The sequence below is a fragment of the Nannobrachium achirus genome (genome assembly GCF_963921795.1).
Source record: "Nannobrachium achirus genome assembly, chromosome: 12".
NCBI lineage: Eukaryota > Metazoa > Chordata > Actinopteri > Myctophiformes > Myctophidae > Nannobrachium > Nannobrachium achirus.
In genome coordinates this window covers 1,719,829-1,952,089 of record NC_137832.1, presented here as the reverse complement: position 1 = coordinate 1,952,089, position 232,261 = coordinate 1,719,829, and the positions used below count along the sequence as shown (strand labels likewise).

General features: G+C 42.4%; 4 protein-coding genes across 4 annotated transcripts; 2 read left to right on the top strand and 2 right to left on the bottom strand.

Annotated features, from left to right (window-relative positions):
* Nucleotides 1-5,014: 5,014 nt before the first annotated feature.
* On the bottom strand, nucleotides 5,015-31,209 carry LOC308294969 (phosphatidylinositol 4-phosphate 5-kinase type-1 beta-like; the record flags this gene model as incomplete). Its single annotated transcript, XM_080737905.1, is given in 15 exon segments — nucleotides 5,015-5,085; nucleotides 7,095-7,236; nucleotides 10,144-10,249; nucleotides 12,114-12,272; nucleotides 13,418-13,502; nucleotides 14,333-14,381; nucleotides 14,946-15,029; nucleotides 16,386-16,490; nucleotides 16,492-16,568; nucleotides 24,462-24,617; nucleotides 25,175-25,318; nucleotides 26,654-26,806; nucleotides 27,376-27,493; nucleotides 29,298-29,428; nucleotides 31,141-31,209. Coding segments are annotated over 15 exon segments (1,581 nt in total). The 3' UTR covers nucleotides 5,015-5,082.
* A 49,414-nt stretch (nucleotides 31,210-80,623) lies between these two features.
* LOC308294968 (rano class II histocompatibility antigen, B alpha chain-like) lies at nucleotides 80,624-86,098 on the top strand (the record flags this gene model as incomplete). Its single annotated transcript, XM_080737904.1, has 4 exons — nucleotides 80,624-80,690; nucleotides 81,385-81,630; nucleotides 84,818-85,099; nucleotides 85,977-86,098. The coding sequence occupies 4 exons, from the start codon at nucleotides 80,624-80,626 to the stop codon at nucleotides 86,096-86,098; spliced, it is 717 nt and encodes a 238-aa protein (XP_080594030.1).
* Nucleotides 86,099-103,647: 17,549 nt separating this feature from the next.
* Nucleotides 103,648-197,571, top strand: LOC308294967 (H-2 class II histocompatibility antigen, E-Q beta chain-like; the record flags this gene model as incomplete). The annotated part of the gene is made up of 5 exons (XM_080737903.1): nucleotides 103,648-103,660; nucleotides 106,376-106,648; nucleotides 107,955-108,171; nucleotides 196,514-196,581; nucleotides 197,450-197,571. 5 exons carry the CDS (start codon nucleotides 103,648-103,650, stop codon nucleotides 197,569-197,571), a joined length of 693 nt encoding a protein of 230 aa, XP_080594029.1.
* Nucleotides 197,572-207,674: 10,103 nt separating this feature from the next.
* On the bottom strand, nucleotides 207,675-228,881 carry LOC308295857 (ras-related protein Rab-14-like). Its single transcript, XM_080738925.1, has 8 exons — nucleotides 228,762-228,881; nucleotides 224,689-224,747; nucleotides 219,426-219,479; nucleotides 218,595-218,772; nucleotides 215,191-215,257; nucleotides 212,344-212,431; nucleotides 211,422-211,452; nucleotides 207,675-208,190 (listed from the first exon to the last, which is right to left on the bottom strand). Exons 2-8 carry the CDS (start codon nucleotides 224,738-224,740, stop codon nucleotides 208,010-208,012), a joined length of 651 nt encoding a protein of 216 aa, XP_080595051.1. The 5' UTR covers nucleotides 224,741-224,747; nucleotides 228,762-228,881; the 3' UTR covers nucleotides 207,675-208,009.
* Nucleotides 228,882-232,261: the final 3,380 nt, after the last annotated feature.

Below are 232,261 nucleotides of genomic sequence, written 5' to 3'. Positions count from 1 at the left end.
AGAGGACGTACAGTATGTACAGTACGTACAGTATGTACAGTATGGACATACAGTGCGTACAGTATGGACATACAGTACTTTGTATATTTCTATATGTTGTACATCGGAAGTGTTATTATTTGCACTAAATGTAATGCAATTTGACAATGTTCTGTAAATTAAAAATTGCTACAAGAAACTGTAACCGTTTGTTTTTTTATACATCGTCTACGATTATTTTTGAATTACTGTGATTCTATGTAGATCCATTACACAGATCAATCTAAAAAGAAAGGGAATATTGTGGAAGAAAGCAGCCGACGCCATAGCATCCCAAATCATCACAGACTTCAAGCAACTCTGACTACAGAAGGTTGACATTTCTGTATCATAAATCCTTGGTCTCTTGTAATATTGTAATGTTTTGAGACATGGATTTTATATTTGCCATAAAATCAAAATTAAAACAAACTGTTTGCATATTTCACTGTGTGTGCTGTGCAATGTATCAAAAGTTCAAATGTTTAGTTAAATTAGAGAAAATAATTAACTTTTACACAATATTATTTTTTCCAGATGGATCTGTACAATGGATGACATTACATTATTCCATTATGTATCTCACAAGAACTGATGATATTAAAATATGGTTTATAGACGTTTAGAGGTGGTGATAAATGTATCTTTAGATGCAGATACTGTAAATGTATCATTAGATTCTCATATTATAAATGTATTATTAGATTCAGATATGAGTCCCAGCATGTGTTAAGCCTCTCCAAATGATCCAGAATGCAGCAGCACGACCGGTCTTCAACCAGCCTACATTCTCACATGTCTCCACTGGCTCCCGGTTGCTGCCCGCACTGAATACAAAACACTGATGCTGACCTTCAAAGCAGCCAAAGGTACGGCTCCTCCATACCTCCAAAACCTGATCAACCCCTACAATCCCTCACTCAGATCAGCTGACACAGGGATGCTGTCTAGCATAGTCTTTGCATTGTTTAATTTACCACAGCAGTCTTAAAGAAAATCACCTTGTGACTGCAAAATTGCAATGATCATTGAACTGTGCATGTATATGTATAGCATATATTCATATTTGTAATGGCTATCACATCCCAAGAGGGAACCTCAGTTACAGCTCAGTGCTGATGTCTTGCTCAGAGACACGTCGACACATCACAGAGAGCTGGAATCGTACCAGAGAGAGAGAGAGCTGTAATTTGTCTCTACCACATTTCTTTAGATAAATGATAAATGATACCAAAGTTAACACATCTGGTGCCAACCCCGAGTTTCCAGAGTTTGTATTGATACCAACGCTGTGCCAACCCCGAGTTTCCCGAGTTTGGGCCGTTTTTGAAAAAAAAAAATGTTTTTTTTTTTTTTTCAATTTTTTTTTTTCAAAATTTTTTTTTGGACCTCCAGAAATGTATTAGGCATGATCACGATCGCGAAATTGCATGTTTAACCCCCATACCAACCCATTCTTTCAAACATGGCAGCCATGTTTGTTTACATCTTAAGAAAACATAATGGCCCATAAATCATGAATGCCTGAACGGATTTCCAAGCGGATTTTTTTGTTTGAAAGCTGTGAACAGCATCTACACACGTGGTGCATCATCTAGGCATGGGCGTGCACTTTTTACACAATTGCACAATTACATGGAAGTCTATGGTAACCATGGCAACGCGAGACATTGAAGAGAAAAAATCATTGCAACATAAGTGTTGTTAATACAAATATTGTTTTGCTAATACAATGTAGCTTCGCTCATGTTTGATTTTGGCTTTAAGTTATTAAGAAGAACCTTTTTGTCAGATATGTCCTCAGTTCTGTCTGTGTAATAGTGGTTCTGTCTTTACTGCTTGTCTGCTTGTGTACAGGATTATGCCACAGTGAGGCGCTATAGTGCCACCGTTGCACTTGTCAGTCACACCACTCCTTATATGGGCTCACTTCCGGTAGAAACCAGCGTTGTGTTGGACATAATTGCTTCTCCCCAAACCCAAAAGGACAATCTTATTCCATCCTGAATGAATGTTGGCAGGCCTAAGTATTATTATTGCATTAATTTACAAAAATATATGATTTCAGAGTTTCATGTAATTGTGCATGACTATTAATAATCCATCAACTTTTTTGAACAAAATCATTAGCTTTCTTAATGGTGTTGACATTTTAAGAACTTTGCGGTAATGAGAATTACCAAAAAGCGGTTGAATTGTCGTTAAATGTTTTAAAATTAATATTCACAAACAGACCTTGTTGTTCATAATGCTCCAAAAAGTATTTTTAAATATTTCATGTTTGAAATCTTTGAAACCAAGTTTTTGTGAGAATGACCCAGATAGTTTAATTTATATAAATATATTTGTGAATTAATTCTCTCCATTGACTTTAATTAGAAATTAAACATTTCCAAATATGGAGATGGCTGACATCATAGACCACATGAGACTAACACCGTATGTCCATAGGCCTATATGGGCTTTCCAAGATATGTGCTTAATATTGATGACATCAGGGATCTCCATATTATGGGCATAAAAGGGACAGGGACTGACACAGAAATCTCTATATATGGCCATTAATGTATTAGTGAATTAATTTTCCCCATTGACTTGAATGGGGAAAATTAAAGTGGTAAGACAAAATTCATTCGCAAAATTCACGTCACGGCAACCACACTTGCAGTTTCCATCTTTCTGGTTCCTGTTGGGAGCGTGAAAGGAGATAGAGATGACGCTTTTCGCCCTTAGGCTTCTTACTGGTTGTACAACATCTAGTAACTAACTAAGTCAATTCTCCACATCTAAAGGTTATAATTGGACCAAACTGTTAACAAAGAGTAATTAATCAAATACTCATTCAATCTCACTTCCAGCTGAAACAGTATGACTTGAACATAAACCAAATAGGTGTAGAGCATTTTTTCAGCCAATTGATTTATATTATCAACAAATAAATACAAGTCACTCTGTTTCAGCTGTAAGTCAGATTCCCCATTCTAGAACCTCAGCAGTACCACAGGCTGACCACCTTCATGCCACGCCCCACTGACCAAGACATTTGTTCAAAAGTATTCCACACCAAGAACTCCATAAATTAAGATATCTTTCAGAAGGTTGACATTTCTGTATTGTAAATCCTTCGGAGCGGTCGCGTATAATATTCAAATATTTTGAGATATGGATTTTGGATTTTCATGAGCTGTGTATGCCATAAAAATAGGCTAGATAGATAGATAGATAGATAGATAGATCTATTGAAGCCACAAAGCAACACAATTCACAACAGGAACATTTGATTTCAGCAGTTTAATTATATGACTCTTTTCTATATATATATATATATTTATAAATACACATTGTCTTTACATTCAGTGATCAAACTACGCATGTCCTTCAGCAAACGGTTTAGTCGTTGACATGTTACTCCTATCATGGCATAAATGACGGCCTCCGAACTTGTGTGATGAAGAGCAGAGGGTCTCAAAGTGTGGTCCAGGGACCCTCAGGGGTCTTTGAGGGGTGTTTAAATGGACCCTTTACAGGTCTGGAATGACATGATAAAGGGAAGGGAAGGACATGGGGAAGGGACCCCATTCAAATGATATCAACGCACTGAATGGGAATTTGTCACGTCTTTTCAGACGATTGAAAGGTGCAGCAGGCGAGCTACTGAGCTACGTACCAGCAGCTCGTTGTCACACAATGGATTGGGAGATAAATTACCTACCGACAGGACTCTGTTGCTGCGCCGTCTCAGGCGACCTTGATCCACGTGAGACACCGCCGAGCGAGTCACCGCGTCGAGCGTTGCGGAGGTCGCATGAGCCGACTCAGCGCCGTTAGAAGTTGTAAACCAGGTGGGACAATAGTAGATCTTCATTTCTCAGAATTTCGTCAACCCACTGAATGCTGACAAAAACCTACTGCCATCAACGCATTGAAGGGTGACAACTACCTACTGGTGGCTCAGTATCTCATCTACTGCAGTGGTTCTCAACCCATGGGTCAGGACCCCCGGAGGGGTCCCCAAATTATTTCTCACTCAACAGTAAACAAACCAACATAACGTTTAAGTGTATAGAGGGTAACTGCACATTTCTAAAGTGACAATTTAAGGACTTTTTAACACCTCTAAAATTACAAATGAAACATTGGTCAAATTGCCAAATATTAGAGGCAGAAATTGTGAAAATAGCAGATCTACAAGCTCACAGTGAGCGTGTAGATCTGCTGTTTTCAGACGGCCTGGAGAAGGTGCTTCAAAGGGACATTCGTTCAGTAGCAAAAAAATAAAACAACATCCTGAGAATCAAATCATCAAATTAAGACAAAATGAAAGTCCTGTGGAGCCGAGCCAGGGTCTCTGTACACATCTGTAGCACTCCTTCATTGTCTCTGCGCACGTGTGTGTGTGTGTGTGTGTGTGTGTGTGTGTGTGTGTGTGTGTGTGTGTGTGTGTGTGTGTGTGTGTGGCCTCAGTCAACAATCAAAGAAGGATCCTGTTTGGAGTCTGAATTAAGCCCCTCCCTCCCGTTTTAAGCCCCTCCCCCTCTCACCACCACAACAATCATCATCAATTCACTGTAAACATTTCTCACCCAATCAGCTGTGAAATCGGTTTATGTCAGTATTCCTGTGTGGAAAAAAGTATGTGCTGTCATATGTATGAAGTTATTATCTTTGCCTATACAGTACACCAATAGGCCATGTACGTTAGTATATAGATAGATATAAATGAATGGCACTGTGTTGACATGTTTAACTGTGTTGACATGTTTAACTGTGTTGACATGTATACAACGTCTCCTGTTGGTCGCCGTGGTTACGGTGAGATGGAATGTCTTTGTTTACAACGTCTGCTCATAGAGTCTGTCAATCATCAGAGGAAGGTGGTGACATCACACGGCACGGGGAGGGAGGCGGGGCTTGGTTGTGACATCACACGGCGCGGGGAGGGAGGCGGGACCAATGGGAGCGCGGCGTGGGGTCGGGCCAATGGGAGTGCGGCGTCAGATGGTCCAATGGTTAGCGGAGAGGAGATCACATGGGGATAATGGAGGCAGCAGGACCACTGGAGCTTCACTAGGGGGCAGAAGAGAGCCATGGATATAATAACTGACCAGGTAGAAGAACAACTGAGTGACCAGTGTTGAAATCAACACTGGTCACTCAGTTGTCACTAAAACTCTTGTTGACTACCTTTCTTCACTGACTAAATAAGAGCCAATTTGTGTCGAAGAATAAAAAATAGACCAGTAGAACTAAAAGACAAGGCATTCTATGTTAGGTTGCGTCAAATGCAAACAACTGACAGGGAGACACTGAGAACAACTGACCAGGTAAACACTGAGAACAACTGACCAGGTAAACATAGAACAACTGACCAGGTAAACATAGAACAACTGACCAGGTAAACATAGAGAACAACTGACCAGGTAAACATAGAGAACAACTGACCAGGTAAACATAGAGAACAACTGACCAGGTAAACATAGAGAACAACTGACCAGGTAAACATAGAGAACAACTGACCAGGTAAACATAGAACAACTGACCAGGTAAACATAGAGAACAACTGACCAGGTAAACATAGAGAACAACTGACCAGGTAAACATAGAACAACTGACCAGGTAAACATAGAACAACTGACCAGGTAAACATAGAGAACAACTGACCAGGTAAACATAGAGAACAACTGACCAGGTATACATAGAACAACTGACCAGGTAAACATAGAGAACAACTGACCAGGTAAACATAGAGAACAACTGACCAGGTAAACATAGAACAACTGACCAGGTAAACATAGAACAACTGACCAGGTAAACATAGAGAACAACTGACCAGGTAAACATAGAGAACAACTGACCAGGTATACATAGAACAACTGACCAGGTAAACAATGAGAACAACTGACCAGGTAAACATAGAGAACAACTGACCAGGTATACATAGAACAACTGACCAGGTAAACATAGAGAACAACTGTCCAGGTAAACATAGAACAACTGACCAGGTAAACATAGAACAACTGACCAGGTAAACAATGAGAACAACTGACCAGGTAAACAATGAGAACAACTGACCAGGTAAACATAGAGAACAACTGACCAGGTAAACATAGAGAACAACTGACCAGGTAAACATAGAACAACTGACCAGGTATACATAGAACAACTGACCAGGTAAACAATGAGAACAACTGACCAGGTAAACATAGAACAACTGACCAGGTATACATAGAACAACTGACCAGGTAAACATAGAGAACAACTGACCAGGTAAACATAGAACAACTGACCAGGTATACATAGAGAACAACTGACCAGGTAAACATAGAACAACTGACCAGGTAAACATAGAACAACTGACCAGGTAAACATAGAACAACTGACCAGGTATACATAGAACAACTGACCAGGTAAACATAGAGAACAACTGACCAGGTAAACATAGAACAACTGACCAGGTATACATAGAACAACTGACCAGGTAAACATAGAGAACAACTGACCAGGTAAACATAGAACAACTGACCAGGTATACATAGAGAACAACTGACCAGGTAAACATAGAACAACTGACCAGGTATACATAGAACAACTGACCAGGTAAACATAGAGAACAACTGACCAGGTAAACATAGAACAACTGACCAGGTAAACATAGAGAACAACTGACCAGGTAAACATAGAGAACAACTGACCAGGTAAACATAGAACAACTGACCAGGTATACATAGAACAACTGACCAGGTAAACATAGAGAACAACTGACCAGGTAAACATAGAACAACTGACCAGGTAAACATAGAGAACAACTGACCAGGTAAACATAGAACAACTGACCAGGTATACATAGAACAACTGACCAGGTAAACATAGAACAACTGACCAGGTATACATAGAACAACTGACCAGGTAAACATAGAACAACTGACCAGGTAAACATAAAGAACAACTGACCAGGTAAACATAGAGAACAACTGACCAGGTAAACACAGAGAACAACTGACCAGGTAAACATGTAGAACAACTGACCAGGTAAACACTGAGAACAACTGACCAGGTAAACATAGAGAACAACTGACCAGGTAAACGTCCAGGATGGAGCCGTCGTCATCCTGCTCCATCAGCTGCTCCATCATGTCTGCGTCGGCGGTGCTTTGCTCCGACGTCAGACAGATGGCGCTGTCCTCCAGGGTGACGGTGGAGCCGGACGCCATGTCCTCTCTGGAGGAGAAGAAGAAGAAGAAGAAGAGTGTTCATAATCAAAGATGGTGCAGAGGCCTGCGCTCCTAAGATAACCTACCTGACCTGGTGGAGACTTGTTTTCAGATTTGCAATAGCTTTCTTCATGTTTCTATTTCCCTGTAGTATATTATTATACAATTAGTTTGTTATAAATAAATTAGATCTAAATAAATAAATTAGAACTAAAGAGATGTGAACTCAAGGTGTCTGTCTGTGTGTCTGTTTGTCTTGCCTACTGACAGTCAGTCACAAAAATAACAAAATAAAAACTAAAGACTAAAATGTCAGGGAGGGACTACAACTAGTGGAGAAGAGATCCAGTAGAACTAAAAGACATTTTATGACCGCCAGCAGAGTTATACTCTAGTCTAGACCAGGGGTTTTCAAAGTGGGTGACGGGGCACCCTGGGGTGCCGTGACGGCACTCCAGGGGTGCCACGAGATAATTTGATAATATTTGGAATTTATTTGGACACTTGAAAAAATATATATATATTTATATAAGTACAAAGTTATTTTCAGTCAGTTCTAACCAAAATGGCTATTATCTCAAAGTTTTCCTCGTAACATAATCACTAAAATATCGTCACTGTCAGGCAGAAACCTCGTATCTCCAAGTTTCAAATGTATACGTCTTTTGGTAAAGAAAGGCCCCGCTTCATCATACAAGATTGTCGCACAAAACTAGTGAAAACAGCCGATCTACAAGCACACGCCTCGCAATGCAAGGCGTTGTGTGCTTGTTGATCTGCTGTTTTCACTAGTTTAGTACATTTTATAGATGACAAATACAAAACGAACGGTTTCCACCCGACAGCGACGATATGCTATAAATATAAGGTGCTGGGAGTGAAAATTATAATGTAGGGGTGCCTCGGATTAAAAAAATATTCATGGGGTGCCCTGAGACAAAAAAGTTTGGGAACCCCTGCTCTAGACTATTCCATTTCCCTCACACAGTTTGTAAGTATGCAGCCACAGGGTGGCAGCAGAGGACCACGTGTGTTCTTAGGTCAGGTGACTGCAGGAGGAATGTGTCTGTCTGTCTGTCTGCCTGTCTGTCTATCTGCCTGTCTGTCTATCTGTTTGACCAAGGAAACCCTGTTGCCACCTGTTGTCAGCGGTCTCTTTCATGGTAACTAACAATGGTGCTGCTAAACACAGCCGTGTCTCATTGAAATATTGATTGAGGCAGTTACAAAGAACAATGTGACCGCAACCGGACAGGTGATCCAGGACACAATGACAGGGCAAGACCCGACACGCCTTAACAATACACACGCATCGCACGCACACATACACGCACGCATGCCACACACACGCACGCACTGAGACAGCGTAGTGTCTCAGTAAACTATAGGATCATAGAATGCAGAGAGACAGCGTAGCGTCTCAGTAAACTATAGGATCATAGAATGCAGAGAGACAGCGTAGCGTCTCAGTAAACTATAGGATCATAGAATGCAGAGAGACAGCGTAGCATCTCAGTAAACTATAGGATCATAGAATGCAGAGAGACATTGTAGCGTCTCAGTAAACTATAGGATCATAGAATGCAGAGAGACAGCGTAGTGACTCAGTAAACTATAGGATCATAGAATGCAGAGAGACATTGTAGCGTCTCAGTAAACTATAGGATCATAGAGAGACAGCGTAGTGTCTCAGTAAACTATAGGATCATAGAATGCAGAGAGACATTGTAGTGTCTCAGTAAACTATAGGATCATAGAATGCAGAGAGACATTGTAGTGTCTCAGTAAACTATAGGATCATAGAATGCAGAGAGACATTGTAGTGTCTCAGTAAACTATAGGATCATAGAATGCAGAGAGACATTGTAGCGTCTCAGTAAACTATAGGATCAAAGAATGCAGAGACAGCGTAGCGTCTCAGTAAACTATAGGATCATAGAATGCAGAGAGACAGCGTAGCGTCTCAGTAAACTATAGGATCAAAGAATGCAGAGAGACAGCGTAGTGTCTCAGTAAACTATAGGATCATAGGTAAACAATGAACCTACCATCAGTCTAAACAAGTGGTTTTCAGCCTTTTTCATATCAACCTCTCAGACACAAAACAGAATAGTTTGTTATCGTTTTATAAGATACTATAGTAGTTCGATAGTAACTAGTACTATCAGAACATAACACACTATAGTAACTAGTACTATCAGAACATAACACTCTATAATAACTAGTACTATCAGAACATAACACTCTATAGTAACTAGTACTATCAGAACATAACACTCTATAGTAACTAGTACAATCAGAACATTTATATGAGATACTTAAATGGTTTCCTGTGGAAATAAGCTTAGTCTTTTCATGGATCTCCTTTTAGTAGACCTTGTACCAGTGAACTGTACCGTCATGAAACTGTACCTTTTCCTATGCAAACTTCTAATAAAGTCTTCAATCAATCAAACATAACACACTATAGTAACTAGTACTATCAGAACATAACACTCTATAGTAACTAGTACTATCAGAACATAACACTCTATAGTAACTAGTGCTATCAGAACATTACACTCTATAGTAACTAGTACTATCAGAACATAACACTCTATAGTAACTAGTACTAACAGAGCAATGCTACTTTTTTTGCACTGTTTAAAAGAATCTGACAATATCTACTGCATAGTACTGTGTTCTATCCGTCTGTCATTTAATGTTATATGAGATACATAAAGGTTGACCATGACCTTGTATTGTCATGAAACTGTACCTTTTCCTATGCCAAGTCTTCAATCAATCAATCAATCAATCAATCAATATAGACAAATGTTGTTATTATTTGAATTAAGTGTCCCCCCCCCCCCCCCCCCCCCCGAGCTCAGACAGGAAGAGGAGGAGTCAGGTAGCAGGAAGTGGATGCTCTTACTGGTCTGTGTTGTGCGTTTCCATGGAAACCAGGATGGAGGCGGAGCTTATGGTTCCCATGGAGACCGTTAACCCCGAAGACACCGGAATCAGGTCTGGACGCAGCGCTGTGCACGCACACACACGCACGCACACACGCGCACACGCACACACACACACACACACACACACACACACACACACACACACACACACAAATTAGGTCCTCCATTAGGCCAGTGGTTCTCAACCTTTTCAGGCCGTGACCCCCGACATAATCATATTTTAACTCGGGGGTCCCCAGTTAAAATAGCACGTAGCACATGCAAAAAAGCAGTCCATCTGTAACCAGGTGTGGTTATTTCAATAAAACCATTGTTGGAAAATGGAATTAAGGCATTTAATGTCTTTATTCTATGTGTACTGTGCAGTGTGCATGCATGGATATGCTATTCATTATATCTGGGTTAGGCTGGCAGTTGACCTAAAGCAGAAAAAACATTACAAACTATATAATGCAATTGTTTTTACTAATATCGTGAGGGGGTCCGCGGGGATACTACAAGGGGTCCCTGAAATTGTTGGAGAAATAATATTATATTTAAATAAAACAATATGTTTTTAATGTTTATGTTTAAAATAAAGGCATGAATATATTAATCTATTATTTTAATAGCAGATGGCAGTATTGAATGCACAATAACATTGTGTGTTTGTACACATGAAACATAAATATAAAATATATGTTGTAGCCCCACCCCCACCCTACAAGGTAGGGGGTCCCTGCTCCATCTCTATATCAGTTTGGGGGTCCCTGGCCTGAAAACGTTGAAGACCCCTGGGTCTATACTACATAAATCTAAACACAATCTCTAGTCTACACTAGAAAAATAGTTGTTGTGTGAAAATCACACACAAGTGCAGACAGGCTATCTGTCATGTCAAGGTGAATAACAGGACAATCCCAGAGGTTACTGGCAGACACCGCCAAATAGTGCAAAAAGGACCAAATCAACACCCCAACTGGGCTGCTCACGGGGATTCCCGGGGACCACCGACTCCTGCTGCTCCAACAGTCCTTCACCTTCATTGGTTTAACTTTGCCCCGCCCCCTCCCCTCATTGGCCAGAACTTTATTTGGCTTTACTCATCAACCGTTTGTCATACTAACTTGTGGGTGGTGTCAATTGACTTGATTAAGAGTCCTTCAGCTTAATTGGTTTAACTTAGCCCCGCCCCCTCAAATGATTGGCCCAAACTTTATTTGGCTTTACTCATTAACTGTTTGTCGTACACACTTGTGGGTGTTGTCAATTAACTTCATTTAGAGTCCTTCACCTTAATTGGTTTAACTTTTCCCCGCCCCCTCCTCTGATTGGCCGAAATGTATTAATTTATAAAAAAAATATTTAAATTTATTTGGCTTTACTCATCAACCGTTTGTCGTACAAACTTGTGGGTGGAACCAATGCCACTTACAGGCCTCTTTGTGTATACTGTGACCTGACGGTCGCTTATCTCCCAATTAGGGAGTCTTACTGGTGATGATGATGATGATGATGAAACAGAGCCGGTCACATGGTTCAAGTAAACTCCAAATAGTGACAAACACTCATAGACTCTCATCATGCATTCTGTGAACTTCTGGTCTAGAGTTTTGTCAGATCCTCCAATAGAAGTCTATCAGTATCAGACAGTGAAACATCAGTGTTGTGTCCAATGTGTCTCCAGTGAGACCTCTTAAAGGAGTAGTTCCCCCCAAAATGATGTTAAACATGACATCATGGGCCGCTATGCTCCATAACAACCTTGATACATTAAAGTGAGACCTAGATTAAAGTGAGACCAACATTAAAATGAGACCTACTCTGTCTCAGTGAGACCTACATTAAAGTGAGACCTACATTAAAGTGAGACCCACATTAAAATGAGACCTACTCTGTCTCAGTGAGACCTACATTAAAGTGAGACCTACATTAAAGTGAGACCTACTCTGTCCGTCCAGGCTGGCCAGGCTGCGCGCGGCCGTCAGTCTGTCCCTCCGGCCCTCCGTCTGTCTGTCCTCCCGGTCCTGAGACAGGATCTCCTGAGACGAGGACTTCAGAGCCGGGATGGACGAACGAGTCCTCTTAGAGGGAGAGAAACGAATGGCTGGGGGGGGGGGGAGAGAGAGAGAGAGAGAGAGAGAGAGAGAGAGAGAGAGAGAGAGAGAGAGAGAGAGAGAGAGAGAGAGAGGGAGGGAGGGAGAATGAGTAACATAATGGACCCTCCGTCCCCCAACATTATCAGCTACAAAGATCACACAGTTACAGATGTTCCATTTCTAAACCTCACTCGTCCTGCCATTGGCAAGACAGTAGATTTCCAGTGGATCGGCAGAAGAATCACAGTCAATGGGAATGGAGTGGTTTCTCTGCAAATAAGCTCCATTCTCAATAAAAACATGGAAAGGCCAAACAGTGAGTGACAACCCACAGCCACACTCACAGAGGGAGCAACGTACGGCCAACTGCTATCACCCATATTTAGCACAAACATGGGCAAACGTTTATGCTAATCTATTCTATACTACTCTATCACCATAATGATCCATCATCCATTAACTCATTTTGTGCTATTAACTTTTACGGATTAAAATGTCCACGATGCCACCCTCAGGCTGCATTCACTCCCGTTGTCTTATTTTGAAGGCCAGAAGTCCACAGCGTAAACACTTCCGGTCTGACGTCATCGCGTCCTTCACCGGAATCGATCATTGTTTACGTGGTGTCATGGCGGCTCGGATCTGTGCTTTTCAACATGTGTTTTATAAGCGAGCATCTATTGCCATCTTCGCTTCTAAAGTGTAGTTTTGAGATAATGGACATTAAAGATGAGATCCCCCGTCTGCCTCAATGTTATGGGATTACTATTTTGTGTTCGTGGATCCGTGATGAAGATAAATCAGCGACGGAGATCGGCTCGGGACATTCCGCCATTGTATCCGGTAATATAACCGCCGTTACAGTAATATATTACTTTTCACGAGTATACTCGGGATCGGCACCATGTGATACTCGAGTATTTTTCACAAGTATTCTCGGGATCGGCGCAAAATGAGTTAAAAGATGTGAGTCTCTGGCTTCCTTCAAAACTGACCTGAAAAAACAGTCAGAAAACTACAAGTGGAGATGGATATGAAATCCCGTTTACATGAGGGCTCAGACTGACACGGATGAGTTGGAATGACACTGGTTGCTGTATGTGGGGACAGGATGTGACACGTTGACAGGAACAGGAAACAAGCAGGAACTCACTCTGTGTTTTCCTGAACACTGTGGTGCTCATGAACTTGAGGAAGCGGTTGGCATAGAAACCAGGCCTGTGTACGGACACTGAGTCCTGGAGAGAAAGAGAGACAGACACACAGACAGACATGAGAAAACTACTCAAACAATGAGTATTTTGTGTCTGATGGGCATAGAACTGTTGGTCCTCAACATGGCCGTTTAGGACTACAAATGCAACCCACACATTGGCACCCTTGCATTTGTTTCAAAAAAACAATCATCGTTATAGTGAAGGAACATCAAGGTCTCTGGAGATGGACTTGGAGCCTTCACATTGTCCATGTTTGGCTGCAATCTGACCTCTGACCTCCTGACAATTCTCTCCTTTTAGTTTTGTGTTTGGTCCATGCTCAGTGTGGGCCATGCAGTGACACTAAACAGCTTTACTCCATTTCAACTGGGTGATAAGTGATTATGATTAGTGATTAGTGATTAGTCATTAGTGATTAGTGATTAGTCATTAGTCATTATGATTAGTCATTAGTGATTAGTGATTAGTCATTAGTGATTAGTAATTATTCAATAGAGATTAGTCATTAGTGATTATGATTAGTGATTAGTGATTAGTCATTAGTCATTCGTGATTAGTGATTAGTGATTGCATCAAGGGATGCAAAATATGTTTTCATTTTCCATGCCTCAGGATGATCTTTTTTCTGTTTTACAAATGCAAGGAGACAATACTTTTGGCCACGACTAAAACTACTGTCACCGACCAAAGCGCTCTACAGGTTAAAAAACAAACAATACAACAAAACAATACAGTCAAACACGCAGCGATCAGGTTTAAATGAAGCTCAGGTTCAGTATGATAGAGAAACAAACATGGATCATATTGATCATTGATAGGATCATATTGACAGGTTATTGATAGGTCCTCACCCCGTCATAAACCAAGGCCTTCCACGAGTGCTCCAGCTTTTTGATCAACCTGAGACACACACACACACACACACACACACACACACACACACACACACACACACACACACACACACACACACACACACACACACACACACACACACACACAGGTTAGGTTTCACTGTGACTGATGGGTGTGAACTTCCAAAACAGTTACCTTTTTGTACCGTAATTGCTGGACTATAAGCCGCACCTGAATATAAGCCGCACCGGCTCAATTTAGGACAAAAAAAATGTTTACATACCGGTATATAAGCTGCACCTGACTATAAGCCGCAGGGGTCCTTCTTGCTTCCCGCTAGAGCGCCCCTGGTGGCCGTTAGATGTATAAATCTATATATAAATCCTTGTTAAAGACCATTGTAAAACGAACTAACTCGCCGTTAGCTGTAAAAAAATCTCTATATAAGCCGCAGGGTTCAAAACATGGGAAAAAAGCCTCGGCTTAATAGTCCGGCAATTACAGTAAGTATTTCTGGTTCTGGATCCCAATAATCATGATATTGTTATGATAGCTCATAGCTTTATGACTGTAGAAGATCAATACTTATTCTATGATAGGTTATGATACCTGTATGACTGTAGAATATCAATAATTCCAAGGAAAATTAGTAACTTCTCCTCTTTGTGCGTTTTGGCTGGAATTCCACCCATCCTGAAAGACAGAAAAAACACAATAGGCCTCTATATAAAATAATATTAATATGATATAGTAATGATGTGAATAAGAACATGTATCTATGTACAGTAGGCCTATGTGTAAGTAAATTAACTGCTAAAATGAAACTACATCGTATAACAATAACACATGAATGTGTCTACAGCAGAGAATAATAATCTCTTACTGGTTAAATGATGTGTATTTTGTTGTTTATCTCATAAAGCAGGAATGAGTTGAGAACGTGTGTGAGTGTGGGTTTTTCCGTGCGTGCCATGCGTGTGCACGTGTGCGTGCATGTGTGTTTTGCATGTGTGGGTCTGTACAAGCTAACCTGGTGTCACCAGTCTTTCCACCTGGGAGGAAAGCCTGCTATTGGTTTACAACAGACCATGTGATCAGGTCTGGGCGTGGCCTAAACCACCAACAAGCAGAAGAAGCGGCGTCGCTTTGTTTTGGTTCCTCCTGTTTGTTTCCCCAATCCATATTTAAATGCTAGAGCAGGGGCCTTCAACAGGTGGTCCTGGAACCCTATGGGTTCCTCAGAGTTTTCTCTACTTTTTTATATTAACCACTTGAACCCTAGTGTCCATATTCTGAGAACTTTAGCCAAAAATAGCAGATCTACAAGCTCACAACGAGGCGTTGTAGATTGGCTATTTTCAGCAAAAAGCTTTGGTGTAGAGGGGAAAAAGAGCAGACTAATTAATATAAGTATTGACGGTTCAAGTGGTTAAATATCTGAAATTGACATGAATCCAAAATACACTGATGATTGTGCTGTCAAACAATGAAACTATATGGAATCTATGAACAGGTTGTGGGGGTCCCTGCTTCATCTCTCTCTCAACTAAGGGTTCCTTGGCCTGAAAACGTTGAAGACCCCTGTTCTAGAGGAGTGTAGTCTTACCAGTCGCTGCGACTTGGACTAAAAGATGGATTCAAAACTACGCGCTTAATGAGAACCCAGTCTGCATTTGAGACCAGTGGTTGGTCACTTTTAGACGCCCACATCTCCCACAGCGAATCACAATCATTCATTTGCCAGATTGACAGTTCGACGACGAATCAGAACGCATTTATTTGCATTGCGGTTCGCAGATCCGGTTCTAGACCGGATCCAGACGAATATGGCAGGCATTTGCGGGAGCGGCCGGGATTTCCGGGAGGTTCAGTGCCACTCGCGGGTGTGCGGGAGGAGACGCTGATTTCCGGGAGACTCCCGCAACATCCGGGAGACTTGAGATGTCTGATGTGTGTAACCTCACGTGTCATCAGTGGCAGGTGCGACGTGCGTGCGCCCACAAGTGTGTGTGTGTGTGTGTGCGTGCGTGTGTGTGCGTGTATCCTCACGTGTCATCAGTGGGCGTGGCCTCGGCAGCCTTGCCGTCTCCCTGGATGGACTCCATGGGCGTGGAGTAGAGGACCCTCTGATTGACAGGTCGCCCCCCCGCCCCCCCCCTCCCTCTGCCGGTGGTCCAGGACGTGGACCCCCAGCAGGAGGGAGTAGTCCATGATCTTAAAGCTCTCCAGAACCTGTACACACACACACACACACACACACACACACACACACACAGACACACACGCACATGCACACGCACACACACGCACGCACACGCACACGCACACACACGCGCGCGCACACACACACACACACACACACGCACATATTAATTTTAATAATCATAGGGCGCTGCTCTCCCTCTGCCAACCTGGGGAGAACCCTGAACTGAGCTGATTGATTGATTGAAGTATTTATTAGAGGTGTTGCATGGGGAAAGGTACAGTTCACTGGTACAAGGTCAACTAAAAGGAAAACTCAGGTAAGCCAAGGCTTAGTTCCATTGAGATCCTTCTCTTTAACTCATATAATGAATGACAAACAGATAGAACACAGTACTATGATAGATATTTAACTCATTTAACATTGAATGACAGACAGATAGAACACAGTAGTGCTATGCAGTAGATATCAGGAAAATAAAAAAACAAGTTGTAAGCAACCAGTAAGACTCCCTCATGGTGGCGCTAGAAGAGGGCCATGTGAGAAATGCGGGGGTGGTGGTTGTGGTTTGGCAGCCAAGGAGTGTGTGTGCAAAGTTTGACATGGATAGGGGCAACGGTGGCGGAGATAAGGAGTACGGCAAAAGTGTGACATGACGTGTGATGACAGACAGACTGACTGACAGCCGGTGGAGGTTTTGATAGTAACCTGACGGTCGCAAAAAAAAAAAAAAACTGTTTAAAAAAACAAAACAAAAAAACAAAAAAACAACAACAACAGTATTTACAAAGAAAGGTGAGGGGGGAGGGTAAGGTTTAAAGGGTTTAAAGTCACCAGTTTGGAGTAGCAGCCGCCTGTAAGTGGTTTTTCAGAGTGGTTTTAAAGGATGTTAGGGATTTACACTCCTTTAAGGCCTTCGGTAAGGCGTTCCACATTTTAGCGGTATGGCAGGAGAACTAATTTGACCCTTTGTCTGAGTCAACTCCGGGTTGAATATGATTTGTGGCGCTGCCTCTGGTGTTTCCAAAATGTGGAAAGCCTTACCGAAGGTCATAAAGGAGTGTGGATCACTAGCATCCTTTAAAATTGCCCTGAAAAATCACTTACAGGCAGCAGCCGTTCGCAACTGGTAAAAAACTAACCTAGCCCAACCCTACCCTCCCCTCCCCTGCCCCTTCTTTGTATATACTGTTTGTTTAGACTTACTGTTTTCTTTTTTGTTTTTCTTTACATATCTACTGCATAGTACTGTGTTCTATTTGTCTGTCATTCAATGTTATATGAGATACTTCAATGGTTTCCAGTGGAAATAAGCTTAGTCTTTTCATGGATCTCTTTTTAGTAGACCTTGTACCAGTGAACTGTACCGTCATGAAACTGTACCTTTTCCTATGCAAACTTCTAATAAAGTCTTCAATCAATCAATCAATGGTAATTGTATTTTGTCAGGTACACAGGCATCTTAGTGGTGTAGCGTAGCTCATGCTTCCTTCAGCACATGAGGAGTGAGCAGGCCGCTTCTTATCATCTGACAGGGGGGAGCTTCCCCGGTTGGAAATAGCGTGTGGAGGCAGTATAGAGACCAGGATTACTGCAAGTTGTTTTTTGTGAGGGTACCTATCCTAGGGGACACGGGGAGAACATGCAAACTTGGACCTTTCAGCTGAGAGGTGGCTGTGCTACTGACTGACTGCGCCACCATGCCACCTACACAATATGAATACATTTGTGTGTGCGTGTGTGTGGGGGGCATTTGGAATAGAGCTGTTTTGACAGTCAAATGGCAGCATGCATGCGTGTTTGTGTGTGTGTGTGTGTGTGTGTGTGTGTGTGTGTGTGTGTGTGTGAGAGAGAGAGAGAGAGCGAGAGAGAGAGAGAGAGAGAGAAAGAGATACTATATAAAAAATAAAAAATAAATAGCTGATCTACAGCAAAACAAGCTTGTACATCAGCTATTTCAACTATTTAAAAATGTTTTTTTTTCCCTTACAGGGTAAGGCAAGATATAGAGCCCAGTGTCCTCTAGAATTCAGGGGTGACAAGGATGAACACTTGTTTATATAGGATACAAAGACCTACTGCTACAGGCAACAGTTCCAGACACCAGGAAGTGTAGGAGAAGGAGGAGAAGATGATCAGTGACCATGCACGGCTATGCTTCATGACACTTTCTGTGGCAAAACAAGTTCCATGAATAACATTGGAGTCTATGAGAGCCTGCTGGGACAGCTCATGAACAAAAAATAATAATAATTCTGAACGATTGTGACCTTTGTTATATAATCGCTCCAGGAATATAAAAGAAGACATATCACAGGTATTGTTTGATGTGCACGGTACATAATGTTATTGAGGCAGCTAAACAGCGGTAAGAATAGTTTCTGTCTCGGAGATATCGCGAGATTTGGATTCCAAACAGGGAACGGTGGAGAGTCTCGCGATACTAGCTAGTTCAGAAACGTACTTTGTGCTCTTTAGATGCCTCTATAAAGTTACACAGTGTACACACCCAAAAGCAACACAGCAGAAAACAATGTGTGACATCTTTTCTTTTATATTCCTGAGCTGAGCAGCGAAAAGATGACTTCTGAAGTAATAAATAAAATCAACCAACGAACTCGTTTCCTACAGAGGATCGCCCCAATGGTCAATGTCAACACACTGAAGACCATAGCTGGTGCAATAATCCAGCCCCTCTTTGACTACGGAGTTCAAGTATGGTATCGTGACGCCCCACAAGCCCTTAAAACTAAACTCCAAACAGCCCAAAATAAACTAATTAGGGTCCTGCTTAACCTTCCCTATCAGACTCACCTCACCGCTACTCACCAGTTAAGAGTGGGGTGGCTCAGAGTAGATCAGCTCAGAGTACAGCAACTTGCAATGGGCATGGTGTACAAGATACACTACACCACTATGATACCCAAGTACCTGTCAAAATACTTTATAAACATTAAGGATGTCCATAATTACAACACCAGAGGCAGCGCCACAGATCACTTCCAACCCAGAGTCAAAACCAATAAAGGGTCAAACTCCTTTTTCTGCTATACCACCAAAATGTGGAAAGCCTTACCGAAGGCCATAAAGGAGTGTGGATCACTAGCATCCTTTAAAATTGCCCTGAGAAACCACTTACAGGCAGCAGCCGTTCGCAACTGGTAAAAAAAAAACTAACCTAGCCCAACCCTACCCTCCCTGCCCCTTCCTTGTATATACTTACTGTTTGTTTGGACTTACTGTTTTCTTTTTTTGTTCTATCATTTTTTTTCCTTTACATATCTACTGCATAGTACTGTGTTCTATTCGTCTGTCATTCAATGTTATATGAGATACTTAAATGGTTTCCTGTGGAAATAAGCTTAGTCTTTTCATGGATCTCCTTTTAGTAGACCTTGTACCAGTGAACTGTACCGTCATGAAACTGTACCTTTTCCTATGCAAACTTCTAATAAAGTCTTCAATCAATCAATCAATGAGTATTTTATCAAGGTCTCTATCGTTCAGAATTATTATTTTTTGTCCAGCCGACTCTCATAGACTCCAATGATTGGAGTCTATGAGAGTCGGTCCAATGTTATTCGCTGAACTTCCGGTGTGAGTTTTGCCACAGAGAGTGTCATGGCGCTTAGCCGTGGTCACTGAGTGTCTACTCCTTATCTCTTTGTTCCTAGGCCAAGACGCCCCCTGGAGGCTGAACTACAACCTGCAGAAAACTGACCTACATTCTGATGTCACTGTGACATCATATACAAACTTTATATTCATGTTTAAATGTATGGAAACATTGTGACATTGAGATACAGTACAGTACAGTACAGTACAGTACAGTACAGTACAGTTCAGTACAGTACAGTACAGTACAGTATACAGTACAGCTATTCATTCACAATAACCACCCAAAGATATCACTTATCACTCAATAAGTTGTGAAACCTGCCAACATTGCAGCACTGCTTTCTTTTTTTTCTTTCTTTCTTTCTTTCTTTCTAGGAGACAACAAGGTTGATAGATGACTCCGGTCATTCATTGTCAAAGGATATTAAAATATGATATGAAACTTCTTCTGTGCGTGGCACCTCTCTCTCACTCTCACTCACACTCTCTCTCTCTCTCTCTCTCTCTCTCTCTCTCTCAACACATTGGGTGCCCCTAGATTGAGCCCCATTTATCCCCTCTCGCTGCCCAGGCCCACCACCATTCTATTGAATACGGCCCTGCTGCGTCAATGCATGCGTCATGACGTCACTTGGTCACATGACCGCAGACAGGATGTTGTTGTGTAACTTACTGTATGGGCCAGTGGTGATCATAGCTGTTCATTGCCGATCAAAAGTTCGTCATTTTGCCACAGCCGGCCACAGTTTTAGCCATAAAACAAACATCAGAGATAAAGGGCGTTAAAGATGGGGAAATGCATTGGATTATATGGAGAAAAACGGCCGTGCGATGCTCTCAGCGTTGATTCGAAGCAACCCGCGGTGAATGGGCTGCATCCAGGCGTAGCCCCGACCTTACGGTGAGATTTAAAGTTAATACTGTAAATACAGTACACGCGGCAAACACGTTGTGGGCCTCCAGCGACATCAAAAAGTTTGACGCGTGGGCACACGCTAAGTTACCCGCTAGTTTTTTACAACAATGGTTCATATTTTAGATTGTAATTAAAGAATATAAAAGATGACTGTTAAATTGATTTCATTTACTTCTTTCTATTGTTTTATTTCAGTGGTTTGGGGCATGCATACAAGGGGCAAAATATGTCATTTTACATAGAATAAGCCCATTCCCAAGATACAACCCAACCTTTCATGGTTGGATGTGACTTATGGGGGCTAGAAGTGTTACTGTAAATAGCAATAAAGAAACTGCTGGCTTATTGTGTCTAAAAATACATATTTAGCCACTTGTACGCATGCCCCCATGCGTACGCATGCCCCACATTTTAGCATGGTAAACGCAATAAAACAATAGAACGAAGCAAATGAAAACATTTTAACTTTTTCTTTTCTCTAATTACAATCTAAAATATGAACCCTTGTTGTAAAAACAAAGTTGTCCTTTAAATGGTAAATGGTGCATTTATATAGGGCCTTTGTCCAAGACGCTTTACATAGATTGTACATTACATTCACCCATTCACACACACATTCATACAGCGATGGCAGAGGAAACCATGCACAGCACCAACCTGCTCATCAGGAGCAGTTAGGGGTTCAGAGTCTTGCTCAAGGACTCTTCCACATTAACTCTGGGGGAGCCCAGGATCGAACTGGGAACCCTCTGTGTTCTATCCCTGAGCCACTGCCCATTTATTGGAAAAAAAAGTATTTGGCCCAGCTAGCATCTGACAAAACCAGACTAGACGAGACAACCACCCACATGAATAAACTATAACTGGGACTGAATCTAATCTTTATGCGATATCATGGAGGAATAAAGACACACACACACACACACACACACACACACACACACACACACACACACACACACACACACACACACACACACACACACACACACACACACACACACACACACACACACACACACACACACAGAGCTCAAACAAACAGCTCTATTGTTGGTGTCTGGTCTGCATTCATCACCATTTGCATGCCTTCATCCCCCCTCCCCCGGCCTGACAAACCACAGGCACGAGGAATACACACACATGCGTGGGCACACACACACACACACACACACACACACACACACACACACACACACACACACACACACACACACACACACACACACACACACACACACACACAGGGGCACATGCCCGCACGCACACACTCCACACAAACAAACAAACACACACACACACACACACACACACACACACACACACACACACACACACACACACACACACACACACACACACACACACACACACACACACACACACACACACACACACACACAATGCATAATGTCCAGTATGAATTTGCATCGGCTGAACGTGCACGCTTGCAGATCAGTGTGTGTGTGTGTGTGTGTGTGTGTGTGTGTGTGTGTGTGTGTGTGTGTGTGTGTGTGTGTGTGTGTGTGTGCGTGCGCGTGCATGGTCATTCTGGCTTCGAGCTGCTTCACAAAACATCCAAATAAACCATTGACCAGTCAGTTAATGATGACAGAGAGACCATGACTAACCATTAAGAGACTCTCTCTCTCTCTCTCTCTCTCTCTCTCTCTCTCTCTCTCTCTCTCTCTCTCTCTCTCTCTCAAACACACAGGCATGAATAAATACATCTAACTATAATCAAAGTGTAAACAGTGACTGTGTTTATAATTAACACAGGAATAGAGCTGACAGCGTGTTTTATTCACACCAACAGTCTGGTGTCAATCACACAGTACAACTGTTAATTTAACTGGGATTGTTTGATTTGCACACAGATGTTAGAGTTCAGTTTGTCATGTGATCTGATGTGTACAACATTTAGAGACATCATAAAGGTGAGGCTGTCACATGGTGAGAGAACAAGAAAACACAGTCTCTGTAAAGCACCTTGGATAAAGGCACCATTTACCATTTACTTCCTGTGCTCTGGTTAAATGGGACTCCCTCTTTCCTTGTTTGGGGTTTGACTTGATTGCACTTAAACCCTAACATTTAACTACTTTAAAACTATGCCTAACCCTAAAACCCTAAAATCCTAACCTCACAGAAACAATGACTAACCCTAACCTCAAAACCCTGTCCGCCTGGGCCAAACACCTGGGAAAGAAACACCTCCCCTGGTTAAATATAGTTTACTTATCATGTGACTCCTGTACCATATGTGACTCTTGTATCACGTGACTACTGTACCATGTGACTACTGTACCATGAAGCTGCTGTTTTGAAGGACGGCCTGCATGCTGAGTCATCATTTAATTACAAGAAATGACATGATTTGATTTAAAAAAAAAAAGAAAAAAAAACACAGCTGGACATTTGCAGCAATGATTAAGTTGAAGTGCTCACTGGTCAAACACACAAGTACACACACACACACACACACACACACACACACACACACACACACACACACACACACACACACACACACACACACACACACACACACACACACACACACACACACACACACACACACACACACGTTTCCCCCCTTCTCCGCTCCCTCCACTGGCTCCCGGTTTCTGCCCGTACAGAATACAAAACACTGATGCTGACCTTCAAAGCAGCCAAAGGTATGGCTCCTCCATACCTCCAAAACCTGATCAACCCCTACAACCCCACTGAGATCAGCCAACACAAGGATGCTGACAGAACCCTCGCTAAAAACCCCAGGGCAAAACTCCACTTGTCCCAGACAATTTGCCCTCCTGGCCTCTTCAGACTCCACCTTAACACTCCCCTTACCTCAATGACCATACATGAAGCTCGTTTTTTTTTAGTAATGCTTTTTACTGATTAGGTGCGTGGTCTACCTATGTTATTTTTTTCTAGATTGGTATTGGTATTCCTATTCCTATTTGTTATATTGTTGTTGATGTACTGACATATTATCTTGCTTACTATATTGATGTATTACCTGCTAATTGTAAGTCGCTTTGGATTAAAAGCATCTGCTAAATGCCTAAATTGTAAATTGTACCTACAGTCTCTCTGCAGGGTCTTCATCAGGTTATTAGGGTTAGGGTTAGGTTTGGGGGTACAGATAGAGACCTATCCTGCAGTTCCTCTGCAGGGTCTTCATCAGGTTAGTGTAGGGGTAGGGTTTAGGGTATAGGGTTATAGACCCTATACCCTAAAGCAGGGTCTTCATCAGGTTATTAGGGTTAGGGTTAGGTTTAAGGGTACAGATAGAGACCTACCCTACAGTCTCTCTGCAGGGTCTTCATCAGGTTGTTAGGGTAGGGGATAGGGGTTAGGTTTAAGGGTACAGATAGAGACCTACCCTACAGTCTCTCTGCAGGGTCTTCATCAGGTTATTGAAGGTCTCGGCATCGAAGTAGAGACCCTCCTCATGAAGCTCCTGGAAGTCCAGGTCCTTGAAGGTGGGGCCGTCCTTCTCTCGCTCCTTCCGCGACGCCCTCCTCTTATAGGTGGAGCCCTGAGGGGGAGGAGTCAAACATTAAGGTCTGAGGAGGAGGAGTCAAACATTAAGGTCTGAGGGGGAGGAGTCAAACATTAAGGTCTGAGGGGGAGGAGTCAAACATTATGGTCTGAGGAGGAGGAGTCAAACATTAAGTTCTGAGGGGGAGGAGTCAAACATTAAGGTCTGAGGGGGAGGAGCCATGTCAAACATTAACTCATTCACCGCCAAGCATATTTAACCAAACCACTAACCACTGCCAGATATCTTTAGTTTTTCCTTCCCTTTTCAAGAAGTCACAGAATATTATTCTCTTTTTCCATCGGCTGAATGCATTCGCTTAGTTATGGCCGATTGAAAATGCACTGTTTTGACACAGAGCGAGAACCAGGAAGCAAATGGAGATGTGGTTTTTCAATTACGTCATTTCATGTGTTCCGGTGGGGCTATGATAATTGTTTGGCTACTCGTCGGTGACCAATCACACTGTCGGGATTTACTCCTCAATAATGACCAGCGACACGACAATCATCCCCTGCATGAAGGATAATAAGCAGTTATAATCCCATCCCCACCTTCAGGTCATATTTGTAGTGCATGTTGACGGAGCGCGGCAGCACGTTGTTCATCACCACCAGCCTGATGTTGATGCCTCCTGACTGGATGCAGTACAGACCGTAGAACTTAGGCAGCAGGGTTCTGGGGTTCTGGTTCAGGTTCTGTTAGGGTACAGTACAGTACAGTACAGTCTGTTAGGATGCAGTACAGACTGTAGAACTTAGGAAGCAGGGTTCTGGGGTTCTGGTTCAGGTTCTGTTAGGAGGAAACAGAAAGTGCCATCCCGGCACAACAAATTGGGGGACACCTCTTGAATTATACTAGTGAGATTATATATAATAACTTATATCCAGGGTTAGGTTTATAGATATTATATATACTAGACACTCGGCCTACTCAGGAACAATGTAAATAGGGAATGAATGCCCCGCCCTTTAAAGCAAACCCCATTATACCTGTTGTCATAGGATCTGTTTTGACCATCTGTTTCCCTGCGTCCATTTTATGCCCATATATGGAGATCTCTGTATCTGTCTGTCTGTGTCCCTTTTATGCCCGTATATGGAGATATCTGTATCTGTCTGTCTGTGTCCCTTTTATGCCCGTATATGGAGATATCTGATCTCTGTATCTGTCTGTGCCTCTGACTGTGTCCCTTTTCTGCCCATGAGTCAGCTGACTCATATGGCGTAGTGATGCCCTTCGGGAGGCCGAGTGTCTAGTCGGGGACCGGCCTACTCGGGAACGATGTAAATAGGGAATGAATGCCTGAGAAAGTGACGCTTTTAGTTTGTTTCTTCATCTTGAGCAAGAATACGCAGCCTGCTTGCTTTGCCACCCATGGGGAATGATGCCCCTCCGGTTGTTAGGCAATACCCATCATACCTGTTGTACGGTTATTGCCTAGCGGACATCAGCTCTGCATACTTCACCTGGAGTGCAAAGTGAACGTTTGTGGAGGAATCGTCTATTTGCACAGGAGTGTCAGAATGTCAGAATGAGTTAGCATTTGTGCCGGTTCCGGAACAGCCTGATGTCAGACCGATCCGCATACAGAGATTCTGAACCTTTTGCGCCGGTTCCGGAAAACTGCGTATTGGGTTGGGTTGAGGTCGGGCACTGCACTCTGCACTGCGGCGGGGAACGCACATGCCGAATTTGAAGCCGGTGGGACAAACGCTTCTCGAGATACGCAGGCCTCATACTCACAGAGATTTCTCGCATTTATTGTAAGATATTATATAATAACTCACAATATAGTATCCAGGCAGCAGGGTTAGGTTATAGATATTATATATTTATAGATATACAGTATAATACAGTAACTCCCCATATAGTACCCAGGAAGCAGTCTCTCATAGATATACAGTATTATATCATAGAGTTATGGTTATAGATGTATTAATAACTCACCATATAGTATCCAGGCAGCAGTCTCTCATAGATATACAGTATTATATCATAGAGTTATGGTTATAGATATATTAATAACTCACCATGTAGTATCCAGGCAGCAGTCTCTGCAGGAACTTGGCCTCCTTGTGTTGGACGGTCTTGATGATGAACTCATCATCACTGGTCAGGTAGAACAGAGAGCCACTGGCCCCGGGGTTGGACAGCTCTATGAGGGGCTCGTTCACTAACGAGTACTGTAAACACATTCATTAAAGGTCAGCTCTATGAGAGGCTCGTTCACTAACGAGTACTGTAAACACATTCATTAGGGTCAGCTCTATGAGAGGCTTGTTAACTAACGAACGGTACCCATATATGGAGATCCATATACTGTATATGGAGATATGCTGTGAGAGCCCAATCATGAGAGCCCAACCATGCTTACCCAGTTATTTCGTTATGTGAAAGTCCTATGACGTCTATGACATCTGACATCATACATACAATCCCCTCTATGCCCATACATGGAGATCCCTGTCTGTAAAACCAGCCACAAAGATATGGGCTGTCTTGGCCATATATGGATTCTGTTAGTGTGGTATGTGGCCTCCAAATATGGGCATTCCCATATGAACTATTGCTAGATATGGGCTTAATATTGATTACATCAGGGAACTCCATATATGGGCATAAAAGGGATTCTGTTAGTGTGGTAAATAATAAATAATGTGGAATAAAAACAAGAACATCATCATCATCCTGGGAACCAATCAGTGCTCTTAATTATGTGTTGGTAATCACCATTAGCTCTATTGTATCTTACCAGGTAGTCGTCGGGTTTGATTCCGAACAGGTCTCTGAAGTAGCGGAAGGCCAGCGGGGCGTAGGTTTTGAACCTGAAGTCTGGGTAATGATGAGCAGGAGTCAGGTTGGATCCTTCACTGTGAGGAAATATTATTAATAATATTAATACTACTAATAATAATGATGATAATAATAATAATGATGCGCAGGGATGAGGTTGGACCCTTCACTGAGGAAAGAAAAAAACACAGCATATAAGTACTGAAATAACAGATCTACAAGCTCACAACACACAAGTAGTGAAACAACCGATCTACAAGCTCACAACGTAGTGAAACAACGTAGCGTACATATGTTTAAAGTGGTCTAACTGTGCCAATGGAATCACAAACAAAGATAAGGTTACCTCTGTGTCTGTCTGTGTGTGTGTGTGTGTGTGTGTGTGTGTGTGTGTGTGTGTGTGTGTGTGTGTGTGTGTGTGTGTGTGTGTGTGTGTGTGTGTAAATATAGACTTACAGTAACAGTAACACAATACAGGAAGCTGTCAGCTGGGGAACATGAGGCCTGTGATTACACCTGTGTGTGTGTGTGTGTGTGTGTGTGTGTGTGTGTGTGTGTGTGTGTGTGTGTGTGTGTGCACGTGCGTGCGTGCGCGCGTGCGTGCTGATGTCAAACAAAGGACTGCAGTCCTCTTAAAGGCCTGATTTACACTGCCAGCCAAATCCAGCCTGAATCAGATCTGCGTGACATCAAGATTGGAATCAGATTAGCTTACATTAGTCTAAATGCAGACAGGTCACATGAAATCCCATTTTTATAAACCACATCCAGAGGTGGTTTCAGATGTGTCTCAGTCTCAACGCAGTAACCTGATCTAACGAGCCAAGTCACACATGAAACTGTCCAAATCCTCACTCGCAGCGCGACCCCAGCGCCACTGATGTCATTACAGAGCAAGAGAATTGCATTTTGAGGCTACAATGAAATTAAAACAATAGTTCAGCATAATGTTTTACACTACTGAAGAAATACAGAGCAGCATTCAGTGGACAGAGGGAGAAACAGTAACGTCTCCCAGCACTTGGGGGGGATGCCTCAGTACATGGAAAACGTACAGGAACAATTAAGGCAAAATATGAAGACACAAGGTCCAATCTGCAATGTCAGATGATTTTTTTTAAATTGAAAAAAATAAAAGAGAGAGAAAAGTCATGATGCTTGTTGTTACCATGGCAACCAATGCAGGTATGTCGACGCAGGGCGGCTTTGGGTCGACGTCGTTTAAATCAGTCTGAACACACAGATCAGATCTGTGTCACGTGCAAATGCAGTGTGAACAGTCAGGCCAAAAGATTGGACTTGATTGGAAATAAATCAGATTTAGGCTAGATTTGACTGCAGTCTGAATCCAGCCTTAGACGTCTGTCTAAAATAATCAACGTCTGGAAATGAAAGTGTTATTGTTTTTTTCTACAGGTTTCTTTCCCTGTTTTGCCTTTCTAATTTTCATAGAGAATTGAGCGTATATTTTTGCAGAAACTCACAAATGTCAAGAAACCACTCCATTCCCATTGAAAAGCACAAACCACCTTCAGAGGTAGATTTAAACTTTGAAGTCAGAGAAGGTCATAAAAATAACAAAAATAGCTGATCTACAAGCTCAATGTTCTGATCTACAAGCTCAATGTTCTGATCTACAAGCTCAATGTTCTGGCAGGACGTGACACATCGGTAGGAGCGGTTAGTACAGCTAAAAAACAACAACAACTAAATCTGTCCACTAAAAAAACTAAACAACCAACAAACCAAACAAATTACTCGCTGACACTGATTCATAAGTCTCTAGTGTATTGTACAGTAGACACGGTAGTGTATTATAAGTCCCTAAGACCCTAACTCTTAGTCAAAGCGGTATAGCGAGAACTGCCCGTCCACACGTACCTTGGCAGGAACACACTCTCCACCACATAGAAGTCCTGCATCAGAACATCTCTCTCTGGCTTGGAGGTCAGGTTGCCCACCGTGTAGCCGATGCCCAGCTGGATGGCACCTTTCAGGGCAGAGGACGTGGTCTGCAACAAGCACACATTGAATGCTTTAGCTATAGAAAAATAGCAGATATACAAGCTCACAGCGCGGCACCGAGTGCCGCGCTGCGAGCTTGTAGATCTGCCATTTTTGAAAAATCGTGAAAATTAGAATTTTGACCTGATTCTAAGTGTCTTTTGAATCATTCTAAGATTTTTTGAAAAACCTATGTTTCTATGTCAGCAATCTGGCCAGCCATCGTCAAAGAAAAGGTCCTTTTCACTTAACTGGAGCTCAGTTAGTCTGTTCGTGAGAGACTACTATGTCAGTGGTTCTCAAACCTTTTCATGTGAAGGACCCCCAAAATTATATGTATTTGGCCACGGACCCGCATCTCAAAATATTTAGTTCCAGGGACCCCCCAGAAGCAAAATTTGAGTTGCAAACGTTCACTTTGAAAATACATATATTCAAAGATTTGCACGCATTTTCACGACTTTTTCAAAAAATAGCAGATCTACAAGCTCGCAGCTCTATACCGTCACTGTTGTGACTAAAGGCCTCTCTCCACCAGACTACTCCCTGCTACAAACTGCCTGTCTGTTGTAGTCTACTGGTATGTATTGGCAAACGTGGCATTTAAAAGTCAGGCGACAGAACATTGCATTCAGATTACATCTCAGTAGCCAGGTCTGCTTATTATAAGCAACCTTGGTCTTGTTTTACTGTAAAATTGCTTGTAAACATTCATAGTTGCGGGTTGCTTTCGTTTGGGCTTGTTTCTGAAGCGCAGTTGCTTATTTGGCCTTGCTTTCAAGATTCTTTTTGAAAATAGCTGATGTAATAGAGCTCAAGTGGTGAAAATGGTCGCTTCTTTTGGGCTTGTTTTCATAGACTTGGAGCTGAGCCAGAAGGCAAAGCTCACTATACCAAGCAATCTTCGTTCCTACTCTCACCTGTGGTCATGGAGTGTGGGTCATGACCCAAAGTATAAGGTTGTGTGTACAAGCGGATAAAATTAGTTTTCTCTGAAGGGAAGCTGGTGTCTCCTTTCCGACACTAACCCTATCTCTAACCCTTACCCTAAATGTAACCTCTATGGAAGTGTCGCCACTCCGACAATAAGAAGTCAATGTCGGAGTGGCGACATGTCGGAATGGAGAGCAGTCACCCTCCCTTAGAGATAGTGTGAGAAGTTCAGTCACCCGAGAGAGACTTGGAGTAGAACCGCTGCTCCTTCACTTGGATAGGAGTCAGCTTAGGTGGTTCGGGAATCTAGTATGGATGCCCCCCGAGCGCCTTCCTAGGAAGGTCCTCGATGCGCGTCCCACTGGGAGTAGACCCCGTGGCAGACCAAAGACCAGATGGGGGGATTAGATCTCCAAACTGACCTGGGAATGCCTGGGGATCCCCCAGGAGGAAGTGGCTAATGTTGCTCAGGAGAAGGAAGGTTGGAGCTCTCTGCTGGAGCTGTTGCCCCCGCGACCTGACTCCAGATACCGCGTCTCAATCCTTAAATAATTCCTATTTCCTTCACTTGTTTCCTATTTCCTTGTATGTTAGTCCCGCCCACTGGGAGTTGGCCTATCACCTGTGATGTTGTATAATACTCAATGGGAGGGACTAACTTACAAGCAAGGAAATAGGAAATAGGATTGATTTAAGGACTTGAGACGCAGCTCAGATAAGCGGTTGAAGATGGATGGACGCCATCTTGGCAGGCAAATAAAAACACAGATTAAAACAACAAGTTTACCTTTTTATATGTTTTCTCTGGGTTGGTGTTTCGAGGTCCTCCCATTCCATTCTCTGTCGTAGTCGACATCTAGTGGAGAAACAACGTCATGACTTAGCAGGAGTTAAAGGGATAGTTCACCCCCAAAATGACATTTTATTCTTACCAATAACTCACTCCATGGAGACTTGAATTCATGGATATTTCTTTAGTTTTTGTCACATTCCAAAAGCCAATCATTTGAGCAGACTCTTTGTGTCTCCATAGGGAACAAATCAGACTCTTTGTGTCTCTATAGGGAACAAATCAGACTCTTTGTGTCTCTATAGGGAACAAAGCAGACTCTTTGTGTCTCTATAGGGAACAAAGCAGACTCTTTGTGTCTCCATAGGGAACAAATCAGACTCTTTGTGTCTCTATAGGGAACAAAGCAGACTCTTTGTGTCTCCATAGGGAACAAAGCAGGCTCTTTGTGTCTCCATAGGGAACAAAGCAGGCTCTTTGTGTCTCCAAAGGGAACAAAGCAGGCTCGTTGTGTCTCCATAGGGAACAAAGCAGGCTCTTTGTGTCTCCATAGGGAACAAAGCAGGCTCTTTGTGTCTCCATAGGGAACAAAGCAGGCTCTTTGTGTCTCCAAAGGGAACAAAGCAGGCTCTTTGTGTCTCCATAGGGAACAAAGCAGGCTCTTTGCGTCTACATAGGGAACAAAGCAGACTCTCTGTGTTTCAATAGGGAACAAAGCAGGCTCTTTGTGTCTCCATAGGGAATAAAACAGACTCTTTGTGTCTCCATAGGGAACAAAGCATACTCTTTTTGTCTCCATAGGGAACAAAGCAGACTCTTTTGTGTCATGAAACTGTACCTTTTCCATGCAAATTTCTAATAAATTCTTCAATCAATCAATCAATCAATCAATCAATCAATCAACCGATCAATCAATCAATCAAACCACTGCTGGTCATCAAATTATTGTCTTGAGATAAAATGAGATAAAAAACCAAAACATATCCATGAATTCAAGTCTCCATGGAGAGAGTAATCGATGGGGGGGGGGGGAAATGAAATGTCCATATATGGATGTAAAGATGAACTATGCCTTTAACAGTGAGATATGAGTTAACAGTGAAATAAGGGATGTCCATATATGGATGTAAAGATGAACGTGCCTTGCTCAATGGCCCAGGGTTCAGGTGAACATCTCCTGGTCTTCATCTGCAGCTCTTCATCTGGCCTGGAGGGGGAGACAACAACACATCTATATATATCACAATTATATTTATAATATCAATATCACTCAATATGATCCAACCAATCAATTATATTTATATCAATATCACTCATATGATCCAACCAACTATGATCCAACCAACTAGCAGTGGTTCTGAAACATTTTCATATTAACTCATTGAGTGCCAATCCCGAACTAGTTCGGCTTTATTAGCGTATCGCAGAGTGCCGATCCCGAACTAGTTCGGCTTTAAAAAAAAAAAAAAAAAAAAAAAAAAAAATGTTTTTTTGTTTTTTTGGACCCCATCAAATCTGGTGAACATGATTTCAATCGCGATTTTGCATGTTCCACCCCATACAACCCCATCTAACATACAGGGCAGCCATTTTTGTTTACATAACATGTAAAACATAATGGCCATTATCTCAAGAATGCCTGAACGGATTTCCAATCGGATTTTTTTGTTTGAAAGCTGTGAACAAACTGCACAAATCCACTCCAATGCAATCCAGGATTGCATTGGATTTTTTAGAGCTCATTCTTCTCTGTTTTTTTCCCATGCATGAGGTGTGCAAGGTTTAATCGTGGCTAAATTGCAGAAAATAGATCTTCTAAAATGCTTGGTAGCCAATAGCTAACTTCAAGCTAACTTCATCCTCTTCCTGTACATGCACAAAGGAAAGTGTTCAGGCAAGTCATGGCTGCAGGGCTTCTGCATATACCAGCATATCTCTATGGGATTTTCTATGGCCACTGGGCGCCCTCTAGTGGTGAACGGGGTGGCACTCAAAGAGTTAAGAACCCTTGATTGATATGTAGCCTACTGTATTGATATGTATTGATGTATTGATATCGTCTGAAAACGTTTTGTGCCAGGGGCCCCCATGCAGGGTAGCCTAGTAAACTGACTCCTCCCATCTTCAGTTCGAATGAAGGCAGGAAGGGAGACTGGTTTACGAGGCTACATGCAGGGGCCCTCATTGTGTGTGTGTGTGTGTGTGTGTGTGTGTGTGTGTGTGTGTGTGTGTGTGTGTGTGTGTGTGTGTGTGTGTGTGTAAAAATATTCTATCAAAGCTGTACAATCACAGGCAGCCCATAGAGCCGCTTTAAAATAAAAAGCTGTGGGAATCTGCTAGAATATATTCTCTCCACAGTCATCAGCACTGATGAGACACGCAGCTAAATATGGTGAACTAGCTTTGAAACCCTCTTATCAAGTTGCATAGAAAAAGGCTTTCAAAACATGCAAAACAGACAGAACTTCTCACACCTCCTCGGCTGTGCAGCAGATGTGTGTGTAGAACAAAGTAACAAACCCTCTTAACTCTTATCATCCAGACTGCTTTTATCTGCATGTTGTATAACAGCTCCGTTTCTAGAATACATGCACGCAACAGATACGTGCACAGCACACGTGCACGCACAGACAGACAGACAGCGTTGTGTAGGAAACTAAATGAAATGTCAGGGAGATACGGAAACAGAGCAGTGACCTTCTAACTGCAGGAAGTAAGGAAGGAAAATAAAAGTCCTTTCACATCTCTGGCTCTATTACCAAGAAGAGGCAATTAACCTGACAGGATGTTCCCATGTGGGAGAGAGAGATAGAGACATGTCTGTCCTGCACAGCTTGGCATTGTGGCAATTTAACAATCTCTGCCTGCCTCAATCTGCCTTTCTCACGCACGCACGCACGCACGCACGCACGCACGCACGCACGCACGCACGCACGCGCGCACGCACGCACGCACACACACACACACACACACACAAACACACACACACACACACACACACACACACACATACAAGCAAGTAGTAAGTACATAAACTGGTGAGTATATTATGTAACGACCCCGCAAAAGAGCCGGACATGATTTGCTACTCTAGCGTTGCCTGTTGCCTGCCTGGTCTGCCGAGTTGGGGGCCGAGGTTCAACTCCATTCACGAAACGTTACAATGAATATACACTAAAGTAGGTATATGTGTCTGTTATGTTACAATGAATATACACTAAAGTAGGTATATGTGGCTGTTATGTTACAATGAATATACACTAAAGTAGGTATATGTGTCTGTTATGTTACAATGAGTATACACTAAAGTAGGTATATGTGTCTGTTATGTTACAATGAGTATACACTAAAGTAGGTATATGTGTCTGTTATGTTACAATGAGTATACACTAAAGTAGGTATATGTGTCTGTTATGTTACAATGAGTATACACTAAAGTAGGTATATGTGTCTGTTATGTTACAATGAGTATACACTAAAGTAGGTATATGTGTCTGTTATGTTACAATGAATATACACTAAAGTAGGTATATGTGTCTGTTATGTTACAATGAATATACACTAAAGTAGGTATATGTGTCTGTTATGTTACAATACACTTTTGCAGCAATGCAGAAGTCTGTAATCGAGAGACTAACTCTACTCTGGACAGACTAACAGACTCAAAGGCCATACTGTTCATTCTCTAAGCTTTACCCCAGTGATAGCAGCTAAAATGGAAAATGACACCGATGCTTTTTCCCGGGGTTAATGGTAACGTGGAGCTAAAACCAGGAAAGAACCAGAGCCAAGCAACGCTATTTTTTTTTTACCATGATTCAATCATACCAAAGTAACTATCAGAATATGAATCTATGATTCAATCATAGCAAACAACAATCTGTACATTTAAACTACAGCATAGGATAGCAGGTCAACAATGAACCTAGAATCTGTTTAAAGCAGGGGTCTTCAACGTTTTCTGGCCAAGGACCCCTTAGCTGAGAGAGAGATGAAGCAGGGACCCCCACAGTACATCGTATAAATGTATAAATGTGTGATGCAGATTTTCATCAATTTCATAGATAGATTCATAGACTTGTTTGACAGCACAGTCAGTCTATGTTGGATTCATATTAATGTGTATTTTCAGACATTTAACCACTTAAATTGTCGCTATTTTGTAAACTTGACCTTTCACTATGTACTTGGTCTGCTCTTTTTTACCCTACACCAAACCTATTTGCGGAAAATAGACGATCTATAAGCTCTCAACACCTCGCAGCGCGAGGCGCTGTATATATTTTTTTAGGCTACAGTTATCCTCGGAATAAGGATGCGAGGGTTCAAGTTGTTAAATTAAAATAATTATCCTATCACACAAGGATTTGGCGGCCCCCCCGTAGTAACTCTAAGGACCCCCTAGGGGTCCCGGACCCCCTGTTGAAGACCCCTGGTATAAAATAAAGCCCAAGTAAAAAACAAACATGAGAACAACATATGAAGGTTAAGTCTGGTCTTCATAAGTGGGTCAAGAGCTCCAGGCTGAGGTGGATTCTGAAGAGAAGAGGTGAGTAGAGTCAGATTACTGTGGAACATTCCATCACCTTGTTCTAATATTGACTTAAACAATGAACACTGAAATCTACACTGAAATATCATAGATCAGCTCCATGAATGAAACCCTCTGTTGTTGTACAAGGAAATATTCATTTATGAAAAACATGGTGAAGCAGGATTTTCTGCCTGGTGATATTATTGTACACTGTGCGGTTTAATCTTTGACCCGGTTTTATTTATTCTTGTAAAAACATTTTTAGAGCGATGAATCAACCTCTATTTTTACTAATGTACTTATTGCTCTGTGAATGTAAACAAACACGGTATTGTGTTTATGTGAGCATGTTGTACAGTGCACTGCCTGTCAGCCACACACAAACACAAATACACACACAGACACACACACACACACACACACACACACACACACACACACACACGATGAAATGTGCTGTAGCCCAGTAGTGTAGTTCTCAAACCTCTTCATGTCAAGGACCCCCATTTAAAGATATAAGCCAGGGACCCCCATAAGACAAGATTTTAAGAGCTCTAGCAGTGAATCTCAAATAAAGTACTATGGTAGCTGTTTCCATAGCAACAGTCTGTTATGGACACAGACACTGACCAGACCTTCGTCTGGACATTAACTGGACTGTGTGTGTGTGTGTGTGTGTGTGTGTGTGTGTGTGTGCGTGTGTGCGTGCGTGCGTGCGTGCGTGCGTGCGTGCGTGCGTGCGTGCGTGCGTGCGTGCGAGTGTGTCCTGTGAGAAGGAGCAAGTCACTTGAGAGAGAGAGAGAGTCTCTGATAGAGCAGTGGTTCTCAAAGTGGGAAGGGGTCCTTGAGGGGGTCCCCGGGGGTCCCCAGCTAAATGTGTTTATAAAGCATCACAGTGATTGGAACCACTTTATTCTATATTGTATAGGCTATTATATTCTATATTGTATATATACATAGCAGATCTACAAGCTCACAGCGCGCCAGATATTTATTTAAGTGATGAAAGTGTATTTTCAGAAGGGGGTCCACGGTCATGTTGGGGGTCCGAGACACAAAACACTTTGAGAACTGATTTATAAAACATCTGTAGCCTCAGGTCTGAATGGGTTAAAATAAAATGAACAAGTCACCAAGTCAGTCTTTGGCTCCATTACATTCAGCCCACACTTTGTTTGTGTGTGTGTGTGTGTGTGTGTGTGTGTGTGTGTGTGTCTGTGTGTGTGTGTGTGTGTGTGTGTGCACACGAGTGTGTGTGTGTGTGTGTGTGTGTGTGTGTGTGTGTGTGTGTGTGTGTGTGTGTGTGTGTGTGTGTGTGTGTGCGTGCGTGCGTGTGTGTGTGCGCGTGTGCGTGTGTGTGTGTGTGTGTGTGTGTGTGTGTGTGTGTGCGTGCGTGCGTGTACAGTACATAACAGACAGTGTACTGTACAACATCACATGACTGAGAGGAGAGAGAGAGAGAGAGAGAGAGAACAGAAAGGGGCGGGGCCAGACTGAGGGCTCAGCACCTCCCCTCCCTGAGCCCTGCAGGGTCAAAGGTCACACACTGAAACACACCCTCTTCATTCATTTACTCCCTGTAGCAGAACCAGGTGAAAACTAAAGGTGTCAAATAACACGTAAGTGAAAATTAATCAAAATTGACATTCTATACAGCAGCGCTTGTCCCCAATGTATCTATGTATGTATGTATGTATGTATGAAATGGGGACCACCCAAGATAATATTTGATACAATTATATTTAAACTGCTAGTAACCCTTATCCCAACATGTTTTAGGCATTGTTTTACAATTTTGAAATACATTTTAAAATAGTTACAAAATCTACAAGCTCACAGTAGATCGACTAGTTTCACTATAATTTGTATAATGTTTTTTTTTTTTGTAGTAAGGTAGGCTAGGACCTGAGGAGTTTGATGGAATGTACTGTAGTCAGAGAGAGAAGCCTGCTGGACCGGCTGACTGAATAAACATCATGTTTAAATGACTGCTGTCTTTGTTACATTGATCTGTAGAGGGAAATACAAGACATACACTATCACTGACACTTTTATATGATGTTACAAAATATGTAGAATTATTGTGTCCAGTACACTACAGTATACCGGCTTTAAATATATAGACCAGGGTTCCCCAATTAGTTTTCCCCAAGGGCCGAATTATGTCTAGGGTACCAAGCCGAGGGCCACAACATTGCAGGGGGCGACGGTGCCGTTCCCACTGCTCCCACGACAGTTTTCGTCGTTGTCAGGTGAAAATTGTGTACGTCCAAAACCGTTCGTTTTGAATTTATCATATTAAAAATGATTTAAACTAGTGAAAACAGCCGATCTACAAGCACACAACGCCTCGCGGTGCGAGGCGTTGTGTGCTTGTAGATCGGCTGTTTTCACTACTTTTGTGCGACGGCCTTGTATGATTTGCGAAAGAACGTACAAATTTGGAGATACGAGATTTCCACCCGACAACGACGATATACTAGTGTTGTTGCTTAGCCTGATTTCAGACTCAGCTGAAGCTTGAGTCTGACATTGTGCCCCGTTTGAGCGATTTCTGGAGGGGATGGACTTTGACGGCACGGATTGGTTATTTGTTAAACCCACCCCCACCCCCTGCGCTAATTGGAGAAGCCGTCATTTCGGCTCCAGAAATCACTTATTATGAACACAATTCCAGACCAGAGAAACAGTCCACTCTGAGAGTGGACGGGTCTTTGGGCTGGAACCAGGCTAGTTGTTGCTGCCCTTTACCACCATTATTACTGGGGTTGGTGGGGGCCAGACAGTAGCCCCCCGCGGGCCGCAAATGGCCCACGGGCCGCCTATTGGGGAACCCTGATATAGACCTCAGGACACGATTCTATAAATGTCTCCTAAATCCTTCTAGGGTTTATGAAACACATAATATGATCAGTGGTTCTCCAACGTTTTCATGCCAAGGACCCCAACAATGATATGCATTTGGCCATGGACCCTCATCTCAAAACATTATGTTCCAGGGACCCCCCCAGAAGCAAAGATTTGAGTTGCAAATGTCGCTTTAAAAAGATTTGCAAAACAAAATATGATTCTTTCAAAAAATAGCAGATCTACAAGCTCATGGCACAGCACTAACCAAAGTATAAAATAATGGTTAAAGTGGTTCAAATGTAAAGTGAAACATGCTTTCCAGGTCTAAACGGAATAAACTGCATGCTTTTATGAAATTATACCTGAGAGCGTTTGGTGTGTTATTGGAAGATGTGTCTGAACATGCATTCTATTGCTACTTAGTTTGGCCACTTCAAATTTTAAAATAACAAATAACTCCAAAATAGCAGATCTACAAGCTCACACCACGTTGCAGCTGCGACGTGTTGTGAGCTTGTGGATCGGCTATTTTCAATGCGGGACATAATATGCTTCCACATGACTGGAATCAGTCCTGGTGACTGAGACCTTTAGTCCATGTGTGTTCACCTTTAAAGACAACCATGCTACAAGGCAGTAGTCTGGTAACCCTGATGGGGAGGCTGCTACACCCTGATGGAGAGGCATACGGCTGCTACACCCAGAACACATGTGCGTTCATCTCCCCTCGTACAAGCCCACATACCCACAGTCCCTTACATTTATGTCAAATATGTATGTACTTGTTATACTTGGCGTTTAACTACTTAAAGGACAACTTTGTTTTTTTTACAACAAGGGTTCATATTTTAGATTGTAATTAGAGAAAAGAAAAAGTGAGTGTTAAAATGTTTTCATTTGCTTCGTTCTATTGTTTTATCGCGTTTACCATGCTAAAATGAGGGGCATGCGTTCAAGTGGCTAAATATGTCTATTTAGACACAATAAGCCAGCAGTTTCTTTATTGCTATTTACAGCAGTGGTGAAAGTGGTTTGAAATTCTTGCCGGAACTGTCATAAATTGGCGAAAAAAAATTGGGGGGCTCTAATCCCCCAAAACCCCTGAAATGCATAGAAAACTGCATTTTGGGAGGCCCACCTGCTGCCCTTCTATAATAAGCCTCTTCATATTGTTCATTGTTCCATACAGAAGGGTAAGCATATATATATATATATATTATTATTACACTTATTATATTATTACCCATATTATTATTAATATTATTATAACCAGTTATCTAAAGTAACTAAGTAGGCTACATTTACTAAAGTACTGTATTTAAGTACAGGTTTTAAGTATAGCCTAGCCTACTTTACTGGAGTATTTCCAATACTTTTAATTCTACTCCACTACATCTCCAATTCCCAGATGCAGAATTGAATCATTTTGGTCTATTCTGCATTTATGGCCGCATGCAGGCACAGACACGAGTCCTCCTAGAGATGGGATTTATGGCTCTTTGAAGTGAGCCGGATCTCTGGGATCCGTTCCTTTCAAAGAGCCGTTCAAAAGACGTAGGCCTACATTTTGATACTTCTACTCAAGTACATTAACATTCCAAACTTCTACTTGATTGCAGTATTGATATTTCTACTTAAGTAAAGAAATGGAGTACTTTTCCCACCACTGTTCATTAGAAAGGAACGGCTCCCTACTGTGAACCGAATCATATCGTTCATTTCAAAGAGCCGTTCAAAAGACTCGATTCGTTCGCGAACGTCCCACGTCTATCCGCTCCGTGTCAAACAAACACTGAAACGCAAACAGACTGGATCACACTGACCTACACAAACCCACGGGAATAATTTAGATGCACTTTATCAGAAAATATAACTAGTAACACTTGTGTACTGTATGTTAATCTGACTTTAGTATCTAGCTAATGTTTTCTTCCTGGACGTGCGTTTGTGGCAGGTTATTTAACATGGGATTTTGACAGCTGGCTTCTCCTCTTCTTAACGGAACCCCGTTCCGGCCCCAAATGTTTTAACGGAACGGGGGTTCCGGCCGTTCCGGCTCACTTTCACCACTGATTTACAGTAACACTTCTAGCCCCCATAAGTCACATCATATTCTTTTCTTTAATTACAATCTAAAATATGAACCCTTGTTGTAAAAAACTAACGTTGTCCTTTAAACCCCAGCATCCCTGGGGGGGAACACAAAAATCTACAAGCTCACAACGTCAGGACAGAATATCTATTTCCACCGGGACACTGAGGACAGATGGAGTTGTGAGCTTGTAGATCTGCTATTTTTGGTGAAGAGGCTTGGCGTAAAAGATCAGTGCAACTCAGGTTCGTTTTATTGCGACCGTCAGGTCACAGTTACTACCAAAACCTCCACCGGCTGTCTGTCAGTCAGTCTGTCAGTCAGTCTGTCAGTCTGTCCGTCACGTCACACTTTTCCCCAACTCATATCTCCGCCACCGTTGCCCCAAAACATGCCAAACCTTGCACACACACTCCTTGCCTGCCAATCCACAACCTCCACAACCTCCAGGGACCCCCGGAGCTCCAGGGACCCCCAGGGACCCCCTTCCGCCGCCACCAAAAAGTGCAAAAATGACCAAATGACCACCCTAACGGGGCTGTTCATGGGGAATTCCCGTGGACCACCGCGACTCCTGGTGCTCCAGAATGGATGCAAAAGTGGTCGTACCCCTAGTGGAGGACCCCCGCCACTGCAGCGCACACAAATTGCCGTAACACGGGCTAGGAGCGACCGGGAGAGCCGGAGCCGGTACCCACGCGTCCGCCTCGGCGGCGCCAAGAGAGCCGCCAACATGAATCTGTCCCATATAGTGCCACCATCAGTCCCATTTTTTCAAACACATTTTTGGACACTGCTCCAACAGATTTTGCCCAAATATCACGCAAATCGGTACACAGTATGTCCACACTGATGTCTTCAACATGGATATGTCCCATATAGCGCCACCATCAGGCCGATTTTTTCAAACACATGTTTGGACACTGCCCCAACAGATTTTGCCCTAAAATCACACAAATTGGTACACAGTATGTCTACACTCATGTCATCAACATGGATCTGTCCCATATAGCGCCACCATCAGGCAGAATTTTTCAAACACATTTTTGTACACTGCTCCTACACATTTTGCCCTAAAATCACGCTGCGACCTGACGGTCGCTTATCTCCCGATTAGGGAGTCTTACTGGTTAAGTATAAATGATTAAACGGAAGTGATATTGATGAATATCAAATATTATCAAAGTATTCTGAGGCATCCTGGACTGGCATCACGTCCCGCACCACGGAGCGATACGGAGCGAACAGGCTGGCACCCAGGCTACCACGACACCCACTTTGAGAACCCCTCCAGCACAGAAAGGCAGTATCTTATCCAGCACATACTGTACAGCAGGGTTTCCAATGGGTGCCTTGGCACCCTAGGGTGCCATCATAGCAGTCCAGGGGTGCCTCAGAATACTTTGATTGCGACCGGCAGTCTTGGTGTCTTTCACACGCGCAAGGGCGCACGTGAAAGACACCAGTCATGTTGCCATACCTTAGCTTTTTCTGAACTGACACCACTGCCGTGGATCTGCTGCTGCTGGTTGTGCGACCCCAGCCCCCGGAGCCCCGAGCCGTGGGGTGGAGGGGGATGGTCGCTTGCGCTTCAGCGGAGTGATACAAACAAGCTGAGGCTGAGCAGGGCCTACTACTTGTCCTAATACATCTCAATATTCTAGTACTGCTAAATACTAATTACTACCTACTACAATTACAATACTACTAATACTATAAAACAACTGATTTCCGACAAAATGATCGCTTTTACCTGTCTCTACTAACAGTCCGATGCAAAAAACAATATAATCCCTCAAGGCTAGCAGAGGCAGGCGGAGCCAGGACAGTCTGTTTACTTTTTTTTTATGACGCGGTTTCCGGCTGTCCTCAAAACGACCCGACGACCAATTATACATTGAAAAGTTGCGCAAGGACGTCTTTTATCATAATCCATAAAAAACATCAAACGAACGAACGGCCGTATTGGCGCAGAGGTCTCTGGAGGATTGGGGCGAACAGGAACGTTCAAAGCAGTATAAGAGTTAAGAGTCCTTCACCTTAAGTGGTTTAACTTAGCCCCGCCCCCTCCTCTGATTGGCCCACACTTTACTTGGCTTTACTCATTAACTTTTTGTCGTACACACTTGTGGGTGGTGTCAATTAACTTCATTAAGAGTCCTTCACCTTAATTGGTTTAACTTTGCCCCGCCCCCACCTCTGATTGGCTAAAACTTTATTTGGCTTTAATCATCAACGGTTTGTCCTACAAACTTGTGGGTGGAACCAATGCCACTGACAGGCCTCTTTGTGTATACTGTGACCTGACGGTCACTTATCTCCCGATTATGGAGTCTTACCATAGAGTATATATAAAATAGAGAGCGGACGGGCCCCGCCCCCACTATCATTTCAATGCAAGTGCTCAGTGGCGTTTTGAAGCAACGGCTACGTGCTAGCATGTAGCTAATCCAGGTGCATTCTGGGGGAAATTGGAACCAGCTCTGGTTCCAAAACGTCACGAATGACGTCATGAACGACGTCGACGTCCATTGAACCCTATTGTAGACCCCAGCGCCGCGCTCTTATGCTCGTGCATGTATGTTTCACCCCGCCTGAAATTCCAGCTTTGGCCAGTAGGGCGGCCGCTACAATATTTACAAGCCGTTCTGGGGGCTTGAGTCTTACTGGTGATATTTGGAATTCATCAATATCACTTCACTATGCTTAGTAAAACACGCCTGATTTGCACTGTACTCTGTGAGTTATTTTTCCATCTACCCCAGCTCTCTTCACCAAAAATAGCAGATCTACAAGCTCACAACCCGTCACGTTGTGACGCGTCATGAGCTTGTAGATCGGCTATTTTTGGTGAACTTTCCCCCCAGGACAGGGACGCTGGGGTTCAAGGGATACACGTCAAGTATAAAGTTATTTTCATAACTACAGTAGAGGAAAGGAAAGGCAGTATCTTATATTCATGACCTCCTGGCCAGCACATCATAGAGGTCATAGAGGTCGGTACAGTAGAGTTTTAGACGTCATACAGTGAGCTTATGTAACTGGACCCCACAAGGACGCGCCCAGCCTGGCTCCCAGGGGAGAGAGAGAGAGGTGACTCCCTGTGGGTGACACTCCTGACCCATTTAAACCAGGAAGGAAAGCATCCCTGGCACTTTTAGATTTATTTTTATCCCACGATTTTGTAACCCATTTTTTCACCCAGTGCCGGATTGCCTAAGCTGTAATCCTGGGCTCTGCTCTCCCTCTGCCAACCTGGGGAGTGCCCTGAACTGAGCTCATGCTTCCTTCAGTGCACGAGGAGTCCAATTCGCTTCTTATCACCTGACAGGGGGGGGGAGTTTCCCCGGTTGGACGTAGCGCGTGGAAGGAACACGTTATTCCAACCACTTCCTTTCCGCTCCATCAGGCGCCCCGGCTGGCCAGGGGGAGGCAGTATAGAGACCAGGATTACTGCATGTTTTTATGTGAGGGTATCTACCCTAGGAGACATGGGGAGAACATGCAAACTCCACACAGAAAGGCCCTTTTGCCAACCCCAACATGCCCACAGCGCCTACAGTGTTCCCCGGCGGGAATTGAACCCAGGACCTTCTAGCTGTAAGGCGACAGCACTACCGACTGCGCCACCGTGACCCCACATTTAGATTTTAACCACTTTAACAAGATTTATACTTTGGCTATTCAAATCATATTTACGTAGCGTAATATGACATAAGATTCTAAAAATGAACAGTGTAATTAACACTTTGACCGCCACGGAGGTCATATGACGTCAGGCTTTTACACCCCCCGCGCTGCCACCGGCGTCATATGACGCCGGAATGTCTTTTTTTTAATTAACACAAGATTAGGAGCATATGTATCACTGACGCTTGGATTCAGCCGTCCTGGGCCCTGGAATGACTAAAATCACCATGGTTACCATTGTGTGGCCAATCAGCTTGTGTTACCTTGTGTTACCATGGTGATTTGGTACATGACCGTCCTCCCCAGGCCTGGGATTGCTGGATGGACGGCAACTTTGGCAAGAAGCAGCAGCCATGGCATGTGTTTGGGGGGGGGGTTTAGTTTAGTGCTTTACTATACTACTGAGGACTACTTCTACAGCGTTACATGTGATCTGAAAAGTTTTACTGGATCGTCATGGTTCATCGACCAGGCCACCAGGGACCACCGAGCCGCGGCGTCGCAGCGAAAAGAAGCAGCAGCCATGTGTTTGGGGGGGGGGGGTTTAGTTTAGTGCTTTACTATACTACTGAGGACTACTTCTACAGCCGTTACATGTGATCTGAAAAGTTTTACTGGATCGTCATGGTTCATCGACCAGGCCACCAGGGACCACCGAGCCGCGGCGTCGCAGCGAAAAGAACTGCTATATAAAGTAAGTGGTTGTTGCTAGATTGATTGATTGATACATGGGTCAGTGACGTGACGCCCCAAAAAATGTGTTTTTAACTCATTCTGTGCCAATCACGTGTATACACGTGATATATTAGCGCATCCCACAGTGCCAATCACGTATATACACGTGATTCAAAAAAAAAAAAAAAAAAAAAAAAAATTTTTTTGAAAATTTTTTTTTGAAATTTTTTTTTTGGACCCCATCAAAACTAGTGAACATGATTTCAATCGCGATTTTGCATGTTTAACCCCCATACAACCCCCATACAACTCAGGTAGCAGACCTCCAAGCTCACAACAGTGTAAAACATAATGGCTATTATCTCAAGAATGCCTGAACGGATTTCCAATCGGATTTTTTTGTTTGAAAGCTGTGAACAAACTGCACAAACCCACAACAATGCAATCCAGGATTGCATTGGATTTTTTAGAGCTCATTCTTCTCTGTTTTTTTCCCATGCATGAGGTGTGCAAGGTTTAATCATGGCTAAGTTGACGAAAATAAGGCTTTTAAAATGCTTGGTAGCCAATAGCTAACTTCAAGCTAACTTCATCCTCTTCCTGTACATGCACAAAGGAAAGTGTTTAGGCAAGTCATGGCTGCAGGGCTTCTGCATATACCAGCATATCTCTATGGGATTGTCTGTGGCACACTGGGCCCCCTCTAGTGGTGAAAGGGTGGCATTAAATGAGTTAAAAAAACTTTAAATTGCAGGCATAAAAGTTATTTACTTTTGTTCTACTCACTCTCAACCTTATGGAAATACATTTTGTTTTTAGATATTTTATTGGAATCAGACTTTATTCAGCAGTTTGTTGTACTTGTGCCTAAAATCGTCATATGGTGTGACATGAAAATAATTGTTCATAAAATGAAAATGGAGTACATCTTTCTTAAGTTACTCACTTTATCAAAGTCCTTTATCATAACTAACCAGTGATCCACTATAGTTTTTTGAAAATTAATTATATCTGTATATTCTTTTCATAATCGACACTCTGTGTGAGGCCCATGTTCATGATCTTACAACATATTTTAAATGTATTCTGTCAAAACTTTCTCTAAAATTACACAAATATTTGTGACTCTTCCTGATAATATTCTCTATGTAATCCATAAACATTTTTTTGGTTTAATCATTAATAAAGGTATGATTTTTCACTATTTGGAATGTCACACCAAATGATTTAGTGTCACACCGTATGATCATATCTTCATGTGTCAAAGCAAACTGTGTTTTAACCTACCTATTAGTGAGTACTGAACTTTACTGATTGATTAAACAATTACCCAGGATAACATGGCCTTAATATTTCTGAAGAAAGAATTGTAGTAGTAGATGGATGATGAGGATGTGCACAGGAATGCTACGCACACCTAAGTCTTCTGCCGGCCCACGGCAGAAGGATCCTAAAGAGACAATAAGGCGCATAGCCACACTTGGAGCCAAGGCAACATTTTATTAACACCAATTAGTAGAAACAGAACTCAGCATTCAGGTAAATTGCTTTTTTCCGAAGTCTCCTGAACTTGAACACAGCATTTTGTGTTGAACAAATGTAATTAGGAATCATGACATTACACCACATCTCCACTAGCTAAAGAGTGCTGGGTTGCGCAACTCCGAAAATAGCTGATCTACAAGCTCTCGCAGCACAACGTGTTGTGAGCTTGTAGATCAGCTATTTTCGCTAGTTTTGTCTCGGGTCCTACCTTAACACTGTCCACTGTCCAGTCCAGTGAGTGAAAGTACAAAAGTATTAGATCAGATTAGATTATACATTTAGACTGTATTGTACATCAGCCAGTCGTATTTGGTGAGGGTAGCAAACCGGCTGCCTTGTTGCGGTTCTGCTATGCCACAGACAACCTCCTGCTCTTCGTAGAAAATGCAGTCTCGCCCCTTTGGCTCCTCTCTCCTTGCTGGGTCATTGTTTAGTTTCTCCCTGTACTTTCCCGTTCTCTCAGCACTTGTCATTTTCCAGCTGACAAAAGAAAATGGAATGTATAGTTTAAGACAAAGAGAAAATATTGTTTAGATTGAAACAATATGTTAAGGTTTCTGTGAAGGGGTTTCTGCTCTGTCTGATGAATTTTAAGTATCACTGAATGAAGCTAAATTACATTTTATGTAAAAATGTTTAAAACAAATGTTTAAATGTACAAAAGAAACATGGAACTTTGTTATTTATTGTTATATCTGTAGTTAAATACAGTATAAATCATATGGTGTGACAATCAAGTCATATGGCGTGACAAGCAGACATGTCACACCATTATGATTAAGTGTCACACCATATTACGTTTTCTGCATTTAGGTTTACCTTGAGGCTACTATGTACACATTAGCATGCTAACAGCATGCTAGCTATAACAAAGCAACCTAGATCTACATGGAAATATGACCAAAACTTCAAATAACTTAAGCTTTTTTTAATGAAAAGGTGTCACACCAACAGACATCCAAAGTGGTGAGTTTGTCAAAGTTTCAACAAGATGGCATTTCATGAAAATGTTAAAATCATAACTCACCTCAGACACCTGTCTTGCAGTTGTGCTGGGAGTGCTGAATAGCCTTACAGAAGAAGGACCTCTCTAGCCAATAGGTGTCCAAATAATTGCCTGTTTAATTTGTCCAAACTAGTGTCACACCAAATGATTTTGGTTTGGGGGACAAAATGTTTTTGATCAGAAATGACTGAAAACATTATGCTTTGACTTTGAAAAGATATAGGCTCACAAATAGACATTTTTTTTTGCCTAAATTCATTTTCAAATGATTTTTAGCAATTCTTTTTCTTAGTTTTATTCAAGTTCCCACTTTGAGAAACAAGGTCAGGACAGTCACACCATATGAGTTTTGCCATGTTTGGTTGAAAATTCTGAAGAAATGAGGAATGAAAGGTTTTAATCTTGAATAAGTTCACATAAAGCTTAATGTCCTGCACAATATTCAGAAGGTTTTTGACAAATATTTTATTTATTTATACATGTTTGACACCGAGGACAGCGAAAACGTTACGTCACGTCACCCACCCACATACAGTGGTGTATTGGCGTGTTTGGGGGGTCGCGACGTCGCTCCGAGAGCAAGCATGAGATGAGAGATGATTATGCTCATCTCGGATCACAACAGGTGGTCCGCGCGCGGACCACCGATCGAGCAGGGCGTTTAGCTCAGCGGCGTCAGTTCAGAAAAAGCTAAGTTATGGCAACTTGACTGGTGTCTTTCACGCGCGCGAGGCTCGCGTGCAAGACACCAGTCATGTTACATACCTTTACAACAGGCACGATTACAGTACATTTTATTATATTCCCCCTGTAGCCAAGGTATGGCAGCTGCCATAGCTTGCCATACCCAATTGACGCCTCTTTAGCTTAGCTTGGTGAGAAAGGAGGACAGATGCTCCATTTAGTGCAAAACAAACACATCCCAGCAAAACAACCACTATAAGTCACTCGCAAACGTCGCAGTCTGACCAATCCAGCGAGATAAAAGGAGATCATGAGATCCATGAAAAGACTAGGCTTATTTCCATAGTAAACCATTGCAGTATCTCATATAACATTGAATGACAGACGGATAGAACACAGTACTATGCAGTAGATCAGGGGTCTTCAACGTTTTCAGGCCGGGGACCCCCAAACTGATGGGGAGATGGAGCAGGGACCCCCTACCACCTCGTAGGGTGGGGGGGTCGGGGCTACGACATATTTTTTATTTTAAACATGTACAAGTTACATCGAGCAGGGTGGGCCGTACCACTACCATTTCTAAATACTACTTATTAACTGAGAACCAATGTCAATAATATCAACAATCTGTCAATTGCATAGTAATCATGTATTCAAGCTATTCAAAATGGATAGAATCATGATTTATTTTTTAACATAAATGTGAAAAAAGTAAAAAAAATAAAATAAAAAAAACATTTTTTGAAATCTTTTTTTTTTTTTTTTTTGCAATAATTTCGCGGACCCCCTGCAGTACCTCCGCGGACCCCCTAGGGGTCGCGGACCCCCTGTTGAAGACCCCTGCAGTAGATAGTCAGGAAAAAAGGGGGAAATAAAAAACAGTATAAAAACATACAGTAGGTAAATACAAAGAAGGGATTGATTGATTGATTGATTGATTGAAGACTTTATTAGAAGTTTGCATAGGAAAAGGTACAGTTTCATGACGGTACAGTTCACTGGTACAAGGTCTACTAAAAGGAGAGCCATGAAAATACTAAGCTCATAGTGCCTTGCTGGGCTATGAGCTTGTAGATCGGCTATTAGGCATCATATGTAAATGGCAGATCTACAAGCTCATAGCGCGGTGCCGGGCTATGAGCTTGTAGATCTGCTATTTTGGAAATATATGTACCTGTGTATATAAAATGTATAGCAAATAATTATATATACCTTATGGTAATTATGTTTTTTTTTTTTCATAATTACTCTTACTTGCAGTTGCCTGGTCTGGATTCTAACATGGTGAAGTTTGTCGCAGTTGGCTTGACTTTGTCAATACAAACATTTCCATATGAATGTACATCAATTTTTATTTAATTTTATGTATTATGACTTTGAATTGCTCAGGGTAGTTTGACCGTTTTAGTTTGAAGTGACTAAAATGATGATTGCAATGGAACACATCTACAACTATACTGAAGTGAAACAGCAATGTAAAGTTTTTTTTTGTTATCTTTATCAGAGTTTTTATCTTTATTTTTGAGATGTCTGATGTCTAACTGAAGGCTTGAATAAAAAATCCCAGGTCAAAACACAGTGGATTCTACTCTGTCTCTCCTTCATCCTGGGAAGATGAAAAAAGAGCCTCTGTCAGTCTCCTGGCTTCTTCCACTTTCCTGCCTTATAACTAGACCACGGTACAACTTTTTTTAACTTTTTTTTTTACATTATTATGGCCTGCACCCTGTTCTTCATTTAGAGGTACTGTGTGTTCTTGTACCATTTACCAATTTGTTTCTAGGGCTTCTGAAAGTTTTTTTCCTTTGACCTCAATTATCTCAGAAAGTAAATTTCTGATGCTCCTTTTTCATCTGTACAGCTTTCGCTCTCCCTCAGGTTTCTCCACAGCAGAACACCACAGCAGGACGAAATTTTTATGGTGAAAGCTAAGGTTCCGACTCTATATTCTCTGAAATTTTTGTCAATTTTCGTACATCCTACCATTTTCAATTTATTCCGTCAAAAATGAATGGCCGTCTATGGTGGCAAGGGTTTTACCCTTAAAACCCTTAACATTGTGGCAGTCAAAGTGTTAAGGGATGGCGTTGATGAAAACGTTATTTACAGGGGTGACCTGAGACAAACAAAGTTTGAGAAGCTCTGATGTAGAACAGACAGAACAGAATCCTCTTTTATCAAAGGTAGAAGACATGGACTGATGTGTTGATGCTGCATCTTCCTCAACACACCTAGAACTCCAACTCAGCTTGATTTTACCATCTAATCAATAATGGACAAAAACAACATCTCCACATTAATGGTGAAAAACTTCCTAACTCCATTGAGCTGTTTTTGGTTAAAGTGATGATAATATAAAAATCACACCCGTGTGAAGTGAGCGGTGGTTGTGGAGGCTGCGCAACAGCATTACTGGGTGCGTGCAGCGGGGGTTGCAGTACTTATGGGTCAAATAAATGCATTTCAAGATTGCTCAACAGAGGCACTTGAAGGTAGGTCAGCCAGATGTTGGAAGTAAATGGTGCTCCCTGTATGGGGCTCTACTCCCTGTGTGTGTGTGTGTGTGTGTGTGTGTGTGTGTGTGTGTGTGTGTGTGTGTGTGTGTGTGTGTGTGTGTGTGTGTGTGTGTGTGTGTGTGTGTGTGTGTGTGTGTGTGTGACCCCCCCTCCCCGTGTGTGTGTGTGTGTGTGTGTGTGTGTGTGTGTGTGTGTGTGTGTGTGTGTGTGTGTGTGTGACCCCCCCCCTCCATGTGTGTGTGTGTGTGTGTGTGTGTGTGTGTGTGTGTGTGTGTGTGTGTTGCAGTTGATTTTCAGGCTAGACGCAACAGCACCCTCTTTGGTCAACCAGTGCCACTCCAGGCTACAGACCGACATACATACATACATACATACATACATACATACACTGATACACACATGGCCGTGCGTGCGTGCGTGCGTGCGTGTGCGAGCGTGCGTGCGAGCGTGTTCGTTGCAATTGATGCTCAGGCTAGACTCAACATCAGGCTACAGACACATACGCGGATACACACTCCTGCATACACCTCAGGCTACAGACACACACACACGGCCATTCTAAGGAGCGGCGTCACCACCGCTCAAAAACCTCTTAACTCCATTGAGCTGTATTCTGGTAAAGTGATGATAATATAAAAACCTCATAACTTCATTGAGCTGTATGTGGGTAAAGTGATGATAATATAAAAACCTCCTAACTCCATTGAGCTGTATTCTGGTAAAGTGATGATAATATAAAAACCTCCTAACTAAATTGAACTGTATTCTGGTAAAGTGATGATAATATAAAAACCTCCTAACTCCATTGAGCTGTATTCTGGTAAAGTGATGATAATATAAAAACCTCCTAACTCCATTGAGCTGTATTCTGGTAAAGTGATGATAATATAAAAACCTCCTAACTCCATTGAGCTGTACCGTATGTGGGTAAAGTGATGATAATATAAAAACCTTCCAACTCCATTGAGCTGTATGTGGGTAAAGTGAGTGATGCGGTACACACTATTTCTAAAGTCATGTCATCAACATGGATCTGTCCCATTCGGCCATTCCCCATATTCCCTCCTGATTGGCTACCATTGCCTTCTAAAGTTTGTGTATGCGACGGTCGCTTATCTCCTGATTAGGGAGTCTTACTGGTGCTGTAATATAAGGACACATTCAAGTATCACACAATGAACAAAAGTCACTTGAAGGACAACTTTGTTTTTTTACAACAAGGGTTCATATTTTAGATTGTGATTAGAGAAAAGAAAAGATGAGTGTTAAAATGTTTTCATTTGCTTTGTTCTATCGTTTTATCGCATTTACCGTGCTAAAATGTAGGGCATGTGTACGCATGGGGGGCATGCGTACAAGTGGCTAAACATGTCTTTTTAGACACAATAAGCCAGCAGTTATTACTATTTACAGTAACACTACTAGCCCCATAAGTCACATCCAACCATGAAAGGTTGCGTTGTATCTTGGGAATGGGCTTATTCTGTGTAAAATGACATATTTAGCCACTTGTACGCATGCCCCCAACCACTGAAATAAGAATCTCTAAAACAATAGAAAGAAGTAAATGAAATCATTTTAACACTCATCTTCAATATTCTTTAATTACAATCTAAAATATGAACCCTTGTTGTAAAAAAAACAAAGTTGTCCTTTAAAAGTCATGTTATAGTGTAGTACAGTACAGATGGACCCTTACAGGGTGTATTTCATAGTGGTACAGTGTACAGATGGACCCTTACAGGGTGTATTTTATAGTGTAGTACAGTACAGATGGACCCTTACAGGGTGTATTTCATAGTGTAGTACAGTACAGATGGACCCTTACAGGGTGTATTTCATAGTGTAGTACAGTACAGATGGACCTTACAGGGTGTATTTCATAGTGTAGTACAGTACAGATGGACCCTTACAGGGTGTATTTCATAGTGTAGTACAGTACAGATGGACCCTTACAGGGTGTATTTCATAGTGTAGTACAGTACAGATGGACCCTTACAGGGTGTATTTCATAGTGTAGTACAGTACAGATGGACCCTTACAGGGTGTATTTCATAGTGTAGTACAGTACAGATGGACCCTTACAGGGTGTATTTCATAGTGTAGTGTAGTACAGTACAGATGGACCCTTACAGGGTGTATTTCATAGTGTAGTACAGTACAGATGGACCCTTACAGGGTGTATTTCATAGTGTAGTACAGTGTACAGATGGACCCTTACAGGGTGTATTTCATAGTGTAGTAGAGTACAGATGGACCTTACAGGGTGTATTTCATAGTGTAGTACAGTACAGATGGACCTTACAGGGTGTATTTCATAGTGTAGTACAGTACAGATGGACCCTTACAGGGTGTATTTCATAGTGTAGTACAGTACAGATGGACCCTTACAGGGTGTATTTCATAGTGTAGTACAGTACAGATGGACCCTTACAGGGTGTATTTCATAGTGGTACAGTGTACAGATGGACCCTTACAGGGTGTATTTCATAGTGTAGTACAGTACAGATGGACCCTTACAGGGTGTATTTCATAGTGGTACAGTGTACAGATGGACCTTACAGGGTGTATTTCATAGTGGTACAGTGTACAGATGGACCCTTACAGGGTGTATTTCATAGTGTAGTACAGTACAGATGGACCCTTACAGGGTGTATTTCATAGTGGTACAGTGCGGTTGCAGGTATGTGCTGACACGCACTCCAGCCAGTCCAGTGAATGAGCACAATGCAGCAGCAGACAACAACAGAGACAGAGTGGAGCGGAGTGGAGTGGACAGCGGTCATCAATATGTCTGTATGCAGACATATTGACTTGGTCTGGACCATGTTTTACACACTATTATAATAACATTCTCATTTTGACCATAAGACCCAATTACTGAATGTCAAGTCTCCAGGTTTTCTTCACAATTATGTATGACACTGATGTACTCACGATATATACAGTATGACACAGTATGGGTCCACTAGAGCTAAATGTTTTATTTGCACGGACTCCCATAACTCTGAGAGTGTACAAATGGAACCAAATGGACTCATAGGGTCCTTTTTTCTCCATTTGTTACCCTCAAAGCACCAAGGTTCCAAGATCCTACAACAGAACCAGTTCTAGAACCAAAGTTCTTCTGGTGGAAAAGAGGCCTCTTAGAGTTCTCAAATGAAAATGAAGGCTCGGCCCTAACTGGGATCTAACTGGGCTGGCCTGAGGGCACGGCCCGACCCGACTAGCAGGCACACATTTTAGGCCCTACCCTACCCTAAATGTCGGGTTGGGTTTGGTCGGGTTCGGGCAGAATTTGAGAACTCTACTGTGTATTAGTGGTAATACAGTGGTGCACAGTGGTTCTCAAACTTTTACAGGCCATATACAGCAGACACATGTCTTCTTCATAAAGAGCCTTCACACAGTAGTTACCCACTCAGCCTTTATGTGAAGAAGCAGCAGCTGATGAGATAAACACGTTGTGTCCTTGTGATTAAAGCAGGCTGTGAGGTTCAGGACGTCATAAACCATGCTTACTGTAGGACCACCTTATCTGTCATGTTATCTACACACACTGTAAGGTTAAATTGTTGCTTCTGCAGAAAGACGAGTGGAATCAGCAATCACACATTTCAATCATTTATTTATGTCCACATAAGAGATACAATACAAGGACACACATATTACAAGGTGCTGTAAATAATGTAGTCTGCAAGTCCTGGACAAATATCCAATGCACAGAACTTTGCAAGCCGTTTGGCTGCTTTTTTTGGCATCCCAAGTTGTTGGAAGCCTCAACCAACCTATGTACATGTCCTAGACTCTAACAACCAACCTATGTACATGTCCTAGACTCTAACAACCAACCTATGTACATGTCCTAGACTCTAACAACCAACCTATGTACATGTCTAGACTCTAACAACCAACCTATGTACATGTCCTAGACTCTAACAACCAACCTATGTACATGTCCTAGACTCTAACAACCAACCTATGTACATGTCCTTGACTCTAACAACCATATATGTACATGTCCTAGACTCTAACAACCAACCTATGTACATGTCCTAGACTCTAACAACCATATATGTACATGTCCTAGACTCTAACAACCAACCTATGTACATGTCCTTGACTCTAACAACCATATATGTACATGTCCTAGACTGTAACAACCAACCTATGTACATGTCCTAGACTCTAACAACCAACATATGTACATGTCCTAGACTCTAACAACCAACCTATGTACATGTGGCTACATAGGAGCGGCTGGTATTTAATGACTTTAGTCATAAAGGCTTTCTCTAAGCTAGAATCAAAGGTACAGGCCACACACACACATGCACACACACACACACACACACACACACACACACACACACACACACACACACACACACACACACACACACACACACACACAATGAGAGAGAGAGACCTTATGTAAGCGTATCATATGACAGTGCTACAGTGTGTGGTTGTATTGTGTCGTTAGGGTTTAACTTTAACAACATCACTGTACTGTAGCAGCGTGTGACCTTTGACACATGTAAGGTCATGAGCTACCGTATATCACCTAATAGCAGCCCAGGCGTTTCATATGTGAACTCTATTTGGACCCCTGGGCGTTCAGAAAGAAACCAGGTGTCTGTTTGCAGCGGACCATTATTTGGTTACAGTTCCAATTAGGCAGAAGAAACTGCAAATAACAGCCCAGGCTTTTCTTAGTTTTATTCACAAGACTGCGTCTGAAACTAAATCGAAATTTTCTGTCTAAATCAACAGTGCTGTGGACATAATCCCAGCTTGTTTACTATTTACAGAACCAGTAACAGAAGGAACTGCAGGGTAAATAAATACCTCTCAGCTCACAGATGATTCTAGAAGCAGACATACAGTAGATGTTCATCTGTCTGAACCACAGTGGTGCAATGGTGATTCAATGTTTGGGGGGTCGCGAACGTCGCTCAACACCTACTATACAGGTCTATTGATATGCATATAGGCTTGTTTCTTTGTTAAAACAGTTGTCGAGGTGTGAACCTGGGGGGGTGCGACTGCGAGACCCCGGCTCAGAAAAGATATGGGTCGTCGGGGCCGCGTGACCCAAGACTACGGCAACACTGCTGAACCAGTACAGGTTTTCATCCTTTTTCACATCAAGGTCCATTATTTATTCAGCATTGAGTCACAGAACCACCGTTTGATGTCTCTCACACCCAAAACCTATTTTGTCCACAATTCCATGCTGTATTGATGTTGGTGCCATAGCAGAGATAACAGGCAAACACTCATCAAAATAATAATTGACCTCAGCCTTCTGATTGGTCCCTGACTGGCCAACCAGAAAAATCATTCTCTTTTGCTACCGGGGGCGGAGTTATGCAGTGGGACAAAGTCCACATTCTACCATTAGTTTAGAGTGTAGTTTTAAATTGATATGTATTTATATTAGTATTTTATTTTTTGCTTTGTCATGATAAATAGGAACATTTTGGAACAAAATGGAGTGAATACACAGTGAATATTTGTTGAAATGATAAAAAACGCTATGTGCTTTACTAGTCTTGCATAGACATCTCCTGCTAGACACTGCATTGTGCGGTGATGCGCGGTACGGCCACGATGCGGTACGGCGCGGCGCAGTCATAGCGATTTCGATAAGTATAATGAATAAGCTTCAACAAACTAGTTCACATGAATAATATTGATGTAACCAACATATTCGATTGGGTACATATATTTTAAATGGGCAGAGTTACAATTTTATGTTGAGAGCGAGGCTATAGTTCCACAACTTCCTGGTCAGTGCGAGGTACCCAAGATGCACTGCTCTTAAACGAATTAAACTAATTAAAATATGTATTTTCGGGGGAAAACCCCTGTTTTGCAATGTAACTACTGTACTGTTTTGTTCCTTTTGTATTAATATCACGTAGATGCTTTTCTTTTGATACTTTAAATAGCAATAATGAGGCTATGAAAAACCTTTTTTTCCCCATTCACTTCCATTATAAAAATAGTCTTCCCTAGCTTTGTTGTCCCACCTAGTAACAGAGCGACATGGAGTAGGACTTGACAAAGAGTGAATTCTTCTACATTCTCTAGTTTATGGTGATTAACAATCATTTAGCTCTTGAGAGTGTAAAATGAAACCAAATGGACCCTTTTTTACACAAGTTAAAGATCTATAAGGGTCCATTTGGTTACCAACTCATCATCTAGCTGGGGGCCACCTGGAACCCCCTCAAGGACCACTGGTTGAAAATCACTGGTCTAAATGCAAAGGAAATCTCCAATCTATTCTATTATCTACAATCTATACTATAATTTTGCGAATGTCTGAGTGAGTGTCTGTCTGTCTCAGCGTTTCTCCTCGGTGGCTGGAGCAATTGATCTGAAATCGCATCACCATCAGCATATGAACACACCTGACATAACTGTGAAGCCCGTTTGTCACTTTCACAAATCGTATACTGTATAATAGCATTTTTATGGTGTCTCTATATCTATTTAGCCTACAGTACCTTTTGTGACCACACATGTTAAGGGAGGGGCGCTGTTGTTCAGGCCATGCACAATCACACACAAACCCACACACACACACACACACACACACACACACGGGGGGGGGGGGGGGAGTGTGTGTGTGTGCAGGCGGGCAGGCGGGCGGGCGGGCGGGCGGGGGGGGGGTTCTGGCCCTGTTACAGATGTTGTCCAAAATCATGCAGATTTGCATTTTTATGGTGTATCTACTATCTATTCTGCATCTAGCATGAGGCACATCTATTCTGCATCTAGCATGAGGCAACATGTTTAACCAGCGCTCTCTCTGTGTGTGTGTGTGTGTGTGTGTGTGTGTGCAGGCAGGCGGGTGTGTGCGCAGGCGGGTGGGCGGGCGGGCTGGGGGGGGGGGGGGGGGGGGGGGGTTAGCCATTAACCCAAACGGGTATTTCTTACATTGATGCTCCTACATATTATCATGCAAGCACCAGTTAAAGTTACTTTCCATCCCTCATATACTGTATGCACAGTGCACATACCATAACCCACACACTGCACATCATTTTGGAGCTCATATCTTTGAACGGGTAAGGGCTAGTTTACTGTAATTAAAGATTCAGCCTCTATTGATCACATCATGCTGACACACTGTATAATACACATGGTGGATGGTGACTTTATCCACCGCACTTTGTGCATGTGCATTACATTCACGCACGCACACGGCAGAGATGAGCGTGCATGGTTTCAAATCAATTCAATTCATTTTTCAATTCAAAGGAGCGTTAATTATTGGCATGAGAAAACATAAGTTTACGTTGCCAAAGCAATTTCAAAGCAGATTTCAATGCCCGCTCATCAGGATCAGTTCAGGGGTTTTCAATGTCTTGCTCAAGGACACTTCAACAGTCACACAACAGGGGGAGCCTGGGAATCCAACCGGGAACTTTCCACTTACAAAGCTCTTAAACATACATGTACTGTTAATGAGAAATCAATAAATCAATAAATCGATCAATCAATCAATCAATCAATCCAAACTGAACAGTTACAGGGCTGCTGAAGTACTGCCACGCAGAGAGACAGACATGGTATTTGCATGGCTCTGATTTGCCAGTCAAACCGATCATGTGACCAACACATTTCCATTTTAACCCCTTAATCCCTGTACACACAAGCACGCACCTCTCCATGTATATATATATCCATATATATATATATATATATATATTACTGAACATTTTCAACAGTGTTAAAGAGGTTAAGTCTATCTGTGTGTTTTATTAACACGTAACAAATGTAAAGTATTAACTAGAACTGGTGAATAATTAATAACTACATTGAGTTTTCAATTCCTAAAAGCAACAGCTTTGGACTATGTCAGGTTTACACCTGACATAGATGAGGTACTTGAACAGTGAAAACAGTCAAAATATCTGATCTACAAGCTCATACTGTACGTGTGCTGGTTTTGAAGCGTTTTGACAAGGACACCAGGTGTAAAGCGGTGAAGTTGACAAAGACACCAAGCCTATAAAACCATCTCCAAAACTGTTACTTTTCACGTTTCAAACTCAAGAGCATCCAGTGGCTTCTTTTCGAGCTTGTAGATCTGCTACGTGTGATGCTGTAGTATGAACATGTAGGGTGTTAATTTACCACCTCACAATAAACAGGGAAAACACAGAGGGTGTGACACAGCCTAACAGAAACAGCATCAGTCAGTCTGAAACATATAGAAGGGTCCAGTGCTTGTTAATCACCTGCATTACTTAAATCACACCACGTCTAGACTCTAGAGACTGTAGAAGAACTGTTATTTTGATCAGCGTTTGCCTGTTATCTTTCCTAATGGCACCAACATGTGTTGGGTGATGGATGGACTAGTGGGACAGATTAATTTACTTATAAAGCTGTTTACAGACAACTCAGCGCAGGGATCATATAACATAGTTGACATGTAAATAAATGGTGCATTTATATAGAGCCTTTATCCAAGGCACATAGATTGTGCATTATTCACCCATTCACACACACACACACACACACACACACACACACACACACACACACACACACACACACACACACACACACACACATTCATACACAGATGGCAGAGGAAACCATGCGCATCACCAACCTGCTCATCAGGAGCAGTTCACTAACTCTGGGGGAGCCCGGGATCGAACCGGGACCCATCCGGGTGCCAAGCGGCCGCTCTACCTCCTGAGCCACTGCCGTCCCATGTGAGACATTCCACCCAAACTCTCCCCAAATAAAAGTAATATTCCTCTGGAATCAATACTGTACATCATTGAGGTACAGTAGGAGTGATTGTATACTGTACGGTAGGCCGTACAGTATACAATCACTCCTACTACTCCTACAGTATGACCTATCAATCACCACACGTTGGACTGGAGTAATGAGTGTTTGTCAACACTGAAGGTGAAATAATCACAACCCTGAGTCATGTATGAAATAACTACATAAATAAGTGTAGCATCCAAGTGTCTGTTGAGTTGATCAATCATATCTTCTTCTCTGTAACAAGTCCTATACTTTGCATACATTAAATAAGTAAATGAACACGTTAGTCAGTGTACATAAGATAAGCAGCCTTCAAGAACAGTCAGAAAGCAGTTTGTCTCTCCATCAGCAACACCTGTTCCTCATGGAGACTGGTTAAATACCTGAGCAGTTTGGCCTTGACCGAGCCTTTCAGTTAAATGGCTCTTACAGTTACAATGGGATCATGCCTATGTTTCCTAGACCCTATGTTCCCTCAGCCCCATGGTAGGTTTTTGGGTTAGGTTTAGGCATAGTTTTACTGAGGTTAGGGTTTGTGTTAGGTTTAGGCATAGTAGTTAACATTCACCAGGTTAGCATTCACCAGCATCGGCAGGTTAGCATTTCACCAGGTTAGCATTTCACCAGGTTAGCATTCACCCGCGTTGCAAGGATCTCTTACAATAAGTAAATATTAGTCATGTGTGAAATGAATACATCTATAAGCCGGAGTCATTTATGAAATAAATACATAATAAAGCTTAGTCATGTGTGAAGTAAGTACAGTACATACATGAATAAAGCTGAGTCATGTATGAAATAAATAAATATTAAAAAGCTGAGTCATGTATGAAATAAATACATATAAAAAGCTGAGTCATGTATGAAAGGATGAAATGATGTCAGTAACAGATGCTCTCTGCTCTATGAAGATATCAATCAACACTAAAGATACTGTTCCTACAAAACAGTGTGTGCTCGCTTGTAAAAAAATGTTTTAAAAAGAAATAAAATAATATCATATCGACATATTAGGAATATGTGGCAAAAATATACGGCAGAACTCATTATATATTTCCCTCCAAAGGTGACGTGTTAATTGTCATGTGAAGCTCAACCAATACCCCAGCTAACACCACTCCCAGATTTTCCACCCCTCAATTACATATGGGTAACTGGTCCGATATACATCACTGGCCAGATGGCCAAGACATGGTGTGGTCGCTTGTCGCCCTGAGGCGTCTTACTAGTTAGATTTTGTGGGGGTCCTCCGTTCACATACGAATTGTTTTGGAGGGGTGGCGGCAGAGAACCACACATCACATCAGTCTTCTATGTCTAGGCACACAGAGAGTAGACTACAACTTCTATCTATCTATCCATCCATCCATCCATCCATCCATCCATCCATCCATCCACCCTAGTGGGTGTTTCAATGTGTCTGATTGGCCTAGAACTAATGTTCTACTACACCAATCAGAACATCTGTGTTGGTCCTCAACATGGCTGTGTAGGACTACAAACATGGTCGTTAGGACTACAATTGCTACCCATGAATGCCATAGCTATACAGCAGTAGTTATTAGTGAGCATGTGCGTGTTTCCCTGTAAATCTACTTTTACTGCTTATTGATGATATAGTATTGAATGTCTTTATTATTATGCCTTGATGAATTGAATACGCAGAACCACAGTGCAAACACGTCCTCTGTGTTTGTTTGTGTTATTCTTTTAGCATCATTGTATAACGGTGGGACTACACCAAAAAATGTGCACATACGCGCGTACTGTCCGTGAAGAGGCTCGCGTATGCGTAAACGCTCCAGGCTACACCAAGGAGGGAGTATATGTGAGGAAGACCAGATAGTCTATGTACAAAACGCATAGGCGTGCTTAAAAAATAGAACCGATCCCATTTTTAGGGAATGCGTATCCGTGGTTCGCGCTATCCGTACGCCTGGTGTAGCCGGCTGAATTGATATACATTGGATCTATCCAAAACGCACATACGCGCGCGCGCCCCGCATACGCACGCATACGCACTGACGCGCGCGAAACGGCTTGGTGTAGTCCCACCGTTACGGTGGGACCGGCTACACCAGGCGTACGGATAGCGCGAACCACGGATACGCATTCCCTAAAAATAGGATCGGTTCTATTTTTTAAGCACGCCTATGCGTTTTGTACACAGACTATCTGGTCTTCCTCACATATACTCCCTCCTTGGTGTAGCCTGGAGCGTTTACGCATACGCGAGCCTCTTCACGGACAGTATGCGCGTATGTGCACATTTTTTGGTGTAGTCCCACCGTAACTGTAGGCCTACCTCTGTAGCTTTATACAAACTGTTTAAAGTATTCAAACACACAAGCGCATACACACACGCACGCACGCACGCACAGCCACAGCCTGTAGAAACCACACAGCCTACAATAGACACTCAATAGACACAAGTCAGCCTATACTGTAGTTCACACCATCTACCTTACAATTGAATAGACATTACATTAAGTCCCCCCCCCCCCACCCCCCCACACACACACACACACACATTCTAAAGAAACATGTTCCAATCAGCCTCCTGAGAGCCAGCAGACAAACCTTCAAATGAAGCCAACATGTGGTTCTGCTGTTTCTGCTTTAAAGTGCGACACGTGTGGTATGTGTGAGCAGAAAAGCTGCTGCAAACTGTTTGGACTGGAATAAAAACAGTGTTTTCAGACAACCTGACCTGACATGTGTTCTGAACTATGAAGACTGAGAGAGGACATGTAACAATATGTATCCATGAGACAAGTTGTCGCAACAATACATAATAATTATGCACATTATCTATAGACAAAAATACAATAACCAATATGTATCTATTAGACAGCAAGACTTTAAACAATAGACAACAATACATCTAACAATATGTATCTACCAGATAACAAGACAATAAACAACATGTACTGTAGCCTATCTATGTATGTCTAGAGCAGTGTTTCTCACTCTGGCAGTGTACAAATGGAACCAAATGGACCCGTTAGGGTTCATTTGGTTCCATTTGTACACTGTCTCACACACACACACACACACACACACACACACACACACACACACACACACACACACACACACACACACACAGTCCCTGGAATACACTTTGAGAAACACTGGTCTAGACAACAAGATAACAAAGACTTTGTACAGACAATACTATTAATAAACAAGAAGAGGACATTAATCTGTCTCTACAGACATTAGACAACAATAAGAAATAATAGATAAGAAACCAATAATCCATAATAACCATCTCTCTATGAATTGAGTAGCCTAAAAAGGACCCCAATGTAAACAAGAAGCCACAGTGCTTTCTTCAGTTTTAAACTGAAGAAAGCACTGTGGCTTCTCATGGGAAATGCACTGCAGGACAGTTTATAGGATTTAATACATACATCTTATAAACTGTCCTGCAGTGCAATTCCCATGAGAATAACTGATAATAAATAAAGTATTCAATCAAAAAGAGAGGACATTTAACAGGTATCTCTCTAGACATCAGACAACAATAACAAACCATACACAGACTACAGTACAGACATATAACAGTCAGACATTAGACAACAATAATCAAGCAGCCAAAAACAGCAGCATAAAAAGGGTCCATGCTCAGAGGTTTTGAAGCAGCCTGTTTGTTTCTGTGACAGAATGACACCAACACAATCTGTGAAGAAATGACACCAAACAGAATCTTACCAGTGGTCGTGTTGTTGTTGTAGCAGCTGTTCTGATGTGACAGAGGAGATTATTATGGTTTCTGGTGCTTCAGGGAAGCCTGTCTTCCATCGCGGTATCAAAATATAGATCCACAACCACACAATATACCAATTATAATATCCTTTGATCCACCGACCCTCCCGGTGTATCGATCCACGATACAGAGAAACCAGTGCGTCTGTAATTCTCCACAGCTCTGACTGACTGTCTGCTGTATGTGCGTGTGTGTGTGCGTGTGTGTGTTCTTTTCCACATTCACACCCATACAAACATGCCAGTATTCCGTCCACGCACACACTGCCGGTTCCACGGTTTGCTGATGAATGCTGATTTTCGGCACCAACACACCCCCTGCTGGTCAACATGGGGTCATGTCCCAGCTGCGTGTTATTAATGGCACAATATCGACACCTTCTGGACTGGTCATGAAACCTCAGTAAGTTGAACATTTTCATTTCAACTTCAAGTGAAGAATTTTGTAAAGGCCCATTCCCACTGGGCCAGATAACAGATACAATCTCTTTCTCCAGATAAAAAAAATCTCTTTCTCCATTCAAGTGGATGGTAAGATACAATATATATATATATATATATATATATATATATATATATATATATATATATATATATGTTACAGTACGTTTGGGTAACTCAGTACTTCATTGTAAGAGCGCTTGTTTTGTCGTTCACCACACACCAATCACCACCAGATGGCGACCACAGCCATTCACTAGTGAAGGCGCTGACGTCACTCGTTTGCAACTCTCTTTCTTTATTTACTAGCCTAGCTCGGCAGTGTTTAGCCATTAGCCATTAGCTCCATTGTAGTCACTTGGACAGGGCGTTTATCGTGGGCTTAAATATAAGCCCACGATTGCATATAACGATATAACGATTGCATTCACCACGGCTTCGTAACTCGCGCGGCGCTCTGCGCCGCCGGCCGCGCGGCCCTGGCCCGCTCTTCGCGGCCACTCGCGCCTGCGGCGCTCGGGGTCGAAGAGCAGGACCAAGGTCCGCTGGCCTTCGCGCCGCTTGCAATGTCGTGGACAATCGAGCGGCTCCGCCTGGAGGACGTTGTTGTGGCGACCGCTTGTTCCGCCCCGTGCCGCACGGCGAGTGCTCCGTTTCTCGACCGTACTGTTTCTCTATCAAACCGTGACATATATATATATATATATATATATATATATCTGGTGTTGTGACCTTGACCTTCAGGAAGTAGTTAGTCAGGTACATGGGTATCTTGGAGGTGTAGTGTATCTTGTACACCAGGCCCATTGCAAGATGCTGTACTGTCAGCTACTGTAAGCCACCCCAAGCTTATGTAGTGATTAAGCGATGAGGTGGGCCCGAGACATCAGGGAGAGGAGGCTGTTCACAGTGGAGTCAGTACTGCTGTATGAGACGTGGACCCTCACAGTGGAGTCAGTACTGCTGTATGAGACATGGACCCTCACAGTGGAGTCAGTACTGCTGTATGAGACATGGACCCTCACAGTGGAGTCAGTACTGCTGTATGAGACATGGACCCTCACAGTGGAGTCAGTACTGCTGTATGAGACATGGACCCTCACAGTGGAGTCAGTACTGCTGTATGAGACGTGGACCCTCACAGTGGAGTCAGTACTGCTGTATGAGACGTGGACCCTCACAGTGGAGTCAGTACTGCTGTATGAGACATGGACCCTCACAGTGGAGTCAGTACTGCTGTATGAGACATGGACCCTCACAGTGGAGTCAGTAAATGGTAAATGGTAAATGGTGCATTTATACAGCGCTTTTAATCCAAAGCGCTTTACATAGATTGTGCATTACATTCACCCATTCACACACACATTCATACACCGGTGGTGGAGGAAGCCATGCAAGGCACCAACCTACTCACCGGAGGCAATTAGGGGTTCAGAGTCTTGCCCAAGGACCCTTCGACATTAACTCAGGGGGAGCCCGGATTCGAACTGGGAACCCTTCGGGATTTATACCCTTCGTGCTCTAATACCAGTTTCTCTACCCCTGAGCTATGCCGCCCCTAGTCAGTACTGCTGTATGAGACATGGACCCTCACAGTGGAGTCAGTACTGCTGTATGAGACATGGACCCTCACAGTGGAGTCAGTACTGCTGTATGAGACGTGGACCCTCACAGTGGAGTCAGTACTGCTGTATGAGACATGGACCCTCACAGTGGAGTCAGTACTGCTGTATGAGACGTGGACCCTCACAGTGGAGTCAGTGCTGCTGTATGAGACATGGACCCTCACAGTGGAGTCAGTACTGCTGTATGAGACATGGACCCTCACAGTGGAGTCAGTACTGCTGTATGAGACATGGACCCTCACAGTGGAGTCAGTGCTGCTGTATGAGACATGGACCCTCACAGTGGAGTCAGTACTGCTGTATGAGACATGGACCCTCACAGTGGAGTCAGTACTGCTGTATGAGACATGGACCCTCACAGTGGAGTCAGTACTGCTGTATGAGACATGGACCCTCACAGTGGAGTCAGTACTGCTGTATGAGACGTGGACCCTCACAGTGGAGTCAGTAGTGCTGTATGAGACATGGACACTCACAGTGGAGTCAGTACTGCTGTATGAGACGTGGACCCTCACAGTGGAGTCAGTACTGCTGTATGAGACATGGACCCTCACAGTGGAGTCAGTACTGCTGTATGAGACGTGGACCCTCACAGTGGAGTCAGTACTGCTGTATGAGACATGGACCCTCACAGTGGAGTCAGTACTGCTGTATGAGACGTGGACCCTCACAGTGGAGTCAGTACTGCTGTATGAGACGTGGACCCTCACAGTGGAGTCAGTGCTGCTGTATGAGACATGGACCCTCACAGTGGAGTCAGTACTGCTGTATGAGACATGGACCCTCACAGTGGAGTCAGTACTGCTGTATGAGACATGGACCCTCACAGTGGAGTCAGTGCTGCTGTATGAGACATGGACCCTCACAGTGGAGTCAGTACTGCTGTATGAGACATGGACCCTCACAGTGGAGTCAGTACTGCTGTATGAGACATGGACCCTCACAGTGGAGTCAGTACTGCTGTATGAGACATGGACCCTCACAGTGGAGTCAGTACTGCTGTATGAGACATGGACCCTCACAGTGGAGTCAGTACTGCTGTATGAGACATGGACCCTCACAGTGGAGTCAGTGCTGCTGTATGAGACATGGACCCTCACAGAGGAGTCAGTGCTGCTGTATGAGACATGGACCCTCACAGTGGAGTCAGTGCTGCTGTATGAGACATGGACCCTCACAGAGGAGTCAGTGCTGCTGTATGAGACATGGACCCTCACAGTGGAGTCAGTACTGCTGTATGAGACATGGACCCTCACAGTGGAGTCAGTACTGCTGTATGAGACATGGACCCTCACAGTGGAGTCAGTACTGCTGTATGAGACATGGACCCTCACAGTGGAGTCAGTACTGCTGTATGAGACATGGACCCTCACAGTGGAGTCAGTACTGCTGTAATTACACTTATCTCTGATTATTTTTTACCTGACATTAGATGAAGGAGAATGTGATGCTATGTGTACATCAGTCCAGTAAGTGGCAGTATTAGCCAGAGGGTGGTTTAAGTCCCAGCTCAATTCAAACTTTACAACGAACCAAAGGTCGACCAAAGTGCTGTAAGGGTTATTTTTAATAACAATGTGATAATTCAATATTGAATTCCAAATATTATCAAAGAGTCACCCCTGGACTGGCATCACAGCCCCCTAGGGGACACCCACTTTGAGAAACCCTGCAGTCGACTACAGTTCCCTCTCTCTCTCTCTCTCTCTCTCTCTCTCTCTCTCTCTCTCTCTCTCTCTCTCTCTCTCTCTCTATCTACCTGGGGCACACAGTCAGTCAGTCAGTCAGTCAGTCAGTCAGTCAGTCAGTAGACTACAGTTGTCTCTATCTATCTAGAGAAATCTGCAGATGGAAACCTCAGATGTCCAAACCTATATACTGTTCACCGCAAAAGTGGCAAAAGTAGCAGATCTACAAGCTCAAAATGTGTGGCTTCGCGGCACGCTTCGAGCTCAAAGGCCGGCTACAGACCTAAAGGCACAAAAACGAGTGCGTGTCGTGTGGGGGAGGCGGGGGGCAGGCACAGCGCAATGCATTCCGGATGGGAGTCGAGTGGTTTGAAGTCGAGTGCGAGTCGTGTGGTGTTGTGTGGTTGCGTCCAACTTGCTCACGACTCGCACTAGACTTCAAACCACTCGACTTCCATCCGCAATGCATTGTGCTGTCTCTGCCCCCCGCCTCCCCCACACAACTCTCACTCAACTTGTGCGTTCCAGTCTGATTGCAGCCATAGATCAACTTGTGATGCTTTTGTGACGCTGTATGAACGAGTAGAAGTAGAATGTTAATTTACAGAAAAGAATAACACAAAAGGGTTAGAATATGAAAACAAAAATGTACTATAATAGTAGTACAGTAGTTATTAGTTAGCTTATAAGATACTATAATAGCATAGTGCTATATAGGTAGCTGATGCCGTGACATCCAGTTTCGAAAAAAAGGAAGAAAAACAATCGTGTTCCGGTTGTTCTGTTCCTCAAATAATGCAAATCAATTAGTTTAGTCTCGCTAGTCAGGCTACGAGTTCTAGAACTAGAAAGAATTCAATTCTGGAAAAGTGGAGTGTGGCATTCTAGATAGCCTAGATAGCCATGTCATCATCATGTGAACCATGACCTAGTTAAGGTCAAGTTTACTAAGTATTGATGGTTTAAATGGTTAAATGTCTGATCATGAATCCATCATACTAATTAAAATCATTAATTAACAAAACACGACTGTTCTGTCAAACAAGTCTATAAATCTATCTGAAATCTGCAACATAATTCAGGCTTTTGCAAATCCCGCCCCATTCTGCCCTGTTACTATGGTGGGACATTTGACCCTGGGCAGATTGTTTTTATAGTGGCAGTGAATGGGGGAGAGGGTATTTTCATTGCCTCATTATTGCAATTTAAAGTACCAAAGGAAAAACATCTAGGTGATATTAATAAAAAGGGAAGACAAAGGTACAGTAGTTACATTGCAAAACAGGGGGTTTCCCCGAAAATATATGTTTTAATTTGTTTAATCCCAGTGGGACAGAATCACCATTGCAGATTATTTTATAGTGGAAGTGGATGGGATTTTTCTTTTTTTTCATAGCCTCATTACAGCTATATAAAGTACCAAAAAAAAAACACATCTACGTGATATTAATAAAAAGGGAAAAAAAAGGTACAGTAATTACATAGCAAAACAGTAGTTTTCCCCCAAAAATATATGTTTTAATTAGTTTAATCCTCTGGATCAGAGAGAGAATAGAAAGAGAAAGAGAAAGCGCAGTGCATCTTGGGTAGGAAGATGACAGCCAGATTATAGTTCTCCTCACATAATAGGCTGGCTTTTCCTAATTCTGCCCATTTAAAATATATGTACCCAATCGTAACTCTTAGTTACATTGATAAGGTCCATGTGAACTAGTTTGTTGAAGCTTATTCATTATGATGAGCGAGATCGCTATCACCTCCCGCGGCCGTACTGGACGAACGCCGTGTCGCACAGTGCCTACGGTGATGAAAGCCTAAAGCAACATTCTCCACTGCACAAACTCCACCCCCGATAGCAAAAAGTGAATGTTTTTTTGTCTGGTTGGCCAGTCAGGGAGTCTCAGGGACCAATCAGAAGGCTGACAAACGGTGAATTGTGCACAATATGTAATGGGGGTCCCTGCTTCATCTCTCTCTCAGCTAAGGGGTCCCTGCTTCATCTCTCTCTCTCTCTCTCTCTCTCTCTCTCTCTCTCTCTCTCTCTCTCTCTCTCTCTCTCTCTTTTTTTCTCACTAAGGCGCGCCTCACACATATGCGTGAAACATCTTTACCGTATCGTCTGAGAATGGCCACTGGGAACGCTGTACTAATGCATTGTCAATGAAGTTGTTTGGTTTTTTGTCGTTGCCGTGTATCTAGCTCAACCACAGCCTGTCTTTTGGCCAAGAGACACGGCAACGACTAAACACCAATTGATTGATTGATTGAAGAATTTATTAGAAGTTTGCAATAGAAAAAAGTACAGTTTCATGACAGTACAAATCACTGGTACAAGGTCAACTAAAAGGAGATCCTAGAAAGCCGAGGCTTATTTCCACAGGAACCACACTTTAAGTATCTCATATAACATTGAAAGACAGACGGATAGAACATAGTACTTTATCTAGGATAATATCAGTTTCAAAAGCATAACATCAAATACAAAAGGCAGAATACAAAGAAAAGGGGGGGGGGGGGGGAGCATGGGGGCTTAGTCTATTTACAAGTCACGGGTAGCTGCTGTCTGAAGGTGACTTTTCATACCAATTTTGAAGGAGGCTAGGGATTTGCTCTCCTTTAGGGCTTGTGGAAGGGCGTTCCACATGTTGATGGTATAGCAGGAGAACGAGTTAGCGCCTTGTTTAGTGTTAAATCTACGCTGATGATGATTAGTGGAGCTGCCTCTGGTGTTATGATCGTGAACATCCTTGACCTTTAAGAAGTAGTTTGTCAGGTACATGGGAATCTTGGAGGTGTAGTGTATCTTGTACACCAGGCCCATTGCAAGATGCTGTACTCTGTCAGCTACTTTGAGCCACCCCACGCTTTCGTGGTGATGCTCGGTAAGGTGGGTCAGAGGAGGGAGACCAAGCACAACCCTAATTAGTTTGTTTTGGGCTGTTTGGAGCTTTAGCTTTAAGGCAGCTGGGGCGTCGCGATACCAGACAAGGACTCCGTAATCAATGAGGGGCCCAATAAGAGCACCTCCTAGCGTCTTTCGGGATTTAATATTGATCAGCGGGGCAACTCTTTGCAAGAAGCGAATTCGTTGATTGACTTTATTGATTACCTTGGTGGTCATTTTTTCACTGGATAGGTTAGCCTCCAGGATGCAACCCAGGTAGCAGATGTGGTTTTTTCTTTCTATCACAGTGTCACCTACTTTAATTGTGAAGTTCTCAACTAGGCTAAGTTTCTGACTAGATCCAAAGAGGATACATTCAGTTTTGCCTAGGTGAATTGAGAGTCTGTTGTCATTGAGCCAGGTGCAGATCTTGTTGAGTTCACAGTTAAGGGCCTTTTCAACCTGCAATATGTCTCTGCCTGAGACTAGGAGAGCCGAGTCATCCGCGAACAGAAACAGATTGCAGTCACAAGCAGATGACATGTCGTTTACGTATATTAAGAACAACAGTGGTCCTAGTATACTCCCTTGAGGTACTCCACAGTTTACTGGGAGGGGGGGGGACAGGGTTCCGTTGACTTCCACCATCTGTTCCCTCCCCACCAAGTAAGAGTGCATCCATCTCACTGCTGTGCTATCAAGACCAATAGCTTTGAGTTTTTCAATCAGAATAGAATGATCGACAGTGTCAAATGCCTTCTGGAGGTCCAGCATGACCATGCCGCAATATTTGCCATCGTGAATTTCACGTTTGATGTAATCATTCAAATAGATGAGGCATGTATCTGTGGAATGGGACTCTCTGAAGCCAGACTGGAACTCGTAGATCAGTTTATTCTCTTCAAGATATTTAGCCACCTGTTCATAGACAATTTTTTCCATTACCTTAGAGATGGAACTAAGGATTGAGATTGGCCTGTAGTTGCCAGGGTCAAGTTTAATGCCTTTTTTGTGCAGGGGGGTTACCTTGGCTAATTTGAAGTCCTGGGGGACATAACCCTGCTTGATAGATAGATTAATAATATGGGTAATGATTGGGGCAATGGTGGCAGCTGAGTCTATGAGAAATTTGGGGGCGATTTTATCATGGCCAGCGGCCTTGAATTGAGGTAGGGTGCGTAGTTTTTTAAACACTTCATCAGTTGTCACCGTGGCAAGTTTAAAGTTGTCTTTGCATACCCCAAGGTTCCTGTAGAATTTCAAGATGTGCCTAACACCAAACAGCCCAGATGGAGCGGGCAGTTTATTGACCAGATTTTTGGCCATGGAGGTGAAGTAGATGTTGAGATTTTTGGCTACATCAAGACTATCAGTGAGGAGGGTTATGGGAGTTTGGATGGATATGTTGCTGGCTATGGATCTGAGTTTAGCACCACAGCCTAGCTGGGTTTTAAATAGCTTCCATAGGTCTCGTGGTTTGTGGATGTTTTCCTCAACTTTCTCATCCAAGTAGTTTTTTTTGGCAGAAAGGATTAAGGAGGTTGTCCGATTTCTCAGTTTATTAGCCTCTAAACTGACTATTTCTAATTTGGCTTCAAGGTGTTTATTGGGGCCTTTTTTGAGTTTGTGATTGTATTTGCGTTTCTCAGAGTATTTTTTGTCTCTGAGTTTCATTGATTCACAGATTTCCGAATTCCACCATGGCTGTGAGCGGGCTTTAACCCTGACCCTACGCAAAGGAGCCACTTCGTCTAGGGTAGTGTTGAAAATGGATTTAAAGCCTAGCCAGGCTTCATCGACCTGAGTGCTAGCTAGTACTGGGGACCAGTCAGATTTCTCCAGTTTGTGGTTAAAGGCTTCGCTAGAGTAGGTTTTGAGGTTTCTAGCTTCAACTGTTTTGTGGCCGTCAGCTTTGGACTTATGTATTTTGCGGGTGCAGTAAATGATATCATGGTCGCTTAGACAAACAACCTTCCATTGACAATGCATTAGTACGGCGCTCCCAGTGGCCATTCTCAGACGATACGGAGAAGATGTTTCACGCATGTGTCTGTGGCGCGCCTAAGGCGCCGTACTGAGAGTGTAACTGCTGCACATACCAGTGAAAGAGAACGCTAGAACATAATTAATTAATTAATAATAATCAATAAAAAGATTTCTTGTACTGTGTGTCTTAAGTCTTTAATATAAAATGTAAGTGGTAAAGCCCGTTCAGGCTTCAGACCGGGCTCGAACTGATTGCAGCACCAATCGGGCCTGGGGCCAGGCTGGGACCACATTTTCAGAGCAGGGCTCTATACTGAATGTATCTGTGATAGAAACCTATCACTGAATGTGATAGGTTTGCGCATGATCTTTGGACAAAATCTGTAGGAGTAGTGTACAGAAATGTGTTTTGCAAACATCGGCCTCATGGTGGCGCTAGAACAGGGCCATTTGAGAAATGTGGGGCAGAGGTTCTGAATTGGCATCCAGGGAGTGTGTGTGCTCATTTTGGCAGCGACCGGGCCAACGGCGCCGGAGATTAGCTGTACACAAACTCGGAGGACGGACGGACGGACGGACGGACGGACGCACGGACGGACAGGGGCGAAAACATACTCTCCCCCTGGCTTCGGCTGGTGAAGACAATAATTAAAGATTACTCCCACACAAGAAAGGAGACCACAACAGTGCAAGTCCGTTTTTCTCTTAGTTGTATTGAAAGAATAGTTCCAACGTACAGTACAGCAATTCACCCATAGTGCCTTCTGCCCATACAAAACATAATTTCACAGATATATGGAGTTACAGAATACATTAGTCACATTCTGATTGGACAATTTGGATATCAGATGTTTTCGTGTCTTGGGCCCAGTAGCCAGAAGGACAATGCCAATGTGTTATCCAGTGTCCTGGGCATTATGACATTATTGAGATATAATTTCTCTGGTCAACATCCTTTGTACAGACCTGGAGTGGAGCATATCTCATCACGTGCATTAATTAGTTGATCAAAACAAAATAACCTTGACACTTTTAACACTGAAGTTGGTGTTTTAAATATAATGGATATTAACATGTAATTTCACCCTAACAGTGTCCCTCTGTCCTCAACATGACATATAGTGTATAATATTTAAAGATATTTAATACCTTCAATCTGAAGTGATTCACTTTAACCTTTAAACTCCCATCATGTTTCACATTAAAGCTTTTAATTAATTAGGCTACAACATTTAGAGCGGTGCTAACCTGCTCCTACATCTGGCTTTGTCTGTTCGTAGAGCGCCTGTCCGGACTGTCATTGGTCAGTTGGAGTCTGTTTGTACGTACGCCCAGGGTCTCATTGGCCAAGCTTCACGGGACTCTTAATGAAATGAACTCATAAATAGCACCGCTCACTTCACACTGGGAGCAATCTGGCAAGCCGTCCACTTGGTCTGTCTGCGTAGCGACTCTGAGGCTGTCTCAATAGATTACACTGGGAGTGCAGGCCGGGGAGCAAGGAGAGAATAAAGATGAATACAAAACAAGATATTTACATATTACCAGTAAGACTCCCTAATCGGGAGATAAGCGACCGTCAGGGCAAAATCTGTAGGAGCAGTGTCCAAAAATGTGTTTGAAAAAATCGGCCTGATGGTGGCGCTATATGGGACAGATCCATGTTAATGGCATGAGTGTAGACATACTTGTTGTAATACAGTACTTTTACCAATACATGGCACTGTTACTCTAGGACACTACTGCCTCATGCCCTTACATGGTGAACCACTTCCGGTGTCACGTTGTTCTGTTCCTTTGTTGATCTGCGCGGCATGTGAACGCAACTGCTAATGAAACTCAGTCTCTTTATGCTACCAACTCAGTCTAATTCATTAGGTTATGGGCCCAGATCGTCGCTAAAAAGCTGTTAAACACTGAATATTGTGTGAAGATAAACAGTATTGTGGGAATTCACAATGGAGGACAAGCTGTTTATTGACAGGCTGAGCGGACCAGAGAATTGGGCAACATGGAAGTTTCAGTTGGAACACTTGCTAAAGGCTAAAGGACTATGGGGCATGGTAATGGAGACAGATGTGCTACCTGGAGATGCTAACGAAGCAGCACAGGCTGAGTTCACTAAAAGGAGAGAGAAGGCATTCTCTATGTTAGTGCTGAATGTAAGTACACCCCAGTTATATTTGATAACAAGCTGCCAGACTCCCAAAGAGGCGTGGACCACCCTGAAAGGCCATTTTGAGAGAGATACTTTGGCAAATAAATTGTTTCTGAAGAAAAAATATTTCAGATGTGAAATGAAAGAAGGAGATTCTATAACTGAGCACTTAAAACAAATGAAGGAGCTAACTGATCAGCTAACAGCAATAGGACCTGTAATTGAAGAGGAGGACCAAATTGTAACACTTTTGGGAAGCTTGCCAACAAGTTATGCTACAATTGTCACTGCACTAGAAACAAAGATTGACAAGCTGACACTGAAGTTTGTACAGCAAGCATTAATCAATGAAGAGCAAAAGCGATTGAATGCTAATGATAACTCCAGTGGTGCTATGTCAGGTGGGGCAGCAGCCATGTCATCACAGTTTAAAGGAAATGTGCAGGATGGCTCTAAATCAGTGGGAGCAGCAGGACCAAGCACATGGAGATGCTATAAATGTGGAAAAGAAGGTAATTTTAAGCGTGATTGTTCAAGCTTGAAAAATAAACCTAAAAAGAAAACACACAAAGCCAAAAATGTGATGTGTGAGGATGAAGAAGACTCATCTGAATGTGCTTTTGTGGTCGGAGGTGCAAACTCTGACAGACCACAACAAGTTGAATGGTTAATTGACTCTGGAGCATCAAAGCACATGACATGTGATAAAGGGATTCTCCAGGAATACCAGCAATTTTCAAAAACACAGTCTGTGAAACTCGGTGACGGCAGGGTGGTTGACGCCCTAGGAGTTGGGAATGTGAACATGAAAATGACTTTCAAGTTAAGTGATATAAAAAATGTTACAATGTATGATGTGCTGCATGTTCCAAAGCTGTCTGGGAATTTATTCTCAGTGGGAGCTGCTACCAAAAAGGGAAATACAGTGCAGTTCAAGAGGTCTCGCTGCTACATACGTGGAAAAAATGGAGCTCTGAGAGGAATGGGAACACAAAGAGCTGATGGACTATATCAGCTGGATGTGGAAGGAAGTGAATCTATCTGCCACAGTGCATCAGTAGCTGCCAGCCTGTGGCACCAGCGCCTTGGTCACACTACCAAGCTGAAGGAACTTAAAGGTCTGGTGAACGGAGTGGACTTCTCTGCAGAAAAAGAGATTCCCTTCTGTGAAGGATGTGTGGAAGGCAAACTGGCTAGAAAGCCATTCAAGCCGATTGGAGAAATCCGTTCCAAACGCAAGATGCAGCTGATTCATAGTGATGTCTGTGGTCCCATGCAGACTGAATCTATAAGTGGAGCAAAATATTTTGTGACTTTCATAGATGACTACTCAAGATGCTGCAAGGTATACTTCATGAAACAGAAGAATGAAGTACTATGCAAATTCAAGGAATTTGAGAGAACATTCTCAAATGAGTGTGGGCTGAGTGTCTCAAAGCTGAGAACAGACAATGGTGGTGAGTACACCTCAAAGGAGTTTCAAGAATATTTGAAGGCTCAAGGCATCCACCATGAAATGACTGTACCTCACTCGCCACAGCAAAATGGTGTTGCAGAAAGGAAAAACAGGACACTAGTTGAAGCAGCAAGGAGCATGCTGTCACATGCTAAGTTACCAAAGGTGTTCTGGGCAGAGGCTGTAGCCACCGCAGCCTACATACAGAACAGGCTGCCTACTTCTGTTCTGAAAGGAGAGACACCATACCAGAGATGGTGTGGGGAAAAAACCTGATGTGAGTCACATGAAGGTGTTTGGCTGTATTGCTTATGCACATATCCCAGATGAAGAGAGAAGGAAACTGGACAAAAAGGCTGTGAAGCTTCGTTTCGTGGGATATGCAAACAATGCCAAGGGCTATCGCCTGTATGATGAAGAGAAAAGGAGGATTCTAATCCGTCGTGATGTCATTTTTGATGAATCAAACTTCAACTGGAAGCAGGAAGTGAAAGTACCCTGCACAGAGAACGAGATAACCATGAAAACAGATGAGAGTGAAACACAAAATGAAGAGGTCACTGTCGAGAGCACTGCCAGAACAAGCGGCAGAATCAGAAATGCTCGAAGAAGATTTGGATATGATGAGTTTGCTGATGTAGTGACTGTTGATCATTATGCCAATATGTGTCGTGTGACAGAGCCACTGTCACTGAAGGAGGCAATGAAGAGTCCTAATGCAAAAGAATGGCAGGAGGCCGCTGACTTGGAATATGAGTCACTGCTGGAAAATGAGACATGGGACTTAGTGGATTTGCCAAGAGACAGAAAGGCAGTAGGATCAAGGTGGGTGTTCAAAGTCAAGCATCATAGTGATGGAAGATTGGAACGATACAAGTGCAGGCTCGTTGCCAAGGGCTACTCACAGTTGTATGGTGCTGACTATGATGAAACATTTTCACCAGTGGTACGATTCAGCTCTATTCGTACATTACTGTCCTTTGCTATTCAAAACAGTCTGCAGGTGCATCAGATGGATGTTGTAACTGCATTCCTTAATGGACACCTGGAAGAGGAAATCTACATGGAGCAACCAGAGGGCTACATACAGCCAGGGCAGGAACATCTGGTGTGCAAACTGAAGAGATCAATCTATGGACTGAAGCAGTCTCCTCGCTGTTGGAGCAAGGCTTTCACAGAGTTCATGATGGAAATTGGATTCAAACAGAGCACATCAGACCCGTGTGTGTTTGTCAGATCAAGACAAGAGCTTGAAATACTTGCTGTCTACGTGGATGATTTGATTCTGATAACGGAGTCAACTGAGAGCATGAACAAGCTCAAAATGGCACTCAAGGAGCGCTACAAGATGAAAGACATGGGTGAGCTGTCCTACATCCTGGGCATCTCTGTGATCCAAGATAAGGAAAAGAACTGTGTCATTCTTCATCAGAAGCATTACATTGAAGCCATACTTCAGAAATATGGAATGGATAATGCCAATCCTGTAGCAACCCCTGCAGATGCCAACGTCAAGTTGAGGAAAAGTGATGGTGTCAGTAAGCCAGTGCAGCAGCATACCTATCAGTCAATGGTGGGAAGTCTGCTGTATGCTGCTATGGCCACACGGCCAGACATAGCTCAAGCAGTGAGTGCTGTGTCAAAGTTCAACTCAAATCCGGATGCTTCACATCTGACTGCTGTGAAGAGGATACTTCGATACTTGAAAGGGACTGTGAACCTTGCTCTCAAGTATGAGCAGTCAGACTCAGGAGCTTTAATCGGATACTCAGATGCTGACTGGGCTGGAGATCAGGACGGTCGCCGCTCAACAACAGGCAACATCTTTCTACTGAGTGGAGGAGCAGTGAGCTGGCTCAGCAAGAAACAGGCAACAGTTGCACTTTCAACGGCAGAAGCTGAATACATGGGACTCAGTCAAGCAGCTCAAGAAGGAATCTGGCTGAGACGACTGAATACATGGCATTCAGTCAAGCAACTCAAGAAGGAATCTGGCTGAGACGACTACTGAGTGATCTTGGAGTGGAGGCTACGTCTACAGTGATCCTGGAGGATAACCAAGGAGCCATCGCAATCGCGAAGAATCCTGTGAATCACTCCAGAACCAAACACATAGACATTCGCTACCACTACATCCGCGAATGTGTGCAGAATGGACAAATAGAACTGCAATATTGTCCAACAGATGACATGAAAGCGGATATCTTTACCAAGCCACTGACCCGACAGAGGTTTGAATGTCTCAGGGGAGAGATTGGACTTTTCCCTGTTTAAATGAGTGACTGATTGTTTGTGCTTGACAGGTGTACGAAGAACGCTGCCTGATCAAAGCAATTCTAATAAAAAACAAAACAATGTGAAAAAGAGTTCCAGAGTAACCAATGTAAAAAAGATTTAAAAAAGGAAAAATCTTTGTGAAAAAGAGTTCCAGACAAACACAATGTAAAAACAAGTTTTTGAAAGAAAAGAAATGTTTGTTGTTTACAGATATATATATATATATTTTTTGGTCTTGACATTTGTTATAAAGGAGAGCACGGCTCTGACATATTATTTAAGGGGACTTATTTAAGGGACTTGATACTATTGAAAAAGTTAGTGGGAGTGTTGTAATACAGTACTTTTACCAATAGATGGCACTGTTACTCTAGGACACTACTGCCTCATGCCCTTACATGGTGAACCACTTCCGGTGTCACGTTGTTCTGTTCCTTTGTTGATCTGCGTGGCATGTGAACGCAACTGCTAATAAAACTCTCTACAAGTCTCTTTATGCTACCAACTCAGTCTAATTCATTAATACTGTGTACCGATTTGCGTGATTTTAAGGCAGAATCTGTAGGAGCAGTGTCCAAAAATGTGTTTGAAATAATCGGCCTGATGGTGGCGCTATATGGGACAGATCCATGTTGATGACATGAGTGTAGACATATTGTGTAGCGACTGGGTTGCTAAATCTACCAACTGGGTCGCTAAATTTACCGACTGGGTCGCTAAATCTACCGACTGGGTCGCTAAATTTACCGACTGAACCAGTCGGTGGATTTAGCGACCCAGTCGGTAGATTTAGCAACCCAGTCGGTGGATTTAGCGACCCAGTCGGTAGATTTAGCGACCCAGTCGGTAGATTTAGCAACCCAGTCGGTGGATTTAGCGACCCAGTCGGTGAAAACTACCGACTGGGTTGCAACCCAGTTGTAGGTCGCTAAATGATCTCGCTCCTACTGGAGAGATTTTAGGGCAACATCTGTAGGAGCAGTGTCCAAAAATGTGTTTTAAAAAATCGGCCTGAAGGTGGCGCTAAATGGGACAGATGCATGTTGATGACATGAGTGTAGAGCAAGTGTGTACCGATTTGCGTGATTTTAGGGCAAAATTTGTAGGTGCAGCGTCCAAAAATGTGTTTTGCAAGAATCAGCCTCATGGTGGGCTAGAAGAGGGTGATGTGAGAATTGGGCATGGATCGGGGCAACGGTTGCGGAGATATGAGCAGGGAAAAAGTGTGACGTGTGACAGACAGACTGACAGACTGACGGATAGCTGGTCGAGGTTTTGATAGTAACTGCGACCTGACGGTCGCAATAAACACATACTGTAGCTTATCTATCTGGTCCAGTATGTAGGCCTACATGAGGTTAGACATTAGGTGCATAAGGTACAGTATAAGGTCCATAAGGTACAGTATAAGGTAAGGTAAGTTAAAGTTAAGTTAGGACCCAGTTAGGGCCCAGTTAAAGTTAGGACCCAGTTAGGGCCCAGTTAGGACCCAGTTAAAGTTAAGTTAGGACCCAGTTAGGGCCCAGTTAAAGTTAGGGCCCAGTTAGGGCCCAGTTAAAGTTAGGGCCCAGTTAGGGCCCAGTTAGGACCCAGTTAAAGTTAAGTTAGGACCCAGTTAGGGCACAGTTAAAGTTAGGGCCCAGTTAAAGTTAGGGCCCAGTTAAAGTTAGGACCCAGTTAAAGTTAGGGCCCAGTTAAAGTTAGGACCCAGTTAAAGTTAGGACCCAGTTAAAGTTAGGGCCCAGTTAGGGCCCAGTTAAAGTTAGGACCCAGTTAAAGTTAGGGCCCAGTTAGGGCCCAGTTAAAGTTAGGACCCAGTTAAAGTTAGGACCCAGTTAAAGTTAGGACCCAGTTAAAGTTAGGGCCCAGTTAGGGCCCAGTTAAAGTTAGGGCCCAGTTAAAGTTAGGGCCCAGTTAGGGCCCAGTTAAAGTTAGGGCCCAGTTAAAGTTAGGGCCCAGTTAGGGCCCAGTTAAAGTTAGGGCCCAGTTAAAGTTTGGACCCAGTTAGGGCCAAGTTAGGGCCCAGTTAAAGTTAGGGCCCAGTTAGGGCCCAGTTAAAGTTAGGGCCCAGTTAGGGCCCAGTTAAAGTTAGGACCCAGTTAGGACCCAGTTAAAGTTAGGGCCCAGTTAGGCCCCAGTTAGGGCCCAGTTAGGGACCAGTTAAAGTTAGGGCCCAGTTAGGGCCCAGTTAGGGACCAGTTAAAGTTAGGGCCCAGTTAGGGCCCAGTTAAAGTTAGGACCCAGTTAGGACCCAGTTGAAGTTAGGACCCATTTAGGGCCCAGTTAGGGCCAGGCCTTCATTATCGGGCCCGTTGGGAACACTGAGCTGGTCGAGTCATCATTGTGATCTCAGAACAGTTCAGTGCAAATGATGGACGGACAGACAGGCATGAGCTGGAGGTTTTCATACTAAATATTGACCTACGGTCGGCGGTCGCAAATAATAAACCAATGCATGGCTCCTACCTACAGTATGTTCATAAGGTGAATAAGGTTAAGGTACAGTATGTTCATAAGGTGCAAAAGGTTCATACACAGCAGCTATATACTGTATTATGTGCAATAATCCTGAACATGGTCTTCTTGGAAACAGATGATGAAACACCATATCTTTAATCTGATTGGCTGATTCATCTAAACTACTGAACAAATCCTCCTTCCTTCTCTTCAGACTCGACAACGTCTCTTGAGGGTTAGGATTAACTTCTCTTGAGGTAAAAATCGGTTTATTATCATCAGTTAATTCTAATCAGTTTATTGTCATCTATTAAATTCAGTTGAGTTTTGATCAGTGATGATGAAGATTACAGCCACCCTCCTCATCCTCTCCTCTGTACTTCATGTCAAAGCCATCCCAGGAAGTAAGTATATTATATTTATATTATTTATACTATATAGTAAATACATTAATATCTACTGTTATGATATGCATTCATATGTCTAGGGTTTATAACATATTTATAACATTTTAAATATACATTATTCATGTTATTTATATAAAATATCATCTGATAAACGGTAGTGAAGCCTCAAGGCCTGAACATTTCTGTTACACCACAACAATACACACTAATAACACACGCACGCACACACACACACACACACACACGCACACCCACGCACATGCGCGCACGCACACGCACACACACGCACACACACGCACACACACACACACACACGCACACACACACACACACACACACACACACACACACACACACACACACACACACACACACACACTTTCATATCCAACCTTTCACTTTATATTCAACCTTAGGAGATGATTGTTTAATTATGATGATGATGTCAGTGTTACTTTAAATCAGTTTGTTGTTGAATTTAAAGGAGCTATAGTCAACTTTTTCTTGAAAAACGGATGCTAAAATAAAAATAATGTTTCGAAAATATTTTATAAAAAAATAAGCTTCATATATGTGTTTCTATTAAAAAATGACCACAAAAAGCGTACAATAATGATAAAATAATCATTTCGGCCCTACAATGAAAAAGTTGACTATAGCTCCTTTAATGTAATGTTTGTTTTATTTCCAGAGTTCCACGAGGAGATTAAAATCACTGCCTGTTCAGACACAGTTAAAGAGGTCATGGTAGGACTGGATGGTGAAGTGGAGGTCTACGTAGACTTCAACAAAGGGAAGGCGGTGGAGCCTCAGCCTCCGTTTGTAGATCATATCTCCTTCCCAGATGCTTATAAAAAAGCTTTGGGTCAGATGGAGAACTGCATATCCAACCTGGAGAACCTGCGCACTGCATATAAGAACACACCTGTGAAACAAGGTACAGAACACTAACTATTAACACAATACTTATTCTAAGTCAAACTCTGTGTGTGTGTGTGTGTGTGTGTGTGTGTGTGTGTGTGTGTGTGTGTGTGTGTGTGTGTGTGTATGTTACCATCCACATGGATGTTCTGTGGTGTGTAAACAGGGACGTGCTGGGCCCCTGATTCAGCCCAGGAAAAAGAGTTGTAGAGGCCCTCATTGCGCGCTATAGAGAGAGATCTCTCTCTATAGCGCTGCTGCTACTCAAAGATTTGCCATTTCAGATCATGACAAGTGACAAGCCAGTGGGCCGATTACATGAGTTATATTTCGTCGGGTGGAAACCTTGTATGTCCAAAACCGTTTGTTTGGTATTTATCATTTTAAAAATGATTTAAACTACAAGCACACAACGCCTCGCGGTGCGAGGCGTTGTGTGCTTGTAGATCGGCTGTTTTCATTACTTTTGTGCGACAGACTTCTATGATGAAGCAGAGCTTTGCTTTGCGAAAATATTTACAAATCTGAAACTTGGAGATGTGAGGTTTCTGCCCGACAGTGACAATTTACTTTGTTGGCCGCCCAGCACCCAAAATGGAACGAAGGCCGACGTTTTATTTCTTTCCTAATGGACCGGCCGGGAATTAACCGGCCGTTTGGGAGTTGTCCCGCTTTTCCCAATGGCCAGCACGTCCCTGTGTGTAACTGACCCTGGGTCTGTTGGATGATGTGTGTAATACATTATATAATATAGGCTAAATGTGTATCTTTGTATATGTGTGTCTTTCAGGTTCAGGTTCAGGTTTATTAGTCACATGCATATCCATACAGGTACAGACATACAATGAAATGCTTGTGCCAGGAGCACTCTCAGCCTTATTACACACAAAAACATCAACCCACAACAACAAGACAACAACAAGTCACCCAAGACAACCCAAAAACAACAAAAACCATACAGTGTAACAGTGTACAGTTTAAAAACTGCGTACAGTGCACATGACTACCTAGGTCTCGCTTTCATCTCTTCGTTAAGCAACCTGATTGCTTGAGCATAAAAACTATTACTGAGATGGGTGGTGTGCGATGAGATGCTCTGGTAACGTATTTTGGATGGGAGGAGATAGAACAGGGAATGGGCGGGATGACTGCTGTCCTTTAAGATGTTCTCTGTCTTTTTCTTACAGCGTGTGTTATAGATTGTGTGTAGCTGTGGTAATTCTGTGCCAATGATTTTGGCAGCTCTCTTCACAATTCTCTGTAACTGTTTACTGTCTTGAACAGTCACGTTACCAAACCACACTGTGATGCAACCTGTCAAAACACTTTCTATGGTACAGCGATAGAAATTTACAAGAGCCTTGGTGCTCAGGCCAAATCTCCTGAGGCGCCTCAGAAAGTACAATCGCTGCTGCGCTTTCTTAAGGATACCTTTGCTGTTTAGAGACCATGTGAGTGAGTTTGTTATGTGAACACCCAGGAATTTGTGAGGCTATCCCGTCAGGGCCGGCCGCCTTATGAGTCCCAACGCTTTTGAAAGTTTTACTCACATCTCGTTGTGTCACCTGCAGCTCCACCGCACCGGGTGTTCCCCGCACCGGGTGTTCCCCGCACCGGAGTAACTGGGTCCGTGTTGTGAGTTTCAAAGCGGGCGAAAAAGTTATTCAATTCGTCCGGTAGAGAGTCCGAGGTGTTAATAACAGCCGGCTTCGGTTTGTAATCCGTAATCGCCTGCAGCCCTCTCCACATACGCCGTGCGTCACAGCCACTGTAGTTGTTCTCCAGTTTTTCCCTATATTGTCTCTTAGCGTCTCTGATCGCCTTTCTCAGGTCGTATCTGGATTTTTTATAGCGTTCCTCGTCCCCAGATTGAAAGGCGGCTCGGCGCTCTCTCAACTTCAGACGAGTGTCATAGTTCATCCACGGCTTCTCGTTGGGATAGGAGCGAACGGTTCGCGCTGGGATGCAATTATCCACACAGAATTTAACATAGCTGGTGACAGTGTCAGTGTAGTCATCCAAACTTGTGGCTGAGTCTTTGAAGATGGACCATTCTGTCGATTCAAAGCAGCCCTGGAGTTTAGATACATTATCTGTGGACCAGCACTGAACAGACCTCACCTTGGGTTGCTCGGACTTCATTCTCTGCTTGTAGGCAGGTAGAAGTAACACAGCTCGATGGTCAGATTTCCCAAAGTGGGGCCGTTGGATCGCTCTGTAGGCAGCCTTGATGGTGGAATAACAATGATCGAGCGTCTTGTCGTTCCTTGTTGAGCACTTAACGTGCTGGTAGAAGTGTGGCAACACCGATTTCAAGTTGCAGTGATTAAAGTCCCCCGCCACGATTGATATGGCCTCCGGGTGCTTATTCTCCTGCTTGCCGATGACATCGCTCAGCTCGTCCATAGCCTCCGATGCATTCACTTCTGGTGGGATGTATACAGCCGTTAGCAACACACAAGGAAACTCCCTGGGTAGGTAGAACGGTCTACACCGTAGTGTTAGATGTTCCAACACCGGCGAGCAGTGTTGGGAGACTATATCCACATTAGTACACCAAGAGTCGTTGATGTGAAACAGAACACCGCCCGCTTTTGTCTTTCCTGTGTTTTCCATGGAACGGTCCGTGCGGAACACAGAGAAGCCATCTAGCTGTACCGCCCTGTCAGGGACGTCAGCTTTCAACCACGTCTCCGTGAAACAAAACACACAGCAGTTCCTTATATCCCTTTGAGAGCGCACCCGGTTTCGGAGGTCGTCCATTTTGTTGTCTATAGCTTGGACGTTGGCCAACAATATGCTGGGAATGGGTGGTCGAGAGGGACGTCCTCGTAGTTTCACTAGAGCGCCACCTCGCTTCCCCCTCTTCCTCCTGTGGCCACGCCATGGTGGAACCGGGTTGTTGTTGTTGTGTAGCTCTCTCGGCAAATCCCGAGGCATCAAAACGTCTGAAGCAACAAATCTCATGTCCAGTAAAGTCTGGCGATCATAGGTCATCGTACAAGACGCGTTTCGTGCAAAGACAGTGACATACAACATTAAGACAAGCAATAAGGCGAGAGCAGCTCTCAGCGTGTCGCCCTGGAACGGCGCCATCTTCGTCCCCCCGACTTTGTGTCTCCAGTTGAACCTGACAGCAGTTGGACAATGGAACATATTATAATGATATTCTGTGTATATGTTGTATGTCTGTGTGTCTCCAGTTGAACCTGACAGCCGGCTCTACACCAAGCACCATTTTGAAGTGGGCGTGTCCAACGTTCTGGTGTGTCATGTGACTGGTTTCTATCCTGCTCCAGTGAGCGTCACATGGACCAGGAACAACCTCAACCTGACTGATGACATCACAGACACCGTCCCACAGCTCAACCAGGATGGAACCTTCTACCAGTTCTCCAGACTGAAGTTCACTCCAGAGCAGGGAGACGTCTACAGCTGTACAGTCAACCACCAATCACTGAGCAGCCCTGAGACCAGATGGTGGGGTAAGAATTAACCTTGTGTATAGTAACTGTATCGAAATATCGTTTTTAACTTAAAAAATCGAAGTATATCGAAATGAAAACGTATCGAATCGGCAGTGCAAAGAATCGATTGTATCGATACTACCTACTTGTGCATTGTATTTAGCATTTTTAAGAAGAAAAAATTAAAAGGAGGGGTTTAATTACTTTTCCTTTCCAATACGAAGCAACTGAATTACAATGGTAGTGGATGGAGTGTCCCACCAAATGTCCCACCAAGACACAGCAACCAATGGGTGTGAAGAGGAGCGGGACAACGGGCGGGACTTGACAAAGGGTGAATTCCTCAGAGCTGCAGCGCAAATGCGACATCCAATGTGCTGTGAGCATATAGCTCCGCCAGCAGCTTCTGTCTGTATTTTCGAATGCTCCAGAATCACCTCGCTTCAGGACAGTTTTGAAACATGGTTATTGGCTTTGTTTGACAACAAAGCAAAAACAATCAAGTACTATCAAACTATCAAGTTGACACACTGTCCACAGACATGGTAGTCCATATCTTCTACAAGAGCAGCAGATTGGCTTGCAAGCATGTTCAGCAGTTACAATAAATGACATCCAAGATGTAAAATGATGATAATATAAGTAGGCCTACATATTCATGCAGGGACGTGCAGAGAATGTTAGAGTGGCAGGGGCTGAATAGTCTAAATTTTGCTGCGACTCGTGAGCTTGGAGGTCGGCTATTTCCTGAAATGTTTCGGACAAAAGCAGAGACGGGTGATCATGTATTTATTTAGGTTTGCGTGTGTGTGTGTGTGTGTGTGTGTGTGTGTGTGTGTGTGTGTGTGTGTGTGTGTGTGTGTGTGTGTGTGTGTGTGTGTGTGTTTCTCTCCAGATGTGGAACAGGACCAGCCCAGTGTGGGTCCAGATGTGTTCTGTGGGGTGGGGCTGACCCTGGGTCTGCTGGGGGTTGCCATGGGAACCTTCTTCCTCATCAAAGGAAATAAATGCAACTAAAAGAAAAGTGAAAATGTGTTTAGTTAAAACCCTGAGGAGTCGAAACGTTGGTTTAACCCTTAAAGTGATCCCTGAATAGTAGGCCATGTAGACCTTAATATGTTATAATAACCCTCTTTAACCAAAATATACCATTTAATACACTTAGAATGTCTTCCTTTGAGAGAAATAAGTTCTATGTTCAACCCATGGGGGGAGCCATTGCACTGTCTGCCGCTGAGTGATGACGTAGTAAATCTATTTTGGGTGGACGGGCCCATTTAAAATGGCGGTGTAAACACTTTTAGATGTTGAATTAAACACTTTACAAGCAGGTCAAAACACCCTACTTGATATGAACAGAACAGAAAAGCACCAAACTACTAACTACAGTTAATCTGAGCTTCAAGACAATGTTTTAAATATTGTAAAGAGAACGTTGTTTTGACGTTCCATATTAACCCTATGGGCCGGCCAGCCAAAATGCATTTACATACGTCATCACTCAGCGGCAGACAGTGCAATGGCTCCCCCCATGGGTTGAACATAGAACTTATTTCTCTCAAAGGAAGACATTCTAAGTGTATTAAATGGTATATTTTGGTTAAAGAGGGTTATTATAACATATTAAGGCCTACATGGCCTACTATTCAGGGATCACTTTAAGTTCTGTTCAGATTCACTACACCTTCGTTCTGTTCAGGTCATTTTGACCCGGGGGTTTAAAAAACAACACTAATATAAATTTTAACGTAACAAATCATCATCATACATTGACTTTGTCTCAATTCCAAACAATTCATATGATATATATGGTAAATGTTTGCATTTATGCTTTGCTATATCACATTAAACACTGAAAGAGCTAGGCGTTTTTAACTGATAGTTGAAATTCATGTATAATAAGAGCTGAACACATAAGTGAACATGATGGGAACACACATTAATGTCACAAATGAATGTACACTTGTACGTATACACTAGGAAGCACATGCTTCACAAACACAGACTGCATGTGAGGCACATAATGAGCTTCTTACACCTCCTGCAAGCAGTCTGTCTTCCAGTCTGTTGTTGTAGGACACACTGAACAGCGCTTTCTCTTACCAGATGCTTCAACTCTAAGTTCACTGTTCATTTTACCATTTCTATCATTTGGATTGTTTGGAATTGAGACACGGTCAATGTATGATGATGATTTGTTAAGTTAAAATTTATATTAGTATTGTTTTTTTAAACCAAATATCCCCCGGCTCAAAATGACCCGCAAACAGCATTAGTGGGTAAAAATAAATAAAAAAAAGAAATGAGGGGGGTGTAGCATGGGTGTAGTGCAAAAATATTTTTTTACATGTTAATCACAGAAGAATCTTTAAGGCCAGTGAGTTTCAGGTGGAAAAACATATAAACTTCTACCTTTTTCTTTCAAATGAAAATGTAAAACTGTCAAAATGACCCGAACAGGGCTTAAGCGTTAAATAGATTATGCATCATGGCTGAAGAGTTTTGCTGCTTCTTTCTTCTTAAACATTATTCACCTGTGTGGTGAATAATGATGGGTTGGTGAACCTCACCAACCTAGGTGTGCACTTCTCCCTTTGTGTTTTTCTGATGAGTTAATTTAGTCATTTTAAAGAATAATTCATTATCATTTTATCATGAATGAACATGTTTGTAGATTTTTTTTATCAGAGTTTCTCTTGTGTGAAAGAGTTAGTCATTAACAAAATATTTACTACTTTGTTTGTGTGGATTAATGATTTGTAGAAACAATTTGTATTGTTTCAGTTGAACTTAATAAAATCTTCTATTACTCAAATAAAACATCGCATTTTGTCATTGAGATGAGATATAATGAGATTACATGATATCATGATATAAGATCAAAAAACTTTTCGACATGACAGCGGACAACAAACTGTGCAATACAATCAGATGTCTTCTGAGCAACCGGATGTTCTATGTCACACTCAACAATAAAAAAAGCAGATGGTTCCACCAGAACAACGGGCTGCCACAGGGCAGTGTCCTGGCACCTCTCCTCTTCAATGTCTATACCAACGACCAGCCCCTACCAGAAGGATGCAGCAGGTTCATCTTTGCAGATGACCTAGCCATGACAACGCAGCAGCATACCTTCCCAGAAGTTGAGTCAACCCTGGAAAGAGGACTCTCAGATATGTCTGCGTACTATCTGGAAAACCATCTGCGTCCAAACCCTGGGAAGACCCAAATCTGCAGCTTCCATCTCAAAAACAGGGAGGCTAAACGGGAGCTCAACGTGACTTGGGACGGAATAAGGCTCGAAAATCACCAGCACCCAGTCTACCTGGGAGTAACCCTAGACCGTACCCTCAGCTACAAGGAGCACATCAAGAAGACGAGAGCTAAGGTGTCAACCAGGAACAGCCTCCTGCGACAACTGACTAATTCAAAGTGGGGAGCTCACCCAAGTACACTACGTACAACGGCACTAGCCCTGTGCTATTCCACCGCCGAATATGCCTGCCCAGCTTGGTACAAATCAAGTCACGCGCACAAAATAGACCCTATCCTAAATGAGACCTGCAGGATAATGACTGGGTGCATTAAAACAACCCCCACCCCCTGCCTTTATGCCCTCTCTGGCATCGCCCCCCCTGACATCCGCAGAGCAGTCATCGCCAAAGCCGAGCGCACAAAGCAGGCCTACGACAACCGGCACCTACTTCATGAACACTATGCCCCCCAGAAACGACTCAAGTCCAGGAGCAGCTTCTTAGACACCACTGCAACACTGGAGACCACGCCATCTGCTGCCAGGATCACTGAGTGGCACAAGCAGCGGAACAGCCTGGGCAGCCGGACAACCCAGTGGACAGAGAGAGGCATCACCCCAGAGGAATGTCTCGCTACTGGCCATGACCAACCCTGGGCTGTCTGGAAGACATTAAACCGTCTGCGGGTCGGCGAAGGACGATGCAAGGCATCGATGAAGAAATGGACTTTAGTATCCTCTGATGCATGTGCGTGCGGCGGACCACAAACTATGGAACACATCATGAGATGTAGATATGTTCCACAATGTACTGGACATGACCTGGCTGAGCCAAATGCCGCTGCACTCGCCTGTGCCACCCACTGGAAAGATGTGATATAGATGATGGCCGGACACGAAGAAGAAGATATCATGATATGAGAGATAAACTAGAAAATATTGTTCCTTCGAAACAATTGTGGGCTCGCTTCAAGCTAAAAAACAATGGCTCTAAAAGTACAAAATGTCAAGATCGCAGGCAGTGCTCTCTTTGGCGTTACTGATTTGAGGCATTTTGTTCCAAAAATTTGTTTTGCAAAAGTTGACCCACTGGTGGCGCTATAACAGGCCAATGTGAGAAGGGTGGTATCTGTTCCTTGACCTATTGGGAATGTGCTTGCAAGATTTCACGCACATCGCAGGCTGTGTTCATGATTTGAGGTGTTTTTGGCTTTGGCCACTTTATCGCTGCTTGCAGCTATATTTATTATTATAATTTTTTTGTGTGTGTGTGCACTTCATAGGCATATTAGATAAAGGTCCTTAGATTGTGTGTAGAATGTTTCATGCAAATTGCAAAAAAAATCCTAAGGGTTTAAGCGTTTCACAAACTGCTCAAAATGATATAGCGCCCCCCTTTGGCCAATTGGGGTAAGATTGGTTTTAGTAATATTTGGACTAACACTCTACATCTTTGCCAAATGCCATGAACATGTTACTTTGCATGTATGATTTAGAGGCAGAAGAATAATTTGCATAAAACTGCAATATTCATTGAATTATAAAAAAAAGCATGTTTCAATTTTAAAGAAATCCGATCTGACAGATAAAGTTTTGTGCACGTGGCGCGAAAATTCCAGAATAAAAGCGGGTTTACGCGTTTTACAAACTGCTCAAAATGGCGGAAAATCGAAGGGCGGAGCTTACTTAACAATGACACAGATGTCTATTGCTGTATACACTTCGCCACTGTAAGCTGAACACATTGATGTTTTTATTTTCATTTTCTGCCTGAGTATGTAGGAGTAGAAAGTAGAAGTTTTTGAGGAAAACTGTCTGACTGATAGATAAATAATGACAGGCGAGCCCACAATAATGACAATATCTAAAGTGTGCTCGCCTGAGAGCCCACAATAAACTAGAAAATGTGCAATTTGTGAAATTGCGAGTGTGGTTGCCCGCCCTGCCCTGGCGCGAGTCGCGGGGACGCGCCGCCGGGACCCTGGGCAAAACGCAGGGGTCCGAGGGAGAGGACGTCGGGACGGATACCGTCGGTCGGATCCTGCATTCCTGATGTAAGGATATGGTTTCTTGTTTTTAAGAAATAGGCTCCTCCCAAGGTTTCGCAAGGCGATTACGTTGTCACGTCACTCCAGAGATCGTTTGTGTTTTGTTCTGAGAGGGTCGTTCCTCCTGAAAAACACGTTTTGGCACAAAACGGTTACATTTTGCGCGTTTGTGGCGCCCCCTGGTTGAAGTAAAAATGCTTTTGGGGATACGTTCAGTATACCACCCGCCACTTGTGGTTAAAATTTGGTGTTGACTGGATGTTTCGTTTGTGATTTATGGCTATTTATTGCTAAACAGGCCCCTCCCTCTAACTGTTACGGACGAACGCTATTGAGTATCAAAATATCGCTTGAATATGTTTATCACACTGGTCCAGAGATCATGTGTACCGATTTTTGTGACATTTGGAGAAAATATGTAGGAAAAGGAGCATAAAGTGTGTTTTGAAGAAAATTCTAAATGGCAGAAAATCTATCCTGACGCAAATGGGCGTGGCCTATATGGTGAGATGCGTCATGACCCAAGAAATCCAGGGAAAAAATACATTTCATTTTCCGACCTACGGTTCAAGAGTTATAAGCAAAAAATGTAAAGTGAGCTGTTATAGCGCCACTATGCGGCCGAATGATGTAATTATTTTTCAGTTAATCCTTGTATGCATTATGAACCTCCTCTAGACGCTGAGCTAGGACCACACATATGGGGTCCTCTGTATCATTTGGGGGGATTAATCCTCATAGTGATTTTTGGGTAGGTATACACCTCTAGTGATAGGAAAAATGTGATAGCATTGCATCTGTGGTAGCTTTCTCTGTGCTATCTATCCTTTTATAACAACATGACAAAAAACTGTTTTCAAAATCCGAATGGAACATTCTACTTCAAACTGATGATTCTCCCTTAGTATTGACCCTCTGTCTTTGAAAAATGGCAAGGATAAAGCTCAGACTACATGTTTTTCATTGTACGTTGACATGCACGTCCTCAGTCATTGTAGTTCATTGTCAGACTGCATCTGTTCTACAGCTTGTTGGAAAACTTAAAGTGGCAAAAGAGGAAGATGAACGATGAATGCTTTGAAAGAATTGTGAACTAGTCTAATGCTTTAACTTCCCATTTGATGAATGCCAGGCAGCCTAACCTTAACTGATGTAACGTCAACAAATGTAAGAGGAAACTCAATACAATGACACTGGTGAATTTGCATCTATCAATGGGAAGGTCTGTTAATCATGAATAATGACTTCTTAATTTCTTACAGGTTGTTTAGGACATTATAGCCTCAATGTAAAGGTCAGGCCACACAAATAATGTTCCCCTGGAGACTGTTGTGTTGCTGCCCATGAGCAAACACAGACTGAGACAGATATGGGGTCATCAGTATCATTTGGGGGGAATGATTCTCATAGTGACTTTTGGGAAGGTACATACCTAGTACTAGGAAATATGTGATAGCCTTGCATCTGGGGTAGCTTTCTGTGTTATCACTTCATTTATAACCACATGCCAAAACACAGTTTTCAAAATCCAAATAGAACATTCTACTTCAAACTGATGATTCTCCCTTTAGTATTGAAAAATGGCAAGGATAAAAGCTCAGACTACATGCTTTTCAAAAAGTTGTTAAAAGTATCATCTCTAGAAATGGTACATATTACAGGCAGTGACAACATACTGTAGTGACTAGATTACATTACATAAGATGTACTTTTGTTTTCATGAAAGGTGTAAAACAAAGGGTTCCTTTATAAATAACCAAAAGATTTTAAACCATGTTTACATACATAGATTCTAAAGAAATGAATTGTGAAATTCATTAAACTAAATATATTGCAAGTGTGTTAGAACATATCCAAAATGCCCACTATTTGATCCGCTTGTCCTAGTATAGACAACCTCTGTGTAATCTAATTTTTGGGTTTTCATACGTGTAGAATCCATTATTTTCAAATGGTCAGTCTCACATGTCAAGGTCAGGTCAAGGTTACTTTTGACCTCTGGGAGAACAATAAATCGAAACAACTTGATGAATATTCATCTTTCACTTAATTAAAACTCATTTGTAGCCGATCCAGAGTATACTCACGAAATATACTTGAGTATTTATAGTGCCGATCCCGAGTATACGCGCAATATTTACTGTATATACAGTAAAGCTGGCAAGGGCTACGTACCGTCCGTTGAAAAGTGCTGGCACGGGTGGACTCGCAGATTCATCATCATCGCGCATCCACGTGCACACAATAGTGATCCCTTAACATGGAAGCCAACAGTCTTTCTCATCTTTGATGTCCATTTTCTCCCAAAAACACCTTTGATGCCAAGGATGGCATTGGATTCTCGCTAAAATAGTACAAGCTGAAAGGCATCGATCGGAGGTCAGACCGATTACTGTTTACGCTTTGGACGACAACACTTCCGGGTAAATCTCAAACATCGTCAAGTAAGGAATTATGAGCGCGATCTACTTCCGGCCTTCAAAATAAGAGACTGGCCGCGGACGGAGCGGGCGGCCGGCAGCTTGGACTTTTAACTCTTTCATGTCTGGAGCACTAAATGGGTTAAGTGTTTGTGAAAACTGTCATTATCATGTCACAGAACTTGTATTCATAATAATAATAGTAACCCTATATAATAAGATGGCAACATGTATCCACCCACCACATCCTCCTGGCCCTCACCCTCCTGACTGGCACACAGTAAGGATGTAAGGCTCATAGGAATTTAGGAAGTCTTGGTGATGTCTGCCTCATCATGACTAAATGCAGTATCTATCATCAGCACTGAAGGTGTCCGCCATGCTCAACAGCCTCTGCTAAATGTTCTTGCTCTTCAGGATGACATATTATGTGTGTAAAGGACATTACTATTGCAGTATCGTTAGAGTTTTGGTCTAACACGAACACACAGCCACCCACCAGGCCGGGACACTGCTGAGCTGGGGTTGAACACCTGTTTCCCTTCTCACACACACTCTTTTCCCCAGCACACACTCCAGTTCTGAGTTGTGCATGTGGAGGTCAGACTGAAGAAACCATATACACAATCTTAGCACACACGCATGGCACGCACGTTAGAGGCACGTAACATTGATACTGACTAATGAACTAGGGTCAGAAGGTGAACAGCTGGCCGGAGTCCACCGGTCATTCCTTCCATATATGATAATCTGTGAAGAACGCATGTCACCTAAATTGCCTTCATGTACACATTTTCCAGACTCTGTGGCGCCCTAACAGCACACACACCACACGCACGGTGAACATGCACGTACGAAGACACCTGTTAGACTGGGGGTATAAGAGGGGTTCAACAGAGAGAATCGGGGCTCTTTGTATCAACGTCGGGGTCCACACAACGATCCTTGGTCAATTAGCCCGTGACGCTGACTGCAACCTATTTTGTAATAACCTGCTGTGTGTAATAAACCCATATAGCCCGATCTGTGACGGGTAAAACGAGGATTATTGTTTGCCTCTTATTGTGTCGCCTTACATCACTGCTGGAGAAAAGGTGGACAAGTCATAACCTCTGAATATACTACACTATTCACAACATTTAGCCAATAATGGGATTGAAGAGATGAGGGCAGTAATCTTTCTGTGTGTGTGTGGATGATACACCCTAATCTTTTACGACCAAGACACACCAGTGCTTAGACTCCCTACTACTGTTTTTGCACATTTTGGGGAAGGCATCAGTCAACTCCACCCACATGCATCATGACAGCATCATTCCTGCTCTTTATGGCAGTCTGCTCCCCAGACGGTAAGCAGAGACAGTGATCCAGAATCCATCATGTTGCTGACACAAAGTCTAACTTAGCATCTGGCATGGAATACATGCATCTCAGCAGGCACTGGGTGAGATATCAAGCATACTGCACATGACCAGCACTGAAGAAGTGCTTCATCATGTGTGTCATGAGAGAAAAGGTGACAACTTATTGTCAAGGTCTCTCCCTGCACATTCAAACTGGTGGATGTGAAGTATAGGAAGAATTAAGTTGTCAACCCAAAATCAGCCAGTCGGATGGACAGGTAGAATGCTGCTGTATCTGTTCAAATGTCTTTGGTCCAGGTGATAGAAGAAACCACTTCAGAGTGCAGCTGATACACTCATGACTATTGCCACTGAACTTGCCTGTCAGCCCTCCATATTCAAACACATGCATTTCCAGTGCTGAACTTTGCAACAGTATTGCAATGCATCTGAGGAATGACTATAACATGCATCCCACCGGGTTGCACAATTACATTATAGAGCTGTTCTAGCTGATTCCAGCATACCTGCAACGTGTCAACAATTGTGTCATGTCAATCGTGAGGTGAATATTCTACATGTCAACCAGTGACCATAGCTGCTGCCTGCTTGGACACCTGGACCCTGATAAGGAGTGATAAGGTGTGAGAGACCTTGACCTGACCTTTAGCACATAGGCCTAAGACTGACTGGCAATTGAATAACATTAGAAATAGATTCTACACCTATGACCCCCCCCCCCTCCCCAGGTCCCCATATGAATCACCATAAGTTCACAGATTCCCTCACACAACTGCAATATAATTGGTTGTTTTTACATAATTTAGTACAATGGATCATCGCAATACAATGGATTTTACAATAAATAACTAGTAAGACACCGCAGGGCAACATGCAACCGGCGAGGTCGCGCCATGTCTTGGCCATCTAGCCAGTGATGTATATCAGACCAGTTACCCATATATGGAGACCCCTGGTACCCATATATGGAGATCCATGTACTGTATATGGAGATATGCTGTGAGAGCCCAAACATGCTTACTCAGTTATTCGTTATGTGAAAGTCCTATGACGTCTATGACATCTGACATCATACATACAATCCCTTTATGGAGATCCCTGTCTGTAGAACCAGCCACACAGATATGGGCTGTCTTGGCCATATATGGATTCTGTTGGTGTGGTATGTGGCCAATGTGGCCTCCATACATGGGCATTCCCATATGAAGTCCTGTTAGATATGGGCTTAATATTGATGACATTAGGGATCTATATATGGGCATAAAAAGGATTACGTTAGTGCTTCCCCTGACATCACAGTGATGTCAGAGCATGATGTCAGAGCGACAGACCCATAGACCTGTGACACACAGTGATGTGTCAGGGGAACCACAGTGTCAGGCGTGACAGAAATACGGACAAGATGTGCCGGTTTTCATAGTTAACTGCGACCTTGGTCTCAATAACTGATGGTATTTTCACTGATTCAGCCACATTCCTTGAACCCTAAAACCTTGGGTTAGATAACCAATACCACCTTTCTATATTTGAACAGTATCATAACGCTAAGCTCCAGTCAGCTATCTTGGACACATCTTGAAAATGATGAATTCCCACATTTTTAGTATGTTCTTAAGCATGCCTAGAGGTCTCAGAAGTAGTTGAAAAACTTTTCTATAGGGGGGTTAAGTAGTTTGTTTTCATATAATGACCCATGTAATTTTCGCCTAGTGTTATAAAATAAAATGCATGATAGCACCCATAAAGCTACCACTGGTGCAAGGCTATCACATATTTTCTAACTCTAGACATGTATACCATGGCAAAAATCACTATGAGCATTAATCCCCTCAGTTGATACCGACCAACCCCAGTGGCTCACCGTCTATACTCTCCAAGTTTTGAGACTGTAGCCCCTATGGTTTGCGAGAGAAAAATAATTGAATGTGAGTTTTTGCGATTCCCATTATAAGTCAATGGGGAAAATGTATTCACTAATAAATTAATATCAATTAAACTATACAACTTTTCTCTTAGCAAAATCATAGCACAACATTCCCGATGAAGCCGGTCGATTTGACATATGGCGCGAGTGTATGGTGCAGGAATTGTGGGCGGTGAAACGCGCCGGAAAAAAAAGGTTTATCTAGAAATAAGGAAAAAACTAGAAAATGTCCAATTTGTGAAATTGCGAGTGTGGTTGCCCGCCCCGCCCCGGCGCGAGCGGCGGGGATGCGCCTCCGGGACCCTGAGAAAAACGCTGGGGCCCGAGGGAGAGGATGCCGGGACGGATACCGTCAGGGCCGTGCGACGCGCGATTCGAAAAGGTGCCGTTGGGATCCTACGTTCTTGATATAAGGATATGGTTTCTTGTTTTAAGGAAATAGGCTCCTCCCACAAGTTTCGTTTTGAGAGGGTCGTTCCCCCTGAAAGACGTGTTTTGGCACAAAGCGGTTACGTTTTGCACGGTTGTGGCGCCCCCTATGGGTCAAAGTGGAAATGCTTTTGGGGATTCGTTGAGTATACCATCCGCCACTTGTGGTTACAATTTGGTGTTGACTGGATGTTTTGTTTGTGATTTATGGCTATTTTTTGCAAAAAGGGCCCCTCCCGCTAACTTTGGAAGCCTGTTACGGGCGAAAGGTATGGACTATCAACATATCGCTTGAACATGTTTATTGCATGCGTTCATAGATCATTTGTACAGATTTTTGTGACATTTGGTGAAAATATGTAGGAAAAGGAGCAAAAAGTGTGTTTTGTAGAAAATTCAAAATGGCGGAAAATCTATCCTGACGCAAATGGGCGGAGCTATATGGGGAGATGCGTCATGACCCAAGGAATCCAGGGAAAGAATAATTTTAATTTTCCGACCTACGGTTCAAGAGTTAAAAGCCAAAACGTAAAGTGAGCTGTTATAGCGCCACCATGAGGCCGAATGATGTAATTATTTTTCAGTTAATCCTTGTATGTGTAAGATGGGCCAGTCTTACTGTTACGTTCAAAAATAACTGTATTATAATAATGCAATACTATTAACCACTTATCATTAAAGGAATATATATGTCACAGTTTTTTTGCGTCTCAGAGAATTAGAGAAACGGAGCGCTTGCCGTGCCGCACAGGGCGGAACAAGCGGTCGCCACAACAACGTCCTCCAGGCGGAGCCACTCGATTGTCCACGACATTGCAAGCGGCGCGAAGGCCAGTGGACCTTGGTCCTGCTCTTCGCCCCCGAGCGCCGCAGGCGCGAGTGGCCGCGAAGAGCGGGCCAGGGCCGCGCGGCCGGCGGAGCGCCGCACGAGTTACGAAGCCGTGGTGAATGCAATCGTTATATTTATGCCCAGGCCGTAAGGCCTGGGCAAGCCCACGATAAACGCCCTGTCCAAGTGACTACAATGGAGCTAATGGCTAAGCTAGGCTAGGCTAGGCTAGGCTAGTAAATAAAGAAAGAGAGTCGCAAACGAGTGACGTCAGCGCCTTCACTATTGAATGGCTGCGTCGCCATCTGGTGGTGATTAGTGTGTGGTGAACTACAAAACGAGCGCTCTTACCACAGTCTCCCTGAGTTACCCAGTTACCCTGTAACATATATATATATATTACTGTTGTATGATTGTTCTTATATAAACCCAAATGAAAAAGGGGGACCTTTGTTGCCGGACAACGCCAGTTGGACTTTAACCAACAAACCATTAAAGGTTTACACACCACTAGGATAGACACAGGTTCGTAATAATACCAGGCTGGGAGAGCAATATAGTGGGTACGAACACCCTGGAGAGACTGACACCACACAGTTGTTCAGGGGGGTACAAAGGTACAAAAGTTTATTTAATCTGGACAGAGGCCTCTAATCGCCATAGAACAATAAAAACCAAAAGAAAACCTAAATACCTAAAAGGCGCCGCTAAACTAATAAAACAAATCAAATCATTTATTAATGGTTAAAAATATTATATTCAATTCCTACTAGCAAAGTGCAGGGTGCATCTCAGGGGTCACTCTGCTAGTGTTCGTGTTCACGAATAATATAGCAAGGGGGTGGTTACCAGGGAGCCCAATCTAGCCACACAGCTGAGCAGATATGGGATTCAACAGCATACGTCCTACGTCTCAATTCCACGGCAGATTCTGAAACACACAAGAGGAGGCCGCCAGCTCATCTGTTCACAGGTGCATAATGGTGATCCTAAAGTACGGTGCTTTAACTTCATGTGTCGCGATAGACAGGTACTTACACACCCGGCAAGCAGATGCTTGCCGGTGAGTGATGTATGCGTGCGACACACACAGGACCGTCTCTCTCACAGCGGGCCAGGTAGCCGTCTCTCTGCCACTCAATTGGCCAGCCGTGACGTCAACCGGCTCAGGGTCCCACCATGGAGCCAACTTCCCCTGCCCATGTCGATTCCTATTCCGAACCCATACTCGTTCCCCTGGTAGCAATGGAGGTATACCTGCCCTACGATCAGCTGCCCCACACATCCTCTGCCCAGCATGACGATAAGCCACATTCATTCGCTGCTGGTGGTCCTGTACCCAATTCCCCACTCTTAACCTGGGCTGTACTGGGGGCACCCCTAATTCAACATCAACAGGACGCCGTAAGTGACGACCAAACATCAAATAAGATGGAGCATAGCCAGTGGCGCTATGGGGCGTATTGTTATAAGCATGTACTAATTCAGAAAGATGTTCAGGCCACCGTTCTTGTTTGTTGGCATCTAAAGTGCGCAACAAATTCAATAACGTTTGATTCCAGCGTTCCGCCGCCCCATTTCCGTCCGGATGATACGGGGTCGTACGGCTCTTACTTATGCCTTAAATAGCACATAACTGTTGCATTAACTCAGATTCAAAATTGCGCCCTCTGTCTGCATGAAAACGGGCGGGGCATCCGAATGGTTGAATAATATTAGCCCACAGGGCGCGGACAGTAGTCTGCGCTGTCTGGTCTCGAGTGGGTATAGCCCAGCTGTACCTAGTGAACAAATCAGTGGCAACCAGAATATTTTGACACACGTCAGCAGGCCTACCTAGGGTGAGGAAATCAATTGCAACTACTTCTAGTGGGTAAGAGACACTAAATGGTTGTAAAGGGGCCCGGGGCTCTACCCTCATTTTCTGTAGGCTGCAGTTGACACACCCTTGATGGAACCGGCGTACCTCCCCCTCCATGCCAGTCCAGTAGAAGCGGCGCCGTAGTTGGGCCAACGTCCGATCTGCTCCAGCATGCGCCGCGGCCACATGCACCTCTCTCCACACGTCCTGACGTCGAGAACCTGGACAAACAAGCTGATAATACACCTCCTGCGTATAAGGATCAGTAATTCTATGGCACAGTACACCGTTCTTCAGTTCCAATTTGGCCCATTGTCGCAGCAGCTGATTAGCTCCCTGGGACCAACTCTGCTTCTCACTCAGCGTGGGGTGGCGTCCGCGGGCCACACATTGCGCCACCACCGCGATATCCCCATCATTTTGCTGTGCATCACGCCATTCACTTCTCTCCTCCCCACTCTGAACAGTCTCTGGCGTCAACTCCACCATAGCCACCCCAGCGGTTTCCACGGGGAACCTGGACAAGGCGTCCGCGTTAGCATTACTTTTGCCCGGTCGATATTTAATATCAAATGTGAAGGATGCTAACTGGGCCGCCCAGCGTTGCTCTACTGCTCCCAAACGGGCTGTGTGGAGATGCGCCACAGGGTTATTATCTGTGTAAATGGTAAACTGGGCCCCGGTCAAATAGTCTTTGAATTTTTCCGTCACGGCCCACTTGAGGGCTAACAGCTCTAACTTGAAAGAGCTATAGTTGGCATCGTTTTGCTCCGTCGGATGCAAACTCCGGCTCGCATAGGAAATAACCCGCTCTCGGCCATCTTGGATTTGTGCCAATACAGCGCCCAGGCCACGATTACTCGCATCAGTATACACCACGAATGGCTGGCTATAATCGGCGTAAGCCAAAACAGGGGCCTGCGTAAGGGCCGTTTTTAGCGCGTCGAAAGCCTTCTGGCAGTCAGCTGTCCACTCTATTTTATACTGGTGGGATTTAGCGTCATTTGGAATGCCGATTAGTAAATTATTTAAGGGTCGGGCTATAGCAGGAAAGGATGTCGGGATCTGGGCGCACACCCTCCTGGTCCACGACATGCCCCAGGAATTTCACCTCGCGTTGGAGAAGCGTACATTTATCGAGGCGCAGCTTTAACCCATGTTTCTCCAGGCGCTGGAACACTATCCAGGTGCTGTAGGTGAGAGGAAAAGTCAGGTGAGTATATAATAATATCATCTAAATATACTAATAAAGACTCAGCCAGCTGCCCGCTCAAACACTGCTGCATCAGTCTCTGAAAAGTGGCAGGGGCATTACATAACCCAAACGGCATTCTTTTGAACTCAAACAGCCCCAAAGGGGTTGTAAACGCAGTCTTCTCTTGGTCCCGAGGATCCATTCCTACCTGCCAGTATCCGCTGGCCAAGTCGAGCGTGGAGAACCACTTCGCCTGTGTTAGGCTCGTCAATGTCTCTTCGATACGTGGCAAGGGGAAAGCGTCTTTATGGGTGATCGCATTCAGCTTGCGGTAGTCCACGCAGAAACGCCAGTTACCATCTTTTTTCTTCACCAACACGATCGGTGCGGCCCATGGGCTACAGCTCTCTGCAATAACTCCCTTCTCCAGCATGTCACTCAGCAGCGTCTTCATCTCCTTATACATTGCGGGTGGCAGAGGTCGATGTCGCTCACGTATGGGGGGGGCATCTCCGGTGTGGATCTGGTGCTGCACGACGTCCGTCCGGCCGAAGTCCTCATCATGGGCAGCGAACACCCTCTCCCAGGTGGACAGCATGGCCCGCAGCTCGTCTCTCTCCTCATCTCGCAGATCAGTGCGCTCCATCAGTGCCCGCATCTCTTGCGGTAGCGGCCGCTCCAGCTCAGCCGCTTCGGTGGTGATCAAGGCGACGTCCACCGTTCCGTCTTCGCCCAGTGACAGGCTCAGGTCCTTGCGCCCCCGGACATCAGTGGCATCTACCGGGTACAGTTGCCCCAGTCGTTCGTACCGGCCCACCCAGATTGGATATGAATGTGGATTACACAGCCGCACGGGAACCCGACCTCCCCGTATGGTCACCAGAACGCGCGCCACCCCCAGCTTATGGCTGTCGGGTAGCGTCTCCAACAGAGCCTCGAAATCCCCACCCTCTGGACCTCGGCGTGTACGACCCCACACCAGGACTTCACTTTGGGCAGGAACCCGGATCTTCCGTCGGTGAGCAGGCCACACGTACCCCAGCGAACCGTCTGTCTTCGTCACAGCCTCCACCTGTTTACACGCCGCAAACGCATTTTTCCAGGCAGCCCTCCCCTGTCGCAGGGAGAAGGCAGCCTTCCCCGGCCCTTTGAACAAAGTATTCCAGCATGCACTTACGACGTTCATACCGATAATCAAAGGTTGTGTGCAATGCTCGTCTTTTATGATAACGACCCCCCTCCCAGGCACAGTGACCCCCTCCAATTCCATATCTAGCACTGCATAGCTAGTATAGGGAATCTCTAGGCCATTGGCCGCTCTTAGTTTAAAGGGCCTACACCATGCTTTTAAAACTATATTTTTCGTATAAATATATGCTCAAAATTATGTCTTAGACAGGTTTTAACCCTCAACAAACACTCTGACCATTCCTTTTGTTTGTTTTAGCTCTACTATAATGAGGCTCTCCAGCTGCAATACCAAAACGGCCTCTGTTTGCTCAGGGGCGCATCTAGTGGGGTTTTTCCACTGAAAAAAAAAAGTTTTTTGGATTTTTTTTTTTTTTTAAATTCTTTTTTTTTTTTTTTTTTTTATAAACGGGAACGCGTGTGACGTCACATGCGTCAACTCTCAGAACAGCACTGTTCTGAGAACCCGTGGAAAGCTTTCCATCTCTGTCTTCCTTATGGGCGGCTGTGGCTCAGGAAGTAGAGCGGGGTGGCCAATGGTCCGTGGGTCGGCGGTTCACATCCCGGCTACTCCTGTCTACATGTCGAAGTGTCCTTGGGCAAGACACTGAACCCCACGTTGCCTCCAATGGTGTTAGCTGGTCAGTTGCCACCATTGGTGTGTGAATGTGGGAAGTGAGGACGCTGGCGTCGACTGTTCGCCGCTTCACCTCCCAATGTATGAATGAATGAACCATTGTAAGCGCTTTGAGTTCGCAACTTGCTTAGAAAAGCGCTATAAAAATGCAATTCATTATTATTATTATTATTATTCCCAAAACCAGAGAAAGACACAATTGTCAGAAATAGGACTTTGTGAGGATAGAAGGTGCCAGTGGGACCCCAAAAAAAGGTTTTAAAATAGAAAAAGTGAAAATTCATGGTGTAGGTCCTTTAAAGACGAGGGTCTTTTTGCCCAATTTAGCCGGAGAAAAATATTTATTAAACAAACTCTGTTGCATTAGTGTGACCTGCGATCCCGTATCTAATAAGCCCCGTAAATAAATTCCCCCCATAGTAAGGCCGATCGTGGGACATTCGCCAATGAACATTTAATGGTCCTTATTTTCTCTTAATAAAGGTTTAACTCCCGCTGCTCGGACCTCAGCAACAGGCCTATTTAGTTTAACGGCGGCTGGCCGGTTCTGCAAAACCTAGCAATATGGCCCGCCCGTTTGCATTGGCGACATATGGGTCGACCCGTCTCATCCCATTCATTCCCCTGTGTAGGCACATACCGATGGCTAGGAGGTGCGTGACGCGGCGGTGGCGCACGGTGAGCCTGGACAGGCTCATACTGTTGGTTAAGCGAAGGCGGTGCAGGAACAGTAGCGGCCTGCAGGAGTGGACTGATTTCGTTCATTAGTTCTTTCGTGAATCCCTGCATTTGGCCCTTCACATCATCCAAGATCTCTCGTTTCAATTCGTTCCTCCACTCGGCCGTCTGTAAAGGGTTAGGAATAGGCACAGGGTTAACAGCATGGCATGTAACTTCAGGTGCTCTCACGCTTCCATGTTCACTATCTAGAAGTACAGCTTCTTCTCGCAGCGCAGCAAAGTCATCATCCGGATTTCTTCGGGCATATACTCTTAAGGCCTGGCTCAGAGGACCTTCAGACAACCCCATTAGCAGTTGATCTCGTAGGACGGAATCAGAAGGGGCCGTGTTCGGGTCGTGTCGCCGCAGCCTACAGAATAGCTCCCTCAGTCTCAGAATATATGAACCAATACTCTCGTCTGGGCGCTGTGTACAGCTATAAAATTGAGAACGCACCTTAGATACCGGCACTGTTTCTCTGTACAGACCATCAAGGTAGCTCAGAATTTTCGTTATCGTGTCTCGCTCCCCTTCTTCTAACACAACAATTTGTCGTTTAGCTTCGTCTGTTAGCGTCTTAAACAAAATATTAACTTTTCTTGCCTCTGTAATATCCTGTGTACTTAATAATCCCTTAATCTGCTCTCTCCACTCCTTATACTTTTCCTCACCTTCTGTTCCTCCAAACTTAGGCAACCATGGGGCCCCCGGGTATACAGGCATCATCATCATCCTAAATCTTAATACAAACACAAAATATAACCGTTCAGTCTCTCCTTATTGCTCTCTCCTGGTCCTGCCGACCACAACGCCAATTATTTAAGATGGGCCAGTCTTACTGTTACGTTCAAAAATAACTGTATTATAATAATGCAATACTATTAACCACTTATCATTAAAGAAATATATATATATTACTGTTGTATGATTGTTCTTATATAAACCCAAATGAAAAAGGGGGACCTTTGTTGCCGGACAACGCCAGTTGGACTTTAACCAACAAACCATTAAAGGTTTACACACCACTAGGCTAGACACAGGTTCGTAATAATACCAGGCTGGGAGAGCAATATAGTGGGTACGAACACCCTGGAGAGACTGACACCACACAGTTGTTCAGGGGGGTACAAAGGTACAAAAGTTTATTTAATCTGGACAGAGGCCTCTAATCGCCATAGAACAATAAAAACCAAAAGAAAACCTAAATACCTAAAAGGCGCCGCTAAACTAATAAAACAAATCAAATCATTTATAATGGTTAAAAATATTATGTTCAATTCCTACTAGCAAAGTGCAGGGTGCATCTCAGGGGTCACTCTGCTAGTGTTCGTGTTCACGAATAATATAGCAAGGGGGTGGGCACCAGGGAGCCCAATCTAGCCACACAGCTGAGCAGATATGGGATTCAACAGCATACGTACTACGTCTCAATTCCACGGCAGATTCTGAAACACACAAGAGGAGGCCGCCAGCTCATCTGTTCACAGGTGCATAATGGTGATCCTAAAGTACGGTGCTTTAACTTCATGTGTCGCGATAGACAGGTACTTACGCATAGTGATGTATGCGTGCGACACACACAGGACCGTCTCTCTCACAGCGGGCCAGGTAGCCGTCTCTCTCCGTCTCTCTCTCACAGCGGGCCAGGTAGCCGGTTCTCTCCGTCTCTCTCACAGCGGGCCAGGTAGCCGGTTCTCTCCGTCGCTGTAAACTAATAAGGTTCGCACAATGGTTCTCACTCAGTGTAGCATAGCTACTCTACTCAGTCACATGAGTCTCTGCTCTGCGTACATGGTTCCTTAGAACCCCCGGTGTCTCTGCTCTCTCAACACGTCTGCTCTGCTCCCCTGCTTCCTCTTGACTGAGACGCACCATCTCATTCATAGTCCTGCGTCTCGCCCAGCTGCCACTCAATTGGCCAGCCGTGACGTCAACCCCACACTGCATAGGCTGCTAGTTACCCTATCCCGAACCTCCATTCACTTAAAGTCCCGCAGTCCATTCAGAAAAAGAGAACATGATTAAGGGGGAAAGGAATATTATTACAACATAAATACCATAACGAAAATACAATGTGTTTAAATAAAAGAAACAAAAAGAAAACATCATTGTAGTTAAAGAAATAATACAAAAAATGAAAAATAACAACACCTTCCTTTCATCCCTATCACATATGCATTATGAACCTCCTCTCCAAGTTTTGAAACTGAAGCCCCTATGGTTTGCGAGAGAAAAATAATTGAATGTGAGTTTTTCCGATTCCCATTATAAGTCAATGGGGAAAATTAATTCACTAATAAATTAATATCAATTAAACGATACAACTTCTCTCTTAGCAAAATCATAGCACACGATTCCCGATGAAGCCGGTCGATTTGACATATGGCGCGAGTGTGTGGCGCAAAAACTGTGGCCGGTGAAACGGGCCGAAAAAAAGGTTTATCACCCAAAGAATAAATAAAGTTTCCCCATAACTATAGGCAACCACACTAATAAAGTCTCCCCAGGACTATAGTGTGTTGCCCTGCTAGGGCAACCACACTAATAAATAAATATAGAAATAATGACAATATCTAAAGTGCGCTCGCCTTTTAGGCGAGCCCACAATAAAATAAATGCTCTGGATATTTTAGCACCTGTAAACAACTAGCCTCTTTTATTACAACCATTGCTATACAGTACTGGTAAACACTTTACCCCACTCAGGACTTGTGTGTCCCAGGGACAATGGACAGCTATTTCCTTCTGGAGATCATATTCTGGTTTGGTCAAAATGTAGTCAATGATGGTTTGTGTAGCAGGACACACTCTAGAAGTTTAATGTTCATTATTATTGTCAAATGTACATTATTATTACAACTGCTACAACTAATTATGTTGTAATTTTGGTTTATCGTCTGCCAGGTAACAAGTGATGAGGGTGAATACTGTTTTTTAATTGGTTGTAAATGTAATAGAGTAGCCTAGAGTGTGTAAAATAAGCGAGTGTTCATAGTGTTTATTTCTACATCAGAACGTCAACTCATCAACACTTCAACTAAACTCTGAAACATCTCAACTCATCAACACTTCAACTAAACTCTGAAACATCTCAACTCATCAACACTTCAACTAAACTCTGAAACATCTCAACTCATCAACACTTCAACTAAACTCTGAAACATCTCAACTCATCAACACTTCAACTAAACTCTGAAACATCTCAACTCATCATGACTTCATCTCATCTCTGGCTCTGTGTTTCACTGAGTTTCATCTGTTTCCATGGAGCAGGTAAACTTTATTTAATTAATTAATAATTCACACGTCTGACTTTCACCATTTTTCATCTGTTGAACCATTTAAACCCTACATACTATCCTGACCGGAGTATAATACAAACACCGAAACTGGACATTGATGACATTTATATTTTTCTATTTCCAGATGGATATCTACACTATACGGCTGACCGATGTGTGTTCAACTCCAGTGATCTGAATGACATACAGTTCATACAGTCATATAATTTCAATAATGACGAGCTCCTCAGATGGGACAGCAGAGTGGATCATTTTGTTGGATACACTGAGTTTGGTGTGAGGAACGCAGAGCGTTTCAATAAAGATCCTAGAGTACTGGCTGCGAAGAGAGCAGAACGAGTGGATATCTGCAAACCCAACATTGAGAACTACTACCGCTCTGCTCTGGAAAAGAGAGGTGAGCTGATCTCAGAGCAGCACTCAACACTCATCACCTCATAAACTATAACATGATATCATAATAAATTGTAATATTGAGAGATGATTAATTGTGTTAATATTGATCTTATCTTTATGTGCTGATAAACATTGCAAATAGCAGATCTACAAGCTCACAACACGTTGTGTCACCATTGTACTACGACTATGACTGAAACATAGATCTAGGCTGAGTGTTTTCACCTGACATGTCTGCAATAGACCCTATTCACGGCCCGCCCACGCACGCGCAAATTTCTCAGCAACTTCCTGGTGCTGACATCAGCTTTGAAGGGTAAATTAATACAGAAATTTACCCTTAACCCTTAACACTGTCATTTACTCATATTATTAAAAAAAAGAAAAAATAGTGAATAACAGTTATGTTCTCACCTTACCAAGCTCACTATAGGCTAATATTGTTGTTGTTGTTTTAACAATATTATTGTTGTTATAATGTTGTAATCATAATAATATTAAAATAGTGAAGATAACAATAAGTATTCTCACCTCACTGAGTTCACTACTTACTGACAAACTGACTTCACTTGCTCACGTGAAGTCATTGAGGGCTCGGGACCGCCCCTTTATACTATACTAGCCTGGTTTGGCCAGACTATTACTACTACTAATGCAGCTAACTAACTGCAGTATACCGGTAGTTACATCCCCACCTTGTTTTAACATGGGTGGATTGTTTAGCTTTGCTATGCTACCTTTATGCACCCTTACATTAAGTCAGCATCGATGCAGACTTTGGTGAAAGAATTACCCACAGTTCATAGCGTTACCAGGGGAATCCTCTAAATGTCAATCATTTAAGTATGCAAATTAGTCATGCGTCAACAAACAGCAGTGCTTTCTCACTGTTCTCAATGGGAGATGGAATGGAAGATATATATTTAGTAAAACATAAGGGGACGCATGATAAGAAATGTGCAAAGTAAATACAGAATATGAAAATACCATTTAAAATTTATAACATTACAACCCTTAATCTAGAAAGAAATTAAAACAAGCAGTTTAATTAAAATATTATAATAATAACAATCAACAATCACAGCCTTTAAAGCAATGACTCTAAATAAGGACAGTAAAGAGTTTTAGATGTGATGTAAAGTATCATGAATGAAACATTCATCTAAGTGTTGTTATACCATTTTGGATTCCTTGCAGCCTGCAGCCTTCAAGTCCTTACCAGCTGACATCACTTCAGTCAGTAGGGCTTGAGGGCTTAGGGTGGACATTGTTATTAGACCATAATAATAATGTTGTTGTTCTTCCAGTGGAGCCCTACGTGAAACTGACCTCAGCAACTCCCTCCGCTAGCAGCAGACACACTCACATGCTGCAGTGCAGCTCCTATGACTTCTATCCTAAAGTGATCATCGTCACCTGGCTGAGAGATGGAGAAGAGATCACCTCTGATGTGACCTCTACTGATCTGCTGTCTGATGGAGACTGGTACTACCAGTACCACTCCTACCTGGAGTACACTCCCAAGTATGTAACAAACACCAATACATAGAAATACACACCTCTACTGGTACGGTACCAGTACCACTCCTACCTGGAGTACACATCCAAGTATGTAACAAACACCCATACATAGAAATACACACTTCTACTGGTACCTACCAGTACCACTCCTACCTGGAGTACACACCCAGGTACACACCTAATAGACACCTACACATAGAAATACACCCAGGTACATTCTTTAAACGTGAAAGAAGTGTTACTCACTTGCTTAAAATGCCCATTAATTGGTAGACTTATATTAAGACGTGCAGCATGATGAAAGGACACATGATGGGCAAGCATTCAACTTGAGGACGCAGCATGTCATGAATATTTTAGTTAGAGAAAGTATCAGGATAAATGTATCTTATTGTTTGTAACGGTCTAATGCTATGGTGCCTAATTGTAGTAGTGTGTGTGTGTGTGTGTGTGTGTGTGTGTGTGTGTGTGTGTGTGTGTGTGTGTGTGTGTGTGTGTGTGTGTGTGTGTGTGTGTGTGTGTGTGTGTGTTACAGATCAGGAGAGAAGATCGCATGCATGGTTGAACATCCCAGCCTGACCGGACCTATCATGATGGACTGTGGTCAGTTACTGTAATCTACTGTAATCTACTATGTTTTAAGGTGTTCAATGTGTTTTGCACAGCAATCCAGTTGAAAACTAGAAAATATTGTTCCTTCGAAACAATTGTGGGCTTGCTTCAAGCCAGAAAACAATGGCTATGAAAGTACAAAATGTCAAGATCGCAGGCAGTGCTCTCTTTGATGTTACTGATGCAATCGGACGCTGCATGCATGATTTGAGGCATTTTGTTCCAGAAAAGTTGACCCGCTGGTGGCGCTATAACAGGCCAATGTGAGAAGGGTGGCATCTGTTCCTTGACCTAGTGGGAATGTGCTTGCAAGATTTCACGCACATCACAGGCTGTATTCATGATTTGAGGTGTTTTTGTCCACTTTATCGCTGCTTGCAGCTATATTTATTATTATTATTATTTTATTATTTTTGTGTGCACTTCATAGGCATGTTAGATAAAGGTCCTTAGATTGTGTGTAGAATGTTTCATGCAAATCGCAAAAAAATAAATAAAAGAAAATCCCAGAATAAAAACGGGTTTAAGCGTTTCACAAACTGCTCAAAATGATATAGCGCCCCCCTTTGGCCAATTGGGGTAAGATTGGTTTTAGTGATATCTACATCTTGCCATGAACATGTTACTTTGCATGTATGATTTAGAGGCAGAAGAATAATTTGCATAAAACGCAATATTCATTGAATTATTAAAAAAGCATGTTTCAATTTAAAAAAAGAATCCAATCTGACAGATCTTTAGATATTGGTCCAAAGTTCATGTAAAAATGTTTTGTGCACGTGACGCAAACATTACAGAATAAAAGCGGGTTTAAGCGTTTTACAAACTGCTCAAAATGGCAGAAAATCTAAGGGCGGAGCTTACTTAACAAAGACATAGATGTCTTCCGCTTGAGTCAAAGCACGCGTGTAAGCAAGTTGCATGACTTCAAATGAAACGAGTCATGACTTATGCCCGTTTGAAGTTTGAATTTTCAAACGCTTCGTATAGCGCCCCCCTTTGGCCAATTGGAATAAGATTGGTTTCAGTGATATTTTGACTAACCCTCTACATCTTTGCCAAATGCCATGAACGTGTAACTGTGCATGTATGATTGCATAAAACTGCAATATTCAGTGAATTATTAAAAAATAATGTTTCACTTTAAAAAAATCTGGTTCAAGTTTTGTGTGCGTAATGCACACTTAATAAATAATGACAATATTTAAAGTGTGCTCGCCTTTCAGGCGAGCCCACAATAAGGCACAATAATACCATTGTCAAAGAAAAGGGAAAAACAGCGCCCTCTTTTGTTTTGTTCCTTGTCGTAGAATAGATAATTCAAATGAGAGGAGCCTCACTTACTAAGAGCTTTGAGATGAGTTACATCATCTTAGCTTACTACTAGTGTAATTTATTGCAGATAATCATCATTGTTTACAGTGTAATGGTTGTAGATAATCATCTTTGTTTACCGTGTAATGGTTACAGCTAGACATTTATAGATTAGTGAATAGAGGGTATGCGCATGCATAAAATGAATGGCAAATCGAGTGGCAAATTGAGTGGCAAAGTGAGTGGCAAAGTGAGTTTAATGTTGTTATTTCTAAAATTTTTATCCCACGATTTTTGTAACCCATTTTTTCACCCGGTGCCAATTGCCTAAGCTGTGATCCTGGGCTCTACTCTCCCTCTGCCAACCTGGGGAGGGCCCCGAACTGAGCTCATGCTTCCTTCAATGCATGAGGAGTGAGCAGGCCGCTTCTTATCACCTGACAGGGGGAGCTTCCCCGGTTGGACGTAGCGCGTGGAAGGAACACGTTATTCCAACCAGTTCCATTCCCCTCCATCAGGCGCCCCGGCTGGCCAGGGGGAGGCTTTATAGAGACCAGGATTACTGCATGTTTTTGTGAGGGTATCTACCCTAGGAGACACGGGGAGAACATGCAAACTCCACACAGAAAGGCCATTTTGCCAACCCCACCTAGGGTGTGGGCACTGATGACGCGGAGGAGGGAACACGCCCCCAGCACCCACAGTGTCCCCCGGCGGGAATCGAACCCAGGACCTTCTAGCTGTGAGGCGACAGCACTACTGACTGCGCCACCGTGCCCCCTTTTAATGTTGTTAAACGTTGTTTAACACAATCAGATAGGACTTCTGTTTGGGCTGTCAAGGCTAGAAAGTATTTTTTTGCCACTCAGTAGGCGTTCCCACATAACTTCCGGATATGATGATGATGTCACGCGCATACCCTCTATAATGAGAGATACAGTAGAACTGGTCTTATATAAATGCTACATTAATATCAATGGTAAATGTTGCATTAGCATCTTCATCCAGAGTGCTTTACAATGTGCTTTACATACTTTACAATGTGCATTACAGTCTTTACAATGTGCATTACAATCTTTACAATGTGCTTTACATCCTTTACAATGTGCTTTACATTCACATGGACAGCAGAGTAGGTTGTTGCCCAACCTGCTCATCAGGAGAACTTAGTTAGAGACAATAATATTCTAGTACTAGTAGTACACTACAGTTAGTTAGAGATACTAATATTCTAGTACTAGTAGTACAGTACAGTTAGTTAGAGATACTAATATTCTAGTACTAGTAGTACAGTACAGTTAGTTAGAGATACTAATATTCGAGTACTAGTAGTACAGTACACTTAGTTAGAGATACTTAGTTAGGCGCGTATGCCTAGTACTAGTAGTACTGAAGCAGTGAAGCATATTGGAACCTTTACTCCCATCAAGAACGTAGTCTAGACTCAAAGCCTTCTATCTAGGATGTCTTAGAAGGATTCTGGGTGTCACCTGACAGGACCTTATCTTTAACCAGAACCTTCACCTGACAGGACCTTATCTTTAACCAGAACCTTCACCTGACAGGACCTTATCTATAACCAGGACCTTCTGACACAGCTGGCAACACCAAGCATGTTTAACTGTACTGTCTGTGTGATAATATCTTATATATAGTTTAACTGTACTGTATGTCTGATAATATCACATATTGTGTTTGGTTGTTGTGTTATTATCATCAGATGACTCCATGCCAGAGGCAGTGAAGAACAAGCTGGCCATCGGAGCATCAGGTCTGGTTCTGTTTTCGTGTATCTAATAAACTAATTTCTACTTTGAACTGAACAGAGCTGCCGTGGATCCTTTCTAAGTTCCCCACCTCCTCATTGCACTTTTTTGATAACTCTATAACGGAATGGAACTAGATTTGTTTGTCCTAAGTTACTAAACCCTCTCCAAAGAGCACCTGTTTACTACAGTTTACTATATCACTCACGCAGCGCTTCTACATCTTTTATCTATTCAGGTCTGGTTCTGGGTCTGGTCTTGTTCCTGACTGGATTCATCTACTTCCACTGGAAGAAGAGAGGTGATTAATTAATGTTTAATTAATGTGATTCACTAACAAGTTTCATTAGCATGTTTCATTAATTAATGAACTACCAGTGGAAAAGATGTGGTCAAATCAACAGACGCGTGGAACGCTCCATCACATTATGCCTAATTATATATATATATATATATATATATATATATATATATATATATATATATATATATATATACCAGTAAGACTCCCTAATCGGGAGATAAGCGACCGTTGGTCGCTTATCTCCACAAATAGGCCAAAAGTTTGTTTTACCAATTATCAAGACATACGGGCAGTTGACAGTTTGCCATGGTTACTCATTGAAGTTGAATCTCCATATACGGAGATAACCTACGCATCACACTAAGTCTGACCTCACCAGCCCATATTTGGGCATGAGCAACTTATGTCTCCATATATGGAGATATGATGACATCACACAGTCCTCAGCCGATGATGTGGTGTGATGTCATACAATACACAAACGAGCCCTACAGTATAAAGGGGCAATTCTTGCCAGGAAAGAAGCATTTCTTCGACTCAGACCTTATCGCCAGGGTTGGCTTATAGCAGCTGTCGGTAGGACCATATATGGATTCTGTTAGTGTGGATCTCCTAACAGGGCATCATCTGGGATACAATCCCTTTTATGCCCATATATGGAGATCCCTAACATAATCCCTTTCATGCCCATATATGGAGATCCCTAACAGAATCCCTTTTATGCCCATATATGGAGATCCCTAACAGCATCCCTTTTATGCCCATATATGGAGATCACTAACAGCTAACAGAATCCCTTTTATGCCCATATATGGAGATCCCTAACATAATCCCTTTTATGCCCATATATGGAGATCCCTAACAGAATCCCTTTTATGCCCATATATGGAGATCCCTAACAGAATCCCTTTTATGCCCATATATGGAGATCCCTAACAGAATCCCTTTTATGCCCATATATGGAGATCCCTAACAGAATCCCTTTTATGCCCATATATTATGGAGAAATCCCTGCTCTGAGTATCTGACATCAGTGTGATGTCACCTGTTTATGCCCATATATGGAGATCCCTGCTCTGCGTATCTGGTTGCCATGGTAAACAGTTGGTTGCTAGGGTAAAAAAACATGGTTGCTATGGTAAACAGTTGGTTGCTAGGGTAAACAGTTGGTTGCTAGGGTAAAACCATGGTTGCTAAGGTGGTTGCTAACGTACACTAACAGACCAGCAACAACAGACTGTTGCCACAGCAACGTACACAAAGGTTTGTGTACACATGTGGTGTGATGTCATACTGATGCGGAGATATGAGCAGGGCAAAGGTGTGACGTGTGACGTGTGACGGACGGACGGACGGACGGCCGGTGGAGGTTTTCATAGTAAACTGCTCCCTGACGGTCGCAACAATACACAAACGAGCCCTACAGTATAAAGGGGCAATTCTTGCCAGGAAAGAAGCATTTCTTCGACTCAGACCTTATCGCCAGGGTTGGCTTATAGCAGCTGTCGGTAGGACCATATATGGATTCTGTTAGTGTGGATCTCCTAACAGGGCATCATCTGGGATACAATCCCTTTTATGCCCATATATGGAGATCCCTAACATAATCCCTTTCATGCCCATATATGGAGATCCCTAACAGAATCCCTTTTATGCCCATATATGGAGATCCCTAACAGCATCCCTTTTAAGCCCATATATGGAGATCCCTAACAGAATCCCTTTTATGCCCATATATGGAGATCCCTAACAGAATCCCTTTTATGCCCATATATGGAGATCCCTAACAGAATCCCTTTTATGCCCATATATGGAGATCCCTAACAGAATCCCTTTTATGCCCAGTTGGTTGCTACGGTAAAAAAACATGGTTGCTATGGTAAACAGTTGGTTGCTAGGGTAAACAGTTAGTTGCTAGGGTAAAACCATGGTTGCTAAGGTGGTTGCTAACGTACACTAACAGACCAGCAACAACAGACTGTTGCCACAGCAACGTACACAAAGGTTTGTGTACACATGTGGTGTGATGTCATACTGAAGATATATGACATCACACCGTACACAAACAAAGGTGTGACGTGTGACGTGTGACGGACGGACGGACGGCCGGTGGAGGTTTTCATAGTAAACTGCTCCCTGACGGTCGCAATAAAACTTGAAAACATTAAACTTGAAACTTAAACTTTTAGGCCTAAACTGGTATGGTTTTAGAACCTGAACCAGTTTAGACCACCTATAGAGGTCAAATTGTGCTCTATGTTGTCACATTTAGCTTTAATATCAGTGTCACAAACACTATTGTGTGTCTGTCTGTGTGTTTTAACTGTCTCTCTTCTTCTTCTACCAGGTCGTGTTCTGGTGCCGACAACAAATGACGATCTTTAGACTCCTCCCACACACCCAGGTTCACTTCCTCTTTCTTTTTAAACCACTTTTATTTATTATGTATAAAAGTGTATACAACTAGAACACATGTTTGTGTAAGAAGAGAAACAACTAGACTAGGATACTAATTAAAATGTCAACTGCTTTGAAAATTGATTTTCATTAATTAATTATCAAATAAATTGGCTGTTGACCACACTGATGACAATGTGGTCAGATGTTTTGATTCATCAATCAAATAAACACTTATTTTACATGAGATTCTACTGAGATAAACTATTGACAAATTATTGGTGAATCTGTCTCCTGTGGGACGCTATTTAAACGCGGTGCAGCGTGCAATGATCAATACAACACTGACTGTTGACAAAGTATTGATCACATGTTGTTAGAATGGACTGAATGATCAATACAACACTGACTAGTATTGATCACATAATGTTAGAATGGACTGAGTTGTTTCTACTCTGATGGTTACTGTAGTTACAGGGAGGATGCTGGGAGCTTAGCTTTTTAACTAGTTTACTAATAACTTGTTCGTGATCTATTGAAGCAATAAGCCACAAGAGACGAGTGGTTACCTGGTATTTTACACCGGCTAAGAGGCGTAGGGAGACACGAGGCGCAGCCGAGTGTCTCCAATCCTCTCAGCCGGTGTAAAATAAAGGTAACCACAAGCCTCGCGTGGCTTATTGCTTTTCCAAAACGGTTACAATATGGCAACATGAACAATCATAGACATGTACCAATTAAAACTGTTCTATGTCACTAATAATTCAAAGGTCTGCTCTGCAAGAAAGTAGTCCCCAGCTACTAGAAAGTAGTCCCAGCTACTAGAAAGTAGTCCCAGCTACTAGAAAGTAGTCCCCAGCTACTAGAAAGTAGTCCCAGCTACTAGAAAGTAGTCCCAGCTACTAGAAAGTAGTCCCCAGCTACTAGAAAGTAGTCCCAGCTTCTAGAAAGTAGTCCCCAGCTACTAGAAAGTAGTCCCCAGCTACTAGAAAGTAGTCCCAGCTTCTAGAAAGTATAGTCCCCAGCTACAAGAAAGTAGTCCCAGCTACTAGAAAGTATAGTCCTCAGCTACTAGAAAGTAGTCCCAGCCACTAGAAAGTAGTCCCCAGCTACTAGAAAGTAGTCCCAGCTTCTAGAAAGTAGTCCCCAGCTACTAGAAAGTATTAGCCTGCTTCCAGACCAGAGACCCCGCCCACTCTCAGAGTGGACTCTTTCTCTGGTCTGGAGTTTAGTACATGAATCGGTTTTTATTTTCGGCTGTCCAATGAGCGCGCGGGGTGGGGGTGGGGTGGGTCTAACGAATATCCAATCCGCGCAGCAGTTGAAACGATTCAAACGAAGTTCACACACACACACACACACACACACACACAGGCAGGCTGAGGAAGGCACACACACACACACACGCACGAGCGCACTGATTTCACCAAGCTGTTTAATGTTGATTACAAGTTTCTGGTCGCAGTTCTGTGTGGAAGCAGTCACTGGCACAGACAGAGACACACACACAATCACACACACACTCCCCGACGGTGCGTCGCGTCCACCGTGCGCCTCGATCACCGTGCGTCGCGATCACTCGCGCGCGGACACGCGCGTGCACGCTCGCAAAAAAGTCCCCCGTAAATCGCTCAGAACAGGGCACAGTTTCAGACTAAAGCGTGAGCTGAGTCTGAAATCAGGCTAAGAAAGTATAGTCCCCAGCTACTAGAAAGTAGTTCCCAGGCCAGGCTGCAGAAACAACACACCTGTTACTTGCAATCAAGTAGTCTAGCTTCACAACACTGTGGAAAGAAATAACGCACCGGGGTTTGATATAAACTGATTAAAGGTGTGGGTTATAGTCTCATATACCACAGCAATTAAAGGGAAACCAGCCAATATGAATCAAGGAATGGAACGAGCCGTTTTAGAATCAACTATTTATAGCATGGTTTATAGTTTACTAATAACTTGTTCATGATATATTCAACTATTTATAGCGTAGTTTATAGTTTACTAATAACTTGTTCATGACAACTATGTATAGCTATTAGACGTCTAATCAACGTCTAGTCTAACTTTAGACATCTAAAACACGTTCATTTCTAGACCAGTGTTAGACCAATTTTAGACATGTACTCGGTAGGTTTAAATTATTACAACATTAACCAACTGTTAAGTGCCAAAACCGAAAAATGTTGGTTCTTTTTTCAATCCATAATACATTTTTTTTTTTGCTATTTTACTTACCCTGAGCTGCTTGTAGAGACGTGGGTGGTCCTGGCTCGGCCTACGCTTTCCAACAAGCCATTCTAGTGTTCTGACGATTTATTCCATTGAAAATGGTTTAAAATAAAGTTTAGAGCCCCCCCAAAAAAACTCAATCTATGCTGTCGGCGGCGCAGACGTATCCGAGGTGCCGAAACCGAACAATTCCAGTTTCCTTAATAAAATTAATTAAATAATCCGAGGCCTCAGCGAAGCCCCCTTCTAAATTTTCATCCAGGCCGCCTACCGCGATCTCTTTCCACCGGCCCGTAATCGGGTAACGCCGCCGCATCGTGCCGCCTAATCCAATACATTCTCACATCTTTGAAGACCATTTTCTCCGAACTGTGTTCTTATGGAAGCGGAAATCGGGCTTCAAAAAAAAAAAAAAAGCCTATAGCCATCTTGTTGCGCTCTTCATCCGGGTCACGTTCATTCCAATGGTCTGCGTGAAATGAACAGCCACTGGTACGCACCAGTGGCTGTTCATTTCAGTCCACAGATGTTACAGTGGTGGCCTATGTGGGAATGTCTGGCACTTTAGCACCCTCTTGTGGCCCTTGGCAGTCAACAAGTTAACAATCATTTAACAAGTGATGAATAACACATTAACTAGTAATGTGTGAATGATTGGTTTACTATTATAAGGGAAGGTTGTTCTAAAGTGTTTATATTTTAACACAGTTAATAATATCTGATTTATTGGTTTGTTGTCTTTTCACAGAACACCTCTGGTGGAGAGAGGAGCAAATACATGTGTGTCCAATCAGCTTTTAAATAGTCATAGCAGCAGCACAGTGATGACATCATCAACCTTTTAAATAGTCATAGCAGCAGCACTGTGATTACATCATCAACCTTTTTCACAAATGTGTCTTTTAAACAAAAAGCTAATTGGCTAGCCATGGCTAACGGTCGTTAGTTTGGATGATTCATCAACTTACTTTCATAGTTTATGTGGTCAGAAAACACAAACATCATATTTCAGTTCTGCATGATATTAAAACATTAAATAAATGATCAGAGTTGTTCATAACATTAATATTAATATAATCTGAATGGAAGTCTGTCAGCCACGTTTGTAAAAAAGGTTTTATTGTTTTATAATTGACCATAAGTCATTTATTATGTAATCATTTATAATGTGTGATAATTAATGTGTTACGATCATTATGACATCACTGTTTCCCTGTGATGGGTGGACCTAGAGCCTCTAGGGTGGTCTGAGGTGATGGGTGGACCTAGAGCCTCTAGGGTGGTCTGAGGTGATGGGTGGACCTAGAGCCTCTAGGGTGGTCTGAGGTGATGGGTGGACCTAGACCTTATGGGTGGACCCGGTTTAGACCATGGTGGTCTGTCACAGTCTAGGAAATGAATGGTAAACCCTGATGACATGCAATCATTTATATGAATTAATCATTTATATGTAATCATTATGTAATCATTTACAATATGTAATCATGAGCAGAGGTGCAGATCGCAGTACAACTTAGAGAGGAACCACAAACAATGAATCTTCTCATCAATAAAATCACCAACATGGAGTGTCTCTAGGATTTTAAACTAACTAATAATGTCCACAATCATTACAGTTTGTCTGACATTTGATATAAGAAAATAATAATAATGCTGTATCCATATTCAATATTATGAAGCAAACTATAATGTTGTAATTCCTTCATTATAGGTTGACATCACATGACTTTTAATGAAATAATTACAATCTATGGAAAGCTGCAAGATTCTGTGAATTTCACTTCCTCCTTTTGCACTCCAAGCCCTTAAATAAGTGTCTAATTTGGACAGTTTAGAATTCCTTGTTCAGTATTTATTTTCGTTTTTTTCAGATCCACTGCTGTGTTTCAATCCGTTCATATTGGCTGAACTTCACTCATTAATTAAACTAGTTCACAGCTCTGTGGATCTATGTTGTTAATGATCAGGAAACTAAACCTTCATAAATTGTTAACTGTAATTCAAAAGTGAAATCAGCTGCTATTAAACATATATTTTAAATGACATCATTTATTTCTAAAGACGTTATTAGAGGAAACACCTCCTTCTCCCTGGGATCTGCACCCCTGACCATGAATGATTTGATGTTCACATGTTAGATTGTGGCTTTAATTTGCTTGGTTTGACTGGAATGACACAATGTATCAATAAAGGAATCAGAAACATGTTTTCTTACATTTCACTCATACAGTATTTGGTCTTAACTTTCTGTTAAGAGAATAATCTTCAGTGAACTCTGCTGAACTTGAACACAGTGTTTTATGTTGTAATAATTGCCCTCTTACTCCATGCTGAACGCTGCATCTAGAAAGGCTTGACTACACTTAAGGCCCCTCCATACTTCGACAGAACCGAACTTTTCGGTTGAAAAATAAACTTTTTTATTTTTTATCTTTTCCGAAAAAAAAGCGTCGGATGTTCATACTTCACTCCCGTTCGGAGGGTTGGAAGTTGGAAGCGGTGGCACGTATTGTGGAGGTTATGGACGAGGAGGAAATGTTAGGAGGCAGAGGAGGAGGAGGATTTTGCCCTGCTTTGTGCGGCTGAGGAGGAGGCGTGCACATCTAGCCGTCGGTGGTATGTCCACCCGCTAAATAGGCTACGACAAGGCTCCGGGATGGCCTGTAGCAGATCGTTTGAGGGGCATGGACGAGGAGAAACATTTTGAAATAATGAGAATGTCTGCCAGTCGTTTCGACGACCTTCTGCGTCGTGTCGCGCCGCTCATTGAGCATGCACCAACACACAGTATAGTAGTTTTCGCGTGTACAGTAGCATGTACAGTAGCCTCGCGTCACCAGGCTTTCCAATGTACAGTAGCTGAGAGGGGGGGGGGGGGGGGGGGGGGGGGTCGGACCAATCACGTTTGCCGTTTCACCGAACCTGATTTTGGCGAGTGACAACATCTCGTTGTGCAAATTTCAGAACTATTGTTCGGAGAAAAAGCATTCCAGAACTTTCGAGGAATTACATTTTATAGTTGAAAAGGACCTTTTGACCGAAAATGGCGGTTTCGGTCAAAGTATGGACAGGCGTTTAGTTGAGTGTGGCGTCACGCACCCATAATGGCAGATCTGCAAGCTCACAACGTGTGGCAGCACGACGCCATGTGAGCTTGAAGATCGGCTGTTTTTGGTGCACAACGAAGCATATCAAGACAAGCCCTTACATTTGAAACCAAAGCCGGCTGCACACATGTCCAGACCAGTGGTCTACATCTGAGACAGACAAGGTTTGTCTGGACAAAACTAAGTATTATATAACTTAATATGTGAGAGAGAGAGAGAGAGAGAGAGAGAGAGAGAGAGAGAGAGAGAGAGAGAGAGTAAAACAAGCTAAAAGGAGAGCATGTGTTGAGATGAAAGTGAGAAAAAGAGCAAACGTTGAGGTTTAAGACTGAATAATGAACATCACACCAGTGTTACAGAAACACATTTTATATGATGTTATATTCATTTTGTGGAGGTTTTTCTTTTGTGACGAGCAGCCTGTCATTCTAATGTTCATTTAAAATGAGACATTCCTCTAAATATGTCTACAAATGTCAAAACAAAAGTTCAGTTCAGGACCCTCACAGTCAGTACTGCTGTATGAGACATGGACCCTCACAGTGGAGTCAGTACTGCTGTATGAGACATTTACCCTCACAGTGGAGTCAGTACTGCTGTATGAGACATGGACCCTCACAGTGGAGTCAGTACTGCTGTATGAGACATGGACCCTCACAGTGGAGTCAGTACTGCTGTATGAGACATGGACCCTCACAGTGGAGTCAGTACTGCTGTATGAGACATGGACCCTCACAGTGGAGTCAGTACTGCTGTATGAGACATGGACCCTCACAGTGGAGTCAGTACTGCTGTATGAGACATGGACCCTCACAGTGGAGTCAGTACTGCTGTATGAGACATGGACCCCCACAGTGGAGTCAGTACTGCTGTATGAGACATGGACCCTCACAGTGGAGTCAGTACTGCTGTATGAGACATGGACCCTCACAGTGGAGTCAGTACTGCTGTATGGGGAATGCTGTAGTCAAGAAAGTTTCCCTGCACCGCTCTACATGTAGGCTACAGCCAACAAGAGTGAGACGCTGTGAGTAACGCTCCGTCACCAAAGGACTTTTTCACTACTTTTTACTCAAAAGTTTTATCAGACACTGCTCGAGTCTAGTCTGGTGACATATACCATTCTATCACTCATGAGATCCCAGCGATCGGCACTACGGATTACTTTATTTTGACTAAAATTGTCGGACTGTTTGCTGCCTGCTAGCCGACTGTCAACAAGCCAGCCTAGGGGCTAGCTGTGGCTCCCCCTCAGCCTCGTATATCCACACGGTGCAGTGGACTGCACTGAAAGTACTCACCCGGTCATCATGGCTGTTTCCACAAAGAAACCGATGTCCTGTGCTCCTTCTGCGGGTGAAATGTACTCCATCCATGCTGAACTTCGGTCCATCAACAGCCTGCTAGCTGATCTCCGCAAGCGACAGTCACTCCTCCACCGCCGCCTAGCCACCATGGGAGCCGGCGAGAGCACTTTGGGCGCCGGGGTAATTTCTCCGATGCCCGGAGCGGCGATCGCTGGGCCGAGTGGTGGTGCTTCGGGTGCCAGGACGCTCCGGCCGACACATGGGGCTACTGCCGCTTGGACTTCCGTGGTGAGGGGGGCGAAACGGAGACTGTCGACCACCGTGGAGAAAGGCACGTTAGGCAACCACCGCCAAAGGCTGACGATCCCGCTGTTCAATCCGTCTCCGTCTGTCTCCGAGGCTGGTGACCTGGCCGAGGTTTTCCCATGCTCAAATTTTTTCGCACCGCTCCAGGATAAGGCGGCCTCCGCGCCTGGCTCTTCCAGGGATCCTCAGCGTCTGGAGCCCCTGTCCCGCCCGGGGAAACGGTCCGGCCCGGACTCCTCTGGTTCATCTGTCCATTCCCTCACGTCGACCCCAAAGCCTGGCGCTCAGGGGGGGAAACGACGCAGACTCTCGCATAGCATACAAAACCCAGATGTATCTCCCGTGGTGTGCTGTCCAGCGCAAGGTGAGGTGGCCACGGCCCCCGGTCAGGCGTCTCTGCCCCCTCCCTCGGCGTTCAACGATGGTGCGAACGTGTCGCTCCACACCAGGTCAGCAGCGTCTATTTCCATGGATAATTCAACCACCCCGTCACCAGGTCCCGAATATGTTTTATTTGGAGATTCCGTTACCCGCTTTGCTTCCATCCCTAACTGTGTTACTTATTCATTCTCCGGAGCAAAGATCCTCGATTTACGAGAGCACCCTCCAAACATCCTACAACGTCACCCCTCAGTTCACACTGTGATTGTGCATGCTGGTCTGAATGACATTAGAAACAGGTGCATACAATCATCAAAATTGTACAGCGACTTTGAGGTCCTAGCAGATGAAATAGAAACCCTGGGAAAGTTCTGCTTTTTCTCTGGTCTAATTCCCACCCTCCACACAAGTGTGGAAATCTTTAGCCGCATCTACAGCGCTGATAATTGGTTGCGCAATTTTTGTTTAGCCTGTGGTTATGGTTACTCAAGCAATTTCGATCTGTTCTGGAAAAACCCCTCACTATACCGTGATAATTTGCACCCCAACAATGATGGCATTAAATTGCTGGCCAACCAGATCTCCAGTTACCTCCCCCGAAACTGACGCCAGTTACAACATTTTAGTATACCTACCATTAGCTCTTTTCACACCACCATTCCAGTTCTCATCACACATAGACCATCATTACCAAATTTACAGTCACATAGCAGAGGTGCTAACCACCTAAATATTATATCCCTTAAGCAGTCACAACCAGGCTGTACATTAGGACCTACGCCAATCAAAATTGCACTATTAAATGCCCGCTCCATAGCCAACAAGTCATTCATTTTAAATGATCTCATCACGACCAAAGACTTGGACATTTTCTGTCTTTCAGAAACATGGCAGAGGACTGAAGAGTATGTGTCTCTAAACGAATTGTGCCCACCAAACTACTCTTTCACCTGTGCCCCCAGACCCTCCCAGTCAAATGCCACCACCAGTCGGGTTGGAGGTGGCATAGCTTTGGTGCACAAAAACTGTTTCTCATCCAGGATTGTGTGCCCCAGTAGTACCTACAGCTCTTTTGAACTTTTAATTACCAAAGTTGGGCATACTGTCCCATTTTATTGTATTTTAATTTATCGACCTCCTGGTTTTAATAGTTCTTTTTTGACAGATTTTAGCGACTTTTTAACCTCCATTATAAAGCTAGAAAGATTGGTTTTATTGGGAGATTTTAATTTACACATAAATAACTGTCATGACAATTTTGCCACCAATTTTATCAGTATCACTGAATCTTTTAATTTAGTCCAACATGTGTCAGGCCCTACGCACGAAAAGGGAAATACACTTGACCTTGTTTTTACTCTTGGCCTAGATCTTGATAACATTGTGTATGAGGACAAGACTTTTAGTGATCATAAATGTATATGTTTTAACATTGTTTTTAAGACTGACACTATGGTTATTAAGCAAGAAAAGAGGTCGCGTATGCTAAATGAGCTCTCAGCAGAACATTTTTCCGCTGCCTTTGACAGCAGTGTGGTGCCATCTGAAACTGAAAATGTCGACATTGAGATTTTAGTTCATGATTTTAACCTGCACTGTTCTAACATTTTAGATTCTTTTGCTCCTTTTAAATCCCGCACTGTTCGCACTTTAAACTCATCCCCCTGGATAAATGAGGATATCCGTCGTTTAAGACGAACTTGTCGGTGTGCTGAGCGCAAATGGAAGACCACAAAACGGGACGCACACCGTCTTCATCTGAAGCAACTTTTAACTGATTTAAACAGTGTGATAAAAGAGGCGAGAGCTACCTTTTTCACAAATTTAATTTCCTCTAGCAAACAAAACCCCAAAGTTCTATTTGACACCATCAACACTATTGTTAGTCCGCAAAATCCTGTCGCTCCAATTTTCTCTGCTGAGGATTGTCAAAATTTCCTCCTATTTTTTGTTAATAAGGTTGCAAGTGTCAGGGCAGGTATTGTACCCTCCTCCTCCATCCCAGTCATATCTGTAAACCACCAGTCTATTTTAAATTCTTTTACACCTATTTCCCTCCACGACCTAGCAAAGCTAGTGAGCAGTACAAAAACCTCCTCTAGTCCCCTAGATATCATCCCAACCTCACTTTTAAAGGACGTTTTTAGCACTATTGGTCCCTGCCTGCTCTCCATTATAAATGTATCATTAGTTTCTGGCCAAGTCCCTGCCTACTTTAAACAGGCAATCGTTCAGCCACTTTTAAAAAAGCCAAGCTTGGATGTTTTATTACCAAGTAGCTATCGGCCTATCTCCAAGCTAACTTTTATGTCAAAGATTTTAGAAAAAGTAGTGGCAAACCAGCTTATTTCTGTTTTAACTGAACACCACATTTATGACAAATTTCAGTCTGGTTTTCCGCAAAAAACATTCCACGGAGACTGCTCTTTTAAAAGTTTCAAATGATCTACTGATGTCTGCTGATTCTGGGAAATGCTCCATACTTGTGTTACTGGATCTCAGTGTTGCTTTCGACACCGTGGATTACAATGTTATGACAAACCGGTTAAGGGAATGTGTGGGTATTACAGGAAGTGCCCTTGAATGGTTCAAGTCCTATCTTACAGGCAGATGTTTTTCAGTAGCATTAGGCCCTCATGTATCTAAGTCTGTCCCCCTTGCATGTGGTGTCCCCCAGGGCTCGGTACTTGGTCCGATTTTATTTGCACTTTATTTACTCCCATTAGGACATATTATAAATTCTTTTAAAGGCATCTCTTACCACTTTTACGCGGATGATATTCAGCTGTATTGCTCTTTTAACCCTGACTGCCCTGATGATTTTAACTCAAATTTTACTATTTTAAACAAGTGTCTGTCTGCCATTAAGGCATGGTTATCAAGTAATTTTCTTCAATTGAATGAGGCTAAAACTGAGATACTCATTGTAGCTTCAGATGACATTGCAGCAAGGGTGGCTGGCTCTATGGGGTCCCTCACAAAACATGTAAGCTCCAGTATCAGGAACCTTGGGGTCAAGTTTGATCAGGCCATGAACCTTGACTCGCACATAAAGTCGGTGACGAGTACCTGTTTTTTCCACCTTAGGAATATTGCAAAACTTAGGTCAATTGTTTCAAATTCCGACCTAGAAAAGATTATCCATGCCTTTGTTTCATCTCGCCTTGATTATTGCAACTCAGTTCTCACCTGCCTCAATAAAACTTCCTTAGACCGCCTTCAGTTCATCCAAAATACTGCAGCAAGGCTGTTAACAAGGTCAAACAGAAGGTTTCACATTACACCTATTCTGGCCTCCTTGCACTGGCTTCCGGTAAACTTTAGAGTTCAGTTCAAGGTCCTGGTGCTCACTTTTAGAGCCTTGAATGGCCAAGCACCTGAATATCTGACAGACCTGTTAGAACCATATGTACCCAGCAGGTCCCTAAGGTCTGCTGACCAGGGTCTACTGGTCATTCCGCGAACCAGGCTAATCACCAAAGGTGATAGAGCTTTTCAATCTGTAGCGCCCAGGCTCTGGAATGCCCTTCCGCGTGGCCTGAGAGCCGCAGAGTCTGTGGTGTGAAATGTATCTCCTGTTTTGTTTTGTTTCAAACATGCACTGTACATTTCTGTGTTTTTGTTGTTTCTTATCTTCTGCCTGTTTTTATTATTATTATTATCTTTCTCTGATGTATGTCAAGCACTTTGTTAGTTGAATCTCTGTGAAAAGTGCTATACAAATAAAATGTACTTACTTACTTACTTACTTACTATGAGACATGGACCCCCACAGTGGAGTCAGTACTGCTGTATGAGACATGGACCCTCACAGTGGAGTCAGTACTGCTGTATGAGACATGGACCCTCACAGTGGAGTCAGTACTGCTGTATGAGACATGGACCCTCACAGTGGAGTCAGTACTGCTGTAATTACACTTATCTTGGATTATTATTTACATTTTTAAATTGAAATTAAATGAAGGAGAATGTGATGCTATGTGCCCATCAGTCCAGTAGGTGGCAGTATTAGTCAGAGGGTGGTTTAAAGGACAACTTTAGTTTTTTACAACAAGGGTTCATATTTTAGATTGTAATCAAAGAATATAAAAGATGAGTGTTAAAATGATTTCATTTACTTCTTTCTATTGTTTTAGAGATTCTTATTTCAGTGGTTGGGGGCATGCGTACAAGTGGCTAAATATGGCATTTTACACGGAATAAGCCCATTCCCAAGATACAATGCAACCTTTCATGGTTCGATGTGACTTATGGGGGCTAGAAGTGTTACTGTAAATAGCAGTAAAGAAACTGCTGGCTTATTGTGTCTAAAAAGACATATTTAGCCACTTGTACGCATGCCCCACATTTTAGCACGGTAAATGCTGTAAAACAATAGAACGAAGCAAATGAAAACATTTCAACACTCACTTTTTACTTTCTCTAATTACAATCTAAAATATGAACCCTTGTTGTAAAAAAACAAAGTTGTCCTTTAAGTCTCAGCTCAACTCAAACTTTATTTATAAAGCACATTACAACAAGCCAAAGGTCAAAGTGATGTAAGGGTTATTTTTAATAACAATGTGATAATTAAACTAAACTAAAGGAAGTGAAATTCAATATTGAATTCCAAATATTATCAAAGAGTCACCCCTGGACTGGCATCACAGCCCCCACGAAACCCAGTTCTATCTATCTACCTGGGCACACAGTCTGTCAGCCAGTCAGTAGACTACAGTTGTCTCTATCTATCTGGAGAAATCTGCAGATGGAAACCTCAGATATCCAAAGCTAATACTGTTTACCGCAAAAGTCGCAAAAGTAGCAGATCTACAAGCTCAAAATGTGTGGCTTCACGGCACGCTTCGAGCTTATAGATCAACTAGGCCTACTTGTGATGCTTTTGCGTGACACTGTATGAACGAGTAGAAGTAGAGTGTTAATTTACAGAAAAAATAACACAAAAGGGTTAGTTAAAAGTAATTAATTAACAATTAACAACAATGTACTTTAATAGCATAGTGCAGTAGTTATTAGTTAGCTTATGAGATACTATAATAGCATAGTGCAGTAGTTATTAGTTAGCTCATGAGATACTATAATAGCATAGTGCAGTAGTTATTAGTTAGCTTATGAGATACTATAATAGCATAGTGCATTAGGTAGCTGATGCCGTGAGATCCAGTTTTGAAAAAAAGGAAGAAAAACAATCGTGTTCCGGTTGTTCTGTTCCTCAAATAATGCAAATCATTTAGTTTAGTCTCAGGCTACGAGTTCTAGAACTAGAAAGAATTCAATTCTGGGAAATTGGAGTGTGGCATTCTAGATAGCCTAGATTGCCAAGTCATCGTCATTTGAACCTTGACCTATTTAAGGTCAAGTTTACTAAGTATTGATGGTTTAAATGGTTAAATGTCTGATCATGAATCCACCATTCTAATTAAAATCATTAATTAACAAAGTCTATAAATATATCTGTGAAATCTGCAACATAATTGTGTACAATATGTAGTGGGGTCCCTGCTTCATCTCTCTCATCTATACAATATGTAGTGGGGGTCCCTGCTTCATCTCTCTCATCTATACAATATGTAGTGGGGGTCCCTGCTTCATCTCTCTCATCTATACAATATGTAGTGGGGGTCCCTGCTTCATCTCTCTCAGCTAAGGGGTCCCTGCTTCATCTCTCTCTCTCTCTCTCTCTCTCTCTCTCTCTCTCTCTCTCTCTCTCTCTCTCTCTCTCTCTCTCTCTCTCTCTCTCTCTCTCACTAAGGGGTCCTTGCTTCATCTCTCTCTCTCACACACTAAGGGGTCATTGCTTCATCTCTCTCTCTCTCTCTCTCTCTCTCTCTCTCTCTCTCACTAAGGGGTCCCTGCTTCATCTCTCTCAGCTGAAGGCCTTTGGCCTAAACAACACTGAAAACCCCCAATCTAGACTTTGAAATCAGTAGTTATCTTATTAACATGATAAACTTGTTTATATTGACTTATTAACCTGATAAACATGTTTACATTGTCTTATTGTCATGATAAACATGTTTACATTGTCTTATTGTCATGATAAACATGCTTACAGTGTTTTATTAACATACTGTAGTAAACATGTTTACATTGTCTTATTGTCATGATAAACATGTTTACATTACATCACCAACAAGAGTCAAATAAAACAAGCAATAAATAAATGTACAGTCTGTCTGTCAGGTTGATCAACATGTCTCCCTGGTAACTGGTGATAGCTCTGATTGGCTGCTGAATCGGGGGTTTTGTGGATGTAGCTTGAAGGTTTGGTTTTGTGTTTAAAGTTTTGATAAGAAATTGCGAAAACAATGCATGTGTTTCACGCACGCACGCACACACGCACACACACACACACACACACACACACACACGCACAACACACACACACACACACACACACACACACACACACACACACACACACACACACACACAGTGTCTCGTGTCATTTAACCCCATCAGAGCAGGGTTGTAGGCTGAGACCTTCTGGTCATCTATACTATAATTTTGCGAATGTCTGTCTGTCTGTCTGTCTGTCTGTCTGTCTGTCTGTCTGTCTGTCACAGCGTTTCTCCTCAGTGGCTGGAGCAATTGATCTGAAATCGCATCACCATTAGCATATGAACACACCTGACATAACTGTGAAGCCCGTTTGTCACTTTCACAAATCGTATGCTGTATATTAGCATTTTTATGCTGTATCTATATCTATTCTGCATCTAGCATGAGGCACATCTATTCTGCATCTAGCTTGAGGCAAAATGTTTAACCAGCTCTGTGTGTGTGTGTGTGTGTGTGTGTGTGTGTGTGTGTGTGTGCGCAGGCAGGCGGGTGTGTGTGCAGGTGGGTGGGCGGGCGGGCTGGGGGGGGGGGGGGGGGGGGGGGGAACAGTATCTCTGTAGCCATTAAACGAAACGGGTTTCTTACATTGATGCTCCTACATCATGCAAGCACCAGTTACAGTTACTTTCCATCCCTCATATACTGTGTGCACAGTGCACATCCCATAACCCACACACTGCACATCATTTTGGAGCTCATATCTTTGAACGGGTAAGGGCTAGTTTCACTGAAGGATTCTCACCAGGGCCTGGATGGCTTTGAACTGGCATTATTTGACCAAATAAAATCAATCAATAAATCAATAAATCAGACTCATAGACTATCTTTACTACCTGATCAGTCTATATGTTATGTTAGTTTTTATAGCATAATGATGTCTTACCAAAGTAGGAGCAGGACAGCAGAATCACTGTCATTTCTCAATAAATCACCCTGTCATTCATACTGATTCCCTGTTCTTCAAAATACAACACAAAGTAGGCCCATGTCCCGTATCCGTTCTTTTAGTTTACAAAAACGGGACAATTCTGTCTTATACGGGATGGTTGGTAACCTTACACAGCAAACAGACAATTATCTATACCTGATGTTCTTTCCAAGCCAGTGCCAGCTAATGCAAAATCCCAACTAAGTCACCCAGAAGTTTGTGGAATTCTGCTGAGATCATTCCAAACTCGTACTTTCTAGTGTGGCATGTGTTGACTTCTTCTGGGTTTGTTTTTAAGAGAGAGTAAGTGCACAGCTGAGAGTGTAACTGCTGCACACACCAGTGAAAGAGAACGCTAGAACATAATTAATTATTAATAATTTAGGACCCAGTTCAAGTTAGGGGGGGGGGGGGAACAGTATCTCTGTAGCCATTAAACGAAACGGGTTTCTTACATTGATGCTCCTACATCATGCAAGCACCAGTTACAGTTACTTTCCATCCCTCATATACTGTGTGCACAGTGCACATCCCATAACCCACACACTGCACATCATTTTGGAGCGCATATCTTTGAACGGGTAAGGGCTAGTTTCACTGAAGGATTCTCACCAGGGCCTGGATGGCTTTGAACTGGCATTATTTGACCAAATAAAATCAATCAATAAATCAATAAATCAGACTCATAGACTATCTTTACTACCTGATCAGTCTGTATGTTATGTTAGTTTTTATAGCATAATGATGTCTTACCAAAGTAGGAGCAGGACAGCAGAATCACTGTCATTTCTCAAATAAATCACCCTGTCATTCATACTGATTCCCTGTTCTTCAAAATACAACACAAAGTAGGCCCATGTCCCGTATCCGTTCTTTTAGTTTACAAAAACGGGACAATTCTGTCTTATACGGGATGGTTGGTAACCTTACACAGCAAACAGACAATTATCTATACCTGATGTTCTTTCCAAGCCAGTGCCAGCTAATGCAAAATCCCAACTAAGTCACCCAGAAGTTTGTGGAATTCTGCTGAGATCATTCCAAACTCGTACTTTCTAGTGTGGCATGTGTTGACTTCTTCTGGGTTTGTTTTTAAGAGAGAGTAAGTGCACAGCTGAGAGTGTAACTGCTGCACACACCAGTGAAAGAGAACGCTAGAACATAATTAATTATTAATAATTTAGGACCCAGTTCAAGTTAGGACCCAGTTAAAGTTAGGACCCAGTTAAAGTTAGGACCCAGTTAAAGATAGGACCCAGTTAAAGTTAGGACCCATAGGACCCAGTTAAATATAGGACCCAGTTAAAGTTAGGACCCAGTTAAAGTTAGGACCCATAGGACCCAGTTAAATATAGGACCCAGTTAAAGTTAGGACCCAGTTAAAGTTAGGACCCATAGGACCCAGTTAAATATAGGACCCAGTTAAAGTTAGGACCCAGTTAAAGTTAGGACCCATAGGACCCAGTTAAATATAGGACCCAGTTAAATATAGGACCCAGTTAAAGTTAGGACCCATAGGACCCAGTTAAATATAGGACCCAGTTAAAGTTAGGACCCAGTTAAAGTTAGGACCCATAGGACCCAGTTAAAGATAGGACCCAGTTAAAGTTAGGGCCCAGTTAAAGTTAGGACCCAGTTAAAGTTAGGACCCAGTTAAAGTTAGGACCCAGTTAGGACCCAGTTAAAGTTAGGACCCAGTTAAAGTTAGGACCCAGTTAAAGATAGGACCCAGTTAAAGTTAGGGCCCAGTTAAAGTTAGGACCCAGTTAAAGTTAGGACCCAGTTAAAGTTAGGACCCAGTTAGGACCCAGTTAAAGTTAGGACCCAGTTAAAGTTAGGACCCAGTTAAAGATAGGACCCAGTTAAAGATAGGACCCAGTTAAAGATAGGACCCAGTTAAAGATAGGACCCAGTTAAAGTTAGGGCCCAGTTAAAGATAGGACCCAGTTAAAGATAGGACCCAGTTAAAGTTAGGACCCAGTTAAAGTTAGGACCCAGTTAAAGATAGGACCCAGTTAAAGATAGGACCCAGTTAAAGTTAGGGCCCAGTTAAAGTTAGGACCCAGTTAAAGTTAGGACCCAGTTAGGACCCAGTTAAAGTTAGGACCCAGTTAAAGATAGGACCCAGTTAAAGTTAGGACCCAGTTAAAGTTAGGACCCAGTTAGGACCCAGTTAGGACCCAGTTAAAGTTAGGACCCAGTGTTACGACCCATGGCTCGAAAGAGTCGAACATGACGCACTCAGATACCAGTTTGCAAAAATAGATTGAATTTATTTTACATTAGAGTATCAAATGAGTGAGTGAGTACAATTACAGGGCATTCCTTTAACAATTTCTTAAAACACAGTAGCAAAAATAGATTCTAGAACTCTACAGCTGCTACCAGTTAATAAGTTAAGGCGAATACTGCAATATGAAGTTAGAAAGAGTCTAAGAGTAAAGGGAGACGGCCAGAGCCGTTCCCTGGGCGTTGGCGTGAACCAAACAAAATATAACAATATAACAAAACAGACTACTTACAGAACCAAAAACAACCAAAGCAAATAATAAACAGGGGAAACTAAAACAGGGTCTAACGAACGTTGACTTTCTGAAGGCCAATAACACAATATTAAACTAACAAAATAAACAAGTCGAGTCAGTCGGGAAGCAAGGCAGCAAGGCACAGGTTCGACATGGAAGGTCTGCTTCGTCCTTTTATCGGCAGCGGGGCGGGCCCTGCTCTGCTGCCGGCAATCACAAATCAAGCCACCAGCCAGTCAGCTGTTCGCCACTCAGCTGTAGTCACCCACGTCACTTTCTCACAGTCATCACCGGTGGCCGGGTTTACTGCAGGTCACCACGGCCACTGCATCAATACACAAATGCAGGGTGAGGCACTAATAATAATACAATATACCATAATAATAATAATAATCATCACGGCCAACGGTCGTGACACCCAGTTAGGACCCAGTTAGGGCCCAGTTAAAGTTAGGATCCAGTTAAAGATAGGACCCAGTTAAAGTTAGGGCCCAGTTAGGACCTAGTTAAAGATAGGACCCAGTTAGGTTAAAGTTAGGACCCAGTTAAAGTTAGGACCCAGTTAGGGCCCAGTTAACGTTAGGACCCAGTTAAAGTTAGGACCCAGTTAAAGATAGGACCCAGTTAGGGCCCAGTTAAAGTTAGGACCCAGTTAAAGTTAGGACCCAGTTAGGACCCAGTTAAAGTTAGGACCCAGTTAAAGATAGGACCCAGTTAAAGTTAGGACCCAGTTAGGGCCCAGTTAAAGTTAGGGCCCAGTTAAAGTTAGGACCCAGTTAGGACCCAGTTAAAGTTAGGACCCAGTTAAAGATAGGACCCAGTTAGGACCCAGTTAGGGCCCAGTTAAAGTTAGGACCCAGTTAAAGATAGGACCCAGTTAGGGCCCAGTTAAAGTTAGGACCCAGTTAAAGATAGGACCCAGTTAGGGCCCAGTTAAAGTTAGGGCCCAGTTAAAGTTAGGGCCCAGTTAAAGTTAGGACCCAGTTAGGGCCCAGTTAAAGTTAGGACCCAGTTAAAGATAGGACCCAGTTAGGACCCAGTTAAAGATAGGACCCAGTTAGGACCCAGTTAAAGATAGGACCCAGTTAGGACCCAGTTAGGGCCCAGTTAAAGTTAGGACCCAGTTAAAGTTAGGACCCAGTTAGGACCCAGTTAAAGTTAGGACCCAGTTAGGACCCAGTTAAAGTTAGGGCCCAGTTAGGGCCCAGTTAAAGTTAGGGCCCAGTTAAAGTTAGGACCCAGTTAGGACCCAGTTAGGGCCCAGTTAAAGTTAGGGCCCAGTTAAAGTTAGGACCCAGTTAAAGATAGGACCCAGTTAGGGCCCAGTTAAAGTTAGGGCCCAGTTAAAGTTAGGGCCCAGTTAAAGTTAGGACCCAGTTAGGGCCCAGTTAAAGTTAGGACCTAGTTAAAGATAGGACCCAGTTAGGACCCAGTTAAAGATAGGACCCAGTTAGGACCCAGTTAAAGATAGGACCCAGTTAGGACCCAGTTAGGGCCCAGTTAAAGTTAGGACCCAGTTAAAGTTAGGACCCAGTTAGGACCCAGTTAAAGTTAGGACCCAGTTAGGACCCAGTTAAAGTTAGGGCCCAGTTAGGGCCCAGTTAAAGTTAGGGCCCAGTTAAAGTTAGGACCCAGTTAGGACCCAGTTAGGGCCCAGTTAAAGTTAGGGCCCAGTTAAAGTTAGGGACCAGTTAAAGTTAGGACCCAGTTAGGGCCCAGTTAAAGTTAGGGCCCAGTTAAAGTTAGGATCCAGTTAGGGCCCAGTTAAAGTTAGGACCCAGTTAGGGCCCAGTTAAAGTTAGGGCCCAGTTAAAGTTAGGACCCAGTTAGGTCCCAGTTAAAGTTAGGGCCCAGTTAAAGTTAGGACCCAGTTAGGACCCAGTTAAAGTTAGGACCCAGTTAAAGTTAGGGCCCAGTTAAAGTTAGGGCCCAGTTAAAGTTAGGACCCAGTTAGGGCCCAGTTAAAGTTAGGACCCAGTTAAAGTTAGGGCCCAGTTAAAGTTAGGGCCCAGTTAGGACCCAGTTAAAGTTAGGACCCAGTTAAAGTTAGGACTAGGGATGGCCAAATGGAGAATTTTTCTTAACCGAAAACCGCAAGGCCTTTTCGGTTAATTAACCGTTAACCGTTAAGGAAATGTGTTCAAAAATGCGCTATTTTAGCGATTTAAGAAAGGAAAATACACCCACTTTACCCATAGACTGTAGAAAAATATGGACGATGCGAAGCCTTTGGTTTCTATGCAGCGCAAATGGCCCTTTTCTACCCCTTGGAATGGGACATCGCCATCATAGAATTGTAAAGGATTCAGAGACGCTATTGGCTGCCAACGGTCACGTGAACCGCAGGGATACATGGGAGAATGTGGTCGGAGCCTCCCGAAATACAGCACACGAAGAAGAACACAGCCGGCTGGTATCAGTTTAGTTGGCCGCAACTTTATCATTTATTTTAAACTACATTGGACCACATTTCGACAAAACGAATATGATGGTGATTGAAAGGCAATTTTTAACTAGCGATAGGAACCATGCAGTATTCATGAAAATGTTAATTAAGGTTAGAAAACGAAAGGGGAAAATGAATGGGATCTAATGCAGAACAATTCTTTTTGCGATCGGCCGGGGGGGAAAACAGCGCAACTAGCGGCCAATCATAGGAAGTTTTACTTCCGTATTGGAGTCATTTTAAATCAGCAGAACTATGCCCCTGGTTTTACCCCCATAATAAAGTGCCATATTTACACGTTAAAGCTGTACTGTGGAAGCTGCTCAACTAGTGGTCAGTAGCGGTATTGCTTTTTTCGGCCGTTTTTCGCTGCGGACCACCGGAACGGGGGTCCGCGGACCACCGCGGCCGCCGCGACCCCCGCGACCGCCTCCGCCTCGCCGATACGAATCCATAGAGCATTTTTAGACCAGGATTGAGGGAGTAGCATGCAAGATTCCTTAACCAATGTAAACACAGTTGCTAAGGGAAGCTATTTTCTGAAGAGACAGCAAGACTCGCTGTGATTGGCCGGTGGTGTATGATCGGCGCTGTGATTGGCCGGTAGTGTATCATGTGGGAGATGACATCATTTTGCCGGGAAATTCTCCCCCCCTCACAACTCATAGAAAACATATAAAGAGAAAGGCTTCAGAAGCTGAAAATAACAGAGTGGGGGTTCTAAAACTTTAGCGATTTAACAGTTAGGACAATTTTAAGATTTGTTTTATAAAAAAAGTTACATAGTATAACTTTAAAAACAATAAAACTAGGAGAAACAAGAATGCAAATGTTTTCTAAAAGAAATTAGTTTTTGCAAAGAAACGGCGGGATTGAAATAATCGTCTGTAATGTGATGCGCTGTCGCCAGGCACGTGCATACATAGACAAAAGGGGGCTTGAGCCCCTGCCCTTTTATCCGTCTGTAAAAATTGCCTCTTTTTACTATGATAAAAGAAATGCAAATGTCCCCTTTCCATACCAAAACTGAAGGCTGCATTCAAGAGAATTGTCCACCAAAAGGCCCTTTTAGAAATGTCAGCCCCTGCCTTTCTAACATTCTCTGCACGTCCCTGGCATGTAGTCTGTCGCCTAACTGCAGCAGCAGCGAGGCGCTCGGACTTCACTTCCCCCTCTCCTCTGTGTTTGTTGTGTAGAGTAATAACTTCCAATCGTATGACTTTTGGAATGGTTGAAAAAACATCGGCTAAACGTGATGTCCATTTCATTCATATTCTTCTCTCTCGCCCGTGTGTTGTGTGTGCTGAACGATGCAGCGATCGTTGCGAGTCTGAGCTTTGTGTTATTTTCGCATAGCCTACTCTGTAACCAAGACGAGTCGACTTTAGCGTTCCACACGTCATGTAACATTAGAAAGTTGTGTTTTAAGCTCTTCTTAAACGGGATTCAATGTGACGGTCTGTTTAGGAAAATCCAATCGGAGCATTTGTTTCCTGATGTGCCGTGTAAGATTCCAATCCAAATCAAGCGTCGCAGACTCGCAGTTGTATGCATAGATGTTACACAGACATTGGTGACCCAGAAATGTGTGTCCACAGCGCGTATAGATGCATGGTTGATAACTTGATGTTGCATAGACATTTTGGTGTGACACATGGGTTGCTTTTCTTTTTTTCTTTTTTTTTTATCTGTCAAAATTAACCGTTAGAGTTTACCGGTAACCAATTTCTTATCGGTTTACCGGTAACGGTTATCCGTTGGCCATCCCTAGTTAGGACCCAGTTAATGCATCCTTGAAGCTAATCTTTCCAGCGAAAAGATGACTTCTAAAGTAATAAATAAAATCAACCAACGAACTTGTTTCCTACAGAGGATCGCCCCAATGGTCAATTTCAACACACTGAAGACAATAGCTGGTGCAATAATCCAGCCCCTCTTTGACTGCGGAGTTCACGTATGGTATCGTGACGCCCCACAAGCCCTTAAAACTAAACTCCAAACAGCCCAAAATAAACTAATTAGGGTCCTGCTTAACCTTCCCTATCAGACTCACCTCACCGCTACTCACCAGTTAAGAGTGGGGTCAGGGCCGTTTTTAGCTATAGGCGGTATAGGCGGCCGCCTAGAGCGCCGACCTCAAAGGTCTTTATTAAAAAAATAAAATAAAATAATCGGCGCCCCCTCTATTGGTTTATCTCACCCAGACGATCCAGTTGCTCACTATGTGGGTCAAAATAAAAATGTTATTATCAATCATAAAAACTCGAGCATCAGAGGCAGCCTGCGCTCGGTCGCAGCAGGGCGAGATCAGATGAATGAGATTGGTACTACCCCGCCCCCGCACTCTTCATCAAAGGGGGCGCCGATCGCTCAGCACAGTTTGCGCTGGGAAAAATAACAGCCAATCAGATCTTTTCTACTGAGTCTCTGGGCAGATTATCTTGACTCGTAGGTATCTTGCATGCCCTGCCTGGGCCATTTCCTCACCAATCCAAGAGGCTCAAGTAACTACTGGCCAATCACAGCACCGTCAGCACGTCTTTTCCGGGACTGCAACAACAAGCATGTATGGATGTGCAAAGCAAGCAACAAGTTAGTCTAGTATGTAAACATTGTAGATTTATTATCAGTGCTCTTTCAAGAAGATTGTTGTTTAATGAAAAGATGGACATCTATACTATAATTTTGCGAATGTCTGTCTGTCTGAGTGTCTGTCTGTCTGTCTGTCTGTCTGTCTGTCTGTCTGTCTGAGTGAGTGTCTGTCACAGCGTTTCTCCTCAGTGGCTGGAGCAATTGATCTGAAATCGCATCACCATTAGCATATGAACACACCTGACATAACTGTGAAGCCCGTTTGTCACTTTCACAAATCATATGCTGTATATTAGCATTTTATGGTGTATCTACTATCTATTCTGCATCTAGCATGAGGCATATCTATTCTGCATCTAGCATGGGGCAACATGTTTAACCAGCTGTGTGTGTGTGTGTGTGTGTGTGTGTGTGTGTGTGTGTGTGTGTGTGTGTGTGTGTGTGTGGGTGTTGTCATGTAGATCGGTACACAGTATCTCTGTAGCCTTTAAACGAAACAGGTATTTCTTACATTGATGCTCCTACATATTATCATGCAAGCACCAGAAAGTTACTTTCCATCCCTCATAGTGTATACTGTGTGCACAGTGCACACCCCATAACCCACACACTGCACATCATTTCGGAGCTCATATCTTTGAACGGGTAAGGACTAGTTGTTATAAAAGGACGGAAAAAGAAGGCTAAATTAACGTGTTTAGTTGTCACCTCATCATTCCTCCCTGGCTTTCACCACATCATCCATGGAAAGGACATTTTCAAATTATCCTGGAACTTAAAAGGAATACGCTTTATGATCCCTTCATTGAGAAATTCACCCAAAAGGACACGAGCATGGATTTTATGTGAACAGAAGTCACAGAACCACGTCATTGGTGATTGGTGAGAGAAACTGAATTAATTTATATTGCTGGATCTGCCGCTGTGCATTTAATTTCCATTGATTGATTGATTGAAGAATATATTAGACGTTTGCAATAGGAAAAGGTAAAGTTTCATGACAGTACAAATCACTGGTACAAGGTCAACTAAAAGTATGTGTGTGCGTGCTTATTAGGTTTATCCAGCGTGCTTGCCTTGTACACAGTCTGCTGTTCATTGTTGATCATTTTTGTAAAAAAAAGAAAAAAAAAAAAGTTAATGAGCCACCCAACCTGACCCAAAAATCACACCAAAACCCGAGAAAATGTCATATTATTGAACAGTCATCCAAACCGGCTTCGCACGCGCGCGGGAGTGGGGGGGGGGGGGGGGGGGGGGGGGGAGATCTCGCCTAGAGCGCCGATTAGCCGGCCCTGAGTGGGGTGGCTTTATAAACATTAAGGATGTCCATAATTACAACACCAGAGGCAGCGCTACAGATCACTTCCAACCCAGAGTCAAAACCAACAAAGGGTCAAACTCGTTTTTCTGCTCTACCACCAAAATGTGGAAAGCCTTACCGAAGGCCATAAAGGAGTGTGGATCACTAGCATCCTTTAAAATTGCCCTGAAAAACCACTTACAGGCAGCAGCCGTTCGCAACTGGTAAAAAAACTAACCTAGCCCAACCCTACCCTCCCCTGCCCCTTCTTTGTATATACTTACTGTTTGTTTAGACTTAGGCCTACTGTTTTCTTTTTTTGTTCTATCATGAAACTGTACCTTTTCCTATGCAAACTTCTAATAAAGTCTTCAATCAATCGATCAATCAAAAGTTAGGACCCAGTTAAAGTTAGGACCCAGTTAGGACCCTGTTATCTAAATTAATAATGAAGTTAAATAAATATGGATCTATAAATCCATAACCAAAATAAGACAAGAGACGAGCCAAAGGACTATATCTTAAATTGATGTATTTGAAGAGAGTCAGACAAGGAAGACAGACAGTGAGCGTACCATCCTAGTGGTAGCTTTGCTAATTCTCTCTCTTCCAAGATGGAAGTTAACATGCAGTATATAAAGAGTACAGTTATAACAGTATAAGCATGTGTGCAGGAGATAGGGGGGATGGGGGGGATTAACACCCCCACTTTTTTTGGGTGGAGGGGATATCCCCCCCAGTCAAAAAGTCTGGATTAAAACTCTTTTTCCCCCAATAATAATAATTATTATTATTATGTTTATCATTTGTGTTTAAAAACTTAAAATTACTGCTGGAATAAAACCAATGAGCGATACAATTTAAATAATTGAGGGTCCCTATATTATATACTCACCCCTTATAAAGCTAAAATGGTTTCTCCTGCTTTCACGTTGTTTTGAGACCTATAGTAGCTTTGCGGTTTGTGTGTCCGCTTGCATCATGTTATGGTTGTGAAACTTAGGTGTGCTATAAAGGATAATTATGATCATCTGAAGTAAATGGAAAAGTCTTTTCATTGGTCCTGCAAACATAATATCAACTCTCAGGTTCTGTTCGCCCCACCCTCCCCCGGTCCTGACTGTAAAGCAGCTTCTTCAGCACACAACAGCATGCATTGAACAGAGACAGGGAGAAAAAAGAAAAAGAAAAAAGACTGCAAACATAAGATCAACTTTCAGGTTCTGTTCGCTCCACCCTCCCCCGGCTTCTTCCACACACAACAGCATTGAACAGAGACAGGGAGAGAGAGAAAAAAAGACGTAATGTAACATAGAGCAGCATGTTTCATTACTGTAAACTGAGAGGAGAGCTTGACTGTTTACACTCAAGGAAGCAGCTGATGTCTGTGGGTAAGCATGCAACAGAAAATCTTCTCCCCTCTTCCTTCTTCCTTCTTTATCCAACACCATTAAGCAATAAGCATGGATAACGTTTTAAGCACAAACGCAAGTGTTTCGAACGAAACACCTCTTTGCTAAGTGACATGATCAGTTGATCACAATCACATCACGTTATGAATGTATGTAGGTTCCCAAATTGTGAAAAGTGAAAAATGGTTTGGTTTGTTGCAACAATGACTAGTTATCTAAAGTATGGTAATAGTGTCAAGTAGTGTGAGGATTAATGTTAGAGTGTTTGTGTTTGAGCGCCTCAGTGCGGCCGCTGCAGAGTTCATGTGCAACCTCTTCCAGAGAGATAGATGGAGATACTAGAAACTAAACTGCTGGATGTCCCTAGTAATAACAATAATTGTATAATATCCCATCATCTATCTAGTAGTCATATGATTATGTCATACAAAATTAACAATCTAGGCATCACAATATTTTTGTTTCAGTCAGTCACAGTATTATTGTTTTGTGAACTCCCAAAATGTTCACAGGATCTTGCTGTAGATTAAACGCACTGACTGACTTTGCTGTTAAAACAATGTATGTGCATACACACAGTACACACAAGAATGTCATGTTATGCCATTCTCATATAGCCTTATATGATCTAGCCTGTTATACAGTAGATGTATTCTCAGATCATTATAGCCAACCCTTGTTTTCCATAGCTTAGCTAACTAGCCAAAGTTCTGATTGCATGCAGACTCATTTTTGCATGTAGGCTAATCATTTTCATACTTCACCCAATCTGAATAGTCATATACTGCTTATTTTTCCTCCTATTCTATTTCCTATATGCTTCACTCCTCATGTGCATTTGCTTGAGCACTGCTGCTATTGATTAGTGATTGTATATTCTGCACAACACCTGCACATATTTAAGCTGCTACTAAAAATACAATGTAGTGTTTTATTGTTATACTGTTTTATATTGGCTTGCATGGGAGGCTGGGCTCAAGTCAGAGTTCTGGTGTCTCATTCACTTGCTGGTGATGATGGTGGTCTGCACTTTTTATTTCATGGGTGGATTATACTGCATTAATAATACAGTAGCTGTATCTGAGTGTGCATGTAATGGATGATTATGTGTAGTGATCATGGTTAGATCAAGCTAGAATTCCTGGACTTTGTTTCAAGAGCTAGCATTGTCAAATTGTTACACCAGACACCACATGTTTGTTTATAGCCTGCTTAGGCTACAATAGTAAAACTAAAAGAGTGAGAAAAAATGGTAAATGGTGTTACAATTTGACAAATAAGGTGAACATGATTGCTGAGGCGATCACGGCTACTGTATCATTGTGAGACATGTCATTCAAACAGTAACAAAGTGTTCCCGGTTGGCCGGTTCTCCGCTTGCATGGGGGGGCCCATACAGATTTCTGGCCTAGAGGCCCAGAATTGCTAGTGACAGGCAGGCAGTGGCCTGCCTGCCTTGAAATCTGCGTAAAACAACTGTGTAATTCAGCTCAAGTGGAGGGGATATGTCCCCCCCTCCTCGGGGCAAAAGTGGGGGGGATATCACCAAAAGTGGGGGGGATACCCCAAAATTTTACGCGCGCGCACATACCTCCCAGATATGTCCCCTTCACTTTTAAAATGCCTCCTGCGCCCCTGAGTATAAGTCATGGGACTCATTGATTCGTTCCCAGATCATAACAAGGAAGACAGTGACACGTAGTGTTGGTAACTTTCCACTAGTGACATACAGTATATCATGATTTCGTAGTCAGGGCAACCAAAGTTACTATGACCTGTAATCTATTAGCCTGAGCTTACAGTATCCGACCAAAATGTGGTCTCCTATACTGTAAGTTCAGTTCATAATATATCCTTATATGGTCATATGAGCCTTATACACAAACAATAGAATTATGTATCATAATTCTACCCTAACAATCTACCCTTTTATTTCATATGACCTCCACATTAAACATTTTATCAGGGTAATAATATGAAGACTTTAATAATATTTAGAAATTAAAATTTCGAAAAGGACTGTAATTTTGTTTAAGGGAACTGTAATAAATCCTTAGAGTTAAAGAAACATGACACCAATGAAAATATTTCATCATTTTTACAGATGAATGAAGACAGAATTAAAATTGAATAAACAAATAAAAATAAAGAATAAAGAATGAAAACAAATAAAAGATGAATTAAAAAGTCCATAAGTCCAATGATCGGATGACGATGGTGGTGGGGCATGGAGAGACGTGGGAGGAGGACATGCAGAAGCTGTGGGTTTCTTCTGGGTCGTCTTCTTCTTTCAGGTAGTTCCTACGGGGCAGAGAACCTGTGGCCAGTTTACTCGTTCAAAACAATTTAATTCTTCAGGTAGTGTTTGTACTACATGGCATAACTTCAACAGTGCAACAGAAACTCACCGACCAGGCACGATATGACTCGTGCCTCTGCGGTGGAATGGTACACGCACTGTCCTGGCCTCAGGTCTGGTGGTTCGTCTGCACCCCGCCTCAGTCGTGGTTGTTTTCCGGTGACCCGATTCTCCTTCCCCACAATCTGCAGTCCTCTCTCCGTCCAGTCTCATGCCCATGAAACAGAAATATTTCAAATTAAGTTTCAAATAAATCTTAAATCAATGAAAAACCAAATTAAATCAATTAAAATTAAATCAAAATTAAAATATATTAAACCTTAAACACTCCCCTTTTGGCACAGGTTGTGACATAAATAATTTCAATTCTTTAAATATTCAATTTAAAAAACAATGAGGGCTATAAGGGGTAGTGAGTTACTAGACACTAGCTGAATTCCAATCCGAAGGGTTTGCACTTTGAAGTGCGCATTTGAAGGGCTATGACGTCACTGGTCACAGATCTACAAGCTCACAATGCGTCGCAACGCAACGCATTGTGAGCTTGTAGATTGCTATTTGGCGCGGCCCAGTGACGTCATAGCCCTTCAAATGCGCACTTCAAAGTGCGAACCCTTCGGATTGGAATTCAGCTAATGTGTCTAGTACCAGTAAGACGCCTTAAGGGCGAGAAGCGACCTTGTGTCCTTCTCAGCAATGGGGTCTAAAGGTTGTTATGGTAACCAGGGAACAAGAAGTTCTAAACAAGAGATTTATGGGTAATGAAGTTTTTCATAACAGTAACAGAACAGAACAATTTAAACAAAATACTTTAGACAGTAAACAATCAGAATGTTGATGAAAATAAGGGAATGTTGATATTAACTGAAAGATAGAAGAAGAGAAGGTCGAACCCTTTCTCACAACAGATATCACACAAAAACAGAACAGTGGCCTTGAAGGCTGCAGGTGGTTACACACAGTCATACATACGCACACACCTCAACAGGCATGAATCACAGTCAACACGCGCGCTCACGCACACACTCACATGAGAGTGGGGGAGAGGGAGTGAAAGAGATAAGGGTCAAAGCGACATTCACGCACACACAGGGGCATGCACGCACTCACATATACAGTATTGGAACGGCACGCACACGTTGACGAAGAGAGGGGGGGGGGGGGGGGGGGGGTTTGAGCTCACACACTCCACCTCATACCCCCGCACGCACATGCATGCACGCACGCACACATACAACAAACTCATACTCACAGAATCCATTCTCACAGAATAGTCATCAGAAAAATAAATTACAATTATACTCAGACACAGCCAGAAGCCTCTGGGAGGTAAAAATCTTAACGTTACAATAGTTTAAATTAATTTAGGCATCTATAATTTGAGTTAGTTATTCTTAGTCTTAAATCTTAACTTTAATTTCTCAGAGATATTTTAAAACTTCTTAAAAGTACTTAATATTACAGAAAACAGAACTGGTCCATAGTCAAAGATAAAATATTGCTTCTCACTTTCCAATGGCTTGGCGCAAAGCCATGAAACTGAGAGACCCAAATAAACACAGTATTATCGGTACAGTGAACATAACAGTAACAAACTGACAAATACTGACCATAGGGTCCAGAAAAAGCTATAACCACAACTGACTAGATGTACTCGTTAAATTCAGGCTGACTAGAAGTACTCGCCCTAGGTTATAAGCAGTGTTGGGAAGAACGCCGTTACTTGTAACGGCGTTACGTAACGAAACTACTTTTCTCGGTAACTAATCACGCAACTCGTTACCTTTCCCATTTCAATAACGCCGTTCTAGTTACTGTGGTGAAATGTGCTCCATTACCGTTACAAGCGTCCCCAGCTGTCACGATGGTTGTGTGAGAAAAGAGAGAGAGAGAGAGAGAGAGAGAGAGAGAGAGAGAGAGACAGAGAGAGAGAAAGGTGCGAGAGAGAAGAGAGAGAGAGAGAGAGAGAGAGAGAGAGAGAGAGAGAGAGAGAGAGAGAGAGAGAGAGAGAGAGAGAGAGAGCCCCTGTGTCAGTTTTCCAAAAATAAATAAATAATGACTCACGGAGTTGCAAGTATCCACACCAGGAGCTCATTAAAGTTGTACCATGTAACTTTTTTTATAAAACAAATCTTAAAATTGTCCTAACTGTTAAATCGCTAAAGTTTTAGAACACCCACTCCGTTATTTTCAGCTTCTGAAGCCTTCTCTTTATATGTTTTCTATGATCCTGGCCGTGGACCGGATTTCGCGCCAAAATGACGTAATCTGCATCATCTGTATACGTTGTGTATACGTTGCCCAATCACATCGCCGATCATGCACACATGGTACACTACCGGCCAATCACAGCGCATCTTGAAGTGGGGTCGCCATATTTGTAGTCGCCCGTGTGTCTCTTTACTCAAAAGGTAATCTCGCCTACCAGGCAGGGTGAAGTAGTCCGTTTCTCCGGAATGCCTGAACGCACAGGAACCAGGGACCCCTCTAAAGATAGCTCTCGGCGTTGTGGAGGCAGACGCGGGGGTGTGAAGGTACGAAAAACGGGCGAAAGACGCGAACTCGACCGCGGTTTGCTATAGGGCTACTGACCACTAGTTGAGCATCTTACACAGTATAGCTTTAAGTAATTTCCAGTCCGAACAAAATACTCCGTGATTGTTGATAACAGATCTTCTTGCAATCATTAGCTAGCATCCTTAAATCCTTATGTATAACTGCCTAAACTTTTGTTTAGTTTAGTATTCCTTGCGACAGATCTCCCCTCCTCTCTGTGTCCACACGTGAAGCAAAATGACATGAGGTATTTTTCCCCCTTGAGATCTAATGGAAGGCATCAAAAAAGCGATATAAGGTATTTATTTTTCCTTGAAAAGAATGAAAGGCAGAAAATACTGTAATCTGTCTGAATCGATTTTTTTAACTCTAATTTACTTTAAAAAAATACTTGTATTTACTTACTTATATAATAGAAATATTTTTAGTTAAATAAACTGAAATCTTTAAATGTTATAATTAGTTTTCCTGTTCTTTTTTCACATTAACATCACCATTAAATCCTATTGTTTAGTATTACAATGCCATTGGCGACGATATTTGCATATAAATACCCCCCACAGAGAATGACATTCACACCTCCCAGAGAAGTTGAAATTCCAGCTTCTTTTAATTCCTCACTAAAACATAAGTAAAATGCCTGTAATATTTTTTTTCGTGATCCTTAGAATGTCTAGAACATGCATGTACAAATGTCCAAAATGCAAATTAGAACATGATTTATGATTTATGGCTATAAAACCTTACAAAAACATTTTTAATTTTTTTAAATAAAAATTTCCTGTGATTAGGACTCCTACAACACCATCTGATTTTTTATTTTATTTTTTTGGGCCAGTAGAAATTAATTCGGGCCTTGCAGGGCTAAAAAAGAAAAAAAAAAGTGTAACTGACTTTTTCCAAAATGCTTCGTTTTGATTATTATTTTTTTTAACCCTCTAAGGCCCGCATTAAGAAATACTTGAAATAAAAAATTGAAAAAAATCAGATGGTGTTGTAGGAGTCCTATTAAAGCTGATATAAGCATTTCTTGGGCCAGCTTGTCAGAATTTTACTGTCACTTTTTTTATTTTTTTATTTTAGATTCAGATGGTTAGCAATGAAGTTTGCAGCGACAAAAAAAATCGAGTCTCTCGGTTGCCTGTAGGGGCCGCAGTCTGCCTCCAAAGCAGAGAGCTGCTGGGCTAAACCACCACGTGATTGGTTCGTTGCCGTTTAAAATCACCGCGCCGCGGTACAAACTACCTCTCTCGATTGGCTACCGAGTCGACTCTTTCGATTGGCTACGTCGGTTGTCAATCATTTTAAGCCCCACAGGCCGACGCCTCATTCTCCAATGAGGTTTGAAAACCACCGGTTTGAAAAACAGAAGAAGAAGAACATACTACGCATGCGCTCCCAACGGCTGTTTACGTCACTGCTCATAGTTTACTCTGTGCTGTGGTCGTTTTGCGCTCTGAGAGACAAAACAAACAAAGACAAACTTAAAAAAAGAACTTGCTTTTTGTGAAGAGAATGGCGGATTGGGATAAGAAACGTCCCCGTCCCATTCTACCACTCCCCACAACGGCAAACACCGCAAAGGCGGCAAAGAAAAAGAAGGCGGTGGTGGAGAAGGAAACCAACAGAGCTCGTGATAAAACACGAATCAACATCGGTGCTGCTCATGGACGATGGAGGGATCTCAGAGACTCCAAAGGTCTCAAAACCGATGCTGAACTTGCTCTGTTGCTCCTGGACAGGTAGGCTTTTCACTTGCTCTATTTTATTTGTTTCCTGTGTTGGTGTAGTAGAAGTTACAGCACTGCTCTTTTGTCTACTAGCTTACCATGCTAATGTTAGCTTCGTGGTGTGCATAGGACTCTGTACAAATTGACCCAAATGTACACTTGTCAGAGTTACATTTACATGGATTACAATATAAAAGGGGGTCCCAGAGATAACCAGGGTCTGCAGCCAATGCATGTCAAACTGGGGTCCTTGAAATTAAAATGGTTGAGAACTGCTAGAGCTAGAGCCCTAAAAAACCTCTCTGATTTGAGGGACCCTTACATATCTTTTCAAACGGGGGTCCACGGGCTAAGACGTGTCAATTTGGGGGTCCTTGACATAAAAAAGTTTGAGAACCACTGGTCAAATATGCTATTATTCTAATGATAACGTTAGTGCTTTCATGCACATAACCTACTTTCTACAGTTTCTAGAGAGTAGAGCAGTGGTTTCAAAACTTTTTAGCCCGTGACCCAAAAGAAAAATCAGACAATCGCCCAAGAACCAAACTAGTGAACATGCATAGCAGATCTTCAAGATCAGAAACAGCAGATCTGCAAGCTCACAACGTGTCACGTTGCTCCGCGTTGAGAGCTTGTAGATCGGCTATTTTCACTACTTTATTATTATAGCCTATTTTATTCATGGAATTTCTTAGATGTGTTTGTTTCTTGTTAAAAAACTGTTACATTTCTAAAAAAATAAATCATATTTCAAAAGGTTTTACATCTTTTGAAATAATTATTTTTTCTGGAGTCTAGACCAGGGGTTCCCAAACTTTTTTGGCTTGGACCCCTGGACTGCCATCACGGCACCCCATGGTGCCCCTTCGCCCACTTTGAAAACCCCTGGTCTAGACCCATGAAAATTGGTCTGTGACCCACAAATGGGTCCCGACCCACTGTTTGGGAGTGTTCTAGAGTGTGCCCTCTGCTTAGTCGTTTAGCATGTATATCCGCTGAAATGGCCCACAAATAATGTTGCTATATTTGTGTGTTATTGTAGCTACATGAATGAGGAGTCATCCGCATCAACGCCCAAAAAGCGCCTTCCTACACCCCCCGCCCCCCCTGTTTCCAGCATCTATGCCGGGTCTCTGGCTGACAGGTGAGTGTGCATGAATTACTATCGCTGTAACTTTCTTTGCCTACTGAAATGCATGTCTAACTGTCTTCACTAGCTTACATTGCCTTAGTGAAAAAAAATGTCATGTTTCATGTCACTGTAATGTATGGTTAAATAAATATAAATCAAAGTGGGAATTCAAGCTCTCAAGCCACTAAACCTACAAAGCATTTTCAATTCTCACATGCAATCCTGTGACATTTCCATGTAGTAATGTTGTAGGGATAAGTAGGATAGAAAACCGTCGATCTATGTTATCTGTTATTTCTCATTTTTGATATTGATATATTCAAAATATTAAAACATGCATGTTGATAGAATTATTGCTAAGAAGTATAGTTGCAGCCTCGCTATGCTTTGCCCTTAGAGAACACACTTTCCTCCTATAACAATGGTTTCTGATCATTTTCTAAAAAACGTGTTGCCTTCATTACAGAGTTGATGACTTTCTGCCAGAGGCTGGTGTTGAGGTACCAGGCTGTAGCAGTGTGGAGACGCCTGGGATCCTGGCTGCAAGGTAGAGCCATTGAGCAGGGCCAAAACCATTATTATGAAGCTGATTGTCATTGTATATGATCATAGCCTAGTATCATCATCATCATCATAGCCAAGGGTTTTGAGGATTCAAAAAAGTATTTTCCCAGCAGTTTTGAAACAGATGAGGACCTAAAACAAAAATTAATGTTACCTGTTGTGTCTATGCACAGTGGCAATGACTCATTCTATATACTGTATATATTCTCTACTTTTGTTTTTGACACTGCTGCTAAAGTTAAAAATGGTGGATAATGGTATATGCACATCACGTAATATTTTCAATAACAAAAAATATATTTTATATTGCTAGCATCTACATAGTTCAATAGATAGTTCATATAATGTTCTATGTTCTATGAACATAGTTCATAGATGTTCTATTGTCATTTTTATTTTCTTATTGTAGGAAGTCATTGGATTTTTGTGGCGCCATTGATGTGGAAGAGTTCAACAACATCAAAAATGCAACGTAAGCTGCAATGCATTGCATACATTTATATTTTGTCTTAATTTGTAGCTTGTCAAATTGTTCATAGTATTCTGTTGTCTGAGTAATAATTTCTGAACATTTCCTTCCATAGCATTGACTGGGAGGAGGAGGAAGATGAAGATGACGAGTCTTGGTGTCTGCTGGAGTCAGAGCCTGATAGTGAGGCAGAGTCTCTATCAGCATCATCTGGCGAGGAGGACGATGTTTACTCTGAGCCAGATGATAGCGACGATGAGGATTATGTTGCTCCCCTTCGTGTTCGGTAGGTTCCCATGCTATCCCATAACTGTTCTCAGTGAGGTGACACTCTCAGTTACAGCTGTTCTTAAATGTATGTGTTTTATTGTTTGATTTCTCATGGCTGATTTCTTTCCTAAAGGACTGGCGGTGCTCTGAAGTCAGGTGTCGACATCATGCAGTTCAAAACCATCACCATGGAGGAGACTGTCCATGATGATGTACCTGGAGAAGCGGATGAAGAGACGGATCAAGATGAAGAAGAGACGGAGGAAGAGACTCTGAAGAAGAAAGAAACTCCACTCCCAGACAAGATTGTCATCTCAACGCCAGAAGAAATAATTGGACATCCAGCATCCATAGCGTACCACGATAGTCTCAAACAGCTGGCTACCAGTCTTCTGCTACCTGTTGCCAGGTGCACAGAAAAGGACCCTGGGACGTCTACAGTGTGTGGGGCACTTGGACCATTTGGAGTCAGTGTGAGATCCAGAGGTACAGCAGCCATCGTTGAATGGGTACGTATTTCTAAATATAATCGTGAAATGCCTTTTTCTGTGTTGGGCACAGGCAAATCCGGTAAAGTCACACAAAAATATCAATGACAACTACTCTGCTTTCTATCCCATGTCTGTTTCTCAGACATGTCCATCTGGTCATACTGTCTGGAGTTGGTGTTCACAGCCCAAGCTGAAGTATGGAGTGAACGCTGGTGATTTCCTCCTGTCGTCCAACATCCTTCTCTCTGGCAACAACTACACGAAGGTACACCAAGACTCTTCTTCTTTCTTTTTTGACTGCTTGACTGGTGTGTTAGTCACCAGCCAAGTGTGGGGTGGCTCCGAGTAGATGACAGAGTACAGCATATTTCAATGGGCCCAGTGTACAAGATAGTAGATACACTACACCACTAAGATACCCATGTAAGGATGTTCACAATTGGAAAACTGGTTACAAACCTAGCCTAACCGTACCCTCACCCTGACCCTCCTATTGTAAATAACTTTATTTTGCACTTACACTTTTTTTTATCTAATGTGCTTTTCTGATAAATATCTACTGCATAGCACTGTGTTCTATCCGTCTGTCATTCAATGTTATGGGTTAAAGAGAAGCATCACAATGGACATACCTGAGTTTCCTTTTAGTAGTATCGATGAACTGTACTGTCATGAAACTGTACCTTTTCTTATGCAAAACCTCTACTAAATACATGTACTTCAATCCATTGATTCAGGTGGCTCTGCTGTTCAAATACATGAACATGCAGATTGTCAACAGCTCCACCTTCTTCAAACTCCAGGACCAATATTGTGTTGACACAATAAAGGACTTCTGGAGTAAGAAGAGAGAGCAGATTGTTGACCGACTGCGCTCAAAAGACCGTGTTGTGGCCCTGGGTGAGACGCATGCGCGCACACACACAAACACACATGTAGTCGTAACCAAATGTATTGGTCAGGAGTGCTGAAGAATTATGTAGGTTTTTTTTTCCCTTTATATAATTTTTTTATAATTACTATTCAAAGGTGATGGTCGGATGGACAGCCCGGGATTCTGCGCCCAGTATTGCTCCTACACGGCAATGGAGAATGACACCAAAGAGATCATCTCTTTGGTTGTTGTGGACAAGAGGGAGACAAAGAGGAACTCGGTGATCATGGAAAAGGAAGGATTCATCCGAACCTTTGACATGATCCGACAAGAGATGAATGTTGTTGAAGTGTGCACAGATGCTCACTCACAAATCTCTGCCCTCTTCAGTAAGTGATCGTTTGGGTTTCATTACAGTTTGAGAGATTGGCCCAGCAATCTATGTACTGTACTGCACTGACTACAGTAATTGATTTAATTGGGGACTTTTTTTATTTATTATGAAATATATATGTTTTACATAGGCCTGTTTTTGTCTTCCATACAAACAGACCCAGACAAGGGGGTGTACAAAGACCTCGACGTTCTCCACACCTTGGACATCTGGCATGGGTCCAAAAATCTGGGGAAGAAGATACACGCAGTATGTTTATTAAATATTACGCGTGCGTGTGTGTGTCCGTGTGAGAGAGAGAGAGAGAGAGAGAGAACATACATTTGTTTCCCTTGTCTAGGAATACCTTGAACAAACAACCATTACTGATGTATTTTCTTTTTTTCTGTGTGCAGGCAGGTCTGGAGAAGGGATGCTCCATTCTCCTTCAGTGGCAGAAGGACATCTGTAACCACTTCTGGTTTTGCTGTAAAACGGCGTCTACCTACAATGAGTTCTTTGTAAGTTCTCTGAAAATCTTGGCCTTGGAATGTTTGAATCTACATCAATGTAATGTCTGTTACAGCTTGTGTGTACCGGTAATTTTATATTTTAGGGGTATACTCTTATGTTTTCATTTGTGCTTGAGAAGACAGTAGCAGTCAACTTCATTTGTGCTTTTCCATGTATAACTCAAGTAATGATGCCTTGCTGTTTTCCAGGACATGTGGAATGGACTTCTGCACCATGTGTCTGGTTTACACGAGTGGTTCTTCGGAGCCTGTCACCACATCCCTGACTATGTGGAAAGTGAGAAGGAGAAGATCCCTCCAAACAGCGTGGCCCACAACAGACTCAAAGACATCGTGCTCAACATCCGGTTTCTGAAGGATGTTCACAAGTACCTGACTTTCAGGTAAACCGTCAACATAGACTTAAATTCTACTTACAATGTCCCTTATGCTATACATATTTGACAGTGATTCTGAACTGTTGTACTGCTGTGCCTTGAGTAGTGATGTACAAAGAAAACAGAAGGTTAAACAATGTGTTGTTTCTGCTGGTCTCTCAGGTCTACCGCCGATTTGGAAAGTTTTCACAATCATATTTTAATGTATTGTGCAAAACGGTTCTGCTTCAGCCCTCCTGTGTACGAAGCTAGAAACCTGCTGGCAGCCTTGGACTACAACTACCATGTCCACAGGCCATACAAGTTGAAGGCGGATGGATCACCAGAGTATGTTGAAAGCACTTGTTCTATAGGGCAGGGTTTCTCAAAGTGGGTGCCACAGAATACTTTAACAATTATAATGGATCAATATTGACCCTCCATGATTATTAGGCCGGGTACACATTTTAGTGTATGGGAGGGGCTTACAGTACATGTACAGTATGTAGCAAAACTTTTGTTTTTGTTGGCTAATTTCTGATTTAGGCCTAACTATAGGTTAGGCCTAAATGGATTAAAACAGACTTGAGTTGCACTGTACTTGATGAGTTATTTTTCCACCTACCCAAACTCTCTTCACCAAAATAGCAGATCTACAAGCTCACAATGTGACACAAAAGTTGTTATTTATAGGGGTGCCCTCAGTCAAAGTTTGAGAACCACTACAATAGGGTTCCTAGGGACTGTTTACTGTTCTGAAGAATGTTTATCTACAAGTATTCTTTTTCTTGTATGTGTGCCAGTTACAGGAGGCTGCACAACAAGAAGTCCAGGAAGTGGAGTCTGTACCCCATGAAGGAGGTGAAGGACTACGGCTACATCTCTGAGCTACAGGCTGATATCCTGACCCGCAGACTGTCCTCCGGCAAAGGGATGGCACGGAAAACCACAACAAGGTCAAATGACGCCCGCCAGCTTGGCCTTCTTAGTGGTGACGTACCCCCATCCAAACAGACGTTGTTGGACACACAAGTCAGCCGAGGACTTGGTACGCCTTCTAGATTATGCATTATAACACACATAGGAAGTGATTTTCCATTTATATATATATTTATTATATTTTACTTGCAATGTGACTCGGAGGGCAATATTGTATTATTGTGTGTGTTACTTTAGCTAACACCTGATGCGTGAAAAATTACAAATTCATGTTCCTAATTCTAATTATGATTTTAATTCAACAGGCCATGGACTGGCATCCAGCAGAACCACAGGGACAATGCATCAGTAACAGACTCCAGGCAGAGAGAGACCCCTGGCTTCGTCTCTCAGAGAGAGACCCCTGGTTTTGTCTCAAGACAAACATCTGGTCTCCTTATTCACTTTTTCAGCATTATTTGCTTGTTCTTTCTTCACTGGACAAGGACACCCGCGAGGACAAGCTGAGAAAACCAAACAAGACCAACGACAGCCAGCCACGGCCAGACCGCCAGAGGCTAGCAACCTTCACGGTGTGCGATGGTGCCCCAGTAGCACAGCGGGGTACTTGTTTTAATCAAACAGGAAGGTAGCCTACTGTACAGCGTGGTTGTTTTTACAGGCACATTTCAATTTTGACCCGATTCTATAAGTGTCTTCTGAATCCTTCTAAGGTTTTTTGAAAAACCTGTGTTTCTATGTCAGCAATCTGGCCAGCCATTTTCAAAGAAAAGGTCCTTTTCACTTCAACTGGAGCTCAGTTAGTCTGTTCTTGAGACTACTATGTCAGTGGTTCTCAAACCATTTCATGTGAAGGACCCCCAACAAGATATTTATATGGCCACGGACCCCCATCTCAAAATATCTATGTCCAAAACCATTACTAGACCAGAGTCCGCAAAGCTCATGCCTCAGAGCCAAAGGAGCACTTTAAAACCCACTACCGCCATAGAAAGGTGTTGTAAAATATGCTATAAATATAAGGTGCTGGGAGTGAAAATTAGGAATATAATGTAGGGGTGCCTCGGATGAAAAAAATATTTATGGGATGCCCGAGCCAAGAAAGGTTTTGGAACCCCTGCTCTACTCTGTACATATTGTTTTATATTTTCTCTACTATGTACATATTGTTTTATATTGTCTCTACTCTGTATAGTTTTGTATATGTATTTGTGTTATAGTTGTGGCCGCTACTCTACAGGCAACACACTATTGTTTTCGCTGCGAAATGTCTTTGCCAGCAAAGTGAACCATGTGTCACTGTTGTCATGCTTCATTGTGCAGTGTGGTTGCCCAAACAGGGCATCATCTAGGAAGGGGGTCTTCAACAGGGGCTCCTCAGAGTTACTACAGGGGGTCCCCCAAATCTTTGTGTGATAAAAACTTTTTTCCTCTTTTATATTATCCACTTGAACTCTAGCGTCCATATTCAGAGAATCTGCGAGGCGTTGTGAGCTTGCAGATCGGCTATTTTTGGCAAAGAGCTTTGGTGTAGACTAGAGGGTGAGTGAAAGGTCAGGTTATGTATTGACGGTTCAAGTGGTTACATATCTGAGAACACAAATACATGATAATATATGATTGTGCTGTCAAACAATGGAACTACAGTACAGTATATCGAATCTATAAACATGTTGTGGGGGTCCATGCTTCGTCTCTCTCAACTAAGGGGTCCTTGGCCTGAAAACGTTGAAGACCCTTGATCTAGGAATCAGGTGGGTGTTAGACCAGTACTGAATCACTCCCTCAGGTCTAACAATAAAAAAATGACAATACTTGCCATAATCGCCTGTGTTTGTTTCTTTATTAGAATTATTCAAAGAACGCTGTCATGGTGGTGTCAAATGTAGCACTATCAATACTGTATACCTTTTATAATTGTGATATTATATTGCACTTGCTATTAGTCCATCCTCATGTCAGTTCTTGTTCAGACTACTGCTGCTGCTTATTCGTATATATGAAAAGTTTGAAAGAAAAAAAATCATCCAACAATGACTGAAACTGTACTTTGATCTCAATGGGGCTGTTTACATTTTTTGGGTTACATACAGAATACAAGTAATTATGCAGTCAGTGTGACAGATGACATTTATCTTATGATTAGTTATGCACTTGTCTTGTGTCCAACAGTAAAAATACAAGTGAAATACTGTGTGTGTGAAATACAAGTTTATTTTTTTTAAAACGGGGTGTTTTTGTCCAGCAGGGGTCAGTGTGTATAAGGAGGTCATGTTTTGGTCTCAAACAGGGAGGGCATCAATTGTACTGAATTGATTGAAAAAATGTCAAGACACAAAAATAAATCACTGGAACATGGTCAACTAAAAGGAGATCCTAGTAAGCTTTTCGGTTTATTTACACCAGAACCACTATGTATATCATACCATCAGATGGCTAGAACACAGTACTTTGCATAGGCTATCAACAAAAGAAAACAGGAAAATAAAAAATATATATTTACAGTGGAAAAGGGGAGGTAAGTATGCCCTTAGTCCAATACAAGTTTTGATTGTCTGGATATGGTCAAAACAAAACATGGTTGCCAGCTGATAAGCAGATTCTGTCAATGCATTTCAATGGGAATGGAGCAGATTCATTGAGAAATCTGGCATTTGCGGATTTCTCAAAACAATCTGTTCCATTCCCATTGAAATGCATTGTCAGAATCCGCTTATCAGCTGGCAACCATACTTTGATGTGACCGTGCCCTTACGGTACATAGATAAGTAAATATTTTCTCCCTAAAACAAGGTCTTCAACAGGGGGTCCTCAAAATCTGTGATAGAAACTTTTTTTTCCTTTTTTATATTCCATTTGAACCCTAGTGTTCATATTCTGAGAATGTTCTGTTGCCAAAAATAGCATACCTACAAGCTCTCAATGCCTGGCTATTTTTTCACAAAGGTTTGGTGTAGAGGGGGAAAAGAGCAGAGTAAGTACAGATTGTGAGTACGTTTCACGGTACACAGTGGTGAAATATCTTAAAACACACATTGACGTGAATCCAAAATAAAATATAATGCAATCTAATCTCTGAAAAGGTTGTGGGGGTCCCTGCTTCATCTCTCTCTCAACTAAGGGGTCCTTGACCTGAAAACGTTGAAGAACCCTGCCCTGAAATGCCCCAAACTTGGGAGAAACATTGACATGAATCAAAAATACACTGATGATTGTGCTGTTAAAGATGAAACTATAATGGAATCTCTGAAAAGGTAGTGGGGTCTGGGGTCCCTGCTTCATCTCACTCTCTCAACTAAGGGGTCCTTGACCTGAAAACGTTGAAGACCCCTGCCCTAGAATGCCCCTAAACTTGGGAGAATGTCCATTTCAATAACATATATATATATATTTTTTTTTTAGTTTTTTTTTAGTTTTTTTTAGTTTTTTTTTTAGTTTTTTTCTTTTTTACACCCTGCGTGGTATGAAACCTACATACTGGCCATCAGGCGATGGCCAGGCATCGCGAATCTTCCACACACAACAACTAAAAATAACCATGCGTTGGTTCGCTCCCAAAAAACCATAACGCCACACAATAAATTGCCTGTATGCAGCAAATCTGAACTGCTTGTTGTCCTCTCCTGGCTCTTGAATGTCGACGTCAGCCCGAACGTCGTTCCAGATCCTCCTGGCCAGTCTCAGATGAGGCGCCTGCATGCAGAGGATGTCAAAATCAGGCAAGAGTGACACGCACGACCCAGGCTGCTGCATGCAGCACTTCTTCTCCAGCAAGGTCGGCATCTCCCTGCAGCGCTGACACACACACCAACTGGGTGGAGCTTGGCCAGGAGGATCTGGAGGCAGACTGTCACTGGGATCAGGCAGGTCAAACAGCAGGCTGGGCTCTTTATCCAAAGCCCTATGAAGGAGGACCCGGATGTCACTGTGTGACATTCGGTCAATTCGTGCCTGAAAATAGACAAAGACAATATGAATAGAGAGACAATTCAATTATAACCAAAGTAACTTCATCAAAGTATAAATATTATGCATGCAATGGGCAAAAGAATATACAATAAATGGTAGCTAGGGGCTCTTACACATTAAATTCCAAAAGTAATACTTTTTCCATACTAATTTCCAGACTGTTATTATAATGTACAACCTTACACACAAACTTGATTTATACTTCATCATTTGATAGTGTCCTGTAGCAAAGATAGCAGATCTGCAAGCTCACAGCTTGGGGATCTGTTATTTTTACTATTTGTGAAAATATCTGACCAAATTATTCACCTATAATTAATTGGGAAAGCAGATTGAAAGAGCCAGGGTGCTATGTTATTTGTTCCCTTTTACATTAGATATATATTTTCAACAACACAATTGTAGACCCACATAGAAATAATATATTTTCAACAGCCCATCTACCCTGTTGATAGATAGATAGATAGATAGATAGATAGATAGATAGATAGAATCTAAGCCTACCCTTTGGCCCACAATGGCTTGCTGCCTTAGCTGCTCCATCCTCTGGATGTCCTCCTGGCTGAGACGGTCTGGTCCTGCCTGCTGGCCTCTCCGACCCCTTCCTCTACCCCGACCACTGCCAGTGGCAGTCTTCTTGGCACCCGGTTGGCTTTTTTTTTCAGCCTTTTTGCGAGGGACAGGACCTGGTTTGATTGATTGAAGACTTTATTAAAAGTTTGCATAGGAAAAGGTACAGTTTCATGACGGTACAGTTCACTGGTACAAGCTCAACTAAAAGGAGATCCTAGAAAAGACTAAGCTTATTTCCATAGGAAACCATTGAAGTATCTCATAAAACATTGAATGACAGACGGATAGAACACAGTACTATGCAGCAGATATAGTCAGGATTTTTTTTTTTTTTTAAAGGGGGGGGGGGGGGGGGGGGAATACAGTAGTTACATACAAAATAAGTGATTTACCTGGGGGCTGGTAATCGTCTCCACTGCCACCATTGCTGTCCTCGTCCTCCATTCTTGAACACTGTTTAGAAATAAAATAAAAATAAAGTTCAAAGCTCAATCTTGGCTAACATATTCAGCTAATAAGTTCGTTTACAGAAAGATTCATTTGAATGTATGCCTCTGTGATGTACACAGCAGTAGCAGTTTAGGTCTAGAGCTAAACTATATGAATAGCCAGTAGTCTAACCCATGTCTTCCAGTAGGCCTATACTTGCTATAAAGCTGTGAGTAAAAACGTTCATTATGACAGATAGTTTACTAAAAGTCAATATATGATAGCTTACCTCCGAATCAGACATTCTGTTCGCCATACTGCTTCTGTTTGACTGCTTTCAAGTTTCAAAACAACCGCACGTTGTGCACAGAGCCTCACTGAGCAGACGCAGTTTTCTTCTTCGTTGGTGGCTTTAGCGCACGGCCATAGTGAGTGAGGCGGGCCCTAGTGGGCTGACCATAGTTGTCACAGGATTGGCTGTTGTTTAGAGGCCAAATGCGACCCCTGCAGGCAACATAGAGACTAGATATTTTGCAATGACTATCAGTGGGTTGGAAACTGTCTAAAAAACAAAAAAAAAAAAAAAAAAAGTGACAGTAAAATTTTGACCAGATCTGGCCAGAAATTGCTTATAGCAACTTTAAGAGGAAAATGTAATGTTTTTTTCAAAAAAATGTTTTTGTAAGATTTTATAGCCATAAATCAAAAATCATAAATCATGCTCTAATTTACATATGGGGGATATTTTTCACAATAATAACATATGTACATGTTCTAGACATTCTAATGATCACCAAAAATTTTACTTTAGTTTTTGTGAGGTATAGCTTCCATGAAAAAGTGAGATGTTGTTCGTCAAAACTCTGGAATTTCAGCGGGTGTGGCGGGTGTGAATGTCAGCCCCTGTGGGGGGTATTTATATGCAAATATTGTGGCCAATGGCATTGTAATACTAAACAATAGAATCCAATGGTGGTGTTTAGGTGGTAGGGGGAGCTAAAATAAAATGATTTAAACCTTTTTTTGGATAAAATACAAACGTTGTAATATTACAACCGTGGGCCTTAGAGGGTTAAAGTAAAGTAAGGTAACTAGTTACTAGTTACTTTTATAATTTAGTAACTAGTAACGTAACAAGTTACTTTTTCAGAGCAGTAACTAGTAAAGTAATAAGTTACTTTTTTAAAGTAACTTGCCCAACACTGGTTATAAGCCAAACAAATAATGACCATTCAACAAGATGAGTTGCAAATTCACTTGTGGGTCCAGACAAAAGACAACGACTGTACCGAAAAAGTTAAAAGTCTGAAAATATTTGTCTCTGCTTCCTCATGGCAATGAGAGGGAGAGAAACCAAACAGGAAATAGTTAAAAATAGATTAAAGTGTTGATCACCACCTTGAAACGTTGTAAGATGAAACAAAGAGTTTTACGACCATTCTGTATCAATTTACGACGCGTGTCAAACCAAAACATTATTAGGAGCTTTCCGACTCCTCCAACGGGGAGAAAACATAATTCAAAAATCATATAAATTATCATTACATTAACATCGTTAATTCAAAATTCAAAGACACGACACGTTAGGGGGACTAAGTAAATATGTACTTATCTTAATAACTTAGGAATTTGACAGGCGCAGAGATCCAGGCGCAGCCAAGGACCGGGGGAGTATCCAACCTCTTGTGTCCGACGGTCCAACACGGTCCGCTGCTCCCGGATGTCCATGCAGAGTCCACATTAATCCAAAATCAGATAACACTGTTGTCCAAATAAAAACCTTTGTCTGAAAATACAGTAATTATAGAGATTTTCCAAATTTGTCTGGTTCTTTTGAAGCGTGTCGGAGCGTTTTGGCCAGCCCTGGTGAGAGAAGGACCGTACAGTACACCCCCCCTGGCTGGTCAAACGCACCGCAGCTTTTCCAGTCGAGAAGGACCATTTGTTATCTAAATTAATAATGAAGTTAAATAAATATGGATCTATAAATCCATAACCAAAATAAGACAAGAGACAAGCCAAAGGACTATATCTTAAATTGCTGTATTTGAAGAGAGTCAGACAAGGAAGACAGACAGTGAGCGTACCATCCTAGTGGTAGCTTTGCTAATTCTCTCTCCTCCAAGATGGAAGTTAACATGCAGTATATAAAGAGTACAGTTATAAAAGTATAAGTCGTGGGACTCATTGATTCGTTCCCAGATCATAACAAGGAAGACAGTGACACGTAGTGTTGGTAACTTTCCACTAGTGACATACAGTATATCATGATTTCGTAGTCAGGGCAACCAAAGTTACTATGACCTGTAATCTATTAGCCTGAGCTTACTGTATCCGACCAAAATGTGGTCTCCTATACTGTAAGTTCAGTTCATAATATATCCTTATATTTTCATATGAGCCTTATACACAAACAATAGAATTATGTATCATAATTCTACCCTAACAGACCCAGTTAAAGATAGTACCCAGTTAACGTTAGGACCCAGTTAAAGTTAGGACCCAGTTAAAGTTAGGACCCAGTTAGGGCCCAGTTAAAGTTAGGACCCAGTTAAAGGACGGACGGACGGACAGACAGACAGACAGACAGACAGACAGACAGACAGACAGACAGACAGACAGACAGACAGACAGACAGACAGACAGACAGACAGACAGACAGACAGACAGACAGGCATGAGCTGGAGGTTTTCATACATACTAAATAGTGACCTACGGTCGCAAATAATAAACCAATGCATGGCTCCTACCTACAGTATGTTCATAAGGTGAATAAGGTTAAGGTACAGTATGTTCATGAGGTGCATACACAGCAGCTATATATTGTATTATGTGCAATAATTCTGAACATGGTCTTCTTGGAAACGTGCGCGCAGTTAAAGTTAGGACCCAGTTAACGTTAGGACCCAGTTAAAGTTAGGACCCAGTTAAAGTTAGGACCCAGTTAAAGTTAGGGCCCAGTTAGGGCCCAGTTAAAGTTAGGACCCAGTTAGGGCCCAGTTAGGGCCCATTTAAAGTTATGACGCAGTTAAAGTTAGGACCCAGTTAAAGTTAGGACCCAGTTAGGACCCAGTTAAAGATAGGACCCAGTTAACGTTAGGACCCAGTTAAAGTTAGGACCCAGTTAAAGTTAGGACCCAGTTAAAGATAGGACCCAGTTAGGGCCCAGTTAAAGTTAGGACCCAGTTAGGGCCCAGTTAGGGCCCAGTTAAAGTTAGGACCCAGTTAAAGTTAGGACCCAGTGAGGGCCCAGTTAGGGCCCAGTTAGGGCCCAGTTAGGGCCAGGCCTTCATTATCGGGCCCGTTGGGAACACTGAGCTGGTCGAGTCATCATTGTGATGTCAGAACAGTTCAGTGCAAATACATTCTTTTTTGGTCATTCATTTGCATCATTGTGATGTCAGAAGATCATGAGGTGTGACAGACGGATGGACGGACGGACGGACGGACGGACGGACGGACGGACGGACGGACGGACGGACGGACGGACGGACGGACGGACGGACAGACAGACAGGCATAAAAGTATTTATGGCATATTGTTTATGTCCCAAAAACGTTTTTCAAAAGGTTTGAGGCTAAATTACCACTCCTGAATAGAGAGCCTCTCTCATTTTTGAATGGCTCTCAGAGCATTTTCAGCTGCAGTACCACCTTTGGCCTGAACTGCGCCACCCCCCCCTCCCAAATGTTTTTTGAAAAAAAAAATATTTTTGAAAAAAACGGCCATCGATGACGTCAGCGACGGCAGCAAATCTGGACAGCCTGTTTTGAGAACCCGTGGGATGCTTTTAACCCCCACCAGAGAAAGACACAATGGTCTTTTAGGCATCTGTGTTTGTTGGACGTTTCATCTTCAAATCCGTTTTGTAGAGCGATGGGATGGGATGCAATGGGAATGTCAGGAGTCGAGCATGCAGGCACACAGCATTCATAGGTCTCCCTCCCTCCTTATTTTCAACAGTTCTCTGTGATTCTAATTTTGCTATAATCAGCAGAAGAGAGAGTGTTAATTGGTTGTGTAAATTTTGTTTATAGTCTATTCAAAGACAATGATTTGTGCTCCTGTGTGATCCCATTCGCTCATCATTATGTGAAACTTTGGCTGAGCCTGAGTCACTGACACGTTAAAGTGAGGGTAGCACTGATGTAACAATTATTATATTCCATATAAATAGACAGTTTCCCCCAAAATGATTGAATTCACTCCCACACAATAAATGAGACCACACAGTGTAAGTCCGGTTTTTCTCTTACTGTATATTAAATCAATGAGCATACAAAATAGATGTCCAGTACAGTACAATAAACATGTGTCTCTTTTCTTTCTCAATCTGAATCTGAATACAATGTAACATCAGTTCACAAATATACTTCAGTAGGTACAGGGAAAATAGATTTGTCAAGCATTCATTGGACAGTTAAACATAACAAGATATCAGATGTTTTCCTTGTCCTGGGCCCAGTAGCAGAAGGACAAGGCCAGATTGGCATTATCCAATTTGTTATCCTGTCCTGGGCATTATGACCTGATTGACATCCTGCAGTGGAGACATTCTCATCTCGTGCATTATTATCAGATCACAACAAAATAACCTTGTCACTTGTAACACTGAAGTTGGTGTTTTAAATATAATAGATATTAAAATGTTTTTAACCCAACAATTCCCCCCTAAAACAACAGCTGAAGGAGTTAAAGTGTCGACCCTAGAACCCCAAACAAATGCTGCCAAAGGGACAGATGTAGACTTGAACGTATGGTTCACTATCAGCCAAATATGTAATTAAACTCTTTTCGATAGCAGAGTCAAAGAACTGTATATTTCCAAAGGTATTTAAATCAGAACATCTAATAATTGAATCACAATAGGTACAAATATTTCCATAACTTTTAAAAGTAGAACTGTATTTTCTTAATTATTAATTATTATTATTATTATATATTTTTTTTTACAAAGGTTCAATGTCCCAAGGTTTGTTGAAAAATTCCCCATGCCATCAGGCGAGTCAAAACACATCAACACGTTCCCAAGTCATAATTATAATTTAGGGCTTTACAGTCAAAACAAGACGAACTTGACTCTTCATCATTTGTTTACTTTAACAAGACAAAAGAATTTGGGTTAAAGGAGACATGCATTCTGGTTTTGCCTACCCTAGTAAACTAGACTCCTCTGTCTACGAGGCTAGGTTTGACCCAGAACCAGCCGTGGGGGCCATAATTCCTGCCCATCCCCGATTACCTTATGTAAGGTGTTCGTCCCTCTAGACATGTGGAGACGTCAGAAACCGGAACCTCCTTAAGCCAAGTGTTCCTTCCTTTTTACCCTTAAGGTTAGTTATTGTCTGCTTTTGTCCGAGTCAATTTCTGTAAGAAAACACTTTACAGCGGGAAAAAACGTGTGTAATGTCTTTTGATACTCACGAAATACCATATAGAATTTCAACCTCCTTTTGACATTTCTCCTTTGGACAGACAATGAAGCGTGTGACTGTCAAATCATTCTCAATTATCATCAAAATATCTTATCTGTAAGACAAAGAAAAAGGAAAAGACAGGAAACAATCAATCAATACTGTAAGTAGTAGGTTGTGGGTAATAGTTGTTTTTTAAATGTTTAACATCATAATAAGTCCCAGAACAGAAATTAAACAAAATACTTTACAAAATACTTTAGACAGTATCAGACATTAAACAAGGGAATGTTGATATTAACTGAAAGAGAGCAGGTCTAAATAATCTCTCACACACAGACCATCTGTCCTTGAAGGCTACAAATGTCTTCTAGCCACAGTGGGAGAGAAAGTGAAAAGTTGATAAGGTAGTTAAAATCAATTAATGTTATAGAAACTCAAGTTAAATTCAAAATCAATGTAAAATCACGTTAAAATCAGACAAACAGATAATAGGCAATCAGATAATCAGATACTCCCCCCTTGAACACACAATGTCCATTGTGTGTGAAAACATTAAAGCATAACTGAACTTTTAAATGAAATGATTTTTTTTTTATCAATAATCATACAATTAATTAATAATCTTTAATAATAATATATATATATTTTTTTTTCTTTAAAAAAAAATAATGAGTCCAACTACTGTACTGTATAATCCTAACATGGCCTAAGATGGGCTGGCCAAAATAATCAAAAGTGGGCTGTCTACTAGGGCCAAACACTATGTGCCCGTCGTCCCCGCAGACAGCCATATACTACCCAAAATAAATCAAAGAAGGTAAACTGACAAATTAAACGCCAAAACTATACTAAACCAGCCCATTTTTTTTTTTTATTAACAATAATTAATACTATTCAAAGAGAGTAGTCAAAGAGAGTGGTCAATAATTAATACTATTAGAATGAAGGTTACTGCCCTTAGAAACTTTGTGGCTGCAGCGATGTGGTCTGGTTGCAGCAGGCGTGTCACACCATAGAGTTCCATCAGGGTCAGAAAGGCCAGGGAAATGCAGCCATGGTTCTGCTCTGCCCTGGACTCCAACAACTGCAGGCTCTATGAGTGGAGAACTGACAACAATACTAAATTAGGCATGAAATACAACTACTAGGGTTGGCACCGTGATCAGCCGATCAACGGGGTGCCACACATCTGAAGTGTCAGTTAGTAGTAGTCTGGTGGTGGTGGGGAAGAGTAGTCATTATCATAATCATCGACAATAGCCAAGTTATCTGGCATGGGTGGCATAAGTGGGTGGCCCAATGTGCCTTTATCTAGTCATGGTTGTACTTGTACCTGACCTGACTCAGTTGGGGGACCCTGTGTAGCAGGGTTCTGCTGCTGTTGGGCCTGCCACTTCTTTCCACAGCTGAAACAGGTGATTGTGTGTGTATTGTTCTGGGCCCTGTTAGTGTTTGTGTTGATGTTGTTACCTTGACTCTGTCCTTCAGGTCCATTCCCGGCTGGGGGATCCCGCTGATCACCACTGGGACCCCTCTTCGGGTTATGTGTTCGGTGGAGTGTCACTTGTCCATCATCCGACATTACGGCTCGCAACTTAACTAGTGGCTTGGGCTCTGGAACGATGTCGTTGTAATACCTGGCTAGTATTGTGATCTCATCTGTCGTTCTCACTCTACATAGCGGGTCATGCATAATTATTGCCTGTCTCAAATGGGGGCGTAAAGCGTCAATCAAAAGCTGATTAAGCACACTAGCATATCCTGGCAGCCCTTTTGTGAAACCCGAGTGGCGGTCAAACTGAGTGGTGAAGTGATGGACGAACTCAGAGACGTCCTCACCCTGCCTCATCTTAATGTTAGTGATTAAGGAAAAGTCCATGTTACCCCTAACAAGGTCCTTAGCCTGATTAATCATAACCTGTACTGCGGCTTCATGTGGGGCGTTCCTGACCTCACCTGCAGGGTTATTACCTTGGGCCGGCACGGGCCGCATACACTGGTATGGGTGACCGTCTGCCTGTAGCCAATCTAATCCCACAGAAATCTGATAAGGAAAAGCTTTAGGTGTGCAACACATAGTAATTCGTTTTCTAACTTCCCAGGTGTCTAGTCTTAGCTCCACAATTTCTGCCTTTACAGATTTTTCCCACTCATCAGGGTTGCTGTGGATATCGGGTAAACGTTCAGCCATGTCTCGAGCATCCACTGGGTACCAATTACGGTACACAAATGTAATTTCGCCATCCTCTGGGTACGCCAAAAGAGAATCGTTAATTTGACTAGGTGTGGGTGTGTGAACCTGTTCCCGACGCTCACCTGTGTAAACCTTTTCCTTAGTGAGTGTATGGCCATTCTTAGTGGGTGTTGGTTTTGGTGGTTTGCGTGGAATGCCGGGGAGGGGCGGATTCGTGTGGTCAGCGGGATCTCCCAGCTCGACCTGATTACAAGGAGGAGAAAAAACAACTGAGTTATTTAAATCATTGTCACATCTTTCTCCTTCATGTTGCCTCCCCCCTCTCTCTACCCCCTTCCTATCAGATAGAAGTGTAGGTAATGAGGTTTGCATGTCAATGTGATGTAGTGTATTGATACCCCCCTGGCGTGGAGGCCCGTGAGTCACAGCCACAGGTGGGGGAGGTTGTGGTGGTGGTGGTCGTCCAACCGGGACGACGTCGCTGTCGTTCGGCCCTGGTGTAGCACGGTGTCGTCCAGCCGGGCCGAGCTCGCTGTCGTTCGGCCCTGGTGTGGCACGGTGTCGTCCAGCCGGACCGAGCTCGCTGTCGTTCGGCCCTGGTGTGGCACGGTGTCGTCTCTTTCTCTCTCTCTCAGCAGCCGCCCAGCGCAGCTGTGCCAGAGCTAGAATCTCAAGCCTGGCCACCTCCTTTTCGGCTTTCTTCAGACTTTTCCTTTGTGAGATTTTATCGATATGTTGATACAGTACTCCAGAAAATCTCGTCAAGTCCTCAGTCGTGAGGGAGTCATCATATCCGAATTCCTTTCTCCATATGGGCAAAAATGGTGCAATTGTGGGGCACCTAGAAACAACCTGTTTCATTTCCTCATTGTCTATCTTAGCCGTTAAAGCTGTTATCAGTTCATTCTCCAAGCTTTGGAGAGAGGCTTCAAACTCAAAGGTGTTGTTCAGTTTGTAAAAAGGTTGTTTAGATTTCGGCAGGTGTTTTCTGCCTCCCTGTGCATTTCCCATTTTCCAGCTGGTCGGGTAGGAGGAGGATGAAATCAAAGCTAGTTTGCTTTCCACCTCAGCTGGCGGAATAGACGGAATAAAAAATAAAATAATAAGACTAAAAAAACGAAACACCACTTAAGTCCTTCGGACCTCCACTTAAGGCGCAGTCCCGGGCAGACCCCTTTCCACCTGAGGTCTGCGCCCAGGCAACCCTGGACAGAGAGTTCAAGTTCTCCTGCTTCCCGGTGTCTTCTTTTCAAAGCCCACCGATCACAGGAGACACAGCTCGCCTACTGACGCATTCGCTTTTGGCTTACTGTGGCCTGACTGTACGTTGGATCGAGCACGGCGGCAATCAGTCCTCAACAGGCACTGCATGGTCTTACTGCCATCTGTGACCCGACCGGCCGGTGACCCAGTCGATAGCGACCCCTGACCCCGTAGTGATGATTGGTCACCCAGGGAGGAAGCCGACGGTCTGATCCCAACCCCACTTGGCTATGGGAATTGAAACTTTGACCATTTTCACCAGCCTTGCCTGTTCACAGAGGTCGTCCTTCCAAGACTGCACCCTCTGCTAGGTGTGGACTGTCGTCCACGTACCACGTAGTTGCCCGCCACACCCCCCTTGTGCGACAACCACGCCGACTAGACGGTACCACGGCAGGGTGTGAACTCACCCTTCACTAGACACGGGGGCCTTCAGTCACTCTCCCCAGCACTATATGTAGTCTTTAACGTGCCCTCGGAACCTCACGATTCCGCCGCCGCCTGTTACTGGCTAGGTTCGGGGTGCCCAATCCCCTCCCTAACCAGATAAGACACGACATGTAAGCGTTAAGCAATTATTTATAAAAATAACCACAGAAAATCTCCTAACATTGCAAATTCATGCAAACTTCAGTTATCCCAGGGGATCAACCGGGAGAATTGTTGCGTTATATCACTTGACCAAAAATCTCCTACCATAACATTGCAAATTCCCCAAAATCTCCTAACATTGCAAATTCATGCAAACTGCTAACTTACGGTTATCCCAGGGGATCAACCGGGAGGGATTTGTGGTGCAAACTGTTTTTACGGTTACCCCTGCATGTGGGTCAACCGGGAGGGATTTGTGCATATAACGCCAACTAGTTACGTTTCAGCGCCTGTGCATCAGTCCTAACACGAGGACTGAGAGGATGAATCTTATTGCGCAATGAAACGTCAACTGGGAACGCAGTTATCCGTGGCCAAACGGCTGCGAATTCCAAACGTGTAACAAAAAGCGACAAAACAATAGACTAAAAAAAACATTAAACATTAAACAATCAAAACGCAGCTTGGGCTAGAGGTAGCAACTCTCTAACTTAGCAGGTACAAATCTTTAAGTACTTGACCCATCTGTGATTTTCAGTCCAAAAAGGCATGAATAAAATCAAAACTTACACTGTGTGCTTTATACACACTTCTCCCAAGTCCCATGGTAATTACTCCGCGCGCAGGAGGAAAAACGTGTGGGAGAGAGTCCTTTCAGTGATAATCCGTGGGAGTTAGGGGAAACGTCTGATAATATCCTCGGCTGGTTGTTGTTAACTAGCAGAGATGAACGAAGTGGGATTCCAAAACAAACTGTCCAGCAGCAGTATCGAATCCATAAACGTCAACTCAGTAGAAATCCGCAAGAAGTGACCATTTGATGTAACAATTATTATATTCCATATGAATAGACAGTTTCCCCCAAAATGATTGAATTCACTCCCACACAATAAATGAGACCACACAGTGTAAGTCCGGTTTTTCTCTTACTGTATATTAAATCAATGAGCATACAAAATAGATGTCCAGTACAGTACAATAAACATGTGTCTCTTTTCTTTCTCAATCTGAATCTGAATACAATGTAACATCAGTTCACAAATATACTTCAGTAGGTACAGGGAAAATAGATTTGTCAAGCATTCATTGGACAGTTAAACATAACAAGATATCAGATGTTTTCCTTGTCCTGGGCCCAGTAGCAGAAGGACAAGGCCAGATTGGCATTATCCAATTCGTTATCCTGTCCTGGGCATTATGACCTGATTGACATCCTGCAGTGGAGACATTCTCATCTCGTGCATTATTATCAGATCACAACAAAATAACCTTGTCACTTGTAACACTGAAGTTGGTGTTTTAAATATAATAGATATTAAAATGTTTTTAACCCAACAAGCACGATGGCCTCTACTTTGTCCCAATGTAATTCACCCTTTGTCAGTCCGCCCGTTGTCCTGCCCCTCTACACACCCATTGGTTGCTGTGTCTTGGTGGGACATTCAGTGGGACACTCCATCCACTACCATGTTAATTCAGTTGCTTCGTATTGTTATTCTGTGTGTTCAATTCTAATTTCAAACTTGGTTTCAGTCAAATGGAGCTGCTCAGTGGCAGTATAGTGAATCAGCATGTTTTTAAATGTTTTTATTTCTCCATAAATTATGTTTTAGCAAATTCAACATAAAAAAGGCGGAACCAGGGCGGGACAAGGCAGATAGAGCCTGCTGGTTGGTCAGTCAGGGACCAACCAGAAGGTTAACAAAGGGCGAATTGTTAGCAGTGGCATAGCCAGAAATGAAATGCCAGTCCAGCCCCCCATCGCCCCAGTTTTAATATGCTACAGCTGGAGAGACAACAAGACGTCAATTCTCAATCCAGCTGTGGAGGATTTAAACTACACAACATGATCACATTACCTTGTTTTTGGAAACTGTTTACTACATTAAGGACTTATTTATTTGGAACAGAGGATATCCTACAGGTAGGAGCTAGGAGGAAAGGAGAGTGGACTTTGTTCAGTGTTTGCCTCTGTTGTTGGCTGCCGCTGCAGAAGGGCTCTGTTGTACATCTCTATAGGCGACTTGAGTAGGCTAATGGCCCGGCAGCCCAAATTTACATCTCTACTGTATAAGCGTGTTGATTAATGGCCCAACCACCTACCAGTCAATGAATGGAACTGGTTGAGCGACATTCTATAGGCCTACGGTCCTCTCCAAACTATACTGTCCAGTCAGGTCTTTACATAATGGAAATAGAGATTTATTTTATTTTTTAATTTAGGCGAGATCAGATCTCAGTTAGTAGGTGTCCGCCTTGTTCGCCTAACGCTCCCTGCGCTTCTGATTGTTTGGTACTGTAGTTGTGAAACTATTTGTCAATGCAACCATATAGTGACTGTGTTTGTGTTCAGTGCTTCATTGGCCACGTTCCCAAAAATCCTCCCCTACCGTTGATCATGACATCTGGCATATAGCCTAGCTAGGTCACTGTGCATCTATACAATGGGGTGAAACTCGCCTTGGGAATTACAATATTTTACTCTTTCTGATAAAGTGAACTCATGACTTTATTGACATGACCAACAACATGTCTACTATACATTTTCTTAAAGAATCTGCTGGCCGTTTTTTCCATATCCATAGGGAAACAGAGCAAGCATTTCTATGTACTATAGCCTGGGGGCGTGTCTCTTCGCGACCCGGCTCTTCTAGCGAGCCACGGTAGACCAGCAAGCCCAGAGATGAGTGGTCGTCTCCTCCTGTTTTTTCCCCTCCCTCTCGATGTATGTGTTCTGTAGCCTACATCTGGACCAAACAATGACACAACATTGGATTAACCGAAAAGAAGGCAGCCTAATGTTTTCCACTGGAATTAAAGTTATGAGTTCCTTCACAAACGCTAATGACATGATTCTTCTGCCCAGTGTCCATATCCTCATATTTGACCTGCTGATGATTGCGACCCGAAGGTCGCATTATACCCTGAGAAATCTCGTAGCTTGTCTGACTGTCAGTATTGTCTGACTGTCAGTACAGGAAGTGATGTCACGTGATGTCAGTGAGTCACAGTGATGTGGTACAGCATGCGTGTTTCCTAAACCCACTTGAGTTAAGGCCCGCCTCGCGGAAACGCGAGAACTTCCAGGAGTGGCTGAAATCCTTGCCAGACACATGGAGGTTGGATAAAATCAGTCCTAGTAAAGGCATGGAGACAATCTTGTACTGAGAAAAGCCTGCATTTGCACAATGCACAGCTATTAATGTGTCACTACAGTGCTCAACATAAACTGTGCTAAAAAAATGTACTTTGCTTAAGAAAAGGGAAAACTTTGTAACTTTGCTAAAGAGAAAAACCTACTGAGAAAGCTATTAATTTGTCACTATACATGTGCTCAAAATAAAAACGTATAGTTTGAATATGGCTTTGGGCATATTATGCTGTATGTATTATTGTAATGGATCAGTAGGTAGTAGGTACAGTATTGCTTTGCACTAAGAGCACTATGCACTTTCATACTTAAGATTATTGAGAGAGGCGTTTCCGCGAGGCGGGTCTTAGCTCAAGCCTGGTGGGTTTAGGAAACACTCGTACAGAATGACTCATATATGGGCATAAAAAGGATGTCACGTGACATCACTTCCTTGAAGAATCTGGAGATGTTCAATGGGTGACATGCTTCCACGAAACAGCTGAGGTACTGTTGGGTCACAACATGACCCAGGAATCACTGAAAATGTTCAAAGAGAATGACAACACTGCATTTGAAGACATATTGGAAAAAGTAATCTCAACAATGTCTTCATAAACAAAGTCAAGGTGACAACATACCAAAATGAGAAACAAATGAACCACACAGTACTGAAAATTAACTGCTGCTCTGGAACACATGGGTAGTGTTCCAGACATCTAGGCTGGTAATCCAGCTTTTGCAGCGTAACAGGTTCAAGTCCTGACTTGCGACCTCAAGTCCCCATCTCTCTCCCCATTTCCTGTCAGCCTACTGTCAATAAAAAGCAGAAAAAGCCCCAAAATACTGTCCAGATGGCAAAGGCATGGCCCATATCTGTGTGGCTGGTTCAGATAGGGATCTCCATGTATGAGCATAACATATATTGTATGTATATGGATACATATTATTATTAAAGGATAAAATAAAATAAAAAGTCCATATATGGTCATTCCCTTTTATGCCCATACATGGAGATTTATGATGTCATAAATCCCAGGCCGAAAATGAGAATGTTATGCCCATATATGGAGATTCACAGGCATCAAACCAAGGCCCTAATTCACCAAGGCCCTGCTTGGCATTACTTACGTACGTTTTATGCCCATATATGGATATATTATGTCAATATTAAGGACACATATGGGAATGCCCATATTTGGTAATGTCCATATATGGGCATGTTTTGACATAACATAACTATCATGAAGGGGTCTCCATATATGAGTAACTGGTCCCATATACATCACTGGCCAGATGGCAGGGCGAGGTCGCATGTCACCCTGAGGTTGCAAGTCATATTAGTATCTTAAAGCAGCTGAATGGTTTTTGATCGACAACGACTCTCATTCTCAAATGGCCAGTAAGATGCGTCGCGCAGTGGTGGACAAAGTACTGACATATTTTACTTAACCCTTAACTTTTTAACTGCCAGGGGTCACAAGGTGCCGCTAGAGTGCCAGCCATTCCTCCATAAGGCTTCATAGTAACATCCGGTTAACCACGAAGAAGTCGCTTGTGTTTTCTCTGCAAACAGTGTTATGAACGTGAAATGGAGGCCGAGAGCTAACAGTTAGCTATCAGCTATTTATTTTTTTAGAAGACCGATCTGAAGCTATTCAGCCGCAAAAAAGACTTTACCGCTGCACTAGGAACACAGTTCAGAGAAAATGACCTCTAAAGATGTGAGAATGTATTGGATTAGACAGCGCATTTCGGCGGCATTACCCGATTACGGGCCGGTGGAAAGAGAGCTCGGTAGGCGGCCTGGATCAAAATTTAGACCGGGCTTCGTTGAGGCCTCTGATTATTTAATTCATTTTATTAACTCTTTTACTGCCACAGAATTTAACAAAATGCTCAATCCACTGCCAGCTAAATTGAGAATTGTCGCTCATCTTTGAAGGCCTACTGGAGAAATTTGGTTTTGACTATAAAGACAACAATTATATGGCAACGAAGAATAGAATGTCTACTTTGCAACAGAAAAAGATTTCGAGTTTTTATCTTGTTCTGTTCATTAGCTAGAAGCTGCAGAATGTGGCCTAAAAACAGCTCTTTGAGAACATAAAGCTGAGAAAAATGCATTTTTGTGAAGAAGACATTTTCAGGCAGAAATCTCTCTTTAGCCTTTTATTGTTGGCTTCAGTAACATCACACCTATGATCAGTGGTTGTTTACAAACAAATTCAAAAAAATAAGAAAAAGTGTCTTTTTACACACTTTTAGTGTGTAAGAGAAGTAAGAGCAGTAGTAAGAGCAGTGCAGAACATTGACACAGTGACATGAGCTTCAGCCTGAATCCTGCTTCAGCTTTCAGGGTTCTCTTTATCTCACACTTTTTAGTGTGACACTACATGTTTACAGAGTGTATATGTGTGTGCGTGCGTGCGTGCGTGCGTGCGTGTGTCATTCAGCCTGCACAGGGCCTGGGGCTCCATTCTGTTTCACTCCAGCCAGGCTCCTCCGGAAGGGCTCCACCGGGTCTGCTGAACTCGTACACGAGCCCATGGTCGATCTGTAAATTATACAAATACATAATTACTATAAAATACATGAAAAATAGTACACCTCCAAGCTCACAACGCGTCACAGCAGAATGCATGGAGGTTGGGGGCCTACTATTTTCATCAAAAGGCCGTTTTAGAAATGTCAACCCCTGCCTCTCTAACATTCTATGCACTTCCTGCTTACCACACAAATATATATATATATATATATATATAGTAATTATGTAAAAACAGCATTCATGGTCTGGAGAGGGCACTTTTTACAGATGGATAAAAGGGCAGGGGCTCAAGCCCCCTTTGATGTCTATGTGAGCATGTGCCTGGTGCTAAGTCTGATTTACAGAAAAAAGTTTTTTTTTCTTTACCTATCCTTGTCCTTGGACGACCACGATGTGGAAATGAAGAAGTAGGCTCATCATCATCGTCGACTCATCATCTAAAATCATAGCCAGGAAAATATCAAATAGTTTATATGTAAACAAATCAATTTACAATTTTGACATTTAGCAAATGACAATAAGTTCATATGTAATACATGCAGATATAGTAAATAGTTACCATGCATTTACTGTCACAGTGAAATGCCCTTTATACCCTGTATACCTATATAAAATGTCACAATGTAACATCGCTCTGTTTACACAAAGCTGTACTCCCTCTGTATATATGTTCCCCATTTTTTGTAACACTTGCTTTGGCAATGTAAACATATGTTTTCTCATGCCAATAAAGCTCCTTTGAATTGAATTGAAAGGCTACATCATCATCATCAGAGAGGTAGGCCTACTGATGATGATGATGACGACATAGCGAGGTGGGTGCGGGGCGTCCACGTGCACCGTACGTGCACGCGAGTGCACCGCACACCGTACGTGCACGCACCGCACGTAAAAAGAAATCTCTCTCTCTCTCTCACTCACACACACACACACACACACACACACACACACACACACACACACACACACACACACACACACACACACACACACACACACACATCGTACGCACGCACACACAAACTAAACCACTAAAATCCCATCAAATAATCCTAGTACCTAGCTAAATCCTAACCTGTGCAGTGCACCGTACACTACACGCGGTACGTGCACGCGCGTGATAGGAACTCCACGTGTGTCCTGTGTAGCGACAAAAACAAATGCATGCACTTGGATCAAGTTGCTGATCCGGTCCTGATACAGAAAAATGTCTTGCATGTATGTGTACGTCTAAATAGCCGGATGCAGTAGGCGGGCTCTAGACCGGATCTCACTGATAATAGAGACCAGGCTTCCACACGGATGCTCTGTTATCACATACAGTATACAACTATACAATACATACATGCACTGGATTTAAGTCTTACCACTTTGGACAGTAGAATCATGGCCTCTGTTCTCCGAGGGGTCTCTACGCGGAAGCCATTCTTCGTCGGCCAAATCGTCCAGTGAGTCTGTTTCTGTACGTCTGGCTGTTGAATGGGCTCTCCAAAGTTTCGCGGTGGCGGCGGTGCATGGTCTCTGCTGCTGCGGCGATGTGAGCCCACTGTGCCGGGCGGGGATCCAGCCTGCACGGGGGTCTCACTCTCAGGAACGGCAGGGGTGTCAGGTACTGCGGGGGTCTCCTCGTCGGAGTCGAGCTCCGTCCGTATCGGGATCGGTTTCCACAATATCAGGAGGCTCTTGATCCACTTTTGGACCCCGGTTCTTCGCGACCACTGGCACCAAGAAATTGAATCTTTTTATCTTCAATACCAACGGCTACAGTGATCTTTTTCTCGTCAATACCAACAGCAGGGATCTTTTTGTCTTCATCAAGACCAACGGCACCAGGAAATGGAATATGTTTCTCTTCAAAGCCAACGGCTACACAGGGATCTTTTTCTCTTCATCATCTTCATCATCATCATCATCATCATCATCATCACCACCACCACCATTCGTGGGCGCTGGTCCTGGGTCACCAACACGGGTAGGTTGTAATCCTAATTCTAACAAAGTTTGTTTCTATCCGTGGATCTGCTGCTGCTGCTCCTCGGCCCGGGGGGGTTGGGTCGCGCTTCGGCGGAATGATACAAACAAGTTGAGGCTGAGTTGGCCTACTACTTGGCCTAATACATCTCAATATTCTAGTACTGCTAAATACTACTACCTACTACAATTACTATACTACTAATACTATAAAACAACTGATTTTCCGACAAAATGATCACTTTTACCAACGTTTCTCTCTCTCTCTCTCTCTCTCTCTCTCTCTCTCTCTCTCTCTCTCTACTAACAGTCCAACACCAAAACCAATATAATCCCTCAAGGCTAGCAGCTAGGCAGGCGGAGCCAGGACAGTTTGTTTACTTTTTTTTTATGACGTGGTTTCCGGCTGTCCTCAAAATGACCCCGAGGACTAATATACATTCACAAGTTGCGCAAGGACCCCTTCTATCATAATCCATAAAAAACATCAAAAGAACGAGCGGCCGTATTGGCGGCGCTGTAAAGTCAAAATTGGGGCGAACAGGAACGTCCGTAGCAGTAAAACAGTTAAAGGAACCGGAATTCTTCGGTTTCTGCACCTCGGATACGTCTTGCAAAAATAGAGTTTTTTTGGGGGGGCTCTAAAATTTATTCTAAACCATTTTCAATGGAATATATCGTCGCAACATGTAGAATGGCTCGTTGGAACGCGTTGGACGAGCCAGGACCACCCACGTCGCTACTAGCAGCTCAGGGTAAGTAAAATAGCAAAAGAAATTTGTATTGGATTGAAAAAAATAACCGAAATTCTTTTCGTTTGGGCACTAAATGAGTTAAGTTCGGTTTGAGTCATTTTGACCCGTTTTACATTTTCATTAAAAAAAAAGATAGAAGATTATATTATATTGTTTTCCACCTGAAAACAGGCCTTAAAGATTCTTCTTCTTGATTTTTGCACTACCCCCCCCTCCCCCCCTCCAATATATGAATCTCCATACTGTATGGGAATATCAGTCAGATCGGCAGTGGCACGTTAGACGTGAGTAATATGACATTGTCTATTATCAGTAACATGTGGGTGATAATTATCTCTACCAAATATGTTTTTATTAAAAGGCAATGAAAGGCTAGAGCTTATAAAGAAAATGTTGGTATATAGCGTCCAAGCGCTTCACAGCGGCTGTGGAGTTCTGAGCAACACGTCTGAATTATTGACGTAGCCAACTATTTAAACACTTTCAAAGCTGTGGCTTAATATTCACATTAAGGGTAACAAGCAGCCATGCACTGCACATTAGAACAAGCTTGCTAGTGAGCAAGTGTAAATCAGTGGGTTCCTCAAAGAAAAGGAAATGAGGGGAAAAAGCTGTGAAATCTAAGGGTTGGGCATTGGCACGGGTCGGACGCATTTTAATGATTAATGCTCGGACGTCGATTCGGGGCGGACAAAAAACTGCCGGACACGTCCGGACAGAAAAAAATGGGCCCAATCCCAGCTCTAGTTGGTATGGGGGTCAAACATGCAATTTCACGATGCGATCATGCCTAGTAGATAGAAGGAAGTCCAAAAAATCCTTAAAAAAAATATGGATATGACAAATATGGCAACGTTTGAGATCCCATAAAGTTCATTTAGGAGCATTTTGGGGGTCGTGGAAATTATTACCATGTAGTTTTATTGATCAGAGATTCTTTTTTTTTAGCATTAAAGCAGACTTTGGATGTGTGGAGTGCAACTTTAAGATCTCTGTATGTTTGTGTATTTTGTGTCTTCAGAAGAACCCAGCAGCTCCATCTACCCCAGAGATGATGCTGAAGTGGGCGTGGCCAACGTTCTGGTGTGTCATGTGACTGGTTTCTATCCTGCTCCAGTGAGGGTCACATGGACCAGGAACAACCTCAACCTGACTGATGACATCACAAACACCGTGCCAATCATGAACAAGGATGGAACCTTCTACCAGTTCTCCAGACTGAAGTTCACTCCAGAGCAGGGAGACGTCTACAGCTGTACAGTCAACCACCAATCACTGAGCAGCCCTGAGACCAGATGGTGGGGTAAGAACTCTGTTCTGATCAATATAGAAACACTGGTTATACTGTAAATAAACACTGTCCTCATAGACACTGTTTATAAGTCAACCACCAATCACTGAGCAGATGGTGGGGTAAGCACTCTGTTCTGATCAATACAGTTTTATTAATTGCGCCAGCAGAGCCTGCAAGATAGCCTATTGCTATCTTGTAGCTCTCTTCATCCGGGTCATTTTCATGACACGCACCAACGCGAACGCGCGTCACTGCTATGTGGGTCCCCGTATGTTACAGCGGTGGTCTATGGGAGTGAGTCTGGCACTATGGCGCCCTCTTGTGGCCTTGGCACGAAACTAGTTAATATCCCCTGACTATGAAGGTGATGACCACTGATCTTCTCCCTGACACGTCCAGTATCCTTCTCAGAGCCACTATCTTCAGACTTCACACATTTCACTCCCATCCCTAACTGACATGGGTTTATAGCAAAACATTTGCAGTCCCAGTCTTAGAGGATGCTTGATTTCAGCCTCATTAGTAAGTCTGCTCTCTCTCTGATGTTTCAGCATCATGTAAACAAATATACAACACTATTCTATTAGACTATTGTACATTGTCATGAAGCCTAATCACATGTTTACTCTTCATTTGGGAAACTACAGTATGGCTTTGAAACATTAGGGCTTTGATGCAAATTCTAGACATGCCGAAATAGAAAATAAATAAACTAGACTGCACTCTGTCGAGGTGCCAACTTGCTCCTTGTGCACGCATGGCCATGTATGGCCTATGTGTGCGCCAGCAGAGCGTGCAAGTACCAGGTTCACTGACAGTTCTATCATTGTGTGTGTGTGTGTGTGTGTGTGTGTGTGTGTGTGTGTGTGTGTGTGTGTGTGTGTGTGTGTGTGTGTGTGTGTGTGTGTTTCTCTCCAGATGTGGAACAGGACCAGCCCAGTGTGGGTCCAGCTGTGTTCTGTGGGGTGGGGCTGACCCTGGGTCTGCTGGGGGTTGCCATGGGAACCTTCTTCCTCATCAAAGGAAATGAATGCAACTTAGTACGGAGGATTGAGGGTTAAATCGTTTCATAAAAGCGTGAAATTTGGTACACTTGTACAGTTTGGGGCCCTGAACATTTTCAGATATGGAGCCATCGCAAAAGCGCCCCCTGGTGGCCATGGCAGCCATTTTAATTTCCACCATTACCAATTAATGTATTTTGCAACAACTCCTGAACCAAACATGATAATACTGAATAGGTGATGTCTATACCTATGTTTTGATGGTCAAGGATTTCATTGATATCATGTAAAATGTCATAAACTGTTCGGGTGAATAGTTAATGGTCAATTCAGTGATGTTGTGAGGTAGTCCCGTGGTTTTGTCCAAACATTATTAACTTGAATGATTCACCTAAAATCTGACCTCAATCCTCCGTACTAACTAAAAACATCTAATGAACATTAATTAACATTAACATATAGTATTAGTAGTAGTATTATGTGTTCATTCAATCATTTTTAATTTCTTGCTCCAGCAGAGCACGCAAGTAGGATGATCGGTGCTGGCTGTATGCATCAGCAATTAGCCAATGAGGGAGCGGCATTGGCACAATTAGTCAACGAGGGAGAAGTGTTGGCACCAATTAGCCAATGAGGGAGAAGTGTTGGCACCAATTAGCCAAGAGGGAGAAGTGTTGGCACCAACTAGCTAATCGGCTAATTGGTGCCACATACAGACAGCACCCATCACCCTACATGCACGCTCTGCTGGTGCACAAGTAGGCCATATTTGGCTACGGTGCACAAGGCGCAAGTTGGCATCTCGAGTGCAGTCTAGTGAATTTGGTGTTCAGAGTTTTTCATTGTCTGAACATATCATGATAATGAAAATCAAATCATATCTTCTTTGATTGGGTGATAGTTATAATCAACATATTGACTATATAAAAATATTCATGAATCAAAGTCAAAAGTTCTATTATTTCAGTCACGTAAAATTCAATAAAACTTGAACAGAACATGCATCTCCTGTTTTCTTTGTGAAGTGAGATAAGAAACAGTGGGCCAGATTCACTAAGAAGTTTACACCCATATTTTGAATGCAACTTCCCACATTGTAGTTTCATTCACTATGTTTGAGTTTTATTTACGGTATTTTTTGCGGGAGGACCGCTCTTTCTCAAGTCTGCTCAGAGGCTGACTTACGTGGAACCAAAGCTTGCGTACCGGTACTGTATGTCATTAGAATTAAATGAATAGACGACTTTATAGAGAAACATCATTTGTTATCAGAAAGCCAATACGGATTTAGAGCAACAGGTCTACAGCTATGGCATTAATGGAGTTAACAGAGGAAATAACTAACTGTATAGATAATGAGAAGTATGCTGTGGGAAGATTTATAAAAAAGGCGTTTGATACAATTAATCATGATATAGTGCTTAAGAAAATGGAAAGGTATGGGATCAGGAGTGGGACTTGAGTGGTTAAAAAGTTATATCAGCAACAGGCAACAATGTGTTCAGTTAGGCAATCACAAATCAACTGTATTAGATATCATATGTCCCGCAGGGGTCAGTACTTGGGCCAAAATTGTTTATTTTATATAATGATATATTCAAAGTATCACAATTATTTAAATATGTCATATTTGCAGATGATACAAACATCCTTTGTTCTGGAGATAATTTACAGCAGCTCTTGGAAATGGTTAAAATATAAATAAATAAATTAAAAACATGGTTTGACATTAATAGATTATCTTTAAATTTGAATAAAACTAAATGTATGATGTTTGGTTATAGGAGGATAGACATAAGTCTGCAATTGGTAGTGGACCATATAAGTATTGAGAGGGTGCATGAAATTAAGTTTCTAGGGGTAATACTTGACTCCAAAATTTCTTGGAAGCTGCAGGTAAAATATATAAGAACTAAATTATCAAGGAGCATTGCTGTGCTGGGGAAAGCAAAACATATACTGGAACAAAGGGTGTTGTATATTTTGTATTGCTCACTTGTATTACCCTATTTGACTTACTGTGCAGAGGTCTGGGGAAATGCCTATAAAACAACTTTACAACCATTATGTATACTCCAAAAAAAGAGCATTGAGAATAGTACACCATGTTGGGTATAGGGATCACACAAACATACTATTCATGAAGTCCAAGTGTCTTAAGCTTATGGATCTGGTCAAGTTCAAAACAGCTCAAACAATGTATAAAGCCAAGAATCATCTTCTCCCAAGTAGCATTCAAAAGTTATTTAAGGACAGAGAATGTGTGTATAACCTAAGGAACAAAAATAGTTTCAAGAAACCTCATGTTCGTACAAAGTTGAAGAGCATGGGTATTTCATTTAGTGGAGTGACTCTATGGGACAGTTTGGATGCCGAAATCAAGGAAAGTAGAACTATTCTACAATTTAAGATAAAGTTTAAAAATATGATTTTAGGGAGATACAGACAAGAGGAAGAGGTGGGAGGGGGGGTTGAGGGTACATGGTAATAGTCTACAGTATATACATTAGGTAACAGTATGGTTCAGCACTGTTCAGTTTTTATTATAGCATAATACAGTTTTAGATAGATGACAGATTTAATTGGATGTTGGAAAGGTAAAATAGGGGAAGGACCTGATAAGCTTAGGCTTCCTTCTTACTCCTTTTCGAACAATTATGTTGTTGTAGTAATTAGTATAATTATTCAATATTATGTGCGTTAATTTGTGTTTTGCTTTTGTTGTTTTTAGTTTTAATTGCTTTTTTAATGCATTATTATTATTGTGTATTAATTTGTAGGCCTATTCTATTTTTCTCTCTTTAAATGTTCGAAATAAACATTAATTAATTCATTCATTCATTCGAATGCCTTATTCTTCATGCTGCATCAATTACAATAGTACCAAACACCTCAAATCAAATATGTATGAGCCCAACCTCCATATGTGTAAAGTTATTGTCTGCCTTAATGTGTGAGATAAAGATTATGAAGTCAAAGTAATGGATTGGTACAAAAAGCCAATTCTGATGTAGGCTGTAAGGACTAACTTGCTTAGGCAATAAAAATACCTTCACAGAGCGTGTGTTAGGCCCCTTTTATACGGAGACGAATTTGTAATTACCAGGTAGTTTTTACTAGTAAAACGGCCATTTTGACACACGGAGACGCGTTTTTATGACCTAATCCGACACTTTTTGAATTCGGGTCTGAAAGTGGAAAAGTGCGTTTTCGCATCATATACGCAGCTGTGTAATAAAGGAATTCGGCAGCGAGGGAGAGTGCGATGATGTCATAGCACTCCCTCCCCTGCTCCCCCCTCCCCTGCTGCATAACAGTGTCAGTGTGTCAGACTAACCGAAAATGTATTATTATTATTTGTGTTGTTGTAGGCCTAATTAAAACCCAGAAAATAGCCCAAACTGAACACATAGTGATCTATAAGCCCAAACCTCATTTGAAAAATTTCAGGAGTATATGAAAGCCTTTTAAAAATGTCTATAGCCTTTTGGCTATAAAACATTTATTGTTTTATAGACAACATAAGCAATTACAACTGCCAGCAGAAGTAGGGTCAGATCAATAATTACGCATGAGTCGCACCTGGTAGCCTATAGCTGCCTGAAACAGCTCTCCTCTCCGCAAAGTTAAATTAAACCATTAGGCTATGGATTGGTAACCATTCCATTCTAAGCAAACTAATGATTAATGACTATTTTGCGTTCCCCCTTTTCAACTTCTCACCAACAAATACTGGATTAATTCTTCATGCACCGCATCACATCACAGAAGCAGCGGACTTCAGGTAATGAGTGCGTTATTGTAATGCTGAGTCTGGCTGACAAACAGACAGACAGACAGACCAGGCGCGGACCGCTCATTCTCAGCCATTTACAATATGCTTCTGTGCCTATACTGCCAGGAATATTATTAATTTTTTTTTTCACAGTAGAGCTCCCTCATATGCATGACATTATACTAGGCTGTAGCTTATGTAATGTACACTAGATGTCGCCATCGACTAAGGTCTCTGGCGATTGCTAGGAGGCCTCAATTTAGAAGCCTTCCCATCCACTTAACATTAGCGTTAGCATGGAACAGCGCGGGACCCGTGCACGCCATACGCGCGCGTGAACTTAGCGACTATGGCCTTAGATGCGCAATAGACGCACAGACACTTCAAACCGGATCAAAATCCGACGTTTTGATGCTGAGATCTAGCGGAGTTGCTATAATAGTTTCCAATGTAACAAATCATGCTAGTTGTTGTGGCCACGCTCGATTTCCGGGTTCCGGCGATGACGTCATTTCCAACGGAGAATCCTTGCTTAAGCTTATATGAACATAGAAAGGTCAGTTTTTGCTCTAAAAATGTCAGAAAAATACCCAAAAAATCAGAAAATCATCAGAAAAGCGATGTTTGATGATCTGGCTGGCTGGGCCTTCTGTAAAAAGGTGATTTTAGGTGTTTTGGCTGAGAAGTAGTTAAGGCGAAAAGGCGGTCGCCTTTTATTTATTTTTGATCCTGTCTAACAATACAAATAACCCCCCCCCCCCCCCCCCCCCAAAAGCCCAGCTTACCGACATAATGTTGCTCAACCCGTTCCTTGCCCATTCACTGGTATGCGGGGGAAGGCGACCACTTGTCAACTAATCAAGTCCTTCATTGAGATGTAAATTAATTTCGGCTTGCCTTTTGTTCTCATGGCCATCACCTGAACCTGAAAGCTAGGCTAACTGTCCTCTGAAATTCACTAGAGTGTTGCTTGGATTTGACCTGGCATTTCGGGTGGCACTTCGCTGGCATTTCGGCTGGCATCTCGCCTACCCTGACTCTCATTCCTGGGTACGCCCCTGAGACAGACAGTGATTTATCCAGATGCTTTGCCATTAGGCTACTCACACGAGTAATGTAAAGAATATGCTGACAGACAGACAGAATAAAAAGAGTCCACGAATAGGCCTACACACTCGCTCATAATGTCAAAAAAAAAGAAAGAAAATAAAATTCTCCTCCTCCGGCTGCTCGACGCGATCCTGCCAGCAGCGTCAGTTCTGCAAATGCTAAGGTATGGTAACATGGCTGTTGTCTTGCACTTGTGAAGGCAAGCATGCAGTGGTGCTTTGGGATTTTTTTTTCCGGGCGGACGGTCATTTATTGACGTCACGTGCACGCGCGTGCACGCGCCTCTAGAGGCTATTTAGATAGAAAGGATGTCAGCAGATCTAATGGTGGGAAAACAATAGTTTTCTAGTCTTAATTACATTTACATTGTTACTTAAGATTTTATGTTCTACTTTCTTTAAATTCATTTAGAAAATACAGCGCTGCAGTAGGATAGAGAAACAAAGTTTGCCTTGAACGAATCTCAAACACTAAATACCACAGTAATGGATGAGGACACACACACATCGACACATGCACATGTAGTCACAGCTGGAAACCTAAGTAGGCTATATATCCATATGAAGCATGCAATTACACCAGTCATGTTGCCAATACTTTTTAGCAACAAGCATGATGAATTCATTTTAAGAAGTACATTTTATTATTTTCTCCTGTAATCAAGGTAGGCCTACGTACCATACCCATGTGCGCCTCTGTAGTCTACTCGCTCGCGTGATGTCGCATCCATTGGTGCGTTATATGTTTTTTCCGACTTTATATCGCCCATCCCCATAGATAATGTCCAGAAATTTGCTCCATATAAATGTTGTTCCAACCTTCATCTTCCAGGTGGCTTTTATTGGCGTTTTAAAAAACCTCTATGATGTAACTTCAGCCAACTGGCTGCACCGCGGGACTCATTGAATATGCGAACAGACGATAATAATATGGATTTGGGAGCATAATTACAATGTATGTCTCATTAAAAACAACATAGGCTATATTTTATAGTTGAAGGGTAAATACACAGTAGCCTATATGTACGGGCATATGTACTACAGCATTTTGCATGACATGGTGCGTTTCGTGTAAATGTAGACAATACGAGATCAATGAGGAGCCAATGCGAGGTGTAAAGGCGATCTCATTTTGATAACGAATCCAAAATGAGATCGGCAGCGTCTCCGTTTAATAGCAGCCTATAAGAGAAGACTCCAGTAGCAACTGGAGCCCACCCCCGGGAAGCGGGTTTTACAACCACCTAATCTATCAGGAATGTGGCTCTCACTAATCCGGGTGATTGTAGTGACTTTATACTGCTAATAACTGCTATTTCAACCAGTGTAATTTGAGAAGTCTGGGGGTATGGTAGAAAGAAGGGTCGTTGGTTAAGCATTCATTCTCCACAGGAGGTGACCGGGCCAAGCCAGGCGGAAAAACCTGTTTTGACACTTAGCCTACTGGGGTGAGTAATCAATGGAGAATAAGTCATTTTGGGGGTGAATTACTCCTTTAAGACCATAGAAGGTTTCAAAAGCTCATGCAATGAAGAATTCCAGATTCGATAAGTCAGCATGACAAGCAGAGCCTCCATAGATAAGGACTGAACTGATGATATTTATCGGATGGGCCAATGGTAAATATAATGATGTAACTTGTATTATTGTAGTGATGTCAAAATTGCATTTGTATCTGTGCCATTGTGCTTTTTTCCTATTGTAGAGTGCAGTAAAAATACCTAATCTAGTGTTTGGGGTGAGGAAGGAATGGGACTTCTGTAACCAGGCAATATTGTTAGTTAGTTTAAATGACCATAACCTGTGAGTTTAGGCATTATTAAGTCAGCACCGCGTGGCGGGCTAAAGAAAACGTATTTGGTAAGGGTGTAACGATATAGTAACTGAATTGAAAAATCGATTTTAATGATCTACTATATCGTTTGCAAAAGCAAAATATCGTACTGTTTTGGCTTTGTATCGTGTCGGTATTGTTTTACAATGCAGAATCGGTATTGAATCGTTTTGCAGTGCAAATAATTGATTGTATGGAAACTAAGTATTTGTGCCTTGTATTTAGCAATTTGACGAAAATGAAAAAGAGGGGTTTAATTACTTTTCCATTCCATATAGCTACTATTGGTCTATCGATAAATGTGTGTAATCTCTGTGTTCAGGTCAAGGTGCGGGTTTGTCCATATGTTTAATGTCCATGTATTTGCTTGAGAATCACAGTGTTTACTTATTTATATCCACAATAATAGTTTTCTCCCTTAAAAACATGCACTATTGGCATGTTTCACACAGATTTAATTTCTTTGCTAAATAGTTACTATATCGATTTTAAATCATTGAATCGAATCGTATCGTATCACCAATATCGTCCATGTATCGTATCGTCAACCATGTATCGTGATGCGTATCGTATTGTTAAAATGTATTGTTACACCCCTAGTATCTGGATGTAAAGGGCTAAGGTTTATATAGTGAATATTTAGTGTGTGTTATTGTTACCGTATAATAAAGCATATAAAAAGACACAGTAGCGTCGTCATTAAGAACAATTTTTATTATAAAGCACCAATGCTGAGTATTTGCAAATAAACCTGTTCCGGGGATGTCCGCCCGACGGAGGGCTTAACTAGTTCACAAAAGGTGGATTCAGCTATAAATCCGTACAATATGTAACGCTATTGTTTATAAAATGTACCACATCACATGAACACACCTTGATGAGGATACAGCAGATGAAATCTGTTTCTGTTACTCCATTTTTTTTGTGACCAAATGTTTTTTATTAGTGTTTCTGTTACTCCATTTATAATTCTGATGTAGAAGTCGGACAGTGGAGGGTTCGTCCAAAGGACAGATTCCCCTCATAAATAAAAATTACAGTCACTTTGCTCGTCTTTAAAACTGGGGTAACGTTAGTAACCTATAGTTCTTATACTGCAATGCAATAAAGCCATTTCATGACGTCTTTAAAACATAACAGCCAATGCTTCTCTTTGATTAGAGCAGACGGACACTGTGAATGTAGCCTGGATGATCCGGGTCCTTTCCAAGGAGAGGAGCGGATACAATGTATTGGTTCACAGATCTGTGCACCTGTGGCAAGGTTAAAAAGTATAAAATTTGAATGTTGCCAACAACGCCACCTGGAGGAGAGCCCAGGAACTCTATTCAGTACTTCTCAATAGTGTGCAAACAGGTTATTTTTAGCAGGTTTGAGCAGAGAAATGATCAAGCAAAAGTGGTGCAATAAATAGTTTTATTGCTAAAATACTGAGTTAATTAAAAAGATAAAATTAACAGGCAATTGACAGGTACAAAAAACAACAGAATGAACGGGCTTCTTCTGATTCCCTATACAGTAGGCCTACACAAATGTTCCCGGCAGTCTTTTGGAACAGCACACGCACAGTCCTTTTATCCAATTATTGTCCAATGTCCTCCTCCTCGCTCAGGCCTCCTTGAATGGATCAAACAAAATAGCTGTTTAAATACTACGTCCCCAAATGGCCTATTGGCCGTTACACTTCAAAACAAACGCACTGCACACTTAAAAAATATAATACTCTAATAAAACAATATTCAAGTTTAAAAGGAACTAAAAGCATGCAGTAGTTTATAATAGAAAAAACAGTGAGGACTAGTAAACAAAATGAGCTTAAATGTCCCAAAAACAGAGCCTTTATACAGTGAGCAGTAACAAAATAAAAGGACAATTAAAAGGACTAAAAACTAAGGCTAAAAGCAGGGCAGCACATGCAGAGATAGGCGAGTTGTAGAGGAGACTTAACTTGAGAGAGGGGTAAGTTGTAACTTAGCCCCTCTGCTGCGGATGTAAGGCCACCCCTCTCTCCCTCTGGTCAAAGCGCTGAATGAGACGAGATGGCCGAGTCCGTCCGTCAACCACGGCTGCTTCACTGCTCAGGCTGCACCGTTGTCTGGCTGCTGGTACCGGACCGTCTTTCTGTTTCTCTCGGCTGTCTTTTCGTCTCGTCTCTCACTTCCTCGGTTCTGCTGCTTTCGTGCTGTCTGCTGCTCTGCTCACGTTCGGGCGTGTTGCATGTTCTGTGTACCGTCTCTCTCTGGCGTTCTGCTCTGGGGGGGAATTAACAGTCTCTACACCTGCGGCGTTCCCGCAGCCGTCGCTGATGAGCGTAATTGTCCGGAGCTGCCCATTATTGGCGTGGGAACTTTTCTAGGGGCAGTCAACACAGAAATATTGTGCACCAAAACAAAACACCACAAAAGTAAAACTGATAAAATAAGCACACACATAAAAAGGAAAACATAACTTCAGTGCAAAACTGACCCCATTACACGCCCTCCCCCCGCTCCCCATAGCACACAGCTCAGAGCCCTGATGTCACAACATTTAGAGTGACGCCCCCTGCACTCTGATTGGTTGGGGAAATGGAAGGTTAACGCCCACTTCCAATGCTTGTCATGTCAACACGTTAGCCCAGGATTTCTTTTTGAGCCGAACGCGAATTAAAATGAAAGCCTGGGTACCGAGCGAATGGGCGTGGCTTAATTCTGTACATTGGACATGCCCCTACAGTCCTTGGCAGAGAGGCCAGAAAAATATTGCATTGTATATTCATCCATTTTTAAACATCATTTTTCGATTTCTTTCATCTGAGAAAACTGGGAATACATTTTGTATCATATTTATTTTGCTATACATGCTCTTTAAGTACAATTTTTTGGTATTTATACTTTAATTAATTATTTCCCATTTCCAGTACTTTAAATTCTACTCCGCTACATCTCAGAGGCAAATATTGTGCTTTTACTCCATCATCATCATCATCATCATCATCATCATCAGGTCTCTTGCTCGGCGGCGGGGACGTCGCCATGCGTAGAGCCAATCAGTTTCACCAATCTTCTCCATTTGGGTCGATCCAGTGCTAGGGGCTCAGCGTCATCCAATGACAGGCCCATTTGGTGTAGGTCCCTGGTGATGGCATCAATCCAGCGAGTGCGTGGTGCACCGCTGGGGCGTTTCCAACCAGCGGCTTTTGGATCGAAGTGGAGGATAGCGTATGTAGGGTGATCAGGGGGGAGTCTTTTGATGTGACCATACCATCGCAACCGCCGCTGAGCTGCCATAAGGGATGAGGGGGGCTGTTTGGTGCGCTCCCGCAGTGTGATGTTTGAGACTCGATCCTGCCATGTTATCCCCTCTATTGTGCGCAGTGCTCTGGTGTCGAAGCCGTCAATTCTGTCTGCCAGGGTCTTGTTGAGAGGCCAGGTTTCAGCTCCATAGAGGAGGATGGAGAGAATTGAGCTGTTGTAGATGCGTATTTTGGTCTCTCTTGTTATGGAATGGTGACTCCACAGCGGCTTCCAAAGAGTTTTCATGGCACTGGCTGCCAGGGCACGTCTCCGGTTTATCTCCGTTGCTAATAGCTGATAGATGTGATAAAGGGTTGTTTAGCTACAGTGCTTGGTTCACGGTCATCCACAAACATGGTGCATGTCTATAAGTCATTGAGCGGTTATTTATTAATATTTTAGATTAATGTAAAGATATCTATTATATAGATTATAAAATGCTTGGGACTTCTGACTAATTATAATTATCATAATAATTTTGCCAACAGATATGGGACAGAAGTGGTGGTGGTGTGAGTAATTACCCGTAACCGGAAAGCCTGTAGCGGGGCTGAAAGGGGTTCGGGGGTTCGGAGCTTGAAGGGTTAACAGGTTAGCTTATTGAGCTCTGATTCTTCTAACAAAAAAACAAAAAAATACAAAATCAAACAAAACATTTAAAACTTAAGGAATCCACCATAAAAACAAAACATTTTCAAAACAGTGCCGACATGAATAACAACACAAGAATGAAAGAAATAGTAGATCTCATGTACAAATATCAATAGCCCTGAACTAGATCCATACAGTCTTATCTGTTAGACTTATTTAAATTAAACATGTTAAACAAACTGCTGTGGTTTTGGATTAGTGTCTACCTGGTAACAAGTGATGAGGGTGAATAGTGTTTTTTCATTGGCTGATGAGAGTGTTAAATAAGAGAGTCAGCGTTCATTTCTACATCAGAACGTCAACTCATCAACACTTCAACTAAACTCAGTAGGGCAGGAGAGAGGGGTCTACCAGCACCCCAATGACATGTTTTCGAAACCTGTTTTTTTTGGACCGTTATGATGTCTAGTTATGATTTCTGCTTGTTGCCGTCGCCAACTAATGCCCCATGGGGTTAATTTTTAACCTTTTCTCACAACTATTCCCAATCTGAACCATACAATGGTCATAACAGAAAATGCCATAACTCTTGATGTAAACAACCTACAGGGACAAATGAACACACTTTTCTATATGATTTTGACCCAGGGAATTCATTTCCGGCATCATTTTTAACATTAAAGCACATCTTGACCCTATTTCAGGACAGAAACGGCAAAAAATAACCCAAAAATGATCAAAACACGTCTATACTTCTCTTTGTACAGATAAATTAAGGTGTATTATTTTTATACCACAGGTTTTTTAGGACCCTTATGATGTCTAGTTATGATTTCTGCTTGTTGCCGTGGTCAGCTAATTTCCCATGGGGTTAATTTTTAACCTTTTCTCACAACTATCACCAATCTCAACCATACAATGGACATAACAGAAAATGCCATCACTCTTGATGTAAACAACCTACAGGGACAAATGAACACACTTTTCTATATGATTTTGACACAAGGAATTCATTTCCGGCATCATCTTTAACATTAAAGCACATCTTGACCCTATTTCAGGACAGAAACAGCGAAAAACGACCAGAAATGTTCAAAACACATCTATATTTCTCTTTGTACAAATACATTAACGTGTATTCTTTTTATACCACATGTTTTTTAGGACCCTTATGGTGTCTAGTTATGATTTCTTCTTGTTGCCGTGGTCAACTAATGTCCCATGGGGTTCATTTTTAACCTTTTTACATCTATCCCCAATCTGGACCATACAATGGACATAACAAAATGCCTTAACTCTTGAAGTAAACAACCTACAGGGACAAATGAACACATTTTTCTATATGATTTTGACACAAGGAATTTATTTACGTCATCATTTTTAACATTCAAGCACATCTTGACCCTATTTCAGGGAAGAAAGAGCGTAAAACGACCAGAAAATGTTCAAAAACATCTATATTTCTCTTTGTACATATAAATATTAAGGTGTATTCTTTTTATACCACTTGTTTTTTGAACCCTAATGGTGTCTAGACAATATTGCTTCTTGTTGCCGTGGTCAATCAACGTGGCTTGGGGTTCATTTTAACCCTTTCTTACACCTATCCCCAAAACAAAACATAAGATGGAGATAATAGAAAATACCATAACTCTTGAAGTAAACAACATACAGAGACAAATCAACACATTTTCCCACATAATTTGCACCCAAGGAACTCATTAACGTGGTTATTATTAAGATTCAAGCACATTTTGACACTACTTCATGGCAGAAACTGCAAAAGATTTGCAGAAAATATTCAAATCACATCTATATCTCTATATCTATATTCTCTTTGTACAACATTTCTAAGGTCACACGTCATGTTTCTTAGTACCCTAATGGTGTCTAGTGTCAAGATTTAGTAGTGTTGCCCAACTCATGTCCCATGGGGTTCATGTTTTTTCCCCAGATATGTTTTTGGGCTTTTATGCCTTTATTGACAGGACAGTAGACTGACAGGAAACAGGGAGAGAGAGTGACACGCAGCAAATCTGGACGGGCTCGGGGATCGAAACAGCGACCCACCGCAGGCTACACAAAGCCTACTGTATGTGGGATGCGCCCAGACCATTTTGAATCGATGTCCGTAAGTTATCAAAGAACAATTTCACTGGTCAGTGTCTTCCATCTCATCAAACTCCACCTCATCCTCTTCCGATATCATCATCATTATCATCACTGAGGACAGCCAACAGGTCAATGAGAGATTGGGGAAGAATTGGCCCACAAGACCAGACAGGCTCCAAAGTCCATCCTTCCGTCTTCTGCCACCCCTTACCTTCGTCATAGGTTTAGGCCCCCACAAGATTGGCTCAGCTGCTGGCTTGTAACAGGCCACTCACTCTATAGTCACCCGCTGGATGTGGGGGATGAGCATATTGGCAGAGGGGCAGGCAGGCAAAATGCACTCTAGACCTGCTGCAGAGGGTCTCGTCTTCACCCACCAGTTCATTCAGCATCTTGCTCCTAGCCTGGTCGACTGATGTCTCGCGTGCTTGATTTTACATCACACACGTGAAGGCTTCCAGCTGTTCCTGCACTTCCGGCTTCAACTTACACTCATTGCCCAGCCGGCTGTAGAATGATTGTTTCGATTATTGCTAAATATGGTCTCTCAAAATGTTGCATTATACATAATGCAACATTTTGAGAGAAATGCTTGGCGATGAGTGTAAGTTGAAGCCGGAAGTGCAGGAGCAGCTGGAAGCCTTCGCGTGTGTGATGTAAAATCAAGCATGTGATACATCAGTGAACTATGGTAGGAGCAAGATGCTGAATAAACTGGTGGGAGAAGACGAGACCCTCTTCAGCAGGTCTAGAGTGCATTTTGCCCACCTGCCCATCTGCCAATATGCTCATCCCCCACATCCAGCGGGTGAACTATAGAGTGAGTGGCCTGTTACAAGCCAGCAGCTGAGCCAATCTTGTGGGGGCCTAAACCTATGACGAAGGTCAGGGGTGGCAGAAGACGGAAGGATGGACTTTGGAGCCTGTCTGGTCTTGTGGGCCAATTCTTCCCCAATCTCTCATTGACCTGTTGGCTGTCCTCAGTGATGATAATGATGATGATATCGGAAGAGGATGAGGTGGAGTTTGATGAGATGGAAGACACTGACCAGTGAAATTGTTCTTTGATAACTTACGGACATCGATTCAAAATGGTCTGGGCCGCATCCCACATACAGTAGGCTTTGTGTAGCCTGCGGTGGGTCGCTGTTTCGATCCCCGAGCCCGTCCAGATTTGCTGCGTGTCACTCTCTCTCCCTGTTTCCTGTCAGTCTACTGTCCTGTCAATAAAGGCATAAAAGCCCAAAAACATATCTGGGGAAAAAACATGAACCCCATGGGACCCTAACCCTAGAAATGTTGTACAAAGAGAATATAGATATAGAGATAAAGATGTGATTTGAATATTTTCTGCAAATCTTTTGCAGTTTCTGCCATGAAGTAGTGTCAAAATGTGCTTGAATCTTAATAATAATATAATATGGTATTTTCTATTATCTCCATCTTATGTTTTGTTTTGGGGATAGGTGTAAGAAAGGGTTAAAATGAACCCCAAGCCACGTTGATTGACCACGGCAACAAGAAGCAATATTGTCTAGACACCATTAGGGTTCAAAAAACAAGTGGTATAAAAAGAATACACCTTAATATTTATATGTACAAAGAGAAATATAGATGTTTTTGAACATTTTCTGGACGTTTTACGCTGTTTCTGCCCTGAAATAGGGTCAAGATGTGCTTGAATGTTAAAAATGATGACGTAAATAAATTCCTTGTGTCAAAATCATATAGAAAAATGTGTTCATTTGTCCCTGTAGGTTGTTTACTTCAAGAGTTAAGGCATTTTGTTATGTCCATTGTATGGTCCAGATTGGGGATAGATGTAAAAAGGTTAAAAATGAACCCCATGGGACATTAGTTGACCACGGCAACAAGAAGAAATCATAACTAGACACCATAAGGGTCCTAAAAAACATGTGGTATAAAAAGAATACACGTTAATGTATTTGTACAAAGAGAAATATAGATGTGTTTTGAACATTTCTGGTCGTTTTTTGCTGTTTCTGTCCTGAAATAGGGTCAAGATGTGCTTTAATGTAAAAAATGATGCCGGAAATGAATTCCTTGTGTCAAAATCATATAGAAAAGTGTGTTCATTTGTCCCTGTAGGTTGTTTACATCAAGAGTGATGGCATTTTCTGTTATGTCCATTGTATGGTTGAGATTGGGGATAGTTGTGAGAAAAGGTTAAAAATTAACCCCATGGGACATTAGTTGACCACGGCAACAAGCAGAAATCATAACTAGACATCATAAGGGTCCTAAAAAACCTGTGGTATAAAAAGAATACACCTTAATTTATCTGTACAAAGAGAAGTATAGACGTGTTTTGAACAATTTTGGGTTATTTTTCGCAGTTTCTGTCCTGAAATAGGGTCAAGATGTGCTTAAATGTTAAAAATAACCACTTTAATTAATTCCCTGGGTCAAAATCATATAGAAAAGTGTGTTCATTTGTCCCTGTAGGTTGTTTACATCAAGCGTTATGGCATTTTCTGTTATGACCATTGTATGGTTCAGATTGGGAATAGTTGTGAGAAAAGGTTAAAAATGAACCCCATGGGGCATTAGTTGGCGACGGCAACAAGCAGAAATCATAACTAGACATCATAACGGTCCAAAAAAAACAGGTTTCGAAAACATGTCATTGGGGTGCTGGTAGACCCCTCTCTCCTGCCCTACTATGAAACATCTCAACTCATCAACACTTCAACTAAACTCTGAAACATCTCAACTCATCAACACTTCAACTAAACTCTGAAACATCTCAACTCATCATGACTTCATCTCATCTCTGGCTCTGTGTTTCACTGACTTTCATCTGCTTCCATGGAGCAGGTAAACTTCATTTAACTCTCCCCACGCTTTGAACGTTAACGTTCGCCCCATTTTTTACAGAACCTCGATGCCAATACGGCGCTCGTTCGGTTCGTTCGTCTGATGACTGTAAGCTGATGAGGGGTCGCGCGGCCGTGTACTGTAAACACATTTTCCGCGGTGATGGTGTAAAAAATCCATTATGCGTTAACATCAACGGAGACCAATTCACTTCCTTGTTGATTTCCTCTGGCCCGGAGGCTCTGTGGCCAGTGACTGGTCTGAATGTACGGCAACACATAACAGGCAAATTCACATTCATTCTCACATGACGCCGCCCTCTGCTGCCTGGCAGACCAAAGTGCACTATTGCACAATCAAAAAAAAGAAAAAAAAAAAAAGAAATGTCTATCTATCTACTATAACATCGCAAAGGTAAGCCGCTTTTTGATGGCACCAGACCCAATAAATAAATAAATAATCTGGCAGTAGAAGAGTTAATCAGCCTACTTAATAATTCAAACATTCACACTGTGTTGATATTATACAGATAATAAAACTGAACATTAATGATATTTGGAATTTTCTATTTCCAGATGGATATCTATACTCTGTAGCTTCCCACTGTGTGTTCAACTCCAGTGATATGGAGGACATACAGTTCATACAGTCATCATATTTCAATAATGATGAGATCCTCCGGTGGGACAGCAGATTGGATCAGTATGTTGGATACACTGAGTTTGGTGTGAAGCAGGCAGAGCGTGCCAATAAAGATCCTGGGCGACTGGCTATGTTCAGATCACAGCGAGAGAAATTCTGCAAACGCAACATTGAGACCTACTACCGCAATGTTCTGGACAAGAGAGGTGAGCTGATCTCAGAGCAGCACTCAACACTCATCACCTCATAAACTATAACATGATATCATAATAAATCTTAATAATATTCAGAGATGATAAATGGTGTTGATATTGATCTTTGAATGATTATAAAACATTGTCTGCTGTCTGCTGAGAAACCTTTCAAATTCTCTCAAACCTTTAAGCCTGATTTATACTTTGTCATATGACAGTGTCACGCTGTGGAAATAGATCTACAAGCTCACAACAAGTCACATGTTGACAGTGTTGTTGGACCAGTTACAGTATAAAGTAATTGGATTCTAGGCCCCAGGTTTAAGTTAATGTAGTTAAATTAACTTTTTAAAGAAGCAGCTAAAACTCACCTCCATACAGTATATGTGATTTAACTAGCCTACTTGATAGTATTTTTAAATACTATTCTAATTCTATTTCATTGTATCGCTTCTACTTTCATTAAATTCTATTGTTGTTAATGTAAAGCACTTTTATTATTTAACGTAATGTTTAAATTAAATTATATAATTGTCTACACTGTAGAAAATAGAATAATGTAGAAGCTACACTATTCAGACAGACATTGGTCTCTGGCGCCATCTGATGGCCAAATACTGACATTTACTATTACTATTAGTAAATATTAATTAATATTAATTATTATTAGTAAATATATAGTAATATAGTATTAGTAATAGTAGTACACTATTACTGATAATGACATGAACATTATTTACACCCCATCGAGACTTCATGGAGATTGTTTAGTTTTTGTCTCATTCCTAAGCCAATAATTTGACCAGCAGTGGTTCCCTATGGAGACACAAAGAGTCAGCTTTGTCTCTTTATTTGTTCCCTATGGAGACACAAAGAGTCTGCTTTGTTCCCTATGGAGACACAAAGGCCCTCATTTATCAACGTGGTGCAGCAAGAAATTTGGGCGTACACAGAAATTTAGGCTAGGCTCTGCATTTATCATTTCAACGTGACTTTGACGTTGTTAGGACACACTTCACTAAGTTGGATACCTCACGGTCCACGAAAAGAAGCGCTGCGCCGCTTCCGACTGACAGCTTCTTCTGAGCCAGATCGGCAATCTTATCTGAATGACTGTAAAAGCACTTGTGTTAGATTGCTTCCATATCACTAGATTTTAATTGCTTGTCATTGTAACTTGGAAATAAAATCAGCGTGCATGTCCATGATAGCCTATAATATGCTTTAATAAAATGTTATAGGCTATTTTCACAAGGATTATTTATTAGTGTGTTAAATATATACATCCGCATGTCTACAATGGAAAAAGGGGTGTAAGATGAATCCTACACCACCTCAGAACCTGACGTGAGATTTGATTCTACCATACGCCAACGTCAAACTCACGTTGAAGTGATAAATGCAGAGACTTGCCTAAATTTCGGAGTGATGTGAATCTGGCAAAATTAATAATCCCATATTTCTTTGTATGTTGTCACTGTCTGCTCTGGAGTCCACGGGAACCAGGGTGATATTCATTGATCTCTATAGAGAGAGGGAGAGATAACACCTCTTTTGTTCAACAGTGCCCACTGTTTGGTAAACTTACTTACTATGCAAGGCTTGCTTAAAGACAATGGAGTATGTTGATGAAGAAAACGTTTGATCTATTCAGGTTGACTCGACGAGCAAATGGTGACCACCCTGTTCTACATGCATGTGGTACAAAAGCTGTCTTGAAATGTTGTCATAATGAGTGACTCAAGTCAAGCCGAAAGGCTGCTTGAGCAAGGGCTCCATCCTGGATTCATGTATTCTTCAATAAATCTACTGAAGAACCTCCACTGCCGGCTTCTCTGAGTTCTCTCAACCACTTCTTCTGGATTCGCGCAATTATTTTCAGTCTAATTCAATCTCAAAATGTACTACAGGTGTACGCCAAAATTTTGATCTGCACCACATTGATAAATGAGGGCCAAAGAGTCTGCTTTGTTCCCTATGGAGACACAAAGAGCCCTTTGTTCCCTATGGAGACACAAAGAGCCCTTTGTTCCATATGGAGACACAAAGAGCCTGCTTTGTTCCCTATGGAGACACAAAGAGCCTGCTTTGTTCCTCTTTGTAACCCTATATCTACTTCTATTGTTCTTGTTCTTCCAGTGGAGCCTACTGTGAGACTGAAGTCAGTGTCACCCCCTGGTGGTAAACACACTCACATGCTGCAGTGCAGCTCCTACAACTTCTATCCTAAAGTGATCATCGTCACCTGGCTGAGAGACGGAGAAGAGACCACCTCTGATGTCACTTCCTCTTATGAGCTGTCTGATGGAGACTGGTACTACCAGTACCACTCCTACCTGGAGTACACACCCAAGTATGTAACAAACACCAATACATAGAAATACACACGCCTACTGGTACCAGTACCACTCCTACCTGGAGTACACACCCAGGTACACACCTAATAGACACCTATACATATAAATGCACACCCAGGTACACACCTAATAGACACCTATACATATAAATACACACCCAGGTACACACCTAACAGTTTTTCCAGTCTATTTCCAGTAGCTTTGAGACAGTTTTGAGCAGTATATTTCCAGTAATAGTACAGCATTGAGACTGCGTAGCCGTTTCCAAGGAGTAGCCACCTCTATATGTCCATAAATCAGTTGCAGATTGCAGAAATGCCCAATAAGCCAAGAGCTGACAAGGCATTGGTTGAATTCTGTTCAGTGTCTGTGATAACTGTCTGGCAGTGACCATATATGGAGGAGATGATGCTTCCTGTGTCCATGATCTGTATCCTGTGTGTGTGTGTGTGTGTGTGTGTGTGTGCGTGCGTGCGTGCGTGTGTGTGCGTGTGTGTGTATGTGCGTGCGTGCGTGCGTGTGTGTGTGTGTGTGTGTGTGTGTGTGTGTGTGTGTTACAGATCAGGAGAGAAGATCTCATGCATGGTTGAACATCCCAGCCTGACCGCACCTATCATGATGGACTGGGGTCAGTTACTGTAATCTATTACTGTAATCTATCACTACTGTAATCTATTATACTGTAATCTACTATAATCATACCTATCATGATGGACTGTTACTGTAATCTATTACTACTGTAATCTATTACTACTGTAATCTACTATAATCTTCTGTAATCATCTTTGTTCACTAGTGTAATGACTGCAGATAATTATCTTCGAATTCATATCAATGGTAAATGGAGCATTAATACCAGTAAGACTCCCTAATCGGGAGCGACCGTCAGGTCGCATGTATAAGCAACCTCATGGTGGCGCTAGAAGAGGGGCATGTGAGAAATCAGGGGCGGAGGTTGTGGTTTGCCAGCCAAGGAGTGTGTGTTGGTAAATGGTGCATTGATATCAATGGTAAATGGTGGATTAATATCAATGGTAAATGGAGGTTGAGAAATTGCATTCACAAGTGTCTGCTCTAAGATTGGGAGGTTGGGATTGGATTCCCTGGCAGGGAGCAAAGACTCTGAGAAGTCTATGACTCTGTCCCAACATTCCTCTTAATACACATTACACAGTCTGTTTATAATCATCATAGTATAAAGATTCCTATTAATACACATTCTACACTCTGGTTTATAATCCTCATAGTATAAAGTTGAGACATGTCTTCTAAAATCTATAATCATATCCTCTGTTTTGGATGTATTTATGTATGTATGGATTTAGCTGTATTTAGAGTCTCCAGACTGGACTCATTATTTAACAGACTCACAATGTCTGTGTCGTCTGTTGTTCTATTATCAGATGACTCCATGCCAGAGGCAGTGAAGAACAAGGTGTTTTAATAAACTGTAATAATATCATATAATTAATATCTTATCATATTTCTATCATCAGATGACTCCATGCCAGAGTCAGTGAAGAACCAGCTGGCCATCGGAGCATCAGGTCTGGTTCTGGGTCTGGTCTTGTTCCTGACTGGATTCATCTACTTCCAGTGGAAGAAGAGAGGTGATTAACATGGTTAATTAGCATGTTTAATTAATATGACTAGAAGCTTGGCCGCCCTTTGGGCGGCCGAGCGTCTAGTCGGCAACCTGGCCAACTTGGGAATGATGTAAATAGGGAATGAATGCCCCGCCCTTTAATGCAAACCGCATTATACCTGTTATCATAGGACCCGTTTTGACCATCTGTTTGCCTGGGGAACTGCCCGGGCTTATCCACATTATTCACCTGGTTCTCTTAAAGACACAGCCCGCTAATTCCCCTGAACCCAACCGCTCTGAAGAGCACCCTGAACTTTGCTCACCTCAAAGTGAGAGGAAGAAAGACTTTAGTTTATGCCACACTCAGAGAGATTTTTGGTTGACTCATGTAGCATACGTGATGTCAGAGCCTTTTAAGTGATGTCACAATGAGTCAGCGCTTGCTCTGGAACAGCCCGATGTCAGTCATCTCCGCATACGGAGATTCCGATCCTTTCGTGCCGGATACGGAAAACTGTGTATCGGGTTGGGTCGAGGCCTAGCTAAGAACGTAGGCAAAGGTCTGAGCTATATGTGTGCGAAATTTGGAGTCTGTAGCACCAACCATGTGCTGTCAGGGCTCTTTCATGCGATTCGGGCCAATTCGGATTCGGCGTCCATTGGCTTCAATTAGTAGTCAGGACTCCGCATATGGAGATTTCGAACCTTTCGCGTTGGTTCCGGAAAACCGCATATCGGGTCGGGTCGAGGCCTAGCTAAGAACGTAGGCAAAGATCTGAGCTATCTGCGTGCGAAATTTGGAGTCTGTAGAACCAACCATGTGCTGTCAGGGGTCTTTCGTGCAATTCGGCCTCGGCTTCAATTAGTAGTCACGAACAAGTTTCATTGACATGTTTCATTATTAATTAACTATCAGTGGAGGACATGAGGTCAGATCAACAGACTTGTGGAACTGTCAATCACAGAAATACAAACAAAGAAACCTGAACTTAAACTTGAAACTTAAACTTTTAGGCCTAAACTGGTTTCTATGGGTTTAGAACCTGAACCGGTTTAGACCAGTTTAGACGACCTAGTTGGAGGTCAAAATATACTCTATGTTGTCACATTTAACTTTAACACCAGTGTCACAAACATTGATTGACATTAATTAAACATAATTATCAATACAATATATCAAAAGAATATTAACTGTCTGACTGTGTGTTTTAACTGTCTCTCTTCTTCTTCTACCAGGTCGTGTTCTGGTGCCGACAACTAATGACAATCTTTAGACTCCTCCCACACATCCAGGTTCACTTCCTCTTTCTTTTTAATCACTTTTATTTAAAATGTATAAAAGTGTATAAAACTAGAACACATGCTTGTGTAAGAAGTGAAACAACCAGACTAGGATAACTAATTAAAACTTCAATCACTTTGAACATTGATCTTCACAGATATAGCTAACTGAATATCTTACAATATGAATTAATTATCAAATAAATTAGCTGTTGCATTAGACCACACTGTAGACAATGTGGTCAGATGTATTGATTCATCAATAGTATAATCAATCAAATAAACATTTATTTTAAATGAGAATCTACTGAGATAAACTATTTACAAATTATTGGTGAATCTGTCTCCAGTGGGACGCTATTTAAACATCATGCACACGTCTTTTAACAGCTAAACTACAGGTCTCACAATGCATAGATTTTGTAAACTTGGTTGAGGTGTGAAATTAAGGGTTGTTTTTTTATCGATGATCCTGAAAACTCTCTTTGCGGACGGCGTGGTGCCGCGTGCAACGATCAATACAACACTGACTGTTGACAAAGTATTGATCACATGTTGTTAGAATGGACTGAATGATCAATACAACACTGACTGTTGACAAAGTATTGATCACATGTTGTTGAGTTGTTTCTACTCTGATGGTTACTGTAGTTACAGGGAGGATGCTGGGAGCTTAGCTTTTTAACTAGTTTACTAATAACTTGTTCATGATCTATTAACTGTTTATAGCATAGTTTATAGTTTACTAATAACTTGTTCATGATCTATTAACTATTTATAGCATAGTTTTAAATCATTACAACATAACAATCATTTAACAAGTGATGAACAACACATTAACTAGTAATGTATGAATGATTGATTTACTATTATAAGGGAAGGTTGTGTTTACATTTGAACACAGTTAATAAATAATATCTGATTCTTATTGTTTCATTGTCTTTTCACAGAACACCTGGATGTGTTTACAGAGAGGCCCTCTGGTGGAGAGAGGAGGAAATACATGTGTGTCCAATCAGCTTTTAAATAGTCATAGCAGCAGCACAGTGATGACATCATCAACCTTTTTCACAAATGTGTCTTTTAAACAAAATACTTACTTAATAAAGAAATTAATACTTGAGCCAAAAGTAACAAAAAATAATAATAAGTATTCCATTAATTCATGCCAGGTGCGTCCAGTGCAACACGGTCACCTCGGAAAACAACGGAAGTCTGTTTTTGAGTTCAGCATTCAGTGGTCATGAATCAAAAGACAGCTGAATACAGTGACTGACCAATCAGAATCAAGCATACAACCAAACAGTGTAATAAATTGTATTAAAACATTAAATAAATGATCAGAGTTGTTCATAACATAAATATTAATATCATCTGAATGGAAGTCAGTCAGCCATGTTTGTGAAAAAGGTTTTATTGTTTTATAATTGACCATGAGCCATTTATTATGTAATCATTTATAATGTGTGATAATTAATGTGTTACGATCATTATGACATCACTGTTTCCCTGTGATGGGTGGACCTAGAGCCTCTAGGGTGGTCTGAGGTGATGGGTGGACCTAGAGCCTCTAGGGTGGTCTGAGGTGATGGGTGGACCTAGAGCCTCTAGGGTGGTCTGAGGTGATGGGTGGACCTAGAGCCTCTAGGGTGGTCTGTGGTGATGGGTGGACCTAGAGCCTCTAGGGTGGTCTGAGGTGATGGGTGGACCTAGAGCCTCTAGGGTGGTCTGAGGTGATGGGTGGACCTAGACCTTATGGCTGGACCCGGTTTAGATAATGGTGGGCTGTCACAGTCTAGGAAATGAATGGTAAACAGTGATGACATGCACTCATTTATATTAATTAATCATTTATATGTAATAATTATGTAATCATTTACAATATGTAATCATGAGCAGAGGAGCAGATCTCAGTACAACTTAGAGAGGAACCACAAACAATGAATCTTCTCATCAATAAAATCACCAACACTAAGATTTTAAACTAACTAATATGTTATGATCTAAATAATACATTATAGGTCAACATCACATGACTTAACAACAGACACATTAACCTGTCTACAGTATGTTGTTAATGATCAGGAAACAAACCCTTCATAAAGTATTGTGTTTACTGTATGTGAGAATGATTTCTAAAGTGGAATCAGCTTCTATTAAACATATATTTTAAATGACATCATTTATTTCTAAAGACGTTATTAGAGGAATTCTAGCTCCCTGGGATCTGCACCCCTGACCATGAATGGTTTGATGTTGATTTTGGCTTTAATTTGCTTGGTTTGATTGGAATGACACAATGTATCAATAAAGGAATCAGAAACATGTTTTCTTACATTTCACTCATACAGTATTAACTCTGCTGAACTTGAACACAGTGTTTTATGTTGTAATAATTGTCCTCTTACTCCATGCTGAACGCTGCGTCTAGAAAGGCTTGACTGCACTTAGTTGAGTGTGGCGTCACGCACTCATAATGGCAGATCTGCAAGCTCACAGTGTATGGTAGCACGACGCCATGTGAGTTTTCGGTGCACAACGGAGCATATCAAGACAAGCCCTTGCATTTGAAACCAAAGCCGGCTGCACACGTCCAGACCAGTGGTCTTCATCTGAGACGGATAAGGTTTATGTGAATTATTGCGACCGTCAGGTCGCATTTACTACCAAAACCTCCACCGGCTGTCCGTCTGTGAGTGAGTGAGTGAGTGAGTCAGTCAGTCACACTTTTGCCCTGCTCATATCTCCACAACCGTTGCCCCCATCCATGCCAAGTTTTGCACACACACTCCTTACCTGCCAAACTACAACCTCCAAGGACCCCCGCAGCTCCAGGGACCCCCAGGTCCCTGGGGGACCCCCAGGTGTCACACGTCACACTTTTGCCCTGCTCATATCTCCACAACCGTTGCCCCCATCCATGCCACATTTTGCACACACACTCCTTACCTGCCAAACTACAACCTCCAAGGACCCCCGGAGCTCCAGGGACCCCCTGCTCCCTGGGGGACCCCCAAGTGTAAAAAACGACCAAATGTGCAAAAATGACCAAATGACCACCCCAACTGGGCTGCTCACGGGGAATTCCCGGGGACCACCCACTCCTGGTGCTCCAGAACGGATGCAAAAGTGTTGACGCCCCCAGTGGAGGACCCCCTCCACTGCAGCTCACATAAAATGCCGTAACTCGGGCTAGGAGCGTCCGGGAGAGCCAGGGCCGGTACCTATTTGTCCGCCAAGGCAACGCGGACACCCCACCCCTCATTTGTGTATACATGTGACCTGACGGTCGCTTATCTCCCGATTAGGGAGTCTTACTGGTATAACTTAATGTAGGGGCCTCTCGCTCTCACTGATTGTATTCATTTCCAAATGACAATGACAGGCATATCGCCCACCCTGGCCACAATATGCGCTTTGGGCTGCATAACTGAAGTGGCGGAAGTGCTGTGGTTAAGAGACGTTACGTCACGCAGTGCAGGTCTCTGCCAGCGAAACAAAACTAAATAGATTATAGCTCTTAAATCTCTCTTAATAGGTGTAACTTTATCAGAATCCATGTTTTGTTTTGATATTTCTTTACGAGTGCAACCGAAGGGGCGGGAGAAGTAGAACAGTTTTATTTTTCCCCAGTGGTGAATACGTTTGCTGGAACACCGCACTGTGAAAAAAAGACATCATCCGGAAAGATTCTCACGGTAGAAGTCGCAGCACGGTTCTATGCTGTCTCTCAGCCTCATATTGTAACCAGGCTTTTCTCTTCACAGATGAGTAAGCCTGGCTACGTGAGGCTACATATCGCCTATTTGCAACGTCATAAACCATTAGGTGCTTAAAAACCCACATAATTCAGTATGTACTGTATATATATATTCTTTATTTACAAATAACTGCATCCACATGGTTGTACAATGTACAGTACAGCTGAAGAAAATAATTACATAAATATAAAATAATCTGAAGAAGCATGATACATTATCATCATTGTTATTATTTTACAGAAAAAAAAAAACAAGCAGGAAAAAAAGGTGTCATTCATTAATGTAGGCTATAGCCGCCTTGTGATAGGACAGGACAGCTGTCAGTCAAAACAACAGCGTCTGTTCATACATGGAATGAAGCTCCGCCTTCATCTGTTAAATTAGTGGTTTTCAAAGTGGGGTCCGGGGACCCCCAGGGGTCCTTGAGGGGGTTTCACATGGTCCCCAGCCAAATGAGGATCTGTTTAAACCCTATTTTACATGTTAGAAAATACGCTATTTTCACAATTCTTTTTTTATATATTCTTTTCAAACACAGTCTTCACTTGGAGGTCCCTGGTAGCCTACAAAATATTTTCATATGGGGGTCTGCGTTCAAACACATGTTAATTTGGGGGTCCTTGAACCAGAACCACTGGAGTCAATGACAGAATGAAGCTTCCTGCTGTTTGTCTGGCCTCTTCAACCGTCCACTAACTGACCATTACTGGTCAGTTAGTGGACACTAACTGTCTGTCTGTCTGGCCAGTAACTGACCACCAACTGACCTGACACTTCAGAATGTTCAGTTAAACCTAATCAGACATTGCTACTGTTTGCCAGAACAAATATTGTTAATTGTGCCAGCAGATTGCGCAAGTACTCGTTCTGTGATTTTGTGTGCGGCGTCAATGTCTGGTGGTCCAGCAAGGCACGCTCTGCTAGCGCACACATAGGCCATACATGGCCACAAGTGCACAAGGCACAAGTTGGCACCTGGACAGTGCAGTCTAGTTGTTCTTGTTAAAAGGAGCACTTATAAGAAAGCACCTCTCTTCATACAATTGGTCCTTGACATTTTTGTCTACTCGGTCTGTCTCTCAGAGGAGGGCTGTGGACAGTTCAGAAACCTGCATATCATGTATTTTATAATGAATGCGAAACAACAGCTTCTATCATATAGCAGCATGCCAACTTTCCAGGAAGAGAAAGCCTGCTGTTTGTATTAGCTTGCCACAGGTAGGAAGGTTTCTGAACTGTCCACAGAGACGGGGACTGACCATCATCACTGACATAACAGTAGACAACAGGTAGGCTATCCAGCAAACACATGAAGCTACATTTTCATATTAACTATGTAAGCTTTCTGATTCTTTGGCTCTGTAGCAGCCAGCTGGGTCTCCACACAGCAAAAAGCATTCCTGTTCATTTAAAGCTAGGGAAGGTGGAGACGCGTGGGTCAGTTGCTGCCTCACTCATCTTTCAAATGCATCATCATCATCTTTTCACCTGAAGACAGAGTGCCTCTGTATCGTGTCCCTACAGTCTGCCTCACCACTAGCACTGCTCTGGGTTCCTTTGCTTCCAGGGTTAGTGATATTTGTTTGGTTGAAATAAGTGTTAAATATCTCTATAAAGTGATAGTAATCACTGCTATAGCGTGTTCAGTAACAGAGCTCTTGAATAGACAGCATTAAAGAGACGGGGAGAGCACTCTAGCAATGAGTTCTATAACAATGTGTAAGGGATAATCAATGGGGAGACGGTCATTATTGATACATTATTATAGTATTACAGGACCTCACTTTGAGAACACATTATAATGACGTCCAAAATTATTTATATATAACATTTAAATAAAACAAGGAATGATTCAAGGGAACCGTAAGGGAATGGACTGCTAGGGAACCATTAAGAAGAGTTAAAATCCTATTGGTCAAATGTGACTAATGATGTAACATCTGGTCCAATAGGAATCAGCCCTTGCTGTGTGATCATGTACAGTGAATAAACATTCATTTACATGTTTATTCTGGAAACATTACTCTTTTAAAACACATAAAACAAGTATCGTAGGTCAACAGGTGGCTTATTGTCAGTATCAGACGGTAACACACAGGACTCTGTCCCGTTAGTTACAATACTCTAGACCAGTGATAACTTCTCAACCTGTGGGCCGGGACCCCCAGGGGATCCCCAAATTATTTTGGGGGGTCCCCAGATGATTAACTTAATGGACAATGTTGTTTTCTCACTCAACAGTAAACAAACCAACAGTTTAAGTGTATAGAGGGTATCTGCACATTTCTAAAGTGACAATTTAAAGCCTTTTTAATAGCTCTAAAATGACTAATTAAACGTTGGCCAGATATTGTCAAATATTAGAGGCAGAAATTGTGAAAATAGCCGATGTACATGCTCACTGCTATTTTCACAATGGAACTGTTTTATACAAAATGTAATACCTCAACTCTTGAGGGTGCTTGTCAGGGTGGGGAGTCCCCAGTTCAAATATGATTATTCTGGGGGTTGCGGCCTGAAAAGGTTGAGAACCACTGCTCTAGACCCCTGGGAGGTGGAGCGCCACACCTCCCATCAGCTCCCTGTAACTACTTGCCGCACTCAAGCCAAGGGGCGGCATAGCTCAGGGGTAGAGAAACTGGTATTAGAGCACGAAGGGTATAAATCCCGAAGGGTTCCCAGTTCGAATCCGGGCTCCCCCTGAGTTAATGTCGAAGGGTCCTTGGGCAAGACTCTGAACCCCTAATTGCCTCCGGTGAGTAGGTTGGTGCCTTGCATGGCTTCCTCCACCACCGGTGTATGAATGTGTGTGTGAATGGGTGAATGTAATGCACAATCTATGTAAAGCGCTTTGGATTAAAAAGCGCTATATAAATGCACCATTTACCATTTACCAAGCCATCCTACGCATACACTGAGTTGGCGTTGCTTGGGATCAAACCCATGACCTTGTGGTCCTAAAGGTGAGCTACCCGGACACTGAAAGACTCTCCATGCAAAACCTCTAGCAAAGTGTCCTCGTTGTACTTTAAGACGCTTTTAGTTCCATTCAATGTAACAATCCTGTCCACAACATTCAACAACAGAGATGAAAATAATTCCTGGAATGTTTGGTCAAGAGTTTGTTTGACTGGTTGACATGGTGGGGTTAGTTAGGAGGAGAGACGAGAATAATTCATGGAATGTTTGGTCTAGTGTTTGTTTTATAATCGCTAAGGTAACAGAGTGTTACATGCTGACTGGTTGACATGGTGGGGTTAGTTAGGAGCAGAGAGATCATTTATTGATTCTGATTCAGAAAAGTCAGAATCAGATTTTAAATGCTGTAATCAAGAAGTCTGCTTCCATGAGCCTCTGTTTTCATTCAGAATTAATTCCGATCTGACCTCTGCCACAAAATGTACAGTATTTACAGTAAGAGGAGACATAGATGTCTGCTGTAGTTTCACATGCTCCGGTGAGTCATCAGAAAACGAGGCTTCTTGACATGCATGACGCTAGCTCTGCCACGACCAGAACTCTTATAGAAAATATGGACCTGATGTTTCCCGGGTATTCCTGCTGAGCTATAGATCTACTGAAGCAACGATCTGATCTCTAAACAGAACTACTGCAGTTATTAAGAACCCTAGCGGAGATATTCTGAAGGCCAACGTGGGCTTAACATAACCGTCGCGCTGGCCTGATGTTGGCCTCGTAAATTAACACTTATGGTGCCAAACCCAGATTAATAATAACGAACCATGGCCCCGCCCCCATGAAGTCATTTTCTGTTTCAGGGTTATTGATTGGTCATGTGACATCCTCACTGGGCTTGTAGATCTCTCTCTGCTTCTACTGGTCATTAATCAACCTTTACTTTAACAATAGCTTGGGGGTCGGGAGGTCAAATCAGGATCAATATTTGTGTCCTATTCTAGAGCTGACTGAAGGTCATAAGGTCATACTGTAAGGTCACGACCAACAGGTACCAATGGAATGAATTTAACAGAGGTCAACCCTGACGGTGTCTGACTGCCTGCGTCAAGTAAATAAAAGGTTGGAGCGTCCAAGTGAGGTTTGTCTCAGGTTGCCAGACAGGCAGTGCATTCTGTCTTCATTTAAAAAAGGTGAGTTAAAATATGTTCATTTACTGCTTTCTATAATTTTAGAGGTTTTAATGATTTTAAATTCAGTGGGTGGGAGCATGTGTTTAAGTGGCTAAATATGTCTTTTTAGACACAATAAGCCCATTCATAAGATGCACCACAATCTTTCATGGACAGAAGTGACTTATGGAAGCTAGTAGTGTTACTGTAAATCAGCGTTCCCCATTTGCGGCCCGCAGGGGGTTTAAAACAAATATTTTGGGGGTCCAGTGAAAGTTACAGGTATGGTGAGTGTGATATGAAACGTAAGCTTACCATAATCACAGTAATCCTAAACCATTTTCAATCATATTCAAGAGCTTTTGGAGAGAAATGAGACACAGAGCACTGCAGACTGCAGAGGGAAGGTGTGTGTGTGTCTCCAACCACTGAAATCTAAATCTTTAACATGGCTAAAACAATAGAAACATTCTGCTTTTGGATTAATTGCGCTAAAATATCTAATTACCGCCGTTAATGCGATAATTTTGACATGGCTAAAACAATAGAAAGCAGTAAATGAAAACATTTTAACACTCATCTTTTCTTTGCTCTAATTACAATCTAAAATATGAACCTTTGTCATAAAAAAACAAAGTTGTCCTTTAAATATTACTGTCTATTTATGAATAACAATGTTACCTTTTTACAACAAGCAGTTTAATTTATTCTGGTTTATCTAAGTGAGTCGCCACTCTGCAGTTATCCGTTGGATTTAACATTAATTAGTTCTACAAGAGCACATTTTACAGATCATTTTGTAATGGAGGATTTACCTTTCAGGTGAGCATGACAGTGGATGATAGCGACGTCGAGGCAAGTCCTGGGAAAGATGCGCTGTGATTGGCCAGAGGCACTTTGAGTGACAGTTCTCCCCCAAACATTATTTACTATTCTGTCCCCCCCCCCCCCCCCCCGGTTTACAACTCCTAACGGTGCTGAGTCGGCTCAAGCGACCTTTGCAATGCTCGACACGGCGACTCGCTCGCTCTAGCCCGCTCTGTGGTGTCTCGCGTGGGTCAAGGTCGCTTGAGCCGGCGCACCTCCGTCGCGGTTGTTGGAAAAGTCTTGCATTCAGCCAATGGGAATGCAGGGAGGGAGGGAGGGCGGCGCTTGCCCAAATATAAGTGGACTGTACGTAAGTGGACATGACCTTGAACTGTACATGCCTGATTGGCAAGTACCACCGAGTGTGTGTGTGTGTGTGTGTGTGTGTGTGTGTGTGTGTGTGTGTGCGCGAGTGTGTGTGCGTGTGTGTGTGTGTGCGCGAGTGTGCGTGTGTGCGCGTGTGTGCATGTCCTAACAGCTGCAGCTGTCTCTGGGTGTTTGTGTGTCTGTGTTGAGGCGCGCGGCCCCCTGGGGGGCTGAGGGTTTATGTTGAACCCCGGACTCTGCAGCGTTGAGGTCCAGACTGCCATCCTGGATGTTCTGATAGATCCTCTGAGCTGCTTCTAGGAAGGAGTCCTCCACGTTCTCTCCTCTGAGAGAGAGACAGAGAGACAGAGAGAGAGAGGGAGGGAGGGAGAGAGAGAGGTAGTTTATTAACCTTTTTGTTGCCAAGTATTAAAATCTTCAAAGGTTTCAATTGCCCGAATTACATTTTAATGTGTTTAATGTGCACGATGTGCACGGGTCATGCATGGATAATGCACAGATGATGCGCCACACGTGTACACGCCATTCACAACTTTCAAACAAAATCTGCTTGTAAATCCGTTCAGGCATTCAAAAGATCATAGACCAACAACAAAAGACCAACATCTCACAGTCATAGGCGGCAGGTAATGAAGGCTAGGGAAGGCTATGCTTCCCAAATGCTATGCTGGGTATTTTACAAATTATATTAATATATACCGGTATATGAGATTATGCGTCAAGAATCATGCACTCTCTCTAATGATGCGCGCAGTGCACAAGTCCTGGTGTGTGTGGCACTGTGTGTGTGCTCACGCTAATGCAGCAGGCACGGACGGAGACAACTTTAAGGACGGAAAATGTGCCAAAAGCTGAGGTAAATGTGTTATTGTTGATGGTTTGATTTAACGTGGCGTTCCGCTGCAGGGAGCTTGTTAGCTTGTTGGCACTGTGATACTCTCCCTTCCATTGGATGTTTATATTGTGACGCTGTTTGCTGTTGTGTGCATTGCACTGTGCAAGCCTCGTCCGTCCGTCCGTCCGTCCGTCCGTCCGACCGTCCATCCGTCCGTCCGACCGTCCGTCCGTCCGTCCGTCCGTCCACACACACATCACCTTTAGCCTGACTTCGTCGTACGCAGTGTTGCATGCCAAAAGTAGCTGATCTACAAGCTCACAACGTGTCACACCTGTGACGCGCATGAGCTTGTACTTGTATCGGCTATTTTACAGATGTGGAACTGGAAACTTGCTACAGGGACAAGCCGACAACGCTAAATTACACAGCAATAGGCCTATTATTTCATAACAACCCACACATTGTCTGGTCTTAACCTCTTGAACCCCATTGCCCCAAAAGGTGTTGACCTCCGAAAAGCTGTCAATTAATGTCAATACAAATCAAATCAAACTACAATTTCATTGTTGATTATTGTTACAGTGGGCCTACAGCATAATAATCAGCAGCCATTGTACTTCATTACTCATATTACAGTATTATTACACCTTATTGTTACTCGTTTTTATCATTTTTCACCCTATACTTTTACATTACTAATATTACTGCACTACTCTCACTAAAACATCTGTAGAATGTGTAACATTTTGCCTATCAATTGATGACGACACCATGGTGAACAGTTTCTCTATACACTACCGTATATGTTTTCAATGAGGTCTTCTCCTAGATAAATGATCACAGCAGGACAATTTGGTAAGAGAAATGTGATGTTTTACACTGCATTTGTGAATTTTCAGGGGTTAGCTTACATTTGGTGGCCAAGAGTAGCCACCATCATTGTAGTTTTGTTTCCACATCTGTTCAGAATTTGGGCATAGATTTTAGGCAGATTTTTCCCCCGGACTCCCCTGGGGCTTAAGAGGTTAATAAATGTCCTCCCTTTTGTTTTTGAAACAAAAACCTTGCTGTTATAAAAAATAAATAACCAGTCCCCGAACATATAGCCTCACCAAACATTTGGCTCACCCGCCGCCTATGCTCACAGTGGATGTCAGCCCACCACCTCAAGCTGAACCCAGACAAGACAGAGCTTCTCTTCTTCCCAGCTAAGTCTTTCTTGCCCCATGCAAGATCTCACTATTTCCATAGATAATGCATTGGTGACTTTGGTTCCAACTGCTAGAAACCTTGGTGTGGTCCTGGACAGCCAGCTATCATTCAAGGCACACATTGCATCAGTCACCCGTCCTGTAGGTTCACACTCAATAACATCCGTAGAATCAGACCCTCCCTCACCCAGGAGTCAGCCCAGCTCCTCATCCAGACATCTGTCATATCAAGCCTCCACTATTGTAACTCTCTCCTAACTGGTCTCCTCGCATGTGCACTTAAACCTCTCCAAATGATCCAAAATGCTGCGGCACGACTGGTCTTCAACCAGCCTAAATGTTAACATGTCTCCCCCCTTCTCCGCTCCCTCTAAAGCCACCAAAGGTATGGCACCTGGATCCAACCCCACCAGTTCACTCAGATCAGCTAACACAGGGATGCTGATAGAACCCTCGCTTAAAAACCCCAGGATAACGATCCACTAGCTTTTCCATTTGTACTACCAAATTATGAAAGTTATTACAACATAACACATTGTGAAGCGATGCTGTCGTTGAAAGACTCAAGCAGTTAAAGTGTTTTCTCTTATACCAGAACAGAGGATTACAATGCTTTAAATATGGGATTGTTTAATATTTCATCTTCATTACTTTAGGTTTGGACTGGACAGAAGAAACAAGAGATCCTGTAATGCAAGGGGAGGATCTTATGAAGGGTTGATTTGATCCAAACATCTCCAGTCCAGATCACAACAGACAAACTAACTTTTGAATTGTGTCATGTTACGCTACGTTAACATGTACATTCCCTAAGATACAGTTTATGTCACAAGTAAAACGAGAGCTTCCATTATTAGGACAGATTTAAAACTAATTTTACACTCAACGTTTAACCACTTGACCAGCATTCCTAATCTGGCATTCACACAAAAAAGCCTTTCCTTCTGAGTAAAGTAACTTGATAAATTATGTTTCCGTTAACGACAATCAAAACCTGCCTGTGAGGATGTTTGGTGAACATGAAATGCAGAGTTCAGCCTAGCGGAGTGTTGTGGAGCTGTTCTGGACGTCACCATGGATCATTTACATTGACGTTCATGTCCTCCTCCTTCTTTTCATCAATAGATCCCAACATAATACTTCCACGGCCTTAGTAAAGAGCAACCTTTCTGTCTCCTCTCACTCTCTGCCATGTCGCACATGTGAATGTAAACAAGACTGTACATGTTACGGCCCTACTTTGAGAACCCTTTGACCTAGCGTCCCATCAAGCTGCCTCACGCTACAGAAACAGGAGACTCCTGTCCTGTGAGTCTCAAGGCTCAGTAAGACTAACTTAACACTCACTAATGATTCACACATTGCTTTCATATTTACTATTTCACTTCTGGGTGAATGAAGATTCTGAAACTGTGTTCTGTGTGTGTGTGTGTGTGTGTGTGTGTGTGTGTGTGTGTGTGTGTGTGTGTGTGTGTGTGTGTGTGTGTGTGTGTGTGTGTACACTTACGTTTTGGCACTAGCTTCTAGGAACAATAGACCTAAAGGACAAGAACAGAATCCTCATTAGAATAAAGACATACTATTTGCACATGTACATATACGCACGCAATCACACCGTAGATTTTAGATTGTATTTTTGTCCACATAAACAGAAGTACATGGATGGCTTGTACAAGGGACAGTGCCATCAGACAATATGAAATTACAGTCAGTTACAAAGAGCCTAAACATTTCAGAACATTGTTACATACAGTAGTTGGCATACTTGTCATACACAGCAGACAACAATCATGGATATATGAAACGACACCTCCTCTAAATTGAGCGACTTCCTATAACAGCTGATACAGAGCAGAACCTTGCTGACTGTTTGACCATCCTTTTGGAGAGGACGGCCATTTGAAGGCCCCTCACAACCAACTTGTGCCCTAGGCTCCCAAAGATAAAAACTAAAAGTTTACATCTGTAGCCTAGCTGTGAGATGGTCTGCTCTAGATGATGACATCTCAACACTTTGGTTAAGAAGGCTTCCTCTAAGCTGTAATCAAAGGTACAGCCGACCTTGAGAATGAACACCTCCCTGTGGGTTTCATTAACAACAATGACATCAGGGGTGTTAGCTGAAATGTTAGAGAACACAGAATCATCGTTACACAGGCTAAACATGCTCGGCTTCACAGTAGAATGCTTATAGCATAACGGAGGACCTTAAGATGGAAGAGACATCTTCTGATATCAAATCAACAATTCTGTCTTGCCTACTTATGTAGAGTCCCCTGTATACATGGCCCCCGTTTAAGATGTGGGACAAGGTTTCAGCTATTTGCTCATTGCCATGATGAATACAGTGAGGAGCCTGGAAACCAGAACACACACACGCACGCACGCACGCACGCACGCACGCACGCACGCACGCACATACGTCTCACCGTTCTCCTCTGCAAACTGTTTGGCCTCTTCATAAGTCACGTCTCTCTGAGCCTCCAGGTCCGCTTTGTTACCGATCAGGATGATCACCTGCAGACAGACACATCGACAGTGAGAATCATCATCAACTTTCTTTTCTTTTCCTGAAAATGTCATGCAAATGCAATTTTTCCACAGGTTTCTTTACCTGTTTTTTCCTTTATAATGTTTATGGAGAATGGAGCGTATTTTTGCAGAAACTCGCAAATGGCAAGAAACCACTCCATTCCCATTGAAAAGCACAACCCACCTTCATAGCTAGATTTATACTTAGGTCATAAAAATAGCAAAAATAGCTGATCTACAAGCTCAATGTTCTGCAAATCCCCTGGAAATCTAGTGTTTTGCCAATGGCAGTACGTGTGAAGATTGGAAATGACACATCTGTATGTTTAACGGTTTAACAGTAAATTGAGTTCAGCCATGCTGCTTGTTGTTGTCATCGATGATGACACCACTGTTGTTTATTCTTATTGGTACTGATGCTGACATGAGGTAAAAGTACATGTAGTGAAACATCGCCATCTTGTGGGAAGAGACTGCATCCCCAGAAAATAGAAGTTGCCACCATCAACCAGCAGCAAAGAGCAGTAATCCTGGCTGTCCTGCTCTCAAACTAATCCCAAACTTCAACAACCAGACTAGAAAACGTGGACCATTCCCCTCCCGTGGCAGCATCCCATACAGCAGCGCCTCAGCTGTACCAGTCTATAAAGCAGTGGTTCTCCTCTCTCCTCTGTATGCATCAGAACCCTGGACCACATGTAGCATGCAGGCATTAAAAGCAACATTATTTTAACCAACACACAGATGTAAAGGGTGTTCAATAGCACATATTTATATATATAAAAAAAGAGAGGGCCAATCGTGTGGAGTTAGCTGGTTTGGCAGAAAGTGTAGAGTTAGGAGGTTTTGTCCCAAGCACTTTTTACTACTTTCGTAGTGTGTTAGAGCTGGGATACCCGACCAAAAACCCGTGGGGCCCGACAAACCCGACAGGCTCGGGTTTTCATAATTCATTGTTGGACGTCGATTCGGGTCGGACATAATTTTGATTTATAGAAAATAAAGTGTAAAACGATACAACTATCGTCTCTGTGTGCTATTTCCTTGTCTTTCTGGTAAACGTAAAAGGGAAATCAACGGTGTGGACGCATTTCTGTCAATGCAGACACAGGCGAAGCCGTGGGTTATGTGAAGTGCAAACGCTGCGGGGACCTGATGCACTACGACAGCAAAAAGACTGGTAATTCATCCTTGAATCGCCATATGGATAAAGGGTGCAGAAATCCGGCTACAGCGGGCAGTTTGCAGACTACCATTGGTGGTTATGCAACTACCACCTCCAAGAATATTACACAGCAAAGCAAAGGAAAGCTCACCGAAAAATGCGTTGCATACTGTTGCAAAGACATACGGCCGTTTCAATTGCAGGAGATGGTTTCGTGGAGTTGGCACAAGAGTTAATTCACATCGGTGGTACATATGGACATGTCTTGGCAAAGGACGTACTGCCGGACCGCACAATTGTGTCTAATAATTGTCAACGGCTGGCCACAGAGAAACGCAAGGAGTTGATTGGTACGCTAAATCACGTTGTTAGTGAAGTGAATACAGTTGGGATGACCACTGATATGTGGACAGAGGACTACCACAAATCCAGCTATATGTCAAAAACTTGCCACTTCATTACAAAGGATTTCGAACTGATCACTCACAGCTGGCACTGGTAGCACCTGAAGTTGAATCCACTCTGCAAGCTGCCAAGTCATTGGTGAAGTATCAAGAAGTCAGGGATAGCACCTTTGCTGTCAAAAACTGTCAATCAAATGGGGGATACGAGATTCAGTACGGTCTACCTCACTTTAAAATCTGTCCAAGATGTTTACCAAGAGCTGCGTGAAAAGCTGGATGGACGTGGAGAAGCTGACCGCATCGATGCCATATCCCCAGACGGGCTTGGCTTCTTAGTCGACTTTCTGAAAGAATTCTATGATGCCCAGCGTGAATTTGAGGGAGAAAAGTACCCAACGCTTAACCTTGTCTTTCGCTGGTTCGAGAAGCTGAAGCGCCACTGCAGGCAGAGAACAACAGACGCTCCATACCAGGCAATCATCCGAGAGCGTCACCTCGAATGGATCGGACGGAAAATTGACATAAAGACTCATCACAAAATAGCCATGTTCCTTTGGCCAAATACCAAAAACTTTTATATTATCTTTAGGCTTTAAGTTTTATTGTAATTGACTTGTTGCTAATTCACGGTGCCGTTTTATAACCCCCATTTTTCCCTTTTCACTCTTTTTTCTTCTTGAGGTTCAGAAACAGCTGAGCGACATCAATAACAACACTGCCACCGAGCCAGAGGATGCAGCAACAGGTGATGATGGAGCGCCTGCTGCCAAGAGAGCTACACAGGACTTGGACTTTGAGGACTGGGAGAACGTGCCTTTGGATAACCTGTTCGATGAAGTCGAACTGTATTCCTCACAGAATCACAAGATGAGCAACGAGAAGGACGTTTTGGGCTCGTGGCGAGAACACCATCACAACTACCCTAAACTAGGAATACTTGCCAGGGGCATTCTGTCTATTCCAGCAAGCAGCAGCAGCGAACGCAACTTTAATACAGCTGGAAGAGTCATCGAAGAGAGAAGAACAGTGCTGAACCTGTCCACGGTGGATTCTATCCTTTTCCTCCATAACAACATGTAAACCATAATGGTTGGATTAATGTAAATAGTTCGATAGTTCTAAAAATGGGGCCGATCCCAGCTCTAGTGTGTGTGTGAGTGCGTGCGTGTACTCACTGTGTTAGGGTTGGTCAGGTTCCTGGCATCTGTCAACCAGCTGCTGAGATGATTGTATGTACTCCTCCTACACACGCACGCACGCACGCACGCACACGCACACGCACACACACACACACACACACACACACACACACACACATCATTACATATCATTACATATCACACTTATCATCAGGAAATAAACAACATGTGAAATACTGTATCTGTGTTCGGCAGAACAATCTAAGCTACTGTCCAGGCGCCAAATTATGTACCTGCTCCCGGGTGCCTAACCCGAATCAAGCGCACCTGGGTTGGGTTGCACCACCTCACACTAAGTTCAAACTTAGCCTAGTTGGAACGTAAAAAAGTCAAGACTTACGAATTACTACAATTTCAGCTGTTGCACCACTCTAACGTATCTCTAAGTAACTACTAAATAGTTACACCTGCCTTTGGGCAGCACTAAGTCCTTAGAAGTAACCTATCTCTATGGGAGCAGAGCAACTACACCTAGAACTACTAATGTGGCAGACAGCATTATATCGGCTATTTAATTGAATTCAACAATGAAACGACCCATCTGTTTAAAACATACATTAAGCCCTATATACATTTCAGCCATTTGAAAATAGCCGATCTACAAGCTCACAATGCGTCTGCTATTAACAGAGTAGTTCTATATTGCAGGATTGATACTTTTATTTGAGTAATTCATTTGAGTACTTTTTCAACCACTGCATGTTAGCCGCGACTTGAACGGTGCTCTTCCCCCGAGAATATGCGTTGCCCTCAACGTTACTTCTCAACCGGGCAAAATGTATGAGAGGCCAATATAATTTGTGATACAATCCGTGTGCAGGGATGCGCTCGCCATGCGCGTATCAATGACTTGTGTACATGCCAGTGGAGAGACAGAGCTCTCTGTTGACAAAAGACGATACAAACTTTACTTCTGTACTAGAAACAGTTAATTTTCATTGGATTCGGGAGCTATGACGTCATTTTATGCGACTACACATTATTTTAACTCATCTGCTGCCATTTAACAATACCTTCGTACTCTAATTATGCCAAACTGTCTCCATAGACTTCCATGTAATTCATAGTGCACGGATCATGCACACCCATGCCTAGATAATGCACCACGTGTGTCCACATTGCTCACAGCTTTCAAACAAAAAAATCCGAATGGAAATCCGTTCAGGCATTCATGAGATAGCAGCCATTATGTTTTCCTAAAATGTAAACAAAGATGGCTGCCATGTTTGAAAGATGGGGTTGCTATGGGGGTTAAACATGCAATTTCGCGATCGCTATCATGCCTACTAAATGTTTTGGGGTCAAAAAATTTTTTTTGAAATTTTTTTTTTTTTGAAATATATATATTTTTTTTCAAAAATTCTCGGGTTCCTTGGGCGTGGCAGGGTGGTACATCGCGAAATTCTCGGGTTCCTCGTTTTTGGCAGCAAATGAGTTAAGAACAGTTTACGCATTACTAGTTACGTTATGTAGTCGTAGTGCAACACCCGTTAAAGCTATACTGTGTAAGATGCTCAACTAGTGGTCAGTAGCCCTATAGCAAACCGCGGTCGCGTTCGCGTCTTTCGCCCGTTTTTCGTACCTTCACACCCCCGCGTCTGCCTCCACAACGCCGAGAGCTATCTTTAGAGGGGTCCCTGGTTCCTGTGCGTTCAGGCATTCCGGAGAAACGGACTACTTCACCCTGCCTGGTAGGCGAGATTACCTTTTGAGTAAAGAGACACACGGGCGACTACAAATATGGCGACCCCACTTCAAGATGCGCTCTGATTGGCCGGTAGTGTACCATGTGTGCATGATCGGCCATGTGATTGGGCAACGTATACACAACGTATACAGATGATGCAGATTACGTCATTTTGGCGCGAAATCCGGTCCACGGCCAGGATCATAGAAAACATATAAAGAGAAGGCTTCAGAAGCTGAAAATAACGGAGTGGGTGTTCTAAAACTTTAGCGATTTAACAGTTAGGACAATTTTAAGATTTGTTTTATAAAAAAAGTTACATGGTACAACTTTAACTCACTAAGTTACAAACTAACTAGTAGTTACTAAGCCTCTAGTAAGGACTTTACTCCTTAACTTAGACAGAACTTACGTTCTGGTGGTGCAACTGGCCCCTGGTCCTGTGTGTGTACTCAAAAGTACCATCAGTTACCTGTAAATGGTGCATTTTATATAGCCTGTAGTGACAGTGTGTAAATGGTGCATTTTATATAGCCTGTAGTGAATGTGTGTAAATGGCAGGGCATTCACCAAATATTCGAATATTCGAACATTCGAATATCAAAGTCACTATTCGACGTGGTTCACTGAAGTCGAATATTCGCTTATTTTATTTTATTGTTTTCTCTTAAAAAATATATATAGTTTATAAAGCTTGACTAGATAGGAAGTCATAAGAATGAGTTGTCAATGCCCCTGGTGGATGAATTTGTTAATGCTCTATACCAGGGGTTCTCAAAACTTCTTAGGCCGTGACCCCCAAAATAAACATATTTGAACTGGGGACCCCCACCCTGACAAGCACTTGGAATTGTAGGTATTACATTGTGAGCATGTAGATCGGCTATTTTCACAATGTTCTCCTCTTGCTTACTTAATATTTGACAGTTTGGCCAGTCCTGTCGAATACTCGACTATTCGAATACTTAGAATAATTCGAATACTAAAAATCACTATTTGTGAATGCCCTAGGAAATGGTGCATTTTAAATGCAGTGTGTAAATCGTAGACCATCAGTAGTAACTGTTAGTTAATTACCTAGTGATATCGTAGACCATCAGTAGTAACTGTTAGTTAATTACCTAGTGATATCGTAGACCATCAGTAGTAACAGTTAGTTAATTACCTAGTGATATCATAGACCATCAGTAGTAACTGTTAGTTAATTACCTAGTGATATCATAGACCATCAGTAGTAACAGTTAGTTAATTACCTAGTGATATCATAGACCATCAGTAGTAACAGTTAGTTAATTACCTAGTGATATCATAGACCATCAGTAGTAACAGTTAGTTAATTACCTAGTGATATCATAGACCATCAGTAGTAACAGTTAGTTAATTACCTAGTGATATCATAGACCATCAGTAGTAACAGTTAGTTAATTACCTAGTGATATCATAGACCATCAGTAGTAACAGTTAGTTAATTACCTAGTGATATCATAGACCATCAGTAGTAACTGTTAGTTAATTACCTAGTGATATCATAGACCATCAGTAGTAACTGTTAGTTAATTACCTAGTGATATCATAGACCATCAGTAGTAACTGTTAGTTAATTACCTAGTGATATCATAGACCATCAGTAGTAACTGTTAGTTAATTACCTAGTGATATCATAGACCATCAGTAGTAACTGTTAGTTAATTACCTAGTGATATCATAGACCATCAGCGCCCCCGCTGCTCCTCGGTAGTAACTGCGGGTCACGGCTCTGAACCTCTCCTGACCCGCCGTGTCCCAGATCTGGAGCTTGACCTTCTGACCTCCGACCTCCATGATCCTCGTCCCGAACTCCACCCCGATGGTGTGAGGACAGTCTGCCATGACTGATCACGCGCACACACACACACACACGCACACACACACACACACACACACAAGAGGATCCACAGATGATTTCTTTCCAACACACAATTATACAAAAGAGGTGACGTTGATGGGGCGCCCGGTGGCCTACTGGTCTAAGCGCATACCATATAGGCATTGATGCCTGGCGGCGTCGCCGGTTCGATTCCCGATCCGGACGACCTTTGCCGCATGTCTCTCCCCATCTCTCCCCCTGTTTCCTGTCAGTCTACTGTACTATCCAATAAAGGCTTAAAAGCCCAAAAACAAATCTAAAAAAAAAAAAAGAGGTGACGTTGAAAAGACTTGTTTCCCTTCTTTACACCATAAAAATAACATTACATCTGTGATCATCTGTTCTTTAGTTAGAATCTGTAGAGAAAAGCCTGTTTTGACCAAAAAAACGTATCTGGGAAAAGAATCCCAGACGAAAAGACTTTTAAATCCATTTACATGGAGATGGACGGAGTGGAGAATACCATCATTAATTCGGCTGTTCTGTGCTACCAAGATGTTGTGACTCTCCGGACCAAACCAAACCAAAATAAATCTGTCTCTAAAAGTGGGGTAGGCTCTTACTGATTTCTACAAACATAATGATGATGATAAGAATAATAATAAGAGTAAAACTTACATTTCTTCTCTGTGAACTGATGCAGTAGACATGATTTACCTACTCCCATGTCACCTAGAGAAGCATGCACGCACGTGCACACGCGCGCGCACACACACACACACACACACACACACACACACACACACACACACACACACACACACACACACACACACACACACACACACACACACACACACACACACAGAAAGAAACAGAGAGAGAGAGAGAGAGAGAGAGACAGAGAGAGAGAGAGACAGAGACAGAGACAGAGACAGAGATTGTAAATAACACTGTATTTAGTGCTGAAATACCATCATCTAGATCAGACCATCTGATAGTTAGCCTACAGATGTAAACTTTTAGTTTTAATCTTTGGTAGCCTAGAGCAGTGATACTCAAACTCCGGCCCGTGGGCCAGTTCCGGCCCATGGCACAATTTTGACTGGCCCACCAATCAATCAATCAATCAATCAAGAAAAATATAACTGTTTTCTTAGGCAGAATTACATTATTGCGACCGTCAGGGAGCAGTTTACTATGAAAACCTCCACCGGCCGTCCGTCCGTCCGTCCGTCCGTCCGTCCGTCCGTCCGTCACACGTCACACCTTTGTTTGTGTACGGTGTGATGTCATATATCTTCAGTATGACATCACACCACATGTGTACACAAACCTTTGTGTACGTTGCTGTGGCAACAGTCTGTTGTTGCTGGTCTGTTAGTGTACGTTAGCAACCACCTTAGCAACCATGGTTTTACCCTAGCAACCAACTGTTTACCATAGCAACCATGTTTTTTTACCCTAGCAACCATGTTTTTTTACCCTAGCAACCAACTGGGCATAAAAGGGATTCTGTTAGGGATCTCCATATATGGGCATAAAAGGGATTCTGTTAGGGATCTCCATATATGGGCATAAAAGGGATTCTGTTAGGGATCTCCATATATGGGCATAAAAGGGATTCTGTTAGGGATCTCCATATATGGGCATAAAAGGGATTCTGTTAGCTGTTAGTGATCTCCATATATGGGCATAAAAGGGATGCTGTTAGGGATCTCCATATATGGGCATAAAAGGGATTCTGTTAGGGAGCTCCATATATGGGCATGAAAGGGATTATGTTAGGGATCTCCATATATGGGCATAAAAGGGATTGTATCCCAGATGATGCCCTGTTAGGAGATCCACACTAACAGAATCCATATATGGTCCTACCGACAGCTGCTTCCAGAGGATCAACAACAACAAAAAGCAGCAAGAACACAAAGCCATTGACAAGGCCCTGCAGAAAATGCATGACACGCTGCTGCGCCACACTCAGCACCCCTAAAAACCAGTACTTGGGATTTGTTGATGTAAATGTTCACATAGAGTGTAATAATTGGTAAAACAAACTTTTGGCCTATTTGTGGAGATAAGCGACCAACGGTAGCTTATCTCCCGATTAGGGAGTCTTACTGGTGGTCTTAACTTTAGCCTAACGACATTACATGAATAATCACCCATGAAAGTGAAACTGTGTGCTCTCATTCAGAGCTGCAGGAAAGATGAGCCTCAGCAAGCGCTGAAAAGTTGATGCAGAGAACCAGCACTTTAACCCACAATGGATGAATGCTTTCGCTTTCATTTTACCATCTCATGCAAAGATTCTACTGGTCCCGCCCCTTGCCATTTTTGTAATGTGGACCACAGGTCCCGCTATTTGAGTATCCTTGGCCTAGGACACAAGTTGGTTGTGGTTGTGAGGGGCTTTCAAATGGCTGGCCTCTCCAAAAGGAGGGCCAAACAGTCAGCAAGGTACTGCTCTGTATCAGCTGTTATAGGAAGTCGCTCCATTTGGAGGAGAGGTTGTCTCCTTTACCCATGATTGTTGTCTGCTGTGTTTGACATGTATGCCAACAGTATTGTATGTAACAATGTTCTGCCCTACATGCACGCTGTAACTGTCTGTTTTCCTAATTATCTGACTGCACTGGCATTATTTATGTCCTTTGTACAAGACATTCTTGTACTTTTCTTTATGTGGCATGGTTATGCCTGGTGGTCTGGCCCCGCTCAATTGTGAATCCATCTGGTCTAACCAATCATGTCCAGAGCCATTTTTTAACCCACCCCTTGGAAATGAAAATTCTGCCCGCGAGTCCAGAGTCAGACTAATATCCGATACGCAGTGAGGAAATAGTATGAGCAACGCCAGGCTACACTAGGACACCTCTGGGTGCGTGCGTGGACTCAAATGCAATCGCATCATGCAACACAACATAATTTCCACATACAAATGAAAGGACTGCAATGGAAATCAGACGCTGGATTCATTTTTTGCTTTGATCCTTTTGATAATGGTTTTTGAATGATTTTGTTATCAATAAAGATGTCAAAACCAGAATTGACACTGGGTCTGTAACAGTGAGAGTGTAGAAATGGAACCAAGTGGACACTTACAGCTCTGTAACTCTGAGAGTGTACAAATAACCTCATGGACCTATAATGGTCCATTGTGTGATTATGTTGTGTAGACTCTCAGAAGAGTTACACTAGATGCAGTCCCAGAAATAATAATCATATCAAATGTTGATACTTGGCCGAATGTGAAATTAAAAATAAATCACTGAGTTAAACTATATAACAATGTCCATTTAACCTTGTAAAACCGCCATGCTTGATTTACAACATAGTTTGTTTGTAAATAGTTTTGTTTGTTTGATCAAATATATTGACTAACATCTAAATGTAAATACACTCCACAAGGCTAGAGCTGGAGAGAGATGATAGTTAACTGAAAGACAAGTGGATCATTGTGCAACTCTTTCCACAGCATTCTTCACAGACAGTTTGAGTCCAGCAGATTAATGTGTCTCTCTGCTGTACTCAGAGACCGTGTTCCATTATAAAAGGTGAAACTGCACTCTCTCTTCATAGCTGATCATTTGTTTTGGTAGAGCATTGCTGGGCTGGAGCACCTTGGATATTGTATTGACATTTAGATTTGCATACTGTCAGACCTACTGTGCGGTCCATGGGCAACTTTTAAACCAGGATTTGGAAAACATTTGTTGTGTTTCTCATTCTGAAGTCTTGTCGCACCGACCGACGGCATTGTTTCTGTCCATCTGCAGTGCTACTGTGTCACTTTACAGTTTAGGCATTTAGCAGACACTTTTAATCCAAAGCGACTTACAATAAGCAGGTAATACACATCACTATAATAATCAAGATAATGTACATTAACAACAATATAACAAATGCTTAGGAATATCAATCTAGAAAAAACAATAACATAGGTAGACTACACACCTAATCAGTAAAAAAAAAAAAAAAAAAAAAAACGTTTCTAAAACCTAAAAAATGCTAACTAGCTTCATGTATGGTCAATGAGTGTTACAGTAGTGCTATGGGTTTAGGTGGAGTCTGAAGAGGTGAGTCTTCAGTCCACGGCGGTAGCTAGGGAGTGAGTCTGTAGTTCTAAAGGAAGCTAGGGAGTGAGTCTGTAGTTCTAATGGATGCTAGGGAGTGAGTCTGTAGTTCTAATGGAAGCTAGGGGTGAGTCTGTAGTTCTAAAGGAAGCTAGGGAGTGAGTCTGTAGTTCTAAAGGAAGCTAGGGAGTGAGTCTGTAGTTCTAATGGAAGCTAGGGAGTGAGTCTGTAGTTCTAATGGATGCTAGGGAGTGAGTCTGTAGTTCTAATGGAAGCTAGGGAGTGAGTCTGTAGTTCTAAAGGAAGCTAGGGAGTGAGTCTGTAGTTCTAATGGAAGCTAGGGAGTGAGTCTGTAGTTCTAATGGAAGCTAGGGGGTGAGTCTGTAGTTCTAATGGAAGCTAGGGGGTGAGTCTGTAGTTCTAATGGAAGCTAGGGAGTGAGTCTGTAGTTCTAATGGAAGCTAGTAGGGAGTGAGTCTGTAGTTCTAATGGAAGCTAGGGGGTGAGTCTGTAGTTCTAATGGAAGCTAGGGAGTGAGTCTGTAGTTCACTTTGGTGAAATCCAAACAAACTACTTCAAAATGACGGACGTTGTGTAACATTTTGTCAACAATCTGCTCACATGTGGAGGATAATATGAGTTCACTTGTTTCATTCCTGTTCATCCATGGATCTGTTCATCTGTCTAAACACTTAAACTCTTGCATCTCATGCCTGGTTTATAACTAGTCGTATGACTGTGTGTAATAATCAAGATAATATGTCAGTACATTAACAACAATATAACAAATGCTTAGGAATATCAATCTAGAAAAAACAATAACATAGGTAGACATACGCACCTAATCAGTAAAAAAAAAAAAAAAAAACGTTTCTAAAACCTAAAAAATGCTAACTAGCTTCATGTATGGTCAATGAGTGTTACAGTAGTGCTATGGGTTTAGGTGGAGTCTGAAGAGGTGAGTCTTCAGTCCACGGCGGTAGCTAGGGAGTGAGTCTGTAGTTCTAAAGGAAGCTAGGGAGTGAGTCTGTAGTTCTAATGGATGCTAGGGAGTGAGTCTGTAGTTCTAATGGAAGCTAGGGGTGAGTCTGTAGTTCTAAAGGAAGCTAGGGAGTGAGTCTGTAGTTCTAAAGGAAGCTAGGGAGTGAGTCTGTAGTTCTAATGGAAGCTAGGGAGTGAGTCTGTAGTTCTAATGGAAGCTAGGGGGTGAGTCTGTAGTTCTAATGGAAGCTAGGGAGTGAGTCTGTAGTTCTAATGGAAGCTAGTAGGGAGTGAGTCTGTAGTTCTAATGGAAGCTAGGGGGTGAGTCTGTAGTTCTAATGGAAGCTAGGGAGTGAGTCTGTAGTTCACTTTGGTGAAATCCAAACAAACTACTTCAAAATGACGGACGTTGTGTAACATTTTGTCAACAATCTGCTCACATGTGGAGGATAATATGAGTTCACTTGTTTCATTCCTGTTCATCCATGGATCTGTTCATCTGTCTAAACACTTAAACTCTTGCATCTCATGCCTGGTTTATAACTAGTCGTATGACTGTGTCGTGCGCAGAACATAGCAGATCTCCAAGACTACAGCGTGTAGCAGCCGTGCACTTTGTAGGCTTGTAAATCAGGCTTCTGTAAGGAATGGGCGTGTACTTTGACATGCGAGACCGAAACAGCAGTCTGTGACTGTTTGATATTATGTAAAAACTGTCTGTTATCATGGTTGACTTTTAATTCCAGCGTGCGTGCGTGCGTGTGTGTGTGTGCGTGCGTGCAGAATGATAACTCACCAATAATGATATATTTAAAGATGTAGTGTGTGTGTGTGTGTGTGTGTGTGTGTGTGTGTGTGTGTGTGTGTGTAGAACGATAACTCACCAATAATTATATATTTAAAGATGTAAGAGTAGTTGTACGGTGCAGCTGTCATCTTGGCCCTGATGAAGTAAACAAAACAAAACAAGTTCAGTAAACAACAATGTCTGATCATAATGTTAAAGTTTAGTAAGCAACAGTCAGTGCTGATCAGTGAGAGCACAGAGGTAAACTACATTATCGGTAAAATAAAGTTAAGAGCTCGTTAACCACATGGTTAATGAGCCAGGTGTTTCTATAGGGTTGCCATCCGTTGCTTGAAAAAGGAAAGGTCTCTTATTTGGACACTAAATGACGTGTCCCTTATAGCAGTGTTTCTCAACCACTGTGCCTGGGGACCTTTGGTGTGCCCCTGAGAAGGGTCAAGTGTACCCCTTGAAACTGCTTGAAAGCCAGTATTGTAATTATCATTTAATACATTATTTAAACTAGTGAAAACAGCAGATCTACAAGCACACAACGCCTCGCACCGTGTGCTTGTAGATCTGCTGTTTTCACTACTGTTGTGCGACAGCCTTGTATGATGAAGCAGGGCTTTACTTTGCAAAGAAACGTACACATTTGAAACTTGGAGATACAAGATTTCTTCCCGACAGTGACAATATTTACACCCTGTATTATGTTGGTGTGCCCATGGATTCTTGGGATATGAAAAGTGTGCCCATGCAGAAAAAAAGTTTGAGAAACACTGCATTATAGAGGGTATGTACGTGACATCATCATCCAGGAAGTTATCCAACGCCTACTGAGTGGCCTTGACAGCCCATACAGCCAAACAGATACAGCCTATCAATTTGCCACTCGATTTGCCACTCACAGGACAGTACAGTTCAGATACAAGGTCTGCTAATAGGATTTAACCCATCTAACCTATAGTTAGGCCTAAATCAGAATTTAGCCTACAAAAACAAATATGTTGCAACATACTGTACATGTACTGTAAGCCCCTCCCATACACTAAAATGTGTACCCGGCCTGAATGGGTTAAACCCTAGAAAGCACTAAGGCTTGTTTACATCGGGGTCCATTGTACTCAATTCATAGCAACCCCTAATATTTTCAATTCAAATGAGCTTCAATTCAATTCAATTCAAAAAAAAAAAGAACATACGTTTACATTGCCAAAGCTAAAGTGAATCAAAACAAATATCCGGCCAAAACCTCTCAACTCCATTTTTGAGGTTTTTGATTTTTTTGGCATAAATCAGTGCTATTGAACACCCTTTACATCTGAGTGTTGGTTAAAATAATATTGAACCAATGGAAAGTAGTAAAAAGCCCTTCAGTCAAAACCTCCTAACTCCACACTTTCTGCCAAACCAGCTAACTCCACCCGATTGGCCCTCTCATTTTTTTAATAAATATGTGCTATTGAACATAAAATAATATTGAACCAATGAAAAGTAGTAAAAAGCCCTTCGGTCAAAACCTCCTAACTCCACTTGAGCTCATTTTACAGAAAAACATTTTGGAGTTAGGAGGTTTCTGCCCGACAGCAGAGATATGTACACTTAGATGGAGACAAAGATAGAGGTGTAAACAGAGCTGTGTTACATTGCTACTTATGAGAGAAATCTATCTTACAAATAAGAAATGCGTATTGTCAGAAATAGTTGTACACATAGGAGAGGTTAGCTTGGGATAAACCTTTGAAACAAATGACAGTAATGATCAGTAGCTCTTAAGGTGGTCGTATTCCATTAGAACACATATAAATAGTGTTTAAGGTTGTTATATTCCATCAGACATCTTTCTCTACTCACAACAACAACAAACAGGCTAATTAATGAGCTCATTAATGGTGTTTAGCATGCGAGGTTATCCAGGGATGCTGTGATTCTATTGGCTGTAGCAGTGGTTTCCAATCTTTTTCACATCAAGGTCCATTATTTATTTATTGGGCATTTGAGCCACAGATGAACCACCATTTCATGACATTTAACCTCTCAGACCCAGAACTTATAGTTTGTTATCGTTGGCTAAAGATTCTGTCCACAATATCATGCTGTGTTGATGTGGGATAGGAGAGATAACAAGCAATGTTGATCAAAATCAAAATAAATCTACATTCTATAATTGTGTTGACTTATTGTATTTGTAAAATTTAGTAATGCAGATAATTAACAATAATAATAATTTAACTCTGAGAGTGTAAAATGAAACCAAATGGACCCGAATTTAAGGGTCCATTTGGTTACCAACTCTCCATCCTATAGCTGGGGACCACTATGGAACCCCCTCAAGGACCACTGGGGGTCCCCGGACCAGTGGTTGAGAAGCAGTGAGCTGCCGGTCAAACAGTGGTCATCATTGTTGAGATGTCTCAGAGTGAGTCAGCTGACCTCTCCTCCTCATAGAGGCTCTGAGACTGACTGGCAGCACCGCGTTACACTGAAACCAGCAACCCATTGAATTCTGTTACTGCAGCCAGTGTTGCCAGGTATTGTGAGAAATAAACAACCAGCTCTATGAAAACAACAAGCCCGACAGAAGTGACAAATATAGGCTACATGGGCACTTTAAACCTATGTTCACTGGCCGTTTGAAAACAGTACAAATCAATCTAAAACGATTAGAATATTGTGTAAAAAAGCATTGCAGATGCCCTAGCACATACATGGGCAACAGGCGGCCCGGGGGCCACATGCAGCCCCCACCTTCACTTAATGCGGCCCGCAGGTTAATACCGGAATACTGATTTTTGATTTCAGCTGTTACAATTCCAAACATGACCTGCTTTAATTCTCTCTATATTCGTAGCTTAATGACTAGTATTGTAGTATTAAAATGTATTTATTTTATGTCCAATGTAGGTATTTGTATTTAGGTTCATAAAGTTAACATGAGCATATAACTAAATGCGTTTGAAATTAAATCAAAATTTGACATTTCAGGATTCTAATTCAAAAATAACAAAAAAGTATTCAGGATTCCAATTCAAAAGAAGCAAAAATAGCCGATCTACAAGCTCAAAATGTTTTGAGCTTGTAGATCGGCTATTTTTGCTTCTTTTGTATGAGATACTAGAAAGTGACAAAGTAGGACGTAGCAATATGCAATGTGGCCCTCTGGAGTGAAGTTGGAAATGTAGTGGCCCTCGCCATCATCAAAGTTGCCCACCCCTGCCCTAGCACCACAAAGCATACAGTAACTGACTGAGGAAACTTCCCACTGGACTTCAAGCAACTCTGACTTCAGAAGGTTGACATTTCTATTATAAATCCTTGTTTTGAGTGGTCTCCTGTAATATTGTAATATTTTGAAATATGGACTTTTGATATTCATGAGCTGTATGCCATAAAAATTCAAAGTTTTAACAAGGTTTGGAATAATTCACTGCATGTGCACTGTATCTAGAATTATATTAAAGAAAATGCTATTTTCAAAACAAATCTTGGAATAACTTTTTGAAACAATTTACAACATCAATCTTATATGGGGGCAATTAAATATGTATTTATTCAGCATTTGAGCCACATAACCACCATTTCATGACATTTAACCTCTCAGACCCAAAACCTGGGATATTTTATTTTGTTGTCCTTGGATCAGATTTTGTCCACAATTCCATGCTGTATTGATATTGGTACCATTAGGAGACATACCATTGATCAAAATAACAATTCTTCTACACTCAATTTAAATTGAGTAGACTTCTTGTAGATTAAGTAATGCAGATATTTAACACTAATTGAAGTGTGTAAAATGAAACCAAATGGGTCCATTTGGTTTAATTTTACAATGTTTAAGAAGGAAGCTCAAATAAGCTGCTACATTTTATATTAACAACTTGTTTCTAAACCCTCACAGAAAACACACAGCCCACTATAACCAGTTATTTAAAAGCAACTTTTAAATAAAAACAAAACAAGCACCAAAGTCGCTTACAATAAACAGACCTGGCAACCCTGGTCAACAGGAATCTCCAGGTCACTGGTGTGTGTATAACAGCAGCTGACGCCTTGCTAACAGGCTAACGGTAGCATGCTAGTCACAACAACTACACACTGGGTGACAACACAACACAGCACAACACAACACACACACGTTATGAAACACACGCTTCTCTACTGTACCTGAGTGTTGTGTTGTTGTTTTTGTTTATTTACTGTTCCATAGAGAGTTAGCAGAGTCTGTTAGCCTGTTAGCTGATGCTCTGCCTACAATAAACACTCCTTCCTTCCTCCTGGATGACGTCACCTTCTCCACTTCCGCACCGCTTGCCGCTTCCTGCTCGCTGGATGACGTCACCAGTGGGACCGCCCCCTGGTATCAGAGCGCTACCTAGCGGCCAGGTTGAGGAGGTTCATCATGCACATCTCTGACCTCAACATTGAATTTCCAAAATGCATCTTTCTAGTTGCGACCGTAAGGTCGCAGTTTAGTATGAAAACCTCCACCGGCCGTCCGTCCGTCCGTCACACACGTCACACCTTTGCCCTGCTCAATGTATACGTGTAACGCCTGATACTGAGGTGATGTGTCACTGTGACATCACAGATACTGAGGTGATGTGTCACTGTGACATCACAGGTGAGATCACAGTGATGTCAGATACTCAGAGCAGGGATCTCCATATTTAGGCATAAACAGGTGACATCACAGTGATGTCAGATACTCAGAGCAGGTATCTCCATATATGGGCATAAAATGGATTCTGTTAGGGATCTCCATACTGTATATGGGCATAAAAGGGATTAGTGATGTCAGATACTCAGAGCAGGGATCTCCATATATGGGCATAAAAGGGATTAGTGATGTCAGATACTCAGAGCAGGGATCTCCATATATGGGCATAAAAGGGATTCAGATGGAGATTCAACTTCAATGAGTAACAATGGCAAACTGTCAACTGCCCGTATGTCTTGATAATTGGTAAAACAAACTTTTGGCCTATTTGTGGCTTATCACATCCAACCATCTTAAGATACTCAGCTAGTGGGGAATGCTCTCTTCCCTGGTGAGAATTGCCCCTTTATATAGGGCTTGTTTGTGTATTGTATGACATCACGCCACATCATCAGCTGTGGACTCTGTGATGTCATCGTATCTCCATATATGGCCATCTCCGTATATGGAGATATAAGTCGTCCATGCCCAGGTATGGGCTGGTGAGGTCAGACTTTGTGTGATGGGTAGGTTATCTCCATATATGGAGATTCAACATTCCAGGTGTAACTATGGCTGCCCGTATGACGTGAGAGGTGGAGGCTGTGATATTTGTGGAGATAAGCGACCAACGGTCGCTTATCTCCTGATTAGGGAGTCTTACTGGTTTCCATTGTGGTCTTCGTTCACATAACAATAGGCTTTGTGGTCCTGTGTATTCAATTCATCGACCCATAAACGACATACAATCATATAATTGCGACCGTCAGGGAGCAGTTTACTATGAAAACCTCCACCGGCCGTCCGTCCGTCACACGTCACACGTCACACGTCACACCTTTGTTTGTGTACGGTGTGATATCATATATCTTCAGTATGACATCACACCACATGTGTACACAAACCTTTGTGTACGTTGCTGTGGCAACAGTCTGTTGTTGCTGGTCTGTTAGTGTACGTTAGCAACCACCTTAGCAACCATGGTTTTACCCTAGCAACCAACTGTTTACCCTAGCAACCAACTGTTTACCATAGCAACCATGTTTTTTTACCCTAGCAACCAACTGGGCATAAAAGGGATTCTGTTAGGGATCTCCATATATGGGCATAAAAGGGATTCTGTTAGGGATCTCCATATATGGGCATAAAAGGGATTCTGTTAGGGATCTCCATATATGGGCATAAAGGGGATTCTGTTAGGGATCTCCATATATGGGCATAAAAGGGATTCTGTTAGCTGTTAGTGATCTCCATATATGGGCATAAAAGGGATGCTGTTAGGGATCTCCATATATGGGCATAAAAGGGATTCTGTTAGGGATCTCCATATATGGGCATAAAAGGGATTCTGTTAGGGATCTCCATATATGGGCATAAAAGGGATTGTATCCCAGATGATGCCCTGTTAGGAGATCCACACTAACAGAATCCATATATGGTCCTACCGACAGCTGCTATAAGCCAACCCTGGCGATAAGGTCTGAGTCGAAGAAATGCTTCTTTCCTGGCAAGAATTGCCCCTTTATACTGTAGGGCTCGTTTGTGTATTGTATGACATCACGCCACATCATCGGCTGAGGACTGTGTGATGTCATCATATCTCCATATATGGAGACATAAGTTGCTCATGCCCAAATATGGGCTGGTGAGGTCAGACTTAGTGTGATGCGTAGGTTATCTCCATATATGGAGATTCAACTTCAATGAGTAACCATGGCAAACTGTCAACTGCCCGTATGTCTTGATAATTAAAAGGGATTCTGTTAGGGATCTCCATATATGGGCATAAAAGGGATTCTGTTAGGGATCTCCATATATGGGCATAAAAGGGATTCTGTTAGCTGTTATTGATCTCCATATATGGGCATAAAAGGGATGCTGTTAGGGATCTCCATATATGGGCATAAAAGGGATTCTGTTAGGGATCTCCATATATGGGCATGAAAGGGATTCTGTTAGGGATCTCCATATATGGGCATAAAAGGGATTGTATCCCAGATGATGCCCTGTTAGGAGATCCACACTAACAGAATCCATATATGGTCCTACCGACAGCTGCTATAAGCCAACCCTGGCGATAAGGTCTGAGTCGAAGAAATGCTTCTTTCCTGGCAAGAATTGCCCCTTTATACTGTAGGGCTCGTTTGTGTATTGTATGACATCACGCCACATCATCGGCTGAGGACTGTGTGATGTCATCATATCTCCATATATGGAGACATAAGTTGCTCATGCCCAAATATGGGCTGGTGAGGTCAGACTTAGTGTGATGCGTAGGTTATCTCCATATATGGAGATTCAACTTCAATGAGTAACCATGGCAAACTGTCAACTGCCCGTATGTCTTGATAATTGGTAAAACAAACTTTTGGCCTATTTGTGGAGATAAGCGACCAACGGTCGCTTATCTCCCGATTAGGGAGTCTTACTGGTGTAGGCTACTATAATATACACAACATCAACACAAGTTAGAAAGCTCTGTGAAGTTGGCACCACATATGATGAAAACATATATAAAAATGGTGTAATTCTTTAGTGCTGAATTTGTGCTGAATTGTGCCATACATTTTATAATTTGTGCTCGTATCACTGTTTAGTTATTCTACAAAACACCACTGTTCTGCTCCTATGTTCTACCATTATCTCTATCGCCCTCTGCTGGCCATACCACTGTAATGCTGCTAAATCTGCTAATTCATAACCATATAAATATGTATATATATAAATATATATAAAAACACAATTGATTATTTCAACGGCACAAATTAGAGCACATCCAGCACTAAAGAATGAGACCCTTTTTTCCCGATTTGGAGCCAAAAAATTGGGGGTGCAAGGCTCAGCAAAACTATAACTTGATTATCTCAAAAATGATACCAGCACAAATTATAAAATTTATGGCACAATTCAGCACAAATTCGGCACTAAATAATGATACCATTTTTATATATGTTTTCATCATATGGGG

What these genes read in the sequence shown, in the direction of transcription:
- LOC308295857 (XM_080738925.1), bottom strand. Translation starts at nt 224,740, where the DNA reads ATGACAGCTGCACCGTACAACTACTCTTACATCTTTAAATATATAATT. An exon ending in TCAGTTCACAGAGAAGAAAT is followed by an intron (nt 218,773 to 219,425) that starts GTAAGTTTTACT and finishes GCGCGTGATCAG; the next exon opens with TCATGGCAGACTGTCCTCAC. An exon ending in ACCTGACCAACCCTAACACA is followed by an intron (nt 212,432 to 215,190) that starts GTGAGTACACGC and finishes GTCTGTCTGCAG; the next exon opens with GTGATCATCCTGATCGGTAA.